Consider the following 288,358-nt stretch of genomic DNA (forward strand, 5'->3'; position numbering starts at 1 on the left):
TTGTTTCTTATAGTTTGGCTAGCTTACATCAGTGATGGTTTGTTCCTGATTTGCCCGCTATTTTTCAGTTTTCAATTCTTGGCCCTAAGGAATGTGTGCCAAATTCAAGTTTGTTATATCATGATAGATTAATGTTCGTGCTTGTTTAGTGCACATATTAACTGGTCTGGTAAGGCAAAGAAGTTTTCATGATAAAATAATACATTTCAAGCTTACTTTAATTAAGCAGCATATAACGAACAGCTTTTAAAGTTAAATATTGTTATGGCCGTGGAGTTTCATTACACAGTATTTCTATTCACACCCAACCACTGGTAAGTTTGTAGAACATCTCTTCATCTAAACTCTCATTTTGGTCTTTTGCACGTGTTGAGAGAAATATGTAGCCACCAATGAATTCATGAACCACTTTGCAATCTACTTCAGTACAAATGAAGGACAATCGTACTTCATCTGCAAACTCTACGGTGACCTGGAACAAAGACAAGAACCATCAGTGCTGTCCCAAACGCCAGGTGGCTGGCTCCACACAAAGTGTGGTACTTAGTCTGTCCTATCACAAAACGCTTGTTGATCCTCAAATAATTAGCCTGTTTAAAACCTAAACTAGTAATGCATTAAGTCCCAAAGAAGAAGTTAAGTTTATTGCCCTTCCCCTACCCTTTTTAAAGTTTTCATGCTCTGAAAAGGAAGACTAGGAATGCAAAAGTTTTAGGTCAGTCAGTTCTCAAATGGTCTCTGGCGATTCAATTAATGAGAATGCCTCTCTTCAAGTCCTGGAGGAAAACCTACTTCCTGTGTTTTAATATTTGCTTCAGATATTTAAACTTTAGGTATCATGTTTGAATATTTCAGAAAGGTAAGATTCTTTGAAGTGACAGAAATTGATACAATAAATCCAATATGATCCTAAGCCAAATGACTTATTCGTAAAAGATAGTTTATTTTAAATGAATGCCCCAAGACTGGGGCAACATGATGTACAGTGGTAAATGTGCCCAGTTTTTAAGCCTAAAGCATCTGAGTCTGAACTGTTACTTTGTGTGTGGTCATAGACAATGATGGTCCTCAGGCCTGTAAACTGCAGTGTCTTCATTTGTAATGTATGGTAATCCAACTACCTTAAAAGGCTGTGATGAGGTTTAGAGACAGGCTACTAATGTGAGCCTCTAGTATCACGTCTGGCACAGGGTAGGCATTCAACAAATAGTAGCTGCTCTTTCTGAGTAGAGAGGCTTTATCCATTTTAGAAAGACAAAAAAGGTAACATTCTAAGCAAATTATTATGTACTTAGAATTTTAGTAACTGGGCTAATTATGAAATAGGCAAATTTAAGTGAGAAATGAACAGTCAACCATGTCTGTACTTTAAGAGGTAGTGGTACAAATATCAGAATTTATAGGCCTTTTTATTCTTAAATTACTAATTTTTATCAGAAGGACTATATTCAAGTAACATCGGTACTAGTTTACCATTTTGATTTCCCAGTTTACATTCCACTGTTTCATGTTGCTGAAACGCCATGTTTTAATTGCATCTCCAGTGCTGGCATCCATCCTAATCAGTCTGTTGTATGCAATTCCAATAAGTTCTTCTTTTTTGCCCCCTTGGAACCTACAACATTTAAGAAAAGAACACTTAAAAACATGTTGTAGGGGCAGGGCACTGTGGCTCACGCCTGTAATCCGAGCGCTCTGGGAGGCCGAGGCACGTGGATCACAAGGTCAAAAGATATTAGGCGGGCATGGTGGTGCATGCCTGTAATCCCAGCTACTTGAGAGGCTGAGGTGGAATAATCCCTTGAACCAGGGAGGCAGAGGTTGCAGTGAGCTGAGATTGTGCCACTGCACTCCTGCCTGGCAACAGAGCAAGACTCTGTCTCAAAAAAAAAAAAAAAAAAATGTTGTGGGGAACATGTTGGACTGCTTTTCTTTAAGTGCTCCCTAACCTTAGAAGAGTGCTATTCTCTTTTTCTTCTTCTTCGAGATGGAGTCTTGCTCTGTCGCCGAAGCTGGAGTGCAGTGGATCTTGGCTGACTGAAACCTCAGCCTCCCAAGTAGCTGGGATTACAGGCGCCCGCCACCATGCCCGGCTAATTTTTGTATTTTTAGTAGATATGGGGTTTCACTATCTTGGCCAGGCTGGTCTTGAACTCCTGACCTTGTGATCCACCTGCCTCCTCAAGTTCTGGGATTACAGCCATGAGCCGTGGCACCTGGGGAGAGTGCTATTAGTAGCAAAACAAACACAATTATCTTGAATTTTTAATGTAGAAATTACAAGCTTACAAAATACATTCTAACAGTCTTTGAATTCCACTGTAATATGAGTTAATGGGTTTATATAGGTATGCTTTAAATGTTTAATTTCTGATTACATGACATAGATTAAGCAAAAATGCAAACTAAGGTTTACACATAGATGCTTAGAACCACTGACCTTGCAATGAAGTGTGTGATGCCAAATTCAGGTAATGACTGCCAAGCTTGAATAAATCTCATCTTGGCCTCAATTAGACTCATCTGAGCTACATTCTGATGGGCCTCCAAGATTCTCGCTGTTATCTAAACATGATTAAACATCACCTTTACCATTGTATTTTCTCATGGAATAATCGCGACAAAAGATCAAAAGACTGATTTACTCAGCCTGCATCCCAAAATCATATTGTAAGAGTTGAAAACAGAAAATATCTGAAGCTATATTAGGAAATTATAATAATATGTAAAATAATGATTTTTCAAAATAAGTCGTATTAATTTTTCATATATCGAGAAACAAAAAGTACTATTAGGAATACACAATTGCCACACTTGAGACATATTCCAAGTGCAAACACATATGGTACTATTATAGAACAGCACATCCTAATCCACATACACATGAGTTTTAATTAAATTTAGCACTACATCTATCATCAGAACGAATACCTGGAATACCAGTTTCTAGCAGGAATATTTGTTAGCAGCTTTAAGGTACTTGGAATCACTGTAATAATTTTTATTTTAAATTTAAATTTCACTACTTGGGGTAAATTCCATGAGGGAAGGTTGTGACTATGAATTTTTATTTATTCTTTTTCTTTTTTTGGTAAATATGGAGAACTTACCAAATCTCTTATATAGCCTGGCTGTAGATGGCAATGCGAGGAAAGAAAAAAGAAGCAGAAAGAAAAAAAAAGGCAATCAGAAAAAACGGCAATGAAGCAAAGAAAAAGTTGCGGTAACCTGCAAACCAAAATTCCAGCCAAAAGTCATGCAAAAAACTACTTCAGGTGGAAACCAAGCAAAGTAAATGCAAGAATGAAAATGAAAATGAGGAAGCAGCAATTACTTTCCATTTAGAACACTGAGAAACACTCCACATTATTTTAGAATGTTAAATGTTACTAAAGAGCCTAAGGGTAGAAATTTGTAGGGCGAAAACAAAAAAGAGCAAATACTTCTTTCCCCTACATCGTGTACCCAGTTCTCACTGGTTAGGGTAAAGCCAATTATTTTAGTAGCAAATAAAAGTATCCAAAAGCTTTTAAATTCTTCTCAGATTTAGTCAGATAATATGATCCATGCACTGCTTTTTGAAGACGTAAAGTAAATGCAGTGCCCATCTGTTTCTTTTTTTACACAAGAAAAGCAAACTCCTCAGTTACCATGTGTTTTTTGCATCCTTTTTCCTGGAAGGGAAAATAAATAAAGAGATGCCGTATACTACATGAGGAATTTCGGCTTTATGATATTAGTCATTTCCATTTAGATGAACATAAATCAACACATAGAATAATTCTTCAAAGTTTAAAAATCTAGTTTGAGAGTCATATTTAAAAATACCCATAGCATGGTTAGTTAATATATGTGTAACTGTAGGGAATTAAAGTAGGTAAAATATAACAGGTTATTTTCATAGACCCAAAAGAAAACTACAAGTTTATTCCCTAGTAGGGAAGAATATCCCTGTGGCCTGCACATCTTCCCACAGACTCCAGAATGCAACTGGATATAGTTTAATAATTACTGAGCACTATGTCCAGTGTGACTAGTGTGGTGCTGACTCACAGCAACAACTAAGCTGCTGAGTATCACTACTTCCTAGGCGCCAGGGCAGTAACATCATGGTCACTACCTTCTGGAAATAATTTTTTTTTTTTTTAATTAGTGAGAAAGTGCCTGCAGAATTTTTTTTTTTTTTTTTTTTGAGACAGTTTCAGTCTGGTCACCCAGGCTGGAGTGCAGTAGCGCGATCTTGGCTCACTGCAACCTCCACCTCCTGGGTATAGGTGATTCTCCTGCCTCAGCCTCCCAAGTAGCTAGAATTACAGGCATTCACCACCATGTCCGGCTAATTTTTGTATTTTTAGTAGAGATGGGGTTTTGCAATGTTGGCCAGGCTGGTCTTGAACTCCTGACCTCAAGTTATCCACCTGCCTTGGCTTCTCAAAGTGCTGGGATTACAGGCGTGAGCCACTGTGCCTGGCCAACCATTTGTAAGTCTATGGCAGCAAAGTGTGGTGGCTCACGCCTGTAATCCCAGCACTCTGGGAGGCCAAGGTGGGTGGATCACTTGAGCTCAGGATTTTGAGACCACCCTGAGCTATGTAAGACACCGCTTCTACAACAAAAAACACAAAAATTAGCCTGGAGTAGCAGTGCATGCCTGTGGTTCTAGTTACTAGGGAGGTTGAGGTGGGAGGACTGCTTGAGCCTGGGCGATGGAGGCTGCAGTGAGCTTGAGCTATGATGGTACCACTGCATACCAGCCTGGGTGACAGAGCGAGACCTGCTTCAAAAAAAAAAAAAAAAAATACATACTAAAAAACTAAACCTATAAGTCTAGTGAGAGAAAGAGGGTTAAAAATGTACATTTGGTGAGATGGCAACATGAAAGGCAAGGCCAGGATTTTTAACCATGGGCCACACACAAACTGTCCTCCTGTCAGTTAAAGATGAGTCCTCATCTTTGTTCTCAGGAGAATTTTCAGTTGATAGTTTCTAGTCAAGAACTATCATTTTACAGGCTTCTGAGAAAACAAATAGTTGACGGTGAAAACAAAGTGTAGCAGTTCTCCTCTAAGCTCTTTTATCTCCTTGATACCTTACTGTGAAATAACACTGGTCAGGTTTGAAATTATTTACTGCCTTTGAAGGCAAATAAATTCACTTTTAGAAGGAAGATTCTGTATAAATAATTTTAAAATGAAATAACTAAGAATGAAAAATGAAATTAGCATTTGCTTTACTTTCCCTTTTTAACTTACAATCTACATTCCACAAAGTTCCCCGGGGCAGCATTTCCTCCATTCCTTACTACTCCCACATCATATGACTGCGGGATCAACAGTTTCTAGGCTTATACAACCTCTGAGACTTAAAGACAAATACTCTGTGATAAAAACTTCTGAATATTTCTACCTAAATGATGTCAGACCCATATAATAAATATTTAAAGGAATTAATAAGCATTCTGGGCATTTCATTGAGCCTTTTTAGTATGTTTTAAAATTATTCCTTAACAAAGATAAAAGCAAAATTAGATAAAAACAGAATATTTATTTTAAAGGTCTTCGTTCCCCCACTCCCAAACTGAAGGCTTTTCCTTTTATGGCATGATGCTGGGTGCAGAGAATACCAGGCCTATCCCAAGTGAAATTTCCCTGTAAAGGACCTTTTATGTTGTACCAAAAACCATTTTCCTAAGTAGCAACCCTTTTATGGTATTAATTTCCAAGGAAAAGAATTCTAAACAGAGTGGGCAAAAGTGAATTTCAATGAAAATTTACCAAACTGTGTAACTATGTGTAAAATTTTGGTTCGGTTCTGACTAATAATGTTAAGAAAAGATATGGCTAAAAATGTACCCTTCTAAAGTTTCTTTCTAAAGCTGGAAAAGCCAATTTCGACAAGAGTAGTTATTATAGATTTTGTTGGGAAATGCTGGCTGTACTTTATGTCACACTTACTTAATATTATATAAGGAATAAAATTAAATAAGAAACACAAAGCACTGAGACCCTGCAAGTTGTTTGATAAAAGATTTTTTGTTTTAATGGCCAATTTAAACTGACTAAAGGTTACTTTGTTTCCCACAGGTTGAGTATCCATTATCCAAAATTCTTGGGACCAGAAGTATTTCTGGGTTTCAGATTATTTTGGATTTTGGAATATGTGCATTACAATTACCAGTTAAGGATCCCAAATCTGAAATCCAAAATGTGCCAGTGAGCCATTTCCTTTGAGAGTCATGCTGGCACTCAAAAAGTTTCAGAATATAGAGGATTTCAGAAGTTCAGATTAGGGATATTCTATCTGTATTTTATATTCTAACCACCTGATACAAAATTCAGACTAAAAAGTTTTGTTTAAGAGGGGAAAAACAAAGTTATGTACAAAATTATAAAAACGAGCCAGCAGAAAACAGAAGATGAAGTAAAATGAAGCAAGTACCTGCTTGTTCTTATACTTTTTTAGATAGCGAGGAGACACCAAACATTCAGGATTGATATCAGTCGTGATCTGCTCTGGTATTAACTGAGGATCTGGGTTTAAATGCTGCATCTTCAGAAAGGAAAGAATGTTCTGAACTTCTAAGTTGTAAGAACTGTCTGCCATGGTCTTGCCTTTGGAGGCTAATCTGCAGGCTGCCATCCAGTGTGCATACTGTTTTTCCTGGAGGAAAGAAACACTGATGTGTGCAATGTAGCACGAGGTGGGCCTTTCAAGTATAAAACATAAGGATGACTGGTCAACTCATTTAGAAACCCAAAAAAATTGAAGTGTATTTTTAACTGGAAAACTTACATTGTCACAACGAAGCCAGATTTCATTCATGCCCTCTGCAACTGGAATCAGGAGTTTAATGTTAAATTTTTGGCCTGAAATGTTTACATCTGGGGTAACTTCACATCCTGTAACAAAAATTTTTTAATTATTAAAATGGCTAAATTTACTTTTAAGAAGTCTCAAGTCAGTATAAGCAGCCCTCATTTTGTGGCATCTTAACATGCTGGATTTTGATGTAATATTTCACGAACGCATCTGCTGCAGAAGGTAACATACACATTTATTTGGGAAGCTGGTATGAAAATAATGGTATTCAGCATTTTGCTTTGTAGGAGGCTTTACAGAAGGGAGTACAGATTTGCTGAACTACGTGTTAGATGATGGCATAATGGTTGGCATAAACAAGTAGTAACAGTACAATACAGGGAAGAGCTCTGCAGTCAGACAGACTTGGGTTCCAGACCTTTATCATTTTACTAGTAATTATTATGGGTCATTTAACTTCTCTAAGTTTACATTGCCTGACCTTGAACTCTACCTCACAAGGCTGATTTAAGGATAAGCAAGACAATACACATGTCAAAGCTTCCTAAAGCTTATTCCAGTTGCCTGAGAATGACATGAAATAAGCACAGTGTCATATGATCACACAGTAGGCTCGACGAGGAAGATTTTAAACTGTTAGTAGGGCTTGCTTTTCTTCTTTTTTTGATACTGAGTCTAGCTCTGTCTCTGCCTCCAGGGTTCAAGCAATTCTCCTGTCTCCGCCTCCTGAGTGGCTAGAATTATAGGCACGTGCCACCATGCCCAACTAATTTTTGTATTTTTAGTAGAGATGTGGTTTCACCATGTTGGTCAGGGTGGTCTCGAACTCCTGACCTCAGGTAATCCACCTGCCTTGGCTACCCAAAGTGCTGGGATTTTAGGCGTGAGCCACCGCACCTGGCCCAGGGCTTGCTTTTTCAATTCCTCTTGGCACAGAATGTAAGAAGATCACACACACTCCATATCCAGAACAAATGTTAAAATCGTCATTTTCCCCCTTCTGCATAACTATTTTGGGTATTAAGTTAAAAGAACACTTCAGATAAAGGAGAAGCTCTCTTTGTTCTCCTCCCCAAAAGCAACTCCTATCATGAATTTGGTGGACTCCCCACTGCCATTTGTTTTCTTTTTAAAATATTTACTACATATAAATTTCTTCTATCTCCTTTTAAACAGGCTTTAGAATGAAGACAATGTGTGTGACAAACTGTTTAACCTGCAAAGTTGAGACGGAGTTGTTTGAAAGTACACAAAAGTACACTGGTATTAATCCAATGTCTTTTGCACAAGTATCATTAATAATTCAAGACAATTTACAGTACACAACTGCATAATAATTAGGCCTCTTTTAAAAAACCAAGAAAACTAAACAGGGAGAGACAAAGTGGGTGGTAACTCAGCCACCAGTGTAGGCTCAGAGGCCCAAACACCCATTCCATGCCGCCTCGGCCACCTATGTCTATGGCAGCCACTGGACTTCCTCAGTTACCCAATTAGTGTACTTCTGAAATGTGAGATGCAAGCAGCCGATTCTGATCACAATTTCTAATCCTAACTCTTACCAAACTCTTTGAGGAACCCTATCCTGGACCCCCTCCATTTTCTCCCCAACAGCAACAGAAGGAAGCAACAGCTCCCTCCTTCCCAGTCCAGCCTAACCTTCACTGGACATCAAGTCCAACTCCCTAGACCCACTGTCTTCACATTACACATCCTCCTAGCCAAAATCTGCACCCTAGCTAAATAAATCCCTCTAACTTCCTTGCCTACACTCAGACTGCTTAGCACTGCAAGAGGGGAAGGAGCAAGAAAAAGAGGTTTCACTAGAGGTTCATGGACAGCAACCTCAACTGGGCGCCTTATGCTTGCATTCCTTCTGTTTATGCAGACATTTTCTATTCAAGTTTTTTGTTGTTGTTGAGACAGAGTTTTGCTCTTTGTTGCCCAGGCTGGAGTGCAATGGCGTGATCTAGGCTCACTGCAACCTCCACCTCCCAGGTTCAAGTGATTCTTCTGCCGCAGCCTCCTGAATAGTTGGGACTACAGGCGTACGCTGCCAGGACCGGCCAATTTTTGTATTTTTAATAGAGATGGGTTTCACCGTGTTGGCCAGGATGGTCTTGAACTCCTGACCTCATGATCCGCCCGCCTCGGTCTCCCAAAGTGCTGGGGTTACAGGCGTGAGCCACCACGCCTGGCTATACAGACATTTTCAACACTGCCTATTTCAAATCTTCTCAGACATCCTATAATGTCACTTACTCTCCGGAGACAACTCCACCTCTTATGTCTCCAAGAAAATGAAAGCCCAGAAGTTAAGCCTATCCATTTCCTGCCACCCTACAAGATATACTTGGCTGTCCTTACTTCTACACAGTGCAGGAGGTATCCCTCATCCTCCAGCTTTCCTATCCAAGTGGGCTGAGTTCATTACCATCCCAGGAACCCTGCTCCACCACTGAGATCCCCTCTCAGACACTAGGTTTCCTTCTTTCTACTGCCACATTTCTGTCAGCATTTAATTTCCTTGAGTCTCTCCCATCTTACACCACAACATACCTCCCTTTTCTGTTACCTCTTTCCCCCTTCCTTGTCATAGATAAGGTTCATTAAAAAGCTTTGTCCTTTCTCTTTTTTTTCTCTTTTAAATAGAGACAGGGAGCTGGGCGCAGTGGCTCACGCCTGTAATCCCAGCGCTTTGGGAGGCTGAGGCAGGCGGATCACAAGGTCAGGGGTTCGAGACCAGCCTGACCAACATGGTGAAACCCGGTCTCTACTTAAAAATACAAAAATTAGCTGGGCGTGGTGGTGCACACCTGTAATCCCAGCTACTTGGGAGGCTGAGGCAGGAGAACTGCTTGAAACCAAGGAGGCGGAGGTTGCAGTGAGCCGAGAGCGTGCCCCCCTGCACTCCAGCCCGGGCGACAGAGCAAGACTCCGTCTCAAAAAAAGTAAACAGAGACAGGGTTTCACCATGTTGCCCAGGCTGTTCTCAAACTCCTTGGCTCAAGCAATTCGCCTGCCTCTGCCTCCCAAAATGTTGAGATTGCAGGCATGAGCCACCGTGTCCAGTCATTTTTGTCTCTTACTTCTCAGTGATTGTACTTTGGTTCCATACTCAATAAACCACTGAAATCTACTTAACTTGTTCTTATCAAGGTCACTAACCACATGGCTAGATACTACATTGGCTTAACTATCTTACTTTACTATAGCATTGGACACTATTGACGATCTGTCCTTTTAAAACAACTTCTGTCTTAGCTTTCATCACACCTCATTGCCATAGTCTTCCTATGCATTTTTTTGTTTCCTTTGCAAGCTCCCCTTCTTCTAACCTGCCCTGTCTCTGAAGCATGAGTGATCTGCAGGGTTTTGTTCTTAGTCTTGTTTTCTCACAGTATAGACAACCACTCCAATGGCTGCACTTACTACCATTAATGCTAACTGCTACCATATCATTATCTATAGCAAATGTATCTCTCCACTAATCCAATGTCTACAGGTTATCTGTAAATAGATACCCCACAGGCACCTAAAATTCAAAATATCACCAAGTTAAACTCATCTTTTCCCCCAAACCCACCTCACTCTTCTACATTCCTATCTCAATATCATACTATCCACGCAATTGCACAAGTCAGAAAAATGACCCCATTTCAACCTCCTCCCAAATAATCACCCAGTCTATTGACCAAACTTCCTCAGTATCTATTCAATCTGCCCGTTTTCTCATCCCATGTTGATTACTGTCATTTGGATTACTATCATCTCTCCAAAATTACTACTCTGCACCATAACTGGTATAAATATGGATCTTGTAATTTTTGTGTTAATATTCTTTCAGTGACGTGTCACTGCTGCCAGTTCAAAAAACAATCTCCTTATCATTTTATCATCTAATGTCTTCTGTGACATCTCTCATGTTAGCAGGAATCAGATTAAATAGCTATTAAAGTGTCATCCTTCCCCTTAAATTCTATATTCTAGCAGCACAAAACTCTCTACAGTTGCTGGTGCTTTTCTCTAGGATTTTTTTTTTTGAGATGGGTCTTGCTATCTTGCTATGTTGCCCAGGTTGGTCTTGAACTCCTGGGCTCAAGTGATCCTCCCACCTCAGCCTCCTGAGTAGCTGGGATTACAGGCATGTGCCACTGTGCCTGGCTCTCCATCCCCAGTGAAGTCTCTCCATCCTTACTGAAGATTAAGTTATAGAGAACACTCACCCCTTGCGACTTTCTTTACTTTCCAAAGTACTATTTATTACCCAATTGTAATTATTTATCTCCTCCACAGGCGTGAAACCGTCTTGAGGATTGGGACTGCAGGTGGCTCTTCCTTTTATCTCTAGTTCTCAGTACGGTTTGTGGCACAGGAGCTCAATTAGTATTAGCTGAAATGAATTTTTAAAACCTTTGCACTTTAGATCTCTATGAAGTCTTGGCATCCAGTCCAACACTCTCATTTATCAGAAGAAGATACTAAGACCCAGATGTGCTATCTTTCCAAAATTGTAGGTCTAAACCAGGTGTAGTGGTATACATCTGCAGTATCAGCTACTCAGGAGGCTGAGGTGGGAGGATCACCTGAGCCCACGAGCTGGAGACAAACACGTGCAACACAGTCTCAAAAAAATCAAACAACGAAAGTCATAGGGCTTGATTAGCAGAAAAGCAGAATCCAGCCATTTTATCCTTGGTCAGGGTATCAGTGTGGTGTGTGTGATGATCAGCATGATGAGTACTTGGAGAGGACTTGGGAACAGTGGAATGAAAACTGAGAACAGCTTATAAACGTATTAATTCCAAGCCAGGACTTGACCTCTGAGTTATACAGGAAGAAGGTTAAGATGTAATGGGGACAGTGAGAACAGGTTCTAGAAGATAGTTCTAGCCTTCAATAGTGAATCATTTAAGCTGGTCCTGGGTGGCTGAAGAGGGAAGCACGAGAAGGCTGCAGTGGATCCTGAGAGCAACAAACAATGACAGGGACCCAAAAGTGAAATGCTCATGACCGAGAGAGGAAGGCAGTGACCCTCATGAAAGAGTTTCAGGTCAATTACAGAATTCCAACATGTGGGAACAGTAATTCTCTACCCAGGACTGAGGTTTTCTGTTATATTTAAAATTTGTATAACTTTAAAAGTAACAGTTCAAGTGACTAGTAGGTAGAGCTCAGGGTATAGAGTTCAACACTGTGTTGAAATACACTAAACACACCTTTTGTACAATATACAGTCACACATTGCGTAACAGCATTTTGGTCAACAATAGACCGCATATACGACAGCAACAGTGCCCTCCTAAGACTATAATGGAGTTGAAAAATTCCTACTGCCTAGTGACACTGTAGCTCACATCTGTGTAAACAAACCTACTCTGCTGCCAGTCGTAGAAAGTTGTAGCATGTACAATTACAAACAGTACATACTACCTGATAAACAACTATGTTACTGGTTTATGTATTTACTATTCTTTTTGTCATTATTTTACAATGTACTTGTATTTATAAAAAAAGTTAACTGCAAAACAGCCTCAAACAGGTCTTCAGGGGGGATTCCAGAAGAAGGCATTGTTACCAGAGGAAATGACAGCTCCATGCTTGTTACTGCCTCTGAAGACCTTCCAGTTAAACAGGATGTGGAGGTGAAAGACAGTGATACTGATGATCCCGACCTCGTGTAGGCCTAGGCTAATGTGTGTGCCTGTGATTTAAACTAATAAAAGGTTAAAAAAAAATCTAAATTCCAAAAAAGCATATAGAATAAATATAGAAATTAAGAAAATATTTTTGTATAGCTGTACAATGTTTTAAGCTAAGTGTCATTAGAAAAGAATCAAGATGTTAAGTTTACAAAGTTTTAGTAAGCAAAGGTTTGAAGAAAGGAAATTAAGTTTTAAAATAAATTTAGTGCAGCCTAAGCGTACAGTATTTACAAAGTCTATAGTAGTGTACAATGATGTCCTAGGCCTTCACATTCACGCACTACCACTCACACCCAGAGCAACTTCCAGTCCTGCAAGCTCCATTCATGGTAAGTGCCCTATACAAATATACCATATATGTATTTTTTGAGAAGTTTCACTCTTGTTGCCCAGGCTGGAGTGCAATGGTGCGATCTCGGCTCACCGCAACCTCCACCTCCCGGGTTCTAGCAATTCTCCTGCTTTAGCCTCCCAAGTAGCTGGGATTACAGGCATGTGCCACCACTCCTGCCTAATTTTGTATTTTTAGTAGAGATGAGGTTTCTCCATGTTGGCCAGGCTGGTCTCGAACTCCCGACCTCAGGTGATTCACCTGCCTTGGCCTCCCAAAGTGCTGGGATTAGAGGTGTGAGCCATTGCACCAAGCCAAGTGTACCATATTTTTATTGTACCTTTTCTAGATTTAGATATGTTTAGATAACAAATACCATTGTGTAACAGTTGCCTACAGTATTCAGTATGGTAACAAGCTGTACAGGTTTGCAGCCTAGGTGCAATCAGCTATCCCATATAGCCTAGGTGCGCAGTCGGCGGTACCGTCTTGGTTTGTGTAAGTACACACACTCCATAATGTTCACACAATGACAAAATTGCCTGTGACACATTTCTCAGAATGTATCCCCATTGTTAAATGACACATGACTGTACTAAGTACAATTTAGAAATATGCATCAGGAAAAGTACCTCTGTGTTTTAAGTGTTAAATAAAATTGTTTTGGGAGTCATTTTTGTGAAATCAGTCTGCAGCCCTTTTCCTTGGTGCTGTTGAATACTCTGAATTAGAAAGGCATACTGCCTTACCTACAAAATACGTGTATGTACAAACACCCAAAGAAGAGATGGGCTGGGCCACTAGGAATAACTCAGAACTGGCTAGCCAAGTGTGGTACAACCTTTGCTATAATCAAGCAGCTGGGAAGCCAGGAGGCTGTGGTTGCAGCTGTTACCTCCAGGGCCAGGAAATACCTCCCTCCTTTCATACTCTGCGTCTCTAAACCCTCAGCTCTATTCCGAATTCAAGTCTCCCATGAATGAATCTGACTGGCATCTAAGTCTCATTGGAAATTAGTCTAGAAAGTGAATTTTAGTTTTTTAGTCTTTGCTGTAAGGGAGGACACAGTAAGAGGACTGTGGAACAATGAGGAGCCAGCAACTGCATCGTCCACCAGGTGTGCCAGGCACCAAGGCTGTGTGCTCATGGGAGAGTGGTCCTGAGGGGATACAGCTTTCGGGAGGAAGTGGTATCTAAACTGGAAGTGAACCAGGTGATTTTACTGAAATCTATTACCCAAGGGAGAGGTTCATTAACACGCTGCACAGAAATCACAGTGAGCAGAAGTACAATGCCATCTACCTGCCGAAGAACAGACTAATCTGGAGAGGAAATTTGCCTACCAGTTGAGCCAGGGCAACATCAGATGAAAAAGGTGAAGGAGCATGATGAAGAACCAATAGAAGAAATCACCACAATAGAAAATTAAGCTGTAGCTCATAGACCTTACTGAAAAAAAAAAGGCGGTGGGGGGGAATCTAAAATAAAGCAAAAAAACGGGGGAAAAAATCCAAAACAAATCCAGGCTTAGCCCACGCTGTAGGAAGCAAGCCTGCCACAGCTGTCCTGAGGGAAAGGAACTGAGCAACCCAAATACCAGACCCTAGTTCTGAGACAGCTTTAGATTTGAAAAAGACAGGACGTAGAGGAAACCAATGAGACTCAAGGTGTCAGCTAGAAGCCTCTGGGGCTTACCTCAGAAGCCAGGCTGAGAGCAAAGACAAACTGTGTGAAGAGGTGTTGGGGAGGAGGAAGGACTTGCCCAAACCCTGAGAGTCTCAGCTGCCCCATTGGCAAGTCAGGAAAATTCAGAGACTGAGGACCCTGAGTGGGACCAGCCTGTTATCAGTGAGGATGAGGAAGAACAGGATGCTGAAGATGAAGGGAGAAACCAGCAAAGCCAAGGGATAACTACAACGTGGTTGAAAATGAGGCAGAATCCAAAGCAGACAAGGAGGCAGCCCCTGCAGAATAAGGAAAATCTAAATATCCTTAGTGCTGAAGATTGAAAGACAACGTAAGTTTACTTGACAAGTCAGAAATGCAGAACCAGCTGGATGTGGTGGCTGACGCCTGTAATCCCAGAACTTTGGGAGGCCGAGGTAGGCAGTTCACTTGAGGCCAGGAGTTTGAGACCAGTCTGGCCAACATGACAAAACCCTGTCTCTACTAAAACAAAAATTAGCCAGGCGTGGTGGTGCACACCTGTCATCCCAGCTACTGGGAAGGCTGAGGTATAATCACTTGAACCCAGGAGGTGGAAGTAACAGTGAGCCGAGATTGCACCACTGCACTCCAGCCTGGGTGACAGAGCGAGATTCCCTCTCAACACAAAAAAAGCTGAATCGTACATTTCAGGTCAGGTCCGCACAAAGAGATTACAACAAAATAGTTATGTGGAATTGAATACTTCAAAACTGTGAAAAGAACTATGTAAAACAGATGTATCTAAACATTTTTAAAGTACCCAAAGGAGTAAAGAAACTGATTTTTAAAAACTTGTTTATCCCAGCAAGTAGCTCATTGACTATTAGGCCAATGGGAATGCCACCATCAACAACAGTCGTGCCAGACTCTCCTTACCCCTGAGGTTCATCTGATGAGCTGGCATCCCACTGGATTCTTCTTTGCTCTTATAGCAAGAAATGGATGTGTCTTTGAAGGTGCACCAATACTGCTTGTAACCTTTCAGAGTCAGCTTTTTTGGCCTATGTATCAAATAGAATTAACAAAAAAATTACTTTGAAGTAACTTTATTAGCAAATTTCACAATATTAAGTCTGGGGTCAAGTTTTAAACATGCTGAAATTGATCCCCCTTGGTCAGTGTCTTCTAGTGTGACTAGTCTAGTAACAGCTGTTACTGGATGTGCAACTCCCTTCTCAATCTACTCTAGATGATCAAACAGTGAGCGTGCAGAAGAGAAAGGCAGTAGGGCCTGCCTTCCAGTATTCTGCAGCTGTAGCCATCTCATCTCTCACTAAGTAGCAGGTCACATGGAAAGAGTAGGAAAAGAAAGCTGAAGTAAATGTCAATAACTAGAAGATTCCTAGATCCTGTAATTACCTGCAGGTTTATGGGTGTCTGCAAGGCTGCCTTGGAGCCTCTATAACGACGCAAGTTTACCTGGCAGGACTGAGGGGAAGTGCTTCTTTCTCTGGGGTAAATTCCAATGGTGACATTAACTTGCCACTCCAATGTGAACACAGAAGGAAGATGACACAGCAGTCATGAGGGTGTGTAAGGAAAGGTGCAGGTAAATGAGAGAGGTGTGTCAAAGGACAAGGAGAAAGGGTAAGGCAGTGGCATCTGAAATCATGCCCTTGTCTCAGAAATGTTCCATATTTTGAGCTGTTGTATGTTCAACTACGGTAAATGGTTTATTCTAGAGCAGTTTTAAATCTTATATAGTAGAAAACAGTACATTACACCTCCTTTCCTTTTTCTCCTCTCTACCTTAAGGACAAGCTCTCTTGATTCTGTGGAATATAGCTGGAAAGAGTGTTTAAAAATCTAGATCATATATACTAGAACTTTACACAAAATGTTCCATGAACAGAGTTCAGTAGAATCCTAAGCTCTGAACGGGGAAACAACACTGGTAGTAACACAGTTCATCATGTACTGCTTCCATCTGAGGCCCAGCGGGGCTGTGCTGTGCCACTGTATTACTGTGTTTCAGCATCTCTATGATGCAATCTAGGTTTCACAATCTTTTTTTTAAAAGGAAAATGTTTATCTGATAAAAAAATGAGCATTGTGATTTTAATTTGGTAAAAGTGGTTATTTTCTCTCATGGTATTTGGTGCTCATCTAACTGGTAAATCCTTTTACAGTGGATGTGTCTGTTAGTCAAACTTAAAGTTAGTTTCAATAATGTGACTGCGACTATAAAACTGACAGTCATTATTATGTGGAATCCCTCCTGTTTTTGTACTTACTTGAAAACTTTAATATAGTCAGCAAGTTCAGGAATGGAAGTAATGTCACCCTAAAAGAGAGTTAAATCCTTTTTTAATTTTTTTGAAATTTGAAATTCTAATGTTTGGTATCTGATATTGAGAACTGGGTTACTTAATAAACAGAATGACATAAAATACAGATTATAAAGATTTAAACAACACAGTCACATTACATAGTCCTGTGGACAGTATTCTTCTTGGCATTTTCAAACAGCATTTTTAACAAGGGCATTTTCAAACAGCATAAAAAGTTAACAAAATTTTCATCAAAATAGCAATTTATACAACTCATAAGAATATGCTATCTTTAATACCGCTGAATCTGTAGCTGCATATAAATTTGTACATTGTAAAAGCCTGGAAATAAGTGTTTCTTCAGCAGTAACTAATCCCTATACTTAAAAACCAAACTCAGCATTTCATAATTTCCCAAAATCTATTTTTTAATTTTTGTAGTATTTCAAATGTGCCTATCACTAAGTGGATTTTTACCATGACTTGAGATTACTTTCCTCTGCAGAAATGTTTTCTCACCATTCGCAAAAGAATGTGGAGAGTATCAGAAGATCTATTCTTACTGTGTTGATAGCACTAGAGACTAATATAATATCACTTTAAAAACAAACAAACTTCCCAGTGGTGGTGGGAGCACTGCTTAAGGCCAGGAGTTTGCAATCAGACTAGATAACACAGTAAGACCCCATCTCTACAAGAAATAAAAAAGAGTGTGGTGGTGCATGCTTGTAGTCTCAGTGTCTCAGGAGGCTGAGGTGGGAAAACAGCTTAAGTCCTGGAGTTTGAGGACGCAGTGACCTATGATGTGTGCCACTGCACTCCAGCCTGGGCAACAGAGCGAGAACCCTGTTTCAAAACAACCACTTTGCTCAAAGTTCTGAAAAATTAACATCTGATTTCTCTAAAGCATTAAATATTTCTCTCCACCAACTCCCCGAATACTATGAACCTAATTCCACAAAATGGTATGCATCAATTCAAACTAAATTAGTAGGTTAAGAAGATTCACCGTACCAAAATTGTCGACGTTTTACCCCCTTCCAAAGTAATCTCCAGGTCTGAAAGGGCAGCATCAACTTCATCAACGTCTTTGTCACTGTTGTTCAAATGATTCTCTGACGTCATGATTGACAGCTTATTGATATGATACTGAAACCGGAATTATTTTATTAAAATGACTGCTACATATGTAAAGCTCTAAAATGAAATTTAGAATCTCAATCTATATTTAATGCTTTTCAGTACGTAATTTGAAAAGACAGAAACATCTGGGAACTGGAATGATAGGAAATAAAGGGCATGGCACCTGAAATCAATATTGTAAACCTGCTAATAAATATTTATCCAAAAGAAGTAGGGTCTTTGGACACATATCAATGAATTCATAGTTTGGGGGCCCTAAGACTTAAGAGTTAACTGGTCCTCAACTGTACTTCACATTAACAGATTTTTGACTTTTTCTCATTGTAATCTTCCCTGTGTCTAGAACAGGGCCTGTTATCAATGAATACTGAATGGACATATAGAATATGCATGAAGTCTTTTGTAGAAATTAACACTGAATACTGTACATTACTCTTGTTACCCAGGAGAAAGTCATTATTATTATGTCAAAAGCTAAAGCTCCACTTTTCCCCCATCCTTGATTCAATGCTCTGTATTCTCATACATAAGAACATTTGTATGTGAGTACGCACATGGACACCCACATATACGTGGGTGGGAAGGGGACGGAGAGAGAGACTAGTGAGTAGTGATGACTACTCATATGTAGACAGGAAAATTTTTGGATACAGAACTAGTTACTGATTTTAAATACACTTCAGTAAGTGACTTAGAACAAATATTCATAATCTAATAGATTTTTATGTTAAGACTTGGAGAGGTTTTCTACAAAGGTCAGTAGAACTTTGAAATCTTAATCAGTTACCTTTCAAAGCAACAAGTAGCACTCCAAATGTCTGAAGTATTCATTTAATACAATCTATTCATAGGAACATTTAGTGAACTAATCTGAGACCACTTACCAATGTTTTTCTGTGTTTTAAGGTTTAGTGATTAGTAGTTAATAGTTTCTGGCTACTTCAATTGTGTTGAACTGAGATCTTACAATGGTAGAAATGTCCATTTCATAAATTATGGAAAATGAGGTAGAGGTTGAGGCCCTCCGGTCCCAAATGCCAGAGTATAATACAGGTCCTTAGGTTTCCTCCAGAGATTCTCATTCAGGAAGTCTGGGGTCCAGCCTGGAATGTGCCATTTTTACTCACTGCTCTGGGTAATTCTGATGCAAAATGTCCTTATGAGTCATACTACTAGAGAAATCCTGGCTGTGAATGGGACTTATAAAATCCAGCTTTGCTTTCTTAAATTTTATAATATATACTCTGACCTAAATGCTTTAACAATAATGTTACTAATTCATCTACTTTACTTTTTATCCCCACCTTCTTGTTTTGTATTGCTTTGCTTCTTTTTACTATTGTAAGTTTACTTTACGCAAGGATCCAGATGTCCCAAGGAGAGGATACTTCAGAGTATAGGCTCTCTCTGAAAAAAAAAAATTCTAGACATCTCCTCCTCACCATACTTTCACAGTTTGCTTATTCTGGTACTAGATGGCTTCCTACAGCCTTAAGGTCAGTCTCTAAGAAAGCCTCCAGCAACTTAAGGAATCTGTATGCCAAAATACTCTCATTAAATCTAGACTCTGAAATGGTCTTAGAGGGCCATGCTTTGAAACCATTCAATTTCCATGAAATAAAACCTATGGTGTCTCTGAGGTGTTCCTTCTGTACTGATATGGAATGCCCATGAGACATTAGGTGAGGGTGGGCTGCAGAATCATGCCATTTCTGTGAAAACGTAACCGTGTGTACTCTCATTTTATAAACACTTTTGGAGCACCTACTATGTGCCAGGCATATAGTAGGTATCTGTTGGTTTTAAAAACAATAACCATAAACATGTACTATTTTTTAATACAAAAATAAAGCAATAGCATAATAACTGTAGTCTTTCACACATGTTTTTACAGGCATTATTCTATCATTGGCCAAACCTCCACTAGAACATCATGAGCCTGTATTCAAAGTGAGAAGAATGCAGGAAGAATGCCATAACCAGGTGAGGGGACTCCCAACAACCTGCTCCAGAATTTAATTTTAGAAGTTCGCCAGAGAATCTGAGTTATCTAGAAGCACAATACAGGATCTTCACTGGCTCATTAAGCAAGTCCCTAGAAAATAACTGATTAATCCATCTGTCACCTGGCATTTTCCTTGTCTATGCATCTTTGCAACTCCCTTCTTTCATTATGTAAACTAAGGTGAAAATTAGCTGTTCTTGCTGTTTAAATTTTCATTTTTTGGCTAACCCACTCCCCATTCTTGCTTTCTAATGGCAACTCTTTGAGTCACAAGTGAAAACTTTTCTGGATGTATAAAAGAAGGCATTTGGAAGACTAAGAGCATTTTTGTTTGTGTTCTAAGGAAAAACAAAATCCTTTCTACAGTGAAAGTTCTTCAACTGAATGTCAACTTTGCTTCCTGTACTTCTGTTATTTATAGAACACTGACTTTATCAGGACTTTAGGCTGAACCCAGAATCCCATCATAACTGGGAATACTTGCCAAAGCATTACTCCGGTAGCTGAAATTTAAGAAAGATGAATTACTTTGGTCATCAGACCGCAGTATCTGTTAAGAATGTGAATTTGTGGATGCCATCCTAATGTTACTAATGAAGGCGATAATTAATTTTTGAATAAGCTCCCCTATAATTCTCAAGGAGATGGTATGTAAGATCCACATATGAAAAAACTGGTTCAATCTAAGGAAAATGTTAGCTATCTACCTAAGGATTATCATTGTAGAAACAGGTTTGGTTTCACTAGTCTCTCTAAATCTTATCACCTAAAAGTATTGCCTTGCTACAGCCCATTTTATAGTGTGTTGTATCATGCTGGCTATTTATGAAATTATGCAGATAAGCTTCAGATTCAATTTCAGAAATCTGATTTTTAATAAATATCTCTTTCCAAGGGAAAAACTGAGTAGCTTTGAGCAGATACGTATTTGGGGGTGAGAGGATAATTTTTTTTCCCACAAAATACTCAAGTATACCACTAAACTCTTAGATAAGATAAAAAAGTCGAACTAAAATGTATTTGTTTTGCTTTCCTAAGTTTCTATTCACTTTCTTCATGGCAATAATTCTGTCTTGTCAAAAGTTACTGGAATTACAATTCCACTTTACTATTTAAAAATAACCCCCCACCCTTTACCCAAATAAGTCCCATTTATTAGACCTTTCAACTACCTGGAGGGCTGCAAACATCATCATTTCTTCTTCTGTGCATTCGATTTCTTCCAGGAGAATGGCCCATTTGGCCTGCTCGTAAAGCTGATTGATTCTGATTGCATCATACTGCAGAAAGAGAAACAGTTCTTTTGCAATATATCACCTTTACCATTGATAAATTTCAAACTCTGAATATTCAATTGACAAGAAAAATTTACAACTTTTTTCCTGGGATTTTAATTTACAATAGAGAAGTTTTATTTACAATCACATATTATAAAAAGGATAACTATGGGGTCAGATATGCCTATATATGCCCACATCTAATTTTCTGTTAAAAATGACATTAAAATATATGACAGAATAATTGATTTTACAATATTAAAAGCAGATTCTGTATTTTTCAGGGAAATAACCACTAGACATTATAGCCTTTAACATAAGAAATCTAATTTGATGACGTTAAAATAAGGTGGAACTACTGATTATTTTTCAGTATTGTTATTGCAATTTGCCATACTAAAATGTAATCAGAAAGCAAATTACTGTGGGGAACATTCTGTTCACTGTGGAGAGGCATACCCAGATCAAGTGGCAAGTCCTTGGAAATGGTAGTTAAATATGCAAAATACAGGGCAAATATAATTATCCATTTCATTATATAACTAAAAGTCAATAGTAATGCCTTAAGAATACTGCAGATGGAATATCCCTTATCCAGAATGCTTGGGACCTTCTGTTTTGAATTTAAAATTTTATAGATATTGGCATATTCCATTATACCAGTTGAGTGTCCCTAACATAAAATTCCAAAATAAGCATTTCTTTTCAGCATTTTGTCAGCCCTCAAAAGTTTTAGCTTTTGGAGCATTTTACATTTTCAAATTAGGGATGCTCAACATGTATTTTAGAATGTTGACAAAATACATGTCCGTTCCCCTCACAAATGTAACTATTCCCAAAGTAGCTTTAGCTTTACTAAAAGTAGCTATGATGTAGCCTGAAAATGAATTAAAATTATTTTCTATAGATCTATTACAAACATTTTGCTGTTGTATAAAGAATTACTGAAGCATACAATGAAAGATGAGAAACATAACATTAAAATCTAGACTATACTCTAGACATGAAAAGGATGAGAAGGTAGTCAAGAGAGGTTTTTTCCCTCAGGTTGATAGGGAAGTAAAAAATTCAAACCTCTGTGCCAAGTGTTTTCTAGGGGAAAAAGAGCTCCAGGTATTTTAGCAAAGTTAAATCTTACCAGAAAAACAAAGTACTATGGTAGCAGAGATAATACCAATCATAGTAAAGACAAATAACAGTGCTTGTCTGTTAGAGGAAAAAAATGCAGACCTAAAAAAAATTTGGCTGGACATGGTGGCTCAGGCCAGTAATCCCAGTACTTTGGGAGGCTGAGGCAGGAGGATGGCTTCAGCCCAGGAGTTTTAAGACCAGCCTAAACAAAAAAGTGAGACTCTATCTCTACAGAAAATAAAAAAGCCAGATGTGGTTGTGTGAGCCTGTAGTCCCTGCTACTTAGGAGGCTGATGTAGGAGGATGGCTTGAGTCCAGAACTTTGAGGCTGCAGTGAGCCACAATCATGCCACTGCATTCCAGCCTGGGGACAGAGTAAGACAAAAAAAACCCTTTTTTCTGAAGCAAGATCCTTTGGCATGTAATTAGTAATCTAAAAGTAAGTGAAAAGGTAATCTTTCTGAAAATTCTTTTACTTAAATATAGTTGAAGAGAGGAAAAATGAACTTTGCCAATTATTGAGATGGAGTCTTGCCCTGTCACCTAGGCTAGAGTGCAGTGGCACAATCTTGGCTCACTACAACCTCCGCCTTCCAGGTTCAAGCAATTCTCCTGCCTCAGCCTCCCAAGTAGCTGGCATTACTGGTGTGCGCCACCACACCTGGCTAATTTTTGTATTTTCAGTAGAGATGGGGTTTCACCATGTTGGCCAGGCTGGTCTCAAACTCCTGGTCTCGTGATCTACCTGCCCTGACCTCTCAAAAAGCGCTTGGGATTACAGGTGTGAGCCATTGTGCCCTGCCTAAACTTTGCCAATTCTATAGTATCAAACCAGTACCTTTAAAATACAAATCATGACATTCTAAGAGCTTAGAGATAAAAAAAGAAATAAAACCAAATCAACCGAAAGTTTCATTATCTTAAAAACAACAATAAAAAAGATTTAGTTATGCTTCCAACCTACTAAAATAGACTTATTTAAAATACAAATACCTTTGCCTAAAGGTTTGAGTCTTTAATAATTATTCAAGATTTGCTATATACAAATGATTTGTTATTCCACCCACTTCCAAAAACAAATGAAAAAAAAAAAATCCCTTTAAACCCTCGGTACCTTTGGATTCAAATCAAAAAAGCTGTAATACTTGAACCGGAGCAGTAAGGCCTCATTTTCCTTCACATCTTGTTCCATGAGAGATCTTGAGGAGTCAAGCCATCTGGACAAATTAACAAGAGTATGGAACAAAACACCATAGAATTAAGAAAATATTTCGACCTCTAGTTGGATAAAGAAATTCAACTGTATCTATATCTTAAAACTTACCCTTGGTTGATTTTTGCTTTATCAAGGAGAGCTTGAGGCTTGAACATTTTTGCCAAGATTTCTGGTGACGTGATTGGTTGGCTGACAGCAAGTATACCAGGATTGCCTTCTGACAAAGCACTGTCACCAAACCAAGCAGAAGTTGGTGATAAGGGGCTTCCATCATGAGCATCATAAGTGGGGGTCATTGTTTTACTATACAGTCCTGGGCTTGAATATATACTTCCTAATAAGTAACATGAAAAACAGGTAGTAAGAATGCAGCACAACATCTTATTTTTCAATAATAACACATACTATGATATAAAGCACATTGTGAAACAAAAGTTTTATTCTGAAAGAAAAGCTTAGTATATTATTTTACCTGTCATGAGAACATGTGCAATTAATTCTCCTTGTATAACACTGAAACATGTAATAACAAAGGCTTAAGAATATAATTAAGTTTGCAGAAATTCTGGAGAAAAAAACCAGTTCAAGAGAATTAGAAAATAAGGATATAGCTGAAGCAGACAGACCGACTCCTTTTCTTTAAATTGTGGCAAGGCTCACCTTTCAGAGGGCCAATGTAAAGAACATCAGTGCCTACAGGAAAGGAAAGAAAGGAGTTCAGAAGGTAAAGGAAAGGCAACAACAGAGGACAGAAACAAAAGAATGAAAAGAAAATGAGAAAAAGAAAAAAACAGATTTTCCCTAACTGTGAATCATAAACTGAAGTACATATTTCAAGTGGATTTCAGAGTAAAGAACCTTAGAAACTACAACATAAGTAAAACAGGTCTTTTTTGTCCAATTTAAAAGAATGAAGTTGTGCTCTAGTCAAGTATATAATGAAAAACATGTCTACAACTTTTACCACCATTTGAAATCCATACCGTTTTAAGGTAATGCAACATAACTGAATTAATTCATATAGATCAAGAATAATTTTATAGTAATGTCTTCTCAGTAAATAACTAAACAGGTTTCAACAGATTTACAATAAAGTATTTTTTAAATTTTAAACATTTAAATTTTAAATTATTAAAATTTAAATTTTAAACAAATAAAGTACTAATGCAAAAGGGTAGATAAAAGTTGGCTCTAGAAAGAGTCTAACAGAGGTTGATTTTATAGTTAAATCCCAAAAGGAAGAGATATTATTGCCTTATTTGTCTTCTGATTTCTCAGTATTAGGAGTAGGCATACAGTAGAGGCTACGTAAATGACAGTTTGTTACATTAGTCAACTGATGGTATGTGCTCCTTTATTTAAACTACAAAAACTAAGGAGATGAATTTCGGGAATAACATTAAGTACAAGCAGCTCCCCCAAGTCCTAGCTCTGTTAAATTATATTTTGTTCTGTAGTCATACTTTTTCAAAAGAAAATGTGTAATGGGTATATGGGTATAACACTGTTAATAAATGATGGAAAGAAAATGGCTTTTCCATCCCCTAAATTTAGGATTAAGCTTAGGAATCTCTCCTTTCCTACTATTTTTAACTCTCCTCCCCATGCAATGACAGAAACAACTCCTGTGAAAAAGTGGAGCTAGACATTTTTGTAGCTGTCATGACCTAGTCTAGGAAGCAAAGGCAAAGTAAAACAAACAAACAAACAAACAAAAAAAAAAACCTTTTTACTGATGATAATGTAACCTCTTGCTAGACAGCATATTTGATTTGATGTCCCTGACATGTGTTCTTTCAACATTAGTACTAAAAAAACTTGCAAAATCTAGGCTGGGTGTGTAGTGGCTCACGCCTATAACCTCAACACTTTGGGAGGCCGAGGTGGGTGAATCACTTAAGGTCAGGAGTTCGAGACCAGCCTGGCCAACATGGTGAAACCCTGTCTTTACTAAAAATACAAAAATTAGCCGGGAGGGGTGGTGCATGCTATTCAGGAGGCCAAGGCTGCAGTGAGCCAAGACTGCGCCACTGCACTCCAGCCTAGGCAACAAAGCAAGACTAGAGTATCCATGTACCATAACTGGACGCTATAGTACTACAGCTTCCATGTACCGTAACTTATGTAAGCCATTCCCAATTGGTGTGCATGTATTCATTTAAAATTCTCAAAAAACAACAACAAAACACCCCTTTAAAATCCGAACACTGTTAATCCTAAAACACAAAGCAAAGCTGTGAACTCTTTTTCAGCATTTAAAGAACACTGGGATCGTTAAGTCCTGGGGCTTTGTTTAAACGCTAGATCCTTAAACTAGACAGGTATTTTTCAAACTTAAAATTGTGTGACACCTTTTGAAAGCATTACACTCCACATTTATTAAATGGGCTGAAAACATTACTTCAACTCAGCTGGGCAAAGGGTATTTCTGCTATAGACAGTGTGCATATAGATAAAAGTGTGAAAAAACATTAACTTCTAGGCAAAGTCTTGTTTATTTCAAAGATCTATTAAATAAATATGTCAGAATACTGAAAATTTGTACCTAGTATGATGTACTATAATTATTATCCAAAACTGAGTTGTTAGAATTCATAATTTTCTTTATAAAGTTTCTAATATAGAAAAGATATTCTCCCTAAGTCACTGGTATGGTTTGGGATCCGTGTCCCTGCCCAAATCCACGTCTAATTGTAATCCCCAATGTTGGAGAAGAGGCCTGGTGGGAGGTGACTGGACTGTAGGGGTGGAGTTCTCATAATGGTTTTGCACCATCCCCCGCTTGGTACCGTATAGTGAGTTCTCCTGAGAGCTGGTTGTTTAAAAGTGCGTGGCACCTCCCCTATCCCACCCCTACCTCCGGCTCCAGCCAAGTGAAGTGCTGGCTCCCCATCTGCCTTCTGCTGTAATTACGTTTCCTGAGGTCTCCCCAGAAGCTGACGCCACCTTGCTTCCTGGGCAGCCTACAGAAATGTGAGCCCATTAAACCGCTTTTCTTTTAAGTTACCCAGTCTCAGGCATTTCTTTATAGCCATGTGAGAAAGAACTAATACAATCACACGTTTAATAGAATCAGCCACTCACCCAAATCTACTCCCTTTCAATTTCCTATATTGTATATTCTTTATTTCATAATTACTTCATTGTTCTTATTAGTTCTGTAGGCGCTGTGATAATAACTCATTTAGTGTTCACAACTACTCTATTCACTTCAGAAGAGGAAACTGAGGCAAAGCAAAGTTAAATAACTTGTCCAAGTTCAAGAGCAAGTAAGCTACAGAGCCAAGCTATAAATCAGCCAGTCTGGCTGTAGGGCTACACACTGCATCCATGTGCTATAACTTATGTAAGCCATTCCCAATTGGTGTTGCTTGTATTCGTTTAAAATTCTGTTACTGTCTAGGTGAAGGGACTCACGCCTGTAATCCCAGCACTTTGGGAGGCCGAGGCGGGCAGATCACCTGAGGTCAGGAGTTTAAGACAAGCCTGGCCAACATGGTGAAACTCTGTCTCTACTGAAAATACAAAAAATAAGCCAGGTGTGGTGGTGCATGCCTGGAGCCCCAGCTACTTGGGAGGCTGAGGCAGGAGAATCACTTGAACCCAGGAGGCGGAGGTTGCAGTGAGCAGAGACTGCACCACTGCACTCCAGCCTGGGCGACAGAGTAAGACTCTGTTTTGAAAAATAAAAATAATAAAATTCTGGCTGGGCGTGGTAGCTCACACCTGTAATCTCAGTTCTTTGGGAGGCTGAGGCAGCAGATCACCTGAGATCAGGAGTTCGAGACCAGTCTGGCCAACATGGCGAAACCCCATCTCTACTAAAAATACAAAAATTAGCAAGGTGTGGTGGCACGTGCCCATAGTCCCAGATACGTAGGAGGCTGAGGCAGGAGAATCACCTGAACTTGGGAGGTGGCAGTAGCAGTGAGCCGAGATTATACCATTGCACTTAGCCTGGCGACAGAATGAGACTCCGCCTCAAAAAATTAAAAAAAAAAAAAAAAAAATTCTGTTACTAATGTCATCATTGCAAATCAATGCTTCAATAAACATTTTTGTAGTTATTTCCCAATTCTAGCAGCACTGCTGGGTCAGAGGGTATGGGTATTTTAAATTCCTTAGTCTCAGTTCAGAGACAATCCGAACTAAGTTGTTTACCTCAGTGCCTGGTTTAAAATACATCAGAGGCAGAAAACTAGTAAAGAGTAAGATAACATAGCAGATTTAGTCACCAACAAAATATGAGCTTACTGAACAACGTGGAAAGATAACTTAAAACTTATAAGGAAAAAATAAAAAAAAAAAAGAAAAAAAAACTTATAAGGAGGCGAAATAAAGAGTTTAAAAAGCACTATAGTCTGTGTCCACCTACTGTAGATATTTAAAACCCTGTATAATCAAATAACTCCTAAATACTGCTATATTGCAACACAGTAAAATTTGCCACCTTATTGTAAATTATATATTTTAAGAAGAATACTAAAGTAATGAATTTTAGAAAGTTTTCACCAAAATACCTATCTTTTATATTTTATTAAAAGAATTTTTATGGTATCATTTTTATATTTTTGGTGAAAATTTTCCCAAGCAAGAGTAAAAGCCTAGAACTATAAAGTACATGGCTAACAGATATAAGACTACATAAAAATATAAAACTATATGGTTAAAAAAAAAAGGCCACAAACAAAATGCCAGTATATAAAGGAAAGTAACACATTAAAATTTAGTATCACTGAAAACAAAAATACAAATTAAAGAAAATTTATTCTTTGAAAATAGAATAGAAAAAACAAATATATAAATTATTCAATTATCCTAGTATTTATCAAGGAAACACACAATAACTGAGATACTACTTACTGCCAAACTGGCAAACATACAGATTTACAACATTCAATATTGAGCAGAATGTAAGAAATGAGGCATTTTCATATACTGCTGATGGAAGTGTAAGCCACAGAAACTTTCTGTAGAGAGAAACAGAGTGTGTGTGTGATATAAAGTGTATAGATATATATGTATCTACACATACATGTGTTTTTTTAGAGAAAGGGTCTTGCTCTGTTGTTCAGGCTGGAGTGCAGTGGTGTGAGCACCCAGGTCGAAATCCCAGGCTCAAGAGATCCTCCTGTCTCAGGCTCCCAAGTAGCTAGGACCACAGGTGTGCACCACAACACCCAGCTCTGGGATATATCTGACAGAAAAATTAGATACCACCTAGGTAGAAAAACAGGTAAAGATAGTTTTTCTATAGGTAAAACTCTGAAGTCATTTATAAGAACTAGGGAAACTTCTCTGCTTTGACACAGAAAGATCACCGAAACCCTGATCACCAAAAATCAAATTGCAGAGCATACAACAGATATTAGGATCTCATTTATGTTATTAAAAGAAAACCAGACATGCAAGTCATATACCCACACATGTATATAAACACACAGAAAGGGTACTGTCAAGTTTGTCTACAAACTTACAACCTAGTTATATGTAGTAATCAAGAAATGGCTCCCTCTTGAGAAGGAGAAGCCAGGGAATAAGTTTAAGAGGAACTCACCTTAAGTTTAATACATTTTTTATATTATTTGAGTTTATTATAAAGAGACTGTATTAATGTATAAATTTTATAATTAAAAAATATGAGGTTCATTAGTATGTATCAGTGAGAAAACACAATGTATGTATAACACAGTCCCACTTTTGTTAGAAAAATAAATGAAAAAATACATAATTCTGTAATATTTGAATATTTACTATGAGCATGTGATACTTTTGTACTTAAAGAATACTTTTAAAAATGTTTAGAGGCTAGGTGTTTATAAGCTTGCTTTGCTTACTGTACACTGAAGTTTATACCCTGAACTAAGCTATATCAAATATTGGTGCAGTAAAATAGAAATCAAGCAGCAACAGGAGGCCTAAGGGAAAGACCATCTGAGATCGCTGTGAAACCGTGGAACACCGCCGGGTGGTTGCAGGGCAGGAAATACTGCTTTGGTCCCACGAATGCCTTCTCAACATGGAGGTTGCATGAGGATCTCGCAAAGAGGACTTGAGTAAGATCTCTGAGAAGGGAAGAGACCTCTGCTCACAACATCTTGCAGAAGGTCTTGCAGATGGGAGTTTACAAGGAGGAAAAGCCTTGCAAGGCAGAGATTACCAGAATGCCACAGGCTCTGCCTAGATTCTCAGAATACGGAGTAATCTTGATTACTGTGTGTCCACAAAGCTTGGGAGATAAAAAGCCCTGAGATGCACTGGGTGTGGTCAGATCTGGTAGCGCCTTATCCGCTATGCTTCTGATGCTAACGCACCTTGGCAGCAACTGGTGGTAGAATTCTGTGTTCTAGGTTTGCATGAGAATCATGTCTGCTACTGAATACTGCAGACCATATCTCTCCTCCTTGGCTATCTTGCCCACATTAATTTCAAGGCCTCTCCCAATAGTTTCAAGGCCTCCCCTAATCATCCCTCCCTGCTCTCCCACCCCTCAATAAACAAGTGTCTACCTAATAAAAGCAAACAGAGCCCAGAGCTCAGGGCCAATGCAGTTCACTCGTCAGAGTGCATCGGACGCCTGGACCCATGCTGTGAACGTCTACTCTTGTGTCTTTGTCTTTATTTCCTTCTCTCACTCCTCATCACCGCTGGGACATGGAGCACCCACACACAGGGTTGGGCTGGTTTCCAAAAGGTGCAGTGGCTCATACCAGTAATCCAGCACTTTTTAGTAAGGAGAAACTATTACAAAAGTATCCAGTGTTTCCAATTCTACCAGCAGCTTCTTGTCTTTTTGTTTTGTAAAATATAAGCTGAGAATTGTATTTTTCATACTCATAGGGTTTGCTTCTAGCCATTCTGTATGATGAAAAAATTTTAAGATTTCCTTCTTCCCAGACCAGCATACTCTCAGAATTTCTATGCATACTGGTCTTCTACCTGTGGTTTCCAGGCAACAAAACCTCCTCAAACTTCCCAAATTCTAACTCTCTAAGACTTATAGAAACATTCAGCGTTATTGCTTCTAATTTTGGCATGGGACGATTCTGATTGCCACTACATCGGTAGAGTACAGTATAAGGATTTCTTAGAGAATTTAAGTTTTAACTAATTTTTTTCTTTAATGTAAATAAGGCTACACAAATTAAGTAAAAGCTAGGTTATGGCATCTCTGGCCACTGACGTATCTGGTAAAATTATGGTTCTGTGGCACTTGTGAGGAGTAGAAGGGGGAAGGAGGCGGGTGCATGCATAGCGCAATGGTGAAAGCTCTAGCTTGGGAGTGGGATGAGCCTGGGCTCACAGTTCAGCTCTACCAGTAACCAGGAACTGGTTCCCAGGCAAGTGATTTAGCCACTCTGAGTTTCTCTTCTCATGCTGTTTTTCAAAATTGTTCAATTAATATATTTAACTGTGAGGATTCAATATATTACATGTAGTGTGTTGGACAAGAAGTTGCTCAATAAATGTGGTTGACAGTAATGGCAATGTTTAATAAAAACATTGGTTTTCTTTCTGAAAAGGATCTCTTACAAATAGAGTCCACGAATGTCCCTTAGGGCGTGCAAAGTTGTCCAATGGTCAGGCATCTGAAAGCAAAGAACTGAGGAATGGTACACAGACCAGAAGTAAAAGCAGCTGCAGCCTGGGTGAAAGGGAAGTGGTGGTAATAAGAACAAGGGAGCCCAAGATTGGGGAGGGTAAGAATTGGTAAGGATGTGCTTCTTGGGCACAAGCTAGCCAAACATTGGGCAGCACAGGAACAGCCCAATGATGCAATGAAAAGGTGCAAGAACAGCCATGCATACACTAACAATAGGGCTGAGGTACGTTCTCAGAAATGCATCGTTAGGGGATTTCATTGTTGTGTGAACATCACAGAGTGTACTCAAACAGACCTGTGTAGTATAGCCTACTACACACCTAGGCTATACGGATGGTATAGTCTCTTGCTCCCAGGCCACAAACCTGTACAGCATGTTACTGTACTGAATGCTGCAGGTAACACAATGGTAAGTATCTGCATCTGTGTATCTAAACACAGAAAAGGTAGAGTGAAAATACGGGGCTGGGCATGGTTGCTCATGCCTGTAATCCCAACACTTTGGGAGGCCAAGGTGGGTGGCTCACTGCTGCCAGGAGTTGGAGACCAGCCTGGCCAACATAGTGAAACCTCATCTCTACTAAAAATATAAAAAGTAACTGGGGGTGGTGGTATGCACCTATAGTATCAGCTACTCAGGAGGCTGAGAAAGGAAAATTGCCTGTATCTCATCTGCAGAGAGCTGAGATTGCTCCACTGCACTCCGGTGTGGGTGATGGAGTCTCTCTGTCACCAAAAAAAAAAAAAAAAAAGTAAGAAAAAAAGAAAATATAGTATTGTAATCTTGTAATCTTATGGAACTACCACCATACATGTAATCTGTTATTGACCAAAACATAACTATGTAGCACATGACTATATTTATTTCTTACTATGTCACATTATCACATGGACATAACCTTTTATGCTCTTTTTTGTTTGTTTGTTTGAGACAAAGTCTCCCTCTGTTGCTCAGGCTGGAGTACAATGGCACCATTTCGGCTCACCGCAAACTTTGCCTCCCAGGTTCAAGCGATTCTCCCGCCTCAACCTCCAGAGTAGCTGGGATTACAGGGGTATGTCACCATGCCCGGCTAATTTTGTGTTTATAGTAGAGACGAGGTTTTACCATGTTGGCCAGGCTGGTCTCGAACTCCTGACCTCAGGTGATGCACCTGCCTCGGCCTCCCAAAGTGCTGGGATTACAGCTGTGAGACACCGCGCCCGGCCCCTTTTATTCTCTTTAACCTCTTCTTCAACCTGTAGGCTTCCACCAATATCAGCAACCCTTCTCCACATTCACTCCTGTACAATTATTGACTGGAAGTAAATCTGATACTCTTTGTACAATAACGATTTGATAATTTTGTAACATATTCAGAAACCAATCATTCTACAATGCCCTACTCTAAATTCCATCATCTGCCATTAAGTACGTTCCAGTGCTATCCCAAAGGATCTCAGAGGTCTCTTCGCCATAAACTGGCTCAACTCCTTTATTCACATCTTATATTTTTGCAAGGATGTTCTTTGTCAGTATCATTCTTTCTCCTTAGATTGCCTTTTCCCATCCCAAACCTAGCCACTGGAACTTAAAAGCTGAATTCACAAACTGTGTTTGGAATTGTTTTCTGAATTTTGAAGACATTATCTTCCATAAATGTCATTTAACATTTACATATTACCTCCTTAAGTACAGTAACTGTTTTTCCACTAATCTATAAGCTACTTAAAAGTACTGACTGTCTTATTTCTTTGTATCTTTCAAAATGCAATCAGTACATAGTTACAGAAAAGTTAGAAGGCTTGTGATGTTAAGACGTTCCTAGCATCACTGTGCCATAATTTCTTATCCTCATCCATAAAATGTGGGTATAAACAGAATCTACCGCAAAGAGCTGTAGTGAGAATTACATGGGTTTCCATGGGTAAAGTGCATAAAATAGTCATGGGCACTGCACAGTACGTGCTCTGTAAATGTTGCTTCATTATTACTATTACCATCATCATCTCAGAATTTAAAAAACCAGAATGAACTATATTAGTAAGATTAATTAGTAAATTTCACCTCCCACCACTTTGGGAGGACGAGGTGGGTGGATCACGAGGGCAGGAGCTCTAGACCAGCCTGGCCAACATTGTGAAACCCTGTCTCTACTAAAAGTACAAAAATTAGCTAGGCATGGTGGTGGGTGCCTATAATCCCAGTTACTCGGGAGCTGAAGCAGGAGAATCATTTGAACCTGGGAGGCAGAAGTTGCAGTGAGCTGAGATCATGCCACTGCACTCCAGCCTGGGGGACAGGGCAAGACTCTGTCTCAAAAAAAAAAAAAAATCAAAATTTGCCGAAGGGACCTAAGTAACGGATTTATAAATTTGTGGCTGATGGAAATGTGGAAAACTGCAATGTTCGGTCTAGGTATATGGCCACTATTAAAGAACATAACTTAATTAGTCACCAAGCTTCCCAACAGACATTACCTGAATGCCTATTGAGTGCCATATGCTGAGTTAGGTTCTGGTGACACAAAAGTGAGATAGTCCCTTCATTCAGTGAGCTCACATTAGCAGGGGAGAACACACAGTATAACACCACCCAACAGAAAACTCTGCTGACTTATGACAGAAGGATGCCTAATTCAGATTGGAAAAGTAATGAAAGGGAATCTAAGAAAGCTCTTCAAAGGAGTGAAACCTTAAAGAAAAAAGGTAGGAAGGCAGGGAAGCAGAAAATGCAAAGCAGAGACGGCTGTTGTTTTTTCCTTTTTTTTTGAGATGGAGTTTTGCTCGTCGCCCAGGCTGGAGTGCAATGGCACAATCTCAGCTCACCGCAACCTCCGCCTCCCATGTTCAAGCGACTCTCCTGCCTCAGCCTCCCAACTAGCTGAGATTACAGCCACTTGCTACCATGCTGGGCTAATTTTTGTATTTTCAGTAGACATGGGGTTTCACCATGTTGGCCAGGCTTGTCTCGAATTCCTGACCTCAGGTGATCCACCCACCTCAGCCTCCTGAAGTGCTGGGATTACAGGCGTGAGCCACCACATCCAGTGGAGAGAAGGTTTTTCAAAAGGAATTTATGTAAGACTTTAAGGAATAATGCATTAACTAAATAATGGTGGTTTTCATGACCTACACACTAAAAAATTTCCAATTTCTGCCTGATTCCAATTATGGTACTATTCCTTTTGACTTTCTGAACAAGAGAACTAGGCTTCCTCTTTATTGATTCAACTATTAACACTTGACATGATGATCTGCACATAAGAGAAACCAACAACACTTGATAGTGATATCATGACTGAGAGAAAAATGCTGAAGGAGAGGTTTTTGTTTTTTTAACTTGACACTCTTCTTGACCTACACGATCCATTTACCCACCACCAGAAAGACACAGGTACACAGTCTACAGTTCTCATTTTGAACCCACTGCTTGGCAAAAGTCTTACCTGATCCAGGAGTGATAAGAGGCCCCTCTAATTCAAGTGCCTCATCTTCAGACTGGTCATCTAGCTTCTTCTTTTTTTTCTTTGTTGGATCCCTGGGTTTCTTTAAGAGAGACAGTTCTTCAGGGTGTCTGATATCTGTTAGAAAATAGATTGTTTTACTAGAACAACAGAAAATTTAAACACTTTACATTTAATAAATCTATTGTTTCAAGATAAGAAACTGTAATTTCTTTCTGTATGTCTGAGTTGTGTCGGATACTGATGCCGTGCAAAACACTGATTATGACCAAAAAAACTCTACCCAAAGCATCCTTAATTCATAAATACATAATACACGTGATGACCTCAAAGTAGAGATAACAATCTACTAGGGTACAGAAAGAAAATATTAGAAGCCCTTATTTATATATTTTTATATGAAACTGGAAGGAAAATTGATATTTATATTATATGATGTTCTTTATCCATTCTGTATGCCATAAGGTGTACATGATAAATGAGGTAAATGTTACGATATTTTTACATCATTACCAAATCTCAAATTTTAATTGATTCAAATTTTCTGCCCTGTATCAAATGGCTACAAGTTTCGGATCTATTTTCATTTGAGGAGTCAGTTAACAGGCAAAACGGTTAAATGAAAATAACGAAAGAAATTTAAAATGATCCAAGGAACCACACACACACACATACGTTATATATTATATATTGCACATCATGTTCACAAATTGCAAGACTTCATGTTGTTAAGAAGTCAATTCTCCTCAAATTAAGCTAAAGATTTAATGAGATCCCAGTCAAAATTCCAACTTTTCTGTAGAAATTGACAGATTGTAAAATTTATATGAAAATGAGAACAATCCTAGAATAGTCAAAGCAATTCCTTAAAAAGTTGGCGAACTTACACTACTGATTTTATTAAGACATGGTAAAGCTGTATCAATCAAGCCACTGCACTTACTGGCTAAATGATAAGACATACAGATGAATGAAATAGAAGAGGGCCCCCCAAACAGACCTAAATATAGGTGGTCAGAATTTTTTGACAAAGGTGCCAAGGCAATTCAAGGAGAAAGAAAAATCTTTTCAAGAGTGCTAAACAATGATTCATATATATATATTTAAAGAACATTAACCCTTATATAACAATATGCAAAAATTAATTCTAAATGACCACTGATCTAAATGTAACAGCCAAAATAATAAAACTAGAAGAAAGCATAAGACAAAGATTTCTTAGATAGGACATACACACAAAAAAAAGAACCACAAAAAATTGCCCTTTATTAAAAAAAAACTAGCCACCACCAACCAACCTAGTCTTTAAAGACACTGTTGAGAAAACAAAAAGGCAAGCATATATTGGGACAACGTATTTGCAGCACACATATCTGACTAAAGACTTGTATTCTGAATATATAAAGGGCCCAAACAACTCAATAATAAGAAGACAAATGAACTGAAGATCTGGACAATCACTTTAAAATATGACCAAGCAGCACATGAAAAGACACTTGACATTATCAGTTATCAGGGAAATACAAATTAAAACCACAATGAGATAGCAGTATCCATACATCAGAGAGGCCAGCATTAAAAAGACATACTACCCAGTGTCAGCGAGGATGTAAAGAGGAACTTGAACTCTCATAAGCAGCTGATGAGACTGTAAAATGAGACAATGTTTTGAAAACAGCTCAGCAGTTCTGTATAAAGTTGAACATACATGTACCACACAACTCAAGACATTCTACCCCTATTTACCCAAGACAACGAAAAGCACATTTGTAATAACTTTATTCACGAAAGTCGAAATTGAAAATAACTTAGATGGATAAACAAAAATGTGATAGTCAATGGAACACAACTCATAAATCAGTAAAAAGAAACAAACTATTGACACATGCAATAAAAAGAATGACTGAGCGGGGAAGAGTGTCTGAGCCTCCAAGTCCAGGCTGCAGTGAGCCATGACTGGGCCAATGCTCTCCAGCCTGGGTGACAGAGCAAGACAATCTCCAGAAAAAATAAAACACACACACACACACACACACACACACACACACACACACACACACCCCTACTCATGGTAGAAATTTGGAAGTTGCTCCTGAAAAAAGTATAAATAACTGAATCATTTAAAATGTGTTCTTTCAGAACTATAAGACAGGGCAAAAAATAAAATGTGTTTATAAAAGATGAAATATGACTAGTAAATGATCATTTTAACAATTGCATAACATTCTACTATGTAAATAAATCATAATTTAATAATTCTCTAATACTGAGCCCATTATAACTAATATTTAATAATCCTATAAACATCTATGTTCATCTTTTTCCATATTTTATTTCAGAATTCACAGGAGAATTACTGGATTAAAGGTGATAATTTTAAGGCAAAGGTGGAACAAGATCGACATATATTCTTCTCTTATGTCTTTGATTAGTAGTAATGTACATCTTCTCATGTGTTTTTAGTCATCGATATATAATTTTCTCCTTTTTTCTCTCTCTCTTTTTTTGAGATGGAGTCTTGCTCTGTTGCCAGACTGGAGTGCAGTGGCAAGATCTCGGGTCACTGCAACCTCTGCCTCCCAGGTTTGAGATTCTCCTGCCTCGGCCTTCTGAGTAGCTGGGACTACAGGTGCACCCCACCACACCCAGATAATTTTCATATTTTTGTAGAGATGGGGTTTCACCATGTTGGCCAGGATGGTCTCCATCTCTTGACCTCATGATCTGCCCACCTCGGGCTCCCAAAGTGCTGGGATTACAGGTGTGAGCCACCATGCCCAGCCCCTTTTCTCATTCTTCCATGAGATTTCTTCAAAGTTAATTTGCATGTAAAAATTGACATGGTAGCAATTACTGCAAACCACATTGAACTTTCTTCTGTTTTTTTTTTTTTTTATTATTTATATAAACATTGTCCATGTTTAAATAAGAAGTCCAAATAAATTATTTTAATAAGTATATGGATTTTGGTCTGGTTTTCTGTTGGTTATTTGAATGTAGAAACACTCACTTGGGCATGACAACTTATGCCTGTAATCTCAGCACTTTGGGAGGCCAAGGCGGGTGGATCACCTGAGGTCAGAAGTTTGAAACCAGCCTGGCAAACATGGTGAAACCCTGTCTCTACTAAAAATACAAAATTAGCTGGATGTGGTGGCATGCACTTGTAATTCCAGGTACTGGAATGAAGTAATGTTAGTGTGATCAAAGGTCACTGCAGCCTCCACTTCCTGGGCTCAGGCAATCCTCCTTCCTCAGCCTCCCAGAATACTGGGAATGCAGCCCTGAGCCACCACACCCAACCACAATACTGAAATTTAATGTTCATTATAATTAGCAGGTTATCAAAGAGAAGACAAATCTAGTCTAATCTACACAGGCTATATAAATACTATACATATGAAAAGCATGAGGGTGAGGGAATTGAGAAACAGAGGTAAAGAAGAGTTCTCAGGGTAGATGAAGCATTTCTGGTTAAAAATGTATACTGAACATGTGCATTTATTTTCAATCCTTTTCAAAATCACGTAAAAATAAAGAAAACATAAACCTATAAATTCCCCCAAAATGGAAGAAAATAATGGATAGGAAATCTCAGAAGTTTTGGGAGGCAGAAGTCAGATAGAACAGTAACTTTGTAAACTGGAGAAATATAAAACCAAGGTGTGTGTAGAAGGAGGTACCAAAGGGAAACACCCTGATTCACTGTCTAATCATCAAACTGAAGCACAGAAAAGAGACTACCTGAAAAATTTAGTCCACCCCAACATCGTTTTCCTGTTTCATTACTGAATTAAACTCAGGTAACCTATTCCACAGACACACACCCTTTAGGATCCCTTACAGACAGAATCTGAACAGCCCTAGGGAAAAGATCTTTTAGATACTGATGTTTGAAAAAGCTTGCTCAATATGTCTAAATACCTTACAGAGGGATGATGAGCTAAACTCCATTCAATATAGAGCTTCCTATTAGGTACTGATAATGCCCCAGCATTAAACATATGAACCAACAGCCAAAGATTACTAGACACTTGAGAAAGGCCTCTGTGGTGGGCAGAATTCTGAAGGTTTAAGATACCCACCCATGGTTACACAAACACCAATTTAGGTAGTGTTGTGAGTTTTTGCAAATGAATTAAGATTACTTATCAACTGATTTTAGGGAGATTATCCTGGGTTATCTGGGTGAGCCCAGTGTAATCACATGAGGCCTCAGGAACAGAAGAGAGATGAGACAGAAGGGGTGGTCAGATAAATTCAGAGAGAAGAGCTTGACCTGCTGTTACTGGCTTTGAAGACAGACAAAGAGGGCCACAAGCAATGTGGAAGGCCTCTAGGAGCTGAGAATGACCCCTGGTAGACAAGCCAGAGGGAATCTTACTTAGTCTTCCAATCACATAGAACCAAACTGTACCAAGCAAAATTCACTCTCAGAGCCTCCAGAAAGGAACGCAGCCCTGCTGACACCTTAACTTCAGTCACTTAAGAGTCTATACACCTGTAATTCTAGTACTTTGAAAGGCCAAGGTGGGCAGGTCACCTGAGGTCAGGAGTGTGAGACCAGCCTGGGGAACATGGTGAAACCCCATCTCTACTAAAAATACAAAAACAAGCCAGGCATGGTGGTGAGTACCTGTAATCTCAGCTACTTGGGAGGCTGAGGCAGGAGAAGAGCTTGAACCCAGAAGGTGGCGGCTGCAGTGAGCTGAGATCACACCACTGCATTCCAGCCTGGGTGACAGAGCGAGACTCTGTCTCAAAAAATAAATAAAAATAAAAGAGCCTAAAACATTGAAAATTAAAATGTGACAGTCACACCACCCCACAAAATCCAATAGAAGAGATACAAAGTCAAGCAAGTGGATCGATCTAAGAACAATGTCTGACTAATAGTAACAGAGAGAACAGAGAAAGCAAAGTGGAGGAAATTATCAATAATATAAAACAATAACTCCAATTAAATATATTATATTATATTTAATATAATATAAATACAAGAAATATCTCCTGGTCAGAAGTCTCCAGCACAATGAATGAAAATAAAACCCTAGCCAGGCAGGGCACATTGTTATAAAATTTCAAAATGGCAAGGAAAAGAAAAGATCCTAAAAGTTTCTAGAGAGAAAAGGCAGTCTACAAATAAAGATTAAAAAAAAGAGAGAGAGATTAAAAATAAAAATCAAGAACACTATTAGGAGGCCAGGCATGGTGGCTCATGCCTGTAATCTCAGCACTTTGGGAGACCAAGGTGGGAGGACAGGAGCGCAAGACCAGTCTAGGCAACATAGTGATATCCCATCTCTACAAAAAATTTAAAGATGAGGCAGGCATGGTGGTGCACACCTGGAGCCCCAGCTACTCGAGAAGCTGAAGGAGGAGGACTGCTTGAGCCCAAGAGTTCGAGATTAGAGTGAGCTATGATTGCAACACTGCAGTCCAGCTTGGGCAACAGAGCAAGACCTTGTCTCTTAAGAAAAAAGAAAAGAAATAAAAAGAAAAGAACACTATCAGAACTATTAATAGTGATATTGGAAGCCAAAAGATAATTTAACAATGACTTTCAAATTCTGAGGGAAAAATAATTTTTGATACAACAATTCTATTGAAGGGCAGAATAAAGACAAATATCTCAAAAATTTACAACCCATTCACCTTTTTCTTACTACCCTGATAGAGAATATATTCCACCAAAATAAGAGAGCAAATCAACACTGAGGAAAACTCCAAGGTCAAATACAAGAGAGAAGATAAGGCTGAAGGTAAGTCCTAGGGCTGCGACTGTACGCCTGGGTTGAGAAAATACCCACCCTAGAGTGCAAGAGGATGTCTAGGAAGAAAAAAAAAAGTGGGGAGATTGACTATAATCCGAAAATGTATTTAATTATGTTGAAAATTAAGGTGAGTACTATAAATAAAAGAAATCAGCAACAGATACATGCTGCAAAAGCAGCAAATGATAAAAAGCCCTATGACCCTTTGGGAAGCAAAGATGAGAAAACTGCTTGAGCCCTCAGGAGTTACAAACTAGCCTGGCGCCTGTAATCCCAGCACTTTGGGAGGCCAAGGCGGGTGGATCACCTGTGGTCAGGAGTTTGAGACCAGCCTGGACAACATAGTGAAACCCCATCTCTACGAAAAATACAAAAATTAGCCAGGTGTGGTGGCATGTGCTTGTAATCCTAGCTACCTGGGAGGCTGAGGCACGTGAGTCACCTGAACCTGGGAGGTGGAGGTTGCAGTGAGCTGAGATTGCACCACTGCACTTCTGTGTGGGTGACAGAGTAAGACCCTATCTCAAAAAAAAAAAAAAAAAAAAAAAAGGCATATGAGATAGGAAAGGTAAAAATATACATTTCAGCTCAGAAAGTAAAAATGTCTGCTTCGTTAATATAAACAGTAATAGTGATTCAGCCAAAAATTATAATAGTTATAATGAAGAAAAAAAGAAAGGGTTGAGGCCAGTCGAGGTGGCTCATGCCTGTAATCCCAGCACTTTCAGAAGCCGAGGCAGGTGGATCACTTGAGGTCAGGTGTTTAAGACCAGCCTAACCAACATGGTGAAACCCCATCTCTACTAAAAATACAAAATTAGCTGGGCGTGGTGGCATGTGCCTGTAATCCCAGCTACTCAGAGGGCTGAGGCAGGAGAATCGCTTGAACTGGGGAGGTGGAGGTTTCAGTGAGCTGAGACTGAGATACTGCACTCCAGCCTGGGGGACAGAGCAAGACTCCATAAAAAAGAAAAAAACAGCAACAAAAAAGAAAGGGTTGAGTGGAAAAACATCAACAGATATCTAAAATTGATAAATCAAGAAATAATACTATAAGCACATATTCAGAATTATTAAAATAAAAGCCAGAAACAGTAAAAGAGTAGAAAGTGGTAGGGAATGCAAGCAGGTGCTGGGGAGAAATTGGGCAGAAAAGTAGTTTCATGTTATAAACCTTTTTTACTTTAATTCTGCATTTATTGCTTTGATTAAAAAATAATTTCAGGCTGGGTGTGGTACCTTATGTCTATAATCCCAGCACTTTGGGAGGCTGAGGCAGGCAGATCACAAGGTCAAGAGATTGAAACCATCCTAGCCAACAGGGTGAAACCCCGTCTCTACTAAAAATACAAAAATGAGCTGGACGTGGTAGTGTGTGCTTGTAGTCCCAGCTACTTGGGAGGCTGAGGGAGAAGAATCACTTGAACCCAGGAGGCGGAGGTTGCAGTGAGCAGAGATCGCACCACTGCACTCCAGCCTGGTGACACAGCAAGACTCGGTCTCAAATAATAATAATAATAATAATAATAGTAATAATAATAATTTCAAAAATCTTTCTGCTTACTGAATAAAGAATGCATTAGGAAGAAAAAGAATGGATAAAGGAAGACTGCTTAGGAGGCTCCAGGAACAGGAAGACGTGGTGGCGAAGTGGACTACCAGAGCAGTGGAGGGTGGAGAGAGGGAGAGATGTGGAGACCGAAGATACCTCCTGGAGGCAAAATGAACATTTTGCACTGATAATGAGAACGTGTAGGTGAGGAAGAGGGCAATGCTAAGGATGACTCCCACGTGTCTGGTATGTGTACCTGGGATGGAGGGGCCTTTTACTACTATGGTGACTACTTGGGGGAAGGGCGGAAAGGAGGGAGGAGAGAGTGAGACATTCGGAAAGGAATACCGTGAGTTCAGCCTTGAATATGTTCAGTTTAAAATTTGGTTAAATAAATGGTTTTGTTATTATACATAATGCTTTAATGAACATATGATGGCTTTCTAAGAAAGATGCAAGGCTAGAAGAAAATCTAGGAAAAATTAAGAATGGAGGATTTCAAGTAAGTTGGAGTAACAGGAACCTGATTTACTCTCCTGTTTTATTTAAACTATAAGAAAGGAAAAGAAAAAGAAACACTTTCAGACATTAGGCAACAAGATGCACAAAAGAAAAGAGAGACCAAACGGATGAGCTGAGTGCACCAGCTTACTGCCTAGGGGCAGGGGAGGGGCGCATGGGGCCAGGTCTCCCAGTGTTGAGAGATCTGGGACGGCATTCAGGGACGACAAGGTGGCTAGAATGTGTGGGGCAGAGGACAGGAGAGAAGGGAGCTCCACAGAGTGCTCTCGGGGTCTGCAGAAGTGTGTGCTGGAGTCTCGCTGAAACCTATCTGTGCATTTGTTAAGAGGAAGCTACCAGAGACTGTGGAAAGAGTTAATGTTCCCATCTAGGAGAGCAGAAAGACCTCTATAGAGTACTGAGAAGAATCCCCAGAAGAATATTACCTCAGTAATGAGACAAAATTAGTCCTATGGCTAATGGTGCCCCTTGTCTACCCTAATAAAGCTTCAAAGCAAAAGGACCCAACTAATTTCAAGTAATTTGGTGACCAGAAGAAAGGCCAACACAACTCAATACAAAAAAATCCAGCCACTATGACGCATAATGACACACAGCCAGGAGTAAAGGGTGGGGTGGGGAAGCACAAATAACTCAGATGATAGATAAAAAGCACTGAAATAGCTATTATAAACATATTCCATATGTTTAAGAAACTAGAGGAAAACAAATAAAGAGAAAACGAAAAATCTATATAAAAAGAAGCCAGAATCAAATTTCTAGTGATGAAAAATATATCTCAAACAGAAAATGCACTGGATGGCATTAATAGCAGATTAGCAGCAGAAAGATCAATGGACTCAAAGTTATAATAAACCTTAAAAAAATGATTTCAGGGCCGGGCGTGGTGGCTCACACCTGTACTCTTAGCACTTTGGGAGGCCGAGGCGGCAGACAGCCTGAGCTCCGGAGTTCATGATCAGCCTGGGCAACATGGTGAAACCCTGTCTCTACTAAAACACAAAAAATTAGCTGGGCATGGCGGTGTATGCCTGTAGTCCCAGCTACTCAGGAGGCTGAGGCAGGAGAATTGCTTGAACCTGGGAGGCGGAGGTTGCAGTGAGCCGAGATTGTGCCACTGCACTCCAGCCTCAGTGACAGAGCAACACTCTGTCTCCAAAATTAAAAAAAAATTAGAACATTTTAAAAAGACAACTATTTAAACATCATAATCAAATTGCTGATAATCAGGGTACAGATAAAATCTTAAAAGGCACACAGAAAACATACAGAAGAACAATAACAGACTTCTCTGAAATTATGCAAACCAGAAGACATCTAGAGGACATCAATTATTGGAGCAGGGTTAGGGGAGGGGTGGAATTTAGAATTCTCCCAGCTGCAGTATCTTTCAAAAATAAAGGCAAATCAAAACTTTTTTTTTTTTGAGACAGAGTCTCACTCTGTTGCTCAAGTTGGGGTGCAGTGACACAATCTTGACTCGCTACAACCTTTGTGTTTCAGGCTCAACCGATCCTCCCACCTCAACCTCCCGAGCAGATGGAACTACAGGTGCACGCCACGATGCCCAGCTAATTTTTTGGTACTTTTTGGAGATGGGATTTTGAATGCTGCCCAGGCTGGTCTCGAACTCCTGGGCTCAAGCGATCTTTGGCCTCCCAAAGTGCTGGGACTACATGTAGGCATGAGTCACATGCCTGGCCCCAAATTGAAACTTTTGTAGACAAACAAAAGGTCAAAACTTCATCACCAGTAGACTGGCACTATAAAAAGAGACACATATCAAGTTCTTCAGGTAGAAGAAAAAGGAGACCACATGGAAAGGACACTTATAAAGAGCACCGAAAAATGGTAAATATATGATATGAAAGACCATTCTGCTCATTTTTAAATACTTTATTGCTTTAGGGGGAAAATAACATATTGTGGGGTTTAGCATATATAGGAATAAAATATATGACACTAACAAAAGGACTGGAAGGGAGAAATGAAACTAAACTGTTGTAAGGTTATTATACTATGTGTGAAGTGGTATATAATTTGAAGGCAGACTGCGAATAAGTTAAAGTCATATACTGTAAACCCTAAAGCAACCGCTAAAATGGCAAAATCAAAGTCATGATAGCTAGTAAGTCACAGGTGAAGATCAATGTAATCAAAACAACCCTTCCTAAAACAAACAGACAAACAAACAAACAAACAAACACCCACCAAAAACCCTTCATCTACTAGAAAGGCGGGAAACAGAAAAGAAATGGGACAACAGAGACCATAAATTGTCTTCACCAAAATGAAAACTTTTGCCTTAGAAAACACTGTTAATGAAATGGTAAGCCACAGACTGTGAGAAAATATTTGCAAAACGTATCCAATAAAATTTCCGTATCTGGGATATGCAAAGAATGCTTACAACCCAATCAGATGGCAACTGAATTTAAAAGACGGGCAGGCAAAGGATTCAAACAGACACCTCACCATTATATGGGTGGCAATTAAGCACATGAATAGATGCTCAATATCACTGGTCACTAGGGTAATGCAAATTAAAGCCATAAGGAGACAGGCTCTCACACCTGCTAGAATACCCCAAAGTCAAAAACTCAAGTACTGCCAGTAAGAATGCAAAATAATATAGGCACTTTGGAAAAAAATTTGACTATTTATTCCAATAATACAGCCACTTTGGAAAAAATTTGACTATTTGACTATTTATTTATTTATTGACTATTTGGCAATATTTGACAAATATCCACATATCATATGACCCAGAAACCTACTCAGTTTTTATTGCTCTTCAGTAAATACCTATGTTCCCACAAAGACCTGTAAGGGAATGGTCATAGAAGCTTTTTTTAAACAATAGCTTCAAACTGGAAAGAACCCGAATGCCCCTCAACTGGTGAATGGATAAACAAATTACGGTACATCCATACAACAGAGTACTACTCGGTAATAAGACGGAGTTAGTAACACACAATAATATGGATGAAGGTCAGAAGCATTACGCTAAATGGAAGAAGCCATGCAGAAAAGACCAAATACTGCAGGATCCTATTTACATGACATTTTAGAAAAGGCAAGACTATAGTGGTAGAAGGCAGATAAGTGGTTTGCCAGAGGTCAGAAGGGTAAGAGGATTGTTAGCAGAGGGGTATGAGGGAACTGTCCTGTATCTTGCTGGTGGTCCATTAATCAAAATGCAATGAATTTTGCTATTATGATTATTTTACCTTAAATTATACCTTAACAAAGCTGATTAAAAGGATAAATAAAATTAAAGGACATAGCTTATAAGATACCTCTTGGGTCCTCTCCTTAATAAAAATTTCATTTTTATTTCTTTAAACTCTGGCCCTTTTGCTCAGTGTAACTGACTAGATACTTAAAAAGGCATGTGGCAGGTCTGCCGAAGGGCTAACTGACTGGCCATTTCTCAGCCCTTTAAGGAAATTGGAAAAGTTAAGTAATATTAATATTTTCCCAGCCTCCCCTGCAGCTAAGGGCAGCCATATGACCCAAGGTGGGCCAATAAGATGTGAAGGGGGCTTCTGGGACGTTTTGCTTTGCTGTTAGGACACAGGTGTGAGAAGAGAGTGAGGTGGATACTCTGCCTCTTAAATGCAGCTTCAGGTTGAGCACCCCTAACCTGACTGAAATGCTCCAATGAGCACTTCCTCAGAGTTTATATTGGCAGCCAAAAAGTTTCAAAATTTGGAGCATTTTAAATTTCAGATTAGGGCACTCAACCCATGTACTCCTTGAGCTCTAGGAGGCATCTTACAAACATGAGGCCAAGCTGACATGCTGAGGGCTAAGAAATTGAGGGGTGGAGAGAGTTTGTCCTTGAAGACACAACTAAACAAGGATCCAGTTCCAGAAACCACTTCATTTTCTCAAGTTACTTCTTATGTGAAAAAGAAGGCCCTTATTTGTTTAAGGCACTGTTAAATCTGGATTCTGGCTGGGCGTGGTGGCTCATCCCAGCACTTTGCGAGGTTTGAGGCCGGTGGACCATTTGAGGTCAGGAGTCCGAGACCAGCCTGGCCAACATGGAGAAATTCCACCTCTACTTAAAAATATGAAAACTGGCCGGGTGTGGTGGCTCACGCCTGTAATCCAAGCACTTTGGAGGCCAAGGCAGGTGGATCACCTGAGGTCGGGAGTTCAAGACCAGCCTGACCAACATGGTGAAACCCCGTCTTTCAAAAAAAAAAAAAAAATGAAAATTAGCTAGGTGTGATGGCGGGCACCTGTAATCTCAGCTACTCAGGAGGCTGAGGCTGGAGAATCACTCGAACCCAGGAGGTGGAGGCTGCAGTGAGCTGAGATCACGCCACTGCACTCCAGCCTACGAGACAGAGTGAGACTCTTGTCTAAAAAAAAAAAAAAGAAAAAGTTTGAATTTCTGTTATCTGTAGCCAAAACCCTATTAGCTGACAAGAGGCAAAATGAATATGGAGAGAAATGAGTGGAAATAAAGTAACAAAAAGCACTGAACAATTTTCAGGATTAAGTGAAAGTATCATCTCTCCTTAAGGGTAGAAACAGAATAATGAAAGTACAAAAAAGTAGTTTAAGTGAATCTTTGTTTCCTTTTCATCTTTAAACATCTAATCTTTATTGTTACCACTAAAACAAACCCTTTTGTACAGAGTCCTTATGTACAGCTTAATTTACCTAAATCAAATTACTTTTGTAATTACAAAACATTTTTAAACACAACTTAGCTTTAGTCAATCTGAGCTCTGTTCCACCAGCGTTTTGTGCTTCTCTATTCCTACCAAATTCATCTTCACAAGAGTAGAACAGAAAGAGAAAAAAGAGGAATGAATCAGCATGTATCTAAGGCAGAAAGACCTAAATGACATGTCCTACTGATAATACAGAATGGTAACAAGCTATAAACACAAAATATGTTTTTTAAAAAGAACGTATTTTGTGTTTAGAGCTATAAGTAGCTCTCTGTTGATTGTCAGACTTTGGGAGAGTTTCATTTCCTCTTAAGAAGGCTCTTCATTTGTGAAGCCTGCGTGCCAGAATACATGTTACATTAAAAAAAAAAAAATGATGTTCTTTGCCAATAGTCTTTCTGTCCAAAGGAAAAGGAAAATGCAACAAAAACTTCATTTAATTATTACACAGAAGCACTGGTCTGAAAGTGCGTTTCTGGAAGAAAATAATTATTACACAGAAGCATTTTATTGAGAGTTAAATTATAAAAGAAAGATAATTTTTACCAAATAAAAAGCTTGGAAATGTCAGTGTTCACAAAAGTAGGTATTTCCCTTTAAACAGTGTTCTGCTGGTCTTGCATCACTGTCCTTTTTCAGCGGGTGGCACACCCTTCACATTTACTTGGTAACCTTAGGTAACTATATTTTGGTAGCAATGGAAATGTCCTCATCTTTCTCAGTTTTAATTTTACTGCTTGTACAGTAAGTAAGCAAAAGCCACAGGAGTAGATACAAGAGGGTTAAATTAATTAAATCACAATGACCACTACTTAGTGACTTCATTTTAATTTGGGGAAATATTTAATAACTTGGGTTGAAAATTAAGTAACCTAAAATTAACAGAAAAAAATCCTAATTACTCCTGGGAAGAGTTGTATACTATCACTTCAGTTTCAGTGGTGAAAAGAAAATAAACTGCTAGAATAAGGCTTCCATAATGTAATTCAGGGGTTGGCAAACTTTTTCTGTAAAGATAGTAAATATTTTAGGGTATGCGGCTCTACTCAACACTGCTGTTGTAACGCAAAAGCAACCACAGACAATACCTAAGCAAATTAATGTTGCTGTATTCCAATACAACTTTATTTATGGACACAAGAATTTGAATTTTTATAATGTTCACAGCATAAAATATTAATTTTTCTTAGCCATTAAAAAATGTAAAAGCCTAATTATAATTAGTTCTTGAGTCACACAAAAGCAGACTGCAGGCTAGAGTTTGCCAACACAGTTTAGCCACTTGGCAAATCAAATACCCTTCCCTCTTTCCTAACACACATAGGAACACTTTACAATTTTTATAATATGAAATTTTATAATTTTCATATGTGTGTTTTTATTTTATAATATTTTATAGCAACAACAGTATTAAATTATTATGTATTAAATATGCATGTATTAAATATATATTATTTAAGGCCGATTAGCTGTTTTCTTATTTATTTCTGTAGCCAAATCTCAACTGTATAACTATTTGACTGGATCTTTATGCCCTAATTTTTCTCCTGGTTTCCTCCAAATGGGGACCCCATCTTAGGAACCCTGCTCTGTGATACTGACCCACCCTACCCTCAAATTCTTCATGATGTTAAGTACACTGCAGCACAGACATCTATCTATTCACACATGTCAAGTACTTGAACTCTCACCAAACACTGTGATCATCTAAATTTTATGTATCTCCTAGATTTCTGAAATCTGTACCCTTGGTATCTGATCCTTCATGTAAACATGGCTAGTCTATAAAGCACAACCCCTTTTGTTTTAGACAACTTCATAATCAAGTGCCTTAGTTCTTGGAGTATTCTCTAATATATCTACAAAGAAAATTACCACTCTTTAAGACCCTCTCTTTTCTGCAGGAAAGACTTTAGTCTTATAATTTATCAAAATACTATGTAAATTTCTACCTATTAATACTGATAGTTCACAGACCCTTAACAGCTGTTAAGACTGTTTAGAGGAAATATAATGTAACCACCCAATGAAGCAGAAATTCCCTGAACACTCTGTAATAGATCACTACTTTTTCTTTTTTTTTTTTGAGACAGAGTCTCACTCTGTTGCCCAGGCTGGAGTGCAGTGGCGTGATCTTGGCTCACTGCAACCTCCACCTCCCAGATTCAATCGATTCTCCTGCCTCAGCCTCTCAAGTAGTTGGGACCACAGGTGCATGCCATCATGCCCAGCTACTTTTTGTATTTTCAGTAGAGACAGGGTTTCATCATGTTGGCCAGTCTGGTCTTGAACTCCTGGCCTCAAGTAATCTGCCTACCTTGGCCTCCCAAAGTGCTGGGATTACAGGTGTCAGCCACTGTGCCTGGGCATAGATCATTACTTTCCATATGATCCCAGTGATAGCATTAACTGCTCCTTTATTTATTTCATCATTTTCCCCTCTTCATTCATTCATTCATTCAATTAATTAATTCAATTAATTAATTCAATTAATGTTCTCTAAGGCCATGACATATACTGAGAATACAAAGATGGAAAGGCATGGTTCTGACTTTAGAAGTTTATATTCTAAACGAAAACATCAAAAGCTAAAAGTGGTTTTGATCCTTGAATGAAAAATAGCTTTTCTTGTTTACACAAATATTACATATTAAATTGTTAAAAACAGCAACAACAAACAATTGCAAAAGTATAAAAATTGGGGATAAAAAATTGCATACCTGAAATACCACCCTGAGATAACCTCTGTCAACATTCTAGTGAAATACCTCTGAGTATATTTCTAGGTGGATAAACATAAATGGGATAATGCAGACATGTTTATTGTATAGTATCTTTTTGTAATCTAAATTTCAAACACTGCAAATGCAAAATTCTAACTCTATGAGATCCCTCAGGGGTAAATGGGCAATATACTCAATGCATGGATGGGTGTTCTCACAGGATGATGGCTTCTCTGTCTTAGAAGCTGGATGTTGCTGCCACTTACGACACTGGAATGAGGTATTTTGTCATCCTGGCTTATGTGAGTCAAGAGCTCCTGACTCAAACGTTCTAGGAGAAATTTTCTGATGTGCATGTAACCTAGAACTGGCCAACTGCCAGCACTCTATCTGTGAGGGAGGTTGGGAAACAACCATCTGGACTTCATGGTTTCTGTAGAGGGAGGTGGGCTTTGTCTCATACAACTCATAAGGTAGGAAATTTCCAAAACATAGAACCAAAAGTTCAGATGCCATGCAGCCAAAAGCAGCAGCAGCAGCAGTAATGAAAGACCAACACCTACTATAGATATATTTAGGAAGGTGGAGCAATATTAGTGTAACAACCTGAAAATCTTCTCAACATCTAACCTCATTCTATGTAGCAGTGTGGAATGAAGAATTAACGCACAAAACATTTTGTAGGAAAAAAATCTATGAGATCTGATGACAGCATGAGGCCAGTGAAGATAGGTATAAGGAAGTAAAGTATAAGAAGCTCTAGATTCTTGTCACAGAGAATGACAAGAACCACTTAGGTTGGTTCTTGACTTTCTCTGCGTGATCTTGGGCAGGTCACTTCCTAAGCTCCATTTGGTAAAAACGCCCATGCATTCTTGAGTTAAAGGCCCTAGCAATTAAAAAACAGGCTAGGTGTCGTGGCTCCTGCCTGTAATCCTAGTGCTTTGGGAGGCCGAGGCAGGTGGACTGCTTAAGCCCAGAAATTAAAGACCAGCCTGGGAAACATAGCAAGACCCCGTCTCTACAAAAAAAATACAAAAATTAGGCAGGCATGGTGGTGCATGCCTGTGGTCTCAGCTACTTCAGAGGCTGACGCAGGACAATTGCTTGAGCCCAGGAGGTCAAGGCTGCAATGAGCTGTGTTCACACCTGGGTGACAGAGCAAGGCGCTTTCTCAAAAAGCAAAAAACAAAACAAAACAGGAAAAGACCTCCCCCTAAACACAACAAATATTAAACTCAATGTCAAATGTTAAAAGCATTTCCATTCAACTCAGGAACAACGCAATAACAGTCATCATTACCACTATTATGCAATACTGTACTAGAGGTTTAATCCAACACGGTAAGATAAAGAAGAATGTATAAAAATGGGAAAGGAAGAGAGAAAAATTATTTAGAAGAGATACGATTGCTTACATAGAAAATCCAAGAGAAGGTCAGGCACAGTGGCTCATGCCTGCAATCCCAGCACTTTGGGAGGCTGAGGCAGGCGGATACCCTGAGGTCAGGAGTTTGAGACCAGCCTGGCCAAAATGGCAAAACCTTGTCTCTACTAAAAATACAAAAATAGCTAGGCATGGTGGCATATGCCTGTAGTTCCAACTACTTGGGAGTCTGCGGCAGAAGAATCACTTGCACCCAGAAGGCAGAGGTTGCAGTGAGCCGAGATATTCAGCATGGGTGACATTGTTTAATATTTAAACAAAAAATAAATAAAAATATAAAAAGAAGGCCAGGCGCGGTGGCTCACGCCTGTAATCCCAGCACTTTGGGAGGCCGAGGCGGGTGGATCACGAGGTCAAGAGATCAAGACCATCCTGGCCAACATGGTGAAACCTCGTCTCTACTAAAAATACAAAAAAAAAAAAAAAAAAAAAATTAGCTGGGCATGGTGGCACGTGCCTGTAATCCCAGCTACTTGGGAGGCTGAGGCAGGAGAGTTGCCTGAATCCAGGAGGCAGAGGTTGCGGTGAGCCGAGATCGCGCCATTGCACTCCAGCCTGGGTAACAAGAGCGAAACTCCGTCTCAAAAAAAAAAAAAAAAAAATATATATATATATATATATATATATATAAAAAGAAAAAAATCCAAAAGAATCAATAATTTTTCAGAATTCATAGAAGAGTTCAACAAGGTATCGGTTATTAGACTATAAAAAAAAATAGCCCTCTAATAGTAGTACCCAATTAGAAAAGGTATGGCCTTTTAAAAAAAGTACAGTATCTTTCTAGATAAAATGTTAAAGACAAAAAAGACTACTTCAACAAAAGGAGACAGATTTTATTCATGAATGGAAAGATCTACATAAATTTAATTTATGTATTTCCAATCAATTGCTATGAAATTTTCCCTGGAAATTAACAAACTGTTTCAAATTTCATATAGAAACATACAATTCCAAAATCAACCCAGGCAATTCTGAAAAACAGCAAAGAAGGGGTACTTGCCCTATCAGATATAGACACAAATTATGAAGCTACAGAAATTCAAACTGTACTATCCATGTAAAGACATATAAATGGATCAATGGAAAAGAACAGAGCACAGAAAAACAGATCCATACAACATGGAATTTTGGTTTATGATAGAACTGCCATTAAGCTTATGTGGAGAAATAACAGACAATTCAATAAACAGTACTGGCTAGCATTTCCTCCTAAAATATACTACACTACATCTGTATTTCACAAAACACACAAAAGTGAATTCTAGGTAGATTAAAGCAATAAACATGAAAAACAAAACTCTAAGAGTACTAGCAGAAAATACAGATGATACCTGCAATTTAAAACAGGAATAGTTTTTTAAAACAATACCCCAAAACACAAACCAATGTTAACTTCTACATGACCAAAAAAGATAAAAATAAAAAGCAAATAAAATCAATTAGAATTTATAAGGCACTATGAATAAATGATGAAAAGATAAAACAAAAGAAGAATGGACGAATAGACCACGTGTCCACTTCAAAGCCTGCATAGAGATGTTTCGGAAGCTTTATTCAAAAACAAAGCAACCAAGATATCTTTTGGTGGGTGAGTGGATAAATAAGCTGTGAGACATCTAGACGATGGAATATTATTTAGCACTAAAAAGAAATGAGCTGGCTGGGCATGATAGCTCATGTCTGTAATCCCAGCACTTTGGGAGGCTGAGGTGGGTGTATCACCTGAGGTCAGGAGTTCGAGACCAGCCTGGCCAACACGGTGAAACCCCATCTCTACTAAAAATACAAAAATAAGCCCAGCGTAGTGGCAGACATCTGTAATCCCAGCTACTTGGGAGGCTGAGGCAGAAGAATCACTTGAACCCAGGAGGCAGAGGTTGCTGTGAACCAAGATCATGCCGCTGCACTCCAGCCTGGGCAACAGAGTGAGACTCCATCTCAAAAAAAAAAAAAAAAGAAGAAAGGGAAAAAAAGAAATAAGCTATCAAGCCACAAAAAAAAAAAGTGGAGGAAACTTAAATACCTATTGTGAAGTGAAAGAAATCAATCTGAAAAGGCTGCATAATGTATGACTCCAAACTGTATATTTTGGAAAGGGCAAAACTATGGATAAGGTAAAAGGATTAGTGGTGGCAATAAGGAGAGGGATGAATACGCAGAGCACAGAAGATTTTTAGGACAAACAATTCTGTACAATACTCCAATAGTAGATACACATGAGTATATATTTTTCCAACCTCATAGCATGTACAACACCAGAAGTGAGCCCTAATGTAAACTATAGTCACTGAGTGATAATGATATGTCAATGCAGGTTCACCAATTATAATAAATGTACCACTCTGGTACAGATTTTGATAGCGGAGAAGGTTGTGCATGTGTGAGGATAGAGGGTATGTGGGAAAACTCTCTCTGTACTTTTGCTCAATTTTGCTGTGAACCTACAACTCCTGTAAAAACTAAAGTCTATTAATTTCTCAAAAATGAACAAATGATATAAAAAAACAGTTCAAAAAAGGAAGTTAGATGTCCAATAACGATTTAAAGACATATTTAGCTTTGTAAACTAAAATGAAATACTGTCTTTTTTTCTCGGAAATAAAAAACAATAAAACAGATCATAATCAAGTGTTCGTGAGGATTTGAAGCAACAGGTTTTCATATATTGCTAGTTGGACTTTAAACTGGTATAACCAACTGGGAGACAATTTGATAGTACTCCGTAATGAATTATGTGTATATTTAAAACACAGCAAGTTTACTCCTACTTCTAAGTTGATACTCAAGAGAAATTCTTGCACAGATGTACAAAACTGAGTAAGAAAATACCTACATGGTAATGGCAATAACATACTGTTTATGGATATATACACACAGAAATACATGCATGTGCGTCTGGATATTTTACAGTCCTGGCTACACACTGAACTTATGACAGTAGTCTTTGTGAAGGGAAGTTAGGAGAATGAGACTCAAGAATTTTACCAGTATTACTTTGATTTCAAGTTTGGCAAAATGACAAAATATCAACAATTATTAATTCTACATGATGGGATTTTGGTTTTCTCTGTCCTTCACTCTATTTTAATTTAAAAAACCCTGTTTCACATAAAAATTCCAAGGCCATTAGATCAAATGGCAGTGTGAATCTACCTGTATCTCCCCTCCTACATCCCATATCCCCTGAAATGGCAACAAAAGATATTTACAAATTGTAGGAAAAGTGGGAAGACAAAATCCGTAACATTGCTAGGAGTCAGGAAAAAATACAGTTAAGAGGGTAAAAAAATGATGAGTGATTCTTGAAAGACAGAAAAAAGTTGGTATTGGTTTAAGGCAAGCCACAGCCCAAACTAAACACAAGAAATGGGTAAGGATTCAGACTCCTCCAAGCTGCAAGCCTACAAGCATAAGCAGCAGGCGAGGCTCTGGGTTAAGAGGCAGACAGTCCCAGCACCTCCATACTGTCCCCAGGCCTGTGCTTGAGACGTTGTACAGAAACAGCATTTGTCCACAGGCTCCAGCAGTCAGTGTGGGTGCTGACACCAGCAAGGAAGATTGGGTACCCTGGTGCTAGCCCAACTAAAATATTTTCAAATGTTTTCAGCAATATTTAAAACATTTGAAAATGCTGCAGCATTTGCTCTAAGAGTGAAGGAACCTAAATGATCATTAACAGGGAAATGTGGTTATAAATTACACTTGATTTTAGCCAAAAGGCCAAGAAGTGACTAGATGTAAATTATTAGTATGTCTATACTGTGAATTACAGTTTAAAAGAATATATAACACAAAGAAAAATCTAAGACATTTACCGAGTTTAAAAAGTACATATAAATATTCCTGTTTATAAAAAAATCCAATATGTATGGATAAATTAATGCACAGAAAATCACCAAACTGTCAAGAATGATTACTTAGGGGAAGGGGGAGCTCACTATGTATGTCTATATTCATTGATTCTTTTACGACAGAATACATTTATTAATTACTAGTATAATTTAAAAACATAATGTGAATAAAAAATCGTAGTTCTTTATTTGGAATTAAAATATGAAAAGTCATTAAATATTATCTTTAACCAAGAATTTCTCAAATAGGAAAAAATACAAGAGTTCTGCACTTGTGGTAGTGACAGTAATTCACATTTTCTCAGATGGTTGAATACTTCCTGTCATATGACACAACTGGGTCAGCCAAAGTAATCCACATCTCATTTCAGAATGCATAAATAGAATTACTACAGGGATATTCAAATTGTAGTCTGGTGAAGGAAGACAACACTCATAGTCATTTCCTTAGGAACTGTGTCAGGCCTTCAATGGAGGAAGTGACACAATCTGCCTGAATCATTAAAATCAAATAGTGACTTACGAGAAGGAAATGCTGCAAAGCCATCTATGTTCCCCTGAAAATAGTGCCTGCTCCCTTACCCTCCCCATAAAAATAAAGTATTAAATAATAAATATCAGATACAATTCTAGTAAGGAAAGAATCTCTACTAGATTCTTCCGGTTCCACCTTAACCCAACATTTATCTTAGTATAAAAATTTTTATGAAGTATAAATTTCACACACATACATATATACGTAGATAGTTCATCCCATGCCCCATCCCTTGGGATAAGCTATGTCAGTCATCAGTCCTAAGTACATCACATAACTCGTATTTTAAGAAGAATTCATGTAATACTTACTAAAAGTCTTACAGATGTCAGAAACAGCTTTGAAGACTCTATCAGAGAAATTCACTTTCACCTTTACATACTTCATGTTGGGAAGCTGCAGGCGGAGCAGTTTGTGCTGCGGGGTGAACTGAAGCTTAGCATCTGCCTGAATACCATACTTATCCAAGGTCCAATGTGTCTTCAGAAGCCAGGTTCTCTTCTTTTCCCACCAGAGCGCATGGTCAGACCAGTCTTTTTTTACATCTATAAAAAACAAACCAATAAACAAACAAAATGCTTAAAAATCACCAAGATTACTTTGAGAAATTAAAAGCAGAAAACTAGATAACTGGGTATTTAATAGAAACAATTAATTAACTGCTAAGTTCCTGTTATGTGACAGAAACAAAAGATATATTAACAGCTGAGAAAACACGGTGTGTCCTGAAAAGACAGCATACAAGGTGGCTGAGGCACAATATATAGGGCAACTAGGAATGTCTGAGTCAAGTACAAACTGGGACACATGGATGACAGAGAAAGTACTCTCTGTTATCAGAGAACAAACAGAACCCTGGGGGCTAGAACAGGAAGGATTAATAAAGACTGGAGTTGGTGGGCTTGGAACTCATCCTATAGGAATGGACAATAATATTCTGGTGAGAAACTGAAAAGGCTATGGTTTATGAAGTTACAGAAATGTGTCAAGGTGAATAAGGGGTGATGAAAAGATGGGGAACCAAAGTGAACAGAAATCAATATCCTAGGTGAAGAAGAGGAGCACGGAAAACACCCGTGAGTGACACTATAACCTAAGAGAAAGCTCTAAAAATAAAAAAAACCCATTCTGGACACATATGCTCTCCCAAATAGACCCCAAAAACAGATCTAAAGTCACACTGCCCAACATTTTTCTCTTGAGCACATTTTGGTACAAGTATAACAGGAAACATTAATATCTGTTCAACTATTTAACAGCATTATGCAACTAAACGAAACCAAATAAAGAAAAGAATGTAATTTACACAAGATTTAGCTACCCCCCAGATAAGGCAGGTCATAACAAGAAACTTGTAGCAGTAAAATCCAACTTCAACTAGTTATTTATTTACTTATGACTAGGACAGAAAGCTGGTTTTTAAAGCAGCAATCAAAGTACTTTTGGGATCAATTTTATGTCAAACTTACTAAGTTCCAAAAAAAAAAAAAAAAGGGAATGTGATGTTTCAAACAAAACAAAACAAAACACACAAAGGGAACAGGCACAGCATGGTGGCTCACGCCTGTAATCCAAGAACTTTGAGAGGCTGAGGCTGCAGGATCGCTTCAGCCCACGAGTTTGAGACCAGCCAGGGCAACATGGTGAAGTCCTATCTCTACAAAATTTTTAAAAAAATCAGCCAGGCATGATGGCATGTGTCTGTAGTCCCAGCTACTCAGGACACTGAGGTAGGAGGATCACTTGAGCCCAGAAGGTCAAGGTTGCAGTGGGCTGTGATCTGACACTGTAATCTAGCCTGGGCAATGGAGGAGATTCTGTCTCAAGGAAAACAACAACGACAGCAGCAGCTAGATAAAGGCTTCCGGGAGAAGGAAAAAAATGTGAATACTAACCACAGTGGCTCACGCCTATAATCCCAGAACTTTGGGAGGCTGACGGGGGCAGATCGCTTGAGCCCAGGAATTCAAGACCAGCCTGGCCAATATGGTGAAACCCTATCTCTATAAAAAAATTAGCTGGGCATGGTATGGTGGCATGTGCCTTTAGTCCCAGCTACTCAGGTGGTTGAGGTGGGAAGATTGCCTGAACTTGGGAGGAGATCAAGGCTGCAGTGAGCTGGGATTGAACCACTGTACTCTAGCCTAGGTGAGAGAGTGAGACCTTGCCTCAAGAAAAAAAAAAGTGAATAACTTTTTTGCAAATAAAAATAAAAACTATCATGCTTCTGAAATAAAGCTCATGTTAATATAATCACATCTTTAAAAAGAGTTCATCAACTTTAAGACATTTAAAAGCATGTCTTAATCTAAGATTGAAATAAACATATGCATAACTAGTCTATCTCTAGATAAAAAGTCAAATTCCCACATTGATTATATGCTTCAAACAACTTCTACAATGGTGAAATTGACTTGATACAACTGAAATTCTCATTATGGAAGAAACATGTCACAGGTAGAAAAAGACTTTCAATTCCCCAGACATTAAAAACCTATTTTAATCAGTAAGTACTTTAATGGGAGAAATACGGTTACAGTTATTTGTGATCATATTACCATTTTGAAATTTTAATATCTGTGGTTTTGGCAAAGTTCTGCTAATCATGTTATCTGAAGTCTGACAAAATAAATGCATGTAACTGCTACTTTATAACCACTTGCTTAATTGTGTATAGTACCCTACATCCTATTTTCTAGCACAGAATTTGCTAACTTTTGGAAACAAAAAATTCTGATCTACCTCATAGAAGACAACTAAAGTTAGATAACTGATCACATATTACTTTTCTAAGAATAGAAAACTAAGGGCAGAAAAAGAGAATGCTGGGAACCAAGTAGAGCTAAGGCTGAGCTGAACTGATGATGGGTAGATAGTATACACAGGCTGAGTATCTCTGAGCTCAAAATCTGAAATCCAAAATGCTCAGAAACTGAAAAATCAGAAACTGGAAAAAAAAAATAGTTTTAGACTTTGGAACATTTTGGATTTTTGGATTAGAAGTGCTCAACTGATAAGTATAATGCAAATATTTCAAAATTCAAGATCAGAAACACTCTGGTCTCAAGCTTTCCGATAAGGAATATTCAACTTGTAATACCTTTTTTCCCACACCTAGTGTCAGTGTCAACCATTAAGGAAGCTACATCATACACTCCCAGTGGAGAGGAAAGGAGAAAAAGAGCTGTAAGAATAATGAGTCCACGAGGACTGACATGTCATTTGGGTTCCTACAAAAGGCATCCTTGACCTAAGAACTTGGGTGCAAGCAGCTTATTTGTGGGAAGGAAATCCCAGGAAGCACACCTGAGGGGATCAGTGAAAGTCAGACAGGGAGAAAAGCCAATGAGTGAACAGGGAGTTCACTCACTGCTGTGAGCACCTGCAGTTCAGTCCTTCAGGCATGCCTTAGAACTCTCCCATGAGGAGAAAGATGAGGTATCTCTCCACTTCCTCCTTAAGGGTTGCTCCTGGGGCCACCACATTTAAAACTCTTAACACAGCTGGGCACGGTGGCTCCCGCCTGTAATCTCAGCACTTTGGGAGGCTGAGGCGGGTGGCTCTCGACGTCAGGAGTTCGAGACCAGCCTGGCCAACACAGTGAAACCCCATCTCTACTAAACAAACAAACAAACAAATAAACAAATAAACAAAACTCTTTAACACTTCTTGGCTGCCAGCATGGGGCTGGCTGCCCTGCATTCAGGCAGAGCAAGCTCAGAGATTCCTGCACCTAAGGAAAAGGGCTTGTCAGCAATTTGGGGATCTGCCCACCAGAAGTGCAGGTAAAAGAGGGGGGCCTCCACAGCACCTGTTACAAGCCTGAAAGAAATGTTTATTATATTTTTTTAAAGGTGGCTGTTTTATTGCAGAAGCAGGGCAGAAGCAATGCTGCAAAGCCATGACAAAAGGCAGGCTTAAACAATATGGCCCAGCAGTAGGTGCTAAAAGATAGAGGGCAAAGACACTGACTGACATGAAAGGAGCTTTTGGGGACAAAATTTACATATGGACACTAATAAAGAGGTAACTGTCACCAACCACAAGATCTAAAGACAGTTTTTAATATGTGAGGTATGAAAAGGACTACTGGTTAAGAACTCAACTTTCCAAGTCAACACTACATAAACGTTAAGCTGGAGGTTAGCAAACTATAATGGCCCAAGGACCAAATCCTGCCTTCTGCCTTTTTACGGCCCACAAGCCAAGAACAGGTTTTGTACAGTCATGTGTCACTTAACAATGGGGATATGATCTGAGAAATTCACGTTAGGCAAGTTCACTGTTGTGTGAACATCACAGAGTGTATTCACAAACCTAGACAGTACAGCCTACTACACACCTAGGCTATATGGTATGGCCTCTTGACCCTAGGATATAAACCTGTACCTATGTTAGTGTACTGAATGCTGTAGGCAACTGTAACACAGTGGTAAATATTTGGGTAGCTAAACATAGAAAAAGTGCAGTAAAAATAAGGTATTATTAATCTTATGGGACCATGGTTGTATAAACAGTCTGCTGTAGTTGACTGAAACATTGTTACACTGTTCCTGACTCTAAGTGGTGGTCGAGGTAGTGGGAATATAAAGAACAGTATTTTATATAATGTTATATAAGGTTCAAATTTCAATGCCCATAAACAGTTTTATGAAACATACCCACACGCCTCTGTTCACACATTGCCTATGACTACTTCTGCACTACAACATTAGACTAGAGTTACTGGGACACAGACTGCATGGCCCACAAAGCCAAAAACACCTACTATCTACACGTAAAAAGAAAAAGAAAAGAAAACTTTGCAGGCCCCTGCTATAAGCAATGTTATCTTGCACTTAGATAATGGTGCAATAAAATCTCAATTATCCATCAATTAGGCTTCCAACTGTGACTCAGAAACATGTATTTCCCCTGATATCCATTATTCCCTTTAAAACCTGACCCTCCTCCATCAATTCCCCCTCAGTTTCTCATCAAAGGAGCTACTTACCTGCACCCAGCAAGAGAAGGGGATAGGATCCAAAGATTACATACTGGACATCCTATGAGTGCTCTGCTTACCCATAGAAGAAAAAAAGCTCTCTTACTGACTGGCAATGCTGGCAAGACTAGTCTTTTTTACCCAGAGAAACTAGTGGATGAGTAACAATAGAGGAAAAAAAATCAGACAAAATAAAAGCAGAAATAGGAAACCAGGAAAAAATCAGAAGTATTAATACCACTCATGGCAAGAGATAAAAACAGAAAAGTAAAGATAAAAAAGTAAAGATAAAAACAGTTAAAAGGTGTTTTAACAGCAAAGTAGAAGACAGTGTTAGAAGATGCAGAAGCTGGACTGAGGGGTCTTCTGACTTATGTTCAAATAGTGGGCTTTTCAGTAGCATTCCTGAAGACTGAACATGCTACCAACCTAGACGGCATTGCTTACAGAGTAATCACTACCATAGAATAAGAACATCAAACAGTGTTATAAAAATATTTGTGAATTCAACAAATATCTGTTGAACATGTAATGTGTGCAAGAAAGCACTGTTCTAGTGCTAAATATATAATGATGAACAAAACAAAGTTCCAGCATCACTGAGGGAGACCAAGGTGGCTAGAGGACGGGAAATGGAGATCAGGAGGAGATGGCCATCAGAGAGCCAGGCAGGAGCCTTGTAGGCCACAGTGCGTGGTTCAGACGTTATTATGTATGAGAGAAGCCCCTAGAGCAGTAGTTTTCTGCCTGATTGGCATTAGAATCATCTGAGCAGCTTTTTTTTTTTTTTTTTTTTTTTTTTTTTTTAAAAAGAGGAGACAGGGTCTTGCTATGTTGCCCGGCTGGTGTGTAGTTATTCACAGGTGCAATCCCACTACTGATCAGCATGGGAGTTTTGACTTGCTCTGTTTCCAACCTGGGCTGGTTCACCCCTCCTTAGGCAACCTGGTGGTCCCCCACTCTCAGGAGGTCACCATATTGATGCCGAACTTAGTGCAGACACCCGATCGGCATAGCACACTACAGCCTGGAACTCCTGGGCTCAAGCGATCCTCCCACCTCAGCCTCCTGAGTAGCTGGGACTACAGGCACACATGACCGCACCGGGCCTGAGCAGCTTTTAAAAAATACTGATGCCTGGCCCAACCCTAAACCAGGGCTATTTTGGTTTGTGAACAGCTGTCTGTATTTTCTCATGGGAGATGAAGGCTGGTACTTCCTACTCCACCATCTTGGTGACGTCTCTCAAACCAACTGTATCAGAATCTCTGTGGGTCTCGAGAATGGTTTTAAGCAGGAGTCATTTATGTTTCAAAATCATTACTGATAATATTGAATAAGTGTGGTGATGGGGGTATGCAGAGTTCACTCTTGGAAGAGAGCGTGCAAGAAGTTAATATAAGAGTGGAAATGACAACCATTTCAATTGTAATGGTTGGGAGGTGAGGAAGTACAAATAAGAAATATAGACAGCTTTTCCTGGGTATTTTACTGTAGCTAGCAGAATAATAGCTGGTAGATAGACAGAAAGGGAATGGCAGACCCAAGGAGTATTTTTAGCTTTGCTTTTAGAAAGGGAAAGCTATTACAGCATTATTCTAAAAGTGGCTGAAATGATCTCATATTTCAGATCATTTATAATTATTTATATTTATTATCATTCATTAATTTGCCCTTCAGCATAGTATCACTTCAAAACTTTCTAAAGACCTGACTGAGCCCTCTCAAACAGGCAAAACAATGTTTTCCCAACTCTACAAAATTAGCTCTTTCTTTGGTGCTGCCTTTATATTACACTACCTATCTTATTTTGAAACTAATGGTATCTCGACATCAAGTCACACAATTGGCTCTACTCACAATATCACAAGAACATACTTATTCTATTCATTAGTAGCAAAAACAAATTTTATACACTGATGAAAATTCTGAGAAAAATGATGGTATACCAATTGAGAAGCATTTATCCAGACAAACATAAAAACTAACTGCACATCAAAAAGCACTTAAAGGCCAAGAGGGGTGGCTCATGGCTGTAATCCCAGCACATTGGGAGGCAAAGGTGGGCAAATCATTTGAGCTCAGGAGTTGGAGTTCAAGATCAGCCTGGCCAATATGGTGAAACCCCATCTCTACTAAAAATACAAAAAGTAGCTGGGCCTGATGGTGCACACCTGTAATTCCAGCTACTCGGGAAGGCTGAGGCAGGAGAATCACCTGCACCCAGAAAGCAAAGGTTGCAGTGAGCCAAGATTGCGCCACTGCACTCTAGCCTGGATGACAGAGAAAGACTCTGTCTCAAAAAAAAAGGCACTTAACTGCACAAATATGGTGTATAGGTGTGTTTGTGTGTAGCACTTAACTGCACAAATATGGTGTATAGGTGTGTTTGTGTGTAGCAGTTTATCTTGATGCAGTAACTCTTTTATTGTTTGAGACAGAGTCTCACTCTGTTGCCCAGGCTGGAGTGCAGTGGTGTGATCTCAGCTCACTGCAACCTCCATCTCCCAGGTTCAAGTGATTCTCCTGCCTCAGGCTCTGGAGTAGCTGGGACTACATACAGGCACCACCACAGCCAGATAATTTTTGTATTTTTAGTAGAAGCTGGGTTTCACTATGTTGGCCAGGCTGGTCTTGAATTCCTGACCTCAAGTGATCTGCCTGCCTCAGCCTCCCAAAGTGCTGGGATTACAGGCGTGAGCCAATGCACCTAGCATGGAGGCAATAACTCTTGAAAGCACTTAGTAATCTAGTGTATTACAGCACAGCTTGTCTCTAAAGTGGCAAGTTAAACCGTAACAGACTATGCAACTGTGACTTGTAAAAGCCACTATAAGCAGAACAGATTTCAGACATCAACACACATTTAAGTTTTTCTTTAGCTAAAGACTGAGTAGAAGTATAACACATTATGATGACTTTAAAAGGAAAATGGTTATCTACAAATAATTATAAATGATGGCAAGCAAATGAAAATACTACTGGATCACTAAAGTAATGATTTACTTTTCTGTGTGGCATCAAAATCCATAAAGAAATAACTGTTGAAATTCCCTGAATTTGCATAAACTAAAGCTTTGGGAAACTTTCCATACATGAACTCCCCTACACGTTCTAATCTAGACTCTGGACCATGTTTTAAATAAATATTTCTGCTTTTCAGAGTAGCAGGTTCGGTATTTCAAACATTAGATGACTGAATGCAACCCACATGCATGCATGTACACATACACACATAGCCTGGCACTTGGCCAGATGTTAGCAAATATCACCACAGTAGATTCATTCATCTGCATTATAAAACCATTCAAGGCATACAGTATGCCCAAAAACTTGCTCTCAGAGTCCATTTCTCCAAGGTCATGATTTTCAGTTATCCTCCAGGTACAGGCCAATTTTTATTTAGTATATATTTTAAATTCGATTTTAGACTTTAAGAAGTAACCCACCACAAATACAAGCTTTCTCAGAAAGGCTCGGCGGTGGGGGGTGGTAAAAAGTTACACAATTATGAAGTCATCATTTGTTTTCCTTCTCTGGAGAAGAAAAGGGATTTTATAATTTACTTATAAATTTAGCTTATTCAATAATTCTTTGTAAGTCAAGAACTACATAGATATAGTTTACTATACCTAGCAAAATTCTTACTTCTATAATAAATTTTAGTGAAATATGTTAATTCTTCAAACCATTTTATCAGAATTCTCGAAAGAATTATTTCTGTGTTCCTTCCTTATTTAACAGATCCCATTACACTGTACTCTGTTGCACATAACAGTATCTAACAGACACTGAAACTCTTACCATTAACATTGCAAATCGCTAAAACATTTACTGAATCAACAAAAATATCCTCCCTCAACTGTAACAGAATGCTCCTCAAATTCAGGAAGTGGTCGTATACTTGCTTTACAAATATAACATCTGTGTATTCTAAGGAACAGAAGGCTTGGGTTTCTCATCATTAGAGGCTGAGTAAACATTTAGCTTAGTCTACCAAATAGCTTTTGGTATCACAGTGCTCTCCCACTCTATGAGTCAAGAAAGAAATAAAAGAAAGAAAGAAAAGAAAGAAAGAAAGAAAGAAAGAAAAGAAAGAAAATATATTTATAAGATTTTTGCTAGAGAAACTATTATGTCCCACTTTATGCAATTCCAGCTCACTTACACTCTAGAAAATATGAGTACAGATACATTATTACACAATACATTATTGAAAGCACCCTATTTAATGTTTTCCTAATAGGACTACTAATTCCTAATTGACTGTTTTGATACAGGCTACTAAGATGCAATTATTGGCCAGGCTCACCCCTGTAATCCCAACACTTGGGAAAGCTGAAGTGGGTGGATGGCTTGAGCCCAAGTGTTCAAAACCAGCCTGGGTAACACAGCAAAACCTCATCTCTTGAAAAAAAAAAAAAAAAAAAGCCAGGCATAGTGGTCTGTGGCCTGTGGTCCCAGCTACTGGGAGGCTGAGGTGGGAGAATCTCTTGAGTCTGGGTAGTCAAGGCTGCAGTGAGCTGTGATCTCATCACTGTACTCCATCCTGGGCGGCAGTGCAAGACCTTGCCTCAAATAAACAAACAGATAAATAAATAAAACGCAATTATTTGCTTTCGTTGTTAAAATTTTTTAGCTGTTTAAGTGTCAAGAAAAATGCTTAACAGAGACTTGATCAAATCCCACTCCTGTTCTTTCAGCATGAGAGCTGCAGCCTATGCCCTACCACACTTCCATGGACTGTTTCCCATGATCTGACTGGGGCCTTCAAACTTTGCACAGTAGCTGCTACTAACTTTTTGAGATAATACTCACATTCCTGGAGACTCAGTTGTGCCTCATCTAAATCACTAGAGACCAAACAAGGACCAGCCCAGCACCTCTTAGACTATTGAATACCATAATGTTGTCAGACTAAAGAGAAAAATGAAGTAATTCTTTCAAAAAAAGAAAGTTGATCAAATAACTTATTTTTTCTTACCTTAAGTAAACACATCTTAAAAATAAGTAAGTAACTTAGAGTTTGGAATGAAGAGGAAGATGTTACTTTTAGGTGGCATGAATTTCTAGTTGCGTATCTTTAACGTATTAATTCAGGAAAGAAATGTAAAATTTGTTTAGTATTCTCACATGTCCATAAACTAGAAGCAAAGTTTATATTACATTAGATAATCTTTGCTAAGGCAACATGTCATTGTGACTTTTAAGTACAGAGAACTGTTCTGGGCACATGACTTATTTCTGATAAATATATACTTTTGTATTCTGCTAATACTGTAATACTTTGTGGTTTCATTTTGTTTTAGGATCTTCTTGAGCCCCAAATGAGATGATATAACTATTACCATAATCAATGGCAAAGAACAGTACAATCCTAGGGTGCTAGTGACAGAGCCACTAAAGAATCTGGTTCTAACCTACTGTAAGCAAACCATGCAGACTAACCAGACCAGAAAACGTCATTTTCCTGCCTTTCAAAATAAGACCTTCAGGCTATGTGCTCATACTATTTCCCTATACCCCTTAGTGGCTCATCTGTTAAATGTAGAGGACTTTTCCCTCTTTATTTCACAGCCAGGCAGACTGAAACAATTACTGTACGTTTGCCCAAGACACCCCTGGGGAATCCTGCTATGTTTTTTTCTATCTACAACTGTATTTCAAACTAATCACACTTCTGAGAATCCTCCTCCTTCTTAGTAGACAACCATGGATTCTACTGTAGAAAATAAATACAGACACCATCAGATTCAAACTCTTTCACCTTCACGTCAACCCAATCTACAAGTCTTCTTAAATTTGTACCCAGATGGCCCTTCTGAATTTGTGTTAATACGAAACAAGTGGCTCTTCCTGTCTGTCTAACGCCAATCCCACCTCCTGTGCTCTGCTGCCCTTCCGGTCTTCTAGGAACCACGTGCTTCTCTCCTTAAACTGGCTCTCCAGTTGTCTCATCCATTGTCATGGCTTTAAAAGACACTTTCCTCACTGCTATCAGCAGCCCAACCTTCTGCTCAGACCCCCAGCCTACACACCCTACTGCCTATCTCACATCTCCTCCTGATGTTAACTCAATTTATCTAAAAACGTAACCCAATTTTTTTCTTATCCCTACTGTTATATTAATTAGCACCAACCATCAATCCAGTTGCTCAAGCTAGGAATCTGAAAGTCATTAATTTTCTCTTTCCCTCATTCCTTACGTTTACCAGCAAACTGTCAAATCCACTTCCAAAAATCTCCACTCCAGTCTCTACTAGCACCGCCGTATTTCAGGCCACCATCATCTCTTGGCCTGACTACTGCCACAGCCTCCTAACTGGTTTCCATCAATCCACTCAGCATTTTCCATACAACAGCCAGAGTCATCTATGCAGCACTTTCATGCCATTCCTCTGCTGAAAATCCTTTTCAACTGCTTTTAACTGCACTTAAATAAAATCCAAATGCTTTAGCAGCTCTACAAAGCCCCACACAATACGGCCTATCTACTCCTCAGAATTTATCCTATGCTACTCTTCCTTTGCTCCACCCACACTGGCCTTCTTTTATTCTAAGAATCACATAACAACTAAATTTTTTCCTGCCTCAGTGCCCTCGCACATGCTACTCCACTCCTGGAATGTCTAACTCTCTCTCATCTTCCAGATTTTAGCATCAATTCCATATTTTCAGAAGTCTTTTTTTAGCTACCCTAGCCCTCCAATGTTCTATGTCTCTTCATAACGTTTGATTTCAGTACCCTGTGATATCACTGACTAAAATTTATATTCATTTTGTTTGTTGCTGGTGGGTAGGGGAAGAGGGTGCTCTCTTTCTTTCCTAATAGATTATAAACTGTCTAAGAAGACAAGAGCAATGTCTATTTTGATCACTATTATATTTTTAGCACCTAGCACAGTGCTGGGCAGGCGAGAAATAGTTGATAAATGAGTGAATCCTCATTCTGAAAATTTTAAAGGTCTCTCATTACTCAAAACAATCTCAATGAGAAACTTATTTTTAAACCATCAATAAAAGTAAATACAAGTTTTACCAATTTAGTTGTATGTCTGAAGAATCCATTTTATCTTCAACTTCAGAATTAAAATATACTTCCATACTAACTAGAAAAGTGGTAGAGAGTCGCCTAGACAAAGGAAATAAAACTGAAGAGACATCCTGTTCTCTCTCACATCTTCTAAAAGAATGAATTCCTTTTCTCAAGACAATCCCTACTGTGCCAAATGATTACGTTCCAAAAGTCTACTTGTAAGTCTGAGAATTCAGATTCATCACAGAAAAACACTATAGTTAGGTTCCAAATCATATGATAAGTTACCCAACCAAAAATAACCTGATGTATACAATGAGTAATACTCTCCCGTATCAACTGTATCACAAAGCCTTCTGCAGAATGTATGGTCAATGCTTCAACTTGAGAAGTAAGAAAAACTGCAAGCAATGGCCCCTGCAGAGTGTCCACTGGAAGCGGGAAGAAAGGGACTGCTGCTCCCAAGTTGTGAGGGAGACAATGTCTTCCTGAGGAATATGAAATTGTAGGGTAGCTGGCTACTCCCTAGTCATCTTTCCAAGAATGCCAAGAATTAACCTATTTCCTGTTTCCACCGATACAATTTGTTGTCTTAGGCCAGGGTTTCTTTTCTCTACTAAACGAATGACAATGAAAAGTTTTAACTTGCTGTCCTTTCCAATGCCTGAAACAAATAGGCACCTCCAATACTTCTGATGTTTTCACTGAGATTGTATTGCCAATAACGTGTAAAGACAGGGCCTACAAGTAAAATTAATGCTTAAGTTTGTAAAAATGACATCTATAATATTATCCTTAATATTTATTGAAATGTAAAGGATATTAGACATCAATCTCAGTATTCAATCACACATTCTCCTTACTCTAACCCCTTTAGGTCTTTCTCCTCCCAAACTTCTGTCAATTTTAGAGTTGAGGATCATGGGACATCCTGCTTTTAGGATGCACCCTCTTGTTCTGATCTCTTTAGTCACTCAGACCCTCAAAAAGGGAAAGAGGAGGCAAATGGATGAAGAGTGTGGCTCTTCAGGTGTATAACCAATGCAGTAATTAATAAACATTTCCCAAGCAACTATCACATGCCAGGCACTACAGTGGGCAATGGAATATAAAAATCAGTAAGTGGCACGTAGCATGGGGAGAAATGCCAGATAAAAGTGAAGGGGAGGAAGGCAGCAAATCACACTGCCACGTATGCACCTATGCAACAACCTTGCATGTTTTTCACATGTACCCCAAAACCTAAAATGCAATAATAAAAAAAAAAGAAGTGGCACGTACAGTCCAAGTGAGAGAGACACGGAGAAGTAAAATGAGCTAAAAAGATAAAAGAATGAACTGTCAGAGAGGCAACCAATGTTAAACGTGAAAGATTAATGGCATTCGTACCTGGGTCTTAAAAAATGTGGGAGTTCAAATGTGCTAAGAAAAACTGTCCTATAGACAGTGGAGGCTCTCGATCAGATTAACATAATTTTGATTTGATTATGGGGCACAAATTAGAGTCTGGCAGCAGAAAATTTACCGAAATATTCTAGGGAGCAGGGCCTGATGTAAGGCAGAAGGTGAAGAGAAGGAGGCAAATATGAGGAAATTGTCTAAGATAGAATCATGGTTCTCAAGGATACTGAATTCAGATGAGAGAGGACAGATGGAAGGTGAAAAGGGGAAGCTAGGAAGTTCCTAGCTTGATAATTAAATGCATGATAATAATGGCACTAAGATTTGTTTATTGAACATTTAGTATGTATACCAAACACTTAACACATTCTCATTTAATTCCCACAAAAATGTTAAAAGGGACAGGCACAGTGGCTCATGCCTGTAATCCCAGCACTTTGGGAGGCCGAGGCAGGCGGATCACGAGGTCAGGAGATAGAGACCATCTTGGCTAACAGAGTAAAAACCCATCTCTACTAAATATACAAAAAATTAGCCAGGTGTGGTGGCACGTGCCTATAGTCCCAGCTACTTGGGAGGCTGAGGCAGGAGAATTGCTTGACCTGGGAGGCGGAGGTTGCAGTGAGCCCAGATCACGCTGCTGCACTCCAGTCTGGCCAACAGAGTAAGGCTCCATTTCAAAAAAAAAAAAAAAGAAAGAAAAGAAAAAAAATGTTAAAAGGTAATGCTATTATAATCTCTTTGTTTTATAGATGAGAAAATGGAAAGACAGAGAAGTTACATAACTTGGCCAAAGTTCATAAAGTTAGCATATGTAGGAATTAGAATTTGACTCTAGATCAGTGTGATTGCAAGGTGGCAATCTTAAATAACACTCCATTAGCCAAGATAAAGTTATGCAGAAGAGAAGCAAGTCTGGGTATGTTGAATTTGAGGACAAAAGACTAATGTTAGGACTCATGTACATTTCACAGTAAAATCCTGATTATCCTGCACATATCTTATAGGATATACGTATTTAGGAGAAAGAAGATAGAACATCCACAAGGAGGCAAAGAGAATATTAAACAAAGGAATATTTTTATTATGCATGTCTTTCACTGATTTAATAATGGCAACCACAGACAATAAAACTCAAAAAGGTTATGGTAGCAGCCCTATAACTACTTGAAGAATGCATATACTAATACACAAAATTAAACTGATTTTAAAATAACCAAAGAACACAAGCAGCTATTAATGCAAAGGAGCAATTTAGAAAAAAAAAATCTAATGTACTCACTTTTGGTTTTATACTAGAAATTAAGACTTCTACTGTCCAAAAATAATTGGAATAACTTCTGAGCCATTCCTCTCTTCCTTAAGACTGTTCACTGGTAATCAGATTATTCTAGAAAGATCAGAAGTGGATTCCTAAATTACTCTTAATCTACTTCTAGAGAGACAACCCTCCCTTCCAGAACTACTCTGTATTCTAGAAGAACAGAGTTCTCAACAGTGCAATCTACACTATCATCCAGGACCTAACTGAAGTTTTAATGAGTTTCAACAATCATGAAGAACAGGAAAAGAATACTTTAAAAAAAGCCCCAACTCTAATTTACTCAACATATACTTTTGAACTCTGCTGAATCTTACTCGCTCGTATGGAATTATTATTAATCAACAAAATGTAAACAAACAAAAAACCACTGGTGATGAAGCTTGCAAATATTTCTAATATTGTCCCCTACACTTCCCCCCACCCCATCTAGCAAAGTAAGGGAAGGCTACACCAAGATCACAGAACAGTCATTATAGTAATTTAATCTTTACATCTTTGAAATTAGATATTACATATCTCTACAAGTTGTATTTTACTTTTTCCTTTCAGGCTTTCTTTCCATCCAAACTATTATGGAGTCTATCCCTTAAGCAGCTCTTAATTTGTCCCTTCCTTTCCTTTTACATCGCCTTAGTTCAGGTCCCCAGCATCTCCACCCTGAACTACTATAACCCCATTTTCTACAACACTAACCAGAGTTATCTCTTAAAATGCAAACCTGATCAGTTTATTAGCCTACTTAAAACTTTCCAAGTCTGTTACTGAAGAATCTTATAATCCGTTAACAAGTTCCACAAATCTGTGCCCCACATTGCCTTTTTCTAGGGGTTCTTACCGCCCAGACGCTGCTTGTGTTCTGGCCTAGTTTGCGGTACAAGCTGGTGTTTCAGATCTCCTTGACTGGTACCTTTTCCTTACCCCCTTTATCAGAGTGGCAAAATCATACACAAGAACCAGCTCAAATATTACCACCTCTGAATCTTCACTGACCCACCTGTCAAAGCAGCAAACCATACCTTAGCACGTTGAATGATATAATTCATTCTAATTTATTTTATGTAACTAATTTTCCCACTAGATTAACAGTCTTTGATCTATCCTGTGTCTTTGTTTATCCTGTCTCAAAAGCAGAGATCAGAGTCAATAAATATTTGTTAACTAATACTTGTAATATACAAATATTTGTAATATACAGGCAACATATAAAGCAATCTTAATGATCAATTGAAAAATTATAATTGTTCCAAAAGAAAAGTTCTTGTCAAACATTAAAAACTCTTACTGTTGAGTATAAATGCACATATGGAAATGGAAAAAACAGCAAAACTGGTGTTTAGTGTACTGTAATTTAAAACATTGAAAAGCGTTACATTTATTTGCGAAAGCTTAACAAGGGTAGCTTAAATAGTGCTTGTCTTCTTACATAACTTATGATGTGGAGCAAGTATCTTTTATACCTTGGCAAGCTGTCACACTCCTTTCTAAGTCTAGATCAACTTATAATATTTTATCCTTTGCTCTTTTAGTATCATGAAATATCTCTGACAGCTCCTTCAGTACGCAAAGTTTTTGCTAGTGTCACTTCCTCTGGGACATCTTCATCCTTTTTGTCATACCACTTGCATCGTGTATGTAAGTTTAACTTCACTAAATTCCTTTGGCTGTGTATCTATAGTCATTCAAATGGTGAAAGCCTCCACATTTCCATGGTGAGCTATTTCTTCTTTAACTCCATTTATATTTGATTCAACTATCACTTCTAGCATTTCATGATCACTTTTTGTTTATTCACTGCAGTTTCATCTTTGTTGGTCAATTCTCTTTTTCAATGATCAATTTTTGTAAAACATCATGAGTTTCTCATGGGGAACAAAGAGGCAACATTACACACTGCTGTTCTGTGCGTGAACTGTATGCACAGTGGCCAATCATAGACAGACTTTGAAATAAGTGACATAACTTGTCACTGATCATAATGAGCTTCTGTTATTTACACAGTGCTTTGTGGGCTGAAGAGTTAGTCCGCAACCGTTTTGTACTTTATGTTACATTTTAGTTAATATATAAAGTTAAAAGATAAAGTATGGTGACAACTAAAATGTGAGCCATGTTGTTAAATGACTAGTGTTATTTAATAAGTAAACATGCACAAATTGCAACTGTTCAAAGCGTTGTTTTCAAAAAGTCTGATATGTCATATTTCAAAAGAAAAGTTTTTAATCTGCCAGCAGAAGCTGTAAACTGCTTCAAAGTTATATATCATTCAAACTGCAAACATATTTCAATTAAAGTACCCCATTCCATTTTAGGTTAAGACAATTATTTCACATTAAGGCTCCAATGGCTAACTGAAGCAGTGCCCAATTACAGGAAACATTTAGAAACTTCTATGGACTAAATGGTTGTGTTCCCCCCAAATTCATATGTTGAAACCCTAATCCCCAATATGATGGTATTTGAAGATGGGGCCTTGGGGAGGTAAATCAAGTCAAGGAGGGTGGAGTGCTTCTGGTGGGACTGTTACCCTTACAAGAGGAGACAGGAGAGGACTGGTTTCCCCTTTCTCTTCTTCTTTCCCTCCCTCATGTTAGGAAGCCAGGAATAGGATCCTCACCAGAAACCAACCATGCTGACACGCTGGTCTTAGATTTGCCAGCCTCCAGAACTATGAGAAATAAGTGCTTATTGTTTAAGCCACCCAGGATGTGATATTTGTTATGGCAGACCACACAGACTAAGACAGACACTAAATCGCTAATGAAAAGTGACAAACTGCTTTTCTTCTACACAGCTGGTAGAAAACTGGGGAACTCACTCTTCAAAATAGAGATCAACTAAGTTTACAAATAGCCTTTTGAAGTTACAAATCTGAAATAATGTCTATCAATTTCAATTCATTATCTGATACTATAAGACATACTAACTCAATGCAGTTAAGATGCTTTTTCAGATCACATAAGCCATGCAAGCAGTTACAGAGTGCACAAACAGAAAGTATGCCAATTACTCATTTCCAGAGGGTGGGTAACTTTCTATCCAATCCTGAAGGCTTGCTTATTGCTAATTTGGTTCAACCTGGCTTCATTCCTAGAAGAGAGGGCTCGGAGTCCATGCAATGTAAATGTCTGACAAATTCTAAGAGAGTAACATCAGGGCAAAATTCACCAGTTAGTACTGGACTTACAGAAGTATTAGTTAGGTTTGTCTTTTAAATGTGATCAATGGCACTAGCTATTCTAAAGTTCAAAAGAAAAGCAATTTAGTAACAATATTTAATTGGCTTTTACATTATAAGTTTATCTCAGAAAATACTAATTTTTTTTTTTTTTAAAGAAAGAAAGAAAAAGAAAGAGAAAGGGGGAGAGAGAACAGGAGTCTTGCTCTATTGCCCAGGCTGGAATGCAATCTAAAAATAGGTATTAAAAACCTCTTTTATGTCGATAATTGTGCTTTACAGTGGAGACAGGAAGGAATAAGGGAAGAAAATAACAAACAAACAGCCAACCAATATTTCATTTAAGTCTGTGAAATGCTATGCAAATGCTGAAGAGTGATTTACTTCCAATTATGTGGTCACTTTCAAAATAGGTGTAATGTGATACTGAGAAAAATGTATGTTCTGTGGACCTGGGGTGAAGAATTCTATAAATATTCACTGAGTTTACTTGTTCCAGGTCTGAGTTCAAATCTTAGATGTCCCTGTTAATTTCTATCTCGTTGATCCGTCGAATATTAACAATGTGGTGTCAAAGTCTCCCGCTATTATTGTGCGGAAGTCCAAGTCTCTTTATAAGTCATTAAGAACTTGTCTTATGTATCTGGGTGTTCCTATATTGGGTGTATATATATTTATGATCATTGACTCCTGTTGTTGCATTGATCCTTTTACCATTATGTAATGTCCTTGTTTCTTTTAGTCTTTGTTAATATTAAAGTCTGTTTTGTCAGAGATGAAAGTTACAACTCCTGTTCGTTTTTTTTTTTCTCTCCATTTGATTGGTAAGTCTTCCACCAACCCTTTGTTTTAAGTCTTAGTGTGTCCTTGCTTATGAGATGGATCTGGATACAGCGTACCAATGCATTTTGACTTTTTATTTAATTTGCCTGTCTGTGCCTTTGACTGGGGTATTTAATCCATTTAAATTTAGGATTAATATTGATATTTGTGAGTTTAATATTGTCATTTAATGCTAGCTGGCTATTTTTTCCATTAGTTGATACAGATTCTTCATTATGGAGATGGTCCTTACCTTTTGGTAAGTTTTTGGGATGACTTATAATGGTTGTTCCTTTCTGTGTGTAGTGCTTCTTTCAGAAGCTCTTGTAAAGCAGGCCTGGTAGTAATGAAATCTCTGAGTGCTTGCTTGTTCGTGAAAAATTTTATTTTTCCTTCATTTATGAAGCTTAGTTTGGCTGGATATGAGATTCTGGGTTGAAAATTCTTTTCTTTGAGGATATTGAATATTGACCCCCACTCTCTTCTAGTTTGTAAGGTTTCTGCTGAGAGATCTGCTGTGAGTCTGATAGGCTTCCCTTTATGGGTAACCTGACCTTTCTCTCTAGCTGCCCTTAGAATTTTCTCCTTTATTTCAAATCTGGTGAATCTAACGATTGTGTGTCTTGGGGTTGCTCTACTTGAGGAATATCTTTGTGGTGTTCTCTGTATTACCTGGAGTTGAGTATTGTCCTGCCTTACTAGGTTAGGAAAGTTTTCCTGAATAATATCCTGAAGAATATTTTCCAGCTTGGATTCATTCTCTTCATGACATTCAGGTACACCTATCAAACGTAAATTAGGTCTTTTCACATAGTCCCACATTTCTTGGAGACTTTGCTCATTCCTTTTTACTCTTTCTTCTCTAATCTTGTCTTTTTGTTTCATTTCATTAAGTTGGTCTTCGACCTCTGATATCCTTTCTTCTGCTTGATCAATTCGACTGTTAAAACCTGTGCATACTTCACGGAGTTCTCGTATTATATTCTTCAGTTCCATTAATTCACTTATATTCCTCTCTAAATTGTCTATTCTCATTAGGATTTCTTCAAACCTTTTTTCAAGGTTCTTAGTTTCTTTACATTGGGCTAGAACATGCTCTTTTAACTCACAGAAGTTTCTTATTATCCACCTTCTGAAGCCTAATTCTGTTAATGGAACGCACTCGTTCTCCATCAGGTCTTGTTTCCTTGTTGATGAGGAACTTGTGATCCCCTGTAGAGGAAGAGGCATTCTGATTTTGGGTATTCTCAGCCTTTTTATGCTGGTTTCTTCCCATCATTGTAAATTTATCCACCTGTCGTCTTTGTAATTACCGACTTTCAAATTACGTCTCTGAGTGGATGTCCAACTTGTTGATTCCCAGTACCGGAATCTGAGCAACCCACTGTGCTGGCTAAAAACAGCAGCGTTAAGATTCATGGTGTTTTTCTGCCCAGGAATCTCCGGTCTGGCTTCCTTCTTGAGTCCCTTTTTCAATCAGCTGAATAGGCGACTCTGCCCCCGGAGCTCCAAACATCAACCAAAAGGGGACCCAGTCCCGTTTACTCTGCACCAGGAACTGCCGTGCCGGGGCGCCAGCAAAACCATCACACCGACCACAAGAGTCGTGCTGGTGACCCGTGGGGCTCCTTCACTGGGAATCTCCTGGTCCGTGAGTAACAAAAATTCGTCTGAAAGTGTGGCGTCCTCTCATTCTCTGCACTTTTACTGGGAGCTACAATCCTGAGCTGTTAGTAATCGGCCATCTTGGATCTCTCCACTAATAAATTCTAATATAAAACTGGAGTGTATACTAGAAAAACTATTTCTTGAAATCACTGCTTATACCTTATATGCAAGTTATTTTATACAAAACTGATGAATTTCCAATTTGTAAAAATCTGATGTCTCCCCCCATTTAAAGTCTTTTTTGGGCGTCTCACAGCTCTGGGGATAATGCTAAATCTTTTAAACCTGGTTCAGAAAGCACTTCAGCATTTCATTTCTTCTTGAGCCTCATGTCAAGCCATTGGTTCCCTAGGATTGCTCCCCCATCATCATTAGATTTCTTTCTGTTCAACTGGCCACCTCCCTTGCTCCACTTCCCATGCTGGGAACTCTCAGTCTCTCCTGAGCCTGTTGTTCTTGTTCTCTGTCATCCTATCCCGTACCCGCATCTCCTCCCACTTTTTGCCTGGCTAATTCCTACTTTCAGGTCTCAGCTGAAAAGTCATTTCCCTCCACAAATCCTACATGCTAGGTTCTGGATCCCCAGTACAGAATCCTGTAACTATTTCAATTACCATAATACGCACTACAAGATAGTAATTGCTATTTAAGGATTGTCTTTAGGTCATGCACAGTGGCTCACGCCTGTAGTCTAGTGCTTTGGGAGGCTGAGGCGGGCGGATCACCTGAGGTCAGGAGTTTCAGACCAGCCTGGCCAACATGGCGAAACTCCATCTCTACTAAAAAAATACAAAAAAATTAGCCAGATATGGTGGTGTGTGCCCGTAATCCCAGCTACTTGGGAGGTTGAGGCAAGAGAATCACTTGAACCCATGAGGTAGAGGTTGCAGTGAGCTTAGATTGTGCCACTGGACCCCAACCCAGGCAAAAAAGGAACACTCTGTCTTAAAAAATAAGTAAATAATGTAAGAACTGTCTTTACCTTAAGACTGCAAGTTGAGTGAGGGTAAGGAATGAGTTAATTTTGTTCCTAACAGTTTGTAGTATAGTCTCTGGCATTTGGTAGGCTCTCACTTAAAACTATCAAGTGGATAAGTTAAGGAATAATAGAATATCATTTCACGGTTAACTATGTCTTTCTTCTCTATAAGCTTTTCTTATATTTCTCTAAGCTAGTCCATAATACACCGTGAACACTGCAATCCACAACCCTGAATGCCTTTCTTCCTAACTTTCCACCCTCTCTTTAAATAATGCCAGTTACTTATGACTCTAAATCTCCGTCTTCCTGTATTCAAGGGTTAAATATTTGGCACTTCTCAATCAGATCATCGACTCAAAGTAATTTTCTTTTTTCACTTTGTTACTAGTAAGCTGCTCATACTGAGAGCCAGGACTAGTCCAGTTCATGTATCTCTTACTTCCACACAAGTCTCATGTTATATACCTCTATAACCTATCAAAAATAGTGCATGAGTGTTCAGAATTATCTCTATGAAGGAATGTTTACACATCAATGTCCCATCTCAGCTAAGACCCTTCTTTGCTATTTTAAATTCTTTAAGGAATTTACAGCCCAAACTCATAAGGTGAGATAATAGTGACACGTCCGAGGCCCAAAAGGATCCTGAATAAAACAATTATTAGTATAACTACTGTGTGCCAAGAACTGTTCTAAGTGCTTTACACATGTATACGCATTTAATCCTTACAACAACCCTAAGTGGAAGATTACTACCTCTATTTTGCTTATAAGTCACAAAGGTGTTAAATAACTTGGCATAGGGTCACAAAGCTTGTAAGCAGTGAAGAGAGTATTCAGACCCAGTCAGTATGACTTCAGGGAATGTATTTAGACTTCACAACCATTAAACAGAATTTACAAAGGCAAGAAAATCTTTTAATATTTATCAACAAGAGATTAAGTAAGAAAGGGTTTATGGTTAAATACTACATAAATGAAAACAAAGCAATTAGAGTACTGAAAATCACAATTAAAATTTATGTTTTAAGTTTACATAGTATTCGAAGGATAACTGTAGATTACATTTTACTGAGCTCTTAGTATAGTCATTCTATTAATTATCAGGAATTGTTAATCTTTTTAATACCATATTTAGTCAATACATTAATCACCCCAAACAGATAAGTAAACTAAAGCTAAGTAAGATTAAATAATCAGAAGTTAAAATAACTTGCCCAAGGTCATATGTAACTAATAAGTTGGCCACATCTTAAAGTAAGTTCTTAGCTGCTAACAAAGTTCACCTCTTCTTTTTTTTGAGACCGAGTCTCACTCTGTTGCCCAGGCTAGAGTGCAGTGGCATGAACTCAGCTCACTGCAACCTCTACCTGCCAGGTTCAAACGATTTTCCTGTCTCAGCCTACTGAGTAGCTAAGACTACAGGCATGAACCACCACACCTAATTTTTGTATTTTTAGTAGAGACAGGGTTTCGCCATGTTAGCCAGGCTGGTCTAAAACTCTGGCCTCAAGCAATCTGCCCACCTTGGCCTCCCCAAGTGCTGTAAAATTCACCTTTTTAAAAAGCTATCTGTCTAACCAGAATATTAAATTTATAGAAACACTCCCTATCTTAGCATAGCAAGCCTACAATTCTGTACATGTGGAAGCATGTACCAAAAAAAATCTGCTTCTAGATGATCTTCATACTTTAATAATCTTTTTTTTTTGAGACAGAGTTCGCTCTTGTTGCCCAGGCTAGAATGCAATTGCACAAGATCTTGGCTCACTGCAACCTGTGCCTCCTTGTTTCAAGTGATTCTGCTGTCTCAGCCTCCTGAGTAGCTGGGATTACAGGTACACGCCACCATGCCTGACTAATTTTGTAGTTTTGGTAGAGACAGGGTTTCTCCATATTGGTCAGGCTGGTCTCAAACTCCTGACCTCAGGTGATCCACCCCTGAGCCTCCCAAAGTGCTGGGATTACAGGTGTGAGCCACCACGCACAGCCTATATTTTAATTCTTTACAGTATTGCTAATAATGATGCAAGGTAGCACAATAAACTTAAAATCAGTTTCTAATGTGATAAGAGAATAAGTCAGAACTATTTGGTCTCCGGCTGGGTATGGTAGCTCACGCCTGTAATTCCAACACTTAGGAGGCCAAGGTGGGTGGATCACTTGAGGTCAGGAGTTCAAGACCAGACTGGCCAACATGGTAAAACCTCATCTCTACTTAAAAAAAAAAAAAATTAGCAGGGCATGGTGGCACATGCCTGTAATCCCAGCTACTCGGGAGGCTGAGGCACTAGAATCGCTTGAACCTGGGAGGTGGAGGTTGCAGTGAGCCGAAATTGCACCACTGCACTCCAGCCTGGGTGACAGAGTAAGATTCGGTCTCAAAAAAAAAAAAAAAGTAGTATTTGGCTTCCTTTATAAAAGACACATTCTCAATCTTTAATAAAATGCTGTTATTTCTCTAGCTCAGTATAGGGAGAAAATTTACAAACAGTAAAATAGCTGGGATTGTAATCGCCATCATCCTAGCCACATTTACAAAAGCAATTCTAAACACTTCATGTGTATTAACTAACATAATCTTTATAATAATCCAAAGATACTGTTATTATCCCCATTTTCCAGATGAGGAACCAGAGGGACAGACAGGTCACACAGCCCAAGGTCATACAGCTATATGGTCAAGTCAGGATTCTGACATGGATGGGCTGCCTCTCAGTCTATGCTCCATAACAAGGGCATTCCATCTTGGCAACAGAAGTCATCACCACCTTGCATAAGACTTTTACAATTGATACAGCAATCATTTGCTTTTTTCAAGTTATTTTTAATTTCAAAGGTTATAAAATTCTTAGATCTGAACCCAAGAAGTACATTAAGGACCATCAAGCTGGGAAGCACTTATCCAGTAGACACCTTCATCTACAGTCAATAATGCTAGCACTTTAATGGTGTTTTATTCATAACCCTGAGTGTTTCATTAAGAAAAAGATAAGAAAATCATTACACCAATGCTTTGAAATTACAATTGATTTTTAAAATACCTAATGTATTTTTTAGTTACAACATGATGTAAAAATAAGACAGTTAAAAATATCTGAGAAAACATTCCCTATAGATTCTAAAGTAGATGTTACCTTCTCTGGGCTGGTGGTTATCGGCCCAATAACCTTGATATGTATAGAAAAGCCACCCCAAGGATGCACTGACACTGGCTGGTCCTTCTGTATCTAAATGACGGATAACTGAGTCTGAAACCTGAATCATTAAAGGAAATCAAAATATAAACCTCAAATTTTAATCATTTACTGCTCATCTCTTTTTCTCTCTCAAAAACACGAATTCACTGTCAAGCAGAATTAATGAAGTTGAGAGAAAATACCATAAAACATCATTTTCAATTAACTTTCAAAACATTTTACTATGTAATTCTAGGTGAGTTACTATGAACAATTATTCATAATATTCTCAAAGAAGGGAAAATTTGTATACTGACCCTTTAATCCACAAGAGTATGGCTGTAGATATCTCATATTTAAAGACATTTAGATGTCTTTAGATACTGTTTACGTATCTTCTAGTTTAGAGTTACCACATTTGAAGAACTATTTTCAAAGAATCCTAATACATTACATATTCCAAAGAGATGGGAACTAACAAATGATAATTTTTTCTGCATTATCTATACTGAGATTCTAAAAATTGAAAAACCGACTTAGCCAGCAGGTTAGTCATTAGGAAAATGTAGATTAAAATTACAATGAGAGAGCACTACTTACTAGAGTGGCTAAAATTAAAACAAACCACACTAAATTCTGACAGTAACAAGGAACAAGTAACAAGGTGAACTGAGAGCAATTGGAACTCTCATGTAATACTGACAGGAAAGTAAAGTGACGTTGCTACTATGGAAAAGTTTGGAAGTTTCTTCTAACTTTAAGCATATACTTAAAATACTACCCAGCAATCCCATGCCTAGGTACTTACCCTAGAAAAATAAAAATATGCATTCACACATGTTTATAGCAGCCTTATTCATAATCTCCAAAAACCGGAAGTAACCCAAATGCCCTTCAATTGCTAAATGGACAAACTGTGAAATACATCCATTCAAAGGACTACTATTCAGCAATAAAAAACTATTGATACAAAAACATGAACGAAGCTAACATGTATTATGCTAAGAGAAAGAAATCAGCTTCAAAGAGCAAGATACTGAATGGTTCCATTTAAAAAGTCCAGTCTAGAAAAGGCAAATTATCAGTGGTTTTTAGGATCTGGGTTTGAGGAGATGAGATGATTACAAAGGAACGCAAGGACACTTTTGGGAGTATTATAAAAGTTTTCTATCTTGACTGTGGTAATTTTACATGTCAAAACTCAGAATATTATATTAAAAAGGATGAATTTTATTGTATGTAAATTAGACCTCAATAAGCCTGACATTAAGAAAACAATTAACAGGCAAAACAATCATATAATTATGCAAATAATTTGTTAAAGAGTGAATTATAATGAGTATGAAAGTGCAAAAGTCACACTTCTTAACTAAACAATTTAAAAATTATTTAAAAATGGCTGGGCATGGTGGCTCACACTTGTAATCCTAGCACTTTGGGAGGCCGAGGCAGGTGGATCACGAGGTCAGGAGTTTGAGACCACCCTGGCCAACACAGTGAAACCCCGTCTTAAAAAAAAAAAACAAAAAAAAAATTTTAAAACATACTTTCAGATGTATCTGAAGTTAACTAAAAAATAAAAGAATTATTAAGAATATACTTTCAGATGCATTTGTTTACCTCTATATTTAAAAATATGTACCATTTTTAAATGTACCATGGCATAAGCATTAGTAATTTTTATTTCAGTAAAATCATTAAATAAAAATACTGCATACATTAGCTTTTTTCTGAAACTATTCTCATTAGTTTCTAAATAGGCTCAATGTTTCCATGTGCTTGCTATAAATGAATTAAAAACAATGCTCTTACAGAATGTATTAAGTAGAGAATTAATTTACTACTGATGCTTTCGTGGTTTAAAATTTTTCAAATCCCTCAATCCATATCATCAACCACTTATTGGTCCACTGCATTTCAGAAATCTTGTAAAAATGGTGCTTAAATAGCTCTCTCTGTTAAACTGCAGAGGCAAGTGTGTGTCTGGAAGCTGGGAGGAAAGTAGAACCATAGCTCTTTTCTCTTGTTGTTTTGTGGGTGGGAACAGAAAGCAATCCCATACTAAGCTTTTTTTGAGGAGTGCAATTCCCCACTAGTAAAGCTGGAACTTATCTGGGCACAGTGGTTCACACCTATAATCCCTGCACTTTGGGAGGCCAAGGCAGGCAGACCACTTAAGGTCAGGAGTTCAAGACTAGCCTGACCAACATGGAGAAACCCCATCTCTACTAAAAACACAAAATTAGCTGGGTGTGGTGGTGCATGCCTGTTAATTCCAGCTACTTGGGAGACTGAGGCAGCAGAATTGCTTGAACTCAGGAGGCGGAGGTTGTGGTAAGCTGAGATCGTGCCATTGCACTCCAGCATGGGCAATAAGAGTGAAACTCCATCTCCGCCCCACCCAAAAAAGGGGGGAACTTATTAAATATACTAAATATACTAGATCATATTTTAACCTTTTCCTTTTTCCTTCCTACTTTAATATACTCAGATACTCAATGCCACAGAGAAAGTAGCCACTCTCATTTGTATAAACAAATAATTTATATAAAGTATATATATAAATATATGTAGTATCAATATATATGTATCATCTAGTTCTCACCAAAACATATAAATTTTATTTTCAATTTCTGTTTTATAGAAGTCAAAACCCACTCAGAAGGTTGGATTTGTTGTCCAACGGTCATATAAACCAGTAAGTAGCAGACAGAGCCAGAAGTTGAATCCAGATCTTCTGACACACTAGGCAGCCTGTTATTTCTTAATAATCTGTGCCTCCATTAGCACCTACTACAGTCTGAGAAAAACTGACATTATGGGAAATCTACATCCAATGATGTCTAAAACTATTATTAACAGCTTATTTAACAGTAAGCTAAGAAGTAAACTAAATTTTGAAGATAAAGTATGTGAAAAAGAACCTATAAAAATATCACTCTTGGCTGGACGTGGTGGCTGACTCCTGTAATCCCAGCACTTTGGGAGGCCAAGGCGGGCAGATCACCTGAGGTCAGGAGTTTGAGACCAGCCTCGCCAACATGGTAAAATCCCACTTCTACTAAAAATACGAAGATAAGCATGGTAGCGAGTGCCTGTAATCCCAGCTACTCCGGAGGCTGAGGCAGGAGAACTGCTTGAACCTGGGAGGCAGAGGTTGCAGTGAGCTGAGATTGTGCCACTGCACTCCAGCCTGGGTGACAGAGCAAGACTATGTCTCAAAAGAAAAAAAAATCACTCAAGTGAAATTTGCGCAGATACTAAGAACTTTATTTTAAAAAGGTTAAACAATGTCTTGAAAGGCAAAGGCTGAAGAACTGTTCTACAGGGTGGCCATAATAAAGTTTGCAAACAGATACTATTATTTTACATGTATCTTAATGTAACATCAATAAGCCATTTATCATATACTCTAGCTCCACACTTGGTGGCTATTCTGTATGTCAAGAGATTACTTTCAACTAAATATGAAATCAGATTCTGGATGGAAAAAAACCCAAAGGCCATTATTAGGACAACTGGCAAAATTTGAAAATGGATGCATATTAGATGACAGCACTGAACCAATGTTAAATTTCCCGAATGTGATCACTATACCATAATTATGTAAGACAAGTTCCTTGTTCTTCTTACGTGATATACATTTAAGTATTTAGGAATCAAAGGTTATGAATAAGTCCGAATTTTAGTCAAATTGCTCCCCAACATGTGTATGCTTGTGTGTATAGAAAATTCAAATGGCAAAATACTAACTGCTGTCTAGATGAAGATTATACAGTGTTCACTGAATTATTCTTGAACTTAGATGTTTGAAATTTTTAAAAATTAACAGCCAAAGATAACAGGTAAAATGTTAAATATTTTCTTTCCATTTCCCTCAATAGCGATTAGACATTTCCAACAAGGCCCTTTATAAGTAATTGAATAAACATATTTTTAGCAACTCTATAAATAAGTTAACTCTAGTTGGAAACAAATGGTACTTTTTTTACTTTAAAAAACTGGGTATAAAACATAGCAGCAAAACAAAAACAAAAGGCAGCAAATAGCATATATTCTAAGAAATAGCACAACCTTTATTAGCTGCCACAGGATTATAGTAAAACTTGAGTACTGTCCTCCACTTTTAAAGAGCTTAAAATTCACTAAGAAGCAGATACAATTTACTTCCCATGGATCATGAACAGTGTTTTAAACACTGAGTAAACTTGCTATCAGATTTAACCAAAACTTGATTCACTTTAATAAGATTTTAATGTTGTTTTCTACTCCACCCCCAAGATTTTAAAAAATGTCTTATAATCTTAATATATTTCACTATGAATGCAATGAGGTTGCATCATGTAGGCATTAATTTCCATGAATTCAATTGTGAGCCCTCAAGGGGAAAAACTGAGGATTTCAACTGCATAGATACCACTCCACCAAATAAGCACACACCTTCCCCAGGGAGCACTAAGCCCGAGGATAAGGGAGCTGTCCAGTTACATATGCCTCTGTCCCAGTGTGCATCTTGCCAAGCTCTGATTCTAGTGTTTATGTAGCTTGTCTTTTTTTTAAATTTTTTTTTTGAGACGGAGTTTCGCTCTTGTTACCCAGGCTGGAGTGCAATGGCGTGATCTCGGCTCACCGCAACCTCCGCCTCCTGGGTTCAGGCAATTCTCCTGCCTCAGCCTCCTGAGTAGCTGGGATTACAGGCACGCGCCACCATGCCCAGCTAATTTTTGTATTTTTAGTAGAGACGGGGTTCACCATGTTGACCAGGATGGTCTCGATCTCTTGACCTCGTGATCCACCCACCTCGGCCTCCCAAAGTGCTGGGATTACAGGCTTGAGCCACCGCGCCTGGCCCTTGATTCTAGTGTTTAAAGCATTTTTTGTGTATCGAAGCCCCTAACGTAAGCCAGCTTCTTCATCTCGTGCTCAACAAATGAAACTTATTTTTGGAATTCCTAGAGGAAAAACTAGCTATTTTCCATTTCTGTGAGATGCAATGAATGTATATCATACTTAATGATCACTTGAAGAAGTTTTTAGTGGTAACTTTACTAAAATCTGTTTCTTTTTTTTTGGTCCATGTGCTAACTTCACAATCTAACTTGATCCTAACCCGCAACTCCAACATAAATGAACTTTTTTCATTATTATATGGCAAGAATACGACACACATTTAAAGCAAGGAAAGCTTCTTTCTAAATGCCACATTCAAAAACATAATCCTCATATTTTCTTTTTTCCTTTTTTCAGAGGCAGTCCCGCTCTGTCGCCCAGGCACAGAGTGCAGTGGTCCAGCCGCCACGCACTGCAGCGACAAACAAACGCCCAGGCTCAGGCAATCCTCCTGTCTCAGCCTTCCAGGTAGCTGGGACTACAGATGCATTCTATCGCACCCGGCTAGGTTTTGTATTTTCTGTTTTTCTATAGAGACAGCATTTCACCATGTTGCCCAGCTGATCTCGAACTCCTGAGCTTCAGCAAACAACTCCTGAGCCTCAGCATCCCAAAGTGATAGGATTATAGGCATGACTCACTGTGCCCAGCCAATTCTCAAGTTTCCTTTTTCTTTTTGGGGGACGGAGTCTCACTCTTGTGTCCCAGGCTGCAGTGCAGCGCCACGATCTTGGCTCACTGAAACCTCTGTACCCCATGTTCAAGCGTTTCTTCTGCCTCAGCCTCCCGAGTAGCTGGGATTACAGGCACCATTCCTGGCTAATTTTTTTGTAATTTTAGCAGTTGGGGTTTCCCCATGTTGGCCAGATTGATCTTGAACTCCTGACCTCAGGTGATCTACCCTCCTCAGCCTCCCAAAGTGCTGGGATTACAGGCGTGACCTACCACGCCTGGCCTAATCCTCAATTTTTCTAAAGCAACTTCATACATTTCTTTTTAGTCACTCCTGAGTCCTCTAATTTGCATTTTCCCCCTCTACATTATGTGACTTGATCTAACCCAACTTCTATATTCTCTCTACTCATAGAACCAGAGCTAGAGGAAACTTAGAAATCACCTATTTTTCCCTCTCAGCTCACAGAGCCAGTGGCTTCAGTGAGCTCCAAATTATAGTAAATTCCTTATTCTCCATCTAAAATGAATTTTTATAGATAGGTAGAAATTTAATTGTACACAGAAGTTTTAAAAAGACATTTTATAAAGTGATACTAAAATTCAGTGAACCGATCCACCGAGTATTAAAGCTAAGCACCTCTTTGGTATTTAGGATCCACAATGCTGACTAAGCTCAGAATCCTACTGAGTACAGGGGTTTTCTTTTTTCTATTTTTTTGAGACAGAGTTTTGCTCTTGTTGCCCAGGCTGGAGTGCAATGGCATGATCTCAGCTCACCACAACCTCTGCTTCCTGGGTTCAAGCAATTCTCTTGCCTCAGCCTCCGGAGTAGCTGGCATTACAGGCATGTGCTACCACGCCCAGCTAATTTTGTATTTTTGCTAGAGACAGGATTTTCTCCATGTTGGTCAGGCTGGTCTCAATCTCCCAACTCCCAACCTCAGGTGATCTACCTGCCTCAGCCTCCCAAAGTGGTGGGTTTACTGGTGTGAGCCACTGCGCCCAGCCCAGGGGGTTTTCTTTAATACTTTTCAATGACCTCCAGAGAAATCCCATAAAATTGAGCCTCTTCTTTACAAATTTTATTTTTGAATACTATTTTATTCTAATGTCTTGTTTTTATAATCCTTATCTCTGATGTTTCATATTTAAATTTTTTTCTTTAAAAAACACTATACACGTTTAAAATCTGTCTTTAATTAAAAAAAAAAATACGGAAGGTTAGGCACGGTGGTTCACATCTGCAATCCTAACACTTCAGGAGGCCAAGTTGGGAGGGCTGCTTGAGGCCATGAGAAGACCACTTAAGCCCAGAAGTTTGAGGTTGCGATAAGCCATGATCGCATACTCACTCCAGCCTGGGTAACAGTGTAAGACCTTGCCTCAAACCAAACCAAACCAAACAATATACAATGTAAAATTTACAAACAACTGTAAATTTTTACAATTCTTTTTTTTTTTTTTGAGGCAGAGTCTTGCTCTGTTGCCCAGGCTGGAGTGCAGTGGTGCAATTTTGGCTCACCTCAACCTCCATGTCTCAGGTTCAAGCAATTCTCCTGCCTCAGCCTCCCAAGTAGCTGGTATTACAGGCATGTGCCACTACACCCAGCTAATTTTTGAATTTTTAGTAGAGATGGGGTTTCATCATGTTGGTCAGGCTGGTCTCTAAGTCCTGACCTCAGGTGATCCACCTGACTCAGCCCACCAAGTGCTGGGATTACAGGTGTGAGCCACTGTGCCCGGCCTAAACTGGATTTTTAAATGATAAAATGGTGTTTCTCACTTTCTGGATGAAGTATAAACACTGAAGGGATCAATTATTTATGTAGCATCAGCTTAGACTAAGTCACAAATGCAAGAAGTTTGTCACATTAGTATATAATTCCTAAAGCCCTCTTCATGGCATATGCTCTACTTTCTTTTAAAAGATTAATGGAGAATGACAAATGTGTTTTATACCAAGATTTATAAGAGATCTTTCAGATCTTTGAATCAAAGTCAAAAATCTAAAAACTGTGTTTTAATGACCTTAAGTGAAGTATACAAGTTATTTATATTAATAAAGGTCTAACTAAATACAAAGATATTGCTGACACATACTAACGAAGCATGATTTACATTTATGTCTCGCTTAATTAAAATGCCTCACTCTGGGATGAACACTAGCTTTAAGATGAAACTGACACATAAGGGCCAAATCATAAAATTGTGTTATGACTTTTTTTGTTACAGACCTCTTGGAGAAATCAGTCAAAGTGAAGAAGGCTCTTCCTAGAAACTTCCACATGTGCACACACAATTTTAATACAATCTTGAAGGACTAGGACATCCTGAGATCTATCGACTTCAGGGAATAATTGCTGCCACTGAACATTATCTGGGAAAATCACCTTAAAATATAATGCTTTTGGTATTCATATACCTTCCAAGAGATTAAGAAGGATATCAGACAGTGGAGTTTGAAAATGTAGGTGAATGCTCTGGTGCCCTCTGTTTATAACTGCTTCAAGACCACAGTAGCCTGAGTCTGCTAACTGTCCATCACTGCTCTGCAACCTGAGACACCAGGCTCTGTACCATCCCATCCTTACCACCATCTCCACCTTTTATCTAGACTCTGCAAGCTGCTTTGATCCTCTTTAGCCACTGTTTAAGCAAGTGGTCATCCAGTCTGCCCTTTAGTACCTTCAGTGACATAAGTCAGGGCTTCAGAAGGCAGGCCATTCCAGTTTTTGGCAACTCTGAGAAATTACCAAGTTCTTTTCTAATTTGACTAGCCTGGTTTGTGGATGTTTTAAACGGCGCCCTTCTGAATCTCTCCTCCATTTACTTGCCAACAGACAACAAAATCTAACTGTAAAAACCAGGAGCATCACTTAGCTCTACCTTTACCAAACAGGAAAGTTGGAGGCACTTTCTATTTGGAATTCAAAATACAACAGGAATCATTATTAGTTCAGTTCAAAAAAGAGTAAGGTTTCCATATGCACAGCATTTCTTATCTTGTTAGGCTTCCTTTCTCTGCATAAAAACATTAAAAGTGCATCAGCATTAAAAGACTAAGATTATAGTCATTTAAATTAACATTTGTTTGCATAGTTTATTCTCTATATTTCCATTTAGTACTGTGATTCTATAATAAATAGTCCTAAGCAATACAAAATAAATATAGAAATAATTATTTATTCATTAGCTACAGCCTGGCTTTCGAGAACTACAAGTTGTCTCAGTCACCTTCAACAGCTCCTTTTTTTTTCCAATATAAAAAGTATCTCCTATTGAAGCCAATGTATTAATAAGGTCTATTTACCATAAAATAGAAAATCTCTGATATAAATGCTTGTTTTCTTTGAAAACAAAATATATCCAAATATTTGCTATTTTCATTCTTAATCCCATACCAGTGCTGGATATAAAAAGTTCTTATTTTGCAAACAGTGACTGATTCATTCAAATCTGATAAAAATACTGTTAACTGCCAGTTAAATGGCTAATCAATACAGCAAAATTTAATTTTCACCGGGTTACCTAGGAGGATATTCTTTCCTGAGCTGTATCTCAGGAAGCCAAACAATACAGAGTCTGAAGGAAGAGGCTACTTTGTAAGGAGCTTCTGTTTGGTCCTTTAATAATAAACCTTGCAACAGGGGTACAAAGCAGGTCCACCCAAATGAATTCTGCCTTATTTTGCGAACTGCATCATAGTGCTATTTCAGTACCTTTATATTCAATAATCCTCTGGTAAGAAATAGATTTCCCGACAAATAATCACCTCCCTATTTTCCCAGTGTAGCTTGAAAATGAATGCTGTGTTTAAAAAGAAAAAAAGACGAAAAAAACCCCCAGAAAGTCCCCAACCCCCCTTCACCAAAACAAAAAAACAACTGCAGGCTAAAAAGACAATGCCACACTTATCACCTTATCACAACTGCATTATTTACAAAAGGCACGAAAGGCACTTTAAAACCTCAGGAAGACAGTTCTCTGAGCAGTTCTCTTAGGATAAAATCAACTATGTGGCCGACTCTTCCAGACGAAAATGGTTTCATTCATCGCAAACAAAATGTGTAGGGCACACTTTTCATACACTTCATACAGTAAGATACCTTATTACTTCAAACCCGGTATCAATCCAGCATATATTTATACTCAAGCAAATACTGTCAACTTCAAATTAGCTTAACAAAGTCTGCTTTTTAACATAAAGTTCTTTCACTGGCTTGTTATTAATATAAAACCGAATGCTCGAAATGGCTTACTTCGAGCATGGACTATGGATACCAAGTTTGTCAAGCACTGCCCCACCCCTTATAAGAGTGGATGATTGGAACATTTTAATGCACTCCACCACGTAGAACAGCCACAGAAACTTCACACTGGCGCCAGTAGTTGCACATTTTCCAGCACAGATTTTTCTTAAATGTATTTTGTACCATCCTCTATGCCAAACGTCACTAACATTCAGGTATGCTGAAGAAATAGATAACCACGGACCCTGTAGTATTACCCTCCCAACACACTTTTCTCATTCTTTCATTGTTCTGTAGGTAAATGTTAAGAATTAATGAGTTCCCGGCACACACCCCCCCGATCCCCGTAACTACGCAATTAAGTTTATAATTGGGAGGCTCGAATCATTACATACGAAAATTCAGAGAGTAACAAAACAAAGTAAGATGCAAAGGGGAACAGGTCTATCTGCTTAAATGCTGAAAGATTTTACATTTCTAAAAAGCATTTGCGGGATGCCGAGATTTCTCAAACGCGCCCCTCCCCCGCCTTTAGCCTCTTTCCTCCCCCACCAATTCTGGGAAGTGGTTACTTGGACGCGGCTGGGATGCTACTCACCGAGTTTCTCCACCAGCTTAAGCATCACCCCTCCGATGTGCACCTCGCCGGTCACTCTCAGGGTGACATCGCGGTTCAGGTCCGTCACATGGACACTCAGTTCCCACGTCCCGTCCGCGTAGCAGCCATCTGGCATCCTTATCCCGTCCAGAGCCATGGCTCCTTCCTGCGAGCGCGGAGGAAATGGCTCTCGTAAGCGTCACTCCCCCAAAGGAAGGCGAATCCCACCGAATTCGCAGCGTCGGCCACGGGCTGGGAGGTGGCGGAGGACCCGGGGCTTTCCGCGCAAACTCGGGAGGGCGGCGGCGGCGGCCCGGGCTGCGGGAGAATCCCAGCGCCCCGCTCACCCAGCTCGCCTCGCAGCGCGCCTCGGCCCCGGCGCCGCCCGCCCCACACCGTCCCCGCCTAGCGGACCGCGGCGGGCTTCACCTGCCAGCCGGCCCCGAGACCCGGCGCGTGCGGGCTCCACGCTCCCCTCCCCGCCGCGCCCCCTCCAGTCCCGGCGGGGTCCCGCTCCCTCACCGCGCGCTCCTCGCGCTCCGGGCCCGGGGCTCGCGCGGCAACAGGCGCGGGGCTGACGGCTCGCGGGGCGGCGGCGTCCGCGTCCGGCTCTTCGGCGGGCGAAGCGCTGCCTGCGGCCGCAGCGGCTAATGGAGTCCAGTCTTCGCCGCCCCTCGCCTGGCTCCCCGCGCTCCACCCTCTCCCCGCCCCCTCGGTCCGAGCTCGGCTGGGCTGGGCGCGCTGGGTCCCTCCTTCGCCGCCCGCACCGCCGCCCCGAGCGGGTCTGGCCGGCCTCGCCCCTGCCCCCGCCCTCCCGGCGCCGCGCTCGGGCGAGGGGGCTGCAGGTCCCGGGAGGGGTGGGGAGGCGCGGGGGCGGCGGGGGGCGCGGCGGGGCGGCAATCTCGGCCCCGCGGAGCGCTGCCCTTTTATGGAAATGAAGGACCCGGTGCCGGGATTGAATCCAACATCCGGGCTCTCGGCTGCGGGCTCTGAGGAGGGGGAGCGGGGGAACGCAGGCGACCTTTCCCGGGGCGCGGGTGGGCGTCGGGGCGTCGGGAGCTCGGGCTGGACTGGGCCCCCGCGGCGGGTGTCCGCGCTGGCAGCCGGGGGAGGGGGCTTGTCCGTGAGAAACGACCCCAGGAAATTCCCAGGGCAAGGTCGTTTTCGGGGAACAAAAGTCCTCCAGCCCCCTCCCCACGCCTGGAGCCCGACCAAAAGTCTTGGAGCGGTGAGAGGTGCCGCACTCCGGGAGCTGGAGAGAGGAGTCTGGGATGGAGAAACTTTAAAAAGTAAATGCCCAGACCAGCTCCTTGAACGTCCCACAAAAGAATGAGAAAACCCAGAGGGAGGTGAACCACGAAAATTGCTTTGCAAGCAATGTCCGGCACCATCAGCAACTCCTACTGGACTCCCAGGAGTTTGCAAGCGTTCTTAACCCCTTCGGAAGCTCCCTCCAGGTGCAAGTCCAACAGATGATGCTCTTGCTATAGGGGAAAGACACAACTTAGTTTCACGAGTTTTACTCAGAAACCGTTTCCCCAGCTTCTCGAGCTCTTTGTACGTATTTGTATATTTGTATACGCAATTTAGAACTAACAGTCTATTCAAGCTGTTAGATGGAGATCCATACTCCACCCCACCCTCAGCCACACCCTGGATTTTAATACTTATGGAACTGTGCCTGCAGGTACAGGGAAGAGCTAAACAACTTCACCTGCTGAAGACTGACTAATGATGGAGAACTAGTCTCCTGCTTCCCGCTTTTGTTTCCACTTCCCCCGCTAATGTCGAGGGGACTCCGTTCAGAAACAGCAAACCAGAGAAACTGCCTCGCTAGCAAATTAATGGGCTCAAAAAGTAAACGTCAAGAAAGCGTAGATTAAAATACCTTTTCCTGATAAAAGACTACAGTTCGCAGTCTCATCGTCCTGTCAAACTGTCTCAAACGCTTGGAAAGGGAACCCACCAGGCAGATAACCTTTTGTTCATTAACATAACTGGGAAACAAGATAGGAGGCCTCGAGAAAGGGGTGGAACTCAGAAAGGAGTGAAAGCAGCAAAATTTAGTCAGATGCCAAAAGCTTGGCAGAAAAAAAAAATTGGGAATACCACTACAGTGTTTTTAACTAGTCATCATGGAGAAATTGATGCCTTGAGTCTCTCGTCTCTCTACTCTCCAATTATTTTTACTCATGGATGTTCCAGATAGTTCACTTGAAAGCAGTATGAATGTCCGGAGAGGAGGGAGTTTATGTAATATGGTGTTGAAAATATATAGGAAAATGTTTTTAATAAAATAAGGAATTGCTTGTTAGGGCACAAAACTGCGGAACTAGATATGCAGCTGTAAAATTACGAGCTTATTTATTTTTAAATGTTCAGAGAAAAAGACTAGAAGGAAATACAACAAAATGTTAAGAAGCTGTCTGGGTCTTGAAATCACGGGAGGTTTTTTTTTTCCTTCTATTCTTTATTTTCTACGAACTCGAGAACTTTACACCATCACCTAGAATTGCATCCAGCATTTCAGTTTCTCTGTACATGCCATTACATTCACGGTGATAGACACTGGAAAGAGCAGCTACTGGCTGAACTATGGGCAGAATTTTCAGAAGTTTCTTTGGTATTTTTAAAAAATAGATCTAAATAAATCTTGAGTTCTTTAAGAGCAGGGACTTCAAATTCTTTTCATTGTCCACAAATTCACAATATCTTGAGACAGAGAAAATGGAAAACATGCTGGTGTCAGACCAAAAAAATGTCAAAGAAACAGCGGTTCTGTTCCATGGAGAAATCTCAGGGGCCAGGTATAATCTCAGCACTGTGGGAGGCTGAGGCAGGAGGATTGCTTGAGCCCAAGAGGTGGAGGCTGCAGTGAGCTGTGTTTACACCACTGCACTCCAGCCTGGACGACAGAGTGAAAATCTATCTCAGAAACACAAAAAAAACCAAATCCCAATGGGAACATCCCCACTTTAAAAATGTACTTATTTATTTCCCCCACCTTATCCCCCAAAAGATTTATGACAATGTATATGGATGCATAAACGGTGAGATAGCATACATTATAAGTGACACAAAACAAGAAAAAAAAGATGGGTGGCGGTTGAGAGGCTTAGAGGGGTGGAGCAGAGATTATTTTTGAGTAGAGATTTAAAATGGAACTGGGAATCAAACTAAGAATTGTATTTTATGATCTTTGTACATGCTCCTGTAAGCTACAAAAAATTATGGCTTCCTAAACATGCCTTTCTGGAACCTAAAATATCTATGCCGTTTCTGAATATTCCCTTTCCTTCAGACAAAATTGTTGAAGCCGACTGTCATGGCTTAGAAACTCTTTTAATATAGATGGTCCCTGACTTAATGATTTTTTGTAGTTTACGATGGTGTGAAAGCTATATGTATTCAGTAGACACCATACTTTGAATACCCCAGGACTATTCTGTTTTTCACTTTCAGTACAGTATTCAATAATATGAGACAGTCAACAGTTTACTATAACATGGGCTTCATATTGGATCATTTTGCCCAACTGGAGGCTAATGTAAATGTTCTGAGTATGTTTAAGATAGGCTAGGTTAAGCTGTGATGTTTCGTAGGTTAGGTATATGCAATGCATTTTTGACTTACAATATTTCAATTTACAGAAGGTAACCCCATCATAAGTTGTGGAGCATCTGTACTTGGTTTCCACATTCTAGTTATTTTCCCACTTTACAGTAAGAGTTACTTTCTAAACAATCCCCGCCACAGCACCGACTACTCTTAACTACCGTGCTTTCCTGAATCCACTTCTATGACTGTTCTTTACATTTAGTGACAGAGTGGGGGCGGGGAATTTTAATATTGTAAATGACTGCCCCATTTCTTAACATTTGAAATCACTTAAGTATAGCTTTATAAGACACTTTACTATCTTTAGAAAGTTAGCAGTATATGTTTGAGCAATTAATACACAGGAAGGCAAGGACCCTGAGTTAAATACCAGTGGAATAATAATTAGATTAGGGTGGGTGCAGCTGGTCCCTTCAGGCCTTTTTTTTGAGTATTTCAAGCTGTTGCTTGCTTTGAAAATTAAAGAGGAGTCAGCCTCACCTCTCTGAAACTGGGATTTTTTTTTTCCAGTTTATCAAGTGAGGCTTTTAAGTCCATTTCTTAAATATTTACTTCTACCTAAGATTTAGAATGTATTCAAATGTAGAATCTTATCTGAAATCCCCTGCTAGAACCACTAGGACAATGCAATGCTTGTGGTACTTACATCATACTAAAAAGTAGCTGAGTACGCCAGTGTTTGGAAGAACAGCTCAAGCATTGAAAGCAGTAATATCCAAATAAGGTACCAAGCACTGGACTTAGATTTAGAGCAAGCGATGCCTCACAGATCTGCCGTCAAATGCAGCCCTTGGGCTTGGTAATGCTCAGGTTGACGTTAGCTTTTTCTCTGTGCCTTCTTACACTGTGCTTTATGTTTCTAAAAGGTTAATTCAAAATATAACCACTGAGTTTGAAGAAGGAGAGAGGATGGGGATAGGAGAAAATAAGAGAGGGTTTGTACGAGTGTGAATGTGTTAAGTGGGGCTTGAAAATGTGACATAAGGCCAGCAAGATGAAATGTAATGAATTATTGTCAAATCCAGGTGGGTAGAATTCTGTCTTTGTCTTGGAGATTGCCAAAAATGGCACACACCAATAAAGCTACTGAAGAGGTAGAAATCCAGGGATGTGATCTAAACGGGAAGGGAGGTTGCAAAAGCCACTTCTTTGATAGAAATGGGCAGTCACCGTAATTAGCAAGAAAAGGACTGGCAAACAGAAACAAAGAGAATTTGCTAGGAATATGACTGTTTTCACAGACCAAAGGAGAGCTCTGACGTAACAATGAAATCTTTAAAGGGAAAGAAGCCGGGCGCGGTGGCTCAAGCCTGTAATCCTAGCACTTTGGGAGGCCGAGGCGGGTGGATCATGAGGTCAAGAGATCGAGACCATCCTGGTCAACATGGTGAAACCCTGTCTCTACTAAATATACAAAAAAAAAAATTAGCTGGGCATAGTGGTGCGTGCCTGTAATCCCAGCTACTCAGGAGGCTGAGGCAGGAGAATTGCCTGAACCCAGGAGGCGGAGGTTGCAGTGAGCCGAGATCGCGCCATTGCACTCCAGCCTGGGTAACAAGAGCGAAACTCCGTCTCAAAAAAAAAAAAAAAAAAAAAGGGAAAGAAATGCACTGCTTACATGTACTACTCCCATTACAGAAAGTTTTATGTAGAAAACCATGCTTGGGAATACTTTAATATCCCCCCGACTTAAGTTTAAACACCGGACATCTTGTGAAATAATCTTAACCTCAAGAAAAATATCAAATGTTCACACACACACACACAGTAACTGTGTGTCTAGCACAGTGTAGGGCACTGAGACAGGCATGTAAATATGTAACACATGTCAAAAATTCTTAAGGAATGTCTATCTAATGCAGGAGGCTTATATTTAAAACATCAGAAAGGACAGCCACATACGAAAGACATTAGACCCCTACTTCACAACATATATGCAAATTAAAAATAGAGCATAGGCTTAAATGTAAGGTCTAAAACTATAAAATTCCTAGAAGAAAACATAGGACTTAACCTTTATGATCTTGGATTAGGCCATGGTTTCTTAGATAAGACATCGAGGCATAAGCAACAGAGGAAAAAATAAAGTTAAATTGGATTTTATCAAAGTTTAAAATAGTTATATTTCAAAGGACAGCAACAAAAATGTGAAAAAGCAACTTATAGAATGGGAAGACTATTTGCAAATCATATATCTTTTCAGTGACTTGTATCAAAAATAAATAAAGAGCTATTACAATTCAACAATAACATCAGATAGTGCAACTAAAAATGGGCAAAAAATATGAACAGACAGTTGTCCAAGGAAGACATACAAATGGCCACACAGAATATTCTCAACATCATTTATCAGCAGGGAAATGCAAATTAAGGTACAATGAGATAATACTTCACATCCTACTAAAAGGACTATAATAAAAAAAATGACAAAAACAAGTGTTGGCTAGAACGTGGAACAACTGCAACCCCTACATGTTGCTGGTGGGAAAGCAAATGATAAGCTGCTTTGAAAAACAGTTTGGCAGTGCCTCAACAAATTAAACATAGAGTTACCATATATATAGTTACTATATATAGTTATAGTATATATAGTTAGCATATACATAGTTACCATGGTCTGAATGTTTGTGTCCTCCCAAAATTCATATGTTGAAATCTTAACTCCCGAGATGATGATATTAAGAGATGGGGAAGGCCTGGCACAGTGGCTCATGCCTCTAATTTCAGCACTTTGGGAGGCCTAGGTGGGAGGATTGCTTGAGCCCAGGAGTTTGAGACTAGCCTGGGCAACATGGTGAGATCATGTCTCTGCAAAAATAAAAGTAAAAAATTACCTGGACATGAAAGTGGATACCTGTAGTCCTAGCTACTCAGGGGCTGAGGTGGGAGGATCGCTGGAGCTTAGAATTTTTTCTTTTTTCTTTTTTTTTTTAAGACAAGGTCTCACCCTGTCACCCAGACTGGAGGGCAGTGGCACAATCTTGGCTTTCTGCAGCCTCTGCCTCCTGGGCTCAAGTGATCCTCTTACCTCAGCCTCCCAAGTGGCTGGGACTACAGGCACATGCCACCATGCCTGGCTAATTTTTGTATTTTTAGTAAAGACGAGGTTTCACCATGTTGCCCAGGCTAGTCTTGAACTCCTGACCTCAAGTGATCTGCCTGTCTCAGCCTCCCAAAGTGCTGGAATTGTAAGCATGAGCCACAGCACCTGGCTGAGTCCAGGAGTTTGAGGCTGCATTGAGCAGTGATCATGCCACTGAACTCCAGCCTGGGTGAGAGTGAGACCCTAAAAACAGATTTTAAAAAATTTTTTGTTGTTTTTATTTGACTCTAAAAACAAACAATTTTTTTTTTTTAATTAAAAACAGAGGTGAGGGACTTTGACTATATCATTAATCTCTTTAACAAGGGGGTAGCACCCTTATAAAAGAGGCCTCAAGGAGCTCATTTGCCCCTTCCATTACGTTAGGACACAGCTAGAAGGTGCCAGCTGCCAGCTATGAACTGGAAAGAGCCCTCACCAGATACAAATCTGCTGGACTCTTGATCTTGGACTTTCCAGCCTCCAGAAATGTGGGAAGCAGATTTCTGTTGTTTATAAGCTACCCAGTTTGTGGTATTTGGTTGTAGCAGCACAAACAGATGAAGACACCACATAATCCACCAGTTCTACTCTTAGGTATATGCACAAGAGAATTGAAAACATATGCCACATAAAAACTTGAACATACATGAATATTCATAATGTCTAAAACATGAAAACAACCCAAATGTCTTTCAAGTAGTGAATAAAGAAAATATGGTATATTTATACAATGAAATATTGTTTGGCCAGGTGTGGTGGCTCACACTTGTAATCCCAGCACTTTGGGAGGCCTAGGTGGGAGGATTATCTGAGGTCAGGAGTTCGAGACCGGCCTGACCAAAAGGTGAAACCACGTCTCTAATAAAAATACAGTTAGCCGGGCTTAATGTCGCATGCCTGTAATCCTAGCTACTCAGGAGGCTGAAATAGGAGAATCCCTTGAACCCAGTGGGTGGAGGTTGCAGTGAGCTGAGATTGCACCATTGCATTCTGGCATGGGCAACAAGAGTGAAACTCCATTTTGAAAGAAAGAAAGAAAGGAGGGAGGGAGGGAAGGAAGGAAAGGAAGGAAGGAAGAAAGAGAGAGAGAGAAAGGAAGGAAAGAAAGGATGGAAGGGAGAGAGAGAGAAGAAAAGAAAAGAGGGAGGGGAGAGAGAAGAAGATTGTTTAGCCTAAGAAAAGAATTAAGTACCAATACATGCCACAAAATGGATAAACTTGAAATCATGCTAAGTGAATGACACCAAATACAAAAAGTCAAGAATCATATGATTCCACTCACCTAAAATATCCAGAATAGGCAAAACCATAGAGATAGAAAGTAGATTAACGGTCGTTGGGAACTGTGGGTAGCGGGGAGGGTGGTGAGGAAAGAATGGGAAGTACTACTAATAGGTGCAATGTTTATTTTGAGGGTGATAAAAATGCTCTGAAATTAGATACTGGTAATGTTTGCAGAACTCTATGAATGTACTATTAACCAGGGGTCCCCAACTCCTGGACCACAGACCGGTAGCAGTACATGGCCTGTTAGGAACTGGGCTGCACAGCAGGAGGTGAGTGGTGGGCAAATGAACATTACCACCTGAGCTCCACTTCCCGTCAGATCAGCCGTGGCATAAGATTGATTATTTATTTATTTGTTTTTTTGAGATGGAGTCTCACCTTGTCGCCCAGGCTGGAGTGCAATGGCGAGATCTTGGCTCACTGCAACCTCCGCCTCCTGGGTGCAAACGATTCTCCTGCCTCAGCCTCCTGAGTAGCTGGGATTACAGGTGCCCACCACTATGCCCAGCTAAGTTTTTTGTATATTTTTTAGTAGAGACGGGGTTTTGCCATGTTGGCTAGGATGGTCTTGAACTCTTGACCTCGTGATCCACCCACCTCAGCCTCCCAAAGTGCTTGGATTATAAGCATGAGCCACTGTGCCCAGCCTGGCATTAGATTCTTATAGGAGTATAAACCCTATTGTGAACTGCACCTGCGAGGGATCTAGGTTGCACGCTCCTTATGAGAATCTAATACCTGATGATCTGAGATGGAACAGTTTCATCCCCTAACCATTCCCGCACCCCACCTGGCGCACCTCAGTGTGTGGAAAAATTGTCATCCACGAAATGGTCCCTGGTGCCAAAAAGGTTGGGGACTGTGCCTACAAACCGCTGACTTGTATCCTTGAAAATGCTGAATTTTATGGTATGTGAATTATGTCATAATAAAATAATAAAGAAATCAAAAAGGAGCAAAAATAAAAGGCTAAATTGTGAAGTACAGATCCATTTTGAGGACTGTGATAGTCTAGACTCTGTAAGAAGGTAATTAACAAAGTCATGATATGTTTTCTGAAGACGATAAAACTAAGCAGACAAAGGAGTAGATGGAGGCCTATCAAGACAAGTCGCATGGGAAAATTACGAGGCAGAAGTGAGTATGGAGTGCTCACCAGCCAGGAGAAGAAAGGAAAAAATGCCAAGGACATGCTTCGGGTTGGTGAGCACAAAGTGAAGCCAGACCAGGAAGAACAGAAGTTTAGACTTTGAGGTTAAAAAAAAAAGAAAGAAAGAAAGAAAGAGGAGCCATTTAGTTGTTGTGTGGGCCGGTTGTGGTGGCTCATGCAATCCCAGCACTTTGGGAGGCTGAGGCAGGCGAATCACGAGGTCAGGAGTTCAAGACCAACCTGGTCAATGTGGTAAAACCCCGTTTCCACTAAAAATACAAAAATTAGTCAGGCGTGGTGGTGCGTGCCTGTAGTCCCAGCTACTCAGGAGGCTGAGGCAGGAGAATTGCCTGAACCCAGGAGGCGGAGGTTGCGGTGAGCCGAGATCGCGCCATTGCACTCCAGCCTGGGTAAAAAGAGCGAAACTCCGTCTCAAAAAAAAAAAAAAAGAAAAAAACCTTTCTCTGTCAAGGTAAATAAAAGGGGGTAGAGGATGCAGGGGATTTCAAAAATAGTATTGACAAAAAGTTTCTGAGCATTTTTTATGTTCCAGATGCTGTGCAAAGCACTTTAAATTTTCCTTACAATAACCCTTAGTTTTAATTACTATCCTTGATTTATGTCAGTTCACTGATGGCCAGATTGGTTATCTGGTTACACAACTTGTCCTAAGCCACACAGCTGGTTTATGGAAGAACTGGGACTAAAACCTAGGTCTAAAAAAAGGAGATCATAAATGGATCCAAGTTTTTCTGTTGAGGAGACTGGAAGAACAGTTGGAACTCCCAGACAGGGAAATGGAAGTTTGAAGGAGATGATTTCAGGGAGCCAGGTAAAGATGAAGAGTTTTTAAAAAGAAATATTGAATTTGGGGTGGAAGCATCATATTTAGTGGAAATGTTTAGAGGGCAATCAGATAAATAAGGCTGGCAGTCTTGTGAGAGGGTCAGATCACACAGAGAAGTCATTAATATAGAGGTGAGCCCTAATGGATGGCCCAGAGTTCCCAAATGAGGTGCCCCTTGGGTCACTGTTCCCCAAAGGCAGAAGCAGGAAGAAGAGTTATCTAGGGTAATAGAGAAGAAAGGATCAGAGCTGAGAAAATAATCAGATTAGTTAGGCAAGCCAAAAAAAGAAAGAAAGAAAGAAAGAAACTATTTTAAGAAAGAAAGGTTGGTCAACAGTATCAAATGACACAGAAAAGTTCAGCAAAATAGTGACTGGCAAAAGTTACCCTTAACCTTGCGGAGGACAATTCTAGAGCTGACTGAAAACAGATTTCCAAGAGTTGAAGAAAAAGGGAGATTTGCCAGGGAAAGCAAAGCAAGAAATAAGATAGTAATTAGGAGGTGCAGCAGACAAGGACACTTTTCAAAGCAAAGGAGACTTAAGCATGAGTAAAGACTATGGAAAATGTAAGGAGGATTTTTGTTGATTCGTGGTTATCAGGAAGAACAAAGGAAAAAAAAGAAAATATAAGAGGGAAATATTTGTTTAAAAGATTCCTCACCAGGGTAATTCCAAAGATTCAGGAGGAAATAGGAGAAGCCCTTGCCAATCCAGAAGAAACACACATCAATTTTCAAGGATAGGATTGGCTTGTTGGAAGGCTATAACCATTTTATAAAAGTAGAAAGACACAAGAGGCTAGAGTAAGTCGGTCACAAACATATTTAAACAAATACTGTCAATATTAGTCAACGAGAGGGTGGGGTTGCTTGGGTTATTGTGTTGATCGGATGGAAGCCCTTCCCAGGTCAGATCTGGGCCAGGATGTAAGAAAGGAAGGATGTGATTGAGCGATTATTTCAGTACAACCAGGGCGGAGAGTCAGAGATTATTTCAGTACAACTAGGGCGGAGAGTCAGAGGCCGTAGGGAAACCAGTGGTGACAGCACAGAGGTGAATTTGCCAGCCTAGACGTGCTGCTGCCACTTGTGATTCACTGGAAATCCACAGGCCAAGAGGCCTGTCCTCACAGCTGCTTTCATCCTACAACACTTGATCAGTGTTTCCTATAAACACGCTAGGCTTCTCCCTGATTTTTAGTGTTAGTTATTGTCTAGCTGGTTCCTCCTACTTTTGGGTGGCAGGTAAACTGCTGACTCCCAAACCCATTCTGAGAAATGTTCCCTACCCTTTGTCCTTTGTAAGACAACGTCCTCTTTAAATGCATAAACCCTCTATTCTTTCCCAGGAGTTGCAATTCCACTAAAAGAGCCAAACCAGAAAGTCATCTACAATTTCAATTGCCCTAGGGCCAACTCAGTCCACCTTGGAAAGACAGAAGTGCATTTTATCTACTAGCTCTTAAGAGGGTGCTCTCAGGTGACAGAGAACAGAACAGCAGCTGAACATTGCCATCTGGTGCCTGGGAGGTGTCACTGTAAACCTTTCCTCTCCCTTGAACTAAATTCAACAAATAATTCATTAAGAATTTAGGCCTGGTCCAGTGGCTCTCATGCCTGTAATCCCAGCACTTTGAGAGGCCAGGGCGGGTGGATCACTGGCATCCAGGAGTTTGAGACCAGTCTGGCCAACATGGTAAGACCCTGTCTCCACCAAAAATAAGGAAAATTAGCTGGGGACGGTGGTGTGACTCTGTAGTCCCAGCTACTCAAGAGGTTGAGGTGGGAGGATTGCTTGAGCCCAGGAGGTGAAAGCTGCAATGAGTTCTGACTGTGTTACTGCGCTCTAGCCTGGACAACAGGGTGAGACTCTGTCTCAAAAAGAAAAGGAAGAATTTAGGCTGGGTGTGGTAGCTCATGCCTCTATCCCAGTGCTTTGGTTTGGGAGATCAAGGATCACTTGAGGCCAGGAGTTCAGATAGGCCTGGGCAACAGAGCAAGACCCTATCTTTAAAATAAAGCAAAACAAATACAAGAAATTAGTAAGCAAATGAAGAAAGTGTCCCTACACCTATGAAAAGATATACTATTGACCAGGGGTGGTGGCTCAGGCCTGTAATCCCAGCACTTTGGGAAGCCAAGTCAGGTGAATTGCTTGAGCCCAGGAGTTCAAGACCAGCCTAGGCAACATGAGGAGAACCCCTCTCTAGAAAAGATTTTTAAAACTTGGCTGGGCATGGTGGCATCCACCTGTTGTCCTAGCTACTTGGGATGCTGCAGTGGGAGAATTGCTTGAGTCTAAGAGGTCGAGGCTGCAGTGAACTATAATCATGCCACGGTACTCCAGCCTAGGTGATAGAGCAAGACCCTGTCTCAAAAAACAGATAACTCTTTATTTTTAGGTTCCATATAATTTCCACCATCATATAAACAGAGTCTACTATCTCCCGTTTAAATACATAAAGAAACAAGTCTCTCTTGATCACGTATCTCCCTACATTTTTACTTCTGTGGTTACCTTAAACACAAAACCACTCAAATCAAAGGCCTATATGTAATATCTGTACTTTCTCAATTTTCTGTTACTTTAAAACTCATCCCCCAAATTTGCATTGAAGAAAACATGTCACTTCAAAATATGCTTCTTTTTTTTCACATCTGCATTGTAGCTGAATCAAGACTGGTTCTTTGACATAAAAATTAGTTTTGAGCTGAAGGCAATTAAGACGCAGCAGAGAAAAAGCTCTCTCTATCCAACCTCCTTTTCTGCCTAAATACAGGATGTAAATTCTCCTTTACTGGAGACCACTCTAGACTCTTATAAGCCCAGACATGGCACCAGAGGAATCTGCAGACAAACTTTATTCTGTTCGTTTCCTCCAATATATTTACCTTTCCTTAGAAGTCTAAAATTGATTTTCTTTGTCCATTCTCTACAAATGTATTATTGTTTGTTCAAGATGCTGTACATGCTGTATAAGCCATTGATTTGAGTTACTTTTCCCTGAGATTTCTCCCAGGTGATGTGCACTGTAGGTTTGAATGAACTTGTTTGTTTTTTTGTTAATCTGTCTTTCGTTAAAGGTATCCCAGCTAAGAACTACGAGGGATTGAGGGAAAATTATTTTTCCTCTCCAATACCTCTGTTTCTATCACTCCACTGAATCAGTTTTTTAATATCACCAGTAATCATCATGTTGCAAAATAAATGGTGCCCTTTCCATCCTCTGCTTCGAATTCTCTCAGTCCCTTGCCCACTCTCCCTCTCTAAACACACACTCCTCTTGGAGTCTGGACATTGTATCTCTGAGCTTTTCCTCTACCTCTCTGTCCTCGTTTTTCAGTCTTCCTCGCTGGCTCCTCCTCTAGCTGATCTCTGAAGTCAGCATGCTAGAGAACTCTGTCCAGGACCTCTTTTCTTCTCTATGTACATTCTCTCTCCAGCTGATCTCCTTGTACCTTGAGGCTTAAAATACTATCTCTCTGTTGATGATTTCCAAACCTCTAGCCCAGACCTATCCTTGAAGCTCTGGACCTGTAGATCCATGTTTAGTAGGCATTTCAAACTAAAATGTGCAATGTGAGACTCTGGACTTTTCCCAATGTCTAATTCTGCCCCACTATTTTTCATCTCATCAGATGATGTCAGCATTCAACCCATTTGCTCAACTTACAAACTAGGACTCAGCCTTAATTTTCCACTTTCCTTTACTGCCCATCTGCAATGACTAATTTAGCACTACATCCTGTTGGTCTGTCACTAAAACAGATCCCAAATTGATTCACTTCTCTCCACCCCCACCCTAGTCTTAGCTACTGACTTCTCACTTATATTATTTATTCAGTAGCCTCCTAAGTGGCCTCTCTGATCGTTCCCCCTCCAATCCATTTTTCTACATGGCAGCCAGAGTGATTCTTTAAATCTGTAAATCACAACATTAATGCTTCTCTTAGTAACATCGATAGCTTTCCATCACACTTAGAATAGAATCCAAACTCCTTAAAATGGCTTGAAAGACCTCACGGGATCTAGCCTATCTACTTTGCTGACCTCTTGCTCACTGTATCCAGTCATTCAGGACTCCTTACTTTTTCATCTCAGCACATACCATTCCCTCTGCCTCCAGGCTTTTCCCTGCCTCTTCCTGTGGCTTTTTATTCCTCAGCCCCAGTGTCATCCCTCAGCAAGGCTTTTCCCAGCCAGGCAGTGTGTAGTGGCCTTTACCACCCTGCATCCCTACCGCCCCGTTATTTTCTATTTCCTCTTTTGCTTTTTTTCTCTTATAAAACGTATCAAGACTTCAACATTATCACATTTGTTTGTTAGCTCATGGTATCATTTGGCTTTGTGTCCTCACCCAAATCTCATCTCAAATTGTAATCCCCTCGTGTCAAGGGAGGGGAAGTGATTGGATCATGGGGGCAGTTCCTCCATGCTGTTCTCATGATGGGGAAAGAGTTTTCATGAGATCTGATGGTTTTATAAGTGTCTGCTTGCACTTGCTTGCACTCACATTCTCTCCTGCCTCCATGTAAAGAAGGCTGTTTTTGCTTAACTTCTGCCATGATTGTACGTTTCCTGAGGCCTCCCCAGCCATGTGGAACTGTGAGTCAATTGAAGCTCTTTTCTTTATTAATTACCCAGTCTCAAGTATTTCTTTATAGCAGCGTGAAATGGACTAATACAGCTTATTTGTCTCCATCCCAGCCAGCCTTCCTTTCCACCATTATGGGAACTCCTTGAAAGGCAAGACTTTCCAGTTCCATGCACTGACACAATTCCAGCTCCGTGGGCACAATTCGTGTCATGATCATGTGACTAGAGGTCCCTGAGGCTCCCAGCCTTGGTCTACTTTGTTCACAGCCATATCCTCCAAGCACCAAACACAGTACCTGCTACATGACTGATGCTCAACAAAAATTTGATAAATGAATGAAAGAATGAAAGGGTGCATGTCTTGGATTCTATGCCACTAAGAACTTAAACTCTTGAAGACTATTAGAACCAAGAGCATCAGTATGACATATAAATGCTGATGTGCTTCTCAGGTCCACGTGCTGATTTTGTAGTGTGCCTCTGATCTTTGAGCTGTAACCTCATCTTCCTCGTAGACACTGTCCTTCAATTTTGTCTACTATCTTTGATTAGTCAACCCTGGCCCTTTGCAACCTAGCCTCACTCCTCATTCTCCCATGACTTCATCTCCTATTTCCCATTGAAATTGAAGCCATCAAGGAATAACTACCTTGATTTACTCTACCAAATCTTCAGAACTGTCAAAATCCACATGAATGGTCTATCCTCCTCTCCTGCCATTAGGCAGAAGAGGCGTTCATGTTCTTTCAAAGATTAATCCATCTGTGCCCGCATCGCATTTCCTCCTACTGTCAATAGATTCTCCAGTGTTTTCTCCTGCATCTTTAAATTCTCTCCTTGACTCAGAGGATTCTTATATGCATGTAAATGTGCCGAAGTCTTTCCTATCATTTGAGAGGCTAGAGAAGAGACCAGAAAGCCCTCCTTAGACTTCACTATATCCTTTGCTGTTGTTCTCCCTTCATAGTCAAACTTCTCCAAAACATTTTAAGCATTGTCCAGACTCACTGTCTTCATTTCCTCGCCACTGTCTTACTATTTTTAATTTTTGTGGGTACATAGTAGGTGTATATATTTATGTGGTACATGAGATATTTTGATACAGGCATGCAGTGGATAATGATAACATCATGGAAAATGAGGTATACGTCTCCTCAAGCATTTGTCCTTTGTGTTACAAACAGTCCAATTATATTCTTTTAGCTATTTTTAAATGTACAATTAAATTATTATTGACTTTAGTCATGCTGTTGTGCTGTCAAATAGTAGGTCTTATTCATTCATCCTTTTTTTTTTTTTTTTAGATGGGGTCTCGCTCTGTTGCCCAGGCTGAAGGGCAGTGGAATGATCCTGGCTCGCTGCAACCTCTGCCTCTGGTGCTCAAGCCATCCTGTCACATAAGCCTCTCGAGTAGCTGGGACTGCAGGTGTGCACCATCATGCCTGGCTAATTATTCTGTATTTTTTTGTAGAGATACGGTTTCACCATGTTGCCCAGGTTGGTCTTGAACCCCTGAGCTCAAGTAATCACCCATCTTGGCTTCCCAAAGTGCTGATATTATGGGTGTGAGCCACCGATCCTGGCCTTCTTCATTGTTTCTATTTTTTGTGTGTCTATTAACTATCTCTACCTCCCCTGTCACCACCCCCTGCACCAACCCCAGCCACTACCCTTCCCAATCTCTGAATAACAAACCTTCTATTCTCTGTGTCCATGAGTTCAATTGCTTTGATTTTTACAACCCACAGGTAAATGAGAACATGCAATGTTTGTCTGTCTCTGGCTTATTTCACTTAACATAATGACCTCCAGTTCCATTCATGTTATTGCAGATGGCAGGATCTCATTCTCTTTTTTTATGGCTGAACAGTACTTCATTGTGCATATGTACCACGTTTTCTTTATCCATGCATCTGTTGATGGACACTGAAGTTGTTTCCAAATCTTGGTTATTGTGAACAGTGCTGAAACAAACACAGGACTTGGCAGACATTTACTCAATACTGATTGCCTCTCTTTTGGGTATATAACCAGCAGTGGGATTACTGGATTATATGGTAGCTCTATTTTTACTCTTTTGAGGAACCTCCAGACTGTTCTGCATAGTGGTTGTACTAATTTACATTCCGAGCCAGAGCGTACGAGGGTTCCCTTTTCTCCACATTTCACCAGCATTTGTTATTGCTTGTCTTTTGAATATAAGCCATTTAACTGGCTTTTTTTCAAGAAAGTTTTTAATTTTCTTAATTTCTTCATTGACCCATTGGTCATTCTGGAGCACAGTGTTTAATTTTCATGTGTTTGCGTAGTTTACCATTCCTCTTGTTATTTCTAGTTTTGTTCCTTTTGCTCAGCTTGATATTATTTTAACTTTTTCAATGTTTTAAGACTTGTTTTTGTTTTTGAGATGGTGTCTCACTCACCCACGCTGGAGTGCAGTGGCATGATCTCAGTTCACTGCAACCTCTGCCTCCTGGGTTCAAGCGATTCTCCTGCCTCAGCCTCCTGAGTAGCTGGGATTACAGGCATGCACCACCATGCCCAGCTAATTTTTTGTATTTTTAGTAGAGATGGGGTTTCACCATGTTGGCCAGACTGGTCTTAAACTCCTGACCTCAAGTAATCGCCTGTTTTGGCCTCCCAAAGTGCTGGGATTACAGGCGTGAGCCACCACACTCAGCCTAAGACTTGTTTTTCCGTCTATTGTATGTCTATCCTTGAGAATGATTAATGTGCTGAGGAAAACAATGTGTATTCTGTAGCCATTGGATGAAATACTCTGTAAATATCTATTTGATCCATTTGGTCTATAGTGCAGATTAAGTCTGATGTTTTCTTTGTTGATTTTCTGCTGGGTGATCCATCCAACGCTGAAACTGGGGTGTTGAAGTCCAGCTATTATTGTATTGGGGTCTATCTCTCTTTTTAGCTCTGATAATATTTCCTTTATATATATGAGTACTCTAGTGTTGGGTGCATATTTACAATTGTCATATTCTCTTGCTGAATTGACCTCTTTATTATTATATAGTGACATCATTTGTCTCTTCATATAGTTTTTGTCTTGAAATCTATTTTGTCTGATATAACTACAGGTACTCCTGTTCTTTTTGGTTTCCATTGGCATGGAATTTTTTTTCACTTTCTTCATTAGTCTATGTGTGCCTTTATAGGTGAAGTGTGTTTCTGGTAGGAAACAGATCAATGAGTCTTTTTTTTTTTTTTTAATTCAGCTACTCTGTGTCTTCTGATTAGAGACTTTAGTTCACTTACATTCCCTGTTATTATTGATAAATGAGACTTACTCCTGCTATTTTGTTATTTGTTTTCTGGTTGTTTTGTTTTTTCTATTTCTTCTTTCCTTTTTGTCTTTCTTTAGTGAAAGTAATTTTCTCTGGTGATATGATTTAGTTTCTTGCTTTTTACGTTTTTGTGTATTTGTTGTATGTGTTTTGCTTTGTGAGGTTGCCATGAGGCTTGCAAATGCTATCTGATAACCCATTATTTTCATCTGATAACAACTTAACACTGTTTAACAAACAAATAAACAAACAAAAAGGAAACTAATAAACACTCTATGCCTTAAATGCGTTCCCTCCACTTTTTAATTTTTGTTGTTTCTATTTATATCTTATTGCACTGTCTATGCCTTGAAAAGTAGTTCTTGTTTTTAATGAGTTCATTATTTGGTCTTTCTACTAAGGACTAGAATAGTTTATATATCACAGTTACAGTGTTATAACTTTGTTTTTCTGTGTGCTTACTATTACCAGTGAGTTTTGTAATGAGTGATTTCATATTGCTCATTAATGTCCTTTTCTTTCTGACTAAAGAACTCCCTTTAACAATTCTTGTAGAAAGGTTTAGTGTTGATGAAACCCCTCAGCTTTGTTTGCCTGGGAAAGTCTTTATTTCTCCTTCATGCTTGAAGGATATTTTCACTGGATACACTATTCTAAGGTAAAGTTTTATTCCTTCAGCACTTTAAATATGTCATGCCACTGTCTCCTGGCCTGTAATGTTTCCACCGAAAAGTCTGCTGCCGGAGGTACTAGAGTTCCATTGTATGTTATTTGTTTTTCTTCTCTTGTTGCTTTTAGAATCCTTTCTCTATCTTTGATCTTTGGGAGTTTGTTTATTAAATTATTTGAAGTGATCTTCTTTAGGCTAAATCTGCTTGGTGTTCTAGAACCTCTTATACTTGGATATTGGTATCTTTCTCTAGGTTTGGGAAATTCTGTTATTATACCTTTGAACAAACTTTCTACCTCTGTCTCTTTCTCTACCTCCTCTTTAAGGCCAATAACTCTTAGATTTGCCCCTTTGAGGCTATTTTCTAGATCCTGTGGGTGGGCTTTATTGTTCTTTATTCTTTTTTCTTTTGTCTCCTCTGATGGTATATTTTCAAATTGCCTGTCCTCAAGCTCACTATTTCTTTCCACTGCTTGATCAATTCTACTACTAAAAGACTCTAATGCATTCTTCAGCATGCCAATTGCATGTTCAGCTCCAGAATTTCTGCTTGATTCTTTTTATTTCAATCTCTTTGTAAATTTATTTGATATAATTCTGAATTCTTTCTCTGTGTTATCTTGAATTTATTTGAATTTCCTCAAAACAGCTATTTTGAATTTTCTGTCTGAAATGTCATATATTTATGTTTCTCTAGGATTAGTCCCTGGTGCCTTATTTAGTTCATTTGGTGAGGTCATGCTTCCCTGGAATGTCTTGATGCTTGTAGTTGTTCATCTGTGACTGAGCATTGAAGAATTAGGCATATATTGTAGTGTTCACTGTCTGGGCTTGTTTGTACCCATCCTTCTTGGAAAAGCTTTCCAGATGTTTGAAAAGACTTGAGAGTTGTGATCTAAGCTGTATCTGCTTTAGGGGGCACTCCAAGGTCAGTTATGCTGTGGTTCTTGTAGACTTGTACAGGTACCATGTTGATGGTCTTTGATAAGATCTGGGAGAATTATCTGGATTTCCAGGCATAGACTCTTGTTCTCTTCCCTTACTTTTTCCCAAACAAATGGAGTCTCTCTCTCTCTCTCTCTCTCTCTCTCTTTCTGTCCTGAGCCACCTGATGCTGGAGGTGGAGTTATACAAGCACCCCTCCTATGGCCACCATCACTATGACTGTTTGAGTCAGACCTAAAGCCTGCAATGCACTTGGTCTCACCCAAGGCCTGCTGTAATCACTCCCTGACTACTGACTATGTTTGCTCAAGACCTTGGGGCTCTACAATAAGCAGGTGGCAAAGCCAGTTAGGCCTGTGTCCTTTTCATGGTGATGAGTTACCCCAGCCCTGAGCAGGTCCAGTGGTGCCATCTGGGAACTAGAGATTACAGTTAAAAATCTTGGAAGTCTACCTAGTATTCTATTATACTGTAGTTGAGCTGACACTCAAACCAAAGAGGCAGTCCTTCCCACTCTTCCCTTCCCATTTCCAAAGACAGAGGAGCCTCACCCTGTTGGCACCACCTCCACAGGCCCACAAGGAGTACTGAGACTACTGTGGATATTTCCTTAGGGTACAAGAGCTCTTCAGCCAACTTGTGGTGAGAGCTACCTGGCCTGGGACTCATCCTTCCTGGCAGTGAGCTCTCCCCTGGCCCAAAGCAGGTCCAGCAATGATTTCCAAGAGCTAAGTTTAGAATCAGGGACCCCTAAGAGCCTACTTGGTGCTCTACTGTACTGTGGCCGAGCTGGTACCTAAGATGTAAGACAAAGTCCCCTTTACTTTTCCCTCTGCTTTTGTCAAGCAGAAGGAGTCTCAACCCATAACCACCACAGCTGGGAATGTGCTGAGTCTCACCTGAAGCCGGCAAATCTCAGAGGCTCACCCAAGGCTCTCGACATAGTACTTGGGTAGTGCTGCCGTTTATCCAGGGCTCAAGGGCTCTTCAGTTAGCAGATGATGAATCCTGTCAGGACTGGATCCTTTCCTTCAAGGCAGCAGGTTCTCTTTTGGCCTAGGACATGTCTAGAAATGTTATCTGGGAGTAAGTCCTAGAAAGAGGGCTTCACAACTCTGACTGGTTCCCTCTCCTTTTGTGACTGAGCTGGTATTCAAGATGCAAGAGAAAATCCTCAACACCCTTCCCTCTCCTCTCCTCAAGTGGAAGGAAGGTGTCTCTTTTGGAGCTGTGAATGTGCCGCCTGGGGTTAGGGGAGGGGTGATGCCAGCATTCCATTAGATGCCTGGGGTCTCAGTAGATTGCATCACCCTGTCTAGTGATTCTGAGCCTAGTTTAGCACTAGGACTTATGTAAAAGTTGCAGTTCTTGTGGTCTAGACAGCATTTCAATTTTATTTAGAGCCCCAGAGCACTTTAGCTTGTGATGGTGATTGCAGGGATTGGCAATTCCCCTCTGTTTAAGGCTGATTTCAATGCTCCCTCTGTAGGTGGGCATCAGCTGAGCTTGGTCCAGTTTTCTTTTCTGAATTTTAGTCTTTATAAAGGTGTTTTCTAGTATAAATAGTTGTTAAATTGGTGACCTTGTGGGGTTGCAGGGAGGTGGTGGGGAGGTTGGGAAGGATGATCAGTAGAGACATTTATTCCACCATCTTGCTCCACTGTCTTATGATTGAACCCATTTCCTCATTGTTTATACCTCCTTCCTCCACTGGAATGACTCATGTTGTGGTTTGAATTATTTCCATGTCACTAAATTCAAAGGACGTTTCAAATCCTCGTCTTTCTTGATTTCTTGACAGCTTTTAATACTGGTAACCACTTCCTCCTTGCAACAGTTCCCCTGCCTTCTGTGTCACCCTATTTTCCTGGTCCTACTTTGCTTCTTCTCAGACCCCTTGCTGGGTCATCTTCATCATCATGATCATGATTAGGTGGCATCTTTGAGGCATCTGTCTGAACACCCTTCTCTTAATCAAGGATCTCCTTCTAGGAGTTTCATCCGTCACAAAATCCTGTTGTTACACTGAAGAAACAGTGTCTGTCCCATCCACGCTCCTATTCTTGCTTTTGTTTGTTTGTTCTTTGTTTTGAGACAGAGTCTCACTCTATTGTCCGGGCTAGAGTGCAATGGTGTGATCACAACTCACTGCGTCCTCAACCTCCTGGGCTCAGGCTATCCTCCTACCTCAGCCTCCCAAGTATCTGGGACCAGAGGCCTGTGCCACCATACCCAGCTAATTTTCAAGTTTTTTATAGAGATGGGGTCTCCCTATGTTGCCCAGGCTTGTCTCAAACTCCTGGGCTAAAGCAATCCTCCCCATTCAGCCTCCCAAAGTGCTGGGATTACAGATGTGAGCCACTGCACCCGGTGGCTTGTTTTATCCTTAACACTTACCAGTGTGTGGCACAAAATTAGACACCTAATAAATGTGTGTTGAATGACTGACTGAATGAAAGGCTAGTACCCTTTCATTTATGACTTGCTTAGGATTATCTGATAAATTCTCAAGTTTTCAATCATCTTTGTGCCATCTACTTTTGACATATTTTTCTTTTACATTTCTTCTAGTCTTCTCCTTTCTTTCATAAGGTTTACTTTTTTCCTTTCATCTTTTGGACAATGGCATTCTCCATGTAATGCCACAGACTACTCTCCCTTAATTTTGTCTGAGTTTAGCTTTTAAAGTATATCCTTTCCAACCAAAACATTCATCTTCATATTCTAACTATAGGAAAGTCTTCTTTTATAATAGGACTTTGCATTTCCAAGCCACAGTATTCCTTGACATCCATCCTTGAAGCCTATAAATGCTTTTAATTGCAGTCTTCCATTGTCCTTTTCACTTTTTTTTTTCCTTTTTCTTTTTCTGAGACAGAGTCTCACTCTGTTGCCAGGCTAGAGTGCAGTGGCCTGATCTCGGCTCACTGCAACCTCTGTCTCCCGGGTTCAAGCGATTCTCTTGCCTCAGCCTCCCGAGTAGCTGGGACTACAGGCGTGGGCCACCACACCCAGCTAATTTTTGTATTTTTAGTAGAGATGGGGTTTCACCATGTTGGCCAGGCTGGTCTTGAACTCCTGACCTTGTGATCTGCCTGCCTCAGCCTCCCAAAGTGCTGGGATTATAGGCATGAGCCACTGCGCCCGGGTGACAGTATGTTTTCCGGTGGTAAGTATCCTATACCTAGGGCAGGCTCAACACCTTCCTCCCTTCCATTCCATGTGGCTTCCAGTGTCTCACGGCCCTTTTATTTGGGCAAAAGAAATGAGATTTTTCCTACACCTGAGGCAGAAACTACATTCTCCAATCCAGGTAGGGACCACTTCCCTCTTTGTGAGAGTAGCACGTGCTTGTACAGCTATTAATGAAGTAGAACGTTGTTTTGCATTTTGGGTTTTCTTTTCATGTGGTTAGAGCCAATTGAGTAGGACGATGCTTGGCAGTGCAGGACCTCGGCATTTCTGGGTCTCTTGTTTAATATACTCAAAATAAGAGTATAAACTTTTACCTCCAACCTCTAATAACACACTTGTTTCTTTAGGAACCCAGAATTGTAATTTCAGAGCTTATGCCATAAGGGTTTTGCTCCTTGGCAGAATCTTTAAAATAAATAATAGAAAAGTCTCAATAAGTCTTCCAGTCTGTCTACCCCAAAACAGAACAGGATCATTTCCTGCATTAGGTCCAGCTAATGTTTTATCTGATTTAATTTTTAATATTTTGGATGATGACTTTCACAATTTCCCTGAGGAGGCCCTTTCATAATTTAATATTTATCTTCCAGACAGGGAGTGTTTCCAGTAATCAAGCTAAATTTTAAAATTTTATTTTGTTCTCTTGGAGATTAAATATTTCCTCTCTGTGAAAAGTTAAAATTTTCAAATATGGTATTAATATACCAAACAATTCCCCAGTATGCAATCTATTTATTTAGTCTCTTCAAAGAAATTAATAGTCCTAACCATTTGTTGTTGTTCTTCAGAGATGGGGGGGGTCTCATGATTTTGTCCAGGCTGGTCTTGAATCTTCAGGCTCAAGCTCAAGCAATCCCCTAACCTGGGGCTGCTGAGTATCTCAGATTGCAGGTGGGAACCACCGTGCTTGTTCCTAGCCATTTATTTTTATTGCTTTTCTGAATACAGGTCATTTTATTCTATCCTTTTATTATCTGAATGAACCAAATTTTCTACCTGTGGTCTCCTTTTGAAAAGAAAAAACTGGCTATTTTTTTTTTTTTTCTGAGACAGAGTCTTGCTCTATTGCCAGGCTAGAGTGCAATGGCGTGATCTCAGCTCACTGCAACTTCTGCCTCCTGAGTTCAAGGGATTCTTCTGCCTCAGCCTCTGAGTAGCTGGGACTACAGGTGTGCGCCACCAGGTCCAGCTATTTTTGTATTTTTAGTAGAGACGGGGTTTCACCACGTTGGACAGTATGGTCTTGATATCTTGACCTTGTGATCCACCCGCCTTGGCCTCCCAAAGTGCTGGGATTACAGGCGTGAGCCACCACACCCAGCTAATAATCATTTTAACCATTTTTAATGTACATTTCAGTGGTATTAGGTACATTCGCATTGTTGAGCCACCATCACCCATCTCCATCTCCAGAGTCTTTCATCTTCCCAAACTGAAACTCTATTCTTTTAAACAGTAAGTCCTCATTCTCCCAACCCCAGTTCCAGTGGAAAGTAGAACCACTATTTTATTTTCTGTTGCTATGAATTTGACTATTTTAGGTACTTTGTCTAAGTTCATTCTTGGTTTTTCAAAAGAAATAACACTTCTGAACTCTAACATGCGGTAATTTTAAATGACAAAAATAACAATAACCTTATTACAGCTGTATTGATTCAAGGATGATATGAGAAATATTAAACAACTGGCATGACAGGGGCACTGGGCAACTGGAACAAAGCCCAGCCCGGTCAGAGTGGATGATTGATGGGCCAGACCAGAGCGCACAGCTGCACAGCAACCCTTTATCTATTACATAACTCACCCTAACGTTGCTATTTGCTTTGTGGCATTTTTAGATATTTTCTTTTCATTTAATAGTTATGCAGCTGACTTTATGGGCTCACTGGGTTTTTTGCAGACCTAGTGAAATTCTAAATTCCTTAAAGTACATGGCGGGGAGAAACACAGTATCTCTGTATATGTATACATACATCTCAAGGAGAATGCTGTCAGTGGCACGCCACAGAAAACTCCATTGAAGTAGTCCCATGGATGACAGAATTGAAAACCTGGCATAAAAAGCATTTTGATCTATAAATTCTAACAGGAGTTAGGAGGTAGAATTTGTGGTGATAAGCAAAAGAAACACATTTTTACAAAGACTTCTAAGAGATAGTAGCCTGGGGGGGAAGTCAGAGTATAATTTTCAAATCGTGACTTTCATATAAATATATAGTGAACACAGGTTAAAAATTTATTTAACTCATTAATGAGTAAAGCAGCAGAATGGTACAGTTGATCCAAAGAGAATCTAGAAAGCTGATATATAGGATTGGTGGAAAAAAAAAAAAGACTCCTCGAAAAGATGGCAAAATTAGATACAAGACTGGTAAATGTCCTACAGGGTAATGAAACCATAACCTTTGAGGTTATCTTATTAACTAGACAAAAATCATTATCAGTTTTTCACAAGGTAATATTAAACTTTACAGAGTCTGGGCTCTAATCATCAGTAAATGGTAAATCAAACAAGATTATATTTTCTAGAAAATCTAGTCTTAGGCAGGCTTGTTAGATAATGATCTATTATGATATCGAAAGACCATACAGTACTTTGTTTTATTTGCACATTTTGGACTTTAAAAAAAAATGTATAGAAAACATGGCTCCTCTACTGAAAAAGGATGGCATTCTCCAGGTGTCAAGTCTATGCAGGATTTCTTGGTTTTAGTTTTCAGAAAGTGCTTGATCACAATTCACAGAAATTGAAGTTGCATTGGACTTCTGAAGTCATGTATTCCAACCTCCCACACAAGGCAAAAGTTCCTTTCATGTTCCTCACAGTCCTCTAGCTTTTGTTGGAACCAGACTTGGCAAATATATTTATCTGTATTCCAACAAACAGTTCTGATTGAGGCAAAAAAGAAAAAAAAAATTGTGACATGCAAGATGAAAGAGAGTGGAAACGAAATGGATAATGCTGAATAGCTACCATTTGTTCAACACTGTACACATGGCCTTCATAACAGTCTGGGAGGTTGGTTTCATAATCCCATTTGACATACAAAGAAACTAAGGCACAGAGTGACTGAATAACTTGCCCCAGGTGACCTAGTTAAAAATGACTGGAGTTGAGACTCACACCAAAGAGAATTCAATTCTAGAGCCAACCTTCTTTTTCACTACATCTGCTACCATCTTCCAACCCGGAAGCAGGGATATAGCTGTGGGCCTGACTGCCTTTCTTCCATGCTTTAATTTTCCTTGAAGTTACTCATCAGCCATAGTTGTGAAATGTTAAAAGGAGTCCTGGGTTGAATTCAGTTATGCTCTTGTAGGGCCCTTAACAACTTGAAAGGAGCTTGGGAGATTGACAGAAGGGTTTCCTGGGGAATCAATTGAGAAAAATTCTGTTCTAGTTATTTGGCCTCCCTGAACTTCTGTTTTCTTATTTGAAAAATGGAGATCATTATACCTGCTCTTTGGGATTGTTGTGATTGAATGAGAAATTCTGTAAAGACCCTTAAAGTGTAGGACACTTAGTAGGTGCTCAGGGGAAAGAATGGATTATTATTATCTTTTATCATAAAAAAAAAAAAAAGAAAGAAAGAAAACATGGCTCCTCAAATTTCCCCTCTCTCGTTACTGAAGACACATCGACTTGGTGGAAAATTCTTCCTACCAGAATGAAGTCCTTATAGCTTGGGAGAAGACCTGAATGGAGGCTTGTCAAATTTTTTGTACCTCTAATCATGTTGCCCAGAAACTCCAGCATTAGATAGTTACAAAATCTAACCTTAGACAGTTATATTATTTGCTTTTAACGAGTCATTGTATCTAGATCTAACATTCCGGTACGAGATATAAATTCTTGCTATGCTACCAGTGCCATGGAAATTCTGCAAAAACAGTACTACAAACATCCATATATCCTTGGCTTAGATCCACTAATTGTTAACATTTTATAAATTTGTTTTATCTCTTCTTTCACACTCCCATAAGTATGTTTTCCTGAATCATTTGAAAATTAGAGTATATATCATGAAATCACTTCTAAATACTATAGTGTGTACTAAAAACAAGGACTTTGTAGTGGATACTACAAAACTCTACCCACATCCCCATTCAGGAATGAAGAGCTCATTGCCCCATATTTTTTGGAGTACCAGCAGACAGCCCCTAGCTTCTCTGGAAATTGTCTTGGCTGAAGAGACTCTGAGCCCAAGGTCACACCCCGCCTCCCTATCAGGGCCATCTACATCCGATGACTGATTGACGTGCAGCTCTAAAGGCCTGGATTGCTTTCTTACTCCAGAAACCTGAAGGGCCAGCCCAGCTTCAGCTCCCCAAACGCACCAGCTGAGGCCTTTCTTGAGTCTGCGTTGCAAACTTTCTTTTTGCCCGATTCTGCCTGGCTTTCTTCCAGTCTCTTTCACAGGGGTTGATCCCAAGAGTACTTCCTCATAAAATTCCTGCACAACAATCTCCATTTTACAGTCTGCTTCTCAGGAATCCCACCTGTGCATTTGGTGCCAAAAGGAGCTTGAAAGAGCTGAAACTATTACCGGTTTTAGTAAGTCATGCCAGAATCTTAGCATCATGACGATTAAAAAGATTTTTCTCATGTTAGACTCAAAACTCTCCTGTTTCAACAGACTCCAAGATCTATTAAATGAAAAAAGCAACATACAGAATGTTGCATATCATGAGCTTCCATTTTCAAAAAAACAAAATGGAGAAATACATTTACATATATGCTTACATTTTAATAGAATATCTTTGTAAGGATGTAAAAGAAACATGTGACAGAGGTTGCCTCTGGAAGAGAAGGGGCTTGGGAATAGAGGAAATAGAGGACTTATTTTTCCTTGTAAGCCCTTCAATAATATTCTAATTTCTATCATGCATTGTATGACTGCTTTTTTTCTTTTTTAAGGAATGGAGGAAACACAAAACAAAATGACAGTGATTGCTAATTCTGGGTGGTAGAAATGTAGGTTTTGCTGTATTTTGTGTAGTTTTAAAAATTAAAATTCCAAAAACCAAAAGGCTATTTAAAAAAAAAATCTTTAAGAGGCAGGGTCTTGCTCTGCTACCCAGGCTGAGTGCAGTGGTGCAATCATAGCTCACTGCAGCCTCAAGCTCCTGGGCTCAAGCAATACTCCTGCCTCAGTTTCCCAAGAAGCTAGATCTACAGGTGTGCACCACCATGCCTGGCTAATTTTTATTTTTTTTATAGAGACAGGGATCTTGCTACATTGCCCAGGCTGGTCTCAAGTGATCCTCCCATCTTGGCCTCCCAAAGTGCTGGGATTACAGTCATAAGCCACTAAGCCCAGCCCCATCTGTTTAAACTTAATTTATTTTTTCTTGTGAATGAACAGCCCATCCTACTTATTAAAACACTTCATTTATTTGAAAATAGTAATCAAATAATTTCTTAGCCTTTTCTTCTATAAGCTTATAGAATGTGGATCAAATCAATAGATAATAAAGTATTGCAACAAAAGTTTTAAGTATCTTAACTCCTTAATTTAAAGCAATAATTTAACTATTGATTTGATCATCTTTGTCATTTTTTTAGAACCTTAAGCACATTCATTATATAATTTTTTAGAGTACTTTTAGGTTCACAGCAAAATTTACAGGAAGATACCCTATATGCCCTCCGCCTCCACATATGCATATAGATTCCCCAATTAGCAACATCCCCCACCAGAGTGCTACTTTTGTTACAATTGATGAACCTACATTGATACACCATTATCACCCAATGGTCTTAGTTTACATTAGGGTTCACTCTTGGTGTTGTATATTCTATGGGTTTTGACAGATATCTAATGACTTCTATCCATCATTATGTGATCATCCAGGGTATTTTCACTGCCCTAAAAATCCTCTGTGTTCTGCCTGTTCATTCCTCCCTCCCAGCTCCTCCTCACTAACCCTTGGCAACCACTAATTGTGTTTTTTGTTTGAGACATAGTTTCGCTCTTGTTGCCCAGGCTGGAGTGCAATGGCGTGATGTTGGCTCATTGCAATCTCTGCCTCCCGGGTTGAAGTGATTCTCCTGCCTCAGCCTCCCAAGTAGCTGGGATCACAGGCATGTGCCACCATGCCCAGCTAATTTTGTATTTTTAGTAGAGACAGGGTTTCTCCATGTTGGTCAGGTTGGTGTCAAACTCCCGACCTCAGGTGATCCGCCTGCCTCGGCCTCCCAAAGTGCTGGAATTACAGGCATGAGCCACTGTGCCTGCCTGCTCTTTTTATTTTCTCCATAGTTTTGCCTTTTCCAGAATGTCATACAGTTGAAATCATAATATGTAGCCTTTTCAGATTAGCTTCTTGCAGTTAGTAATATGCATTTAAATTTCTATGTCTTTTTTTTTTTCTTTTCTTTTTTGAGATGGGTTCTCACTCTGTTACCCAGGCTGGAGTACAGTGGTGCAATCTTGGCTCACTGCAGCCTTGAACTCCTGGACTCAGGCAATCCTACCACCTCAGTCTCCTGAGTAGCTGGGACTACAGGTGTGCACCACTACAGCCGGCTGATTTTTAAAATTATCTGTAGAGATGAGGTCTCACTGTGTTACCCAGGGTGGTCTCAAACTCCTAGGTTCAAGCAATCCACTTGCCTCAGCCTCCCAAAGTGCTGGGATTGCAGGCATCAGTCACCATGCCTGGCTTCCATGTGTTTTCACAGCATGATAGCTCATTTCTTTTTCCATGCTAAATAATATGCCATTTTCTGGACATACCAAAATTTATTTATCTAGTCACCTACTGAACGCCATCTTGGATGCTTCCAAGCTTTGGCAATTATGAGTAAAGGTACTATAAATGACCGTGTTCAGGTTTTTATGTGGATGTAGTTTTCAACTCCCTTGGATAAGTAACGAGGAGCTTGATTGTTGAATTGCATGGTAAGAGCATGTTTGGTTTGGTGAGACACCACCAAACTGTCTTTGCATTCCTACCAGCAGTGAATGAGAGTCTCTGTTGCTTCACACACTATATCGTTCCAAAATATAATGATCAAAACCAGATATAATGCTGTCTACCAAAAATCTAAATAATGCAAAGGACAGAGCTGATTTTTTATTAATTGCCCACCTTGCAGGATCATGTTCAGCTAACGCTCAGTAATATTTTTATTTAATGTGAGCATAATCTGAAATTTTGATTAATCTGTTGGGATTTTCTTGAATAAGAAAGTAAATAAAGTCTTCAAAACCATAGGCCTACTCTTAGCTTATTGCACAAAGCAAAGCAAAGTACATCCTCTGTGTGGGCAGGCAGAGGCACATGGAGAGAAAGTGCTGAGACAGGTAGGCACATTCCTTTTTCAGAACTCACCATCACATCAGCCAGACCTCCTCTCAGGGCAAAAAGGTGAGAGTGGAGGAGAGCTGTTATAGGGAGTAAATATATTAATACAGTAAAAATTAATAAATATTAACTTATGTTCTATTATATATACTATAGTATATATTATTTTAATATAATAGTAATATATGTTGCACATTATATGATTAAATAAATTACATTATGATAAATTGTGTTAATAAATAAAATCAAATTGTATTAGTATAAATGTGTAATTATTAATGTACTAACATACATTTATATTAATTACTAATATAGTAAATGAATTAATACAGAGAAAGCATTTAAAAGATAGCTAGAAATTGGGTATGGTAGCTCACACCTGTAATTCCAACACTTTGGGAAGCTGAGGTGGGAAGATTACTTGAGCTCAGGAGTCTGAGACCATCCTGGGCAACATAGGGAGACCCTTATCTCTACAAAAAATTTAAAAATTACCTGGGCGTGGTGGTGCATGCCTGTAGTCCCAGCCCCTCAGGAGGCTGAGGTGGGAGGATCACTGGAGCCCAGGAGATGGAGGCTGAAGTGAGAGCTGTGATCATGCCACTGCTCTCCAACCTGGGCAATAGAGTGAGACCCTGTCTCAAAAAAAAAAAAAAAAAAAAAAAAGGAGAGTGAGAGGTAGGCATGTAGTATGTGTTCAGTAAATGTTGGCTATTATTTATCTTTGTATCTCTAACACTTAGTGATACGGTTTGGCTCTGTGTCTCTACCAAATCTCAGCTTGAATTGCAGTCCCATAATTCAGTGAGTTATGGGAGGGACTTGGTGGGAGATAATTGAATCATGGGAACGATTTCGACCAGACTGTTCTGTGGAAGTAAATAAGTCTCACAAGATCTGATGGCTTTATCAGGGGTTTCTGCTTCCGCTTCTCTCTCATTCTCTCTTGCTGCCGCCATGTAAGAAGTGCCTTTCACCTTCTGCCATGATTGTGAGGTCTCCCTAGCCACGTGGAACTGTGAATCTATTAAACCTATTTTTCTTCCCAGTCTTGGGTATGTCTTTATCAGCAGCATGAAAACGGATTAATAAACTTAGCATTGTGTAGCCGTCTATTTAACTATTTATTTGCTAGGAGTAGATTCTTATTCACTCCTCTGGTTTCTGTGAGAAAGGATTTTCCCAAAAAATTCGGCCTCTTTTGGTGCCTCTTATTCCTCCCTATGGAGATGGAGTGGGCCGCTCAGCTAGTGAATAAGGGAAAGGATCTTGGGGCTGGTGGTGGCAGGGGCATAGCCTGGCCCCACTGTCTTCTCCTCCCTTGGACACATATTCTATTCTTCCTCTTGGGGGTGACTTTCGTGGGAGCCCGTCCAGTGGGCATGTGTGTAGAATTTTAGCACAGTGGAGACTGGGCGAATGATGCTGCCTGATTTGGGGTTTTGATTGGGGATACCAATGTTGCTGCACATCTAAGCCTCATTTTTTAAAAACCGTGTTGATTGTAAAACTGATACTTTGATCTCCATATGATTCCTTCTGCCATATCTTACCTCTCAATTGATTCTAAACTCAGTCAGAGAAAAGGGAAGTCTTACTTATGGGTCCCCTACCTCAAGCCTGAACATCACTTAACAAAACTTTTTATGGTCAGTGTTGCGGAAAAGACAGTTGAGACCTGAAGCATGAAGCAGAGTAAATGCTGAGAAGAAAATATAGTAAGAATTTCCAGGTTGAAGGAGGAAGGTCCTGTAGTAGGGAGACATGCAGATGTGAGATCTTGAAGGCAGGTTGGGGAGCTTGATGGAGAGAGAGAGGAGGATATATGTCCAGTGGGGGCTGATGTAGGCAGGCAACGGCCACATTTATCCTAAGGGCAGTGGAAAAGCCATTGGAGAACTTTGCATTGTGAATGATCACTTTGGCAGTTCTGAAGGAGACCAAAATGAATGTGGGTAGACAAGAGTCAAATCTAGAGAATTTCTGACCACTGTGTGGCTTGAAGTGACAGCAGTAGATGTGAAGAGGACAGATTTGAGAGATATTTAGAAGGCAAACTGATCCAAACTTTGTGATGGATTGGATGTGGGCAATAAGAAAGATGAAAATGTTACAGTAAGTCCTGGGTTTTCAGCTTGTATAACTGAGTGAATGGGAGGCACCACTCATTGATATCAGGAGCAAAGAAAGATCAGGCGTTGAGAGAGAAAGAACGTGTTCAGTTTGGATATGTTGAGTCTGTGGTGCATTTGAAACGTCCAAGTGGAGGTATATATATGATATATATACGGTAATATAGCTCTCATATTACTATAGTGTATACTGTTTTTTTAATATATATATACACACACACACACACATACTAATTACATTATATTTTTACACTACATATATTATACAGTGTAAATTAAATACCAGGATGTAGTGAGATGATTTTGGGAGAAAGCACAGCTAGATGGAAATGAGAAGGTGACTCAAGACAGAGCCATGGAATTCTCTAATAGAGGTCAGATAGGGAAGAGTAACCCATAAAACAGACTAAATAGAAGCAGCCAGAGATGTGAGAAGAAAAGCAGGAGAGTGCGAAAGGCAAAGCCAAGGATGCTTCCAGAGAATGTCTGTTGTACTCAGTTGGATATCTAACAAATGGGTCTGCATTAGCCATCCTAATCCTTATCCCTTTTTATCCAGGTTCTCAGAAGTTACTTTAATTTTTGCTTCCTACCTGTTTTAGTCTGTTCAGACTGCTATAACAAAACCCCTTAGACTGGGTAATTTACAAACTACAGAAATGTATTGCTCACAGTTCTGGAGGCTGGGAAGTCCAGGATCAAGGTGCCAGCAGATTTGGTGTCTGGTGAGGATCCATTTGTCATAGATGGTGCGTTCTCGTTGTGTTCTCAACATGACGGAAGGGACAAACAGTCTCCCTTGGGCCTCTTTTATAAGGGCACTAATCCCATTTGAGGAGGCAGAGCCCTCATGACCTTATCACCTCCCAAAAGCCCCACCTCTTAGTACTATCACATTGAGGATTAAGTTTCAACATGTGGATTTGGGGAGGACACAAACATTGAGACCACAGCACTACCTGTGCTAGAAAATAACTTGCCTCACAGTCTGTGTGCTCAGTGCTCACTAATGACAACTCTATCCAAATATCCTGCAAGTATTTAGCATTACTTCCTCCACCTTGGGAAAGAGAATGAACTTCTGAGGCTTGCAAGCAGGGCTCCTCAGGGGCAAACAATAAGTGGAAAGCAATGCAAGCTCCAAAGCTCAGGAAACCTGGTGGGTGGCACAAGCTGGCAGGCTAGAAGTGGTAAAAGAAAATGATTTGCAAATACTTTTTTTTTGCATTTATGGGTCTGAATTTTGTGAGCTGATGCAGCCTTGATATAATTTGGATCTGTGTCCCCAACCAAATATCATGTTGAATTGTAATCCCCAATGTTGGAGGTGGGGCCTGGTGGGAGGTTATTGGATCATGGGGGCGGATTTCTTATGAATAGTTTAGCACCTTCTCCTTGGTGGTGTTCTCATGATAGTGAATGAGTGAGTCCTCAAAAGATCTGGTTGTTTAAGTGTGTAGCACCTCCCCCTGGCCTTGCTCCTACTCCTGCCATGTAAGATGTGCCTGCTTCCCCTTCATCTGCTGCCATCATTGTGTGTTTCCTGAGGCCTCCCCAGATGCCAAGGAGATCAAGCATCATGCCTCCTTCACAGCCTGTGGAACTGTGAGCCAATTAAACCTCTTTTCTTTCTTTCTTTCTTTCTTTTTTTTTTTTTTTGACAGGGTCTTGCTCTGTCACCCAAGGCTGGAGAGCAGTGGCACAATCTTGGTTCATTGCAACCTCCTCCTTCAGGGTTCAAGTGATTCTTCTGCCTCAGCCTCTCAAATAGCCGGGACTGCAGGCATGCATCACCACACCTGGCTACTAAACCTCTTTTCTTTATACATTACTCATTCTCAGGTATTTCTTTATAGCAATGCTAGAACAGATTAATACATGTCCCAAATGCTATAATAATTACAACTCTGAGTACTTACTCACTATGATTTCCCATTACCAACAGTTTATGATTCAGAAAAACAGGGTGTCTTCATTTGAGGGAAAGCATGTAACATGAGGCGTTGTTATGGTGTGACAGGGGCCTGGAGTGACAGGCAGGTAGAGTGACACCTACTCACCTTTCTCAGTATGGCTGGATGACACTTGCTGAGAATATGAATGAGAATTAGTACAGCCCCTGCTTTCTCCCTTTTGCTCATTCTTGGTTTAAGGCTTTTTAGGGGTGCAAAAAGTATCAGCCATCAATACTCTCTTTCTTACTTATTTGTAGTTATTAGAACAAGAATTGTAAAAACAGGGTGGCATGAGCAGTTGTAAACTTCCTGAGTTTTGGAACTTTTGTTTTATTCACTGCTATAACCACAATGCCTTGTATGGCATTGTGGACTCAGTAAGTATGTATTCTGTAAATGAATGAATAAATAAAGGATACTCTTCAACAATTATATAAATAGGGAAATATGCTATCAACTAAAACAGAACCACTGAAATTGTGCCCCCTGCCAATTTCAGTGGTTCGGTGACGAAACGAACCACTGAAAAGTGAACGCGAATGAAGAGCTTGCTATAGCCAGTTGGATCGTTGCCATTCTGCCTGCTGTGCAAATGGCAGAGCTTGATTAGATTAACTCCACAGTTGATGTCACACATATTAATAAGGCAGCAAACCACAGAGAGGGAACAACTAGCACAGGCTTTGCACTCAGGAGACATTCAGCAAATTTTACTTTTTCTCTTTTTAGAGACAGGATCTCACTCTGTCACCTGGGCTGGAGTGCAGTGGCATGATCATAGCTCACTGCAGCCTAGAATTCCTGGGCTCCAGCGATCCTCTGGCTTCAGCCTCTCTAGTAGCTGGGACTGCAGAAGTCTGCCATTGGCTAATTTTTCTTTTTCTTTTTTTTAAGAGACAGGTTCTTGCTATATTGCCCAGAGTGGTCTCAAACTCTTAGCCTCAAGTGATTCTCCTGCCTCGGCCTGCCAAAATGCTGGGATTACAGGTGTGAACCACCACATTTGACCCTCAGTTTTGGCTCACTGATGACTATTTGAACCTTTACCAAAGTATGTAAATCTACAACGCCTGATGTTTTACCTTCTGGGATATATCACGAATTAGTTAAGGTCACTGCAGTGCTGCCTTGCTTGCAGCAGCTTCTGAGGACTAATATATTCTTGAAAACTGGAAAAAGGCCAGCTTAATGTCTTACTGAATGAAGGATGAAAGGGATGACCTTGAAAATTATTAAGCTTGCAGCAATACCTTGAAAAGTGGTGCAGTAAATCAGCAGATATCAATTTAGAAATGCTGAGAAGGGAACAAAGCATAAGGCATGGCTTTGTAATAAATGATCCTTGTCTGACTTATCCAATTTCCTTCTGGGCAGATGTTTAAGACTGGTTGAAGGAAAGGCAGCAATAAATCAAACAATTTTTTAAACCTATCAAGAATGTTCATTTTGTCTTGTATAGCAATTTTAAATGAGAAAAACATATTCTAGGCAGAAATATTGGTAGGAGAATTAAATTCTAAGAAAAATTATTGTCAACTGCCTAGAAATGTGTTTCCAAGGGATTTCAAAAGAATTGTGTTTTACTGACTCTACCTTCAATTATGTAAAACATATTCATTGAAAACTGACTTTTTTGCAGGCACTATTTTAGATGCTGGGGACATAACACTGAAAAAGGCATAACACTGAAGAAAACAGATTAAAATTCTTGCTCCCATGAAGCTTACATTCTAGAGGGAGACTGGAAAACATACATGATATATTAGATAATGTTAACTGTACTTGTGAGATATTACTAAAGAAATCTTTTTTTTTTCTTTTGGAGATGGAGTCTTGCTCTGTCACCCAGGCTAGAGTTCAGGGTCCCCATCTTGGCTGACTGCAACTTCTGCCTCCCAGGTTCAAGCGATTCTCCTGCATCAGCCTCTCAAATAGCTGGGATTATAGGCACATGCCACCACATCAGGCTAATTTTTGTATTTTCAGTAGAGATGGGGTTTTGCCATGTTGGCCAGGCTGGTCTCAAACTCCTGACCTCAGCTGATCTGCCTGCCTTGTGTTGGGATTACAGTCATGAGCGACTGTGCTTAGCCATACTCAAGAAATCTTTACCCAGACCAATGTCCTGGAGGTTTTCCTTAATGTTTTCTTGTAGTAGTTTCATAGTTTGAAGTCTTAGAGTTAAGTCTTTAATCTATTTTGATCTGATTTTTGTATATGGTGAGAGATAGGAGTATAGTTTCAATCTTCTGCATATAGATATCCAGTTTTCCCAGTGCCATTTATTAAAGAGACTATCATTTCCCTAATGTTTGTGCTTGATAGCTTTGTTGAAGATGAATTCACTGTAGGTATGTGGATTTGTTTCTGGGTTCTCTATTCTGTCGCATTGGTCTATGTGTCTGTTTTTATGCCAATACTATGCTGTTTGGTTACTATAGCTCTGTAGTATAATTTGAAGTCAAGTCATGTGATTCCTCCAGTTTTGTTCTTTTTGCTCGGGGTGGCTTTGGCTATTCTTGATTTTTGGAGTTCCATATAAATTTTAGGATTAATTTTTCTATTTCTGACATTCACAGAAATGTCATTGATATTTTAATAGGGATTGCATTGAATCTGTAGATTATTTTAGGTAGTGTGGACATTTTAACAAAATTGATTCTTCCAATCCGTGAACATGGAATATCTTCCTAATTTTTTTTGGCATCGTCTTCAATTTCTTGCATCAATGTTTCATAGATTTCATTGTAGAGACCTTTCACTTCTTTGGTTAAGTTTATTCCTTGGTGTTTTATTTTATTTGTAGCTATTGTAAATGAGATTATGTTCTTGATTTCTTTTTCAGATTGTTTGCTGTTGGCATATGGAAATGCTCTTGATTTTTGTATGTTGATTTTGTATCCTGCAACTTCACTGCATTTATCAGTTCTAATAGTTTTTCGATGGAGTCTTTAGGTTTCTCCAAATATAAAATTATCTCATCTGAAAACAAGGATAATTTGACTTCTTCTTTTCTAGTTTGTATGCCCTTTATTTCTTTCTTTTGTCTGATTGCTCTAGCTAGGACTTCCAGTGCTATGTTGAAAAACAGTGGTGAAAGTGGGCCTCCTTGCTATGTTCCAGATCTTAGAGGAAAGGCTTTCAGTTTCCATTCAGTGTGATACTAGCTGTGGGTCTGTCATATATGGCTTTTATTATGTTGAGGTATGTACCTTCTATCTTCAGTTTTTTTTAAGAGTCTTTATGAGGGGATGTTGAATTTTATCAAGCTTTTTCAGCATCAACTGAAATGATCAAATAGTTTTTGTCCTTCATTATGTTGATGTGGTATATCACATTTATTGATTTGTGTATGATGAACCATTCTTGCATCTCAGGAATAAGTCCCACTGAGTCATGATGAATAATTTTTTGAATGTGTTGTTGAATTCAGTTTGCTAGTATTTTACTGAGGAATATTGCATCAATATTCATCAGGGGTATTGGCCTATAGTTTTCTTTTTTTCTGTGTCTTTGGTTTTGGTATCAGGGTGATACCAAAGAGAGTGAGTTTGGCCTCATAGAATGAGTCCTTCCTCTTCTATTTTTCAGAATAGTTTGAGCAGCATTGATATTAGTTCTTTAAATGTTTGGTAGAATTCACCTGTGAGTTCGTTGGATGCTAGGCTTTTCTTTGCTGGGAGACTTTTTACTATGGCTTCACTTTCACTGCTTGTTATTGGTCTGTTCACATTTTGAATTTCTTCATGATTTAATCCTGGTAGGTTGTGTGTGTCTAGGAATTTGTCTATTTCTTCTAGCTTTTCCAATATTTTGGCATATGGTTGTTCATCGTGCCCATGATCCTTCAAATTTCTTCAACTATCAGTTGTAATATTTCCTTTTCCAGCTCTGATTTTATTTATTTGGATCTTCTCTCTTTTTTCTTAGTCTGGCTAAATATTTGTCTTTTTATTAACATTTCAAAAAACCAATGTTTCATTGATCTTGCATATTTTTTAAAATTTCAAATTCTTTTATTTCTGCTCTGTTATTATTTCTTCAACGTGGGGTTTGGTTTGCTCTTTCTTTTCCAGTTGTTTATTTGAAGTTTTTCTACCTCTTTGATGTAGGCATTTATTGCCATAAACTTACGCTTAGTACTGCTTTCACTGTATTCCATAAACTTTGGGATGTTGTGTTTCCATTATCATTTGTTTCAAAAAAATTTTCAATTTCCTTCTTAATTTCTTCATTGACCCACTGATCATTCAGGAGCACATTGTTTAATTTCTATGTGTTTGTATGGTTTCCAAAATTCCTCTTGTGATTTCTAATTTTATTCCATTGTGGTCAGGGAAGATGCTTGATATTATTTCAATTTTTTGTTGAATTTTGTTAAGACTTGTTTTGTGGCCTAACATAGGATCTGTGCTTGAGAATGATCCATGTGCTTGCTCAGGAAAGCAATATGTATTCTGTAGTCATTGGATGAAATGTTCTGTAAATATTTGTTAGGTCCATTTGGTCTATAGTGCAGATTAAATCTGATGTTTCTTTCTTAATTTTTCTGCCTATATGATCTGTCCAATGCTGAAAGTAGGGCGTTGAAATCTCCAGTTATTATTGTATTGGGGTCTTCCTTTTTTGCTCTAATAATATTTCCTTTATATATGTGAATTGTCTAGTGTTGGGTGCATAGATATTTACAATTGTTAAATCCTTTTGCTGAATTGATCCCTTTATCATTATATAGTGACCTTCTTTGTCTTTTCTTATCATTTTTGTCTTGAAATCTATTTTGTCTGATGTAAGTAGAGGTACTCCTATTATTTTTTGGTTTCCACTGGCATGAAATATCTTTTTCTATCCCTTTAAGTCTATATATGTTTAATAGGTGAGGTGTGTTTTTTTAATAGGCAACAGATCAATGGGTTTTTAAAAAAACCATTCAGCTACTTTACATCTTTTGATTGGAGGTTTAGTTCACTTACAGTCAATGTTATTGATAAGTAAGGACTTACTACTGTAGTTTAAAAAATTTGTTTTCTGGTCTTCTTTCTTTCTTTCTTTCCTTCCTCTCTTTCTTTTAGTGATTATGATTTTCTCTAGTGGTATGTTTTAATTATTATTATTATTATTATTATTATTATACTTTAAGTTCTGGGGTACATGTGCAGATCTTGCAGGATTGTTACATAGGTACATACATGCCATGGTGGTTTGCTGCCTCCATCCCCCCGTCACCTACATTAGATATTTCTCCCAATGTTATCCCTCCCAAACCTCCCCACCCCCTGCTATCCCTCCCCTAGCACCCCACCCCCAAACAGACCCCAGTGTGTGATGTTCCCCTCCCTGTGTCCACGTGTTCTCATTGTTCAACACCTGCCTATGAGTGAGAACATGCAGTGTTTGGTTTTCTGTTCTTGTGTCAGTTTGCTGAGAATTATGGTTTCCAGACTCATCCGTGTCCCTGCAAAGGACATGAACTCATCCTTTTTTATGGCTGCATAGTATTCCATGGTGTATATATGCCACATTTTCTTTATCTAGTCTATCATTAATGGGCATTTGGGTTGTTTCTAAGTCTTTGCTAATGTAAATAGTGCCACAATGAACATATGTGTGCATGTATCTTTATAATAGAACGATTTATAATCCTTTGGCTATATACCCAGTAAAGGGATTGCTGGGTCAAATGGTATCCCTATTTCTAGAACCTTGAGGAATCACCACACTGTTTTCCACAATGGTTGAACTAATTTACACTCCCACCAACAATGTAAAAGCGTTCCTATTTCTCCACATTCTCTCCAGCATCTGTTGTCTCCAGATTTTTCAATGATCGTCATTCTAACTGGCGTGAGATGGTATCTCAATGTGGTTTTGATTTGCATTTCTCTAATTACCAATGACGATGAGCATTTTTTCATGTTTGTTGGCTGCATAAATGTCTGCTTTTGAAAAGTGTCTGTTTATATCCTTTGCCCACTTTTTGATGGTTTTTTTTTTTTTGTAAGTTTGTTTTAGTTCTTTGTAGATTGTCGACATCAGCCCTTTGTCAGATGAGTAGCTTGCAAAATTTTTTTCCCATTTTGTTGCTTGCCATGCACTCTAATGATTGTTTCTTTTGCTGTGCAGAAGCTCTTAAGTTTAATTAGATCCCATTTGTCTATTTTGGCTTTTGTTGCCATTGCTTTTGGTATTTTAGTAATGAAGTCCTTGCCTATGCCTATGTCCTGAATGGTGTTGCCTAGGTTTTCTTCTAGGGTTTTTATGGTGTTAGGTCTTATGTTTAAATCTTTAATCCATTTGGAGTAAATTTTTGTATAAGGTGTAAGGAAGGGGTCCAGTTTCAGCTTTCTGCGCATGGCTAGCCAGTTTTCCCAACACCATTTATTAAACAGGGAATCCTTTCCCCATTGCTTGTTTTTGTCAGGTTTGTCAAAGATCAGAAGGTTGTAGATGTGTGGCATTACTTCTGAGGCCTCTGTTCTGTTCCATTGGTCTATATCTCTGTTTTGGTACCAGTACTATGCTGTTTTGATTATGGTAGCCTTGTAGTATTGTTTGAAGTCAGGTAGCGTGATGCCTCTGGCTTCGTTACTTTTGCTTAGGATTGCTTTGGCTATGTGGGCTCTTTTTTAGTTCCATATGAAATTTAAGGTGGTTTTTTCCAGTTCTGTGAGGAAAGTCAATAGTAGCTTGATGGGGATAGCATTGAATCTATAAATTACTTTGGACAATATGGCCATTTTCACAATATTGATTCTTCCTAACCATGGGCATGGAATGTTTTTCCATCTGTTTGTGTCCTCACTCATTTCCTTGAGCAGTGGTTTGTAGTTCTTGAAGAGGTCCTTCACGTCCTTTGTTAGTTGTATTCCTAGGTATTTTACTCTCTTTGTAGCAATTGTGAATGGCAGTTAGCTCATGATTTGGCTCTCTGTTAGTCTGTTATTGGTGTATAGGAATGCCTGTGATTTCTGCACATTGATTTTGTATCCTGTGACTTTGCTGAAGTTGCTTATCATCTTAAGGAGATTTTGGGCTGAGACAATGGGGTCTTCTAAATATACAATCATGTCGTCTGCAAATAGAGACAATTTGACTTCCTCTTTTCCTAATTGAATGCCCTTTATTTCTTTTTCTTGCCTGACTGCTCTGGCTAAAACTTCCAATACTATGTTGAATAGGAGTGGTGAGAGAGGGCACCCTTGTCTAGTGCCAGATTTCAAAGGGAATGCTTCCAGTTTTTGCCCATTCAGTATGATATTGGCTGTGGGTTTGTCATAACAGCTTTTATTATTTTGAGATACATTCTTTTGATACCTACTTTATTGAAGTATAAAGGACTTTTAGCATAAAGGACTTTTGAATTTTGTTGAAGGTCTTCTCTGCATCTATTGAGATAACCATGTGGTTTTTGTCTTTGGTTCTGTTTATGTGATGGATTACATTTATAGATTTGCATATGTTGAACCAGCCTTGCATCCCTGGGATGAATCCTACTTGATCGTGATGGATAAACTTTTTGAGGTGCTATTGCATTCGGCTTGCCAGTATTTTATTGAAGATTTTTGCAACGATGTTTGTTGTGGATATTAGACTGAAGTTTTCTTTTTTATTCGTGTCTCTGCCAGGTTTTGGTATTAGATAATGTCGGTCTCATATAATGAGTTAGGGAGGATTCCCTCCTTTTGTATTGTTTTGAATAGTTTCAGAAGGAATAGTACCAGCTCCTCTTTGCATGTCTGGTAGAATTTGGCTGTGAACCAATCTGGACCTGGACTTTTTTTGGTTGGTAGGCTATTAATTGCTGCCTCAACTTCAGACCTTGTTATTGGTCTATTCAGGGTTTCAACTTCTTCCTACTTTAGTCTTGGGAGGGTGTAAGTGTCCAGGAATTTATCCATTTCTTCTAGATGTACTGGTTTATGTGCATAGAGGTGTTTGTAGTAATCTCTAATGGTAGTTTGTATTTCTGTGGAATCAGTGGTGATATACCCTTTATCATTTTTTATTGCATCTATTTGATCCTTCTCTCTTCTTTTCTATTAGTCTGGCTAGTGGTCTGTCTATTTTGTTGATATTTTCAAAAAACTAGCTCCTGGATTTACTGATGTTTTTTGAAGAGTTTTTTGTGTCTCTATCTCCTTCAGTTCTGCTCTGATCTTAGTTATTTCTTGTCTTCTGCTAGCTTTTGAATTTGTTTGATCTTGCTCCTCTAGCTCTTTCAATTTTAATGATAGGGTGTCAATTTTAGATCTTTCCTTGCTTTTCATGTGAGCATTTATTGCTATAAATTTCCCTCTAGATACTGCTTTAAATGTGTCCCAGAGATTCTGGTATGTTGTGTCTTCATTCTCATTGGTTTCGAAGAATGTCTTTATTTCTGCCTTCATTTCATTATTCATCCAATCGTCATTCAGGAGCAGGTTGTTCAGTTTCGATGTAGTTGTGTGGTTTTGAGTGAGTTTCTTTATCCTGAGTTCTAATTTGATTGCACTGTGGTCTGAGAGACCAGTTGTTATGATTTCTATTCTTTTGCATTTGCTAAGGAGTGATTTACTTCCAATTATGTGGTCAATTTTAGAGTAAGTGTGATATGGTGCTGAGAAGAATGTATATTCTGTGGATTTGGTATGGAGAGTTCTGTAGATGTCTACAAGGTCTGCTTAGCCCAGATCTGTGTGCAAGTCCTGGATATCCTTGTTAATTTTCTGTCTCATTGATCTAATATTGACAGTGGAGTGTTAGAGTCTCCCACTATTATTGTGTGGGAGTCTAAGTCTCTTTGTAGGTCGTTAAGAACTTGCTTTATGTATCTGCGTACTCCTGTGTTGGGTGCATATACATTTAGGATAGTTAGCTCTTTTGTTGCATTGATCCTTTTACCACTATGTAATGCCCTTCTTTGTCTCTTTGGATATTTGTTGGTTTAAAGTCTGTTTTATCAGAGACTAGGATGGCAACCCCTGCATTTTTTTTTTTTTTGCTCTACATTTTCTTGGTAAATCTTCTTCTATCCCTTTATTTTGAGTTTATGTGTGTCTTTGCACGTGAGATGGGTCTTGACTTTTTATCCAATTTTCCAGCCTGTGTCTTTTGATTGGGGCATTTAGGCCATTTACATTTAAGGTTAATATTGTTATGTGTGAATTTGATCCTGTCATTTTGATACTAGCTGGTTGTTTTCCCTGTTAGTTGTCACAGTTTCTTCATTGTGTTGATGGTCTTTACCATTTAGTATGTTTTTGGAGTGGCTGGTACTCGTTGTTCCTTTCCATGTTTAGTGTTTCCTTCAGGACCTCTTGTAAGGCAGGCCTGGTGGTGACAAAATCTCTCAGCAATTGTTTGTCCATAAAGGATTTTATTTCTCCTTCACTTAAGAAGCTTAGTTTGGCTGGATATGAAATTCTGGGTTGAAAGTTTTTTTCTTCAGGGATGTTGAATATTGGCCCCCACTCTTTTCTGGCTTGTAGGGTTTCTGCCGAGAGATCTGCTGTGAGTCTGATGGGCTTCCCTTTATGGGTAACCTGACCTTTCTCTCTGGCTGCCCTTAGCATTTTTTCCTTCTTTTCAACCTTGGTGAATCTGAAGATTATGTACCTTGGGGTTGCTCTTCTTGAGGAAAATCTTTGTGGTGTTCTCTGTATTTCCTGGATTTGAATGTTGGCTTGCCTTGCTAGGTTTGGGAAGTTCTCCTGGATAATATCCTGAAGAATGTTTTCTAGCTTGAATTCATTCTTCCCATCACATTCAGGTACACCGTTCAAATGTAGATTAGGTCTTTTCACATAATCCCATATTTCTTGGAGGCTTTGTTCATTTCGTTTCACTCTTTTTTCTCTAATCTTGCCTTCTTGCTTTATTTCATTGAGTTGATCTTCAATCTCTGATATCCTTTCTTCTGCTTGATCAATTTGGCTATTGAAACTTGTGTATGCTTCATGAAGTTCTTGTGCTGTGTTTTCAGCTCCATCAAGTTGTTTATGTTCTTCTCTAAGCCGGTTATTGTAGTTAGCATTTCATCTAATCTTTTTTCAAGGTTTTTAGTTTATTTGCCTTGGGTTAGAATATGTTCCTTTAGCTCAGAGAAGTTTGTTATTACCCACCTTCTGAAGCCTGCTTTTGTCAATTCATCAAACTCTTTCTCCATCCAGTTTTGTTCCCTTGCTGGTGAGGAGTTGTGATCCCTTGGAGGAGGAGAGGTGTTCTGGTTTTTGGTGATTTCATCCTTTTTGCACTGGTTTCTTCCCATCTTCATGGATTTATCTACCTTTGTTCTTTGAAGTTGGTGACTTTCAGATGGGGTCTCTGAGTGGTTACCCTTTCTGTTGATGTTGAAGCTGTTTTTTTCTGTTTTTTGATTTTCCTTCTAACAGTCAGACCCCTCTGCTCTAGGACTGCTGGAGGTCCACTCCAGATTTTGCTTGCCTGGGAATCACCCGTGGGGGCTGCAGAACAGCAAGGATTGCAGCCTGTTCTTTCCTCTGGTAGCTTCGTCTCAGAAGGGTACCTGCCAGATGTCAGCCAGAGTTCTCCTGTATAAGGCATCTTTTTGGATATACGGGGGTAAGGGAGCTGCTTGAGGAGGCAGTCTGTCCCTTATTGGAGTTCAAATGCTGTGCTGGGAGCTCCATTGCTCCCTTTAGAGCTGCTGGGCAGGGATGTTTAAGTCTGCCACAGTGAAACTCACAACTGCCCCTTTTCCCAGGTGCTCTGTCTCGGGATGCCCTGCCCAGCAAAGTCACAATCTGCCTGCAGAGGTGCTGCTGAGCTGCTGCGGGCTCGGTCTGGCTGCTGTGTAAACATTCTCTCAGTTTTGTTTACACAGGGAAGGTTAGAACTGCCTCAGCAATGGCGGACGCCCTTCCTCCCACTGAGCTCGACCATCCTGGGTAGAGCTCAACCATCCTGGGTAGAGCTCAAACTGATGTGCTGGCTGTGAAACTCTTAGGCCAGAGGGCTGCAGTTGGCTGGTCTTTGTGGGGGTGGGACCTGCCAAGTCATATCACTTGGCTCCCTGCCTTCAGTTCCCCTTTTGTTGAGGAGTGGGAGGCTCTGTCTTGCAGTTGTTCCAAGCGCCAGTTAAAACAGCCACACCAGATTTGTGCTGATATCCCACATGCTGGCTGGAACAGCCACTCAGGTCTGTGTTAGAAACCCATGGAATTTTTTGTTGGGGAGCTCCTGGTCTGTGGGTTGTACAGACCAAGGGAAAAGTGTAGTATCTGAACTGGAGTGCTAGACGGGAAAAGTCCCCGATGTCCTCTGTTGGATAGGAGGGAAGTCCTCCAGCCAGTTGCACTTCTTGGGTGAGACAGTGCTCCGTCCTGCCTTGGTTTGCCCTCCTTGGGCTACACCCATTGTCCAACCAGTCCCATTGAGATGAACCTGGTATCTCGGTTGGAAATGTGGAGATCACTCACCTTCTGTGTCTCTCTTGCTGGGAACTGCACTCCAGAGCTGTTCCTATTTGGCCATCTTGGTGGAAGCCTCTCTGTTTTTATTTTTTGTGTATCTGTTGTATATTTTTTGATTTGTGGTTATAATAAGGCTTGCAAATGATATCTTATAATCCATTATTTTAAACTTATGACTTGTTTATTTACTTTTTTGGAAGACAGAGTCTCACTCTGTCGCACAGGCTGGAGTGCAGTGGCATGATCTCGGCTCACTGGTACAAGCAATTCTCGTGCCTCAGCCTCCCGAGTGGCTGGAATTACAGGCATGAGCCACCATGCCTAACTAACTTTTGTATTTTTAGTAGAGATGGGGTTTTGCTGTGTTGCCCAGGCTGGTTTGAAACTCCTGGGCCCAAGTGATCCACTTGCTTTGGCCTCTCCAAGTGCTGGGATTACAGGCATGAGCCACTGTACCCAGCCATTTATAACTGCATAAATAAACTAACAAACAAACAAACAAAGAGAAAACTAATAAAAACGCTACATCTCTACATTTTAACTTCATCCCTCTACTTTTTAACTTTTGTTTTCATTTATATCTTATATTGTGTATGCCTTGAAATGTTGCTGTTATTTTTGATAGGCTCATCTTTTAGTCTTTCTACTCAAGACATGAGTAGTTTACACATCACAATTACAGTGTTATATTCTGTTTTCTGGTGTACTTACTATTACCAGTGAGTTTTGTACCTTCCAATGATTTCATGTTAGTCATTGATGTCATTTTTCTCAGACTGAAGAATTCCCTTTAGCAGTTCTTGTAGGACATGTCTAGTGTTGATAAAATCCCTCAGCTTTTGTTTTTCTGGGAATGTCTTTATTTCTCCTTCATGTTTGAAGAATATTTTCACCAGATATGCTACTCTAGGGTAAAAGTTTTTTCCTTCCACACTTTAAGTATGTCATACTTTTCTCTCCAGGACTGTAAAGTTTCCACTAAGAAGTCTGCTGCCAGATGTATTGGAGTTCCTTAGTATGTTATTTGTTTCTTTTCTCTTGCTGCTTTTAGGATCCCTTCTTTATCATTAAGCTTTGGGAGTTTGACTGTTAAATGCTGGAGGTAGTCTTCTTTGGGTTAAATCTGCTTGGTGCTCTATAACCTTCTTGTACTTGAACACTGATATCTTTCTCTAGGTGTGGGAAGTCCTCTGTTATTATTCTTTTGATTAAACTTTCTACCCTAATCTCTTTCTTTTGAGGCTCTTTTCTAGATCTTGTAGGTATGCTTTGTTCTTCTTTATTCTTTTGTCTCCTCTGACTGTACATTTTCCAATAGTCTGTCTTCAAGCTCACTAATTGTTTCTTCTGCTTGGTCAATTCTGCTATTAAAAGACTCTAATGCATTCATCAATATGCCAATTGCATTTTTCAGCTCCAGAATTTCTGCTTGACTCTTTTTAATTATTTTAATCTCATTGTTAAATTTATCTGGTAGGATACTGAATTCTTTCTTGGTGTTATTTTGAAGTTTTTTGAGCTTTCTGAATGTAGTTTTTCTGAATTCTCTGTCTGAAAGGTCATATATCTTGGTCTCTCTGGGACTGGTCACTAGCGTCTTTGTTTGTTTGGTGAAGTTATATTTTCCTGAATGGTAGTGATGCTTGTAGATGTTTGTCAGTGTCTGGGCATTGAAGGGTTAGGTACTTATTTTAGTCTTCCCAATCTGGGCTTGTCTGTACTTTTCCTTCTTGGGAAGGCTTTCTAAGGGACTTAGGTGTTGTGACCTAAGTCTCTGGTCACTGCAGCTGTACCTGTGTTAGGGGTACCCCCCAAGCCCAGTAATGCCATGGTTCTTGTAGACTCACAGAGGTACTACCTTGGTAGCCTTGAATAAGATCTGGGAGAATTCCTGGGATTACCGGGCAGAGACTCTTGTTATCTTCCCTTACTTTCCTCCAAACAAACAGAGTCTCTCTCTCTCTCTCTCTTTATGCTGAGCTGTGAGACCAAGGCTGTGAGACCCAATGCTGTTCTGGCTTCAGTGAGCACTGCCAGGCTACTGCTTATGTTCATTTAAGGCCCAGGGGCTCTATAATCAGCAGGTGGTGAATCCAGCCAGCCTTGTGTTTTTCCCTTCAGGGAGGTAAGTTCTTTTGGCCTTGGACAGGTCCAGATATACTGTCTGGGAGCCAGAAACCCTGAGAATTTACCTGGTGCTGTATTCTACTGTGGCTGAGCTGGCATCCAAGCCACAAAATAAAGTTCTTCTCACTTTTCCTTCCTCTTTCCTCAAGCAAATGAATCTTTCCCATGGCCACTATTGTTCCAGGCCCACAGTGAGTCCTGCCTGGCTACTGCCAATGTTCACTGAAGTCCCAAGTTCTCTTCAGTCAGCTTGTGTGAATGCTGCCAGGCCTCAGTTTCCCCTTCAGGGTAGTGGTCTCCTCCTCAGGCCCAGGGTGGGTCTAGAAATGCCTTCCAGTAGCCAAGGCCTTGAATCGAGGATCCCAGCAGCTGGCTTGGTGTTCTACCCCACTGTGGCCGAGCTGGTACCCAGGCTGCAAGACTAAGTCCCTTTATGCTTCCTTTTTTTTTTTTTTTTTTTTTTTTTCAAGTAGAAGGAGTATCTCCATAGCCACCACAGCTGGGAATGTGCTGGGTCACACCTGAAGCTAGCATGGCTCTGAGTTTTACCCAAGGCCCACAGCAAGTTCTGCCTGGCTACCACTGCTGATTATTTGGGGCCTGAGGGCTCTATAGTCAGCAAGTGATGAATCTTGCCAGGATTGGGTCCTTCCCTTTAAGGCAGAGGGTTCCCTTCTGGCCCAGGTGTGTCTAGAAATGTCATCTGGAAACTAGGGCCTGGAGTAGGGACCTCAGGGCTCCGCCTGTTACCCTATCCTGCTGTTGCTCAGCTGGTATCCAAATTGCAAGACAAAATCCTCTTTACTATTCCCTCTTCTCTGCTCAAATGGAAGCAAGGAGTCTCTCCTGGAGCTGGGAGCTGCATTGCCTGGGATCGGGGGAGAGGTGATGCAACACTCCCTAGGCCTCCAAGCTGTGTCTTACTAGGTTGTGTGCACCCGAAGTCCACTGGCTCTGAGCCTATCACAGCACCAGAACTTGCCCAGGAATTACATTCCTTGTATCCTAAACTAGCAGTCCCCAGTCTTTTTGGCACCAGGGACTGGTTTCATGGAGGACATTTTTTCCATGGACCAGAGGTAGGAGAAGGTTTTGGGATAAAATTGTTCCACCTAAGATCATCAGGCATTAGTTAGATTTTAAAGCGTGCACCTAGGTCATTTGCATGTTGGTGCACGTTGCTATGAGAATCTAATGCTGCCGCTGATCTGACATGAGATGGAACTCAGGCAGTAACGCTTACTCAGACACCACTCATCTCCTCCTGTGTAGTGGGGTTCCTAACAGGCCATGGGCTGGTACTGGTCCATGGCCCAGGGATTAAGGACCCCTGGCCTAGACTGCCTTTCCAGTTTATTTAGGACCCTGGAGCACTTTAGCCTGCGGTGGCAGGGCTTGCCGGAACTCAGGTTCCAACCACTGGGATGAATGATTCCCCTCTGGCTAGGGCTGGTCTGAATGCTCCCTCCATGGGTGCTGGCTGACTTCTGCCCTGTGTTGCTTTCTGCTGTGACCAGATGGCACTGAGTTTCAATACAAAGTCCCATAGTCACTGTGCTCTCCCTCCCCTGAACACACAGATTCTCTCTCTGCACCATGTGGCCACTACCAGGGGATGGGGCAAGGGTGATGTAGGCAATTCAAGATTGTCTTCTGCACCCAATTCAGTGCCTCTTTCAGGAATATGAAGTTAAAACCAGGTACTATGATTGCTCACCTGATTTTTGGTTCTTATGAAAGTGCTTTTTGGTGTGTGTGGATAGTTGTTCAATTTCATGTTTTTGTCGGGGAGGGGGATGCTCATTAGAGGCATCTATTCAGCTGTCTTGCCCTGCCTCCCTCTCAGGTTTACAATTGTCAATAGAATGGCTGCAGTCAGGTGTTATAAGAAGGTAATATTTATGTAGAGACTTGAATAAGGTGAGAAAGGGAGTCATACAGATATTTGGGTAAGAGTATTTCAGACATGAAAACAGCATATGTGGCTGGGCGTGGTGGCTCATGCCTGTAATCCCAGCACTTTGGGATGCTGAGGCCGGCGGATCATGAGGTCAGGAGTTCGAGACCAGCCTGATCAACATGGTGAAACCCTGTCTCTACTAAAAAAATACAAAAATGAGCTGAGAGTGAGGATGCATGCCTGTAATCCCAGTTACTCAGGAGGCTGAGGCAGGAGAATTGCTTGAACCCGGGAGTTAGAGGTTGCAGTGAGCTGAGATTGTGCCACTGCACTCCAGCCTGGGCCACAGAGGGAGACTCTGTCTCAAACACACACACACACACACACACACACACACACACACACACACACACACACACACAAAAAGCATATGCAAAGGTCCCAAGACAGGAACATGTTTGGTATTTTGCATTGAGACTGGAACAGAGTGAGTAGAAGCTGAGGTCGGAGAGGTAGCAGGGGTCAGATCATGACAATTTACTGCTTTTGGCAATGACCACTGAATGTACAGGACTAGATAGCTCTTCGTATTTGGGGACAGTACCCCATAATGTAAGTTTTGGTAGGAGATAGAATGCCCTCGGCCCCAACCTTTCAAGTTGAAAGGACTCTCTCTTCACTTCCTGGTTGTTAACAGAGCAAATAGAATCGGTTATTCCTATCCAGGACTTGGAGCCATCAAGGAGAAAAATAATCACCCACTCCAGGCACAGGAATGGCGGTGCTGACAGCCCGGCAGAAGCAGTGTCTATTGCACAGTGTGTACAGCGCCAGCAGCTGGGCCCTGTCCAGAGTGTCCTTGTGATATCACTGTGGCTATGCCTTCCCGCCCAGCCATCCTTAGATTCTGCCCACGTTCCGAGTTTAGTTATTTAACCTTCCTACCTTCTCTAGGCTACTTGATAAACCAACAACGACAACAACAAAGCTTTCTGCTTAAGTTAGCTAGAATTGCTTCATATGCCTTGGAGTCGAAAATATTGACTGATACACACAGAACTCAGGATTATAACTCAAGACATTCTTTACAAGCTAATGTACGAATCAATGAGAAGATGGACATACAGGGGGAAAACAAACTAATGCTAGATTCGTTACTACCACCTAGAACAGGGATTTATATTAAATTACCAACTAACATAAAACAAGTCTATATAGTTTAGTAGCTCATGTTTCCAGAGAGGGCTGCAACACCATCTCCCATCTTGCACAACCTGTTACACTGTGACCCTGCTACTCCCCCAACAGGATGGGAATATGTTTACTCTCCCCAGGAATCTGGGCTGGGCCTGGGACCTGTTTTGACAAATAAAGTGTAGCAGAAGTGATGTTGTGTAATTTCCAAGGCTGCGTCTCCATCTTGGAAGCCAGCTGCCATGTGAAAAGTCCCATTCTGCGGGAGACAGACGACTGGAGAGAAGACTGAAGACAGCTGGAACACTCCAGTCCTGGCCAAACTCATAGCTGAGTGTAGCCCAGTGAGCGAGCCCACCCAATGTTACATGAAGCAGAAGGACCAGCCAGCTCAGCCCAGTCCAAATTTCTGATCCACAGAATCTTAAGCTAATAAATCATTGTCGTTTTAAGCTACTAAATTTTGGGGGTTTTTGTTACTCAGCAATAGATAACTGAAACATACAGATATTGTCACAATAAAAAAATTTAAGCACTTAAGTGCATATAGTTTCAGTCATGAGGTTACAAAAATGTCTGTGTGTGTGTGTGTGTGTGTGTGTGTGTGTGTGGCCTTTACTCTGTAGTAGATAGAACTCTCCCAAGCACAAAAGTAAGAAATGTAGACTATGGGAGAAAATAACAGAAATGAGATATAAATAGTTATTACTGTATTTAGATTAAATAGAGGACAAAGACAAGTTGTGTGTGTGTGTCTGTATGTTGGGGAAATGTCTGGAAAAATTGAAGGGGAAGAAAGGAGAAAAGGGAAAGCAATCAACAGAAAGACTCACTCTTCTCTCAGGACCATATGCCAAGCTCAGGGCTTTGAACCTGAGAAGCCCTAGAATTAAGTTTATTAGACTGACCCATATTCAACTATTGATCATATAAAACGTTCATTCATCTACCACTACATCCTTCAGTAGATATTGGCAGAAACATGATTTTGCCAGTTTTGCTCACTAATCTATCCCCAAGTGACCGAAACTGGGCCTACCTCATAGGTAGTCACTGAAAACTTATGGCAGAAAATAAACACATGGGGAAACAGCAATATACTTAAAAATTTTTACCTGATAAATGTCAGAAGTGCAATAGAGTTCATCTAACTCAAGGTTTCCAAACTGATGACTGGTTAGAAGAGGTGGAGTGAGTTGATGGGACAGCGTTCCAGAAAGCTGAAAAATAGATATATACCATTACCAGAAACTCAAAAAGGGTAAGGAACGCTAACACTCCAAATAAAGCCGACGTTGGTAAAAACTATGCATAAAAGGTTTTTTAAACCTATGTTTCTTAGCAACAGTTCCCTCTAACTTAGACCTCTAATCTTTCTTACCTGCAACTTTTTCTTTTTTCTTATTTCCTTTACTCAGAAAATAATCTTCATATTGGTAAGTATAAGATATACATGTAAAGGGTTCAGGCAAATAGAGCATCTTACGTGTCTTGGCTTTAAATGAGTTTATGCCTCTGGGCCCTACAAGAAAGCTTTGGTCGAGGGTAGCATGGCCTCACTGAGTGTCTGCAGTTGAATCTGCCTCAGTGGGTCTGGGAGGTCAAGCCTTTCTGATTGGGGGTAAGTCTGTGTCTTACAGATTTGTTCTTGAGCCCAGCTATTATCTGGGCTAAACAGCTTCCTAATGAGCCCTATTAGCCCCCTTAGAGGAAATGCTCTTTTACAAGCCGGTGGTAAGTCTTGGTAGTATTCAATTGTCCCTTTCCAACCCATCACTTTGTCCTTTAGCAGAGGTAGCTTACGCCATGTCTGAGGGCTCTCCTCACTAGACAGCCTTGACAACCAGGCTCTGCCAAACAGGCCACATAGGAGGGGCGGCTGGATGGAATTTCTCCTTTGGTCAAATGGGATGCCAGCCTCCACAGCAGTGTATGCACAAGATAAACATCCAGAATCCTGCACTTGTCTGTTCTGTACTGGAGAACAGTCAGAAAACCAACAAGTGACTTCTCAGCCTCTGGAATGAGGCAAGTTTTGAAACGGATGCATTATACCTTCCTCAAAAGGCCAATGGGACACTGGTTGTGGATAGACATGCTGAGCCTTTCTCCTTTTCATAAACCTCTGCTGCTTTAGCAGCTCCAGTACAATTTAAAATATTACTGATCATCAGAAGTACTAAAATGAGTGAGTTTTTTCCTAAGAAGAACTCTGGAATGCTGTTTTGTTTAAACGACTTTGGCAGAAGCTACAAAGTTTACACATACGCTGCCTGCTCCATTGAAATGAACTCATACTCTGCCCTATCTTCCAACATTCTTATGGATAAATGCCCAGAAATGAACTCATAAAGTTGAATAATTTTTCAGGCTATTGATCCATTGTCTAACCTTAATTTATCCTTTAGCAAATGTCACTTATTGGTTGGCCCCCAGATTAAAAGAAACGTTTTTTGAAATGTACAAAGTCAAAAAGTTAAAAGATGTATACATCGAATCATATGGCATCATATCAAAATTAAATGTGTCATTTAAGCATTCTTTTCAAAAAAGAGATTAGAAGGAACTCAAATGTCTATCAATAAAGGTTTTGTTAAACAAATTAGGACATATCCAGATGATGGAATACTATGCAGTCGTTCAACAGAATTAGGAAGCAACAGGTAAGGAACAGATAAGGAAAGGTTTCCAAAATATATTTTTAAAAAATCAATTAAAAAAGCAAAGCTTGGCAAAGTATGTCATACTTTGGTAAATAAGGGAGAAATGTAAGAATGGGCTCGGTGTGGTGGCTCATGCCTATAATCCCAACACTTTGAGGGGTTAGTGGATCACTTGAGCCCAGGAGCTTGAGACCAGCCTGGGCAACATGGTGAAACCCTGTCTCTACAAAAAATAAAATATTTAGTCAGGCATGGTGGTGGGCACCTGTGGTCCCAGCTACTTGGGAGGCTGAGCTAGGAGGATTACTTGAGCCTGGGAGGTGAAGGTTGCAGTAAGCCATGATTGAACCACTGCACTCCAGCCTGGGCAACAGAGCAAGACTCTGTATTAAAAAAAAACCCCCAAACAAAAAAAGACATGTAAGAATGTATATTTATAATTTGCTTCTATGTATATTAAACAACTCTGGAACTAAGTATATGTAAGAAATTAAGAAGAGTGGTTACCTACAGAGTGAAGAAACTGGGAAAATGGGAGCCATGGGTTAGGGTGGGTTTCACTGTATAAATTTTTATGTATTTTGGTTTTGACTCATGACAACATATTACCTATTTTAAAAACTAAATTAGGCCAGGTGCAGTGGCTCATACCTATAATCCCAGCATTTTGGGAGGCTGAGGTAGACGGATCATCTGAGGTCAGGAGTTCAACACCAGCCTAGTCAACATGGCAAAACCCTGTCTTTACTAAAAATATAACAATTAGCTGGGCATGGTGGTGGGCATCTGCCAGCTACTTAGGAGGCTGAGGCAGGAAAATTGCTTGAACCCGGGAAGTGGAGGCTGCAGTGAGTCAAGACCACACCCTGCACTCCAGCCTGGGCAACAGAGTGAGACCCTGTCTCAAAAACAAAAACAAAAACAAAAAAACAAAACAAAACTAAATTTAAAAAAATACATGTGTATGAGACAAACTTCAGTCATTCGGTTTCTAGTCATTGGCATCTGTGGTGAGTGGATCACGTTAAAGGCAGGGATGATGGTTTATTTCTTCATTCCATGGGGAAGTAAGAGGCTCAGAGCCTCCAGAAAAGAAGCAGGGCTCTTTCCCCAAGTCTCCAGCTCACATAGAGAAGTGAGTGGGAAAAAAAGGACACACCCTTCTCCTTATCCCTGCTTTACCCACGTCCTCCACAGGAATTTCAGTGTTCTTGAAAGTTTTAACAAAAGCCCAAAACCACTGGAGATGTGTGCATTTGGCAAACATTTGTCAAGTACCTAGTATGAAGATTCGAACATCAAGAGTAGTCGATCCCAGCCCTTAAGAGCGACAGTCCAGGAGTTGGGGCTAGCAGGCAGTGGTGTGGTACAGGTGGGCTCCTCCCGGGAGAGCAGGGGAGCAGCTACTGCAGTCTTTGAATGTGAATAGGTGTATGGGTGGGGAGGGGTGTATCGGAGGTGTAGGCGATGGGGAAAGAGTTTTTCAGCAGGACAGGTGAGCTGAGTTTTGTAAGATTACCAGGAATAAAGTGAAAATGAAGGCGGCAGGGGATTCCAGAGAGATGGTCACAGAGTTACGATCCTCCTGGGAGGGCAGAGAAATAGTGATGGGAGAACAGGAGAGGGAGACCAGATTATGAAGGACACTGAATGTCAGGCTAAGGAATTTGGATTCTGACCTAGACACTAAGGGGACTTATATATTAGGTTTGGATTGTGATGATAGGTGAACCTGGAGATGCTGAAAATTCAAGGCACCACTGGAAGAGGGACATGTAATAATTTGCCTGTGAATTATTGCTTATGATTGTGATTGATTGCTCTATAATGTACAAGAGCCTCACTAGGTTCTGGAAATATAATATGTGCAATATTTGGCTTTATTACTTTTGAGAATGAAGACAGCAAACAGTTATCTTGGTCAGAGTGCTAACAGAAAACAGATGCACACTCAAAGGATGACAATTCTTGGAAGGTTTATTTACAGAGGGAAATAACAAAGTTGGGCATAGGGCAAAGTCCCTGCAAGGGATACTGTAGTAACCTGCGTTTGTAGCATCCTGGCTGATAACACAGCCCTAGGTCCAAATGGAAAAGGGCACAGAACTCATCCCCGAATCAAGGAGTGAGAGAGCTGTGTAAAACAGGCCAGTGCAGAGGAGCAGTGACGTAGCCAGCCCGAGGGATCTCGCAGGGAGCAAATCAGGGCAAGAAATATTCCGACCTCCCTCCCCTCCCTCCTTCTCATCTTCCAACAGTCAGAGGGCTCAGAGGCCCAGATATGTGGGTCAGTCTTCAGGATACAGAAGGAGGGAGCATGGGTCTAGACGGGCAAATGAAAGGTATCTGACACACATAAGTACATTTTCCTTAACTTATCCTTTCTTGTGCCCACCCCTGCAAAGAAAAACAAAAGAGAAAAATTTGCTAGGCAAGTATGTAAGTTAGAAAAAGTCAGCCACTATAACACACTGACCTTAAAATGTATGATGCTCAGATACCGTAGACTTTATTTCTTGTTCACGTAACAGTACTGGGTACACCTCAACAGCCAGCAGAGTGCCTCCTTCATGTAGTCATTTGGGCACCTGGGCTGACGGAGGCTCTGCTGTTTATAACTGGTGGCTTTCAAGCTTTCAGGGTTGCCCCGGGGGTCATCTTCATTCCAGCCAGCTGCAAAGAGCAAACAGGATCAAGCATGGGAAGTTGTAATGAGCCAGACCTGGAAGATGTGGTACTCATCACTCCAGCTCATCCCATGGGCTGGACTCAGCCACATGGCCACTCCTCCCTGCCAGAGGGGCTGGGGCATGTGGCCTAGACACAAGCTCAGGAAGAAGAGAACGTGATAAGGAAGCAGCTAGCATCTCTGCCACCTCTTACATACACCTGAAGGACATATGTAAGTAATGTCCTTCAGCAAGATTGGTTTGTACTAAGTAATAGACTAAACTCTTGAAAGACGCACACTCCTGTGACCGGTTTTATGAACTTAGGTCCAGCTCTTAACAGTGAAAATTGCCAAGTGCAGTGCAGGCCATGGACCAAATCACTAAATAGCTGAATTGGCTAAGAATGTAAAATTTTAATTTCAAAATGTATAGATTCTTTCTTTTACTTTCCCTACAGTGAAACCTCTTTCTGCTTCCAATTTATTCCTCTTATTTGATGGTTGTCATCTTCCCATAATGTATGGGAATGAGCCCAGTCAGGTCCTTGAAAGTTGTTAAGAGCACATCAGAAATAGACACTACTGGCCGGGCATAGTGGCTCACACCTGTAATCCCAGCACTTTGGGAGGCCGAAGCGGGCAGATGACTTGAGGTTGGGAGTTTGAGACCAGCCTGGCCAACATGCGGAAACCGCATCTCTACTAAAAATACAAAAATCAGCTGGGTATGGTGGCACATGCCTGTAATCCCAGCGACTCAGGAGGCTGAGGCAGGAGAATCGCTTGAACCAGGGAGGTGGAGGTTGCGCTGAGCCAAGATCATGCCACAGCGCTCCAGCCTATCAATAATCAAAGAAGTTGACAGTGTAAGAGGAAGAAAACTCATCTGTTTAGATGACCTGGAAGTATGGTTATGGAATTGTGACAGAGTCCATCATGAATCCATTAACAACAGGAATCATCTCTATGACTTTTACCACACAAGCTGTCTTCTTGGAGCTCCCGAACACAGCAATTCACCCCTTTTACGTGGGTTGCTGTGTGCTATATTGCACCTATCAGAGCGAATTGTACATATATACCCAGTTACGGGTCTGTCTCCATCTTGAGAGCAGGTTCCCACTTTATGGCTTTTATAAATCCTTAGCCTCTAACATATTACAAAGCACGTACAGGCAATATGTTTGAAAGAAAGAATGAGCATTAATTAGTACAGTTTTATTTTGGGTCTCCAGAAATACTGACAGATGTAGTCATACTCATTATCTTTAAACTTCACATTCACATGTGAGCCCATCTCAGCTTTCCATTTGGTAAAGAAACAATAAGCAACCAAAAATGGCCTGTGTCCTGGGCTCCCTGTCTTTTTTTTTTTTAAAGGAGACTAGTTGTAACAATCATTACCGCCTGCCTTCACTTTTATTCAAGCATGTTACAGAAGGTACAAACATACCCTAACAATTCAAACAAAGTTATAACAAAGAAATTAAACAAATGAAGAAAGAACATATTTGATTTGCAAACAGGTTTCAGGCAGTAGCGACATGACAAAGCACCAACATTTCATAGGTGTTTGCCGAACTGTTGATAGTAATACCATCGTTCTTTATATAAACAAATTAATAGTTTGGTTTTGATTAAGCAATTGGTGATTAAAAGATACTTTCATGTAACTCTGTGGCATGTACATCACAGCTTATAGAAGCAATAGGAAGGCCGGGCGTGGTGGCTCACACCTGTAATCCCAGCACTTTGGGAGGCCAAGGTGGGCGGATCACTAGAGGTCAGGAGTTCAAGACCAGCCTGGCCAACATGGTGAAATCCCATCTTAAAAAAAAAAAAAAAGAAGCAATAGGAATGCCATGCTATTTTTTTTCTTTAACTGTGTGTTTGTGTGTTTAAGAAAAGAAAGGTACAAGATTAAAAAAAGTAAGCAGTGGGAAGGTATATATTTTAAAATGTTTCTCCCCTACTTTTGTTCCTCTGATCTAGTCCCTATCGCCAGAGGTATCAAATGATGCTCCTTCTTGTACACTCTGAATTTAGAGATAATTCTAAGCATTTATAATATAGGCAGGGTTGTGTTTATTTTTTAATTTTATTTTTTAAGACACGGCCAAATACACTAGACAGTTGTATAGCAGAGGCTGGAGTGCAGTGGCACTATCATGGCTCACTGCAGCCTTCACCTCCCAGGGTCAAGTGAACCTTCTCCGTCAGCCTCCTGAGTAGCTGGGGCCACAGATACACAGCATGATGCTGAGCTAATTTTTAATTTTTTTTGGAGACAGAGTTTCACTCTGTCACCCAGGCTAGAGTGCAATGGCACAATCTTGGTTCACTGCAACCTCTGCCTCCCAGGTTCAAGCAATTCTCCTGCCTTAGCCTCCCGAGTAGCTGGGATTACAGGCATGAGCTAATTTTTTGTATTTTTAGTGGAGATGGGGTTTCATCCCATCTTGGTCCCATGTTGGCCAAGCTGGTCTCAAACTCAAGCAGTCCTCAAGCAATCCTCCTGCCTAGGCCTCCCAAAGAGTTGGGATCACAGGCTTAAGCCACTGTGCCCGGCCTGCAGGTTATTTTTAAAAAGTTACACATGCAGTTAGCAATATGAAAAATGGTCTGAATCATCAATTGTTAGGTAAGTTACGGAAATCATCCTTCTTGATCATTTCTAATCAGAGGCCCAAGGGATGGGAGTCTTTGATATGGATGTGTCCCGCGTTAGTTTGCTAAGCCTGCCTTAACAAATCACCATGAACTGGGTGATTTAAAACCACCAAAATGCATTCTTTCATGGTTCTGGAGGCCAGAAGTGTGAAATGAAGGTGTTGGCAGGGCCTTGCTCTCTCTGAAGCCTGACAGGAAGATTCTTCCTTGCCTCTTTCAGCTTCTGGTGGCTTTGGGTGTTCATTGGTTGGTGGCAGCAAAACTCTAATTACTGCCTCCACCTTCACACAAACTTCTCTTTATGTGTCTCTGTGTTTCAAATCTCCCTCTCCTCTTATAAGGGTACGAGTCATTGGATTTGGGGCTCACTCAAAATCCAACATCATTTCATCTGTGTGCAAATGGAATCCTGTCTTTGTCACTTCAAGAAAGCCTGTTAAAGCTACCCCTTCCCAGCTACCCTGCCGTGAGGAAATGCCTTGTTCCAAGCCCCAGCCACTCTGCCATCCTCTTTCGGGTTCACTTAAATCAATCCTCTGTGCGGGGCCTGAAGCACAAAAGCTTCTTTACTTTTGATTGCAGGAAGAAGAGTACTAAGGACCACTCAGACTTTTAGATGCAACCAACATACAACAAATTTAGCACATACAACACAACGAGTAACTAAGCTGGGAGTGGAGGGGACTCTGTTGTAACATTTCCTTCTGCCCTCCACAGAAGGAATATACAGAGAAGTCTCTACTCCACCCAGCCTTCATTTACTTACTTGGGATGCCACTTTGATTTCAGTTTTTATCCCTAAGGCATCCTAAGGGCCTTTGGAATCACTGTGAAATTTGGAAAGAAACATTGGATGTTACACCTGGTATTTATCTGTTCATTCTTAAGTAACAGGCAGGCACTATAGTAAGATGTTGGGTGGGGAGGAGCCAATTTCCACCCCAAGAACTCCACACACTCCAGTGGTGGATGACAGACATGCAAACAGACAAATAGGACAGGAGGTGGGGAGTCTAAGGAGGGGTATCCAAAAGCAATATTGTGGGTTGCCCCCCTGCTTCTGGAGTATGACAATTACTGCAAGGGTTCGCTTTTCCTGGGCAATGCTGTTGCTCTTTGTTTTGAAGCTAATCACACCTTTTGATAAAGTCCTGGATGAACTAACAGAATTCTTAAAGGTAATTAGACCTACTAGTTTTGAACATCCTCAAAAATAAATGATTGTAATTAATCCAATGTAGAAGTTACAACAAAAACAGCTAAAATAAGAAAAACACAGAAACTGACTCAGAATGGTTTCTGAAATAAGGAAATGTATTAACTCATATAAGAAGTCCAAAGATTGACAGGCTCAACAATATCATCCATCATCCCCAGTTTTCCTGCCTCTCTGCTGTTGTCCATAGGATTCATCTGAAGGCTGGTTCCCTTTGTCTTCCTATCACGACCCATAAAAATTTTGACTGCATAAGTCCTTGTCTGTATCCACTAGGTGAGAGAGCAAGTAAACATCCTGGTGGACCAATTTAGTTCACATGCCGGCCCCTGGATCCTTAACTCTCACCAAAGGCAATGCCATGTGCTGTTTTGTTCAAATCTAGATGACTGAACACTGGCAAAAGGGGGAAGAAGGAATTACTGAGATTAGGGAAATAGGAGCCCACGCCTAGAGTGGGAATCGCGATACAGCCTTCTTCCCCTGAATCTCCTGGGCTGCTGAAGATTCATGTGGAAGTGCTGGATGCATTAATGAAGCCGAGGTTCTGTTAGGAAGGAGGGAAAGGTGAACCATAAAGGACAGCTGCAAACCCTGATCTATAATAATGAGGAAGGGCTTGCAGTAAAGATCAGTGAGGGCTGGTGAAGACCTCAGGAGGGAACCTGCAGCCTGGGTCTCAGACACATTCTCCCACATGGTGTATCATGAGGGGCACTCAACACTCCCTGGTTAGAACCGATGGGAACAGAGTGCTTAGGCTGGCTGCAGGAGTTCCCAGGGGGCCCTGAGGAGTGGCAGGGGGAGGTGGGGTTAAATGAAGAAGCACACTATTTTGCTATAGTTGTAGGAAACAGTCTGGCAGGGAAGCAAAGTAGAAAACAACGACCTGTGACTTGTGAACAGTCTCACAGTTGTTGATTTGCTGACTAGGGAACAGAACAGAAAAGGCATCACACATACACAACACACTCCCACACCCTTGTGTTATAAGGAACCAAGAAGAATTTTTGTCAGCGGACAACGCCAGTTTAGCTCCTCCTTCATTGAAACCTCCTATCCATTGCTTTTCTGGGAATGCTCATCTCAAGTCTGGTTCTGCCCTTACCAGTTGTACGTTATTGGAAAGTTGTTTAACCTCTCTCTACTTCCGTTTGCTCTTATGTAAAAATAGAATCATAATAGTACCTACACTCATGGAGTTGTTGTGAGGGTTAAATAAGTTAATACATGTAAAGCAGTTAGAAAGGTACCTAGAACTTAGTAAGCACAAAGGGATGACAATGGTGATTGGCTGGGCATGGTGGCTCGCACCTGTAATCTCAGCATTTTGGGAGGCAGAGGTGGGAGGATCACTTCAGCCCAGGAGTTGGGAGATCAACCTGGGAAGCATAGTGAAATCTTATGTCCCCCACCAAAATAAAAAAAAAAAAAAGAAGGAAAAGGATGATGATGGTTAAAAGGAGAAAAATACAAAAGGAATTCTGTGTAAAAGAAGAGAAGCAAGAAAAAGATAAAACAAATGGACAAAATAGAGTAATACTGCAATTGAGCTATGGAAATTTTGAACAAACCTAAATCTGTGTGTAGCCATCGAAAAGTGACTCCTGTGTACCTCCCGTTTTCTTCCTTTTGAATAGGAATGCCTCTAGCTGCTATCCTTCTCCTGTCCCACCATTATACACTGGGTGTGTAGGGCGGGCAACTTGTATCATTAGTTTTGCAGGTCCACAGATGAAGAGGAATAGCGCTCCAGGAGCTGGACTCAGTGAGTTACACCTGAGGAGCCTCATCCATACACCTGGGCCTGATTTAGATGATGAGGTTTTGGCCTTCAAAGTGATGTTGTAATGAAATGAGACTTTTGGAGGACTTGAGATGGGGTAGATGTATTTTGCACATGGGAAGAAGATGGATCACTGGGGGCCAGAGTGTGGACTATGGCAGACAGGCTACACAGCCCCCAATAAGCCCCACTGACATGGTTAGGCTCTGCGTCCCCCCCAAATCTCATCTCCAATCGTAATCCCCAGGTGTCAAGGGAAAGACCTAGTGGAAGGTGATTGGGTCATGGGAACTGTGAGTCAATTAAACCTCTTTCCTTTATAAATTACCCAGTCTCAGGGAAGTTCTTTATGGTGGTGAGAAAATAGACTGATATCCTCACCTCCTAGCATTCTCACCTTGTATAATTTCCTCCCCTTGAGTGGGAGCGGAACCTGTGACTTGCTTCTACCAATAGAATACGGTATAGGAGATGGAATGTCACTTTTGTGATTACTTTAGGTAAGACGGTAACTTCCATCTTGCCAGTAGACTCAATTGATTTCACTCCTGCTGGCTTTGATGAAGTAAGCTGCCAATGTGGAGAGGCCCATGTGGCAAGAAACTTAGGGTGCCCCCTGGGAGAAGGCGAGGAAGAAGCTGAGCCCCTCCACCTGACAAGCAACAATGAACGGAATCCTGCCAACAGCCATGTGAACTTAAAGGCAAGTCCTCCTCCAGTTGAGGCTTCAGTGAAGCCCCAGGATTGGGTGACACTGTCACTGCAGTTTTGTGAAAGACTCTAAAACAGAGGATCCTGCTAACCTGTGCCTGAATTCCTGGCCCAATAAATGGGGTTGAATCTACTGGAGAACCAGCTGGAAAAATACATCAATAGAGCCCTACTCATCTCGCCACTATAATAAATTCTGGCTGGATCACAGATGTAAATGCTGAACACAAAATAATCTTTAAGTAGAACATATTGGGAAATTTTTCCATAATTTCAAGGGAAATACTATCTAAATGACAAACTTTCTAGAGGCCAAGAATGAAAAGGTAAATTCAACAACATGAAACTAGAAAGAATTCTGTATAAAACGAACGCTGTTAAGTACGGAAGGAAGAAAAACTGGGAAAAAAACCTTCCTACATGTATATTGACAAAACACGATTTTCCCTGATACGTAGAATTCAACAAGTCAGAACAAACAGCAATGCAATAGAAAACAGGCGGCGAATGTGGTTCACAGTACAGAACACGCAAGTGGCTCTCAAACATAGGCAAAGATGCTCAACATTTGATAAAGATGAAACCAAATTAAAATTATGATAAGGTAACTTTTTTTAACCTATCAATTGGGATAGGTAAAAAAAGTTGGAATATTCTGTGCTAAGGGATGGGGAAACAGGCCCTCTCTTTTTCTTCTTTTTTGTGAGGCACAGTTTCACTCTGTCACCCAGGCTGTAGGCAGTGGTGCAATCTTGGCTCACTGCATCCTCCACCTCCCAGGATGAAGCAATTCTCCTGCCTCAGCCTCCAGAATAGCTGGGAGTACAGGTATGTGCCATCACACCCAGCTAATTTTTTTTTGTATTATTAGTAGAGATGGGGTTTTGCTATGTTGATCAGGCTGAACTTGAACTTGACCTCAGGCTATCCCCCCCGACCTCAGCCTCCCAAAGTGCTGGGATTACAGGTGTGAGCCACCACACTAGGCCAGAAATAGGTACTCTCATACCTGTGAGTATAAATTGGTACAATCTCTATGGAGGTCAATTTGACAAAATATCTATCAAAATATCCAAGTTTGACATAGAAATCCCACCTCTAGAAATTTTACCTACACATGATATCTTTTAAAAGATTGTCACTGAAGTACAGACTGTAATAGGAAAAGCTGGAAAATAACCAACATGTACATGAACAGGGTATTGTTTAAATACCTAGCAAAAATGAACAAATAAACAAGGCAGTTCTGTTTGTACTGACATGGTTTAGAAAAACAAAGAGGAGAATATTGTAATGCTATTTGTACAAAAATGATTACATATACCAGACATGCTTATACATGCAAAGAATATTTCTGGAAAAATACACAAGCAACTTGTTTCCAGGAAGAACTAGGTGGCTGGGAAAAACAGAAGTTAGACAGTTTTTCTTTTATAGTTTTTTGAATATTTTGGGTGAATATTATGAATATATCCTCTATTCACAATTGTTAATACAACAATGAAAAGGAAGTAATGTTTTGACACTCTCCAGGACTTAAAAGGGAGGCGTGCTTTTTAGGCAAGAAAGGACCAGTGAATGCCCCTCTGTGGGTGCAAAAGGAGAGAACGCCCACTGCATTTTTAAAGTACATCTTAAAATAGTGTGTTGCAAAGCTCAGTGGGCTCAGCTCTTTATGATTATTGGTTAGAAGGCTGTCAGGGATCATTTTCCAAATGCCAACTTACAATCCTCTATCATCCAGAAAGGATAAAAATCCCTGTGAGAATTTTTAGAATTTAGAGAATGCGGCTAGGAGGGCTGACAGTCCCATGCAAAGCAGGTGGGGAAGCTTCAGAGGAGTGGTCCCCACGCAGCTATATTCTCACTATTTTCCTTCCTTGTTCCAGCCAGTGCTACTGCTCCTTTCCTGGGGCCAGCCTTTGACATAACTCTGCAGCTGAGGCCACTGACCTTTCCTCCCCGCTTCCCTCTCTTACTTAAGTCCGGAACAGCTCTTGCTGGCACCTCTGCAGCTGTGACTCACTGCAAATGCTTTGCATTCCGGGATGTTCTTCAGGGTTTTGGGTCTCCCCTGTGGCTCAAAGAGCCAGGCGAGTTGAAAGGGAGGAGAAAGAAGCCCTGTAGCTGCCAAAACGTCGCAGACTTGAGGCGGAACATTGAAGAGGTTTTGTGCCGGAAGGACCCCAGCCAGCCCCTCCCTCCCTTGGGCCTGCTTGTAACTGGAGCAGAACTAGGGGACGCCTCCGTGGAGGCTGAGTCAGCTGGGGGTTGTTCCAGCCCCAAGAGGCTCCATTCACAGACCCAGAAGCACCACACCCCATCTGGAGACCATCTCCATCTGTCCATGAAGGACTGGGTTAAAGCCACTCTGGAAAGCAGAAATGGGGGTGTCATCTAGAAGTATTGTTTGTCTCAAGTGTTAGTTTACCTTTAAGTCACTGGAATGATTTTGTCAGTTTGTTCCACCGCCTCACCGTCTTCAGCTGTATACAATTTATGTTTATATTCAGGTCAATCAACATCTACTGTTACAACAGCTGTGTTCTTCCCTGCCCCTTAAAGCGATGAGACCCTATGTTGAAGGTCTTTAGGTAAAACAAATTAGCGTCTAGCTGCCCAGGTTAATTCAGTGGAGATGGGGGAGGGTAGGCTGTGCCCGCTCACCTTCACTTTGTTCCCGATCCTCTATAAAGACTCCAATAGGGCATAATTTTAAAAACCTTATAAATAAACTTTATCGATGTAAACTTACATATAATAAAACACGCCCGGATTGGCTCGGGTTGCAAAGTTGAGTGTCCTGAGAGGTCAGATTCCCGTCAGACATGGCCCCTGGACGTGAACATGGACATAGTAAAATGGAATTTCCAGATTATAAACAGTGGAAGATAGAAGGGACACCGTTAGAAACTGTCCGGAAGAAACTGGCTGCACGCGGGCTAAGGGATCTAAGAGGCTGTACGGAAGCTTGGAGATACATGGGTGGCTTTGCAAACAATGGCTCCTTTCTTGGTGCATTATTAGAAGGATTCAAATGGGGATTTGCTGCATTTGTGGTAGCTGTAGAAGCTGAATATTACTTGGAGTCCCTGCATAAAGAAAAGAAGCATCACTGAAGATAATACTTGGAAGTATCATAGTGGTTTCTTAACTCTCCTAAATAAAATTTCTTCACTGTAGCCTACTCATCTGGCTTGTCCCTTAAAGAACATTAGGAAGATTTAATAAAGTAAATTAATATATATGCCAAAAAACACCTACCCATTTTTGGTGTATAATTTGATGAGTTTTAGCAAACGTATGTACCCATGTAAGGCATAATTTGAAGCTAATGGCTTAATAGATATGAAAACAATGAAATAAATGTCCATGGGGGGGTCAACAATATTTCATATTCACCTACATTTCTCTAACCCCATGGGTACAACATCATCACATGTTAAGGCTCTTTTGCTATTAAACAATATCCAATATAGTTTTACTTGGATTTCATAGAAGAAAACAACTTGGACTAAATAGAAAACAAAATTGAAGTGGAAAAAAAATTACTAGGTTTATTTTTTTTTAATTTTCATTTTACTTTGAGTTCTGGGATACATGTGCAGAACGTGCAGGTTTGTTACATAGGCTAGATTTCAAGTAAAATTTTTTTCTGTATAATATTAGTTCTTAATATTTCTTTGTAAAATTAAGAAATTTTGCAAGTAATGGTGTTTTTTTTGGGAATCACACATTTCAGTTTTATACATTGATTGAACTCTACAGAAAATGAGGATTATTATACCTCCCCTCTCCTCACATTCCCCTCTCCTCAACTGCCATGTAATTTTTTATTTTGATAAGTTTATAACACTAACATTGTCTTCAGTGATAGTCCAACAGTTTTGGATTGATCTATATTTAAATTGATTTGGTGTTCACCGAAACCTTTTATTTATTTATTTATTTTTTTGAGATGGATCTTGCTCTGTTGCCCAGGCTGGAGTGTAGTGGCATGATCTCAGCTCACTGCAACCTCTGCTCTCCGGGTTCAAGTGATTCTCCTGCCTCAGCCTCCTGAGTAGCTGGGATTATAGGCACCCAACACCAAGCCTGGTTTATTTTTGTAGTTTTAGTAGAGATAGGGTTTCACTATCTTGTCCAGGCTGGTCTTGAACTCCTGACCTCGTGATCCACCTGCCTTGGCCTCCCAAAGTGCTGGGCTTACATGCATGATCCACCACACCTGGCCCACCAAAACCTTTTATAAGGCTTCTGCTCCTTTATTTTTTTCCCTCAAAGTCTTCCTTTAATTGCCAGGATATCAAATAGTTTTTCTGAGACAGGCTCATGGCTGCTGTGTTTCCTGATTTTTTTCTTGTTTGGGAAAGCCCACTTTTCCAAGTGCCGGAATTTATTTGGATAAGATCCTTGGGTTACACTCCGTCGGCCATTGCTCCACTGTCTTCTGCCATTAAGTTCTGAGGTCAGCCTGTCCCCTGCATAGAATGTGTTATTATTTGTCTGAATGCCTGAAGAATTCTTTATTTTTGAATTTCAATAGGTAGGTCATGATATGTCTCAGTATTGGATGTTCCGTGTTGAAGTGTTTTGAAACACAACATGTTCTTTAATTCTGCAGATATACTTTTGTTTGTTTCAGGGATTTTCTCTTGAATATTTTTCTGTTCAATTTGTTGGGCTTTCTACTTCAGAGACACAATTTGTCATTATATCATCTTCATCTAGTTCTCACAAGTGTCTACGGTAGGAGAGGAAAAATAGTTTTCTCTACCTTTCATAGTTCTTGGTGAGATTCTTGGAATGAAAGACAGATTAACAAAAGAAAAACAGAAGTTAACATGTATACCTCAGTTATTCATGGGAGATACACAGAGAAATGAGTAAATCTCAAGAAGTGGCTTTGAATTCAGCCTTATTATATACTATAGTCCACTGAAACAGACAGGTGTGGGGAAGGCCAGTTATGGAGAGGTAGCCAGGGAAAGCATGGGTAAACTAGGGAAAGGTTTGTTATGTGGATTGAAGTTGGTGTCTTCTCCATTGATGAGAGTCTCTTGTGATTCAGAGTTATCCTCTTCCTTGTACAGAGAGAAGACATCCTTACAAATGAAGATTTCCTTTATATTTTCCTTATGAAATGGTAATTTGTTTTCAGAGCTAGTCCTTTGCTGTTGCTCAAAATAGTCCTTGTGCCAAAAAGGCATATTTTGGGATGGCATATTCTGGTCTCCTACAGCCATATTGCAGATGTTATATTCTGGTCTCCTACACCACTTTATTTATTTGAGACAGGGTTTCACTTTGTCACCCAGGCTGGAGTGCAATGGTGCAATCTTGGCTCACTGCAGCCTTGACCTCCCAGGCTCCAGTGATCCTCCGTCCTCAGCCTCCCAAAGAGCTGGGACTATATGTGCACACCACCATGCCTCGCTAATTTTTGTATTTTTTTTGGTAAAGATGGGGTCTTGCCATATTGCCCAGGTTAGTCTCGGACTCCTGGGCTCAAGTGATCCTTCTGCTTCAGCCTCCACATAGGTGGGACCACGCCTACCACACCCAGCTAATTTTTTTTTGTAGAGACAGGGTCTTGCTATGTAGCTCAGGCTTGTCTGAAAGTCAGTCTTAAGTGGTCCTCTCTCCTTGGTCTCCCAAAGTGCCGGGATTATAGTGTGAGTCACCTCACCCGGCCTTTTTTTTTTTTTTTTTTTTTTCCCTGAGACATGGTCTTACTCTGTCACCAGGCTGGAGTGCAGTGTTGCAATCACAGCTCACTGCAGCCTCTACCTCCCAGCCTCAAGTGACTCTCCCACCTCAGCCTCCCAAGTAGCTGGGACCACACAGCCAGCTAATTGTTTTATTTTTTTTGTAGAGATGTTTTATTTTTATTTTTCTCCCTGTGTTGTTCAGTCTGGTCTTGAATTCCTGGACTCAAAGCAATCCTCCCACCTCAGCCTCCCAGAGTGTTGGGATTACAGTCACGAACCACCATGCCCAGACAATATGCAGCCTTGGTTAGACTATTTGGGCTCTGCTTTCCTGAAATTTAGTTTTGTTTCACCCAGCTGGGGGTTATATCCTATTCTTAGGGTGGAACGGGTGAGTGGGGAAAAGGCATCCTCTTAAGTTGAGGAGTATTTAGTAAATAAGTTAAGGACATGTCACCCCAAACACATATGCTGCTTTGGCATGTTGTTTATTTGGAACTGAACGCACTTGAAAAACAGCAGAGGCAGGAAGGGCTCTCTGATCTACCCTTTTCTACATAAGAATAGGTCATAAAATTCCCTATAAGAAAGGAGGCCTCCCTGTACAAGGAAGAGAAAAACATCCTTAATACCAGAGACTGGGAATCAGCACTGAAATGGACCCATATAAACTTACTAAAGCAACCCACTAGTTTTATCTCCCTCTCCATATATCTCCTGATCACTTCCCCACAGTTTACTGTCCCTACCCCAAACCCCTGTCTGATCATCACTTTAGAAACTTATCATTGCTTTGACTAGAAGGTATAAAAGCTTTCTACTCTGTTCACTTCTTTGGGTCTTTGTTCTCTTATGAAGGGCTCCGTGTGCATGTAAAAATTTAATAAAACTTGTATACTTTTATCTTATCCTATTACAGTGTCTTGTCAGTTTAATTCTTAGGCCTATTGGAGACCCTAGAGGGTAGAGGAGAATTTTTTCCTCCCCAACAGTTCTGGTGATGAGGAGGGAATTTCACTGCTTGCCTTGGCTACTGGAGCTAAGAGATTTTGAGACCTTTGACAAAAGCCAGCAGAGGGTAGAAATTTTTACTACTCCAGTGTCCTAGATCTCTGCCTGCAGGGTCTGGTTGAAGCAAGACTGATGAATCTCTTGTCTTTTTTTCTTTCTATACTTAGATTAGCAGGAGAAAATATTTGTGTGAAGTCATTCTTTGGGTATGGCAACTTAGGCATTTTCTGTTTCAAGTATTCTTGCTTTCTATTTGGTCCCATTCTTCCCAGAGATGGTCGTTGTTTTCCTTTGTCTTTACTTTTTGTGTCATACGCTACAAGGGGGAATCCAGGACTGGGGCCTATAGTCCTGTGCTAGAGCTGGCTTCGTGGACTGGTGAGTGTACACTTCTCACCAGACTGGTAAAGCAAAAACAAGATGAGGCTTTTCTTTCACTTGTTTTATGTCCCGAAAGCTTGGCTTTGTGACCAGTGAGAATATTCTCTCTGGGCCCCACTAGCTCGTGGGAGTAAGTGTTGGCTTGCCTTGTGTCAGGTGGCCAGCCTACAGTCTGGGAGGCTGAGACATGTGATGACGGGTAGCATTCTCTTTGTTTGAGCATGCCAGCTTCCAGGGGAGGTCCCAGTCCATAAGGGGCCTTTGCTGTCTCAACTTTCTTTGTCTTATTAATACTGGGAATATCCCATCCTAGGGTTGCCCACCTGGTGTGACTGATTAGTGGGTCTGTGGCTGGAGGTGTCTCATGTCTTGTAAGAGATCAGAGACACCGTTTCCACAAACATGATTCTTACGGATGGTGACAACAAAGGTCTTTGCTTTCCTAGGCCACCTCTGGGTGTGAACTTATTCGGATCATGTGGGTGCATCATCTTCACTCACTGTAGGGATGCCTCTTGCATCCATGGTAAAGATTTATTCTAAGTCTGGAAAGTTATTTCCCATTCTTTCCATGAAAAGTCTTATTGGTTTGAGTTGCTATTGGAATAAACACATTCTTGGAGATCCTATTTGTCAATGGCCAGATGATGGATCCTTTGAACTGGAAAAACTTTCCTATTTGAAAAAAATTTTCTCATCCAAAAAAACTGTCCTATTGGTACCTATGGGAAGATCACATTGTAAAGGGGACATAGAGGAGTGTAACAGCTAGCTTTAGGGAAGAACAGATTAGAACAAAAGTTAAAGTCCATACCCACTACAAATCCTCCTTCTCCGTCCACCTATACTTGCCTTGACCCCCAAATCCCTGTCCCTGCCCCTCCAGAAGATCTTTGGGATCTCTAGCCCCTGGCTTGAATCCTGCTCCTCAAAATATGGCCCCATCTTCTCAGCAAAATCCTTTAACTCTTAAAACTTTTCCAACTTTTTAGAAAATCCCTTAAACATTCAGCTGCCTGCTTTAACCTCCCTTTCCTGGGAAGATTTACAGAGCACACTCTGGCCTGACCTCCAGGCCTGGGGTATAGAGGTTGCCGTGTAAATGCTGAGAGCCAGGAAGTAAGTCTGGCCCAGGCTCCAGCAAGGCTTCTTCTACTTCCCAGGGCTCCGCAATCAAACTCCATCAACTCCAGACCTTCCTGTGCCATGCCTCCCTGTGAATGTTATACTGGATCCCCACCACAAAGAATTTATGTCTCCAGGCAGCAGTAGACCCTTTATTTTATTAAAAAAAATTTTTTTTGAGACAGAGTTTCACTCTTGTTGCCCAAGCTGGAGTGCAGTGGTAAAATCTCGGCTCACTGCAACCTCTGCCTCCCGAGTTCAAGTGATTCTCCTGCCTCAGTCTCCCGAGTAGCTGGGATTACAGGCATGTGCCACCACATCTGGCTAATTTTGTATTTTTAGTAGAGATAGGGTTTCACCATGTTGGCCAGGCTGAACTCCTGACCTCGGGTGATCTGCCCACCTTGGCCTCCCAAAGTTCTGGGATTACAGGCATGAGCCACCGCACCTGGCCTAAATATTTCTTTATGAGTACAAATGTATGGGACAGTGTGAAATTTTGTTATGCATATTTTATGCATGGTGATCAAGTCAGTATTTAGGGTGTCCATCTCCTGAGTACAATACATTTTTGCTAAATATACTCACCCTACTCTGCTATCAAACCTTGAATTTCCTCCTTCTATCTAATTGTGTGTTTGTACTCTTTAACCCACTTCTCTTCATCATCCCTTTTCCTCCCACTCACCCTTGCCAGTCTCTGTTATTTATCTTCTCACACTCTACCTTCATGTGATCAAATTTTTCAGCCCCAAAATATGAGAACATGCAATACTTGTCTTTTTGTGCCTGGCTTATCTCACTTAACATGATGACCTCCAGTTCCACCCATGTGGCACTAAATGACAGGATTCCATTTTTTTATGGCTGAGTAGTACTCCACTTGTGTATATATAACACATTTTCTTTATCCATTCATCTGTTGATGGACATTTAGGTTGATGACGTATAACAGCAGATCTTTAAAATTTTTTTTTTATTTTTGTTTTTTTGAGATGAAGTTTTGCTCTTGTGGCCCAGGCTGGAATGCAATCAGCTCACCACAACCTCTGCCTCCCACGTTCAAGCAATTCTCCAGCCTCAGCCTCCCAAGTAGCTGGGAATACAGGCATGCTCCACCACGCCCAGCTGATTTTTTTTTTAAATTTTTAGTAGAGATGGGGTTTCTCCATGTTGGTCAGGCTAGTCTCTAACTCCTGACCTCAGGTGATCCACCCGCCTCGCCTCCCAAAGTGCTAGGATTACAGGCGTGAGCCACCGCATCCAGCAGATCTTTTAAATTACAAAGCCCTTTTGTCCCCACTTTCAGAAGATTCTACCACATTTAAAGAAGGGTTAGAAGGATTGGTAGCCATTCATAATCCCACTCACAGGAACCCCAGCTGGCTACTAAGATGTGTTCTTCCCACCTGTGATCATACTGTAGTTATTAGACAGGCCAGACGGACTCTAGGGGAACCAAGTCTTCCCCACCCCATTCCACCCAGGAAATAGGGAGCTGGAACTACTTCTAGACCCTACTGCAAGTGACCAGGAAATGGCTCCGCTAGAGGCCAATATTCAGTGCCTCATGGAGGTGATGAAAGAGGCCTTTCTCCCTAAGGTGAATTGGTCTCAGGTTGAAGCATGCACTCACAGGAAGGACAATCTCCTAAGGTCTTTATGGAATACTTTATTCAAACTTTTAAAAGCCACATTGCATTCAACCAGGAAGCCCCAGAACATAGAAATCTTTTAATTTCTGGCTCGGTTGGACTGTATAAAGAGGGAAATTCAAAATAGTGTGGTGCCTGGGTGAGTCAGTCTCTGAGTGTTTTTATAGAAGCAGCTATGCAATCCTTTGAGAATAGCTTGCAGAAAATAAGAGGAAAGAAATTAAAACCAACAGCTCTGCCTCCCAAATCAAGTATTTACAGAAACAAAGCTATGACTCTAAGAGTAACTCAAAATCCTCTCATTTTTTTCTCCAACCACCGTGCCTTCCTTGCTTCCAGATGTCTGCAGATATTTAAAAAGCCAGGACACTGGAAAAACAACTGTCCTGTACTTAAAACGAAGATGAGGAAGAAAGAAAAAGTGGGGGCCCTAGATCCCACCATCCTCAGAAGTTTCATTTTCCCCTTCTGAGAGACAATACCCTATTAATTGATGGGTGACTGATCCTCAGCTGTACCCTGGAACCCATCATTAAACTTTAAGTACAGGATTGGGAACTGGATTTCCTGATTGACACTGGTTTGTCTTCTTCTACCATAACACCCAGAGGATTTATTTTTACCTGTCACTTCTGATCCTATTTAAGTTGTCAGAGTCTGTGGGCAACTTAGTTCACTGCTCATATCTTAGACCACCCCGATATTCTTAGGACCTCTTAACATTGTGCTTTTCTAGTTTCTGACTCCTTACCAGCAAATCTTTCCAGAAGAGATTTTTAATGTAAATTTAATGCAAGCATATCCTGTAATGAGAAAGATGTTTTTATTTTCCTGCCCTCAGAACAAACCTAAAACTTTCTACTTTCCTTAATGGAAACCCATCTCAATTTAAAATCCTTTGAAAAGAATGCAATCTTAAAAGATGCCTGGACTAGTCTTTGGGCCTCACACGCAAATGACACTGGCTTGCTACTAAGCGGCCTGCACATATTGCCTGGGAAAGAAACAAACCTTTCCCACCAGTAGCCCAGAATCCTCTCTTAGGAGATGCAACACGAGGAATCAAACATATAATAGACTCTCTTTTACAGCAGGGTAGTGGTGTCTTTATTTCTTCACCCTGTAGTACCGGAAGCTTGCCAGGAAAGAAAGAAGAGAAATTTGATTCAGATGGGGGTGGGGGAATCACTTCTATCCAACTGTACAAGATCCAGGAGCCAAAAGCAACTCCTTCGTAATTCTTTGCTACCCCATAGTCCCTAATCCAGCTACCATTCTTAGCTCGATTCCTGCTGACACAGCCTGGTTTATAGTAATTGACCTCTGCTCGATTCCACTGCACCCCACTAGACCTTCCTCTTTGTATTTACATATAAAAGAGACAATTAACATGGACTCACAAGCCTCAGGGATATTGTGAGTCTCCCTTACTATGTTCCCAGGTCTTTAACACCCACTTAGACTCTTTAGCCCTTCCCCAAGGCTCCACTCTTGTTCCATATGCTGACAATCTCCTTTGAGCCTTGATATCAGCATTGTTCATAACCACTGCCCTTGGCTTACCTAATTTTGACAAACCTTTTCACCTGTATTGTCATAAAAATAATGAGATTACTGCAGGTATCCTAGGACAACTTTTGGGATCTCAAATATGTCCTGTAGCATATTTCCCATGTCAGTTGGACCTGTGGTAGCAAGTATGCCCTCATGCCTGTGTGCAGTTACCGCATCTGCCACCCTACTTGGCAAAGGCAGTACTCTTATATACGGCTCCTCCATTTACCTCTGTGTTCCCCAAACTGTGTCTGCCTGCTTTCTTATAAGTTTATAAAACATAGCACCTCTCTACATGATGACAGACCACTTCAGAAAAGCTCTATTAACCATCCCTCTAACACTTTAAATCCGGCTATTCTACCGCCTATCTCTGGCGATGAAGAGCTTCACTCCATTTCTCATCATTGCCTTGACACTGTAGAAATGATCTGAAAGCCATGAGCAAACCTCTTAGCTACCCCTTTGGACAACCCAGACTTATGTCTATTTTGTGATGGCTCTTGTAGATGAAATTTCCAGGGACATGTAACAACCGGCTAGCTTTTCCACATGAAACACTTGAGATGTGCTCTTTGCTCACAGTTAAAATCAGCCCGAGCTGCTGGACCGATAGCTGTCACTCAACTTTGCACACTGGTAAAAGAAAAACTGGCCACTCTTTACACTGACTCCAGATAGATATACCTTTGGAGTCTGCCATACTGTTGGCATATGTATGTTGGCATAATCTGGAAATGCCTTCAATTTTTCACTTCTGCTGGTTCCATATGCTGACAATCTCCTTTATATGCCAACAGGCATATAATTATTGATCTATTACAGGCTATTTTCCTCCCTTCTAAAATTGTTATTGCTTATTGTTTAGCCCATACTAAGGAGTCTGATATTATATCTCTTGGGAACAATAGGGCTGACAAGGCAGCTAAATACACAGCCAAAAATAGGCCACCTTTTTTTTTTTTTTAAATCTAGTTTCTAAACCTGAGTTTATCTCTAGCTGATACTATTGATTATCTATCAGGCAAAAGCTCCATGATCTGAAAAGACAAATGGATACAAAAGGGTTCAAAACAATGATCAGATGGATTATACATTGGGCTAAATGAATTTCCTATGGCCCTCATTCTTTCAACCTTTTGGCTTGCACTTTTCTCCCATCAAATGGGATGCATGTGCAGAAGGAGGATAGTTAAGGAACTAAAAGATAATTGGGGCCAAGTGCCTCACGCCTGTAATCCCAGCACTTTGGGTGGCTGAGGTGGAATGTTTTGACATTCCTTTATGAATTGAGTCAGACCAAGGAATTCATTTTACAGCAGAAATAAACCACTTGCTTGCAAAAACTTTGGGACTCATTAAAATTTCATACCCTGTATCATCCCTAATCCTTAGGCGAAGTGGAACAGAAACATCTAGAAATAAAAAGGACTTTAGGAAAATAAGCATATCCTCAATTATTTCAATTCACAACATTCCACATAGAAGCTAGAAGAATTTGCAAGTAATATATGCACCTATAAGGTGAGTTTAGGCCGGGCACAGTGCTCACACCTGTAATCCCAGCACTTTTCTGAAGTGATGAGCCCAGGAAATTGAGGCTGCACTGAGCAGAGGTCTTGCCACTGTACTCTAGCCTGGGCAACAGAGCAAGTCCCTGTATATATATATATATAAAAAATATATAATATATAATATATATATTATACATATATGTATAATATACAATATATAATAATATATATTAGATATATGTATATATTATATATTATATAAATATATGTGATATATAAATATATTATATATAAATCTAATATATAATATATGTGTATATATATACATATATACATGTAAATACATATATATACATATTATATACATATTATATATATACTTACATATAATATATACATATGTAAGTATATACATATAATAAATATTATATATAAACTATTATATATGTATATATTATAAATATACAATATATACATATATAAAAATATATATTTAAATACATATATAAATATAGACATACATACATATATACATATTATATATAAATACATATATAATATATACATATGTAAGTATATTCATATAAATATATAAATATATATTTTATATATAATATATAAACTATATAAAATATTTAAATTTTCACTTTGTTAATTTGGGCTTATCACTTGAGAATCATATCTTTCGAGTAATGATTTTGACATCCAGTGAGCTTACATTTACAGGTATCTGCTACTACACACTTTTTTAGATAGTCTTTTGTGCTTCTCCAGACTCAATCAAAGAATTGCACAGGATAGGGTCAGAAGCAATCATTGTAACCAGGCTTTCCTTTGATTTGAAGAACATACATTAATCTTAAGGAAATGGCTACCCAACCAGCTATGGTCCTCTCAATTGCTGAATAACCCAGTACACTGACCTCCATCCTGCCACTTAAGAGATATTAAGAAAAGTTTTGTCAGATCCTGTGACAGTTAATTTGATGTGCCGCCTTGACTCAATCATGGGATGCCCAAATATCTGATTAAATATGACTTCTGGGATGTGCCTGTGAAGGTATTTCCAAAAGAGATTTTCATTTGAATTGATAGACTGAGTAAAGGAAATTGTCCTCCGCAATGTGAATGTGCACCATCCAATCCATTGAGGGCCTGAGTAGAGGGAGGAAGGATTCACTCCCTCTGCCTGACTGCTTGAGCTGAGGCATTTATCTTCCCCTGCCCTCACTACTCCTGGTTCCCACATCTTTAGATCCACAGTGGAATCCACATCACTGGCTCTCTGGCTCTCAGGTCTTCAAACTATGCCACTAACCAGCTTTTTTGGGTCACCAGCTTGCTTGGCAGCCTAATGAGGAAAACAGATGAGCTACTCCAGGTTACACGAAGGTGGCTTGTGGGTCACCTGTAACATCTGGTAATTTGACAAGTGTTGGTATTGTAAGAGTCAGTGTCATGACCATTTATGACCTCATAAAAGGCTTGAGGATGCTGCCTGTGAAATCAAACCACAGGGTATGTATGTCTTGCTTTGGTATGTCACTCAGGAAAGGTCTAGCACCATGCCTGTTTTCAAGACAAAGGGAAAATTCCCTTCTAATGACTTTACTTGAGCAAAGGGCAGTCCTTGAGCTTCCATGAAAGTTTTTCCATATCCAAGTAACTCACCAAAAGGAGAAGTAAAGTGACATTGTTTTCTCTGTGATAAATGCCATATCTTGTCATACATCTATTTTCCAGTCTTGGTCTACCAGCTTTTTGCAAGTACCTGTCATTCCTTGGCAGGAATTAAAAGTAGTACAGCGGTGCAATCTTGGCTCACTGTAACCTCTGCCTCCCAGGTTCAAGTGATTCTCTTGCTTCAGCCTCCCGAGCCACTGGGATCATAGGCGCACACGACCACCACAGCCAGCTAATTTTTGTACTTTTAATAGAGACAGGGTTTCACCGTGTTGGCCAGGCTGGTCCTAAACTCCTGACCTCAGGTGATCTGCCCACCCCAGTCTCCCAAAGTGCTGGGATTACAGGCATGAGCCATCATGCCTGGCCCAGTTTAGGTTATTTTGTGTGATCTAGATGTTGGACACAGCCAGCAATCTGATTAACTAATATACCAGGGTTTGGGAAATTGGTATAAGAGGATGTCAGGTTTCTGCTTGGCCTGATGAGAAAACAGGAAGAGTTTGTAAAAGCATAATAGAGTCTGGAAGAGAGCCCATAGTGGAGAATCAGAGTGAAAACAGGATAGATTGAGACAAACAATCTCCAGTTAGCCTTTAAATAGCCAAAGAAAAGGAGTCTTCATTAAAAGGAAGAAGTGTTTTTTTGTTTCAGAGTAAGGAGAGTAATGGGGGAGAAAATAGGTGAAAGTGAAGTTTCCTAATGACCTTAAGAAAAAAACTGTTACTTCATGATGCTATTTGCTTCCGGGGCCTGGGGATTAACCCTGGAAATCCTTACTTTAAGGTCACTTGCAGGGATGGTCTTCCAAATTGTCCTGAGAGTGCTGATCTGGGGTCTTTCAATTGTCCTAAGAGTGCTAATATAGCTTAGCATGGCTTTCAGGAATCCATGACGATTTTTATTTTATTTAGATGGCGGCATGAGTTGTTAGCATTACTTCATGAGGTCCTTCCTAGGTAGGTGACAGTATGTGCTATCTTCTAAAAACCTTGATGTACATAGATCTCCTGGTCAAAAGAGATGGCAAGCATTGTCAGTTGGCAGAGGCTGTGTCATTTTCACCTGTTGACATGCTCCAAGTATACTAATCAGTTCCTGTATATAACTAAAAGATAACTGGGGCCGAGTGCCTCACACCTGTAATCCCAGCACTTTGGGAGGCTGAGGTGGGGTGGATCACCTGAGGTCAGGAGTTTGAGACCAGCCTGGCCAACAGGGTGAAACTCCATCTTTAATAAAAATACAAAAACTGTTCACTTAAGTCTCCATAATGGTTCACTCAATTCAAGAATATAAGGTTTAGAGATACCAGTAGGCATAGGACAACCAAGTATTGTTTCAAAAGAGGCTAATTCATGCCTTCTATTTCAAGTATTACAGGTTTTATGTATTTAGGGGAATGCTTCTGGCCATTTCAGTGCAGTCTCTTGACAGACTTTTCCTAAAGTTTGTTTTTAACTAGCCAATATTTTAATAATCCACATAGCATATTGCCATTACCTTCAATGGCAAAAACCTCAATTACTTTTGCACCAACCCTATGTATAAACTAGTTCTACAACTCCCAGGATCCACTGGCATCAAAAATTGAGAGAAGCTGTGGGGAAATGGAAGCCTCCCTGCCTTTAACTCTCCTTGGCACAGCACAAAGGACCAGGGCTTCTCCCTAGGAAATACAATCTGGGTACTCAGTACTGGCAGGATTTAGAGTCAAACAAGAGCTTCATTCAGGCTAATGAGAGTTGGTACACGTAATATTGCTATAAGGATCCTTCTGACTACTGAGCATGCATATAAACCAGCTCAACTTTTGTTCCTTGTTTTTGCAGTTATGGCAAGTGAACTGGGTTAAGCCATCCTCCCTCCTCCTTTTCCTGTTTTGTGACACACATTTCTGTAGTCTAATTGAGCTGTACCAATAGAACAGGCTGTGAGCTCCTAAGGTGGGAGTGGGGAGGTGGAAGGAGAGAGGCTTGGCTTATTGAGTTTTCTCTGTCACCTAGGACAACTGCAAGCACATAGGAAATGACTTGGATTGAAATGAACCAAACTGGAATGGAACTAACTGACCCATAAGATGAAAACCATATACAAACAAGGAATGCTTGTGTTGGGGCTCAGAAAAAGATCCCTAAAATATGACACTTTGACATGCTGAACTAAAGAAGCAGACTCAAGGTCTCTCTGACCTCCCTGCCTCCCTCCCCCACATCTCTTTCAATACTCTCTCTCTCCCAAAGCACAGGATGAGGCTGTTGTCGGAAGTTCCCTTATCTACCTAGAAACTGGACCCATGAAAGAGAAACACAATTGTCTTTGATTCCCTTCCTGAAATTTCCTAAACCAGAGATTAAAACTGAAGAGGCTGAAAATTAAACACCACATCTAGAGCTCAAATTAACTTTTTTCCAAACTATTTTCTGTTCTCTGGTTCCATTCAATTCTCGAAGATAATTAATTGGTAGTCTTTGTCTGAGCATTGGACCCATTCATTTCCCCTAAAAATCATTTATTACCTGCTATAGTTTGGATATTTGACCCTCCAAACTTCATGTTGACTTTTTTTTTTTTTTGAGGCAGTCTCACTCCATTGCTCAGGCTGGACTGCAGTGATAAGATCTTGGCTCACTGCAATCTCCACCTCCCAGGTTCGAGTAATTCTCCTGCCCTAGCCTCCTGAGTAACTGGGACTACAGGCACACACCAGCATGCCCGGCTAATTTTTGTATTTTTAGTAGAGATGGGGTTTCACTATGTTGGCCAGGCTGGTCTCAAACTCCTGACCTCAAGTGATCTGTCTGCCTCGGCCTCCCAAAGTGCTGGAATTACAGGCATAAGCCACCATGCCTGGACTTCATGTTGAAATTTTATCCCCAATATTGGAGGTAGGGCCTAATGGGAGGTGTTTGAGTCATAGGATGGATCCCCTCATGAATGGCTTGGTGCTGTCCTCAAGTTCTCCCTCTATTAGCCCTTGAGCTAGTTGTTCAAAAGAGCCTGGCATCTCCCTCCCATCTCCCTTGCTTCCTCTCTCATCACATGATCTCTGCACATGGGTTTTCCTTTGCCTTTCACCATGAGTGGAAGCAGCCTGAGGCCCTCACCAGAAGCTGAGCATGTACCAGTGCCATGCTTCTTGTACAGCCTGCAGAACTGTAAGCCAAATAGACCTCTTTTCTTAATAAATTACTCGGCCTTGGGTATTCCTTTATAGCAACACAAATGAACTAAGACACTACCCCTCAAAATGGCCATATTATCCCCATCTCCTTTTCCCCTATGAAGTAGGGTATATAAGCATCTGGACCTCACTGGGTTATTAATCATTCTCCTGCAATTCCCCTGTGCTTATGCATATTAAATAAACGTGTATACCCTTTTCTCCAATAATCTGCTTATTGTCATTCATTTCCACTGAAACTTTAGAAGGTAAGGGAAAACTTTCTCTTGGTCTCTACACTTGCTAGATATCAAAACAATTAAATAATAGATAAAGCAACTTTGGACAAGGAGAGAAGCTGGGAATGTGTTTTTCTTTGATCTTCATATATAGCTTGAACCACTGCATAATAATTTATTAAGAATTAAGGGATGTTGGGCGTAGTGGTTTATGCCTATATTCCGAGCACTTTGGGAGGCTGAGGTGGGTGGATCACCTGAGGTCAGGAGTTTGAGACCAGCCTGGCCAACATGGTGAAACCCGGTCTCTACTAAAAATGCAAAAAATTAGCTGGGTGTTGTGGTGGGCACCTGTAATCCCAGGTACTTGGGAGGCTGAGGCAGGAGAATCGCTTGAACCTAGAAGGTGGAGGTTACAGTGAGCCAAGGTTGCACCACTGCACTCTAGCCTGGGCAACAAGAGCGAAACTCCCTCGCCAAAAAAAAAAAAAAAAAAAAAAAAGGAGCAGAGGAAGGCCAACTTAAGAAAAGTCAATTAAAAGAGCATTTAAAAAACTCCCATTTTTAAATGAGTGTGGTGGCTTATGCCTGTAATCCCAGCACTTTGGGAGGCCAAGTTGGGCAGATTGCTTGAGTCCAGGAGTTTGAGACCAGCCTGGGCAACATGGCGAAACCCCTTCTCTACTAAAAATACAAAAATTAGCCAGGCACATGTCCCAGCTACTTGAGGGGCCGAGGCAGGAGAATCTCTTGAGCCCAGGAAGTTGAAGCTGCAGTGAGCTGGGATCACACCACTGTGCTATAGCCTAGGTGACAAAGAGACACCCTGACTCAAACAAAACCCAGAAAATCCCCAATACTCCTATTGTCACATTAGGTGTGTTGCTTAGAAAAAAATAACTTGTCAACAATTCCAAAACTACAAGCCCTAGATAGTTAAACTTGTAATTGTACTTACCTAAGAAAGAAAATTAAGGACCTCATTCCACTTTTGCTCACTAAATTTAATTTTCCTTTAAATTTTAAAAATTATTCATCTGGAGAACAATAAAGATGGCACATTAATTTTTAAAAAGTTTCTGAAATGCTACAGTAGGCATGAACTTGCATTATTGCACCTAATACAGCAAAAGAAAGAAATGCATGAAGATAAAAGTAGGTACTTAAAAATCAGAAAACAGAAAAAAAGTACTAACAAGACCAAAAGCTAAAAAAAAAAAGGATAGTTAACCTCATTGTTTTAAATGAAGAAAGCAAACATACTAAAAATAGGAAATGGAAACAGGTTAATTACCACAGATATAGGGGAAATTAACAGACTTAAGCTAACTTAGTGCTATGCAAACTAGTTTTTATGAGCAAAATGGAGGGTTTTCTAGTAGATATTAGTTGCTAATGTTGTCCTCACAAGAGATAGACAAAACACAGCATTTGTTGTGAGAGAAATGTGGAAAGTTGTCAGTCTCTTTACCAAAAATAAACAATGCCCTAGTCACAGATAATTTTACTAGTAAATTCTACTAACATTTAAATAACAAATAAAACCAAATGTTCTAGAGTATTCCAAAAAGAAAAGCCTCAAGGCTCTTATAATGAATCCAGCCTATAATTGATTCCAAAACTGAACAAAGGTAACCAAAAAACCCATAGACCAGTAGCACTTATGAATATGTAGAGGAGGGAAAAGTTTTCTTTTACCTTCTTAGGTTTAGTAGCTGAGGGCTGTGAATTAAAATGTGAATAGACAGATTAACAAGAGAAAGGCATACACATTGTTTTGATGTTAATATTTTTATGTGCATGAGGGCTTCACAGAAAAGGAGAGAAAACCCAAAGAAGCAGTTAGACTTAGATGTTTCTATACCATTTTAACAAAGAGTGATACACTGTGAAGTGTCTAGATGAAAGAGGGAGTTGGGCTTCTATAGACAATACATTGTGAAAAGGTAACTAGAAAATTTATCGAGGAACTAAAGAAAGATAAGGGTTATTTTAGTAAGGTCTGTTTGTGCAGATTTCTTTTTCTTTTTGAGACAGAGTTTCACTCTTGTCACCCAGGCTGGAGTGCAATGACACGATCTTGGCTCACTGCAACCTCTGCCTCCTGAGTTCAAGAGATTCTCCTGCCTCAGCCTCCCAAGTAGCTGGGATTACAGGTGCTTACCACCATGCCTAGCTAATTTTTGTATTTTTAGTAGAGACAGGGTTTCACCAGATTGGCCAGGCTGGTCTTGAACTCCTGACCTCCACCTGCCTCAGCCTCCCGTGCTGAGATTATAAGTGTGAGCCACTGAGCCGGGCCTGTTTGTGCAAATTGATTTTGGTGCTGATTTTCTGTCCCTGGTGACAAGATTGCTCTCCTCGTGATTGTACAACAAAGGAGATACCTTCACAAGGAAAATTTATATTACTTTGCAAAGAGAAACTTATGTCCTGCTTTTGGGCAAATAAAAAAGATTATTCAATTAAAAAATAATGATTGTTTCCTTATGTATGGAGAAAAAAATGGTTGGAGAGTTAACTGAGTGAGCTTTTTTTGACAGTCTTACTCTGTCATCCAGGCTGGAGTGTGGTGATGCAGTCGTGGCTCACTGCAGCCTCAACCTCCTAGGAACAAGCGATTTTCCCACCTCAGCCTCCCGAGTAGCTAAGACTAAAGGTGTGCACCACCATGCCCAGCTAATTTTTGTAGAGACAAGTTTTCACCATGTTGCCCAGGCTAGTCTTGAACTCCTGGGCTCAAGCAATCCTTCTGCCTCTGCCTCCCAAAGTGCTGGGATTACATGTATGAGCCACTGTGCCTGACCCTGAGTGGCCGTCTTAAAAAAAAGAGGTATGTCCCCCTACTTCACTATGTATACTTTTTTTTTTGAGACAGAGTCTCACTCTGTTGCCCAGGCTGGAGTGCAGTGGTGCAATCTTGGCTCACTGCAACTTCCACCCCCTGGGTTCAAGCAATTTTCCTGCCTCAGCCTCCCAAGTAGCTGGGATTACAGACGCCTGCCACTGTGCCCAGCTAATTTTTGTATTTTTAGTAGAGATGTGGTTGCAACATCTTGGCTAGGCTGGCCTTGAACTCCTGAACTCGCAATCCACTTGCCTTGGCCTCCCAAAGTGCTGGGATTACAGGCATGAGCCACTGCGCCTGGCCTCTGTATACTGTTAAATAATTCAAACCTAAAGCTGTTAGAACTTTAAATTGAGACTTGAGAGCAATGTGACTATGTGGCCTGAGTCACAGAATGCAGCTGCAACTTGTTTCTTTGATTCTAGATTAAATATCTTCCTAATTCTTGTCCTGTAAATGACTGGGAAAGGCCAAATGGCACCAGAGATAGAACCCCTCAAGACCGTTACCCCTCCTTATGGAATGTGAAAGCAATCTTCATTGGAATATAGCAAGCTGTAATCAGTCAAATCACTATAATGTATGTACTGACTTTGTATGAAAAATGTTGCAACCCTGTTAACCCTTTTCTCATTTTGAAAAAAAAAGTGCAGTTCACTGACAGTGCTCATTGAATTTTATATAAACATGCTCTTTGAGGCTGAAGCAAATCTGATTTTCAATGTGAAAATAGAATATTAAAAAACTTCTTGGAGTTATTTCTAAACAGAACATCAGAATTGTCTGAATCATCAGAATTGTCTATTTTGGAAAAATCAGATTCATCAAATGAATCTTTGGCCAACAACTGTTTGAGAATGATGTTAACACCACATGTAGAAATGCTACGTTTTCTAGGATTTGAAATTTTCAGTGTTTGAGAATTACTGTATTTTATAAATGGAAACACCACTACTAAAAACAGAATGCTATAAATAGAATGATGTCTTTTGTTTCCAAAGTTGATAAACTAGAGTGATGGAAAAATAATAAAAGCGAGATATTCTCTGGCAAAGTTATCCTGGGGTAAACACTGCAGCCACAAGCACCACTGGTGAGAATTTTTGGGGCAAACGGGAAAAGGGTTAAACATCTCTGTCTCTGTGTATATTAATGAAACCTTAACTTTCCCACTTTGAAATGCTGATCCATTCTCTTGGAGTCTGTGTTTCCTGGATGGTCACCAAGATTTGTGCTTGAATAAACTCCATACTTAATCTTATTTTCTGAATCTCATTATTTAAGGTTGACAAAACTAAAATAAATGAGATAAATCAATAAAGATTTAAGTTTAAACAAACTAATTCATAAAAGTACTAGACAAAAACATGGGAAGATTTTTATAAGCAAATTCTTAGGAAGTTCTTTGGAGGAAGCAAGAATTTAAAAAATCTCAGTAGATTGGAAGTGTTGAGAAGCCTGATTTTCTGACCAAGCACTGGAGACTCGGTTAAACTTCTATGAAGTGTGTTTGTTGCCTATTTCTAGTCTCATGAGACAGGTTTTGAAGAGAGGAAGGCATAACCCAGCTGTCAGCTGAAGCACCTTTTCCTTTGAAATTCAAAGAAAATTAACTTGAACTCTTGTGTCTCTTCTCAGAGAAATCTGGGTGATTTATGCATTTTCCAGTTACCTCAGGATTTGGAGAATTAATTTTATTTATATTATTTTAGAGATGGACTTAAGATCCTGGGTTCAAGCAGTCCTCTTGCCTCAGCCTCCCAAGTAGGTGGGACTACAGGTGTGTGTCACTGTACCTCCCCATGTGCTGTTACTCTCCTGCATTGCTTTGTCCCAACTGAGGACTCTCAGCGTTTTTCCCCTTACCCCCCGTCAAAACAATAATACTCACACAAGCCATCTGTGTATGGAACAAACTGTACTGAAGGCTGCTTAGTTCCCCTTTCCCTTTTCACAGCTTTTTTAGTTTCACATGTTCCTATCTTAAACTTACCTGTTTCTATGATTCTCTTCACTTTACTGCTTGCTTTATATGCAGAACTATTTTTAAGTTTGGGGTACATGTACAGATTTGTTCATACATATTTTTTCATCATCTAGGTATTAAGCCCAGTTCCCATTAGTTATCTTTCCTGATCCTTTTCCTCCTCTCACCCTCACTCTCCAACCTCTGATAGGCCCTGGTGTGTTTTGTTCCTCTGTGTGTGTCCATGTGTTCTCATCATTTAGCTCCCACTTATAAGTGAGAACATGTTGTATTTGGTTTTCCTGTTCCTGCATTAGTTTGCTAAGGACAATGGTCTCTAGCCCAATCCATGTGCCTGCAAAAGACATGATCTTGTCCTTTTTAATGGCTGTATAGTATTCCATGGTGTATATGTACTACATTTTGTTTATCCAGTCTATCATTGATGGGCATTTAGGTTGATTCCACATTTTTGCTATTGTGAACAGTATGGCAATAAACATACACCTGCATGTGTCTTCATGATAGAATGATTTATATTCCTTTGGGTATATACCCAGTAATGGGATTCCTGGGTCAAATGGTAGTTCTGTCTTTAGGTCTTTGAGGAATCACCACAATGTCTTCCAAAATGGTTGAACTAATTTACACTCCCACCAACAGTGTGTAAGTATTCCTTTCTATCCACAACCTCACCAGTATGTTATTTTTTGACTTTTTAATAATAGCCAGTGCAGAACTATTTTGTCTTTTCCAGACATGCCCCGTCCTATCCCCAAACTCATTAGTGTGTTTTGCAAAACAATGGCTCATCTAAGGAATGTGAACATTGAGCTATAAGGATAAGGGTAGTCAAAGGCTTTTCTTTTCAGCCTTTCTGAAGAAGAGCATGGGGCAGATAGTTAAATCATCCTACTTTTAAATATTGGTCCTTTATTCCTCTAATTCTGAGTAAGGCATTTCTTTCCTAATCTTACATCCTACAATCTCCTATCTGCCTCTGGGATATTAATCATATTAATGTTGCTCAATACTCTCAAAAGAATAAGGAACATTTAAGTTCCTTGGTATGTAGATTGTAGTATGTAAAGTGATCAGAGATTATTCCTATTATTTCTGCTACGTTTTGTTTCTTAAAAAATAAACAACACACTTTTGAATAGGTAACTCATACATACAATTAAAAATTCAAAAGGCACAACAAATTATATATAGCTAAAAGTAAGTATGCCTTTTACTCTTGTCCCTCAGTTATCTAATTCTCTTGCAGAAGTAACCACTAATACTAATTTCTTGTTTTATCTTATCTTTCAGAAGTATTATATCCTATGTCTTCCTGACTGCCTATACATGGTATACATTCTAAACACTCCACATTCTATACATCCTGTTCTGCATTTGGGTTTTCACTCAACCATATAGCTTGGGGACTGTGCCATACCTGTACATAGAGAACCGCCTTAATTTCTTTAATCTTTAAGCTATATACAATTCCACCTTATAGAGGTACTGTTACTTCTTTAGCTAATCTGAATCAATGGAATTTACATTGTTTATAATCTTTTGCTGTCACCAACAATTCTATAACTAATTACTTTATATGTTAAGTTATTTTTAAGGAGTGACAATATTTGAAGGATAGATTTGCAGAAGCAGAATAGTCGAGTTAAAGGGTATGGACATTTTCAGCTTTGATAGATATTGCCAAATTGCCCTCCAAAAATGTTGTACTTAATCACATTTCCACCAGCAAATGTTTGGCAGTAACTCTTCCCTTGTACCCTTAGCAACAGAGCATGTTATAAAGCCTTTAGAATGTTGTCATTTTTATAGGTGAAAAGTGGTATCTCATTGATTTTTAATTTAGACTCTTCTTACTGATTTGAAATGCCTTTATCATATACTAAAATTGGCTATGTATCTGATATATTTCTGGGCTTTCTCATCTATTCTGTTGGTCTCTCTTATCTCTTCATACACTATTACTATAGTGTTTTGATCACAACAGCGTTATACTATACGTTATTCTCTAGTGGGCTAATTGTCCTCATTACTCTTCTTTCCCCCTTGGACATTTCCTGAATATTCTTATTTTTTCTATATGAATTTGAGACACAGCTTGCCTGGTTCAAAAAAAGATCCTGTTGCATTTTTGAGATTGTATCATATTTACAGATTATTTAGGATACTATTACTCACTTGGTAAAACTTAATGTTGACAATTACCATTTCTTGTCCATATTCTTTGAGTTATATCTTCCTGTGCTTATCACAACAGTGCTGCCTTACATAAAATGTTATCTTATTCTTTACAACAACCTTGGGAAATGGGTAGGGTAGTTAGAAGATAAGGGATTAGCTCAAGATTACATATGATAGATCATCCTAATCCAGTTTTATATCTACTACTTGGTAATGCTTCAACAGAGATTTCATACAAATTAAAAAGACAAAACAGACTTTCCTACTAAGGGTTATATTTTCCTATTGCAAAAAGCCAGCAATATGCAAGCACAATTCTGCAGTGTATTTCTTGTGTGATGATCTGTGGCCAAGCACTGTGGAATGCATTCCAATCATGGAGTAACAATCTCAAAAGAATGTTGAAACCAGAGTTGGCTTGAATGTTGTACAATGACACCCAGGATCTTGGCCTAATTCCTAGATTTTCCCTTTTCGGTTTTCTAGCAAGTTTGATTATGCCTGGGAATTTATGGAATATGGCACTTGGATCAGTGACTTCCTGAATATGACATTGGGATCAATGGTATTTGTCTGCCTGAAAGATTTTGGGCTATAATTTTTAGATATATTGCAGTTGTAAATAAGTTCTCTGTTGAAATGGTACTCAAGAAGCCTTGACACAGGGTGCAAAGAGGAAGAGGAGTTTGTGACTTGCTTATGGAAGGCAAAGATCTTGAAAGAAAGTTCTGTGAATAATGAGTTCCATATCTGGGCACACTGGCATTCCAGCTGAAGGATCTTCAAGTCTTTCAAAAAAGATCTAATGGATTAAAATCTATCTTTAATGCCTCACTTGACAAATGGCCACTCACCAAAGGTCAGCCAAACCTTTATAAACTGGGTACTTCTTACCATCATCCTAGTTCAGTTGAGAGCTGACAAAGAGCCTCTTTAGGTACTTATTTAGGATAAAATTACATGCTAACTTAAGTGTATTTTTAGATTACATTTTCAAAACAAATAATGCATTCATAATTCCATTGTAGTCAAACTTTTCTCAGTGCCATGAGTATTTAAGAGCTTATTTTAAATTTTAAAAGCTGTATAGCAGTATGATATACATATCTAGGTAAGTCTGAGTTTTCTGCCACCATATAAATGAGTACATTCTTTAGCTCGTCCCTCTGCAACAAAAAGACTACTGTGTTCTAAACTAGAATGTTATGCAAGAATCTGAACAGCATACAGTTTACTGAAAGCTCAGCCTCTATAGTAACAACCAAAATGTGGGACAAAGGTTAACAACAAAAACTTGGGGGCAAATTCTAAGCAATAAAGTTAAAGGCATATGGATGATAAAATATTTACCAAGGCAGAGACCAGGTTGTAAGATTTGGCTGGTAAAAGTGTAAAGATGAATTGTGATTGATATGGCTATTCAATGATCTGACTGGTTTGTTGAGCATTAAGAATGTTGCCAAAATCATGAAATTAGACCTCTTTGAACAGAAGAGGTGGCGTGATGGTATACTATATCATTTGCCTTTTGTTCCCACTATAAAGGCAACACCTTAAGCTGTAATTATTATTTGTACATGAGAAATTATTGAAAGGTGAAGCAAAATGGGCAGCAAAAAGAAAGTTACATTAAATTAAGCATAAAGCATATCAAGTTAGGAGAGCATTTTCAATTCTAGGAAAATGACAACACAGATTTCATGATTCTCTCTATATTTTTTAGAGACAGGGTCTTGCTTTGCCGTCCAGGATGGAGTGCAGTGGTGTAACCATAGCTCACTTGCAGCCTAGAACCCCTAGACTCAAGTGATTCTCCCACCTCAGCCTCCTGAATAGCTAGGACCATAGGTGTGTGCTACCACACCTGGCTAATTAAACAAAAAATTTGTAGAGATGAGGTCTTGCTGTGTTGCCCAGGCTGGTCTTGAACACCTGGGTTCATGCAATCTTCTTGCCTTGGCCTCCCAAAGTGCTTAGGATTTCAGGCGTGGCCACCACGTGTGGCAGATTGTCCTTATATTAATAGAATTTATCTCAACTGAGTTATATGAGGAATACATTTTACAAACCAGACTGTGCTGAGTCTTAACATGCACCTTAAGTATCATTAAGTGCTGTACAAGAGTCAGCAAATCTCAGATAAACAGAAATCTGAGTCTGACAAGCCTCGCAGAGAAACTTAAAACATTATCCAAAACTAAAGGGTATTCCAGTTCCTTTTGGTGACAATTTAAAAACTTTTTTTTTTTTTTGAGATGGGAGTCTCACTCTGTCACCAGGCTGGAGTGCTATGGCACGATCTCGGCTCACTGCAACCTCCACCTCCCAGGTTCAAACAATTCTCCTGCCTCAGCCTCCCAAATAGCTGGGACTACAGGCAAGTTCCATCACACTCGGCTTTTTTTTTTTTTTTTTTTTTTTTGAGACAGAGTTTCACTCTTATTGCCTTGGCTGGAGGGCAGTGGCACAATCTCAGCTCACCGCAACCTCCGCCTCCCAGGTTCAAGTGATTCCTCTGCCTTAGCCTCCCAAGTAGCTGGGATTATAGGTGCCTGCCACCGCACCTGGCTAATTTTTATATTTTTAGTAGAGATGGGGTTTCACCATGTTGGCCAGGCTGGTCTCAAACTCCTGACCTCAAGTGATCAGACCACCTTGGCTTCCCAAAATGCTGGGATTACAGGTGTGAGCTGCCACGCCTGGCCACACCCAGCTAATTTTTACATTTTTAGTAGAGACAGGGCTTCACCATGTTGGCCAAGATGGTCTCTATCTTCTGACCTTGTGATTCACCCGCCTTGGCCTCCCAAAGTGCTGGGATTACAGGCATGAGCCACCACACCTGGTCTGACAATTTTTAAAATTTAAGATTTGTAGACTCATTAAGGAACTCTTTATAGCTGAGAGCCTGAGTGCCTTGGTTTTATATATATATACACACACACACACACAAAAATAAAACATACATAACATATATGACATGTATGCCACATATATGTCATATATGATTCTAAAGAACCTTTGAAAGATTCAAGAGTCTTTATTCTGAAAAAGACTTCACACTGTTAAAAATGTGGCTCCAGGATGATTATGACAGATTATAATACAGGGTATTTTCAGAGATCTTAAACCTGGGGATGTGGATTGAACCATTCCTAGGACTGTTATTTCTAGCTGTTGTATGTACTGGAAGGAATACAGGTAAGATTATACTCATTGGGCAACTCACTTGTCAAGATACCAGCCATTCTGCTCAAAGCCCAGAGGTGGCAAAGCAGGATGTGATCACCTCGGTTTTTTCTTCCACGTGAAATGTTTCTCTCTATTCCACTTGTGCACACTGTAGTTATTTTACTAGCAACTGAGATCACTAGCAGGGGAGTAGGCTAGACTCTTGACTAAGTTATGATTTTCAGACCTCTACATACAGACATTTATGTGGAGTCTGGTCTCAAGGCTCATCTAGAAGGCATTCCTAGACATTAAGCTGGGAGAGGCAGCAGAGTACAGAATTAAGCAAAGACATATCACGGTTCCACCATTATCTCACAGCTGTGTGGCTGTGGTTACCTAACCTTTCTGTGCCTTGGTTGCCTTGTAGAAAGTTAAGGGCTAAGAATAGTATTTCCTTCATAGGGGTATTGCGTACATTAAATGAGGGGATGTATCTAAAGCACCTACAGTGCCAGATAGATAGCAAACCTTCTGTCATGTTAACAGTGATTTTAACAAAAGATGCACAATTAAGGATTTAATAAATTTTGCAAGCTAGTAAGCTCTCACTCCTATATACATACCCACATCCTTAAATCTTTTTACAGTTGATGGGGGGAAAGATGAGAATTCTTTGAAACAGGTGGTGTTAGCAAATATTAAAGCCAATGATCTTGTTGAGAAAAATGCCCTGACTTTCATGTATCAGCAATGAGTGTTCTCCATTTCAGCATTACTGTAAGGAGCCAGACTTGGCCCCTAAATAAGATGCCCCAGTAGTCCCCATTGCTTAAGTAACTTTCCACCATTACCATCTGTGGGAGGGGTTTCTCTCCCACTATTAGTCCTCCCTCTTCCCTGTGTTGTGGTTTTCTCTCCCCACACAAATCATTTTTAGTATATCGGTCACACCATCAGAGGCAAAAGTTTTGTGCAAGGAGTAACCTTAAAATGCATTTATATATTGGTAGAAATTGGTGATCCTTAGCATCCAAAATAGTTGCATTCCAAAAATTAATAGCTATTTATTTAAAACTTGGAATGCATTCCCTTCATTATAAACAAAATTTTGTAGTGTCCCTCACAAAAGCAAACTAATTCATCAACCACTGTTTTCCACAAATCTTGTCTTTTTCTCCTTTGCTTGTTTCCCCTAACATTTTATTTCAGTTGCAGAATGAGTGAATCATAAATTACTGTTTGGCTTAGAGACAAAATAGTCTGCAGCTGGAAGGCATTCAGAAAGCACTGGGAATGTCTTTTTTCCAATTGCAACTGACTTCAAAATAAATGAAAGTTCAATACATGGAAGTTTCCAGGGTAAGGGGACAGCAAATGCAAAGGTAGAGAAGTGACCATGCACTGCTATGTTTAGGGAACAGTACAGGGCAAGAAGGAAATACATCTTGGTTTCTGTAGGAAACTGCCACTGAGTTACTATGGGACCAAGGTGGGGAGTGCCTGCAATTATATTTTGTTAGGCATTTTAGGTCAGCACAGGTTAATTTAAGTTTTTAAAAATAGCACACCCCAGTTCTACATTCAAATTCAGCCTGACATACAATTTCTACTCTTCTGCCCTACCCCACAAACTATTAATTTTGCTTTCTTTGGGTGTGGAAAAAGGAACATTCCTTTTGTCTGAGCCTTTTGGTTCCGGGTAGGGTTTGCCTTTTCTCAGGGCTTCTCCCAATTCAGCAATTCTCATATTTTGGTCACAGAATTTCCCATGAAGGCAAAGATTTTTGTATTTTTAAAATTCATGCTTACTCCCAGCACTTACAGCCTGGTGTATATACCAGTATAGATATAATTCAGTAAATTTAAGCACCTATGATGTACTGTGGAGATTCTGGTGATGAGTAGGATTGCTCCCTACCTTTAAAGAGCTTACATACACAAGTGGGAGACTGCAATCAAACCCCAAATTAAGGCAAAATGAAACGAGTGAAATTATTGAGAAGAGCATTGTTTTTGTGTTTTTAATAAAAAATATTTTCAACTTTACGTTTAGATACACATGTGCAAGTTTGTGACAAGGGTATATTGTATGATGCTGAGGTTTGGGGTACAGATCCCATCACCCAGGTAGCGAGCATAGTACCCAGTTTTTCAACCCATCCTTCTGCCCTCCCAACCCCAGCAGTCTGCAGTATCTTTTTTTGGTTTGTTTTTTTGAGACAGAGTCTCTGTCACCTGCGTTGGAGTGCAATGGTGCGCTCTCGGCTCACTGCAACCTCCACCTCCCAGATTCATGCAATTCTCCTGCCTCAGCCTCCCAAGTAACTGTGATTACAGATGCCTGCCACCACACCTAGCTAATTTTTTGTATTTTTAGTTGAGATGGGGTTTCACTATGTTGGCCAGACTGGTCTTGAACTCCTGACCTCGTGATCCACCCTCCTTGGCCTCCCAAAGTGCTGGGATTACAGGTGTGAGCCACTGTGCCTGGCCAATGTATTGGCTTTTATTTTTTTTTGAGACAGAGTCTTCCTCTGTTGCCCAAGCTGGAGGGCAGTGGTGCGATCTTGGCTCACTGCAACCTCCACCTTCTAGCTATTCTTACGCCTTAGCGTCCCCAGTAGCTGGGATTACAGGCACCAGCCACCACGCCCGGCTTTTTTTTTTTTTTTTTTTTTGTATTTTTAGTAGAGATAGGGTTTCATCATGTTGACCAGGCTGGTCTCTAACTCCTGACCTCAAGGATCCACCAGCACTGGCCTCCCCAAGTGCTGGGATTATGGGTGTGAGCCACCACACCTGGCCTTGCAGTATCTGTTGTTCCCACCTTTGTGTCCATGGGTACTCAATGTTTAGCTCTCAATGTTTGTGAGAACATGCAGTACTTGGTTTTCTGTTCTTGTGTTGATTCACTTAGATTATGGCTTTTAGCTGCACCCATGTGGCTGCAAAGGACATGATTTCATTCTTTTTATGGGTGCATAGCACTCCATGGTTTATATGTACCACATTTTCTTTATTCAGCCCACTGTTGATGGGCAGCCAGGTTGATCTGTCTTTGCTACTGTGAATAGCACTGTGATGACCATATGTGTTTTTTGGTAGGATTTATTTTCTTTTGGGTATAGACCCAGTAATGGGACTGCTGGGTTGAATGGTAGATCTGTTTTAAGTTATTTGAGAAATCTCCAAACTGCTTTCCTCAGTGACTGAACTAAATACATTCCCACAGTGTATAAATGTTCTCTTTTCACTGAAGCCTTATTGGCATGTTACTACATTTTTTAGCAATAGCCATTCTAACTGGTGTGAGATGGTATCTCAGTGTGGTTTTGATTGTGTTTCTCTGATGATTAGTGATGAGCATTTTTTCATGTGTTCGTTGGTTGCTTGTATGTCTTCTTTTGAGAAGTGTCTGTTCATGTCCTTTGCCCATTTGTTAATGGGGTTGTTTTTTGCTTGTTAAGTTCCTTGATTCTGGATATTAGATCTTTGTTGGATGTCTAGTTTGCAAACATTTTCTCCCATTCTGTTTGTTGTCTGTTTACTCTGTTGATAGTGTCTTTTGCTGTGCAGAGTGCTTTAGTTTAATTAGGCCCCACTTGCCAATTTTTGTTTTGTTCCAATTGCCTTTGGGGATTTAGCCAAAAGTTCTTTGCCAAGGCTGATGTTGATAAGGGTATTTCCTAGGTTTTCTTCTAGGATTTTTATAGTTTGAGGTCCTACGTTTAAATCTTTAATCCATCTTGAGTTTTCATATACAGTGAAAGGTGGGGGTCCAAGTTTCATTCTTCTGCATATGGCTAGCCAGTTATCCCAAATTGTTTATTGAATAGAGATAAAATCCAACATCCCTCATGATAAAAACCCTCAACAGACTAAGCGCCGAAAGAATATACCTCAGAATAATAAGAGCCATCTATAGCAACCCACAGACATCATACTAAATGTGCAAAATCTGGTACTATTCCTTGAGAACTGGCATAAGAAGATGCCCACTCTCATCACTCCCATTCAACTTAGTACTGGAAATCCTAGTCAGAGCAATCAGGCAAGAGAAATAAATAAAAGGCATCCAAATGGAAAAATAAGTCAAACTAGCTCTCTTCGCTGATGATATGATTCTATATCTAGAAAAGCCCGAAGACTCTGCCTAAAGTTCCTAGACTGATAACTTTGGTAAAGTTTCGGGATACAAAATCAATGCACAAAAATTAGGAGCATTTCTTTACATAAATAACGTTCAAGTTGAGAATGTTATTTATGTGGCCCTGGATTGTGTTTAAGAGCCGGTATTGGTTCAAGAACCCAATACCATTTAGAATAGCCACACGAAAAAATTAAAATACTTAAGAATACACCTAACCAAGGAGGTGAAAGATCTCTACAAGGGAAACCACAAAACCTGGCAGAAAGAAATCAGGGACGACACCAAAAAAATGGAAAAACAGTCCATGTTCATGGATAAGAAGAATCAATATAGTTTAAAAAATGGCCATATTGCCCAAAGCAATTTACAGCATCAATGCTGTCCTATCAAACTACCAACCTCATTTTTCACAGAGGTTAGAAAATTTTCACAGAATTAGAAAACAACTATTCTAAAATTCAGGTAGAACCACAGAAAGAGCCTGGATAGCCAAAGCAACCCAAAGCAGAAAGAACAATGCCAGAAGTATCACACAGATGTGGCTTTAAACTATAAGACCACAGTTACCAAAACAGCATAACACTGGTACAAAAACAGACACATAGGCCAATAGAACAGAATAGGGAACACAGAAATAAAGCTGCACATCTACAGCCAATAGATCTTCAGCAAAGATGATACAAACAATTAGGAAAGGAACACATTGTTAATGGGGGCTCACAAGCAGTAATTAATTTCAACCAGGAGATCAAAAGACATTATCTTCAAAAACAATTCCATTAGGAATGTGGAGGTAATTTTTGGTTAAATGATTATTAATTTGAACTCTTTTGGATCCAAGAGACAGAGACCCATCTCAGAAGAGAGTAAAAGCAAATAAAAGTACAACTGGGAAATCTGGAGGTGACACTTGCTTCAGGTCTCCAGGAACTCTTGGTTCATTTCTTGTGTAGGCTTTTCATGACAGTTGCACATAATCCATGTTACAGGAAAGGGTGGAGTTTCGCCATGGATGGCTCCATACTCATATTACACCATGTGGCCCTGGATTGTGTTTAACAGCCATAGAGGGGCTGTAAATAAAATCCCATGGAAGGCTTCCGCCCTATCTAGCTAGGGCCCTGTGACTATTTCTTGTCTAATCACCATGGCTTATGGAGTGGGAAATAAGCTCTGACCTGAGTTACGTACTCAACTCCTGGCCATGGTACATACAGTGCTATGATTGAGCTGCTGGTGCTACAGGGACTCACACAAAGAAGAACATAATTTTAACCAGGAGCATGGGAAAAGCTTCAAGATGATATATGGAATCAGCTAAGAGAGGATGCAAAAGGAGGGGAAATAGGATGCTGGGCAGACAAAAACAGGTAGCCACTACAGTAACTAAAATGCCAGCACATAAAGGCAAATGGCATATAGTGTGCTGTAGCAAAAATATGGTTTGATTGTTGAGGGTAGGCAGTGGAGAACTAGGCAGAAGAGTCAACTGGGCAGGCTGTGCTGGGGGAGCCTTGAGTGACCGATGGCATCATCAAGGGGCTTTGGTTGTCATCAGACCTATGTGTCCCTATCCCCTTTTTCAGAAACAATGCCTGTGAAATGTCTAAGCTGTCATAACCAGGCACCACTCCTTCCTTTCACACATTTACCTTTTCTTTCCCTTAACAGTCTGTATACTGTCTCATCTCAATTCTATATGTAGTCCCTACAAAACCTGGCCATTTATTTTTCATCTAAGGTCAGTACCACCTCAGGGAATTGCATTTGTTCAGCATTGAAATTCCTGGACTCTTAAAACAACAAACACCTAAAACTTGACTTTTTAGTCACTTTGGTAGCAAAGGTGGGGAATGGGAAGGTGAGTGGAAATGTAATAGGAGTAGGTCCCTATCTATAGCATAGGTTCTTGGAGTTAGCCTGAAGACTTCAGAGCTATGGTCATCGACTGAACTCTGAATTGAGAAACTGTGAATGAACCATAAACTATATTATCAGAATATGCCTATCTTTTCTTACATATAAGTGTACTTTATCCTCTGATGTTCTAGATGTAATTGTGGCCACCAGCCTTCCTAGTAGAACAGAATGTGGCAGCCACAGCTGATGAACAGGGAGATCTTTCGATTTTCATAAACTTTTTGGAAGACTTACCACAAACTGTATGACCAGGATTATCTTCCCCAGAATGCTTAGAACAGCCTAGTCTGAGGTTGCTTACTGTAGGGCACAACTACTTATTTCGGGTAAGCAAGATAACAAACGATTCATTTCAGCTAGAGAAACACAGTGTGATGCAGGAGAAAACGTTTACCTCTCATTTCTTTGAAATTATTAAATGTGCATGCACCAGTTCCAGCTGAGAAAAACCATAAGTGGACAATGCTAGAATAAATGTTTAAAATTTTTGTCATCCAAACTGATCACTGCAGAGAGAAAACAAACAGAAATAATGAATGCTTCAGTAAAACTGAAGATCCTGAGGAAACTAATCTGCCTTGGCTATTGAAAATGAGAGGTAACAAAAGGAAAAAAACAACAACAAAAAAATCTGCTTTCAAACAGTTGTTATTGCAGTCACCGACAACATTTAGTAGTGTTAGGGAGAGTGAACATAAGAAGTCAAAGGAGCTGAAAGAAAGGAAAGAACTTAAGGGTCTTGGGAAAGTCATGGTACCAGCTACTTCTGAGAAATGTCCCTATGGGCAAAAATTCTCCATCTTCCTACTGGCAGAGCTGAGATTATGGGAGCCTTAGAAAGAAAATGGTTATAAATTTTTGTCATGAAGTTCAAAGGGAAACAAAAAATTTGAGAGATCAAGTACAGACCAAGGTGGGTGTGGGTACAATCAAGAAAAGGTATGAGTGATGCTCCTAGATATTCAATGTCTTCCAGGAGAAAGCACTAAAGGTCAAGTGTTAACATACTTGTTTTTCATCTTACTCCAACAGAAGACCAGATGTAATCTTCCTAAAGAATATTCCCCAACATATCCTGACAACTGTTGGGTGGGGAGGAAGCAAGTTGTGCCCTGTTACATATAAATGAAAAACCATAAGGTAGCAGACAATACCAAGTATGCACCCGCCCCTATTGAAACACAAAAGCAGAGGAAAAGTTCATGCTAACAGTCTGCCAAGGGGCTATTTTTGGGGAACACACACACACACCAAAAAACAAAACACAATAGTAAGATATCTTCTCCTAGTCTCCAAAAAGGACAGTACTTAAATTTTAAATTTCTGAGTTAACCTGTGTTGGAACAGTTTTAGAAGTGACCTATTTGTCATGAATGGATAAAAGGCCAATACATAAACACTATGGAAAGGAAGGTTAAACGTTAGTTAACACTGTGCAACTTGTTTCCTTAAGTTTGCATTTGTCATGAGAATAGAAAACTAACAAAATATTTCCTGGACATTTTTTTTTCCTGGATTTTCTTTTTGTTGTTTTGTATTTCTTTTTCTTTTTCCTGGGTATTTTGAATCTGAGACATAAAAGGAAGTCTGTTCAGACCTGATAGAATACCCTTATGAGGGTCTGGAAGGAAGAAGGGACCAACTGGGAACTCAAGCTTATAGCCATGTGTCAACAGCTTTCTGAGTAATGTATCAGATTACACAGAGAGGTGTGTGTATGTGGAGAGGTTGGGGGACAAAAATGAAGAGAGGCAGTTTCTGTCCTTTAGGCGGAGTTCCCTATGGATTAGGGGAAACAGTCTGGTATAAGACACAGTTGGGAATCAGGGCACTAAGTTCCAATTATGATTCTGTCATTGGTTGGCCATGTGATTGTATAGGGTTGAATGGGTCACTTAAAAAATGAAGGAATCACATGAAGAGGTGAAACTGTAAAATGAAGGAATGAAATGTGATAGCATTTCTCTAGGCAAATTCCAAATTAAAAAATATGGCTAAATAAATTTGGAAGCCCTCACACAGCACCAGATAGATTCACAAAGCATTTAGTGTAGCAAAGGCTCCCAAAGCCCTGCTGTAAGGGAAATCAATTCCTAAACTTAGTTTCTCACATGACACCTGTTAATATTTGTAGAACATTCTTTAGAAAAGAATGGTCTCTACGCCTTCCAGCTTTAAAATTCCATCATTAATATTTTTTACTTTACCTCTTCCCTCTGCTTTCGATATATTTAGTCTTTCATGGAGTCTTTACTTTTCATGACCTTTACTGCTATTTAAATGCTCACTTGATACTATACAGGGTTGGATTAAATGATCTCTGAAAATCTGTACAAATCCGGAAATCTGACGGTTCTTTGAAAACATGACAAGCATCTACTGAAGACTGAAAGAGAAAGTATATAACCCAGGCTGTCACCAACTCAGCACTAACATTTACTAAATGAGACCTTTGAGATTCTTATGTTTTAAGTTCAGCCAGAGTACCATCAGATTCCTGGCAGAGGCTTGAGGCACAGGAATGACAGCAGAATACAGATAAGGGATAGCAAACTTTAGAATAACTACAGAAGTCAACTACCCCACATACAGTTTAGTAAAACTTAGTTTCTTATTCTAGTATGCGATTGCTACATTCTTTTTTGCTCTGCCTTGATCTTTAATATCTCATGTTTCTTTAGAAGAACACTTTTAATACATACACTCAAATTTTTATCTATTGTCCACGTGTCTTACTCATTAATTAGCTGATAAGATAGAAACACCAATGTGATTGATCAAAAAGAATTTACTTGTCTTCTAACACAGACGGCACAGTAAAATCTCTTGGCTTGATCTGACTCCACTGGAAGGGGCTCATGTACTGTCGTTGGAATGAACAGAGGCACTAGGTGTGATACTGCACTGACAATTTCTTTTCCTTTTGTCTACTGTTTAGGTGATGCAAAGCTGGAATATGGTGTGTTAGATTTCTTTTTAGTATGCTTCAGTTCCCAACAAGGAAACAGAGAGAAAAAAACAGACTAAGGAGGAATGTTTATATGTTTGAGGCCTTTAGTGTGAGTATTCCGTATGAAGCATGTTCAGTGTGATTACTTCAAAAGCTAACAGATGCCGTTTAACAGAAAGAAGTAAAACAGGATTCCTAAGGCTTGCTTCACAAACAAAAGAGCAGTTATTAGAAAACCCAGCATGTGTATGTAAATATCTAATTTTTTTTTTTTTTTTTTTTGGATAGAGGGCCTGGCTCTGTCACCCAGGGTGGAGTGCAGTGGCAAAATCTTAGCTCACTGCAGCCTTAACCTCCCAGAATCATGCAATCCTACCCACCTCAGCCTCCTGAGTAGCTGGGACCACAGGCGCGTGCCACCACACCAAGCTAATTTTTCTGTTTTTGGAAAGGCTGGGTTTCAGCATGTTGTCCAGGTTGGTCTTCAACTCTTGGGCTCAAGCAATTGTCCCTGCTTGGCCTCCCAAAGTGCTGGGATTATAGGCATGACCTGCCACACCTGGCCAAAATCCAGTATATTTTGAAATTGTGCCCTAAAATACAGTAACACTGGATTATAATATAAGCAAAATTACTATTGAAAATAAAGTATGAACTAACATAAGGCCTTAGCAAGACTACTTTTAAAGTAAAAAACAAGATTTCATATAAGACATTCTTATTCTAACCGTCAATAATTCCTGGGAACCTAAGTTCAACAATCTAATCAGTACTCAGGAGAATCATCATAGCATGTACACAAAATAGAGAATAAAATTTTAATGGTATCAAAAACAAAACTTTTTTTTGGCCGATTTAGTACTTGCTGGAATAAAGTTGCAAAATGTTACTTAGTAACTGACTTAGCTTCTCATCAAGCCAGAAATACACATACTCTGTAAATTAATTGAGTATATACAAATACATCCAATGTTAACATGCACAGACATAGAAACCAGGATGCTACAAAACAAAATCACCATCTCTACTGATGAAATAATGAACTGAAAACAAAACATCCACCCAGTAGTCCAGAACATCTTATTTTTGAAAAGGTTCTGAATATCACTCTTTCCAAGAATTTAAATAAATGCCAAATGGTTAAATTTGACTGTTTTCTCAATATGAAAAAAAGGAAATAGACATATTCCTATAGCTATAGGAACATACCTTTTACTCAGTCATATGAAATTACAAGGTTTTACATAATTTCACTCTTCTCAGGTTAAAAGGGCTCTTCATATTCTAGTGGTTAAGAATATATCCCTTAAAGTTCTTATGCATTTGAGTGTCATATCACCTACAGCAACATATGCTCAAGTACCTTTAACGATACAGTCATACAGCATGAGTTAATTTTCCTGAGAACTAAATTAGACCTACAAAATAAACAGGCTATGAAAATGACCTGAGTTTATAGGAATCTCTAAGTTAGAGATTACTTTAGCTTTGCTAAGATTCCATCAAAAGCCTTTTATAGTATGGGTTTCTTAGTGAGTCACATACTTGGTCATGGAGCCTTGGAATTTTTTGAACATGAAAAAGAAGTGCTTTATGTTGTGCAAATTCAACAAAAGGCTGAAGCAGCCAACAGTACTGATAGTGCTAAGTAAAACCTACAAGTAAGCCACAGATTCTACTATCTTATGAAGAAAGGAGTAGGTGAGATATACAGCTGACCAAGTCTGCTCCCAGTTTGACAATGATTATTGGGAAGATAAGCAATTCCTTCCAAGATAAGAAAAGACAGCACCTTAAGTGGAACCTAGTGAAAACCACTCAGAAGTGAGGGTTGTGTCCAACAGGGATGGCTACTGATTCCCTCTAGATAACTCCTCTTTTGTGTGAGAACCCAAGAACATGGATGTCAAGCAGGGAAACACTGGATTCATGGTTATTTCTCTGAATTATGAATTGCAACTTCTGTTATTGTTTGCAAACTACTAAAAGGTCACATGTGAATTAAGTCATTGAACAGCATATAAGAGAGTATGGTCTGGCTTCAATTCAAGCTTTTCTTTTTTGTTTTTTTAGACAGGGTCTGACTCTGTCACCCAGGCTGGAGTATAGGGATGTGATCACAGCTCACTGCAGCCTTGAACTTTTGAGCGCATGTGATCCTCCTGCCTCAGCCTCTTGAGTAGCTGGGACTACAGGTGTACACCACTACAAGTGGCTAATTTTTCTTATTTTTTTTGCAGAGAGGGGCCTCACTATGTTGCCCAAGCTGGTCTCAAACTCCTGGGTTCAAGTGATCCTCCCACCTTGGCCTCCCAAAGCATTGGGATCACAGGCATGAGCCATGGTGACCAGCCCAATCCAAGCTTTTCTGATTTGTGATGTAATCTAATTCAAGGCACTTTAAATGTTTTGGTGCCTTGCTGTATTAACATGTAACATGAGAATAAGATTTATTTACTTACCTCAAGAAGCTACCGCATGGGTTATTGAATGTACTCCTCTTAAACTTTGAGCCCCTCAGATGAAAAGCACTGTGGAAATAATTATAGGTGAAGAAAACCCTTCCAATACCTCAGATTTGTGCCTTCTGTCTCAATGGCACATTGACAAACAATGTGCACTAGTTAGTGGCACTCCATCTCTTCATATATGTTGTTTGGCACACAAATGTTTATACATTTAAAATAGCTGTCATACTGCCTATTCAAAAGCATTTACTGTTTTCTAATAAAGTTAATGAAATGTACCCATTATGGAGTACCGTGTGTCAAAGTTTAGAAAAACCTTAGCTTTCTCTGAAGTACATATAACATAATAAAAAGTTTATTTAAAAAATTGAACTAGTGTTGTATGAAGACATAGGTTTTTAATGAAAAAAAAAAAAAGTATGCCACAGTGTCTATATATTCATCTGAAGAGTACAAAGATGGAGTTCTGAGAAAAAAGGGGTTAACACTAGAGAAAATAAATCTGGTTCTTAAATTAAGTTCAAAGCAAACATTAAAAAAGTAATGTCTCATACATTGAAATAAAGCAATCAGAGGTAATAAATTATAAATACAGTAGCTCAAATATTGTTTTAAGCATTAGTTTTTCTAAACAAGTAAAATTTAAAACATTTTAAATCTGTTATAGCCTTTCAAAGGGATGTAAAAATGGAAGCCTTCATAGAAATCTGAAACAATGATATCACCTTGTAACCTTTATAGAGAATACGCTGAACCTTGACCATTTTTAATTTATAACATACTTAGGTTAATACATTAGGTTCCATATGCCTTTATATTTGGGAGGAATCAGATTGTGATTTGTAGCCTTTACATGCAGTTTACCCAAACCTTCTTCACTTCTAGGTCTTGATTCTCTGGAGAAGGCTTTGTCAGACTCATAATTAAAATGATGGAAATTGTAAATAACTTCTTCTGGACTGAAAACATCTTTTTTTTTTTTTTTTAAATAAAGTGCTTTTAAATTCAAATATCTGTTGCCCTAAACCAAACTGAAATATACTTTAACCCTGAAATCTCCATATCTTGACACACACATTTTAACAGAAAAAAAAAAATCAGTTTTGGGCTATTCATGTCCTTTGAGAGTTCAGATTGGATCTAAATTGGGTTTTGCATCATTATCGTGCTCATGTTTGTACATGAAGGTTAAAAGAAAGAGGGCAACATCCAAGGACGACCAATAGGCAGTATGTGATGTGACAGCTGACCAATAGCGGCTCTCCACGAGGCCTTCTCTGAGTTCAAAATCAATCCGGTGATCCAGCTCCACTAAAAAGAGAAGTTAAACAAATTAATACAGATTATAATAAGATATGTTCTATATAGGCTTACTAGAGTTGAGATTAAAATTTTAGCTAAATAGAAGTGATTCTCTCATTTTTTTAAAAAGTGAATTTCCATTATCATCTGATGAGAAAAATACTCAAAAGAGCTTCAGTAGTACAGGATTCTATTTGTGAAGTTCTTTCCTTTGTATGCTAAAGTTAATATGAAATAATAAAGGAAGACAAAAAAAATTACTTGGCATATCACAGAATATTTCAGAGTTAAAACTACTTTCAAAACTTGGCATTACCATTTAATCCTTGTGCCTAATCAATAAGGAAATTACCCCTCTTGAAGATTTACAGATAATGCCCATGGGAGTGCAAGAGATCACTCAATCGCCTCCTTAGGGAGGCCCTATATATCTATTGGTTATGTAGGGGATATGTTAGAAGATAACCATCTGTTTACAGTCCTAGAATGTTTTCTTCTCTACTGGGTTGAATGCCTCACAGGTAACCCCCATAAACCCTAGTCTCCATCCAGTCAGCTGGGTCTAACATGTGCCTGGGAAATACAAATGCTCATTAAGTGTTTGTTTAACAAAAGAAGAACCTACAGGGGGGCTGGGAAAGTTAAACTGGGATTCTTGGGAGGATGAACTTTGTTTATAACAGTGCTGTCCACAAATGATTCAGTGAATTGAATCAAGTATTTTCTAAAACCCTCAGAAAGTCCTTGCGACACCTGTTAGAGAAAAATCACCTTAACAAATCAAGGCTCTAAGATAATTCCAGTGGACTCATTTAATAAATCCTTAGAGATAAACACTTAAGAAAATGACATTTTGATCTTTAGGAACTCCTTTAAAACTGTTAATGAGCCATACAGTGTTTAGAAGGGTCTATGTTACAAACAAAACAAAAATACTCAAATCACTACCAACCAGACACTGTAAAGTCTGCTCCTGAACAAGCAACAAAAGGATTTTAAGAGTAAAACTGGCAAAAATTAAGGAGGAGATTGGAGACAAAGTTGGGTTTTGCTTTATACTGGGAATTTGGTCATTATACATAGGAAATCATAATACTCTAGGGAAAGACTTAATATAAATGCGTAATGCTTATTTTAAATAGGTGTTTTGTGACAATATTGTTTGGTAATTTAAAAGTGCTTATACAGTTATTTTTCTATTCAATTATGCTCTTCTTACAAGGAATGTTCAGAAATCTAGCTACACATTTTCAGAGAAGGTTTACATTTAAGTGGTATAAATACCAATTAGGCTATAAAATACTTGTAAAATATATTGACATGGGCTTTTTGCTAAGTTTTTTTGATTGTATTTTTAAAATTTAAATTACAATAAGCTAATCCATAAAAAGTCAGAAATAGCTGAAATCCATATGTGGACCTGTGAGTTAGTAAATGTCCTCATCTTTTATATTCTATGGGACATCTGTATTAGATTTGTAGGTACATTCTGACACAACAGACAGGAACATAAAAATAGAAGAAGAAACTGAATGCTCAAGCACAATAAGATGTGTCAAGATGAAGTTAATTACGAAGAAAAAAGAAGATAAAGATAGATGAGAAACGTGTTAATATTGGTGAAGACCCAATTTTTAAGAATTCACTTTCAAATGCTACTCAATTATGTTTTCCTATTCCAGAGTTACAACTCTGTTTAAGTCAAAGAAAGGAAGATATTTCCTGTTTATAACACGTGTTATTTGGTTCCACTTTGATTGTTATGTTCTTGAAATTATTCTTTTTGTTTTGAAAAGGAGTCTCACTCTGTCGCCAGGCTGGAGTGCAGTGGCTCGATCTCAGCTTGCTAGAACCTCTAACCTCCTGGATTCAAATGATTCTCCTGCATCAGCCTCCCAAGTAGCTGGGACTACAGGCATGTGCCACCATGCCCAGCTACTTTTTGTATTTTTAGTAGAGATGATTTTTCACCATGTTGGATAGGATGGTCTCGATTTCTTGACCTCATGATCCGCTCACCTTGGCCTCCCAAAGTGCTGGGATTACAGGTGTGAGCCACCATGCCCAGCCTGAAATTATTCTTAATATGCACGCTATTACTGTCTTACAACACTGCCTTTCATTGAGTAGACACTCAAATGTTAAATTTCATTCCTGTCCTATATTATGTGCCCTTACCATTTTATCACTTACAGGGACTTTAATCAGTGTCACTAGCCAGATTGGCTCCCCCTATCATTCTGTATTTCTCTACAGGTTGTCTCCATCAAAATGGGAATTAGGTAGGTAGCTTGTACTTGATGAACCTGTTTTAGTTTCTCATTCTTCCTGAAAAGGTTTATCCCAGGCTGTGCAGTGGACCTCACATCTATGTTGGTTATGTAGGTGGATGGATGAAACTAGATGGGCCTATGTTCCATCTTCTCTCTCCCTTTTAGGTAAATCACAGATTTCCCAAGAAAGTGAGGGTCTACATGGCAGCACCATTCTATATGCGCTGTGAGATCAGCTCTTGGCCAAAGTAGGCTCAAATCTACATAGAGTGGCCTTGGACCTACTTTCTATTATTACCATCTCAAGAATGGGTGTTGTCATACAGGTTGGTAGTTTTTCCCTGCTTTCTCTAGGTGAGCTAGGTCAAAGAAAAAGGAGAACATAAAATCATCACTTCTTTTTCTCTCTGGAATGCCCAAGTGACAGAATTTCTCTATCCATAAGATAAAGAATCAGGTTTCTAAACAGTTGAAGAGAATTAAAAATGAAAAAAGAAACTGTGTTTTTAAACAATTATCAGCTCTTTGCTTACACTAAATCCTTTAAAACAAGGATTATTTTCTTTCTGGGGTGTCACATACATAGGCATATTTCTTTCCCTGTTCCCCAAAGTAGAATATCTGCTACATTCTACGTGAAAGCATCTGACAAGAATCTCCATAGTGTGAAGGTAAAGTGTCATAAGTAGTGTACTTTCATCAGAGAATTCTCCTGTGCACAAGGCTTGTCAACAGGCTTATAATATTTAAAAAATATGAATAGAAAGTAAGCATATTTGTATTACAATGTATACTAACTGGATGGGTTTCTACCATTTGATGGAAAAATCTCAACTTCCTGGAGAGAAGTTTTCAAAAACTCAATATGTTAAAAGCTATCTTAGTTGCAAGTAATAATTATGGTCATAATTGCATTTTTGGCTTTAGGTAGACACCAAGAAAAATACTTATAGTAAAGATACTCTATTTCCAAACAACTGATGAAAGATTCACTCATAATAAGAAAGATCACGTTCAGAGGTTTTGTTGTTAAGTTATGCCTTCGTATTTCTGTGCTGCCTAAGAGCAACTCTATGTTTCATGTGGTTAAGTGTTTGACTTTCGAGAAACATTTACATTTTGTGAATTACCATAGTTGCAAATATATTTAAGAATAATCTCCAACCATCCTTTATTTTAAAAAATAACAAAAACTATAAAACTAGGTTCATAATCAGTAGTTATATGTGCCAAAAAAAATTGCCCTAATTTATCCTGAAAGACATACCTAACATTTGACAATAGATATGCTAGGTGTGTAAATCCTGAATACAAAGGTCTTCATCATTCATACAAAGAAATGAATGGCTAGATTTGTTGGACCCTTCCCAATTTGGTTTGACAACATTTTCCAGGCAAATTCAGAACTACTCCCTTTTAATCGTTCTCGGTTCTTCTCAAGAAAATAAGTTATATTTCCCTTCGTACCCCATGCTTCCCACCTCTGCGGTTTTGGTCATGCTGTTTCTTCTCCCTGCAATATCTTTTTCATCTCTGCATGTCCAAACCCTCCTCCTTCCAGAGAGCCTTTTACCATTTTCCAGGTAAAAGCAATCTTTCATTCCTTAGAACTGAGAGAGTCCTTTACTGTACCTCTGTTTTGTGGTTCATCACATTCTACCACATATAATTACTTACGCAGTTATCTACCTTCCCTACTAGAATTTATGCTCCCTAGAAAAGATATAGTTTTCACACTAGCTTCTTTATAGGCAGTACTGAAGTTTGTTTTGTCTTATCTTTTCTAGTGACTATCATGGTCTCTTGACTCAAGGTAAATAGTGAAGTAAATAATTGCTGAATGAATGAAAACAGGAAGTGCAAAAAGAAGCCATATAGATATTATCACCTGAATCATATGGTATAGATATGATTACTGGTTTAACTGCTTAGGTAGGTAGGTAGGATGGTTTTGAGATACTGGATATATGGGCTACTTTGCAAGATAAATATATGAGTAAATTAATTTTCTTTTCTCCAAGCAAAAATGCAAAAAAATAAAATTGAAAATTGATAAAGAAACTGTAAAATGAGATGTGGTTAAAACATTAAAAAAAAAAACGTGTTTTGTCTAAGACAAAATCCAATATCTTTTTTTTTTTTAAATAAAGAGAAGCTGTGGAAAAAGGAATCAGTAGTCATAAAAATAATTTTATACTGCTAAAGTTAATCCATATACATTTAATCCATAAAATACATACTGAAAATTAGGAGATTAAAAATCTCTTGCATCCAAGAATACTGTTTTTTAAGTGAATGTACTCTCCTAAAGTACAATAAATATTCATGTTGAAAGCAGTTATCAGCTATGACATACCTATAACCCTAAGTGATAAATTTACTGATACCTAAAATAACCAGGAATGATTAAATTCTTTGTACTATGAGAAATCCTTTTATAACTAAGTGTATTAAATGAAAAGAAATAGCAAACCTTTTTGGAGCCTTTAGGACAATAAAGAGGAAAGAAAATGACCTAATAGTTTTCTTCTTTCTCTAAAAGATTCAAAGGTTCCTTCCTTGTAGAAGTATACAAGAATATACTTTAGCACATTAAGTGGCTATTCAATTTTCGTTTCAGGACCACTACCATTTAAGGTTAGAAAATATGGGATGAAAATACGCATAAAATAGCCTGTAATGGAAACACTGAAGCTGATCTCATAGAAGAAGTAATCCAATTTTTTAATGAGCAGAAGAACTCTAAGTAGATCATTTTTATAGTATTCTGAATGCTATTCCTGACATATACCATACCGAGGGCATTATCTTTATTCTGCATTACATTTTCCGGAAAAAGAAGTTGTGGGAGATTAAAGAACGATTCTTGAAGTCTGAAATCTGTGAAAAAAAAACACAAGATGCTGTAAAGGGTTGGTTGATGATTAAAAATGGCCTTCAATGATGTAGTGGCCAAAAGTTAGAACAACACTCCCAAATAAGCTGACTAAACCTAGCATACATGAAGTAGTACATACCTTAATTTTTGTAAGGAGCTCTTTCATGGAAAATGTAAGCATAACTAACTTGAAATATAATTTCATAATCTGTTAACACCTAGATATCCCGCAAATTCATAGCTAATTCAGTTCCTAACTTAGATGCAAAACAATGCTAAAAGAAACAGATCCTTTCATTATATGTTAGAAAAGAAGTCTAGACTTTTCAAAAGAAATGAAGAATAGTTATATAAGATGCTTCAGCTGGATGAAAATAAGAGAGGTTTCAATTGAAAACACTCATACTTCACACAAAGAAACTGACAGATCATGAATTCTAAGCCTGTGTGCCATTTTAGCCTCAAATAGCAAGAGAATCAAAGTCCGTAGCTTCAGAATAAAGGTTATCCAGAAGAACTGACACAATTAATGTAAGTAGAAGGAAGAAAGGAGGGAAGCCAGAATGACCTAATCACAATGACCAAATTTCAGAAAGAAGATTTAATGAAGAAAAGTTTTATGATTTGCACGATATAACCAAGAGAGCACTAACGACGAGAAATTACAACAATTACACAGATTACATTATTGAAGCAAGTCAAATAATTAGTAAAGCAAATCTTGGGGATAGGATTTAAAAGACGGAATCTTAGTATAGTTAATAGTCAAATTTTAATAGTTATCTCTATATCTAGAGGTGAATATGTGTAATATGTGAATATGTGTAAGACTCATGATTACGTCATATTGAGTCTTGTTGACAAGAAGTTTACCATTTGGACCATCAGAGAATTTATATGCAAGAATGACATAGTATGTTTTTGTCAAGTTCTCGAAATAAAAAGATGCAATACAGTTATGCACATCTACTAACTGCTGTTCTGGAAGAAAAACTGAGGGTTTCTCTATTATTTTGAAATTACTATGTTAAACAGAAAAAAACTTTAAAAGTTTTATTCCCTCAGCTCCTATGGATTCTATACATATGTGTTCATTACCCTTTTTCCTAGGGGTTTAAACCCTACCCTGCTCTTCTTGTTCCCACACTCATTCTAATGTTTACTAGCACTACTCTTGTGCATTAATGACATTACAGAGAATCATGGCTTTTTACCTGCTACCTCACAAAATTCTTTGAAACTAATTTTCCTTGGAAGTTAGAGGTTTCTGCATGCCACAACAGAATTTTATATTTTCACAATTATATTTTTAATATTAAGTAGAAAAGGAAACAAGTTAGAAAGAGTGTGAGAACTCTTATAGGAAAACTAAAATATATTTAATGCAAATATCAAAGTCCCAAACTGAATTTCTTAGACTTGAAATTATAAAATTTTCAGTGCCCAGCGTCTAGCACAGATAGAATTAAATGAAAAATGCTGTTGGCCCAAATAGGAATGTTCAACTCTATTAATAATTCAACCTGGAGTGGAGTTGACTGTGGAAGCATTATTCAGCCTCTAGGAGTGTCACACCTGAACTTCCTTTTTAAGGATGGATGGCAATGAATGCCATCGCGTTACAATTTAGAGTAGCAGACACAGTAAGAACACAACACTGTAAGTAACTGAAATAAAATCTGTTAAAAAATTTTTAGAGAAAAGTTTTCTTCCTGCTATAGTTATAGAAAAGGAATAACTAGTTTCAGAATCTGTATTTCTTTATAGGTGTCGATAAAAAAATGAAACTTGATGTTTTAGTTTTATTTTACTGGACACCTAAAAATAATGGTCAAGTTCAGACTCTTGAAAGTAAATATGTACAAATATATACTAAGTGTATTAGTGTTTCACTTTAATAAAGATCCATTATAATGCTAAGTCCAACATAAGTATCCATTTATTTACTGGTTTTTTGAATATCTACTTTACATTAGGTAGCTGGGATAGAAGTGGAAGCCATTCAGCAGATCCAATAAAATTCCCAAGTTTTGAAGGTCTTATAATTAGGTTGGATGAAGGCAACAGGGGGATTAGAAGCAGGATGACTTTGGTATAGCAGTTTTTAAAAGTCTCAAGACCAGATACAGCATAGATCTGAAGCAATAATTACATGATTTTTGAGACTGAGAAGACCATATCTAAAAAATTCAGGAGGAACTCACCCTAAAGAGATTTGTTTTATGCTTGATGTTTAAGACCCCTGTGCCACAAGGCCTTAATTATTAATGTTCTGTTAATTCACCAATGTAGAAAGTAAAACTGTATTTTCCTGGAAATTAGTCTTAAAAATATAAACAGAAGGAAAGCATTTTTTTACTTCAAAGTTAAGGCACAGTTTAGATCTTAGAGTTGACTAGTTAGTATTAGTATCTTAGATCTCCCTGCCCTCCCCAAGTTTTAAAAAGATACAGTGTAAACTTAAGGAAATAACGTAGGAACTAACATGCAGTATCAAGGAAGCCGGAACTGCTATGTGGAAGGGCCTGTGTTGCCATGGTGGTAGCAGGAGGTGAGGCAACTGGCTTCTTCTCATCTTCCACTGAGTCTTTTGATGTTTCAGATGACTGTGTTGCAGATGAGCGTCCAAATCTTGAGAACAACATTCCTCCAAGTCCCTTTCCAATGCTAGCAGCCCCTGTATTTCACAAAACCGGGTAGTCATTCCGTTGAATTACACCACACGCTAGGCTAAAGAGCATCACCCATAATTATAGCCAATTGGCAGAGGGATCAAACCCTAGTCATGTTTTTCCAGGGTGGAAACATAACAAAATTATAATGTAGATTGTAGGTTTCTAAATAAAAATGATGAAGAGAATGAGAGTCATATAAGTTCTAGGAATATAACATAGGAACATATAAACAAAGGAATAAAGATTCTATTTTATTCAAGTGATCATGGTTCATTAAAATATTTGGCAAGATTAAAATCTTTAATAAAAGAACTATGCTATCGACATGAGTATAGACTTGCTATTGATATACTTAACTAGTGAATATAAATGGGTATTTAAGAAAAAGCCATCAATAAACAATGTATTAATATGACAAAGGGAAACTGCAAAGGAGTCCTGCAGATAAAGCCTATTTATAGTGCCACCTTGTGGTATTTTATATTAAGGTGACTTGTAAAGCAATGGACAGATTCAAATAGCACACAATAGAGTTTCAGTGACACAGCAAACATTAAGCTAGTACTGGGGATCGTTCAAAGAAAAATTAAACATCTTTGTTGTCCTCAGAAATTACATACTTTGAGAGACTTTTAGAACAGATCAGAGAACTGGTTGGTAGGAAGCACCCTCTAACACAAATACTTTCTCATTTCACAGATGAGCAAGTAGAGCATTAAAAACTGTATTATTTGCTCAAGATCTTGTAAGCAAGTGGTAGGACCAAGATTAAAATGAGGGACTTGACTCTCATAACAGCTTTTTCTGGTCCATCCAGCTAGCTCATATTCTAAAACTACAAGATCTGATCTAATCAGAGAACTTAAGAGCTTTTTGGGCCTCAAATATGAACACTGGGAGGACACTTAATTCTAGACATGGGGATTAACTATTGAGTGCTTCCTAATACACAGACTATTTCTAGTCCCCCAAACTCAATGCCTATAAATGTGCTTATATTATAGACAAGGAATATTTAAAAGAAATTACCTAATATGCTTGCTTTGCCTATATTTGTTATAGATTCCCCATAGTGTCGGCGGGACAAGACTGGTGAGGTCACGGGGCTTGGTATGGTTGAAATGCCTTCATTCTCTGAAATTGAGGTAGGTTCTTTAGCTGGGTTGAGAAAGCTTGGCTTCATATGTTCATAAGGTAGAGGATTTGAAGTATTATACCAATGGATCTGGACAGGTGAAATGTTGCTGTAGTGTTTCAGTATTAATGGTTCTAATCTATAAGCCTTGTTTAAAAAAAAAAATTCAAAGAAACACAACGTTAAGACACAACACTTGGATTTTAGTAAACTGTTCTTACTCTATTGCGTGTTAAGTAAACCTTAGAGAAGGAATTTAATTAAAACACAATAACTATTTCAAACATGTATTTCTATTTGTTCACTGTTAATATGTAGTTGGTCTAATGAAATTATGAAAAACAGTCTAGGCTAATAGTGTCTATCAATTAGTTTTTCAGAGAAATATATTTTTATTATGTTCTGATATCATATAACAATTACATTTATTTTAGTCTCATGAACAAAGCTGAAGTAGTAGTTGGTAATCCTGGGAAACAGCAAATAAAGCCAATTTTTAGTGTTTCAGGAACTCTTTTTAAGCTCTATTTTAAAATAGATTAATATGGTAACAGTATAAATCATATGCCAGCGTAAGAGCATCTGTCTGATGTGAAGTAGTGATGAGACAGCAGAAGGGCAATGTATATACCGTCAGAATCCCACAAATTTATATTCTGGTTTCTATCCCTTATTAATTTTTTAATTTGTATTTTTAGAAAATTTTATTTCATTTTTAAAGATGGAGATGGGGTCTCACTATGGTTCCCAGGTGGGTCTCGAATTTCTGGGCTCAGGTGATCCTCCCTCCTCAGTCTCCCAAAGTGTTGGGGTAACAGGCATGAGCCACTGTGGCTGGCCTCTGTCACTTATTAACCACATGATGCTTGTCAAGTCACTGGGTCTCAGAGTCCTCAGTTTCCTGAGCTGTAGAAAGGAGTAACACCTCCTCTCTTACAGAGATGTGAGAAAGAACAGGTAACATTTATAAAAACTGCCTTGCACAATTCTGACATTAACTATTTTAAAAAGTATTAATTTAAAAAAAAAAATCACAGAAAAACTTTAAAATGAATAATAAAAATTTATGAGTCTGGAACCCTCCTTTAAAATTACAACCACGTTTAAGATACACAAAGGACAGGGCTCAGAGCACACCTATGAAATTCACTTTCAAGTTATGAGACAATGAATAAAATGAGTGTATGTTAATGAAATGTTTATTGTCTAGCTGGCTGTATACATTTTACTTAATCCTAACAATCCTAGAAGGCAAAATATTATTATCTACATCATACAGATAAGATACAGTCTCAGAAATAACTTGGCCAGGATTGCACAGTTTGTATTTGAATATTAAACTTCCAGTTTGGTGAAGTTAATATAGCAGTTTTAAGTCTTTAACATATGGGAGATTTTCTAAAATTCGAATGGTTAGTCAATGTTATCTTTATTTGGTACTAGCTAAAAGGATTCTTTAAAAGACTTTCCACAATTATATAAAGCTATTTTTTTCCCAGAGAATAAATGCCATTTAAAATAATTTAATACTTAGTTAAACCTAGCCTTTTCCCCAAGAAGTTTTAAGGAGGCATTTTTCTTGCCTAAAAATCTTACTTGGCATTACACTGTTTACCTGGATGCAAGGTTCTTGGAGTGCTTTCATGAAAAACAAATATTTACAACATAAACATAATAGAGAATAAAAAAATCCAACATTTTGCAATTCTACTAGGCTAAAATATTTATTTTGATGTTTAACATATATTTGCATATTTTCATTTTCACAGTCTACAAAACACATTCCAATATTGTAGCATACTTTAGATAAAAAAGTATTTAGAGCAGGATTTTTAAGATTTATGGTTTCTAGGTTACTGGTATTACAATTGGTTAAGGTTTGAAAGTCCAGTAGACTCCTGTCTCTGGTATGTAGTCTGGGAATAATATTTTTACATTACGTTCTTGTATTACAAGTGCAACATAACCAGACCATCTCTAAGGTGTTTTATCTCATGAACCCCAAATTAACCAAAACACACATTTAATAATCAGATGAAGAATTTTTCATTAATTCAATGGCATCTTGTAAGATTTCTTAGATTTTTTTTTTTTTTTTTGAGATGGAGTCTCACTCTGTCGCCCAGACTGGAGTGCAGTAGGGTGATCTTGGCTCATTCCAACCTCTACCTCCCAGGTTCAAGTGATTCTCCTGCCTCAGCCTCCTGAGTAGCTGGGATTACAGGCACACACTACCACGCCTGGCTAATTTTTGTTTTTTCAGCAAAGACAGGGTTTCGCCTTATTGGTCAGGCTGGTCTCGAACTCCTGACCTCAGGTGATCCTCCTGCCTCGGCCTCCCAAAGTGCTGGGATTACAGGTATGAGCCACCACGCCCAGCCAATAGATTCTTTTTACAAACAATTTGATATATTGCAACTCACCACTGGGTCTGTAGGATGAAAAATATTTAGTAACCGGTTACAAATCTCTCTAGGCAAAATATGGTCTTGACTTCCAGTATTTCCTGGGCGGATGCCACGCAACGCCAAAAAAACTGCTAATGGGGATCCCATACAGAAGAAATTCTCAACCTAAAATGATAAAGTCATCTTAAAGTTTAAAAATGGTGAAGTATTATTTTTCAACAAAATCTGGGCATAACATATGACAAAATATAAATAATAAATTTATCTTTGAGTAAATTTGTGTGTTTTTTACTTCTTTTTTTTTTCCTGGCATTTGTTCCTGAAGTATATTTGTTTTTAATAAGAGTTGTCCAGATGGGTTCTGCCAACCATTAACCATTCTATAATAATCTATTTCCATATTTCATTATTTTTAAATCTAATAGAAGTTGAATAAAAGGAAGATAAGGATCATTTTCTTACATATTTGTATATACTAATCACAGATTTATTCAGCTACTACTTTGTGTGAATAAGCTAGGTGCTGTGATAGATACAAAGACCAATAAGGCACAGCTTCTGCACTCAAAATTTCCAGTTCTGTGGGGTAAAGCAGAATAAAATACATGCACAACAGAGGGAAACAATGCTATAAGAGAGTGAAAAAAATAATTCCAACTCCGAAGCCTTTACAGAGCAGGTAGCATTTGTATTGGCCAGTAAAAGATATAAAGGGTTTCTACAGTTGAGGCTGGATATTGGGGCTGGAAAGAATAATGTTCCAGACTGATAGAACCAAATGAACTTAAAGCCAAGGTGGGAAATAACCTGGTTTATTTTTGAGAATAAAAATAGTCCGATATGGCTAAAAAATTGGTGTGGGGAAAATGTAGCTTAGAATATTGACAATATTCTGAACCTTGACTGACAAAGAAAGTTGGACTTATAGATAGTGAAGGAGAACATGATTTCAGCCACATTTTAGGAGTTAAACCTGATGGTAGTGTGTGGGTAAATTAGAAAATTGAGAGTCTGGTGACTTGGAGGCAAGTTAGGAATCCACTGAAAGACTTTAGGGAAGAGGAAATCTGAAATAGGGCAGGACAAGCTGTGCCATTCAGAAATGGAAGTGTGAGAGGATATGCTGGAATTAATATGACTGAATGGGGGTGAGGATGAAGAATGGGTCAGAGACAATTCACAAGATTTGGGTCTGGCTGACTAGGAGGATAGTGGCTCCATTCATTGTAACAGAGAACTCTAGGAAAATTCTGTTTTTTGTTTATCGTTAAGTTTGAGGTATCTGTAACACGTAGCTGAGAACTTAAGAGCGCAAGGCATAGAATTGGATATGTCATCATCCAAATCTATGAGTCGCCATCATAGAAGTGACGTGTAAAACCAAGTGAATAAGCAGGCTTGCCTAGGAGCACAGAATAAGGGAGGGCTTTATATAGAATTATGATGAATGTCTACATTTAATTAGCAGGTTAAGGAGGAGGTATAGCTATAGAAGGGAGAGTAAAAAGAGAAAGAGGATAAAGTAGTATCATGGAAGTCAATGGAGGAGAGGACTTCAAGAAAAACAGGGTGGTCAACAGCACTGAATTATATACAAGACATAATACCTTTCCCGCCTAACTCCACACTACTACCTCTCATATATACCATCTTTATGAATGAGGTTCTGTATTTATCCTTCCTTCTCATCCCAACATCCAATAAGACATTAACAGAATCTAACATTTCACCTCATTACCTGTCCCCTGGACTATACTGTAACAGTGTCCTTGCCTCCAATTTTATACACAATGCCTGTAGAGTGATTTATTTCTTTCAAAATAAACAAAAATGAATGTATATTTATTTTGAAATAGAATAATTAACTTTCATTTGAATCCTAAAGGCATATTTCAAATGATGTTAAAATAAATACTGAGATAAATGTTGAAAAACACATTGCTCTTTCCTTACCTTAAATTTTAAGGCAGGTGTTTGTGTCATAGATGATGCTTTCAATCCATGCAGGCGTTCTTCTATTTCCTTCAGCCTAAGAAGGGGTATAAGATTATATACACACACGTATTTACAATTTCATAAATATTAGATGCTTGTTAGTTTACTAAAGTATAAAGATGCAGATGATGGCCCATTATCTCTCACATTAATCCTGGTTGACAGTGTTTAATAAATGTTTCTGCCACAGTACAAAAAGCATATAAATATTTATGAAACAGTAAAAGTATCTCCAGTTGTCATGATAACTGCTGTTAATAGGTTTTTTGGTAGTAAAATGTGAGGCATATACAAGCACACACACACTTTTTAAAAAATTATACCAAATGGTTAATACCATATATACTGTTCTCTCTCTCTTTTCTATACTTAATAGTTTAGAGATCTTTTCATTCCTTTCATTGCCTCCCGACCTACTTCAATATTTTTTAACAACTATGACTGTCCAAAATGCAGATGAACCATAGTTTAACCCTTCTCTGTTGATGAACATCATTTTCCATTACAATGTTTCATAGCTACTTAACTATGTAAACTATTTAGTAAACTATAGAATTAAGTTTTTTTTGTTTGTTTGTTTTTTTAAAGCTATAGTTGGCCAGGTACAGTGGCTCATGTCTGGAATCCCAGCACTTTGGGAGGCTGAGGTGGGTGGATCACTTAAGGTCAGGAGATCGAGACCAGCCTGGCCAACATGGTGAAACCCCATCTCTACCAAAAGTACAAACATTAGCCGGGTGTGGTGGCAGATGCCTGTTAGCCCAGCTACTGGGGAGGTGGGATAAAGAAAAATTACTTGAACCCAGAAGGCAGAAGTTGTAGTGCGCTGAGATTGTGCCACTGCACTCCAGCCTGGGCAATGGAGCAAGACTCAATCTCAAAAAAAAAAAAAATAATCTGTTATTTTCCATGCTATTTGCTTGTTTATTTATTTTAATTTTTTTAAGTTTTACTGGATTTATACATCTAAGACGCTGCTCTGAGGCTTGCCAAACATGATACTTTATTTCAAAACTATCAATTATTTTGACAGTATAATATTATGTATCTAGCCTATGGTACTTAATAAGATTCTAAATAAAATCCTTAGTTAACATCTATAAGACAAAAACAAAATGAATAAAAATTTTCGTCAATTAGCACATTTGTTTTAACATGCTACTAAATTATCAAAATGAGTGATTTTTCATTGTCATCTTAGAATTAACTGGATAAAAAGAACACTGACAATAAGGCATGTAACTAGAGATGAAGTTAGAAAGTAGCAAAGAATTAAAAGATAGTATCGGGAAGGCCATAAATGATTAAATAATTATAATATCTATAATTATATAACACATACAATTATGTTTATACATATAACATATGTAAAAAATGTATTTGCCAGAAAAAGCACTTAAAAATTATTTTCAGAATAATAACAAAGTTAGAAACCCACCTCGAAAGGTCAGTAAAACTACAAACATTTATAAACTGGTAAACATTTTCAGTAAGGATTCTATGCAGTGACTAAGCTTGGAATAAGTATCAAATTTCAGTCCTAACAAATTGTCAAGAAAAGATGAAAGGAATACAAGGAGAATAACAAAACAATTTATTTTATGCTGTAGGAAAATGCATGTAATTACTATGAAAATTAAGTCTCTAGTTTGATTAGGCAAGCTATGTAGTAATCTTTGTATCCTGAACCATGCATTGTTTCTTTATCATGCAATTTTTAGTTTTCTCCCAAAAGGTCCAGTAATTCCATTAAGAAATTTAAAAAATTTTTCAGAAGATTAGGATATTTTACCGTCGTTTTGTTATATAGAGTTCATCAAGAAGATGTCGTTCTTCATAGCTCATCCATCGTTCATCAGGCAACTCTTCTTCCTTTTGCAGCAACTGTTCATAGAGTCGAACTGGATTCCAGCCAGTCATTATGTCATAAGTAATTACACATCCCAAGGAATGTGACACTATTGAGACTTTACCCCCTTTTTCTTCAAAGTCTGGATTCCGAGAACAGAAAAGGGAATATAATCGATTCAGCTCTTGCTGAAGGCCTTTAACTAGCTGTTTGAAATAAGAAAACATTATCATATTAGATTGTCACTGACTTATTCTAAACTCAAATATATTAAGGTAGAAAAACATACATTACTGACTGAATATACCTAGGTTATTAAAATTAACTTAGGTCTTTCAAAATCTTGCAGGAATAAAGTAAGGTATACATAATATTATAATCCATATCATCACTAAGAATATAGGCAGATAGGCTGAGGCATGTGGATCATGAGGTCAAGAGATCAGGACCATCCTGACCAACATGGTGAAACCTCATCTCTACTAAAAATACAAAAAAATTAGCTGGGCACGGTGGCGCGTGCCTGTAATCTCAGCTACTCAGGAGGCTGAGGCAGGAGAATTGCCTGAACCCAGGAGGCGGAGGTTGTGGTGAGCCAAGATCGCACCATTGCACTCCAGCCTGGGTAACAAGAGCGAAACTCTGTCTCAAAAAAAAAAAAAATACACAAATTAGCTGGGTGTGGTGGCGTGTGCCTGTAGTCCCAACTACTTGGGAGGTTGAGGCAGAAGAATCACTTAAACTTGGGAGCTGGAGGTTGTAGTGAGCCGAGATCTCGCCACTGTACTCCATCCTGGAGACAGAGCAAGAGTCTATCTTAAAAAAAAAAAAAAAAAAAAAAGAATATAGGCAGATATTACCTACATAGATCCTTTTGTAGTCCTTAAATCAACTGTGTAAGCCAGCAGTTCCATAGATATATAAAAAAAAAAAAAACAAAAAAAAAACAAAGTTCTATGTAGATACCATTAAGATTTTCAAAGACCCCTGCAAACTTCTTCATTTTAACTTCCATGTGCAATTCTAAATTTTTGTACCTTGTAGTTTTTAGTCAGTAAATTTTAGAAATGACTATATGGGTTTATGATAACAGGTATACTAACCTATTATAAATTATTGTACATTTAGATAGAGGTAATAAAAGGCCACTGTATGATTGAAGAATAAACTAAAGTTGATCTACTGGATAGTTCAAATTCCCACTAAGTTGGAAATGCAGACATGAAAGTAAAAAGTTGTTTTCTATGTCTGGAAAGCAGGGCTATTTTAAGTTTAGAGGTTAATAACATAGGGAGTATTTTTGTAACATTTCTTTGTAAAACTGCCTTCTTTGAAATTAAGCTTTAACAAGTATTACTGAAATACTCCATAAAATCAGAAGAATAAGGTTCTTTTGTTACTAAAACCCATCCTGGGACCTGACCTGAGTGTTAAGGCAGTCTTCTCTTCTTCCTACCATTGCTTACTTCTATTTGATTATGAATTTCCTGCTGGATGTTCAACTTCTCATTTCAGTACTTCTTAATATGCCAGCTACTACTCTGACATACAAATATTGGTTATTCGTTGCTTCTGTTTTCAACCTTGTTACTATGTCTACAGAGAACTAGCCACTATCAGGTTTTATTGAACATTCTTTATCCGCTGACACAACCTGAAAATCATTCTTTATGTACTTTATGATTGGCAGGGTTAGCAGTGACATGAATAAAGGAATGATGGTCTCTCTGTTAACATCTCAGAGCTCCATATTACAATACTGAGGTCTAGTTAAAGCTCTGAAACTATCATGTCTGATGAGATATATTCAGCTGGTGAAGAAAGAAAAGCGTAAGACAAGCTTGCAGCATGTGGAAGGATGATAAGTTGCCTTTTCTCTAGGAAGTAATGCAAACGTTTTATTTTAATTAGACATTTTTTTTTTCCTCAGGAAGAACGAGAGAATTCTGTACTTTAGTGCAATGGTTCTCCAGTTTGCAGCATGCATCAGAATAACCTGGAAGGCTTGTTAAATACAGATTTCTAGGTACCACCCCAGAATTTTTGATCCATAAGTGCTGAGATGTGGCCTAGGAATTTGCATTTCATTATGCTCCCAGATGATGTTGATGCTACTGGCCTGAGGACCACACTTTAGAAACTAGTGATTTAATGGCAATGCATATAAACACCTTCTAAGACATGGGTTGTAAGTAAAACTCTAGTTAATATAGTTTAAAAAATATGCAGCATGGAATACTACGTGGCTCTGTTTGAAGGGAACTATAATATTATGCTTTGGATTTGGCTTTGATAAGAATATCAAGCAATCCTTAAAATTTCATAAATTTCCTGATTTGCAATCTACATAAAGTAGGTACAGAGAAAGCTAATGCTTAGATAAAATAATTTCCTTTAAAGCAACAGTTCAGCTGGATGCTGTGGCTCACGCCTTTAATCCCAGCACTTTGGGAGGTGGAGGCAGGTGGATCACAAGATCAGGCATTTGAGACCAACCTGGCCAACATGGCAAAACCCCAACTCTACTAAAAATATGAAATATTAGTTGGGCATTGTGGCTCGTGCCTGTAATCCCAGCTACTCAGAAAGCTGAGGCAGGAAAATGGCTTCAAACCGGGAGGTGGAGGTTGCATTGAGCTGAGACTGCGCCACTGCCTGGGTGACAGAGCGAGATGCCGTCTCAAAAATAAATAAATAAATAAATAAATAAATAAATAAATAAATAAAAATAAAAAAGCAACGGTTCTTAATAGTTTTTATTTTTCAAGACCTTGATTTTAAGACTTGTACCATGTAAATCTCAAAGCACTAAAAGATATACACTTTAGTACTTTGACAAAAAGTACCCAATCTTTTTGTTTTTATAAAATACCAGCCCACTCCCATATTAAAGTTTTTTTTAAAAAAGGAAATCACACTACCAGTTATTAACCTATTTCACATTCAAAATTTTAAAGCATCTCTCACTACACCAAATACTTCATTAGTTTGGCAATCATATATGGATAAAAAAGACAAGAGCAAATTATCTAAGGCAGAGAAAGTCTATTTGATATTAAAATATTTCACTATGGAATGAGGCATAGCATACACAGTTTCTGAAGAGCTGATGATGTCATCTGTTTTAATAATTGTACACTTGATTAGAAATGGCCTTTATATTTCCTTATTAGAGCATATCTGGATTTGGTAGCATTTTCTTTTTCTATTGCTTATGCATATATATGGGACATCTGTGGTCAGCTATTATGGTTCTGAAAGCCAACTTTTTAAATAGCTTTGTACTACCTCTAAATGCTTCTATATCTCATCTACTCATCAGTGAAAGGATAAATTCACATTGACGTTGCATCCAAGAAGTCTACTCTAATTGGAAATTTATTTTTCCCTTTTTCTTCTCCTTTCTGATCCAATTATATTCTCCCAATTAGGATCCCTTTGTGACCAAATGCATTCATTTGGGACATCTCAGCCAAGATTAACAATACACCCTGTGATGTTAATTTTATTATTTATTAGGTCTACAATATGATCTAATCAAGTCAGCAAATCTCTTACACAGTAAGCACTGGATAGCTTTTCAAAAGTTTAAAATGATTTCTAATTCCCATAACCACTGCTCAAGAGCTAACATTTATGAAGGAAATGAACGTAAGGAGGAAAAACCCGGCCGTTTCAAGAGTGAGTCCAAACACACAAAATATGGCTGAGGAATGGTTAGTCCTTTGTTCTCCCTGCTTCAAGAAATTGTAATAAGAAAATGTAATTTAGAGAGTTTTAGCCATATATATGAATTAAATAATTCAAATAATGTCAAGATATGGCTAGGACAATTCTCTTTATAATTCTTTATTTCTAGAAGCTATTGAAAAGAGAGCTCAGATTTATACAAGAGCTCTGGATTTCTTGTGTTACTTTAAGGTTGAAGAAAGGGCCAAAGGCTCTCTGATGATCTCTTGATAGTCTAAGATTAATTTTTTGGTTGATTTTTTAAACTAGTCCTCAGAAAGTCATCTGAGAAGTACTGATTGATAAACACAACTTTTCCCCTACCATGACTTTTCAGGAATTATTAGGAAAATCATTAATTAGGGTTCTCCCATGAGCATGTCAGAATCTGAGAGTTAAAAGGGACCTCAGCAATGATGTAATTTAAACTGCTGTGAAGGTAGGAGTCCCTTCAGTAGCATCCCTGAGAACTGGTTACTCAGCCTCTACCTTAGTGCATATCTCCATTTTAAAGTGTCCCCTTCTATCTTTAGAGACAGCTGTGTTACTACAAAGTTCATTACAGTAAACAAACATGTTCCTTTCCATATTTTCTATCGACTGATCTTTACTTTTTAAGTTAACAGAATAAGTACATTAAAAAAATTATGGCCCTTGCAATTCATAAATACAAATATACACAGAATCAATCATAACTTGAATGTCTCAGGACCACAAATTGTACTGGAAACTTTATAAACATTTCATCTTTAATCCTCATGACAAACTTTATCAGTACCTATTTTATCCCATTTTATAAGTGAGGAAGCTAACAAAGTGAGAAATTTGATCTAAGGTCACATAATTGGTTAAATGACAGTTTTTTTTTGAGGTGGAGTCTTGCTCTGTCACACAAGCTAGAATGCAGTGATGTGACCTTGGCTCACTGCAACCTTGCCTCCTCCCAGGTTCAAGTGATTCTCGTGCCTCAGCCTCCCAAGTAGCTAGGATTACAGGTGCACACCACCATGCCCAGCTAAGTTTTGTATTTTTAGAGACAGGGTTTCACCATGTTGGTCAGGCTAGTCTCAAATTCCTAACCTCAAGTGATCTGCCAGCCTCAACCTCTCAAAGTGCTGAGATTACAGAAGTGGCAGTTTTTGAATCTGTATCTATTTGACTACAAAGGCTCAGAGAAGAAGGCTGGGGGCGGGGGAGGGAAAGGCTCTTTCAAATGCCTCTCAAATAAACCAAACAAGGTTCATTCACCAGGCATGTGACTTACTCTTAATCATTCCTTCCCTAAGGAAACATATACTTTCAAATAATTTATTCTAGACTATTACCCAACACCAATCTCATATTAATAGATTTTAATTTGTAGAATCAACTTTTCTTTTTTAAAAATAGGAATAGGTCAGGCGCGGTGGCTCATGCCTGTAATACCAGCACTCTGGAAGGCCAAGGTGGGAGGATCACTTGAAGTCAGGAGTTCAAGACCAGCCTGGGCAACATGGTGAAACCCCATCTCTACTAAAAATACAAAAATTGGGTGCCCATAGTCCCAGCTACTGAGGAGGCTGAGACACGAGAATCACTTAAACCAGGAGATGGAGGCTGCAGTAAGCTGAAATTGTACCACTGCACTCCAGCCTCAGTGACAGAGCGAGACCCTGTCTCAAAATAAAATAAAATAAAGGAATAATGTTTGCCCACCTCTCACTTAGGAAGCACCCCTTTTGTTCTTCACAATCCCTTAAGCAGTGTTCTCCCAGAATTCCTGGGATGGTATCAAGTAGGGAAAATGTTAAAAATACAAAATCACAGGTTCCTTCTAAGAACCACTGAACGAGAATCTCTGTGAGATCTGGGAAACTATTCCTTTTCTTAACCTTTTTTTTTCTTTTGAGATGGGGTCTCACTCTGTCACCTAGGCTGGAGTGCAAGGACACGAACTGTAACCTGTGTCTCCTGGGTTCAAGAGATTCTCCTGCCTTGGCCTCCCGAGTAGCTGGGACTACAGGTACCTGCCACCATGCACGGCTAATTTTTCTGTTTTTAGTAGAGATGGGGTTTTGCCATGTTGGCCAGGCTGGTCTCAAACTCCCAGCCTCAAGTGATCTGCCCGCCTCGGTCTCCCAAAGTGCTAGGATTACCAGCATGAGCCACCATGCCCGGTGTCTTTTTATTTGAAAATAATTTCAAATATATAAAATGTTGCAAAATAAAAATAGCACAAAGATCACTCATACGACCTTTACCCAGATTCACCTATTGTTAGCATTTTATCCCATTTGCTTTATCACTTGTTCTGTTTCTATAATAAACACAAACACATAGACCCTCACCTTTTTTGGGAACCATTTAAGGATATGTTACATATGTCATGGTCTTTTGCCCACTAAATTCTTCATTGTATATTTTCTAAAACTAAGAATATTCTCTTCTATAATCATAGTAATCAACTTTATAAATTGATACAATAGTTCATCTAATCTACCAACCACATTTGAATTCTGCCAGTGTATCTAATAAAGTCTTTTATCGCAGTTTCCCCAATCCAGTACAGGATACAGTCTAGGATGAGATAGTGTATTTAGCTCCATTTCTCTTTAGCATCCTTTAATTGGGAACATTTTCTGCAGCCACTCTGCCTTTATGATACTGATTTTTGTTTTATTGTTTTGAGATGGGCGTCTCGCTCTGTCACCCAGGTTGGAATACAGTGGCATGAGAACAGCTCATTGCAGCCTCAACCTCCCAAGCTCAAGCAATCCTCCCTGGCCTCAGCATTCTGAGTAGCTGGGACTAGAGGCACAAACCACCATAGTTGGCTAATTTTTTTTAAAATTATTTTTGGTAGAGACAGGGTCTGGCTATGTTGCCCAGGCTGGTCTAAAACTCCAGGGCTCAAGTGATTCTCTTACCATGGCCTCTCAAAGTGCTGGGATTATTACAGGCATGAGCCACTGTACCCAGCCTGATAATATTTTTAAAGAATACAGTCTCATCCCTACTTTGTATTACAACATCCTTGTTTTGTGTTTGTCTGATGTTTCCTCATTGTCAGTGTACTGTATAAGTGATATTGTGTCCACCTCTGTGTGTCATATCTGGAGGTGCATAATGTCCATCTGTTCCTCAGGAGTACCCAGTTTAGGTATTGCTTGATTTCTCCAGCATATAATTATTGTCACTAGTTCTCAAATGAATAATCAGTTTATTTTTTTATGACCATGTAAAAGCAGGATAGTTTATGACCATGCAAATATCCTGCCCCTCATCAAAATACTGCTTTCAATTTAGTATCCATCAATGTTATATCTCCAGTCTTCTCTTACCTAATCCTACCATAACAGCTGCAAAATGGCTTTCCAACTCCAGGACTCCCTCCATCAGGCCTTTGGCATTCTACTGTAAGCAAGGATCCTCCTTTCTCCCCATTTATTTGTTTATTTATAGTCAATATGAACTTATAATAATTTTTAAAATGATTTATAATTCCTTATTACATTATCCTTAATATAATTCCATATTAAAAGTACTAATAATTCCTTAAATAAGTAACAATAATTAATTATTTTGGTGCTCAAATTGTTCCAGATTTGGCTAGTGAGAGCTGCTGCTTTAATTTGGCCCTGTGTTCTTGTGACCTGACCCATGATTCTCTTGAGCATCTTCCTACCTTCTGTTATAAGTTGTCCTAGCCCCAGAATCAGCCATTTTCCTGAGGAACCCTGGTTTTCCTTAGCATGAAATAACAGCACTAGAGGAAAAGATCTGGATGCTAGGTGTGCTCAATTAGGGTGTCTGCTTCTTGGCCACTTCAGTGAACAAATTTAGGAAATATACACATGAACAGGCATATCTTGACATTGCACTTTGCAGACACTGCATTTTTTTTTCTTTACAAATTGAAGGTTTGTGGCAACCCTGTGTTGAGTAAGTCTACTGGTGCCATTTTTCCAAAGTGCTCATTTCATCTCTATGTGTATTTTATAGCAATAAACTCTTTTAAAATTAAGGTATGTATATTTGTTTAGACACAATGCTGTTGCACACTTAACAGACTATAGTATAGCGTAACCATAATTTTATATGCAGTGGGAAACCAAAAAATTTGCATGACTTGCTTTATCGTGACATTCACTTTATTGTAGTGGTCTGAACCCTGAGGTAAGCCCGTATATATACATATTCACCTACATATTTAAGTAATACCTACAACACACCTGCATAATTAAGAAATTGCTGAATTTACAATGATACCCTCAAATTCCAGTACCCACCACCACCACCCGGGTTTTATTTTTGCTGTTATTTTTAGAGTATGAAATGATTCTAATTGGGGATAGGATGTCTGAAAATCTCTGCTAAAGTGTGCTGATGAATCTCAGTTACAAGTTCTCCGTGGTCTCCCATGAAATTCATCTGGATCAAAAGACAAACTAATTCAAAGAACTGGGTGTTCCCTTTGTCTACCATTTATCATAGCCATTGGTTCCCTCTTCCTACTGAATATCTAGTTTATTCAGTTCCCTTATGAGGACAGTTATCTTTCCACATATAAGAACATTACAGAAAGTGACCATTTGCTCAGTCACCATTAGCCAATGGCCAGAGCTTTGAGCCCTCTTAGGGTTAGCACCAACCATATATATGCACGTATGTGTATGTGTATGTGTATGGTAACATGCTCACTGCTATCCTCCTCCCTCCACTCTCACTAGTTTCATTTCTAATATTATAGTCTGTGCTATACAACTCCAGAGGGAAATCATAAACACATAATTTTACAAGTACATATGATTTTACCTGTAAAAAATTTTAAAAGTATAATTCATTATTTTCTTTATGTTCTACTCTTATACTTACTAAGATCCCTGCAAAAATCTGGTTCCCCTTCTTCTGTTTATAGTTAACATTGGAACCATCTACCATTGCCTAAGTGAGAAATTGTAAGCATCATCTGTCTCTTCCCTTCCAGTATCACTCATAACAAATCATTTCAAGACCTCTTAATTCTATCATATTTTGAATTCATCTCTTCTCTTTATTCCTATTGACAGTATTTTGGGTTAGAACCTTGTTATCACTTGCTTGAATTTCTAAAGATAGAATTGGGGTATGGGATAAAACTGTTTTTTCCTTTTCCATCCTCAAGAACATAAAAATACTGGGGAGAAATTAGATACAAACAACAGCATCTGTTACTTCCTTTGCCAAATCTATGTCTCTTTACTAGCTTATAGAAATGAAAGCGTGTCAAAATGTGCTCAGAAAATATTTGGCAAATTAAATTTATAAATTAACACATATAAAACAATAAACCTGTTAACTCTGAAATACTTTACATGTCTATTATAAAGATAGTTATAGGTTATGGAATCTTAAGAAATCTATGATCTTTATACAGTAAACATATACATTAAATCCTACTGTCAGGCTCCACTCCAGACTTAGTTTTTCAAAGCTTAGTTAGGAATATTTTTAGATTAAAAAAACTGATAAAAGAAAGCAAGCTCCCGACCAAAACATCAAACCCTTCTTTCTCTTATGAAAGCATAGGTATCTATAGGCAGCAACACATCTGTTTCAGCATTGGAGAATTTTACTCAGAATTCAGAAACTAAAATGATTTTATATTATAGTACCTGTAATAATAGTAATTCTGGACTGCCAAGGGCCACATGCTAATATAAGCATTACCTCAATTAATCTTTACAAGAATGCTATGAAGTAGCTACTTGTTAGAATATCCACTTCACAGATAGAGAAGCCATATAAAAATTAAGTGCTACAGTGGGACTGGAATCAGGTAGTTTATCTGTAGAGCTCACATAAAATTTGCAAAATATAATTTCTACTGCATGGTTTTTAGAACAAAAATTGGGGCCATATACGATTATGAAGAAGTATAGAAATGTAATTTATCTTAAGTACTATAACAATAAGCCTAAAGACTTCTTTCAGAGGGAAAAAAAGAATAATTGCAAACATTTTCATGGATTTTTCTTCCTTAGCTACCACATTTCATGAAGGTGGACCTATGTACTGCAATATTTTAAACTTTCTTGACGGAAGAGACTCCCCCTTGTATAGTATCTTATACATACTAAGTTCTCAATAAACAAATTTTCAATAAACATGTAGACAATATTCTTATTTCAAAACATCTTCAACCAGCTGATTCAGTATACATAAATATTATCAAATCTCACCCAGGATTCTTGATAAATAAATGTTACCAAAGTGACCAATCTTACTTTCAAACACTTGAACTGATTTTCCCTGTCTCCCTGCTAATGAGGGGTAACAGTTTACAGTAAAGTGGCCCCCTGTTAGCCAGTGTTTGGTATAGAGTAGAGACTCACTAAATATTTACTGATTTAAGGCCCAGCAAAGTCAAAATAATCAGCCAATAAATAACAGACAGACTGGCTATATTGTGAACACAGAGGATAGGAGTGGTAAACAGTGTAAGCTCTGTAGCTATATTGCCTGGGTTCAAATCCTGACTTTGCCACTTATTAAGTGAGACACAATGAGCAAGCCTCCACGTCTCCCTTGGCATCAGTTTCCTCATCCTTCAAATGAGGATACTAATCATATCTACTTCACAGGGCTTTTTAAAATAAGAATTAAACAAGTTAACACGTTAGGCAATTAACAAATGTTAGTTATTCCTACTAAACAGAATTCCTTCCCTTCTTATCAATAAAGTGACAAAATGCATTTGGTGGAGATTCCCTCATCTTCTTGAATAAACCTTCGCCTCTCACCCTTAGTGTTACTCTTGGGAGGCATCGGCAAAACTACCATTTGAAAACTGTCCGATTCCATTACAGAAGTGAGGCAATAAAAGTCCATCATATGCAAAAAATTTGAAGGACATTTTATGTATAAAACTCTTTTGTGAGGACAATCAAAGGTATAATTAATCAGATTTATGAAATCTGAGAAATTCTGACCAGTCCCCCACCCCTGAGACTATTTTTTATTAAGGGTCCCAATGTCTCGTTTGAAGACTATCAAATTTATTATTAAAAATTGGCTAATTTACAAATTAATAAATTCCTGTAATTTCTCATTTGCTTTTAAAAAATCATAAAATATTAAAATTCAGGACATTTTATAAGCTATCACTAAAAAATACCCAACAGCAAGATAATCATGATACTTACTTCATCTCTATAAAGTGGACTAGTATAATACATTATGTCCATTGCACTGCTGTTCAACATATCCCTTAAACCTCGTACTTTGTCAGGAGTAATGGAATCAACAGTGTCTACAAAAACAAACAAACAAAAAAACAAGACAAGTAAATTAAATTTACAGAAGGTCTCTGTTCTAGGAAAAAAATAGTGAAGAAAATTATGTTGCCTGAAGTAGTAACTATTTAAGTTAACATTTAAATATTCAAGACCAGCTTTGGCTCTAATGGACCTTCCCTTCCTGTAAAATACTGCAAGAAAAAAAACATAAAAGACAAAATAGGACATGAAAAGGAACATTAAAGGATGAAAGTCATTATCAAATCTATAAAGCCTCACCTTTTCTTCTATATACTGGCTTTTGCATGAAGTTCAAGGGTACCCAGAGCAAAACCAGGCCACGTATTTTGGAACAAGTGTCAAAACACAATCCCAAGTCTTTTTGTACCTCCTTTTCTGTTTCCTTTCTCTCTCTCTCTTTTTTTTTTTTTGAGACGGAATTTTGCTCTGCTCCCCAGGCTGGAGGGTCGTGGTGTGATCTCAGTTTGTTGGCTCAAGTAATTCTCCTGTATCAGCCTCCCGAGTAACTGGGATTACAGGTGTGCACCACAATGCCCGGCTAATTTTTATATTTTTAGTAGAGATGGGGGGTTTCACCATCTTGGCTAGCCTGGTCTCTAACTCCTGACCTCAAGTGATCTGCCCACGTAGGCCTCCCAAAGTGCTGGGATTACAGGTGTAAGCCATGTGCCCAGCCTCTCTCTTTTTTTGATCTATGCACCTTCGGCTTGGCAATACCCATGTAGACTGCCTAGAGCCACTGGTGGCAACCAGCAACACAGTAAAAAAAAGTTATCCTACACTTTGCTCTATCTATCTTTAGTGAGCGAAAGATTCTATTGGTAAGAATGGTGAGATCACAAATATGCACAAAGGCAAATAAATCAGCAATGGGCCTCTTCAGTAAACAAGATAAAGGTGGTGTAATTTACTGTATTGAAAAAAACCCTGCTACATAAACTGCATTTCAAACCAGTACAGCCTTCCATGAATTATGCCTAACCAATGGAAATTCTACCTTGGGAAGATTATTCTATTAGACATCTAATAAAATTATTAGAGATACAGAAAATTTTATATTTCTTATAGAAAGCAAAGCACTATTCCTCGAATAGTGTGATTTGAAAGCACAAGGTGAGCAGAAGGCTTATGATTTTAGTCAAACACACTTTTATTCTTTTTCACTGCATTGGCTTAGGTTATTTTACTTATTTCTCCACTTTAATACAATGTAATAATAACTGGAAGGGAAAGACAAGCAAAGGTTAGATTTTTTTTAACAAAGATGTAAAGGGAAATACTGTTGCTGTTTGTGGGTGTACAACATATTTACAGACTGTACCTATTTTTAAATTGTAAAAGTGGAAGATATGACTACCATGCTGATGTAAAAATACTTCAAATATCATTTTAATGCATTTCCAAAAAAAGTTTTTTTTTTTTTTTTTTTTTTTTGGAGACGGAGTTTCACTCTTATTACCCAGGCTGGAGTGCAATGGCACGATCTCGGCTCACTGAGACCTCCGCCTCCCGGGTTCAGGCAATTCTCCTGCCTCAGCCTCCTGAGTAGCTGGGATTACAGGCACGCACAGCCGTGCCCAGCTAATTTTTTTTTTTTGTATTTTTAGTAGAGGCGGGGTTTCACCATGTTGACCAGGATAGTCTCGATCTCTTGACCTCGTGTTCCGCCCGCCTTGGCCTCCCAAAGTGCTGGGATTACAGGCGTGAGCCACCGCGCCCGGCCCAAAAAAAGTTTTTACTGTGAAATACAGACACATATAAATGAAGGTATTTAATTCTGTATGAGTAGGTTAAAGAATATACATAAACACATGTTCATACCATCTAGTTTAAGACTACTGCCAGTATCTTAGAAACCCACAATATATTCCTAAATGATCACAGGCCTCACTTAGCAGAGACAGAAAAGTAACTATAGGTAAGAGGTTTGTATTAATTGTGCTTTTCCTTATATATTTACTACATGTGTAATAATACTAATAACTGCACCCAATTACTTCTACAGAATTTACTATGTGCCAGAGCCTAAAGATTTTACCTGATTCTGAACACTGTGTAAACTGAAGTGTTATCTGTGGTTCTGCTCGCACCCCTCCACCAAATATTATGTTTCTGAGATTAATCCAAGTTGATGCATATAGCTGCAATCCACTCTTTTTCACTGTTGTACAGCATATGTCACTCTATACCTGTATCACAATTTATCCATTCTCCTTTTGGAGTCATTTGGGTTGTTTCTAGTTTTTTGCTACTACATATAAATCAGGATCCTAAATAACACTGTTTTACACGTCTCCTGGTGCACACATTTAAGAGTTTCTTTAGAGTAAATCTCTAAGAAGTAAAGCTACTGAGTCAAAGGGTACATTCACATTCAACTTAAATCTTCGAAAGTGACTTTTACCAAGTTTCATTCCCACCAATAGTGAATGAAAACCTTCACTGTTACGCAATGCCAACAACACTTGGTATTGTCACTTTTTTTTAACTGCATTTTAGATTTTGGGGTACATGTGAAGAACATGCAAGATTGTTGCATAGGTACACACATGGCAGTGTGATGTGCTGCCTTCCTCCCCATCATCTATATCTGGCATTTCTCCCCATGCTATCTCTCCCCAACTCCCCACCCCCCGCTGTCCCTCCCCTTTTTCCCTCCGACAGACTCCAGTGTGTGATGCTCCCCTCCCTGTGTCCATGTGTTCTCATTGTTCAACACCCACCTATGAGTGAGAACATGCAGTGTTTGATTTTCTGTTCTTGTGTCAGTTTGCTGAGAATGATGGTTTCCAGGTTCATCCATGTCCCCACAAAGGACACGAACTCATCGTTTTTGATGGTTGCATAGTATTCCATGGTGTATATGTACCACATTTTCCCTGTCCAGTCTATCATCGATGTGAATGATATTTCACTGTGGCTTTAATTTGCATCTCCTTGATTACTAGAAAAATATATATATGTAAATTTTAAAAAATCTCTTCTTTCCCACCTAAGTTTCCTGTCCTTTATTTTGGATATCATACCTTTGGTATCTGTTGTTCTGTTACAACATCTTTTTCCCAGCTTGTGGCTTGTCTTTCATTTTTTATGGCCTAATGGTAAAGAGAAGTCCTTAATTTTAATCTAACCAAATTATCTATGTTACTTTATAGATGCTTTTTTTTTTTTTGTATATTAAGAATACGTTCCTTGTACTTTGAGTTATAAAGATACTGTTTTGTATATCTTTCTAAAAAGTTTTAAAGTTTTGGCTTTCATATATTGTTTTTGATCCATGTAAAATGTGAAGTAGAGATCATTTTTTATTTTTTTCCCCCCATAGGACACCCAGTTACCATATATCATTTATGGAACAGGCCATCCTTTCACTAATGATCTGTAATGCCAGCTCTGATATATGTAAGGTTTCCAAATTAAGCACAAGTCTGTTTAGGGAGTATCTGATCACTGGTCTATTTGCCTATTGTTGTCAAAAGGATATTTATGGAAGTTTAAATACAGTAATAGGTCTGGCTACCAAGTAGGACAAGACTCCCCTCCTCAAATCCATCATTCTGTATTTTGGCTATTTTCAGATCTTTGTTCCTTTAAGTTTTTAATTCTTATGAGTACACAGAAGGTATACACATTTATGGGGTACATGAGATATTTTGATAAAGGCATGTAATACGTAGTAATCATGTCACAGAAAATGGGTAACCATCCCCTCAAGCATTTATCCTTTGTGTTATAAACAATCCAATTCTACTCTTTTAGTTATTTTAAAATGTACCATTAATTTATTACTGATTATAGTCACCCTGTTGTGTAATGAAACACTAGGTCTTATTTATTCTATTTTTCTGTACCCACTAACCATCCCCACCTCCCCAGTACCCTTCCCAGCCTCTTATAACCATCCTGATCGCTATCTACATAAGTTCAGTTGTTTTGATCCCACAAATGAGAACATAGGATATTTGTTTTTCTGTGCCTGGTTCACTTAACATAATGACCTCCAGTTCCATGCATGTTGTTTCAAATGACAGGATATTACTCTTTTTTTTTTTTTTATGGCTGAATAGTACTCCATTGTGTTTACATACCACATTTTCTTTATCCATGCATCTGTTGATAGACACTTAGATTAATTTCAAATCTTGGCTATTGTAAACAGTGCTGCAACAGACACGGGACTCTGCAGACACCTATTCAATATACTAACTCCCTTTCTTTTTGGTATATACCCAGCCGTGGGATTACTGGATTATGTGGTAACTCTATTTTTAGTTTTTTGAGGAACCTCCAAATTGTTCTCCATAGGGATTGTACTAATTTACATTCCCACCAACATCCTCTTCATTTGTTAATGCTTGTCTTTTGGAAAACAGTCATTTTAACTGGGGTGAGATGATATCTCATTGTAGTTCTGATTTGCCTTTCACTGATGATCAATGATGTTGAGCACCTTTTCATGTGTCTGTTTGCCATCTGTATATCTTCTTTTAAAAAATACCTATCAAATCTTTTGCCCATTTTTGGGGATCATTCAATTTTTTTCCTATAGAGTTGTTTGAGCTCCTTATATATTCTGGTTATTAATCTCTTGTCAGCTGGGTAGTTTGCAAATATTTTATCACATTTTGTGGGTTGTCTCTTCATTTTGTTGATTGTTTATCCCTTTGTTCTTTGACAATCATTTTAGAATCAGCTTGTCAAGCTTCATGAAAAACTCTGGAAATTCTAATTGAAATTACATGGAATCTATAGATCAAATTTGGGAGAATCAACACCTCTAAAATAATGAATTATCCAATCTAAGGAAATTATCTTTAAGTTGTGCTTAAGGTCTTTTGATAGTTCCTTTAATTTCTAACATAAATATACATCTTTTGCTAGATTTATTGCTTGGAATCTTATATTTTTGATGCTATTTGTCTGTTCCTGGTATACAGAAATGCAATTCTGTTTATACATGGAATTTCTATTTCACAATCTTAATAAACTATCTTGTTAATTCTAATAATTTTTTTTTTTTTTTAATTTTCAGATATAGGGTCTCTCTGTTGCCCAGGCTGGAGTGCAGTAATTATTCTCAGGTGTGATCCCACTAATGATCATCACAGGAGTTTTGGCCTGCTTTGTTTCCAACCTGGGCTCTTTCACCTCTCCTTCAGCAAGTTGGTGGTTCCCTGCTCCTGAGAGGTCACCATATCGATAGTGAACTTAGTGTGAACACCTGATTGGCATAGGGCACTACAGCACAGAACTCCCAGACTCAAGTGATCCTCCTGCCTATGCCTCCCGAGTAGCTGGAACTACAGCCACACACCACTGTGAACAGCCTAATAATTTTTCTGTACATTCTTTTGCATATTCTGAGTAGACAACCATACGACCTACAAATCAAAACAGATATTTCTAAGCCTTTGTAACTATTATTTCTTTGTCATATCTTATTGCTAAGACTTTCAAGTAGAATGTTTAAGTATTAAGAGTGGATATCTTTGGCTTATTCCTGATTTAAAGGAAATGTTTTTAGCCTTTTACTACCAAAGAACACATTGATATTTGCTATAGGTAGATACCCTTTTAAAAATTATTTTTAAATTTACAAACAATAAAATTGACTGAGTTTTAATGCACGTGTAGTTTTATGTAACAACTGCCATAATCAGGATACTGAACTGTTCCATCACCCCAAAAAACTTCCACATGGTACCCCTATAAATTCAAATCCTTCCCGCTTCCCCTAATCTCTGCTAACCAACAATCTGTTCTCTGTCTCTAAGTTTTGCCTTTTCCAAAATATCATAAAAATGGAAGCATAAAGTATATAAACTTTCAAGACTGGCTTCTCTCACTCATCAGAATGTCTTTGATACTACCACAATAGCCTAAACCTAAGAGAAATTACAAACTCAGGAGTTTTTCTAAACATTGATTCATCCATATTATGTACTTTCCTGAGAAGCCTGAGCAATTTACCTGTATGAATGGGAAAACTTCAAGGGATCATGTTGTTATTACACTAGAACTTTACATTTGAACTGCTGGTGCTGAGATCTGTTTTCGTCAGTAATATTCCCTTTTTTTTTTTTTTTTTTTAAATAACTCATTACAATTTTTGATGCCATTTGGGTTTGATAAACTACAACTGACATTCCTAAATGACTATGAGACAGAATCACAGACCTGGAAGAATCCTTATCAATCACCCAGGGAGGCAGTGTAGCACCGTGATAAACATGGGCTCTGGCATCACACAGAGCTAGATTCTGCTGTCTCTCTTAGTTAAATTCACCTTTTACTGAGTTTCAGTTTTCTTATCAGTAAAATACAGAAAATAAAGTAGGTACTTCATGGATTTTTGAGACAGTTAAATGAGATACTTCATGTACTGCCAGGCACAGTCTGCAATAGCAATAGGCAATACAATAGCAAAAGGCTCAGCAAATGGCAGCTGCTATTATATTCAATACAGGTCTCTCATTTTTGTAGATTATGTAAATAATCAATCTTAACATTCTGTTTTTATGGTTTTAATATTTAAGGGACACAACTTTGTATAAAGAAAGACATATTTTGGCTGATAGCTCTTTAAGGAAGACAACTAAAGTGATCTTATTTGAATAAATGTACAACTTCACTATGCTAGATGGTAATTCACCAGCCCAGGGAATGTATGAAAAACAACAAAGGAAAACAAAAAACCTGAGACTTTTATCTTCCAATTATGGAAGGAAAATTATTAGAAATAAAATTGTAAGTTTGCTTGCAATTGTGGACAACAAATATTTTTAAAGTACTGACAAATCAAGTTAGTGTTAAAAACTTTAGAAAACATTCTGTTCCTGCTATGTACCTCCACCTGCCCTCATAATCCAGAGGGCATGCATGAAAAGAGTACTATCTATGAAATCTATATCGTGGTCCAAATGATGTAATTCATTATAATTATTCTATAAATCAATGGATTTTATTTTCTTAAATAATTTAGAACAAAGAGTGAGTATACTTCAAGACAATTAAACTGAAGACACTATGTCCTGAATAAACAACGAGTGTTTTTTAAAACTTTCTGCATTTACTTTGGTCAAAGTTTGCCATTGGCTCAATCATCAAAGTTTTAAACAAAACATACCTCCATCAAGAGTAAGTTTTGACCGCCACTCAACAGGCAGAAATTCAACATGTGTTGCATGGTTGGAAAAATGCCTTTCTTCTATTTTTCTTGCAGCCTCTCTCATCCTAAAAAACAACAACAATAAAATGCAAACAAAGCTTTATGAGAATAACTTCACATATATATTCATATGATATAAAATACATTTAATCATAACACTTCCATTTGCTTACAGCTTTGTCAATTACATTCCACTACACTAAGCAAGTTTGCAATACTAGGATACCTTCATTTCGAAGTTATTTTCCTAAATTTTCCATCTATGATTTCAAATATTCTAAGCTTTTACATTATATTCTAAATAATTATACACAGGAATTTTTAGTGGACAGAATGGCATAATGAATACCTCTGTGCCATCACCCAGCTCCAAATATTATCAAGTCATGACATACTTACTTCATCTATTGCTCTATTCATTCTTCCTATAATACGAATTTTAAAATTTTATTAAAAATATCAAGATACCATAAAATTGATCCTTTTCCCCCTTTTGGTGTCAGTTATATAGCAGATTTGTGATTAGTATTAAACAATTCAGAACAGTTCATCCAGAAAAACTCCCTCATGCTATTCCTTTAGTAGTCACTCCTTTCCCCCATATTTAAGCAAATCCTAATTGTTAGTGCATTATTTTGTCTGTAGTTTGGTATATATTTCAAAAATATAAGAAAAACATAATTTATTCAGTATTATCATACCAAAAAAATTAATAATTCTTAATTTCAACAAATATGTAGTTCAGTGGTCCTATTTTCCTAGATGGACTATAACTATTTATTTTAGAATTACATTAAAATTTTTTTTACACTTGTTTAAATTGAGCTCTAAATACAGTCCATGCACTGCAATTGGAAGACATGTCTCTACTACAGGCTACTTTCTCTATTTTACTTTGTAAAGGCATACCTTGTTTTACATATTCAGTTTTTAAAAAATTGCACTCTGCAGATACCACCTTTTTCTCCACCTTTTAAAAACTGAAGGTCTGTGGCAACCTTGTATGGAGCAAGTCTATTAGTGCCATTTTCCCAACAGCATGTGCTCACTCTGTGTCTCTGTGTCACATTTTGTAATCCTCACAGTATTTCAAACTTGTTCATTATTACTACATCTACTATGGTGAACTGCACCTGTATAAGATGAGCTTAATTGATAAATGTATGTTGTCCGACTGTTCCACTGACCAGCTATTCCCCAACCTTACTCCTGCTCCAAGGGCTTCCCTATTATCCCTGAAACACAACAATATTGAGATTACAGCACTTAAGAATTCCATACTGGCCTCTAGGTGTTCAAGTGAAAGGAAGAATTGCATATCTCTCACTTCAAATCAGTAACCAGAAATAACTGAGCTTAGTGAGGGAGGCATGTCAAAAGTCAGGCACGCCAAAAGCTGGACCTCTTGTACCAGTTGGCCAATCTGTGAATGCAAAGGAAAAGTTCTTGAAAGAAATTAAAAGTACTATTCCAATGAACACAAATGATAAGAAAACGAAAAAGCCTTATTGTTAAGGAGACAGTTTTAGTGGTCTGGATAGAAGATCAAAACAGCTACAACTTTCCCTTTAAGCCAAAGCCTAATTCAGAGCAAAGGCTTAACTCTTTTCAATTCTAAAAGGCTGAGAGAGGCAAAGAAACTATAGAAGAAAAGTTTGAAGCTAGCAGGTTAGTGCATGAGATTCAAGGAAAGAAGCTGTCTCTGTAACATAAAAGTGCAAGGTAAGTAGTAATGTAGAAGCTGTAGCAAGTTATCCAGAAGATCTAGCCAAGATAATCAATGAAGGTTGCTACACTAAACAACATATTCTCAATGTAGACAAAAAAGCCTTCTAACAGAAAAAGATGCCTAGGACTTTCACAGCTAGAGAGGAAGAAGTCAATGCCTGGCTTCAAATTTTCAAAGGACAGACTGACTCTCTTGTAAAGAGCTAATGCAGTTGTTAACTTGGAAGTTGAGGCCAACGCTCACTGACCATCCTAAATATTGCAGCGCCCTTAAAAATTATGCTAAATCTACTGTACCTATGCTCTATAAATGGAACAACAAAGCCTGAATAGCAGCACATCTTTTTTACAGCATGGCTTACTGAATACTTTAAGGCCTATTGTTGAGACCTACTGCTCAGAATAAAAAATATTCATTTCAAATGATTACTGCCCATTGACAATATACCTGGTCACTCAAGAGCTCTGATGGAGATGTACAAATAGATAAATGTTGTTTCCACACCTGCTAACACAGTATTCACTCTGCAGCCCATGGATCAAGGAGTAAATTTGACTTTCAAGCCTTACATTTAAGAAACAAATTTTATAATGCTCTGGCTGCTATAGATAGTGGATGAATCTGGGCAAAGTAAACTGAAAATATACTGGGAAGAATGCCAATAAGAACATTTGTGATTCAGTGATTCATGAGGGGTGATAATGTCAACATTCCAGAAGTTTGGAAGAAATGGATTCCAACCCTCATAAATGACTTTGAGGGGCTCAAGACTTCAGTGAGGAAGTTAACTACAGATGTATTGGAAATAGCAAGAGAACTAAAATAAGAAGAGTGTGAATATGTAACTGAATTGCTGCAACTTCATAAGAAAACTTCAGTGGATGAGTAGTTGCTTCTTATGGATAAACAGTTTCTTGAGATGGACTCTACTCTTGGTAAAGATCTGAATATTGTTGAAATGACAACAAAGAATTCAGAATAAGCCATAAACTTAGTTGACAAAGCAGTGGCAGGGTTTGAGAGGATTGATTCAAAATTTGAAATTCCATAGTGGGTAAAATGCTCTCAAACTGCATTGAATGGTACAGATAAATCTTTCATGAAAGGAAGAACCAATCGATGTGACTAACTTCACTGTTGTCTTAGTTTAAGAAATTGTCACACCCACCCCAAACTTTGGCAACTACCATCCCAATCAGTCGGCAGCCATCAACATAGAGGCAAGACCCTTCAACAGCAAAAAGTTGCTGTGAACTCACTGAAGCCTCAGATAATCATTAGCAGTGTTTAGCAGTACAGCACTTTAAAAGTAAGAAATGTACATTTATTTTTAAGGACATAATGCTATCACATACTTAATAAGAATCACATACTTAATAATGTTTACAATGTAGGGTAAACATAACTTTCATATGCACTGAGAAGTCAAGTTGTGCAACTCAATTATGACATCTGCTTTATTGCAATGGTATGGAACCAAACCCACAATATCTTTGAGGTATACCTGTAATTTTTTGTGTATGTGTCCTATAGAGTTACTCAGAGTCTGATCTTCACTCACTGCATCCCTATGGTGTTATTTACATGTTCTTTGTCCCGTTTTCTATAATTTGGTAGTTATAGGGGCTTCATCGGATTTAAGCTCTGTTTTGGTGAAACTACTACTCCATACGTACATAGGTACATAAAACTCTTTTCTCTTTTTGGTGATGATAGTGGTTACTGATGATCATTGTTGAAACCCATTAGTTTATCATGGTGGCAAAAGTGCCTTTTAAATTCCATCACTCTTCATTTGTTTATAAGCTTATACTTCTGGAAAGAGAAATTTCCTTACATTAAATATTTACCTACAGTGAGGTATAACCAAACAGTTTTTGCATGAATTGAGGCACAGATAATCCAGAAAAGGTAGGATAAATGGTTAATTCTTCCTTTTTATTAACAGTTTTCAAAATAACAAGTCATTAGGTTTTATACATTTTGATGTCACTACTAATGCATAGATTTAAGCATATTTGATGCATATACACTATAGTTATTATCCTTACCAAGACTCAAATTGTCTCCTATTTTAGGTCTGTGAATATCTTCAAGTTGGCTTCTGAGTGCTTTTGAAACAACTTCACTAGTTTTTTTTTTAAACAAATGTGGCTTTTAGTATATTCAAAGAGTTATGCAACTCTCACCATTATCTAATTTCATAACACTTTCATCACCCCAGAAAGAAACACCATGCCCATTAGCAGTCACTCTTTATCCCTCCTCCTCCCACCCACTGGCACCCACTAATCTACTTTCAGCAGATTTGCCTATTTTGAACATTTTGTATAAATAGAATCATACAATATGGGGCCTTTTTGTGTCTGGCTTTTCAGTTAATGTAATGTTTTCAAGTCTCATCTATGTTGCATCATAAATCAGTACTTCACTGCTTTTCACTGTTGAATAGTATTTCATTATATAAATATGCCACTTTTGTTTAACCACTCATCAGTTGATGGATGTTTGGGTTGCTTTCATTTTTCGGCTACCATAAATAATGCTCCTATGAACATTCTTTAGTGAGTTTTTGTGGACATACATTTTCAAATCTCTTGGGTACGCATATAGGAGTGACAATGCTGGCTCATATACTAACTTCCTTTAACTTTTTGAAGAACTACCAAACTCTCCAAAGCAGCTGTACTACTTTCTAATTTCACCAGCAACATGTAAGGGTTGCGGTTTTTCTTCATCCTAGCTAATACTTGTTAATTTCCATCTTTTTGGTAAGAGTTATCCTAGTGGGTATAAAGTGGTACCTTTAAAGTTGTAGTGTTCGAGGTCACATCTCTCTAATAATTAAAGATGCTGAGCATCTTTTCATGAGATTATTGGCCATTTTATATCCTATTTTAACAAATGTCTACTCAAATCCTTTATCCATTTAAAAAACTGGGTTCTGCCTTTTAAAAAAATTGTTGGGTTGTAAGAATACTTTATATATCCTGGACCTACGCCTTTATCAGATATGTGATTTGCTAATATTTTCTCCCCATTCTGAGGGTTGTCTTCATTTTTTCAGTGTCCTTTGATGAACTAAAGGACTTTCTACTTACAATGTCATGTCATCTGCAAACAGAGAGAGTTTTATCTCTTCCATTCTAACGGAGATGCCTTTTATTTCTTTTCTTGCTTAATTGCCCTGGCTGAAATGTACAGTACAAGGCTGAACAGAAGTGGTGAGAGTGCATACCCTTGTCTTGTTCCTGATCTCAGGGAGCAGCTTTCAGTCTTTCACTATTAAAGAATAAGTTTAGCCACAGGCTTTTTGTAGATGCCCTTTACCAGCTTTAGAAAGTTGCCTTCTGTTTCTAATTTCCTAAGGGCTTTTATTATTAAAGTATGTTGAGATTTTCTCAAATGCCTTTTCCATATCTGAAAATCACAGAGCATTTTCTCCCCCTTCATTCTATTCATGTGGTGGATACCTTGATTAAAAAAAAATGTTGACCCAATCTTACATTCCTGGGAAAAATCCCACTTAGTCATGGTATATGATCATTTATGTATGTTGCTATATTCAGTTTGTTGGCATTTCATTGAGGATTTCTGTGGTCGGTACTCAGTAAGGGATATCGGTATACAGTTTTCTTTTCTTCATGATACTTTCATTGGTTTTTAGTATCAGGGTAATACTGGCTTCATTTTTTTGGAGAGTTTGTAGAGAAGTGGTGCTAATTCTTCTCTATGTTTTTTAAGAGATAGGATCTTACTATGTTGTCCAGGCTGAAGAGCAGTGGCTATTCACTGGAACAGTTGTGTACTACAGACTGAAACTCCTGTGCTCAAGCAATTCCTCCTGCCTCAGCCTCCCATGGGGCAGAGACTGCAGGCACATGACAATGCACCCAGCTGAATTCTTCTTATGTCTGGTAGAATTAACCAGTGCAATCTTCTGGTCCTGAGCTTTTGTTGTTTTAGTGGGAAGTTTTTTGATTAATTCAAATGCTTTACTTGTTATAGGTCTACTGAGACTTTCTATTTCTTACTCATTACCTAGTTTGTGTCTGTCTTGGAAAGTGAACAGTTTTGGTAGTTTGTTTGTTTCTGGAAATTTGCCCATTTCATCCAGGTGACATACTTTGTTAGCATAGAATTGTGCATAGTATTCCCATATAATCCTTTTTATTTCTGTAAGGTTGGTAGTAATAATGTTCCCTCTTTTGTTTTTGATTTTAGTAATTTGAATCTTCTTTTTCTCTTGTTTGGTCTAGTTAAAAGGTTCTCAACTTTGTGGATCTTTCCAAAGAACCAGAGTAATACATAGAGAGCTTCCTTATTTTATTTTACAACTGCGCACTACTCCATTATATAGATAATAGCTGTAGTTGATAATAGCTGTAGTTGATCAACTCGTCTCTCACTGATGAACGTTTGAGTAGTTTCCTACGTGATGCTGCAATCAAAAGGCTTGCGCATGTTTCTTTTATTTTTGATGATATTTTTTGGGATAGAGTCCTAGAAGTAGGCTTTCAGGGTCAAAGGATAAATACATATGTAATTTTGATAGATACTGCCATATACTCTTTTTCATTGCATTCCATCAGTTGTACGGGAACATTTATTACCTACAGCCTGGCCAAAAGAGCATATTGTCAAATTTTGGACTTTTGCTAATCTGATAGTTAAGAAATAACATCTGGCTGGGTGTGATGGCTCACGCCTGTAATCCTAGCACTTTGGGAGGCCGAGGCAGGTGGATCACTTGAGGTCAGGAGTCTGAGACCAGCCTGGCTAACATGGTGAAATCCGGACTCTACTAAAAAAATACAAAAATTAGTGGAGTGTGGTGGTGTGCATCTGTAGTCCTAGCTATTTGGGAGGCTGAGGCAGGAGAATCACTTGAACCCAGGAGGTGGAGGCTGCAGTGAGCTGAGACTGCACCACTGCACTCCAGGTCTGGGTAACAGAGCAAAACTCTCTCTCTCAAACAGAGAAAAAAAAAAAAAAAAAAAAAAAAAAAGACACCTGTCATGGTTAAGAGCCATTTCCTTTTCTGGGAACTAGCGCATATATCTTTAGCCCATTTTCCTTTAAGGTGGTTGAACATATTTTTATTTTTAGGATGATTTTACATATTAAGGATACTCCATCTATGATATTAGTTGAAAATATTTTCTTTCAGCTCACCTTATTTTTTTCTTTGCAACATGTTTTTTTTTTTCTGGACAATATAATATTTATCAATATGTTTCCTTATTTCTTCTGGATCAAGTCATAGAATAGTTTTTTCTATTCCCAAGTTCTAGAAGAATTCAAACTCTCCTTCAAAAAATCCCTAATACTTGTATAATTTCATTTCTTTCCCTTTTCCATTTTTTTAAAGAGATGAGGTCTTGTTATGCTGCCCCAGCTGAAGTGTAGTGGCTATTTGTTAAGTGTGGAACATAGAGCACTTCAGCCTCAAACTCCTGGGCTCAGGTAATTCTCCTGCTTTAGCTCTCAAGTAGCTAGGACTATAGGCACGTGTTACCATGTCCTGGTTTCATTTCTTTCACTTAAATGTGATCCAACTGAAATTTAACCTTGTGTGAGAAATGGATCCAATTCAATTTTTTTCCATATGCAAATCTATTTATCCCAATAGTACTTGTTGAAAAGTCTACCTTCCTCCATTTTCAGTATATTTTAAAAGGCATTACATTATAATTATGTTTATTGATTGCATATCCCCAAAGTCGGCATTTTAAGAAGCCAAAATAGATTCTACTTTGCCAAAATAAAAGATGTGCTTCCTTTATCATCACTGAAAATAAAATGATAGCCAAAACTTTATACTTGAAGGCAGGATCACTTTATTACCCACAGAGTCTAACATCAGATACTCAAGTAATGGTCACAGAAACATTTTTAAAGTTTCTTTGCCATCTTTTCAAATGTTCAGTCTTAACAAATATGAGTATATGCAAGAAAGAAGATATTTTAAAATTTCTAATATTTTTCTACCCACTCATTCAATTTTGATGGCTGTACAGTTCTTATATATTTCATTGTGATATAGTAATTAGGAAGCGGTACATGTGCTGCTGTTTGAATTTACACACAAAAGTGTTCATTTAGATTAGCGGCTCTCGACCATGGACAATTTTGTACTTCGAGGGACATTTGGCAATGTTTGGAGATATTTTTGATTGTAACAATTAAGGGTTTTATTTGCATCAAGTGAGAAAAGGCTAGGGATACTCTTAACATCTTACAACGTACAGGCCAGTTGTCATAACAAAAAGTTATCCAGTCAAAAATGTCAATAGCGATGTGGCTGGGAAACCCTAATTTTGAGTTCTAAACTCAGAAAGACTGTATCTGCTTAAAACGCTGTTTTTCCTAAAGCAAATCTATACAATCCTTCACAGAATCACTATCATAGTTCTCAGATGATCACAAACTTGTTTGATCACAATCAAACAGGTATGTCTACCGAATCATCTGGAGTACTGGAGTGACTGTTAAAAAAAAGGAAAAGATGGAAAGAAAAATGAAAAAATAGTGAGGGAAGGAGAAGGGAAAGGAGGGGTTGGGGAAGAGAGGAAGAGGAAAACAGGGAGAGGGAGAGGGAAGAGAGAAAGGTAGATATGTTCTGGCTATATGCCCAAATCTGCCTTACTAAAATAGTAAAATCTATTTCTTAAATATATTGTAAGAACCACTGAGACCAACAGGGGACAGAGAAAATTAAAAAATATTATATTCAGACAATGACCTATTACCGTGCTGTTATGCATGCACAAAAACCATGATTTCAGTCCTGTTACAAATTTATTTCAACTTCAGTGTTCTCTGACTAATCAATGCTTACCTTATATTGTAAGAAGAGAAGATAGAGAATAATGGCATTTAAGAATTACTGTACAACTGAGGATCATTAAATAGCTGTGAAAAATAAGTCTTCATAATTCCTCTCAGAAAAAAATCATAAACTAATTGATTTTAAGAAAATATATGTGTGGTATAAATATAGAAAAAATGGGAAAAAAATATAAATAGAAAATCATGAACAGTGATCTCCAAGATATATATATTCTTTAAAGAGATGAGGTCAGCCAGGTGCGGTGGCTCACACCTGTAATCCCAGCGCTTTGAGAAGCCAAGGCGGGAGGACCACTTGAAGTCAGGAGTTTGAGACCAACCTAATCAATATGGTGAAATTCTGCCTCTACTAAAAATACAAAAATTAGCCAGGCGTGGTAGTATGTGACTGTAGTCTCAACTACTAGGGAGGCTGAGACACGAGAACTGCTTGAACCTGGGAGGTAGAGGCTGCAGTGAGCCGAGATTGCACCATTGCACTATAGCCTGGGTGAGACAGCGAGACTCTGTCTCAAAAAAAAAAAAAAAATAAGGTGTTGCTTCATTGCCCAACGCTGCCTGTGAGCACTGGCTACTCACAGGCATGATCATAGCACACCACAGCCTTGAACTCCTGGGCTCACGCAATCCAAAATACATTTTTGAAACAAACGAACAAAAACAAGGTCCAGAAGTGTACAGCATGCACCTTTTGTGTAGAAAAAAATTTGTACATGCCTAAAGAAAATCTAGAAGACTATAAACTGGGACACAAGGACAAAGGATAATGAGGGAAGATGGGGACAGAAATGAGAATCAGCCTTTTTACTCTACATTTTAGTATTTTGTGAACTAAGTGAATGTATTTCCTGTTCAAAAAAATAAGTTTTGTTGATATTCTTGTCTGCTATTGTTTGTTTTCCCATTTTTTTCTGCACTTGTGGGTTTATGCCTTTTTGCTGTTTAAAAATCTTTTTTTATATCATGTTCAATGAGGTTTCAGGAGAGAATAAGATAAGCTCATGTGTTCAACCTACTGTGTTTAACTGAAAACCTCTTTATATTCTTCTAAAATTATAGCTTTATGGCTAATTTAGGGCATTAGATATACAAGTTCTATGAAGAGTTCCCTTGTAATAAAACTCCACAAAAAGGAAATTCAATTGTATTTAAAATGTTTTCCACTTATCCCTTTTAGTAAACTAATTCTGACATTCCCAGAAGTTGTCTAAAAATTTGCTGCTCAGTCTACGTAAGTAGTAAACATATTTTTCTGGAACAAAGGTGATTAAAACTAGTTTGAACTAATCATTAGCATGTTCGCTAAAATAAGGTCAAGAAGGAAAACTCTCCATTTCCAGGAATCTCAGGCATGATTTAAAGAAATCCTCGGAGAACAAAAGGCTGTCAAATCAATCACAAGTACACACAGGCTTCAGGATGGAACTGGGAAGGATGAAGTTAACTTTACTTTCTGTAAAGGCCTGAACGTTGAACTTAGGAATGACAGAAAGCAGGGAAATGGTAAGAAATCCTATGAATTTTCCTATCTTTTACTGTGCAGAATTCCTTTTTATATGATTATTTTCCCTCAATTACTAAGTTATGTGTAGAATTTTCCATCAAATTAGCCCATCCATGAAGACATGATAGAATCCTCCCTGTAGTGGACACTTGATTGTTTTTTCTTCTTTTTTTTTTTGAGCCTCATTGAATTCATTCATCCTACTTCCAATAATAGCTCTTAATTTTTATCTGTGGCTCTAGGTCTCCTTATAGTAAGATGACGTCAACTTCCACCTGATTCTAGCTTGGGAATATAACAAGTTTAGCCAATCATACCCTGCATGGCCACATGCATAGATTCGGGAAGTTGGATGCAACATCATTTGTAACTGAAATGCACAGACTAGCTGGGACTTTTGGGAAAAAAGATTCAGTCTTTTTTCTTGAATTTGAACTCAAGATTATATAAATCACATTTGGAATCAAAGATGTGTGAGAATGGCTTCAAAATGAAGGCGACAGAGCAGATAAAAACTGGATTTTTGATGACTTGTTTGGCAATATTACTCCTAGACTCCTCAGTTTTATGAGTTACTAAATCCTGCTTTTGGCTTAAACCTTTTTGGGTTAGGATTTCCCTAACTTGTACTCCAAGAAATCAAACTGATACCTTCTTATTTATCAATGGCTCCAGAGAGAATATGCAAGTAAACCTAGTCCCCAGGTTCCTAGATATCCAAGCAAAGTATCTGCACACTAACATAAAAATATAAACATGATGGGAAATAATATATAACTCAACAGAAAGTAAAATCAGTATCAGAGGAAAGAGATTCCTGTAATATAAGCCATGGAGACTGAAAGAATCAGGGTGGTCTGGCACTATCAGACAAGGTTCTTTCTTTAAAAAGTTGAATTGTATTTTTACCTTAATCCATTAGCTGGCATTAAGAGATGTTACAATAAAAAGTAAAATAAAACTCAGCATTGCATCATTATCACAGAGGTGTTGCTGAGGACATACTTCCTAGTATCATACACTGTTTGCTTTATAAGGACTCAAGTAAGCCTTTATAAGTCTCAGAATCAAATAAACTGGGCTTGTCAACAACATACTTGTTCTCATGACATTATCTATAACTGACCATATTTTTCTCTACACTGGTTGCTAGCTCAGAGCCAAATCTGTGGTGGAACCCTTAACCCTAACGTGCCCTTTTAACAAAGTCCTTAATGTTTTTCAAACATGCAAATATCACATGTATCCCTAAAAAATCTTAAGAAGTTTTAGGATAAAGCTGAATATAAATAAACTAATGAGGTAAATAACCTGTCTGGTGTGTTGGTAAATAATCCACTGTTTTCCACAGAAAATTCAGAGTTCAGTTTCCTTTTGGTAGCAATAGGTTAAGCTGCTAACTGGCTAATTCTTAGCCTTTTTAGAGTTGTTCAACTTTGCAGTATTCTTGGTTTCTGAAGTTCGGAGAGTAAGACATAACTTAAAACTAGATCTTTTCCTTGCTTTCAACTTTAGATTATAAAGTTAACTTAACATATTAGATTAAAAAAGGCTTCCTTAATCCTTCTTCTCCATACTGTGGGGAGAAAAATCAAACATCATCATCATCCTGTAGATATAATCTTTTTCAAAATTTGGTCCAGATACTTGATCTATGACTTAAGAAATATAAGAATAGCTGGCACTGGAGGAACATGCACTGGAATTAGTATACTGTTAATATTTCTTATACCCTGGATGAAAGTGTGGATTCTAGACTAGATATAGAATGTATTTGTCAAAGAACTTACATGGCTGTGTTTTTGATAATTCTTCCTTGGTCCATTTTCTGCCCAATGCCATGCACAACAAATACAATATGGGTAGTCTGTGATGGCTTGTCTTCTAATGTGGCTTCTTCTACATAGCCTCTATGAAGTCTGGTCCCACTACTTGATGCTGCAAAAAAAATTATAATTCTAAGTTTACTATTTAATCTGAGAAACAGCATTTTCCACAATAAGTTTAAAGAAAAAAAAAAGGAATATTATGAAAAAATTTCACTGGCTGTGGGGGAGGAAATAAAAACTGTAAGATGGTATATATTGACCAGCTCTGACATGAAGTGAACTGGACACAACACCAAAGCCAGGAACCATAGAGAGAAATAAATGGAAGGAAAGATGGACAAACTGAATATATAAAAATTTAAAACTTCTATAAGAAAATATTAGGAACAAAGAAATGGCAAACTGGGAAAAAATACGCAAAATACAACACATAATTACTTAAGTATACGAAGAGAGCTTACTAACAGAAAAGTAAAGACGACCATTCAAATAGCAAAATAGGCTAAAGTTATGCAAGGTAATTCAGAAAATAAATACAATTAACAAATGTAAAGCTATTCAAGCACATTTACTATTCATGAAATTCAAATTTTAAAATAGGATATTAAAATCTTATCAAACTTTAAAATTCTTTTTAAATTTATTTTTTGATAATGCTCTAGATCTTCCCCAGGTATCATTCTCTCTTTTCTTTCATTTAGTCAAACTTTTCTCAAGAGTTGTCAGGCCAGGTACCATATAGTTCAAGCCTGTAAATCCCAAAGCTTTGGGAGGCCAAGGTGAGAGGATGGCTTGAGCCCAAAAATTTGAGACTAGTCTGGACAACATAAGGAGATCCTGTTTCTACAATATAAAAAAAAATTAGTGCGGCATAGTGATGCATGCCTGGGGCATAGTGATGCATGCCTGTAATCCTAGCTACTGAGGAGGCTGAGCTGGGAGGATTGCTTGAGCCCAGGAATTAGTTCCAGGTTATGGTATGCTATGATTACACCACCGCACTCAAGCCTGGGGGACAGAATGAGACCCCAACTTAAAAAAAAAAAAAAAAAGAGTTGTCTATTCTCATTGCTTCCATTGCCTCACCTTCCACTTAAGCTTCAACCCCTGCCTATCTGGCTTCTGCCCCATCAATCCATCTAAGTCACCAATGACCTGCAGGTCACTAAATATGATGTAAAATTTTCAGTCCTCATCTTCCTTGACACTATATTTCAACTGCCACGTTTTAGGTTTAGCAGCTTTTGTGCTTTTAGAAGTATAAAAGGTATTTATTAACCTTGTCAAATCATTCTAAGTATATAATTATTACTTAATGAATACATGTCAATGCAACCAACTTAATAAAAGTTTCATTTACAAAGGAACCTGTCACTAAATTTAATATATTTAAAATAAACTAAAAATGAATATGAATAGTCTATTTTGAATATTTAAAAAAAAGTCAGATTCCCAAAATGTTGATAAGCTATAGTAATATTTAACAATTACCTTTAGAAAATCCCAGTTTTTGGGTAACTGTTCTTGCAATTTTAGATGTTGTTGCATCACTATAAAGATATACTTCATCCACACTGTGCCAGTCCACATGATTTCGACTCAACTTGAAACTATGCATAGCTATTGCAAAAAGGAAAAGCTAATTTGAAGGTCTCCAAGACAAACTTTATTTGTGTGAAAAATTATAACACTCAGATTTTTTTAAGTCAATGTTATCTAACAAACTTAGATATGGAACTCAGTTCAATAAAACACTATTTCACATAAAAAAGTTATACGATGCAATTAATGGGTAGGGACTTCATTTTACAAATGATTAATCCTGCTACAGGGAATGACAACTTTTTAAAACACTGAGTGACTTAACTATCATAATTTTAAACTCTAATACACAGTTTCTATGTGTTCTGGTAATTAAACAACTCTTTCCCAGGGGATCTGGCTAACTCCTCATTAGGTCTAAGGCATATATACATATACCTCAAGCCCTCAATAGCTTTGACATAGCAACTAAACTTCTATTTCTTCTGATTTTACTAAAAATATCAAAAGATCTGTAAAAATTTTACTAAATGCTAGACAAAGTGAGATTCAGAGGAAAAAAATTACCTTTAAACTGGGAAGAGAATAATCTATTAGAAAATGATTTTCTAATCATTTTTTCTAATCCAAAATTCCATAGTAATTTTGGAATGGATAGTAAAGCCAACTATTACTGGATATTGTTCATCACAGCAGAAATCAAAAACTGAAAGATGTTTTTGTAATATAAAATTAAGGAAATGTTTTTCTATCATGATGTTCAAATCAGTACTCTTAGCTGGGTATAATGGCTCATGCCTGTAATCCCAGCACTGGAAGGTTGAGGCAGGAGGACTGCTTGAGCAGCAACAATATTGAGACCCCTCTCTGTGAAGAAGAAAAAAAAAAACCCTCAAAAATTAGCTAGGTATGGTGGTATGTGCTTGTGGTTCCAGCTACTTGGGAGACTGAGGCAGGAGGATCACTTGAAGCATGAGGATTGCTTGAGCCCGGGTGGTCCAGCCTGCAATGAGCTATGATCATGCCACTGCACTCTAGCCTGGGCAACACAGAGAGAGAGAGCCTGTCTCAAAAAAAAAAAAAAAAAAAACAAACAGTATCGGGGTATGCTTGGTGAAAATGAGGCCTTAAAAAAAACCTCCAAACCTGTATTCTTTAGGAATTCATAAGCCTCAGGAGCCAGGGACTGTGTGTTGACCATTTCTTATATCCCTAGTACCAAACAGAATGTCTTATCACAGTGTCTGGCACATACCACAAATTCATCAATGCTTGTGGAAGCAGTGAAGAAATTGATATGACATAGCTATCAATTCACAAAACACAATTCTTATGTTACGAGGGCCTTAAGCTTTTCCTTTATATATCTGGTATATAGGTAGGAAAAATTAACATACCCATCTTCAGAAAGCCAAGTACCTTCAAATCACTATGCTTGATTTATTTTCTTAAAATTCTTTCAAGGCAAAATATTACTTCCCATTTTACTTACAAAAACACAGAGGTACAAAGAGATAAAGTGACTTGCCACAGAGTTAGCTACTGGCAGAGTCTAACTCTTCTGATTTAAAGATGGGCTGAAAATAACCTCAAGCTAAATATAAAAGATATAGCTCTGGTTAAGATCTATGATCTTAAGACATTTTTATAAAAACCTATTCCCTACTGGGATACAAGTACATTAGAGGAATTGTACTTCTTAGTTATATTAAATATGCAATTTCAAAAATTTATGAAAAACCAATTTATATTTTACTTACCTGCTAGGGCATATTACTAACACTGTACACCAGATCAAGATTCAATTAACATAATAAACATAAATTGTGTCTTCAGTTCCAAAGAAAATAATGTATAAGGTTAGCTTTTTAAATAAAAGAACTTCACATAAACTAAAAAAAATCTTTTACAAGGGTTTAACAATCACTTTTCTAATTACGTATCTGATCCATGCCACTACTTCAGGCTTTTAAATGTTTCTAAATCACATTTTCGTTAAAATAGTTGTGAGCAACATATGCTTAAACTGTTAAACTACAAGACCAAGATATTTAGAGATTAGTGTTAAGCCAGAAACATTCTTTTCCTCCTTAAATGATTCACATATCATCTTAAAGTAAAACATTTTAATGTTGGCGAACATCTGAACATTTTGTTACTGGACTATACACACTGTTTACAAATATTTATACACATAAAGTAGTAGTAAATAAAATAGCACAATTAACACATTTTTAAAAAAGTATTAATTTCTATGCTTTAAATGCAACTGAATGCCATAAACCAGGAATATAACTACATGGAAAAATATAACTACATGGAAAAATAAAACTACAATTACCGTACCTTGGGAACGCTTTCGTTTAAGACCTGCCGCATCTGTACTCTCCTTAAATCCTCTCCATTTGAACAGAGAAGGGAGGGAGAAGGGAGGGAGGTGGTAGACAACTAAGAAAGCAAAAACACTGAGCTTCAAAGTAAATTTTAAATGAGGTTTGCTATTTTGCCTTTTTGTTCTAGTATTAACTTTAAAAAATGTGTTTATTTGAAAAACATTATTCTAAATGCTTTATTTATATAATTTCTAAGAATCAGTAAAGCAAAACATTAGTATAATGTTTATCAAATATCTGCTGTACTTTTACTGAAAGAAAAAAGGCAAATGATATCAAAATTTATTAAAAATTGTGATTATGTTTAATGTCTTTGCATAGAAGAATTTATAAAAATTGAACATGACATTTTCAAATGCTAAGAGATTTATAAACTTCATCTTTACAATACTAAGGTTATTTACTCTCACCAAATTTGTGACTAACATAGCTAACAGCTGATGTACAAATTGAGAATCCAATAAGTAACATTTTAAATATCTAATGTAGTTTTCTTGAGAAGACACCACAGTATACATTCTACTAGATGCTTTCCACTACTGAAATATAATGGAAACTTCCCTTAGGAAAAAAAAAAAATTCTTTTTGCAACTCCATTCAAGTTGTTAAAAGACTTTAAAAAACAAAACTTTTACTAAAAAACAAAAATCAAACTGGAAGCTCTGCTCTTCGCTTTTGAAAAGACTAATAAAATAATGAAAACAGTCATTAGTAAAAATGTATGCTGTGACATCTTGTAAGCATTAACAGACAACACAGAGTAAAGCTAGGCATAGACTTAATATTTGGCAAATCAGTAGATAACCTTAAAGTCAACATTTTCCCTGTCAAATTTTGCTAGTTATATAAATTTCTTTGTATTTTAAGTAAGCAATTATTTAAAAGTTCACTTGAACTTGAGACTTACATTTTCTCACCAGTTAATTACAGAATCTTTATGATTAGTTCAAATTTATGTTATAATACATTTGATTTTTGTCCTCACTCCCTTCTATGTTAATGTGACAAAGGTTAAATACTGTTCAAATACAAAAATATTTAATTCCTGTTGTATAGTACTAGAAATGTAACAAATCTGTTGAATATACAGATGTAGTATATGCAAAGATTTGTGTAATAAAACTGAGAAATGCTTACAAGACAGTTAATAACTATACCTATACGTAATTAGATGGCTATAAAAACTATAAACTAGAACTAAAAGCTGGGTTGCTATGTCAGGATTATAAAAACATCATTGTTACAGAGGTAGAAAATGACAACTGATGCAATTTTCTTCACTGAAAATGTTTCTTCTTTCATGTGCCTTCTGGTCAGTTACTGAGGAGTAGATGTACCATTAGACCAGGAAACAGTTTTAAACAAAAAATTCATTAGGAAAAATATGCTAACATATCAAAGTAAGTCAAACTGACATAAACTTGAGACTTTACTGCTTGAAACAAAAACTAGACTTTGTAGATCTGGTAGTAAAACTAACGTGAACCAATTCCATATTATTAAAAGGAACGAAATAGGAAACGTATGGACCATTTGACCACATTTTAAAATTATGTAAATGTTTTCAGAAAGCTAGCCTAGATACACAAATGAAGGCCTTCTTTTCTAAAAGAATAGTATAACTTAAAGATTAAAAAAGGACAAACACCCTAATATGCACAGAAACCAAGAAAAAAAGAGAAACATATTTATTTAAAACATTTTCACAAAATTAAATAGACATGGTTCTTTCTTTTCAAATGCAATTCTTATTTTCACTTGAGAGTCATCTGTTTTATTTATTACACACCCTGTAGCATAGAGAGATTAAATTTTTCAACCCAAAGCACAGAATTAGGGGTACTATGATAAGTACAGTAGAGGAAAAAAGAGTTTACTATCAATCTAAACAAAGATCACTGTTAAAGGAAATTCAAGTGTCAGAAAGCACTATTTAATTTTCTTTTTAAAAAATAAAGTTGTAGTTAAAAATTTTTACATAGTATTAGCAAAAGATGCATAAGCTCAAAACACAACTGCAAATGCTAATTTATTAATGCTAACATTTAATAAAATTTTTAATAAAGTCTTACATAGCAATGAAAAACATTTAAAACACTAAAAATATTTCCAATAAATTTCCTTACTATATCTTAAAGAACTTTCTGCATTATATAATTCTGAAAGCAGGAGAGTATTACAAAACAGGGTTACTGCTGCTGATGACATAATAATTTCTACAACAGAAAAACTAACTTTTCCCTTTAGATAACCTTGCAACCTGAAAAATCCCAACCCCAAGGAAGCAATCTTGCACATCTCAAATGTACCAACTATAATGAGAAAATTCCTAGCAATCTTTCTTTAATCTCAAGAAATAAAGTTAGATAAATTTATAAAAATTAAATAACTAAAAGCTAGAAGGTGGGAATCCTGTTAGTGACCAAAGAGAGAAGAAAAGGAAAACTGGTTAGAAGGTGTGAGGACCCCTCCATCTTTTTAATTGAGCTTTGAAATGCTATGTTCACAGTATGGGATATATTTATACAGCTACAGTGATAGAAATATATACTTCATTAAATGTCGTAAATCTTTACAGAGACACTAACACCCATGCTGCTATGGTACCCAAAATTAGCTGGAACAGTAAAAATTCCAATCTTTTACTTTTAATCATCTGTGATTTTTATATTCAGGTCTTATAAAATCTGTCACTTTGCCTTTTAATTGGAGTATTAATTTCTTACATATACAAATAAATTTATTGTTATTGATATGGGTGAATAGGTCTGCCATTTTTCCATTTATTTTTCTCTTCGTCCCACTGCTTTTTTTTTTTTTTAAATCTCTGTTCCTCTTGATTTTGGGTTAACTGAATATTTTTTAGTATTTTATTTTAATTCCTCTACTGGACTTAAAAAAAACTTTTTATTTTGAAATAATTTTAGACTTAACAAAATAGCAAAAATGGTACAGGGACCTATCACATATCCTTCACCTAGTTTCCTCTAATGTTAGCATCTTGCATTTAACTATAGTACAGTGATCAAAACTAAGAAATTAATACTGGTACAATAATATCAACTAATATACAGACTTTATTCAGATTTCTCCAGTTTTTCCACTAATATCTTTTTCTATTCTAGGATCCAACCCAGGGTACCACACTGCATTTGGTTATTATCTTAGTCTATTCTGTGACAAATTCCTCAGTATTTCCTTGTCTTTCATGATCTTGACACTTTTGAAGAATACTGGTCAGTCAGTTATTTTGTGGAATCATTTTCAATACAAATTTTCTCATTATTGAATTGAGTTTATTCATTTTTTGGCCAGAGCGATGTGCTACATTTACCTATTCAGTTCAACCTATTTTTTATTGATTACTATGCATGCTTGGATAGATAAGCTGTAGAATAAGTAAAACACTAATCTAGCAGTAGATTTAAGTATTAATGTTTACCAAATTACTTGTTGATGTCTTGATTTCTATTTTTATGTTTTGTCCCAAATGAAACAATAGGCTTTCACTTATTAAACTGCTAAACATTTCCTACCCCAGGAGGCAGGGTAAAAAAAAAAATCAATTTCCATTTTAACTTTCACAGAGAACTAAATTTAGATTAAAATATCTAAATCACAAAAAGTCATTATCTTTTTATGGGTTATCTTTATTTGTATGCTAAAAAGAGTTACACAGTGTACTAAATCTTCATGTCTCTTTAATTCAATGGTCATTTTGAGATTAGTAAGGGAAGTTAATAAGGAGGAAAATATTAAATACAGTTGGCACTCCTGATCTGCAAATTCAACCACAGATCAAAAATATTTGGGGGGGGACAAAAAACAAAAACAAAAACAAAACAACCAAAAAACAATACAGTATACAAGCATTTACATGACATCACATGGTATTCAGTGTCATAATTAATCTAGAGATGATCTGAAATATACATATAATCCTGGCACTTTGAGGGGCTGAGGCAGGAGGAACACTTGAGCCCAGGAGTTTAAGACTGGCCTGTGCAACAGAGTGAGACCCTGTCTCTTCAAAAAATTTAAAAAAAATTATCCTGGAGTGGTAGGGTGCACCTTCTTGGGAGGCTGAGGTGGAGGGTCCTGGAGCCCAGGAGGTAGAAGCTGCAGTGAGCTGTGATGATGCCACTATACTTTAGCCTGGGTGACGGAGCACCTTGTCTCCAAAAAAAATAAAATAAAAATATATGAGAGGATGTGCATAGGTCATATGCAAATACCACTCCATTTTATTAAAGGCACTTGGATGTCCTCGGATTTTGCTATCTGTGTGTGTGTGTGTGTGTGTGTGTGTGTGTGTGTGTGTGTGTAGGTCCTAAAACCAATCACCCACAAATACCAAGGGATGACTGTACATCTAATCTGTTTGTGGCAAGAGCAACCCTAACCAAACAGACAAGGTCATAAGAAAAAGGAATTATTTAATGTCCCTGAAGGTGAGAACTATTAGTTTCTTTGATATTCCCTAAAACATTTAACAAGCATCCCTGAATACAGTATTTTAAAATGTTTTAAATCATTAAATTAGGTTTTTCCAGAAAGCCTTATGTGAATAATTCCAGTGCACTGTGATTATCTACTCACTTTATTCCAAATATCTTTTCAGAATATGTAATATTGACTGTCTACTACTATGCCTTCTTGTACTTACTCTTTTGTAACTGTTCTCATCTGTTGGCTTTGTCTACTCTAATAGGCTTAAAACTCCTTGAGGGTAGAAACCTTGTCAATTTCTCTCACAAAAGTGCCTACCACATTACTATATCTACACATGGAATCTGACGATATGAAGAGTCAGGGCTTTATTCGTGAGAAAAATTAGGTGGAAAGGGCACTTTCCTACCTCAAACTAATGAAATACACAATTTCAGAAGCTTAGAGGTAACAGTAAATTAATTTAAAAGATTACAATTTTTTTAGTCTTTGTAGTTATAATTTTGAATTATTTTCCCAACAATGGTGGCTTTTTGGATAGCAAATGTCCTTTCCTTAAGACTTCTTATTATTTTCAAATGTACTTCACAATTTCTCATAATCTTCAAAGTCAAATGTCACAAGATATCAATATATGTTTAATGCTGAATAAAAATAAAATGTCTAATTATGACAAATATATGTTTGGTTGAACATATCATTGTTAGTAACAGAATACGCTGAATCTTATATGCCACAGTACATTATAAAAAAACAAGTTTTCTTCTAATGAACCTCAAAGAATCATCATTTTTGAAAGATCACAATGCAAAATGTTTTAATAACTTTTCATTACTAATTAAAATTTTACTACTCAATGTATATCCATAAAGATAACACAAATATTACCATAATATCCTAGAATGACATACACACTCACACATATACATACCCAAAGACATTCTAAAAAATGTATTCACAAATAAACCATGTTTTTACATTGGTCTTATTTAAATTTGAACACTTTGAGGAAAACTGAAGTATCCTGCAACATTTAACATTTAGGCAGGAAGCAGAAGTAAAAAGGACATATTAAATTCTAATTTTGATTGTAATAAAAATAAGATTAGAAACAGGCAGAATCTAGAGATGAAATAGAGCTGATGATTAATCTCCACAGGATGACTTAGCAAATGGAAAAAAAAAAAAGTTCTGAACAAAGAATGATAAAAGGGAATCCTTGTATTTTTCATACTCATCCTCTTTCTCCTTCAAGCTCCTGGATTTTTTCCATGCATTAATAATAAGAAATTCAAGTGGCTAACCTGGGTTTGTGATGGTGAAATTGCCATTTTTGAGGAAGAAGACTTATAGAGAATAGAAGGGAAAAAAAATCTGGAACTCAGACATCTCTAATGTCAATAAGATTATTTTATGACAAAAGGTCTGTCCTTCAAATACTGTGAAGTAGACTTTTGAAATTATTCTGACCAATAGTGATGAGAAGTTATAAAAGATTTCAGTCACTACCATAAGATCACAGATATATAAAATTTGCTATTTTTGCTATAAGGAGAACAAAGCATTATATGGCAATCTGTAGAAACATACCTACAGCTCTTACACTGAGCTGCTCCGTATTTATTGATATGTAAGAACCTTTACTTTAAATTTTACAGTGAAATAAGGACATATTTGACTAGATTAGGAAAATAATATATTTAGAATTTCTAGATTATGGTATCTGACACACAACAGACAACTATTATTATATAAATTTGTTAGCTTTAATTGCCTATTTATTCAGAAATCACAAGTTTCCTCAGTTATGTAGACTTTTAACAACTAGATGCAAAAGATATTTTAATTTGATATAAGATAAACTAGTTTCCTTGCTTGTGAGAAATGTATACATAAGTTCAGAGAGGTAAGAGAGAGCAAAGAGTGGAAGAGAGAAAAAACATGGAGTGTTACTAACAATAAGAAAAAAATCCCCTGCCAACTTAAAGCTTATTGTTTTGACATTAATTATGTTATATAAACAATTACTTCCAACCGCATAATTCATTTTTTTTCAAGCTTCATTCTATAAATTACCTGATCAATACTGAGTTTTTCTGGTTTAGAGATGTTTCATGAGGGGAAGGGAAAAAAAATCAATTTATATTTTAATTCACTAGATTCAGTAGAGCTTGCCAAGAAACCTCCCAAATAAAGGCAAGCATGGATGAAGAAACGCTTTTAGAAGAAAAACTTTAGAGAAATCTATAAATTCTAATCTACCTGTACAGTTATACTCACCAGAAAAGTTGATCCCACTGCCTGCAGTAAATGGAACAATAGAAGTATTTTTAACTTTACCACATATTTTGACGTTTACTCAAGATTTAGACATATAACGAAAAGATGGCAATCTTGGCTACTATATAGTATTTTTAACTATTACAAAAATATGCAAGTGCTGAATAAAGAAATGTAAGCAGTAGATTGTTTCAAATTAAAACTTCATATGGTTTTCAATAGGGGATAGCTAAGAGATACACAAAGATAATTAAAGATTTTTTTTGAACTTCAGGAAAAGAACATTAAAATATTAATGAAACTTCTCTTTGATATAATGACAAGGAATTTTTTGGTAAGTTCAATTTCCTTTGATTACTAAAAATTACTAAAAAAGATTAAATAGGGAGTACATTGTCACAACTTGTATATTTATAGTAAACTGTGTTAGTATCATGACATTTACCATACATATTAAAATAAAAATTGAGATAGTTCATATATTTGTAGCAGTTTTAAATTTTTAAATTCTGGAATAATCAATTGTTTAAAAAAATCAAATTTTGTAATTCTAAGCCTCCTGAATTATGTCAAATTTACAAATGAAACTTTATCAACTTACTTTGTTTGCAGAATATATTAAATGTATCAATTGATCTTACCATCTTTTCCATCTATGGATTTTGACACTTCAATATCAAAATTTTCCTGCATCTGCTGGCCCCTAAAACATTTGAGATGTTCTTGCTCAATTAAATTACTTTCTTCTTCTTCCAGAGGCTGCCAAGTGCCATCAATAAACCACTGTCCACGCATTACTGGTATTTTATCAGCCTCTGAAAAGAGAAATAACAGAATTATACATTTTAAGATTCAACCTCCCCAAAAAGAGACATAGTATCTACAATCTTATATTTTGCTACTGCTGTCACAAAAACAGATTTTCACGACCCAATACAATCATCTGAAGTTTTATTTATATTTATTTATTTTGAGATATGTATCTTGCTCTGTTGCCCAGGATAGAGTGCAGTGATAAAGTGCAGCTCACTGCAGCCTTGACCTTCTGGGTTAATTTTTACATTCTTCTGGTAGAGATGTAGTTTTGCCATGTTGTCCAGGCTGGTCTCAAACTCCTGGGCTCCAAAGTTGCGCCCACCTTGGCCTCCCAAAGTGCTGGGATTACAGGTATGAGATCCTGCACCTGGCCCATTTAAGGTTTTAAAATCCAGATTTTGAGCCAGAGTGTATCATATTCTACAGCATATACTTTTACTTATATTAAATATTACACCTAAAAATCACTTTAGCACTAGAAAAAATAGATGGGCATCTATGTATGTAACTGACACCCTGAGCAGCCAAAATTAGTAGGCTAAGGAAAACCAGTTTCATGCAAGGCTCTGGTGATAGTTTCAATGTCTTAGAAAATAATAATATAAATTCCAGAAATACTGTTTAGAAATAGTGTGTGGTAGTAGTGTGTTGCACTTTTTAGAGCTGCCTTGGAGACTAGAGGCTCCTAGTTGGCATACAGGATAAATGAAAGTATCATATCAGTAAATATTTCATCTACTTAAGGGGAAAAAACATCAAAACAAATTTTCTCAGCTAACTTTTCTTTGATTAAACACTATCCCTAGAAACTTAAGACTTTTCATTGTTATTTAAAATAACTCACAACTGTCAGCCAGGCTATCCTGAAGTCTTTAAAGCTATTTTTTTTAATAAAGCAAACATAAAATAAAAACAACCAAGGCCTAAAAGTAAAAAGCAAAATGAAACAAATGAATCTAACTACATAGAGTGCTGGTGGTTTAACTACATAAAGAGAAATTATTTCAAGTGACTTTAAAATTCTGTCATTTATACATACATATTTGCAAATAAAATACAGAAAAAAGAACTGCAAACATCTTAAACCTTTTGCAATAACCATATTGTTAGTAATACTATTTTTATCATTAATTTGAAACTATAAGATGAATGTATTGATTTTATTAATATAATTAAAACTAGATTTTAAGCATAAGACAAAAGAGATACAAATATAAAAATCAAAGAAAGAAAAACACTTGTAATCATAAATTTTAATTAGAAATGTCAGCATGGAATAATGATGTAATTCCTCTTTGAAAAATGTTCTAGAAAAGGCCTAGAATTGAAGACAAACCCGGTATAAGTAAGCACTCCTACTATAAAGATTGTAATCTCTAAATAACATTTCCCATTAAAAGAAATCAAGAGTCCTTGAAAAAATGGGTAACGTCAGGTTTGGGACAGGAAATTCCTAGATGATCTTGAAACATCTTGTCATACCAGGTTTGTACTGTAATGTATTTAAAATTCTTTATTATGTGTTTCTATTGCTACTTGCATTCTCCTATATTCTGCTACAGTGATTCTGATATATTTAGGTGTTTGCTGTGTCATCTGGTACATAGATACTAAAAAATATTATAACTTCACTGTGAACTACGGCTTTAACCATTCTAAGTATACTCTGTCGGAGGAGGATCCAAGATGGCCGATTAGGAGCAGCTCAGGATTGCAGCTCCCAGCGAAAGCACGGAGGGTGAGTGGAAGCCACATTTCCAGACGGATATTTACTGCCCACAAACCAGGAGATTCCCAGATGGAGGAGCCCCACGGGTCGCCAGCATGGCTGTTTTGGCCAGTGCCCTGGCGCGGCAGGTCTCTGCACAAAATACACGGGTCCGGGCGCCGTTTTAGCTGGCGTTTGGAGCTCCTGGGAGACAGAGTTGCCCATTCAACTGATAGAAAAGGGGACTGAAACAGGGAGCCAGGCGAGGAGATTCTGGACAAAAACGTGCCATAAATCACAGTGTGGCCGTTTCAGCCAGCGCAGTGGGTCGCTGCAAAGGAAATCACACAGATTTCCTGTGGGAGACACAGTTGCCCCTTCAATTGAAAAAAAGAAAAAGAAAAAATAAGGGGTCTGAGGCAGGGAGCCAGGTGATCAGGCTTGGCTGGTTCCACCCCTACAAAAAAAAAACCCAGCAATCTGAAACGCTCTGGATTGAGAATTTCACAGCAAGCACAGATGAACCTGGAACAGTCCAGCTCTGTGGGGGAGGGGCGTCTTCCATTACCGAGGCAGTCCACCACTACGGAGGTAGTCTGCCACTGCCAAGGCAGCCCGCCATTACAGAGAGAGTCCGCCATTACAGAGGTGGGCTGTCATTGCTGAGGCAGTTCTAACTATACTTGTATAAACAGGACTGCAGGAAAGTTCACACAGCAGCTGGGCAGAGCCCACACCAGTTCAGCAGAGCCTGAGGTGGACCTCAGCAGTCCTACAGCAGAGGGGCCTGAATGTTAGAAGGAAAACTAAGAAAGAAATAACTTCATCATTAACAAACTGGACATCCACTCAGAGACCCAATCTGAAAGTCAGCAACTACAAAGACGACAGGTGGATAAATCCATAAAGATGGGAAGAAATCAGCGCAAAAAGGATGAAAACACCTGAAACCAGAATGCCTCTCCTCCTACAAGGGATCACAACTTCTCACCAGCAAGGGAACAGGCGGGATGGAGAATGAGTGTGATGAATTGACAGAATCAGGCTTCAGAAGGTGGGTAATAAGAAACTTCGCTGAGCTACCATGTTCTAACCCAATACAAAGAAACTAAAAACTTGAAAAAAGATTTGACGAAATGCTAACGAGAATAAACAGAGAGGAATATAAATGAATTGATGGAGCTGAAAAACACAACACGAGAACTTCGCAAAGCATACACAACTTTCAACAGCCAAATTGACCAAGCAGAAGAAAGGATACCAGAGGTCAAAGATCAACTCAATGAAATAAAATGAGAAGGCAAGATTAGAGAAAACAGGGTAAAAAGGAATGAACAAAGTCTCCAAGAAATATGAGACTACGTGAAAAGACCTAATCTACGTTTGATAGGTGTACCTGAATGTGACAGAGAGAATGAATCCAAGCTGGAAAATACTCTTCACCCTTCAGGATATTATCCAGGAAAACTTTGCCAACCTAGCAAGGCAGGCCAATATTCAAGTCCAGGAAACAGAGAGAACACCACAAAGATACTCCTCAAGAAGAGCAACCCCAAGGCACATAATAGTCAGATTCACCAGGGTTGAAATGTAGGAGAAAATGCTAAGGGCAGCCAGAGAGAAAGGTCGGGTTACCCACAAAGGGAAGCCCGTCAGACTCACAGCAGATCTCTCGGCAGAAACCCTACAAGCCAGAAGAGAGTGGGGGCCAATATTCAACATCCTTAAAGAAAAGAACTTTCAACCCAGAATTTTATATCCAGCCAAACTAAGCTTCATAAGTGAAAGAGAAATAAAATCCTTTGCAAACAAGCAATTACTCAGAGATTTCATCATCACCAGGCCTGCTTTACAAGAGCTCCTGAAAGAAGCACTAAACACAGAAAGGAACAACCAGTACCAGCCACTCCAGAAACATACCAAACGGTAAAGAGCATCAACGCAATGAAGAAACTGCATCAACTAATGGGCAAAACAGTCAGCTAGCATCAAAATGGCAGGATCAAATTCACACATAACAATATTAACCCTAAATGTAAATGGGCTAAATGCCCCAATCAAAAGACACAGACTGGCAAATTGGCTAGAAAGCCAAAACCCATCGGTGTGCTGTATCCAGGAAACCCATCTCACACGCAAGGATACACAAAGGCTCAAAATAAAGGGATGGAGGAAGATTTACCAAGCAAATGGAGAGCAAAAAAAAGCAGGAATTGCAATTCTCATGTCTGATAAAACAGATTTTAAACCAACAAAGATCAAAAGAGACAAAGAAGTATGTTACATAATGGTAAAAGGATCAATGCAACAAGAAGAGCTAACGATCCAAAATATATACGCACCCAACGCAGGAGCACCCAGATACATAAAGCAAGTTCTTAATGACTTACAAAGAGACTTAGACTCCCACAAAATAATAGTGGGAGACTTTAACACCCCATTGTCAATATTAGACAGATCAACGAGACAGAAAATTAACAAGGATATCCAGGACTTGAACTCACGCCTGGACCAAGCAAACCTAATAGACATTTACAGAACTCTCCACCCCAAATCCACAGAATATACATTCTTCTCAGCACCACATCACACCTACTCTAAAATTGACCACATAATTGAAAGTAAATCACTCCTCAGCAAATGCAAAAGAATGGAAATCATAACAAACAGTCTCTAAGACCACAGTGAAATCAAGTTAGAACTCAGAATTCAGAAACTAACTCAGAACTGTACAGCTTCAAGGAAACTGAACAACTGGCTCTTGAATGTTGACTGGATAAACAGTGAAATGAAGGCAGAAATAAAGATATTCTTCGAAACCAACGAGAACGAAGATACAACATACCAGAACCTCTGGGACACATTTAAAGCAGTGTCTAGAGGAAAATATATAGCAATAAATGCCCACATGAGAAGCAAGGAAAGATCTAAAATCGACACCCTATCGTCAAAATTGAAAGAGCTAGAGGAGCAAGATCAAAAAAACTCAAAACCTAGCAGAAGACAAGAAATAACTAAGATCAGAGTAGAACTTAAGGAGACGGAGACACAAAAAACCCTTCAAAAAACCAATAAATCCAGGAGCTGGTTTTTTGAAAAGATCAACAAAATAGACAGACCACTAGCCAGATTAATAAAAAAGAAAAGAGAGAATAATCAAATAGATGCAATAGAAAACGATAAAGGGGATATTACCCCAGATTCCACAGAAATACAAACCACCATCAGAGATTATTACAAACATCTCTATGCACATAAACTAGCAAACCTGGAAGAAATGGATAAATTCCTGGACACTTGCATCCTCCCAAGCCTAAACCAGGAAGAAGTCAAAACCCTGAATAGACCCATAACAAGGTCTGAAGTTGAGGCAGCAATTAAGAGCCTACCACCCAATAAAAGCCCAGGTCCAGATGCGTTCACTGCCAAATTCTACCAGACATACAAAGAGGAGCTGGTACCATTCTTTCTGAAACTATTCCAAACAATCGAAAAAGAGGGAATCCTTCCCAAATCATTTTATGAGACCAACATCATCCTGATACCAAAACCTGGCAGAGACTTAGCAAGAAAAGAAAACTTCAGGCCAATATCCATGATGAACGTAGATGTAAAAATCTTCAATAAAATACTGGCAAACCGATTGCAATAGCACATCAAAAAGCTTATCCACCATGATCAAGTAGGCTTCATCCCGGGAATGCAAAGCTGGTTCAACATACACAAGTCTACAAACTTAATTCACCACATAAAAAGAACCAAAGACAAAAACCACATGATTATCTCAATTGATGCAGAGAAGGCCTTTGACAAAATTCAGCAGCCCTTTATGCTAAAAACCCTCAATAAACTAGGTATCAATGGAATGTATCTCAAAATAATAAAAGCTATTGACGACAAACCAACAGCCAATATCATACTGAATGGGCAAAAACTAGAAACATTCCCTTTGAAATCTGGCACTAAATAAGGATGCCCTCTCTCACCACTCCTATTCAATATAGTATTGGAAGTTCTAGCCAGAGCAATCAGGCAAGAAAAAGAAATAAAGGGTATTCAATTAGGAAAGGAGGAATTCAAATTGTCTCTATTTGCAGACAACATGATTGTGTATTTAGAAGACTCCATTGTCTCAGCCCAAAATCTCCTGAAACTGATAAGCAACTTCGGCAAAGTCTCAGGATACAAAATCAATGTACAAAAATCACAAGCATTCCTATACACCAATAACAGACTTAAAGAGAGTCACATCAAGAACGAACTGCCATTCGCAATTGCTACAAAGAGAATAAAATACCTAGGAACACAACTTACAAGGAAAATAAAGGACCTCTTCAAGGAGAACTACAAACCACTGCTCAAAGAAATAAGGACACAAACAGATGGAGAAACATTCCATGCTCATGGTTAGGAAGAATCAATATCGTGAAAATGGCCATACTGCCCAAAGTAATTGACAGATTCAATGCTATCCCCATCAAGCTACCAATGACCTTCTTCACAGAACTGGAAAAAACCACCGTAAACTTCATATGGAACCAAAAGAGAGCCCACATAGCCAAATCAATTCTAAGCAAAAAGAACAAAGCGGGAGGCATCACACTACGGGACTTCAAACTATACTACAAGGCTACAGTAATCAAAACAGCATGGTACTGGTACCAAAACAGAGATACAGACCAATGGAACAGAACAGAGGCCTTGGAGGCAACAGCACACATCTACAACCATCCGATCTTTGACAAACCTGACAAAAACAAGCAATGGGGAGAGGTTTCCCTGTTTAATAAGTGGTGTTGGGAAAACTGGCTAGCCATATGCAGAAAGCAGAAACTGGACCCCTTCCTGACACCCTACACTAAAACTAACTCCAGATGGATTAAAGACTTAAACATAAGACCTAACACCAGAAAAACCCTAGAAGAAAATCTAGGCAAAACTGTTCAGGACATAGGCATAGGCAAGGACTTCATGACCAAAACACCAAAAGCATTGGCAACAAAAGCCAAAATAGACAAATGGGACCTAATTAAACTCCACAGCTTCTGCACAGCAAAAGAAACAGTCTTTAGAGTTAATTGGCAACCAACAGAATGGGAAAAAAATTTTGCAATCTACCCATCTGAAAAAGGGCTGATATCCAGAATTTACAAAGAACTAAAACAGATTTACAAGAAAAAAACAAACAAGCCCATTCAAAAGTGGGTGAAGGATATGAACAGACACTTTACAAAAGAAGACATACATGAGGCCAACAAACATATGAAAAAATGCTCATCATAACTGGTCACTACAGAAATGCAAATCAAAACTACATTGAGATACCATCTCATGCCAGTTAGAATGGCAATCATTAAAAAATCTGGAGACAACAGATGCTGGAGAGGATGTGGAGAAATAGGAACACTTTTACACTGTTGGTGGGAGTGTAAATTAGTTCAACCATTGTGGAAGACAGTGTGGTGATTCCTCAAGGACCTGGAAACAGAAATTCCATTTGACTCAGTAATCCCATTACTGGGTACATATCCAAAGGATTGTAAATTGTTCTACTATAAGGACATATGCACACGAATGTTCATTACAGCACTGTTTACAATAGCAAAGACCTGGAACCAACCCAAATGCCCATCGATGATAGACTGGACAGGGAAAATGTGGTACATATACACCATGGAATACTATGCAACCATCAAAAACGATGAGTTCGTGTCCTTTGTGGGGACATGGATGAACCTGGAAACCATCATTCTCAGCAAACTGATACAAGAACAGAAAATCAAACACCGCATGTTCTCACTCATAGGTGGGTGTTGAACAATGAGAACACATGGACACAGGGAGGGGAGCATCACACACTGGAGTCTGTCGGGGGGAAAAAGGTGAGGGACAGCGGGGGGTGGGGAGTTGGGGAGAGATAGCATGGGGAGAAATGACAGATATAGGTGACAGGGAGGAAGGCAGCAAATCACACTGCCATGTGTGTACCTATGCAACAATCTTGCATGTTCTTCACATGTACCCCCAAACCTAAAATGCAATAAAATAAAATAAAATAAAATAAAATATATAAAAACTAAAAAACAATAAGTATACTCTGTCATACTGAATAGTTTTTGCCTGGATTCTACCTTATCAAAATAGACACTTCTGATTTCTATTTTTTCAATTTGCCTGTAATAACTTTACATATTCCTTTATTTTTGGTGGTTGGAATAACTGTTTTATATGTCTCTTACATAAGGCATAGAATTGGGTTTTGCTTTATGAAGCCATTTGAACATATTTTTCTTTTAATAGATAAGTCCACTTATGTTTATTAATATGATTGACATATTTGAACTCAACTCTATATTATAATTACCATGTTTGTTATTCACACTTATTCTTTTTTTTCCCTTTATTTGGTAGTTCTGCTATTTTTGCTTTTTTGTACTTTCTTTTAGTACTTAGAAAAATTTTAATGTTTTGTTCCAGTGGTTCTATCTCTCTCTCTCTCTCTGGTGGTGGTGGTGGTGGGGTGTATTTTAGAGTGTGTTTTAGAGTATCCCAAATCTCCTTTTTGCTTATTTTACCTTTTATTATCTGGTGATTCCATTTAAATGGTATTGTATGACTCTCACTTATTACCCTATATTGCAGCGAATGATCTTATTCTATTTTTCTCTGTTCACCCACTTAATTTTAGTTTTTTTCTTTTTATTTTGTCAGAACATAAAAAAATTACACCATATCCCCAATACTGTTTTAAGTCTTGGATTTATATTTAAATACATTAAATTCTCACCACATTTACTAAATTCTTATGTGTTCAAACTGTTTATCTGATACTCTAAAGACAGGTTGGCTAGCTTGTGCTTTGTTTCTTTGAGTTTTTAAAAATGGGGCTCTACTGTAGCCTTCCTTTGAATACTTTTCTTGGCCAGGCACAATGAGTCATGCCCATAATCCCAGCACTTTGAGAGGCCAAGGCAGGTGGATCACTTGAGGCCAGGAGTTTGAGACCAGCCTGGCCAACGTGGAAACCCCATCTCTACTAAAAATACAAAAATTAGTTGGGTGTGGTCGTGCATGCCTATAATCCCAGCCACAGGAGGCTAAGACATGAGAATCACTTGAACTCGGGAGGTAGAGGTTGCAGTGAGCTGAGATCATGCTACTGCACTCCAGCCTGGGTGACAGAGTGAAATAAAAAAAAAAAAAAATTATTGTTCTTAAGGAATGTGATGTAAGCCTGATTTTCTTTATTAATAATAGAATATTTTTTCCCCTTTCAAGAGGCCCAGAAAAAAAGTCTTTGAAACCTAATAGTTTTACTAGGCTGTCACTCAGAACTGTTCTGTATTAATCTGTCAATGATAAGGCCTTTTAATATGTAAAATTTCAATTTTCCTATTATTTCTGAAAAATGTTCTTGAGTTATGGTTTAATTAGTTCTGTTCTAGTGATTTGCTTTTCTTCCTCAGGAACTCCAATTATAAGTATGTTAGGTCTTCTTTTGCCTGTATTGCATTTAAACTACTTTTTACATTCTCTTGGTTGTTTTCCTTCCGTTTATCAGTGGCCTGTATTGGATTTTTATTTGAATCTATTCTCCTATGGGCACCCTGTAATTAATATATAGTAGTCCCCCACATCTGTGGGGGATACATTCCAAGACTGGATGCCTGAAACCTTAAATAGTATTGAACCCTACATAGAATGTTTTTGCTGTATACACCTACTTATGACAAAGATTACTTAATAAATTAGGCACAATAAGAGATTAACAACAACTACTAATAAAATTCAACAATTATAACAATATGCTAGCATCACTACTCTTGCACTTTGGAGCCATTATTAAGTAAAATAAAGGTTACTTGAACACAAGCATTTCAATACCACCACAGTTGATCTGATAACCAAGACCACTACTAAATGACTAATGGGCCAGTGGCATATACAGTTGCATATCCTAGACAAAGGAAAGGAGTAACTCCCATCCTGGGCAGGATACAACAGGATGGCTGGAGACTTCATCACACCAATCAGAAAAGCACCCAATTTAAAACTTATAATTGTGGCTGGATGCAGTGGCTCATGCCTGTAATCCCAGTACTTTGGGAGGCTGAGGCAGGAGGATCACCTGAGATCAGGAGTTTGAGACCAGCCTGGCCAACATGGCAAAACCCTATCTTTACTAAAAATACAAAAATTTGCTGAGCATGTTGGCATACACCTATAGTCTCATCAACTCAGGAGGCTGAGGCAGGAGAATCGCTTGAACCGTGAGGCAGAGGTTATGCTGAGATGAGATTGTGCCACTGCACTCCAGCCTGGGTGACAGAGAGACTCTGTCTCAAACAACAACAACAACAACAAACAACTTATAATTGCTTATTTCTGGAACTTCCATTTAATATTTTTGGACTCTGGTTGACTGTGGCAAACAAACTGCAGAAAGCAAAACCACAGCTATAAAGTGGGATTACTGTAGTCTTCTGAGATGGCTTTGCCTTTCTCTTCAATTTCTTTCCTGAGTTCAATTAAATCTTGTTGCATTTCTTCTTTTTTCTCTTTTTTTTTCATCTCGGAGGTTGGATTTCTGTTTTCTAAGTCTGTGGTTTTTGTAGTATGTTCACAGATTTGAGAATATTTTATTTGGTTGGAGCACTGAGATGCACTTCCCCTTTGTATTTGCTTTTTGGGGAAGAAGTTTTATCAACTGAAACACTTTCATTCAAATTTCTATATTCCTCTTAAAGTAGCTTTGTATAGCATTTAATTCATTTCTATTCTTGAGCGTTTTGTGAATAGGGTTCTTGGGTATTTAGTTTGAGAGCATTCACTTCTGCTGATTAGTAAAGAGAAATGCCTGTAACGAATGGGTTATGGTAGAGCTGTTGAGTGAGGGGATGGGTTGCCATGCCTTATTTCTCTAGGAGCCTCAATTTTCTCCTTACTTCCTTCTTTACCCTTGCTGCCATGCCTCCAAGAGGTATCATCTTTTCTCTGTCTCTTCTTCTAGAAGCAATATTACTCTGAAGCTGCTACTTCTGGTCCCTCTCACTTTCATACAGCTTCCTGCAGGTAGTTATATAAATTACCAAGACCTAGGCTAGTCTTTGTATTTGGCAATATTGGGGATTTTTTCTGAGGGTGATTTTTCCTGTGCTTTATTTTAACCTCTGTTCCCTTATCCTCTTTTCTCGGTCTCTTAAGCCTCTCCTTACTCAACTTTTCCCACTCACAGGTTTGTAGCAGCAAAAGGAAACATTGTAATGTGCTATTTCCTTACATAAAGATAATTAAAAAATTCATGGTATCATCTGTCTTAATAGTAGTGCTGTAAGTGTGAGTTTTGTATGGTTTGTGTATGTATATGTGTGTGTGTATGTGTGTGGAGTCCTTTTGTTCTTGCAGCTTTTGGGGAGGACATGTGGAGACATTTAGATTTGGACAGTTGCCATTATCTTCTAGACCCAGAAGCTCATCTCATTTAAGTATAATCTTAAAAGGCTATTCTCTCAACTTTACAAATGAGTAAGCTGAGTCTTAGTGAAACTAAATAATTTGCTTTAAAGCACATAGCTACTAGTAATGTGAGAACCAAGATTCCAAGCCAAATTTGAGTTCAAAGTTCATTCAAGCTCTACTACACAATACTCTACACAATACACAATATTCTACACAATACAATCTATACTCTCAAATAGAAAAAGCGTATTTTTAGCTCTCATTTAGCTCTCGCCTCCTAAGAAATAAAGTTCCTTAGTTGTGTTCAACCACAAATAGTCATGAGACATCTTAGCTTCCTGGAAAAAAAACCTGAACAAAATAGAACACACACCTATTTTTCCACCTTATTCTCTATCACAGTGAATGGAAAGCTGACAGTATTTAGGTGATTACCCAAGGCAGAAACCTGGGAGTCATCCAAGATGCTACCTCCTCAAGTACTTCTTACAACTGGACACTATGTACTGTTTATTCCATCTCCTAAATCACTCTCAAATTCACCCCTTGCTTATCAGGCCTACAGTCATTGTCTGAGTTCACACTAATCATATCTTGCTTGTATTATTTCAGAAACTTCCTAGGTAAACTCACTATCTCCAGTTTCAACTCTAGAACACTCTCACCACCATTATCCAATGCCTACTCACAAGCATGTATATATGTATGTACATGCACATACATTCAGATTCCCTTCATTTACTCTCTCCTCCTTAAAACCCCAATCCATCTTTTATTGAGCTGCCAAAGAACCTTTCTAAAATAACAAATTGTGTTATTCTAATACTCAAATTTTTTATGGCCCCTCACTGCTTCCCAGATAAACTGTGAGCTCCTATGAATGGGTTTCTAAGTTCTTCATGATCTCTACCCTGACTGATGTCACATACTGATGCCACTTTAGGTATATATTCATCTAACATTTGAGTGTCTACCAAGAACCAGGCACTATGGTAGGCTCTGGGATATGTAAAATAATGTGAATCGCCTCTGTGTTTCTGTGTCAACAAGGACAGTTGCCAGAATGTGTTGTGCTGGGTCTTACTTCTGTACCCTGCATATGCTGTTCCTTCGATCTGGGATTGCTTTTCCCTATTTTCTACATTTAGCTAACTTTTATATTTACTTCTTCAGGAAAGCCTTTCATCACCTTCTCTGATTTCACTGAATTAATTCTCTGCATGTCTGTCAGTATTTTTCTTAACTGTACTCTATTTAGCCTTCTTCCCTTCTATAAGATTCTTAGATGCAAGGTTATGTCCTCACATATCTTGAGAACTCAAAAGATAAGAGTAACTATCGGAGAGAGATCCAAGATGGCTGATGATTAACAGCTCGGGCACGTACCTCCCAGTGAAAGCGCAAAGAACGAGAGGACGCCACACTTTCAGATGAATATTAGTTGCTCACGGACCAGGAGATTCCCAGTGGAGGAGCCCCACGGGTCGCCAGGGTGACTCTTGTGGCCGGCGTGGCGGTTTTGCTGGTGCCTTAGCACGCCAGTTCTTGGTGCAGAGTCCGGAGATTCCCGGGCAGAAAAGCACCATCAATCTTAACACCGCTGTTTTGGCCGGCTCAGTGGATTGCTCAGATTTCGGCGCAGGGAATCAACAAGTTGGACGTCAGAGACCCAGTTAGAAAGTCGGTAATTATAAAGACAACAGACGGACAAATATATAATGAAGGGAAGAAACCAGCGTAAAAAGGTAGCGAATACTCAAAATCAGAATGCCTCTCTACTGCCTCTGTAATCAAACAGAGAGTAAAAATAAACTAATAAACAAAAAGCAGGAGATGCAATTCTCGCCTCTGATAAAGTAGACTTTAAAGCAACAAAGATCAAAAGAGGCGAGGAATGACATTACATAATGGCAAAAGGATCAATGCAACAAGAAGAGCTAACGATTCTATAGATCAACGAGATAGAAAATTAACAAGGATATTCAGAACTTGAACTCAGACCCGGAACAAGTAAACTTAATAAACATTTATAGAACTCTCCACTTCAAATACACAAAACACACATTACCACCTCACACCTATTCCAAAGGTGACTATATAATTGGAAGTAAATCACTCCTCAGTAATCGCATAGCATTTCATAGGTTTAAATTAAATATTGGTTGGCTGTTTGTTTGTTATCTTCTTCCCTTATTCCTTCCTGACTACATCCTTAAGTATAATTATCAGTATAAAAGAGGTTTTCAATACCCATTACTAAATTGCATTCTAGCCTGGGCAAGAAAGCAATACTCCCATTCTCTCTCCCTCTTTCTTTTCCTTCTCCCTCCTCCCCATTCTCTCTCTCTCTTTCTCTTCCTTTTTCCTCCTTCCTATTCTCTCTCTCTCTTTTTAAAAAAAAAAGAATCTCTTGAGCCTCGCAAGAAAAAAAAAAAAAAAAAGAGTAACTATCGTAGCCAGGTGCAGTGGCTCACACCTGTAATCCCAGCACTTAGGGAGGCAGAGGTGGGCAGATCACCTGAGGTCAGGAGTTCGAGACTAGCCTGGCCAAAATGGGGGAACCCCATCTCTACTAAAAACACAAAAATTAGCCAGGCATGGTGGCACATACCTGTAATCCCAGCTACTCGGGAAGCTGAGGCAGGAGAATGGCTTGAATCCAGGAGGCAGAGGCTACAGTGAGCCATGATCATGCCACTGTACCTGAACTCCAGCCTAGGTGACAAAGCAGGAGTCCATCTCAAAATAAGAGAAAATAACTAAGTCACTATCCTAATTACAACTATTAGGAAGAATAGTCTTTATTGGAATCAAAGAAGAATGCAAGTTCTTCTTGATTGGAAAATCATTCTAAGGTTCATTTTCCACTATGCCAATGCTTGAATGGATCTCATGTGTGAGTAGGAATAAATTTGCAATAGATATTTATGTATAATATAAAAAGCTACACTTCCAGCCTTACCAACATAGTGAAACCCCATCTCTATTAAAAATACAAAAATTAGTCGGGTGTGGTGGCATGTGTCTGTAATCCCAGCTACTTGGGAGGCTGGGGCAGGACAATCACTTGAACCCGAGAGGTGGAGGTTGCAGTGAGCAGAGATTGCACCACCGCACTCCAGTCTGGGCAATAGAGACTCCGTCTCAAAAAAAAAAAAAAAAAAAAAAAAAATAGAGCTACACTTACACCAAGAGTCAGAGGGAGTTTCTATGTATAAGGTTTCTTTCTAAAGGACCATTTCTGAGAACTATTTATATCCATATTATACTTTGCAACATACATGTGTACAGAGAAAGTCTTAAGGACCACTTCCCTCATGTAGCCATGCTGCTACAACTTTACTCTGTCAGGGTCCAGGGCATGCCTATGGTTCAAATCTGACCACACCTGACTTAAAGAGGAAGGAAGTCACAGAGCAAGGGAAATTAGGAATGGTGGAGTACTAGTATTCTATGGAAGAAATCAGGAGGGATTAGAAATAAGTAGAAAATGTAAGAAAAGGGGAAGGAGATATGAGAGACAAGGAAGATAGGAAAGAAAGAGGTAGAAAATTAAGGAAAATACAGTCATTCATTCTTAAGGCTTATTGTAAACATACTATCTGGGAACTATGAATGTATTTCTCATAGAATTAATGCTATAAATGGTATCTAAATTCCAGATCAGTCCTACTTGAACTATTAAGTATCTAATGTATTAATGGACTGTTGCCATCAAACCATCCTTTATGTTTTCTTAAAAAAAAAAACGTATTCTAAGTCATAATTTAAGACCATCAAGCATTTATTTCTTCATTAGGGTAGAGACATATCCCATAAGTATTTACAATTTTTTTTAACAGTAGCTAGAACTAGGTAGGTATTGGTGATAAGGACTCTTCCTTATTCCCTGTAGGTAACGTACTTACAGCAGAGGCATCAGGCTTTTTCTGAATTACCAAAGCAAAAGGCAGCTTGGGACCTGCGTACTGTAGACTTCGACCTTTCCTGTATATGTCACGCAAAAGCTGTTATACATTACTAAGAAGAGGCTAGGTATCTCGGGTGTTTTGGTAATTATTTTTAATTACCCCCAAAAAACTAAATTAGACTCACCCAAACTAAGAATTTTTCGCTTTAATGCTTCATATGTAATATATACTGAATTAAAATCCATTTTACAGACATACAGAGTTGTACAGAAATATAAAGTTTCAGCTATTCAGGTACAATTTCTTTGCTTGACAATCTCATTAGAATTACTCCAATACAGTAATACCTTAGTTATCGCAATGTAATATTGTGAATAATTAAGATATCCCAAAGCTAATTGTCCAGTTCAAAGCACAGAACACTTTCTATAGTATTTAACACTTTCCTTAGTAAACAGAATAGGGTGAATGTAATTTTAATCTTCAAGCCACTACCTTAATTTATTATGAAAGGGAGCTTTGTTGTGGAAACTGTATATACTGCTTATATTGAAAGATTTTTGACCATAGAATAGACGTTAAACATTGTCTCTGTCTCTATTGTCAACTTTGTCTAATGCTAATCTGTATCACTCTTAGATGAATATAAGAAATTACACAGTTTAATGTGACCAGAATGGAGCTATGTAAAATTAATTGCTATATCGAAGTCTTTTCAAAATGGTCTTTTCTCAAATTACCATAAGTAAAACCATTTTCTATGGTGGCTAAGTTTTTTGCATGCTCTCCATGCCTAAGACATTCAACACATTTATCTCTTATTCTACATTACAAATGTAACTTACCTATCAATTTGCTCATCAAAACATTTGCGTCCTTATCTACTATTTTTTATTCCTATTTGTATAAGTAATATGTGAAACAGTCTTTACAGCATCTATTATCTAGACTAGTATAAGTTATGACGCCTACACATTCTTTATTATTGTAAGACAATGGCAGACATTCTTCACACCTATCACTAAGCCCTGCTTGACTTTAACAAAACTGGTTGCATGCTTTTTATGATACTGAAGATCCTGAAGAGTGCCTGAATATTTAAAAAGATGCATTAGAGTCACCTGGTAGAGAAATACATAATAATTTAAATGTGACTTTCATAATTTTTTATTTTATTTTTTTGAGACATGGTCTTGCTCTGTTGCCCAGGCTGGAGTGCAGTGGCGCGATCTCAGCTCATTGCAACCTCCACCTCCCAGGTTCAAGTGATTCTTCTTCCTCAGCCTCCAGAGCAGCCAGGACTACAGGCCCGCACCACCATGCCGGGCTAATTTTTGTATTTATTTTTAGTAAAGATGGGGTTTCACAGTATTAGTTAGGATGGTCTTGAACCCCTGACCTCAAGTGATTTGCCTGCTTTAGCCTCCCAAAGTGCTGGAATTACAGGTGTGTGCCAACGTGCCTGGCCATCTTTCACTATTTTTTAAAAAAAGTTTAGGATCCAAGATGGCTGATGATTAGCAGCTCGGGCACGTACCTCCCAGTGAAAGCGCAAAGAACGAGAGGACGCCACACTTTCAGACGAATATTAGTTGCTCACGGACCACGAGATTCCCAGTGGAGGAGCTCCACGGGTCGCCAGGGCGACTCTTGTGGCCGGCGTGGCGGTTTTGCTGGTGCCTTAGCACGCCAGTTCTTGGTGCAGAGTCCGGATATTCCCGGGCAGAAAAGCACCATCAATCTTAACACCGCTCTTTTGGCCGGCTCAGTGGATTGCTCAGATTTCGGCGCAGGGAATCAACAAGTTGGACGTCAGAGACCCAGTTAGAAAGTCGGTAATTATAAAGACGACAGACGGACAAATATATAATGAAGGGAAGAAACCAGCGTAAAAAGGTAGAGAATACTCAAAATCAGAATGCCTCTCCCTCTACAGGGGATTGCAATTCCTCATCAGTAACGGAACAAGGCTTAATAGATTACACCGGTATTCCAATAACAGAAGCAGGTTTCCAAACGTGGGTGATAAGAAACTTCTGTGAATTAAAAGAACTTATTCTAACCCAATGCAAAGAAACTAAGAACCTTGAAAAAAGATTTAACGAAATGTTAATGAGAATGGACAATTTAGAGAAGAATATAAGTGAATTGATGGAGCTGAAAAACACAACACGAGAACTTCGCGAAGCATGCACAAGTTTAAACAGTCGAATTGATCAAGCGGAAGGAAGGATATCAGAAGTCGAGGACCAGCTCAGTGAAATGAAACGAGAAGACAAGAATGCAGAAAAAAGGATGAAAAGGAATGAGCAAAGTCTCCAGGAAATATGGGACTATGTGAAAAGACCTAATCTACGTTTGATAGGTGTACCTGAATGTGATGAAGAGAATGAATCCAAGTTGGAAAATACTCTTCAGGATATCATTCAGGAAAATTTTCCCAACCTGGCAAGGCAGGGTAATATTCAACTCCAGGTAATACAGAGAACACCACAAAGATATTCTTCAAGAAGACCAACCCCAAGGCACATAATTGCCAGATTTATTAGGGTTGAAATGAAGGAGAAAATACTAAGGGCAGCTAGAGAGAAAGTTCAGGTTACCCATAAAGGGAAACCTATCAGACTTACAGCAGATCTCTCAGCAGAAACCCTACAAGCCAGAAAAGAGTGGGGACCAATATTTAACATCCTTAAAGAAAAGAACTTTCAACCCAGAATTTCCTATCCAGCCAAACTAAGCTTTATGTGCGAAGGAAAAATTAAATCTTTTGCGAACTAACAAGTACTTAGAGAGTTCACCACCACCAGGCCTGCTTTACAAGAGCTTCTGAAAGAAGCACTATACATATAAAGGAACAACCAATATCAGCCTTTCCAAAAATATATCAAAAAGCAAAGAACTTTAACACAATAAAAAATTCACATCAACTAATGGGCAAAACAGCCAGCTAGCATCAAATGCTGGTATTAAACTTATATATATTTTAATTGGATAAAAAGCCAAAACCCATCGGTATGCTGCATCCGGGCCCATCTTACATGAAACAATACACAAAGACTCAGAGAGAAGGAGGAAGATTTACCAATTGAACAGAGAGTAAAAATAAACTAATAAACAAAAAGCAGGAGATGCAATTCTCGCCTCTGATAAAGTAGACTTTAAAGCAACAAAGATCAAAAGAGGCGAGGAATGACATTACATAATGGCAAAAGGATCAATGCAACAAGAAGAGCTAACGATTCTATAGATCAACGAGATAGAAAATTAACAAGGATATTCAGAACTTGAACTCAGACCCGGAACAAATAAACTTAATAAATATTTATAGTACTCTCCACTTCAAATACACAAAACATACATTACCACCTCACACCTATTCCAAAGGTGACTATATAATTGGAAGTAAATCACTCCTCAGTAATCGCATAGCATTTCATAGGTTTAAATTAAATATTGGTTGGCTGTTTGTTTGTTATCTTCTTCCCTTACTCCTTCCTGATTACATCATTAAGTATAATTATCAGTATAAAAGAGGTTTTCAATACCCATTACTAAATTGCATTCTAGCCTGGGCAAGAAAGCAATACTCCCATTCTCTCTCCCTCTTTCTTTTCCTTCTCCCTCCTCCCCATTCTCTCTCTCTCTTTCTCTAAAAAAAAAAAAAAAAAAAAAAAGTTTAGGACTGAAAGAAATTATTTCTAATGCATATAGCCATTCAATACTTTCTTCAAGGAAAAAAAAAAAAAAGCCCTGTATAAGCCAAACAAAAAGTAGGAGAAACCCTATTATAAAACATGGGCAAAGTGGGAGAGGTCAAAATGGCAGAATAAGAACAGCTCCAATCTGCAGCTCCCAGCGAGCCCAATGTAGATGGCGGGTGATTTCTGCATTTCCATCTGAGGTACCCAGTTCATCTCATTGGGACTGGTTAGGTAGTGGGTGCAACCCATAGAGAGCGAGCAGAAGCAGGGTGGGGCATTGCTTCACCTCGAAAGCACAAGGAACCAGGAGATCTCCCTCCTCCAGCCAAGGGAAGCCATGAGGGACTGTGCTACCCAGCTGGGCTACTATGCTTTTCCCATGGTTTTTGAAATCTGCAGATCAGGAGAGTCCCTTGTGTGCCTACACCACCAGGGCCCTGGGTTTCAAAGACAAAACTGGGCAGCTGTTTGGGCAGACACTGAGCTAGCTACAGGAGTTTGTTTTCATACCCAGTGGTGCCTGGAACCCCAGTGAGACAGAACTGTTCACTCCTCTGCAAAGAGGGCTGAAGCCAGGGAGCTGAATGGTCTTGCTTAGCTAGTCCCACTCTCAGGGGGCCCAGCAAGCTAAGAACCACTGGCTTGAAATTCTCACTGCCAACCAGCAGTCTGAAGTCGACCTGGGACGATGGAGCTTGGTGGGTGGAGGGGTGTCCACCATTATGGACGCTTTATTAGGCAGTTTTCCCCTGACAGTGCTAAGGAGGCTGGGAGGTTTGGACTGGGCAGAATTCACCAAAGCAGGGCAAAGTGGCTGTGGCCAGACTGCTTCTCTAGACTCCTCTTCACCAAGCAGGGCACCTCTGAAGAAAAGGCAGCAGCCTGTCAGGGGCTAATAGATAAAACTCTCATCTCCCTGGGACACAGCACCTGGGATAAAGGGCAGCTGTGGGCATGGCTGTGGTCATGGCTTCAGCAGATTTAATTTTTCCCAACTGTCAGCTCTGAAGAGAGCAGCTGATGCTGACAAGGGTGATTCTTCCAGCACAGTGCACCAGCTCTGCTAAGTCACAGACAGCCTCCTCAAGTGGGTCCCTAGCCCCTGTGCCTCTTGACTAGGAGAGACCTCCCAACAGGGGTCAACAGACACCTCACACCTGGCATCAGGCCAGTGCCCCTCTGGGACAAAGCTTCCAGAGGAAGGCGCAGGCAGCAATCTTTGCTGTTCTGCAGCATCCACTGATGTTACCCAGGTGAACAGGGTCTGCAGTGGACCTCCAGCAAACTGCAGCAGATCTGCAGAAGAGGGGCCTAACTGATAGAAGAAAAACTATCAAAGAGAAAGCAACAAGATGAACATCAGTGAAAAAGACCACCACACAAAAAACCCATCCAAAGGTCATCAGCCTCAAAGATCAAAGGTAGATAAATGATGATGAGAAAAAAGTAGTGCAAAAACACTGAAAATTCCAAAAACCAGAATGCCTCTTCACCTCCAAATGATCACAATTCTTTTCCAGAAAGGTCACAAAACTGGACAGGGAATGAGATTGATGAATTGACAGAAGTAGGCGTCAGAAGGTGTGTAATAACAAACTCTTCTGAGCTAAAGAAGCATGTTCTAATCCAATCCAAGGAGGCTAAGAACCTTGATAAAAGGTTACATGAACTGCTAACTAGAATAACCAGTTTAGAGAGGAACATAAATGACCTAATGGAGCAGAAAAGCACAGCATGAGAACTTTGTGAAGCATACACAAGAATCAGTAGCCGAATTGATAAAGCAGAAGAAAGGATATTAGAGATTGAAGATCAACTTACTGTAAGGCATGAAGACAAGATTAGAGGAAAAAGAATGAAATGGAATGAAGAAAGCCTCCAAAGAAAAAAATATGGGACTATGTGGAAAGACCAAACCTACAATTGACTGATGTACCTGAAAGTGATGGGGAGAATGGAACCAAGTTGGAAAACACACTTCAGGATATTGTCCAGGGGAACTTCCCCAATCTAGCAAGACAGGCCAACATTCAAATTCAAGAAATACAGAGAACACTACAAAGATATCCCTTGAGAAGATCAACCTCAAGACACATAATCATCAGATTCTCCACTGTTGAAATAATAAAAAAAAAATGTTAAGGGCAGCTGGAGAGAAAGGTCAGGTTACCTACAAAGGGAAGCCCATCAGACTAACAGAGGATCTCTCTGCAGAAACTTTACAAGCCAGAAGAGAGTGGGGGACAGTATTTCAACATTCTTAAGAAAAAGAATTTTCAACCCAGAATTTCATATCCAGCCAAGTGAAGTTTCATAAGAAGAAGAAATAAAATACTTTCCAGACAAACAAATGCAGAGGGATTTGGTCACCACCAGTCTGCCTTACAAGAGCTCCTGAAGGAAGCACTAAATATGAAAAGGAAAAACCAGGACCAGCCACTGCAAAAACATACCAAAATATAAAGACCAATGACACTATGAAGAAACCGCATCAAATGATGTGCAAAATAACCAGCTAGCATCATGAAGACAGGATCAAATTCACATATAACTATATTAACCTTAAATGTAAATGGGCTAACTGCCCCAATTAAAGAACACAGATTGGCAAATTGGATAAAGAGTCAAGAGCCACTGGTGTGCTGTATTCAGGAGATCCATCTCACATGCAAAGACATACACAGGCTCAAAATAAAGAGATGGAGGAAGATTTACCAAGCAAATGGAAAGCAAAAAAAGCAGGGGTTGCAATCCTAGTCTCTGATAAAACAGACTTTAAACCAACAAAGATCCAAAAAGACAAAGAGGAACATAACATAATGGTAAAGGGATCAATACAACAAGAAGAGCTAACTATCCTAAATATATATGCACCCAATACAGGAGCACCCAGATTCATAAAGCAAGTTCTTAGAGATCTAGAAAGAGACTTAGACTCCCATACAATAATAGTGGGAGACTTTAACACCCCACTGTCAATATTAGATCAGTGAGGCGGAAAATTAACAAGGATGTTCAGGATTTGAACTCAGCTCTGGACCAAGCAGATCTAACAGACATCTACAGAACTCTCCACCCCAAATCAACAGAATATACATTCTTCACAGCATCACATAGCACTTATTCTAAAATTGACCACATAATTGAAAGCAAAACACTCCTTGGCAAAAGAATGGAAATTATAACAGTCTCCCAGACCATGGTGCAGTCAAATTAGAGCTCAGGACTAACAAATCCACTCAAAATCACACAACTACATGGAAAATGTACAATCTGCTCCTGAATGACTACTGGGTAAATAACAAAACTAAGAAAGAAATAAGTTCTTTGAAACCAAGGAGAACAAAGACACAACATCCCAGAATCTCTGGGACACAGCTAAAGCACTGGTTAGAGGGAAATTTATAGTGCTAAATGCCCAGAAGAGAAAGCAGGAAAGATCTAAAATCGACACCCTAACATCACAATTAAAGGAACTACAGAAGCAAGGGCAAACAAACTGAAAAGCTAGCAGAAGGAAAGAAATAACTAAAATCAGAGCAGAATGGAAGGAGAGGGAGACATGAAAAACTCTTCCAAAAATCAATGAATCCAGGAGCTGGTTTTTTGAAAAGATTAACAAAATAGACTGCTAGCCAGACTAATAAAGAAGAAAAAGAAGAATCAAATAGACACAATAAAAAATGATAAAGGGGATATCACCCTTGATCCCACAGAAATACAAACTACCATCAGAGAATACTATAAACACCTCTATGCAAATAAACTAGAAAATCTAGAAGAAAAGGATAAAATGCAGTGGCTCATGGCTGTAATCGAAACACTCTGGGAGGCCAAGATGGGCAGATCACCTGAGGTCGGGAGTTTGAGACCAGTCTGATCAACATGAAGAAATTCCATCTCTACTGAAAAAACAAAATAAAAAATTAGCTGGGCGTGGTGGCACACACCTGTAATCCCAGCTACTCAGAAGGCTGAGGCAGGAGCATCACCTGAACCCAAGAGGTAGAGGTTGCAGTGAGCCGAGATTGTGCCATTGCACTCCAGCCTGGGCAATAAGAGGTAAACTCCATCTCAAAAAAACAACAACAAAAAAAATAAAATAAATTCCTGGACACATACCTAAACCAGGAAGAGGTTGAATCTCAGAATAGATCAATAACAAGTTCTGAAATTGAGGTAGTAATAGTCCCAAAAATACCAACCAAAAAAGTGCAGGACCAGATGGATTCACAGCTGAATTCTACCAGAGGTACAAAGAGGGGTTGGTACCATTCCTTCCGAAACTATTCCAAACAACAGGAAAAGAGGGACTCCTCCCTAACTCATTTTATGAGGCCAGCATCATCCTGATACCAAAATCTGGCAAAGACACAACAAAAAAAGAAAATTTCAAGCCAATATCTCTGATGAACATTGATGCAAAAATCCTCAATAAAATACTGGCAAACCAAATCCAGCAGCACATGTGATAAAGCTGACCACAATCAAGTCAGCTTCATCCTTGGGATGCAAGGCTGGATCAACTTACACAAAAATCAATAAATGTAATCCATCACATAAACAGAACCAATGACAAAAACCACGATTATCTCAATAGATGCAAAAAAGGCCTTTGATAAAATTCAACATCCATTCATGCTAAAAACTCTCAATAAATTAGGTATTAATGGGACATATCTCAAAATAATAAGAGTTATTTATGACAAACTCATAGCCAATATCATACTGAATGGGCAAAAGCTGGAAGCATTCCCTTTGAAAACTGGCACAAGACAAGGATGCCCTCACCATTCCTATTCAACATAGTATTGGAAGTTCTGGCCAGGGCAATCAGGCAAGAGAAAGAAAGGGTATTCAAACAGGAAGAGAGGAAGTCGAATTGTCTGTGATCAGATGACATAACTGTGTATTAAGAAAACCCCATCATCTCAGCCCAAAAACTCCTTAAGCTGATAAGCAACTTCAGCAGAGTCTCAGGATACAAAATCAATGTGCAAAAATCATAAGCATTTCTATACACCAATAATAGACAAGCAGAGAGCCAAATCACGAGTGAACTCCCATTCACAATTGCTACAAGCAAAATAAAATATCTAGGAACACAACTTACAAGGGACATGAAGGACCTCTTCAAGGAGAACTACAAACCATTGCTCAAGGAAATAAGAGAGTACACAAATAAATGGAAAAAAATTCTATGCTCATGATTAGGAAGAATCAATACCGTGAAAATGGCCAGACTGCTCAAAGTAATTTACAGATTCAATGCTATTTCCATCAAGCTACCATTAACTTTCTTCGCAGAATTAGAAAAAACTACTTCAAATGTCATATGGAACCAAAAAAGAGCCCATATAGCCAAGACAATCCTAAACAAAAAGAACAAAGCTACCTGAAGTCATGCTACCTGACTTCAAACTATACTACAAGGCCACAGTAACCAAAACAGCATGGCACTGGTATCAAAGCAGATATACAGACTAATAGCATAGAACAGAGACCTCAGAAATAGCACCACACATCTACAACCATCTGGTCTTTGACAACCCTGACAATAACAAGCAATGGGGAAAGGATTCCCTATTTAATAGTGTTGGGAAAACTGGAAACTGGACCCTTTCCTTATATCTTATACAAAAATCAACTCAAGATGGATTTCATATCATCACTGGTCATTAGAGAAATGCAAATCAAAACCACAATGAGATACCATCTCACACCAGTTAGAATGGCGATCATTAAAAAGTTCAGGAAACAACAGATGCTGGAGAGGATGTGGAGAAACAGGAATGCTTTTACACTGTTGGTAGGAAGGTAAATTAGTTCAACCACTGTGGAAGACAGTGTGACAATTGCTCAAGGACCTAGAAATAGAAATTCCATTTGACCCAGCAATCCCATTACTGGGTACATGCCCAAAGGATTAGAAATCATTTCTACTACAAAGACACATGCACACCTATGTTTATTGCAGCACTATTCACAGTAGCAAAGTCTTTGAACCAACTCAAATGCCCATCAAGGATAAACTGGATAAAGAAAATGTAGCACATATACACCATAAAATACTCTGCAGCCATGGCCAACACGGTGAAACCTCGTCTCTACTAAAAATAGAAAAAAATTAGCCAGGCGTGATGGCAGCCACCTGTAATCAGGTATTCGGGAGGATAAGGCAGAAGAATTGCTTGAACCCAGGAGGCAGAGGTTGCAGTGAGCTGACATCGTACCACTGCACTCCAGTGTGGGTAACAAGGGTGAAAATTTGTTGAGAGAGAGAGAGAGAGAGAGAGAGAGAAAGTTAACGAACACTTAATTAGTAAATGGGATGAAAGGTAGTAACTTGGGATCCAGTATTAAAACACTACCTTGTATTAGAATACCTGAATACTTGTTCATTCACTAGATAGAAACTGTAATCTGAAAAAATAATGTGGGACAAAAGTAATTAATCATTATCCTAATAATCATTTAGCTTGGCTACTAAGTTGGATAGTAGTTAGCAATTATACAGAATTTTATCTTACATAAAAAATACCTATACCTCAAAATATAACTGGGATTGCATTTGGAAGTAACAGTCATGCTAATACCAAACAATGCTTCAACAAAGGATAATGTCAATAGTATTTACCACTGAAGAAGCTTTAAACAATTTGATAGAGGTAAAGAATTCTGGACAATGCAAGTATGCCCTAAATACCATTTGCTACCTTTGATTCAAGCAACAAGGCTGTAAGCGTTTTAAAACCTGCATATGTGACTTAGTGCTTCAGCAGTGCAGCTGTAAAATGAGTGAAAATGTTTACTGTCCTATTAGTTAGCTAGGGCTGCTGTACAAAATGCTACAGATTGAGTGGCTTAAACAACAGAAATTATTATCTCATAGTTCTGGAGGCTAGAAGTCCAAGATTAAGGTGTCAGCAGGTTTGGTTTCTTCTAAGGCTTCTCTCCTTGGCTTGCAGATGGTCCCCTTCTTGCTGTGTCTTCCATGGCTGTGTGTGTGTGTGTGTGTCTGTGTGTGTGTATCCCTCATGTTTCTGTGTGTCATGGCCTTGTGTGTGTATGTGTATGTTTGTGTGTGTGTATCCCTCATGTCTCTGTGTGCCTAAATTTCCTCTTCTTGTGAAGATACCAGTCAGACTGTATTGGGGAAGTTTAGAGCCTACCCTAAATGTCTCAATTAAACTTTATCACCTCTTTTATAGGTCTTATCTTCAAATGCTGTCACATTCTGAGGTATCAAGGCTAGGAGTCTAACATAAGACTCTTAGGTGAACACAATTCAGCCTACAACAATCCTCAGAAGTTTTTACCGCAAGATCCTTACAGGCATTTACATTACATTCTCATCCTTTTTGCAAATTTTAATTTATGAAAGGTAGCTTTTATATATTCTCAATTCTTTGGATCTCAATTTGGAGAAGAGACTTTAAGTCAGGGACCATTTTATATCAAGTCTTCCAAGTTTAATACTTTGGTGGATCTAGGGAATGTAGAAGTTTATATGCTTAGAGAAAAATTTCTCTCTAGGTACTTGGCTAAGAAAAAAAATGCTTGATATAATCTGCATAGATATGGAAGAAAAACCTTGCTAAAAAAATGGAGTATACAACAGTAAAACAGATGTTTGAATTTTCAGTGTTGATTTTAGCTTAGTAGATATAATCAATTCCACACTGATTATAGCCATTCTATCAGATTATTAAAATCAAAAGAACATGTATTAACACAGTTGAAACATATCAGCACAGTGTCATCTAAACTTGTATATTTTCTCTTTCTACTCTACATATTTTTCATGATTTTAACCTGTGGTTTCCAAACCTGGCCTGTAATCAAAATCACCTGAAGGATTAAATTAAAAGATGATTTTTTAAAGATTCCTTCCCAAACTTAATAAACTAGTCTCTGGAGATAGGGTCCAGAAATTTGTACTTTAAGTTCTCCAAGTTATATATCACAAAACAAAGTGCTCACATAAGTGATCACTGGTTCCCAATCAGTTAAAAAGTTAATTCTCCAAATCTGATCATTTACCCAAGGTAAAAATATTTTCAGTATTTTTATGTACACATATTTGCAAATTATGTATAGGAATTACTGTTCTAAAATGTTTGACAAAAGTAGAAAAAAATGAAAAGATGACATAGAAGTAAATAAGAATTCAAACATTTTCATTATAATACATCTAAATGCAGTGTCTGTACACTCTATTTTACTTTTTTTTTTTTCTTTGAGACAGGGTCTCACTCCCTTCTCCCAGGCTAGTGTGTAGGGGCACAGTCATGGCTCACTGCACTCTAGTGCTGTAATCCCAGCACTTTGGGAGGCCAAGGCAGGCCACTGCAGCCTTGAATTCCTGGGTTCAGCTAATCTTTCCACCTCAGCTCTCAAGTAGCTGGGACTACAGGCATGTGCCACCATACCCAGCTAATTTTTTGTATTTTTAGTAGAGATAGGATTTCACCATGTTATCCAGGCTGGTCTCGAACTCCTGGGCTCAAGCAATCCATTTCCCTAGGCCTTCCAAAGTGCTGGGATTATAGGCAGGAGCCACCCACCTGGCCAATGTAACATCCTTCTTTAAGACACAAATCAAGCATCAATTTCTCTGGAAAGCTTTTCACTTGAGATAGGGGTCATCATTCCCATCTTTTTTACCTAGTAAATATTAACTGAGTATTTGTTGAATTAAAGAAATTAAAGTTTAAAAAATGTATTGAAAGAAAACAATTCACATTACAAGAGAGAAGCACAGCGTTTAGGAAGATGGCAAACAAATGTCAGACTGTCAAAACAGTTACTCTTCAGGAGGATTAACTAGCTATAAATAAAACGATCACGTCAGAATTTAAGCTCTAACTGGGGTCAAAATCAAAAGAGAAAGTAAAATTTTTAAAAAAAGAACAAGAGAAAAAGGAGAAAAAAAAGATTTGTGCAGTCAATATTCATAATGATAACAAGCAAAGATGTAAATGCTTGAACGTAAGTTAAAAGAAAAAAAAGCAAGAGAAACATTTAAGAAACTCTCAAGTTACCAGACACTTATTTGAGGAATTTATTTAGAAAATTGTCAAACAGGAGGAATACGCAGCAGTAAAGTTGAGCGAGGAAATTTTACACAGGTTACAAAATAACCCAGGATATTAAGTACTATTGGTAACCAAAGCTTCACATCTGCTTGAATAGTGTAAACAGTGAGGTTGTAGATGGTACGACAGTAGAAAAAGAACTGGGTTAAGGACTCAGGAGGCCTAGCCTAAAATTCCAGTTCTACCTCTTAACCTCGCTGAGCTTCAGCTTATCATCTGTAACATGAAGATATTTTCTCACTGCTGGGTGACAATGGGGATTAATAAAATAATATATGTGAAAATACTTTGTAAACTACAAAACCTCACCTCAAATTATGGCATTATTTTGATTTGTGGAATATTGTTTGATGTTTCTAAAACCACTGGCAGTAGTCATGCATAGCTACATCAAGACTAACCTTCAAGAATCCTTAGCCATTTGGTACAATTAAACCCCAATTTCCCCACCAACTCTTCAAAAATAAAAACCTTATGCCATGCCATGACAGCTGGAGAAGGAAGCCCAGAGAACCAAAAATAAATATATACTAAGACCTGAAAATGAGGATCACTCCAGACACAAAATGACTGGTGAGTTAACTCAGTGCTCTGATTTACTTCCTGGTGTTATCAGAAAGAGGTCTTTTTATGTGAAAATAGATTCTTCAGAGTCTGTTTCTATGTTGAATTGTATACTTGTATGAAACAAGGTGGAATAAGAAAAGTGGAGTGATACGGTTTGGCTGCATCCCCACCCAAAATCTTATCTTGAATTGTAATTCAAATTGTAATCCCTGAGTTTTGGGGGAGGAACCTCATGGGAGGTGATTAGAAGACAGGAGGGGTTCTCCCATGCTGTTCTGATAATGGGTTCTCAGGAGGTCTAATGGTTTTATAAGGGTCTTCCTCCCTTTGCTCTATATTTCTCTCTCCTCCTACCATGTGAAGAAGGATATGTTTGCTTCCCCTACCACAACTGTAAGTTTCCTGAGGCCTCCCCAGCTATGTGGAACTGTCAGTCAATTAAACCTCTTTCCTGTATAAATTACCAGGTCTTGGGTATGTCTTCACAGCAGTATGAGAATAGACTAATATATGGAGACTAAGGATCTGTCTTAGTTCATCTAGGCTGCTGTAATAAAATATAGTAAAGTTGGTGGTTTGTAAACAATGGAAACTTATTTCTTACATCTCTAGAGACTGCCAAGATCAAGGCACCAGCAGATTTGATGTCTGGTGATGGTCTGCTTTTTGGTTTACTGTGCCTTCTCACTGTGTCCTCACATGGTGGAAGGGGCAGGGTGCTAATGCCACTTATAGGACTCTGCCCTACGACCTAATCACTTCCCAAAGGCTCCATTTCTCCAGTACCATCACCTAGAGGGTTAAGATTTCAACATATAAATTTTGGGGAATTATAAATCTTCAGTCCACTGTAGGAGCATAAGAAATCAAGTGTAGCAATTGGTTCAGTTAGGCCATATGTATTATGTCAGCAAAAAAGAGCCAGAAGCAAACAGTCTTGATATAAAAGTCTAACTATCACTTCTACCTATAGCCCAAACTGCATAACACATCTCAATTCTACTGTGTGTGACAACCACGTGATCTGTATTAGCTCACTAAAGAGTGGTCCATTTTAACCTTTCTGATCAGGAAGACATATAGGATATGTAAGTACTGGGTTGTACCTAATAGAGAAATAAAGATGGTCAAGAATGAAGAGAATAAATCAGTTAAACTGGAAGAACAGACTTGTACTTCCAGCAATGATGGAGTAACACATACTAGATTTAATAATCCACCTTAAATAACTAGAAAATCAGACAAAATATATGCAACAATGATTTTCAGGTACTGTACAACAGGCAGAAGAGGACAGTGATCTCTGAGATAATTCCTGCCATTGCAGAAGCTTAGTGCTAAGAGTTTCCAGGCAATAGCACACGGAAAGTTAATCCAAACAAAGCCTAGCACTCTAATCGAGAAACAGTTCAGGAAGGCTAAGACTTAGAATTTGTGAGGCAAAATGTACTAGAGGACATTTTGGCATTGTAGAAAGACAGTGCCAAAGATCTCTAGAAGAGTTCCCTTTATTCTTTAGCTGAGTACTGGCTTATGCACACAAAGAAAAAAAACTGCCAGAAGCCAGGAAAAAGAACCACTGGAAAGGAGCAGGTGAAACATACCCAGAGCTCACATAGGGCTACAAATAGTTCATATCCTAATCAGCAGTCAGAATATAAAGACCTAATCTAAGAGGTATTGAGCAATGTCCTCAGAAAGGTATTGCCTCAGTCGCAGAGATAAATTATCCCCACATTAAATGCTGCTGTGACTACCCTAACAAAGCTCAAAAGAAAGCCTTGATAGAACAAATTAATTTGAAGTACTTTAACTGTGCATTAGAATAAAGCCCAACAGTATAAAGGAATCCTATATAATCCGAAAACAGTATCCAAAGAAGCATGAAAATTCAACATATACTCAGGAAAAGGCAGTCAATAAAGACATCCAGAAACAACATAGATGGGAAAACAAGCAGAAAAACATGTTAAAACAATCATTACTCACCACCTAGATTCAAAAAGGTAAAGGAAAATACAAACATGATGAGGAAGAAAACAGAAGATACAAAAAAATACCTAAAATGAACTTCTAGAGATAAAAAATATATCAAAAATAAAAAACAAATGAGATCAAAAGTAAATTAGAAATTACAGAAGAAAAGATCAGTGAAATTATTCTAAGTCATAAAATAGCAATAGGACATATTCATTCAAGAACACAGCAATAGACATGTAATAGAAACTAAGATTAAATACAGGAAAAAAAAAAAAAAGAAAAGAAAACTACAGGGCAGGCCAGGTGCTGTGGCTCACTCCTGTAATCCCAGAACTTTGGGAAGTTGAAGTATGGATTACCTGAGGTCGGGAGTTTGAGACCAGCCTGGCCAACAAGGTGAAACCCCGTCTCTACTAAAAATACAAAAATTAGCTGGGCATGGTAGCATGCAGCTGTAATTCCAACTACTTGAGAGGCTGAGGCAAGAGAATCGCTTGAACCCGGGAGGTGGAGGTGCAGTGAGCTGAGATTGCATCACAGCACTCCAGCCTGGGTGACAGGGCGAGATTCCATCTCAGAAAAAAAAGAAAAGAAGAAGAAAAGGAAAAATCACAGGGCTGTAGGGCAATATCAAAATGTACAGAGTTGTGGGGCAATATCAAGAATACTGACTTAACATGTAGTAGGAATCCGAGAAAAGGGGTAGGATAAACAGAAAAATAAATTTGGAGAATAGCCAAATTTGATGAAAGTGATAAACCCACAGTTCCTAGAATCTTAAAAAATCCCATGCAGATGAATTATGAAGAAAACCACAGCAAGACACATAATCAAATTCCTGCAAGTCATCAACAAAGTGGGGGATAGGGAGGGAGGAAGCTATCAGGGAAAAAAAAGATGACATTTAGAAGAACAAAGATAAAAACAATAGCAAACTTCTCATCAGAAACTAGAGAAGTGAAAGACTTCAGTGAGGTAATGTTTAAAGTTCTGAAGGACACAAAAATGTCCACCTAGAATTCTATATCCAGCAAAATTATCTTTCAAAACTAAGAGATAAATAGAGTTTAAAGAAATTGCTTTTTAAAAACGACTGCTTAAAGGCCGGGTGAAGTGGCTCATGTCCGTAATCCCAGGGCTTTTGGAGGCCAAGGAGGGTGAATCACTTGAGGTCGGGAGTTCAAGACCAGCCTGAACTCCCTGGACATGGCAAAACCCTACCTCTACTAAAAATACAAAAATTAGCCAGGTGTGGTGGCACATGCCTGTAACCCCAGCTACTTGAGAGGCTGAGGCAGGAGAATTGCTTGAGCCCTGGAGATGGAGGCTGCAGTGAGCCAAAATTGTGCTACTGCACCCCAGCCTGGGCAACAGAGAGAGACTCTGTCTCAAAAAAAAAACAAAAAACAAAAAACAAAAAAAACTTGCTTAAAGTGAAAATACTGTTTTATTTCATTCCTATATTGTTTATAACAAAAAGAAATGAAATGTATGACAATGGCAAAACAGCTATGGGGGGGTAAATGAAAGTATGCTACTAAGGTTCTTCCAGTTTTCACAAGTGACACAACAATTTTTGAACCCTTCAGAGACAGAAAACTGTAAGAGAGTCAAATAGAAATGCTAGAAACTAGAAACATAAGATAAAGAATACCTTTGATCAACACAGCTGAGGAAACAATCAGTGAACTCGAAAACAGGTTAATAAAAATTACCTAAATAGAAATACAAAGAAAAAAAAAGTGGGGGAAAAATTAAAAAACAGAATAGAGCATCCACGAACTGGGGAACTATATCAAATGATCTATCATATATGTAATCGAAATTCAAAAAGCTTAGAGAGGCCGGGTGCAGTGGCTCACACCTGTAATCCCAGCACTTTGGGAGGTCAAGGTGGACAGATCACCTGAGGTCAGGAGTTAAAGACCAGCCTGGCCAACAAGGTGAAACCCCATTTCTACTCAAATACAAAAGTTAGCCTCGTGTGGTGGAGGTTGCAGTGAGCTGAGATTGTGCCACTGCACTCTAGCCTGGATAACAGAGTGAGACTCTGTCTCAAAAAAAGAAAAAAAAAAGCTAAAAGAACACAAACCAAGATAAATATGAAAAAGTATCCCTAAAATCTAATATTAAAGATAGAAGAGAATCATAAAAAAAAAAAAAAAATCCAATCCAGAAGAAGGCAGGAAAAGAGGAGAAAGAAACGAAGAACAAATGAGACAAACAGAAAATTAGTAGCAGGATGTTCATTTTAAAATCAAACTTAGCATTAATCACACTAAATGTAAATGGTCTAACATGCCAATGAAAAGGCAGAGTTTGTCAGAATAAATTTCAAAAGGTAAAACCCAGACAGGCAGGGTGGCTCATGCCTATAATCCCAGCATTTTAGGAGGCGGAGGTGGGCACATCACCTGAGGTCAGGAGTTCAAGATCAGCCTGTCCAACATGTAGAAATCCCATCACTACTAAAAATACAAAATTAGCTAGGAGTGTTGGTACATGCCTGTAACCCCAGCTACTCGGGAGGCTGAGGCAGGAAAATCATTTGAACCTGGGAGGCAGAGGTTGCGGTGAGCCGAGATTGTGCCATTGCACTCCAGCCTGGGAAACGAGAGAAACTCCATCTCAAAAAAAAAAAGCAAGATCCAACAGATAGGTAAAAGACACACATAGATTTAAAGGTAAAAGGACAGGAAAAGATATAAATTACAAATACTAATCAAAAGGAATCTAGAGTGGCTATGTTAGTATCGAATAAAGTAGATTTCAACAAAAGAAACATTACCAGAGATAAAGGGAGATATTTCAAAGTGATAAAAGTATTTCATCAAAAGGATATAATAATCCTAAATGTATACACATCTATGAACAGAGCTTCAAAATACATGAAGCAAAAATCAATATAACTTCATTAACAGGCTAACTAGATCCATAATTGTAGTTGGAGACTTCATCCTTCTCTTCACTGACAAAATAATACAGAAAATCAATAAGATACAGAAGTTTTAAATTTGAAGGACAGAGTGGCAATACAGAAGTAGAAAGAACAACAGAGATTAAATAAAAGTACCAATTTGTCAGAAGAAGGCCAATTCCCCTAGAATCTCTTGAAATGTAACCTTGGACTGACTGAACTGGTAATTCTTGGAGTATAAGTGAAGACAACTGAAGATGAGGCAGCTTCTAGTCACTCAGATGAGGGGGTTTATGAACTAACAGAATTACCAAAGTGAAGTCTTCAAACCCCCTGCTATCAGAATTTCTTCTATTAAAGAGGAAGATTATCTGGCCCTAGCTCAGATGTCTTGTACCAAATTTCCAGGGATCAGATCTGAGAATCTGCATTTTAACAATCTTCCCAGTTACTGTTACACTCAATGAAATCTGCAAACTACTGGTCACATAAAAATACTAGAAATTAATAATGCAGGTTGCCATTCTGCAGACTACAGAATCCAGCAGAGGCAATCAGAGGCTGAAAAGTAGTCTTTTGTCTTCATCTTACCTAGAAAGGTCTTCATTTTGTTCAAACTCAGAGTTCAAAGGAGAAATTAAGGTGAAGTGTGAAACTTCACTGTGATTCCCAGAACTCTTGGAGTGATTAAGTCGTTTTAAGATGCGTACATGCAAATATATATGGTATATGTGTGTATGTATGTATATATATGGTTATCAAGTATAGGCGAAAGTAATTTTGATGGAGCCACAGCTTTTTACCCTTTGCCCCACCAACTCCAAACAGAACAGGTTTACCACAAATGTTTTTAATTTCCAGAAACAGGCTGCTAGTTCAAGAGCAAATATACTAGCCTGGCTTAGGTAACACTTACTGACCCAAGTACTAAGCATTCTGCACATATGTACTTCAATTGAATCTTAATAATTAATAACAATCATCTGATAATAACTCTGGGAAGCTGGCGTGATCCTCATTTACAAAGAAGAAATAAATTGGGCCACAGAGATTATTCTTGCCTGAAGGCATATAGCTAAGGTAAGTCAAGGATTTAAATTAAGGGAATTTGACAACAAAGATCTGTTTTTCTGTTCCCACATGTTTTTTATCACCAATGATGGATAAGGAATGGCTGCCTCCTCCTTTGACTAAGGAGAGATTCAAGATTATTTTATGTTACATTTTACACTAAGTGCCAGAACCTGGCTGCCATCCCTACTACTGCTGGTTTAACTGCAGATCAATTAAGTAAAATTCTCTCATAGTTTTCATGCTGAGGTCTCCAACATAAAAATTGTGGGTCATTTTTTTCCTGCCGACAAGCAAAAAACCAAGAACATTACTGGCTCTCCCTTAACTGAAAACCGAGGAGTCTTGTAGAAAACTGTAAAGTTCTCTATTGTATCAAACATCCGGGTAGCTGTGAGAGATGGTCTAAATGAGCTCTGGGGATAAAGTTGGCACCTCTCACATTTGGTGACAGGATCTGTATACCAAAAAAAAAGCAGATGCTCAAGAATATAGAATGCTTTCATGGGAAAGAATTCCTCCTTTCCCACAGGCAACAGATTGTAAGAGAAAGACTGGTAAACTCTGAGGTCCAAGCCAGGAGAACTCAAGACAGCATTGACCTTTCTGGGGCCTGAGAGACCAGATGAAAATCACAGGTTCTCATAAAGGCAGGCAACAGTTACAGGGGACCTAGAGCTGTTCCCATTTGAGAGATGATTACCAAGATGGCAGGCCAAGGATATGCCATGTGAGGAAAGAGACTATGAATTTAAACAGGAGAGCCAAGAATGTCAAGTGGGTTGGAAATTTGGAAGGACTGAACAGGCAGGAAGGTGGAGAAACAATCATGGCTAACAGTTTTATAGAACTTAAAATATCATAGGATATTTTAAGATCTTTAAATATTTTAACTATTTTTTTAAAAACAATGTAAGAGGTAGATACTATTCTCCACATTTTATAGAAGAAGAATCTAAGGCACAGGGAATTTCAGTTGCTGAAGGTCACACAGTATACAGCAGAGCTGGGATTTGAGCCAAGTCTGGATCCAGTGGTCCTTAACATTCTTAAAACACCAAACAATGTTGCCTCCCTAGGAAAACTAGTAAGAACTGAAATGGAGGTGGCAGAGATGAAACTGATGAGCTGTGTAAGGTGAGAGGCGATTTGAAAACAAATGCTGGAAATCAGGTTCAACCTTTATGTGTGGCCTATCATACCTCTTGATGGATTGTAGTCTTTCCATAAAAGACAGAATCCTGCCTGGCAGTTAGAATTCCAAATGATTCAACCCAGTATTCCAGGATTAGGACCATTCACTATACATGAGATATAGTTGCACCTTTCTCCTCTACCAAAAAAAGTGTAATAAATAATGTAGTGTATACTAAATAGTGTAACAGACTAAACAGTAAACAGGCTGAAGAATAAACTGCAAATATATCCAAACGGATATTCTAAAATATGGAGTCCTAATGTTTTCCAGTAAAAGGCAAAGAGTAGAACCATGGGTAACCTGTGCTAATCTTAAGTACGAAGCATAACAGTGTTGGCTATACAAAGAGAATGTTAAGCAAAGGCAAGTATCTTCTCCTAAACCTTACAGACATGTACACTTGTCTCATATGGTGTTAGCCATATAGGAAAGGTTCATTTCAGCAGTAGATAGCCAAATGGGTAGAATATGTGTCACTGAAAGAGTCTGAGCAACCACACTGTGCTTATCTCAGTTTGAGTGGTGGTGCTCAACAACGTCTTTGGTTTGAAGTAGATTCTCTTTTCCTGCAATTGTCTTTTGATTACAGCAAAAAAAAAATCGTAAACAAACTTGGGTGCACTTAATGTTAAAATATGTATCAGATTTTAAAATGCAAGTTTACTGAAGGTTTAAGTGGGTGTATCAGGTATACACGAGATATCCTGGGCCTAGTTAGAAGCAATTCTACAGAACTCTCGAGAATAGACTCAGCCAATAAAATATGAACTTAAAGTTGCTATTAAGTAGTTGTAGTAAGTTGCAAAATGTAAGAGTGGGATTGCATTTAACTAAATGTCTATACTAAGGCTTAGAAGTAATTCTGACTCTCCTCCCTGTGCACATCTAATATTACTGAGCAGAGGCTGGGCACAGTGGATCACGTTTGTAATCCCAGCACTTTGGAAGACTGAGGCAGGTGGATCACCCAAGGTCAGGAGTTCAAGACCAGCCTGGCCAACATGGTGAAACCCTGTCTCCACTAAAAATACAAAAATTAGCCAAGCATGGTGACACAGGCCTATGATCCCAGCTACTCAGGAGGCTGAGGCAGGAGAATTGCTTGAACTTAGGAGGCGGAGGGAGCAGTGAGCCGAGATGACACCACTGTACTCCAGCCTGGGCAACAGAGGGAGACTCCATCTCAAAAATAATAATAATAATAAAGTTACTGAGCAGAGCATTCCATGGCACATGCTTTAGAAATCTTAAGTCTTGACAAGGCTGGGTGTGGTGGCTCATGCCTGCAGTCCCAGCAGTGTAGGAGGCTGAGGCAGGAGGATTGCTTGAGTCCAGGAGTTTGAGACCAGCCTGGGCAACATAGGAAGGCCATGTCTCTACAAGTAATAATTTAAAAAATTAGCTGGGCATGGTGACATGCACCTGTGGTCCTCGCTTCTTGGGAGGCTGAGAGGTGGGAGGATTGCCTGAGCCTGGTAGGTCAAGGCTGCAGTGAGCTATGATTACTCCACTGTACTCTGACCTGGGCAACAGAACAAAACCTTGTCTTGAACTCCTGACCTTGTGATCTACCTGCCTTGGCCTTCCAAAGTGCTGGGATTACAGGTGTGAGCCACTGCTCATGGCCAAAACTGTTTTTTTTTGAGACAAGGTTTTGTTCTGTTGCCCAGGCTTGAGTACAGTGGAGTGATCATAGCTCACTGCAGCCTTGATCTCCCAGGCTCAGGCAATCCTCCCACCTGGTGTGGTAGCATGCACCTGAAATCCCA

At 38.7% G+C, this 288,358-nt stretch overlaps 3 protein-coding genes across 10 annotated transcripts in view; 1 reads left to right on the forward strand and 2 right to left on the reverse strand.

Annotated features, from left to right (window-relative positions):
• Positions 1-200: 200 nt before the first annotated feature.
• On the reverse strand, positions 201-142,598 carry FERMT2 (FERM domain containing kindlin 2). Of its 6 annotated transcripts, XM_064365874.1 has the most exons (18): positions 142,578-142,598; positions 90,736-90,901; positions 56,063-56,296; positions 34,636-34,770; positions 24,265-24,297; positions 23,713-23,938; positions 23,503-23,605; positions 21,153-21,260; positions 17,847-17,981; positions 16,797-16,846; positions 15,439-15,563; positions 6,793-6,899; positions 6,439-6,660; positions 3,651-3,674; positions 3,111-3,131; positions 2,441-2,565; positions 1,474-1,615; positions 201-472 (listed from the first exon to the last, which is right to left on the reverse strand). In XM_064365874.1, the coding sequence occupies exons 2-18, from the start codon at positions 90,890-90,892 to the stop codon at positions 299-301; spliced, it is 2,121 nt and encodes a 706-aa protein (XP_064221944.1). In that variant the 5' UTR covers positions 90,893-90,901; positions 142,578-142,598; the 3' UTR covers positions 201-298. The 6 variants fall into 6 exon arrangements, with proteins under 6 accessions (XP_064221944.1, XP_021526400.2, XP_021526399.2 ...); XM_021670725.2 differs by lacking the exons at positions 24,265-24,297; positions 142,578-142,598; XM_021670724.2 differs by lacking the exons at positions 3,651-3,674; positions 142,578-142,598.
• Positions 142,599-156,007: 13,409 nt separating this feature from the next.
• LOC105716458 (NADH dehydrogenase [ubiquinone] 1 beta subcomplex subunit 3-like) lies at positions 156,008-156,298 on the forward strand. The gene has a single exon (XM_064365716.1). It carries the CDS (start codon positions 156,008-156,010, stop codon positions 156,296-156,298), a length of 291 nt encoding a protein of 96 aa, XP_064221786.1.
• Positions 156,299-191,229: 34,931 nt separating this feature from the next.
• Positions 191,230-288,358, reverse strand: part of DDHD1 (DDHD domain containing 1) — a 104,273-nt gene continuing 7,144 nt past the window's right edge. The window contains exons 2-13 of one of the 3 annotated variants that reach the window (XM_012451028.2): positions 250,802-250,975; positions 240,988-241,116; positions 239,458-239,605; positions 227,541-227,647; positions 220,301-220,407; positions 209,352-209,614; positions 207,518-207,593; positions 205,580-205,729; positions 203,051-203,303; positions 201,832-202,023; positions 199,265-199,348; positions 191,230-194,204 (exon numbers count right to left, since the gene is read on the reverse strand). In XM_012451028.2, coding sequence (XP_012306451.2) covers positions 194,023-194,204; positions 199,265-199,348; positions 201,832-202,023; positions 203,051-203,303; positions 205,580-205,729; positions 207,518-207,593; positions 209,352-209,614; positions 220,301-220,407; positions 227,541-227,647; positions 239,458-239,605; positions 240,988-241,116; positions 250,802-250,975 — 1,865 coding nt within the window. In that variant the 3' untranslated portion in view covers positions 191,230-194,022. Of the gene's footprint in view, positions 194,205-199,264; positions 199,349-201,831; positions 202,024-203,050; positions 203,304-205,579; positions 205,730-207,517; positions 207,594-209,351; positions 209,615-220,300; positions 220,408-227,540; positions 227,648-239,457; positions 239,606-240,987; positions 241,117-250,160; positions 250,182-250,801; positions 250,976-288,358 lie in introns of all 3 variants that reach the window. The other 2 variants (XM_012451029.3, XM_012451030.2) reach the window with 2 other exon arrangements.

Source organism: Aotus nancymaae, unplaced genomic scaffold (assembly GCF_030222135.1).
Source record: "Aotus nancymaae isolate 86718 unplaced genomic scaffold, 86718_ANA_hifiasm-v0.15.2.pri h1tg000062l, whole genome shotgun sequence".
Lineage (NCBI taxonomy): Eukaryota > Metazoa > Chordata > Mammalia > Primates > Aotidae > Aotus > Aotus nancymaae.

What these genes read in the sequence shown, in the direction of transcription:
- LOC105716458 (XM_064365716.1), top strand. Translation starts at nt 156,008, where the DNA reads ATGGCCCCTGGACGTGAACATGGACATAGTAAAATGGAATTTCCAGAT.
- FERMT2 (XM_064365874.1), bottom strand. Translation starts at nt 90,892, where the DNA reads ATGGCTCTGGACGGGATAAGGATGCCAGATGGCTGCTACGCGGACGGG. An exon ending in AAAGCAAAAATCAACCAAGG is followed by an intron (nt 23,606 to 23,712) that starts GTAAGTTTTAAG and finishes TAATTTGTCCAG; the next exon opens with ATGGCTTGACTCCTCAAGAT. An exon ending in TTTTTGATTTGAATCCAAAG is followed by an intron (nt 21,261 to 23,502) that starts GTACCGAGGGTT and finishes CTCTTTCTGCAG; the next exon opens with TATGATGCAATCAGAATCAA.